The sequence below is a fragment of the Hypanus sabinus genome, chromosome 12 (genome assembly GCF_030144855.1).
Source record: "Hypanus sabinus isolate sHypSab1 chromosome 12, sHypSab1.hap1, whole genome shotgun sequence".
Lineage (NCBI taxonomy): Eukaryota > Metazoa > Chordata > Chondrichthyes > Myliobatiformes > Dasyatidae > Hypanus > Hypanus sabinus.
In genome coordinates, this window is record NC_082717.1 from 95,753,721 (window position 1) to 96,042,078 (window position 288,358).

The 288,358-nt window shown below is 41.8% G+C and overlaps 3 protein-coding genes across 12 annotated transcripts in view; 1 reads left to right on the plus strand and 2 right to left on the minus strand.

Moving 5' to 3' along the window:
* Positions 1 to 14,876: 14,876 nt before the first annotated feature.
* LOC132403154 (deubiquitinase DESI2-like) lies at positions 14,877 to 136,356 on the minus strand. Of its 8 annotated transcripts, none has more exons than XM_059986489.1 (7): positions 136,176 to 136,338; positions 77,261 to 77,431; positions 65,349 to 65,421; positions 53,927 to 54,020; positions 45,735 to 45,876; positions 23,684 to 23,812; positions 14,877 to 17,507 (listed from the first exon to the last, which is right to left on the minus strand). In XM_059986489.1, the coding sequence occupies exons 1-7, from the start codon at positions 136,212 to 136,214 to the stop codon at positions 17,268 to 17,270; spliced, it is 888 nt and encodes a 295-aa protein (XP_059842472.1). In that variant the 5' UTR covers positions 136,215 to 136,338; the 3' UTR covers positions 14,877 to 17,267. The 8 variants fall into 8 exon arrangements, 7 of the variants coding, with proteins under 7 accessions (XP_059842472.1, XP_059842473.1, XP_059842474.1 ...); XM_059986490.1 differs by lacking the exon at positions 77,261 to 77,431 and adding an exon at positions 58,486 to 58,603 and having other exon boundaries at positions 14,886 to 17,507; positions 136,176 to 136,249; XM_059986491.1 differs by lacking the exons at positions 77,261 to 77,431; positions 136,176 to 136,338 and adding exons at positions 58,486 to 58,603; positions 89,101 to 90,151 and having other exon boundaries at positions 14,886 to 17,507.
* A 24,077-nt stretch (positions 136,357 to 160,433) lies between these two features.
* arv1 (ARV1 homolog, fatty acid homeostasis modulator) lies at positions 160,434 to 183,071 on the minus strand. The gene is made up of 5 exons (XM_059986499.1): positions 182,868 to 183,071; positions 173,253 to 173,372; positions 172,421 to 172,574; positions 167,943 to 168,167; positions 160,434 to 160,924 (listed from the first exon to the last, which is right to left on the minus strand). The coding sequence occupies exons 1-5, from the start codon at positions 183,054 to 183,056 to the stop codon at positions 160,818 to 160,820; spliced, it is 795 nt and encodes a 264-aa protein (XP_059842482.1). The 5' UTR covers positions 183,057 to 183,071; the 3' UTR covers positions 160,434 to 160,817.
* ttc13 (tetratricopeptide repeat domain 13) overlaps positions 183,050 to 288,358 on the plus strand; it is a 106,433-nt gene continuing 1,124 nt past the window's right edge. Inside the window, exons 1-23 of one of the 3 annotated variants that reach the window (XM_059986496.1) lie at positions 183,050 to 183,380; positions 203,165 to 203,259; positions 209,159 to 209,234; positions 213,056 to 213,126; positions 217,316 to 217,381; positions 219,021 to 219,113; positions 219,240 to 219,356; positions 234,741 to 234,851; positions 240,710 to 240,792; positions 241,080 to 241,221; positions 243,335 to 243,509; positions 246,610 to 246,766; positions 247,626 to 247,756; positions 249,785 to 249,917; positions 260,033 to 260,125; positions 268,469 to 268,552; positions 271,838 to 271,922; positions 275,551 to 275,660; positions 277,475 to 277,610; positions 282,176 to 282,255; positions 283,120 to 283,198; positions 287,097 to 287,176; positions 288,094 to 288,358. The exon at positions 288,094 to 288,358 is cut by the window's right edge and continues 1,124 nt beyond it. In XM_059986496.1, coding sequence (XP_059842479.1) covers positions 183,065 to 183,380; positions 203,165 to 203,259; positions 209,159 to 209,234; positions 213,056 to 213,126; positions 217,316 to 217,381; positions 219,021 to 219,113; positions 219,240 to 219,356; positions 234,741 to 234,851; positions 240,710 to 240,792; positions 241,080 to 241,221; positions 243,335 to 243,509; positions 246,610 to 246,766; positions 247,626 to 247,756; positions 249,785 to 249,917; positions 260,033 to 260,125; positions 268,469 to 268,552; positions 271,838 to 271,922; positions 275,551 to 275,660; positions 277,475 to 277,610; positions 282,176 to 282,255; positions 283,120 to 283,198; positions 287,097 to 287,176; positions 288,094 to 288,208 — 2,628 coding nt within the window. In that variant the 5' untranslated portion in view covers positions 183,050 to 183,064 and the 3' untranslated portion in view covers positions 288,209 to 288,358. The remainder of the gene's footprint in view (positions 183,381 to 203,164; positions 203,260 to 209,158; positions 209,235 to 213,055; positions 213,127 to 217,315; positions 217,382 to 219,020; positions 219,114 to 219,239; positions 219,357 to 234,740; positions 234,852 to 240,709; positions 240,793 to 241,079; positions 241,222 to 243,334; positions 243,510 to 246,609; positions 246,767 to 247,625; positions 247,757 to 249,784; positions 249,918 to 260,032; positions 260,126 to 268,468; positions 268,553 to 271,837; positions 271,923 to 275,550; positions 275,661 to 277,474; positions 277,611 to 282,175; positions 282,256 to 283,119; positions 283,199 to 287,096; positions 287,177 to 288,093) is intronic. The other 2 variants (XM_059986497.1, XR_009515193.1) reach the window with 2 other exon arrangements.

Below are 288,358 nucleotides of genomic sequence, written 5' to 3' on the forward strand. Positions count from 1 at the left end.
ACATCTCCTCTGTACCTACTCCCCAGCACCTTAAACCTGTGTCCTCTTGAGGCAACCATTTCAGCCCTGGGAAAAAGCCTCTGACTATCCACACGATCAATGCCCCTCATCATCTTATACACCTCATCCACCATCACTCCAAGGAGAAAAGGCATTCTTATAAGGCATGCTCCCCAATCCAGGCAATATCCTTGTAAATCTGCTCTGCACACTTTCTATAGTTTCCACATCCTTTCTGTAGTGAGGTGACCTGAACTGAGCACAATTCTCCAAGTGGGGTCTGACCAGGGTCCTATATAGCTATAACGTTACCTCTCAGCTCCAAAGCTAAAATCCCATGATTAATGAAGGCCAATGCACCGTATGCCTTCTTAGCCATAGTGTCAACCTGTGCAGCAGCTTTGAGCCTCCTATGGACTCAGACTCCAAGATCCCTCTGATCCTCCATACTGTCAAGAGTCTTACCATTAATACTATATTCTGCCATCATATTTGACCTAGCAAAATGAACCACCTCACACTTATCTGGGTTGAACTGCATCTGCCACTTCTCAGCCCAGTTTTGCATCCTATCGATGTCCCGCTGTACAGTCCTCCACACTATCCTTTGTGTCATCAGCAAATCTACTAACCCATCCCCCCACTTGCTCAACCAGGTCATTTATAAAAATCACAAAGAGTAGGGGTCCCAAAACAGATCCCTGCAGAACACCACTGGTCACCGACCTCCATGCAGAATATGACCCATTTACAACCACTCTTTGCCTTCTGTGAGCAAGCCAATTCTGGATCCACAGAGCAAGGTCCCTTTGGATCCCATGCCTCCTTGCTTTCTCAATAGGCCTTGCATGGGGTACCTTATCAAATGCCTTGCTGAAATCCATATACACCACACCTACTGGTCTTCCTTCATCATGTGTTTAGTCACATCCTCAAGAAATTCAATCAGGCTCATAAGGCACAACCTGCCTTTGACAAAGCCATGCTGACTATTCCTAATCATATTATGCCTCTCCCAAAGTTCATAAATCCTGCCTCTCAGGATCTTCTCCATCAATTTACCAACCACTGAAGTAAGACTCACTGGTCTATAATTTCCTGGGCTATCTCTACTAACTTTCTTCAATAAGGGGACAACATCTGGAACCCTCCAATCCTCCGGAATCTCCCCATCCCCAAAGATCATTGCCAGAGGCTCAGTCATCTCCTCCCTCGCCTGCCACAGTAGCCTGGAGTACATCTCGTCTGGTCCCAGAGATTTATCCAACTTGGTGCTTTCCAAAAGCTCCAGCATATCCTCTTTCTTAATGTCTGCATGCTCAAGTTTTTCAATCCTCTGTAAGTCATCCCTACAATCACTAAGATCCTTTTCCGCAGTGAATACTCAAGCAAAGTACTCATTAAGTACCTCAGCTATCTCCTCCAGTTCCATACACACATTTCCACCATCTCATTTGATTGGACCTATTCTCTTCCGTCTTATCCCCTTGCTCTTCACATACCTGTAGAATGCCTTGGGGTTTTCTTTAATCCTGCTCACCAAGGCCTTCTCATAGCCCCTTCTGGCTCTCCTAATTTCATTCTTAAGCTCCTTTGTGCCAGCCTTATAATTTTCTAGATCTCTATCTAGTTTTTTGAACCTTTCGTAAGCTTTTCTTTTCTTCTTGACTAGATTTTCAACAGCCTTTGTACACCACGGTTCCTGTACCCTACCATCCTTTCCCTGCTTTTTTGGAATGTACTTATGCAGAACCCCACAAAAATATCCCCTGAACATTTGCCACATTTCTGCTGTACATTTCCCTGAGAATATCTGTTCCCAATTTAGAAAACATAGAAAACCTACAGCATAATACAGGCCCTTCGACCCACAAAGCTGTGCCAAACATGTCCTTACCTGAGAAATTACCTAGGGTTAACCTCTATTTTTCTGAGCTCCGTATACCTGTCCAGGAGTCTCTTAAAAGACCCTATCATATCTGCCTCCACCAGTGTCGCTGGCAGCCCATTCCACGCACTCACCACTCTCTGCGTAAAATACTTACCCCTGATATCCCCTCTGTACCTACTTCCAAATACTTTAAAATTGTGTCCTCTCATGCTAGCCATTTCAGCCCTGGGAAAAAACTTCTGACTATCCACACGATGATGTACCTGATAGAGATGTACAAGATAATGACAGGCATTCATCCACACTCTGAGCTCATCCGCTTTGTTCATGATGCTTCTTGCATTAAAATAAACACATCTCAAACCATCCCTTCTCTATCACCTGCTTATCTTGCCTTTCGCATTGTCTCCAAGCTTTCTCTATTTGTGAAATAACTTCCCTTTCCTCTGTTTCTTCAGTTTGGGTCCCTGTCCCCAGCAATTCTAGTTTAAACTCTCCCCAATATCCCTGCCAGGATATTGGTTCCCCTGGGATTCAAGTGCAACCCGTCCTTTTCGTACAGATCATGCCTGCCCCAAAAGAGGTCCCAACGATCCAGAAATCTGAATCCCTGCTCCCTGCTTCAATCCTTCAGCCATGCATTTATCCTCCACCTCATTCTATTCCTATACTCACTGTCATGTGGCACAGGCAATAATCCCAAGATTACTACCTTTGCGGTTCTGCTTTCAACTTCCTTCCTAACTCTCTGTAGTCTGTTTTTAGGACTTCCTCCCTTTTCCTGCCTATGTCATTGGTACCAATATGTACCACAACCTCTGGCTGTTCACCTTCCCACTTCAGGATACCATGGATGCAATCAGAAACAACCTGGGAGGTAAACTACCATCTGTGTTTTTTTCCTGCATCCACAGAATCGCTTGTCTGACCCCCTATCACTGCTGCTATCCTCTTCCTTTCCTTATCCTTCTGAGCCACAGGGCCAGATTCTGTGCCAGATTGCTTTCCCCAGATTGGTTGTCCACACCCCCAACCCAAAGTACTCAAACAGGAGTACTTATTGTTCAGGGGGCAGCCATAGGGATACTTTCTAGTATTTGACTCTTGCCCTTCCCTCTCCTGAAAGAGGTGGCTAAAGAGATCTTGGAGGCATGAGTAATGATCTTTCTCGAATCACTAGATTCTGGAATAGTTCCAGAGGACTGGAAAATTGCAAATATCACTCCAAGTTAAACTCAATCATATTGGATCCCTGCCTCCTAAGGGCTCTTTTACCTTTAAGCTCCCTAATCAACTCCAGTTCATTACATAACACCCAATCCAATATAGCCCTAGTAGGGTCAATGACAAACTGCTCTAAAAAGCCTTCACATAGGCATTCAAAAAATTCACTCTCTTGAGATCCATTACCATCCTGATTTTCCCCATTGATCTGCATGTTGAAATCTCCCATGACTATAACATTGCCCCTTTGACACACCTTTTCTATCTCCTGTTGTAATCTGTGGTCCACATCCCAGCTACTGCATACAACTGCCACCAGTGTCCTTTTAATCTTGCAGTTTCTTAACTCAACCCACAAGAATTCAACATCTTCTGATCTTACATCACATCTTTCTACTGATTTGATGCCATGATTCAGTGATGACCACAACATCGTACCTGACAATCAGTAATAATACAACAAGATCATCCACCTTATATCTTGTATTCCGTGTAGTGAGATATAACATTTTGGATACTGTATTTGCTGCCCTTTTTGATTTTACGTCCCTAATGGCTGCAATTCTGTCCTATCATCTGCCTGTCCTTCCTGACAGTCTGTGACTGCATGCTGTCTTTGCTTTTTTACCATTCGTCCTATCCTGTCATACCTCTCCCAGAAGAGATCCCAATGATTAAAGAATCTATCTCTCTCCCCCTCTCCCTCTAATATGCATCAGCACCCTCCACCAAGCACTCAAGCATGCAGCAAAGCATCAATAAAGACAAAGACTTGCAGTACCCTAAAGACTACTTGTTCACTCGGTAATTCAACATACCACAGGCTCTCTCTCTTACCCCAAGAAAGAAAGGAGACATAACAAACAACTCTCTGATTTACAATATTAAAAGTCTGTTGCGTCACTTTTCTCAAGTTCTGCGCCCAGAGAGTTGGCACCAAAAAGGCGCAGCTCTGCGGACACACAACCCCTGGCAGTTAACCAATGTTTCGAGTTCAGTCGGGGCATCGGCCCAGAATCAGCACGTCCCCAGAACTAAGAAATTCCAGAACCCTGAAGGTGCTTTAGTCCTTGGGATATCAAAAAGCGGGCAGTTGTGAGGCCCTGAGAGCAGGTCCCATTCCCGCAAAGAACTGAAGTCAGCATGTAACTCCAGGTCAGGATCTTCAAATGAACCTTGAAAAGGAAAAAATGAGATATCAAAGATAGAAATAGAGCCGTTTCCAAAGATGGAAAGAAAAGGAGTCGCCGTTTAGCACCATTTTGACTTCGCTCCACCTCCAGCTACTGCCAAATTATTTATCTACCAAATCATCCTGTTTCTACCCTCACTAGCATGTGGCACAGGCAGCAATCCAATAATTACTACCCCAGAATTCCTGCTTCTCAGCTTTCCGCTTAGCTCTCTTTCTTCAGGACCTCTTTGCTTTTCCTTCCTATGTCATTGGTACCAACATGTACCAAGATATCTGGCTGCTCCCCCTCCCTCTCCCAAATGTTATGATTGATGACCCTGGCAGCTGGGAGGCAGCATACCTTTTGGATGTCATGTTCATGTCCACAGAATCTCCTGTCCGTTCTCCTGACCATTGAGTCCCCTATCACGATTGCTCTTCTCTTCTCCCACTTTCCTTACTGTACCACAGACCCATGCTCAGTGCCAGTAACCTGGTCTCCCTGGCATTCCCCTGGGAGGTCATCCTCCGCAAAAGGATCCAAAATGCTATACTTAATAATAAGGGGAATGACCGCAGGGTGGTCTGTGCTAACTTCCTATTCACATTTTCATTTCTTCAGTCACTCAGCTACTTGTCTCTTGCAACTTTGGGGTGACTACTTCCCTGTAACTCTGATCGATGATCTCCTCACTCTCCCATACAAGCCGAAGGTCATCCAGCTGCTGCTCCAGGTCCCTAACACGACCTTCAACGAGCTGCAGCTGGATGCACTTCATGCAGATGTAGTTTTCTGGGAGATTCTGGGTCTCCCAGGACTCCATAACCACATGAAGAACACACAACGAGGTATGGTAAGAGAAATAAAAAAGGAACCTTAACAGAAATTTGCCCAGAGCTAAAGCCTCTTGCGAGCTGAGCTTCTTCTAAGGTAAAACTGGACATTCCAACTCTCACCACTGGCCTACTCCCAACAATGGCTGCCCCACTTGTCCCTTCTGTATTTTTAAACAAGCATGTTGACCTGCAAGGAACCTCGTCACTGTAGCCTGCTCCTATCGCTGACTGACCTGATATATTTGTTACAAGGATCGCCCCTTGTAATAATGATCAGTGAGGCACAGAGAATCTGTATTTATCGACAAGTATCTTTTATTGTTTCAACTAAAAACCACGTAGGTTCACAAACTATCTACCTGTGTGTAGCCTACTAGAATCCCTGACCCTCTATGAACAGTCAATGAAGAGAAAAGGTATTACCCTGGAAAGGAGTCTATGCTGACCAGGTGTTCACCGTGGTCCCAATCTCCACGTGTCCATGGGGTCCTCCTTATCTACAATGGTTGGTCTCTGGCTGCTGGAGAGCTATCGCCCCTGTGTATTTGGAGCTCTTGGCTCGTATAGTGTTCGTCGTCAATTGAACTATTATACCTCCATCCAACTGGCTCAAGATCACCTTCTCACTGGTTATTGTACAGGGCTACAATCAACATTGTGCCATGGCTCTGCCCACTCTAGCCTTCTGTACTTGTGTCTTTACACTCTGACTGGTCCAAATCAGTTAACTGAGGCTATGTGCACATTACACTGGATAAATCCGTAACCAAAGCTTTTTCTCTTCGTTTTTACCCTCTGTCCACACTAAAACGGTGTTTTCGTCCCCCGAAACAGGAGATTTTCAGAAACGCTCTCCAAAGTGTGTAATTTTGAAAACGCCGCTTGGCCGGAGCAGTGTGGATGGGGTAACCAGAGATTTCTAGAAATGTTGTAATGATGTGCCGAAACAGATGGTGACGGCAGCGCACCATTTCATTGTTTTCTTGAATGCAACCTAACAATTTCAGAACAGACAGCAACAAGACTGAAGCCAGAACAGTTAGAAATGTACTCTCCAAATACTTTGACCCATAACTTACTGAATAAATAAGTATACTCACTTTGCCCTGTTTTCTGTCCTTGCTCGTATGAAGGTGGCTTTACCTATTTATGCAAGTACTTCTCTGACAATGGATGTGTAACAGCCTAATGTAACATTGTATGGAAGTACAAGATCATACTGATGCAGACATGTTTTATACATTTAACAAGGGGCTTTATTAATACAACAGAGTTAGTCAGTTTTTCAATGTTTGTTGTCAGCCGGATCATACTGTCTGTGAACTCCCTGTCAGTTGCCTCCATACGCACCAATATTTGTTTTTACTTTTAAGTTCTCCTTCGTGAGAGCCAACAGCTGTCCATCGTTTTCTAGTCTGTAACTGCACAAACATGCACTGTCTTTCATGGTGAGATTAGACACCAAGCATTTCGCTTGTTTTCGGTAGATGTGTCCTGTGCATGCGCAGTAGAAGGAGATTTGCCGAAATATCAGAGATATTTTTTTAAACGCATAGTGTGGATGCCTATCATTTTTATGCGAAACCAGCGTCTTCAAAATTATCCAGTCCACTGTGGACGTAGCCTTAGGTAATCCAGACAGAGTCTAATGAGATTACAGATTGGGTTGATGAAGGGTCTCGGCCCGAAACGTCGACAGTGCTTCTCCCTATAGATGCTGCCTAGCCTGCTGTGTTCTACCAGCATTTTGTGTGTGAGATTGCTTCTTTGGTAGGTCTGGCATTTGACATAACAAATAGCTATAGTCGGCCCTCCTTATCCGCGGATTCCGCATGCGCGGATTCAACCAACCGCGGATCGGGAAAACCCAGAAGTTCTCTCTCCAGCACTCGTTGTTTGAGCATGTACAGACTATTTTTTCTTGTCATTATTCCCTAAACAATACAGTACAACAACTATTATTTACATAGCATTTACATTGTATTAGGTATTATAAGTAATCTAGAAATGACTTTAAAGTACAGGCAGTCCCTTGGTTATGAATGAGTTCCATTCATAATGAGTTAGTCTTTAAGTCGGATTTGAGGTCGGAACAGGTCCATCCGATATTATTTAGCGTCAGTTCGTCAAATGTTTTTCTTAGTATATAGTACATATTTTATCTTTCTATGCATATAAAACACTTAAAAAACATACATATTTCAATAATTAAACCACTGCGTTGCTTAGTAATAATTGTAGCTTTCATTGGGGCAGGGCCTCTCACATGTTCCATTAAAATTGTTCCAATCGTTGACCGACTGTAGCCTAATGCTTTTCCAATGAGCGATGGTGTTTCACCTCTTTCTGATTGCTTTATTACTTCTACCTTATTTTCAATTGTGATCGTGAATATTTTCGTGAATAGAAACACCGCGGATTCAGAGCTGCATTGGGTCCTAATGTCCACCGCACTGAACATGTTAAATAAAGTCCAGGGTTCCACTGGGTCCTAAAGACCACTGCACTGATTCAGGTTAAATAAGGGACTTGAGCATCCACGTTTTTGGTATCTGTGGGGGGGTCTGAGAACCAATCCCCCACGGATAAGGAGGGCCGACTGTACTTGTCTGAGAATGGTCTCAGGTTTAGCAGGTCATTACCTGAAGCTTCTTGTGTCCACAGTCAATTGCTCTGATTAGATTATCCAAGAGCACGAATCAGTTCAGAGTCCACAAAATGGGAAACGAAGACTTGTCTGCTTCCCCGTCATTGATCAGACTGTAGTTTCTTCTGGTCAACATATTTTTGATTAGTCAGGGCATGAAGACATACGGGGAGAAGGCAGGAGATCGGGGCTGAGAGGAAAATTGGATCAGCCATGATGGAATGGTGGAACAGACTCAATGGGCCAAATGGCTTAATTCTACTCCTATGTGTTATGGTCACAAATTGGGTATCCAATAGCGTAGCAGTTACAGCTTAGGGCTTCTGAGATCAGAGTTCAATCCTTTACAAAGTAAAAGTCGATTTTATTCTCATATATACATATTTTTGTAATGTAGTAGTCATTAGATGGCTATTTATTGACCATCACTCCTTGTGATTCCTATTATTTACCCTATCTCCATCCTTATCATTTTGTATATATCCCGCCTTCTCTACCGAAAGGAAATGACCCTTCACCCATGCATTGTACCTTTGACTTGCCAAATCTATTCTTAGTTAACTAGTTGCAGTGCCATTAAACACATAGAGCTGCAAAGATATGACATTGCAGGGGTCATCTCTTACTAACACTGATGGTTAGATGCATCTGCCACAAATGGGTTGGAGAGGATAAGGTGTAAAGTTTTATCCTTCATTTGTTACTTGCCACAAACCTGAACTTTCCTTATCCACAGTCGACCTAATGCCACTGACCTGATGGTGTCAGAATCAGAATCAGGTTTATCATGTGTCATGAGATTTGTTAACTTAGCAACAGCAGTTCAATGCAATACATAATATAGAAGGAAACAAACAAAAAATAAAATAATAATAATAAAAAATAAATTACAGTGTACATATATTGAATAGATTAAAAATCGTGCAAAAAACAGAAATACTATATATTAAAAAAAAAGTGAGGTAGTGTTCGTGGGTTCAATGTCCATTTAGGAATTGTATGGCAGAGGGGAAGAAGCTGTTCCTGAATCACTGAGTGTGTACCTTCAGGCTTCTGTATCTCCTACCTGATTGTAACAGTGAGAAAAGGGTATGCCATAGAATCATAGAAAACTACAGCACAGTACAGGCCCTTCAGCCCTCCATGTTGTGCCGACCCATGTAATCCTTAAAAAAAAGTACAAAACCCACACTACCCTATAACCTTCCATTTTTCTTTCATCCATGTTGCTGTCCAAGAGGTTTTTAAATACCCCTAATGTTTTAGCCTCCACCAACATCCCTGGCAAGTCATTCCAGGCACTCACAACTCTTTGTGTAAAAAACTTACTCCTGATGTCTCCCCTAAACTTCCCTCCCTTAATTTTGTACATATGCCCTCTGGTGTTTGCTATTGGTGCCCTGGGAAACAGGTACTGACTATCCACCCTATCTATGCCTCTCATAATCTTGTAGACCTCTATCATTCTTCTACGCTTCAAAGAGAAAAGTCCCAGCTCTGCTAACCTTGCTTCATATGACTTGTTCTCCAAACCAGGCAACATTCTGGTAAATCTCCTCTGCACCCTCTCCATAGCTTCCACATCCTTCCTATAAAGCCCTGGGTGCTTGAGGTCCTTAATAATGGATGCTGCCTTTCTGAGACACCACTGCTTGAAGACGTCCTGGGTTCTTTGTAGGCTAGTACCCAAGATGTAACTGACTAGATTTTCAACCCTCTACAGATGCTTTCGGTCCTGTGAAGTAGACCCCCCACCCCCATACCAGATAGTGATGCAGCCTGTCAGAATACTCTCCACTGTACATCTACTATACTTTTTGAGTGTAATTGTTGACATACCAAATCACTTCAAATTCCTTATGAAGTATAGTCACTGTCTTGCCTTCCTTATAACTGCATCGATATGTTGGGATCAGGTTAGATACTCAGAGATCGTGACACCCAGGAACTTGAATCTGCTCACTCTCTCCACTTCTCATCGCTCTATGGGGATTGCTAAGTGTTCCTTCGTTTAGGGCCAACAGAGATTCTGAGGTTACTCACTACAGCAATAACTTCTCTGGGGGGTCAGGATGTACTCAGACACATTGCCAGTCAGGTATGATCCTGAAAGTGGCCCTATGCTATCCTACTGTTTGACTAAGTCTGATTGACAACTATTTAGACATCCTGTCCAGTGATGTCAAGGCCAGGTTTCATTCTACTGTTTTATTCTAATTGTTGTACAATGAGGGCTCACTGAAGGACAGATAAGAGCCAATCATGTTGTTGTGGGTCAGGAGAGCTGCAATTACCAGTTGTTCTTTGGACTGGAGTTCTAAATACAAGTAGAGTGGACAGAATCTTATACTGTTAGGTGCACTGCTCTAGGATTAACATTTAACCAGTTTTGTCTACTTATTCATACATTAATTATTTCAGCTAATGTGGAGACATTCTCTGTGGCTCAAAAAAGTGGAGAGATTTGATGGAGGAGCACGATTGGTTTAGGTGGAAGAAAATTATTCCCATTAACACGTGCCCCAGTTATGCTTGCCTTTTTGTCGACAATGTGTAAGGTCCATGTTCCAAGCTTTCCCTGGTCATGTTCTCCGACTTTTTGCACTGCATTGACAGCTGCATTGGCGCTGCTTCATGCACCCATGCCCAGCTCATCAATTTTATCAACATCCACCCTACCCTTAAATTCACTCTCCCCTTTCTTGATTTCCATCTCTAGAGACAGTCTGTCCACTGATAACTGTTGTGAACTTACTGACTTTCATAACTATCTTGACTATACCTCTTCCCACCCTGTCACTTGTAAAAATGCCATTCCCTCATCTCAGTTCCTTTGTCTTTATTACATGTTCTCAGAATGAAGCTTTCCTTTCCAGAACATCTGATATCCTCATTCTTCAAAGAACACACTTTCCTTCCTCTAGCATTCCTTCACTTGCATCTCCTCCATTTCCCAGATATCTTCCCTCTTCCCATTTTTCTGCTGCCCTGTTACCTTGTCTTTACCTGCCAATTCACGAGCTTCCACATCCAGCACATCATTCTTTGCAACTTCTGCCATCTTCAATGGGATCCTTTCATTATAACTTACATCTTTACCTTCTCCACTTGCCACAAGGGTCAAGTTCTCAATAATTCCTCTGTCCATTTGCCCCTCCCCACTAATCTCCTTACTGGCATTTATCCCTGCAAGTGGCACGACTGCTACACTTGCCTATTCATCTCTTCCCTCACCTCCATTTAGGGCCCTAAAAAGTCCTGCAGTTGAGGCAAAACTTCACCTGTAAGTCTGTCGGGGTCATCTACTGTATCCAGTGTTCCAGTGCAGCCAAAACTACATTGGTGAGACACAACATTTGTTGAGTGTTTTTGCACTATCTGCAATAGGCAAGATTTCACGGTAACTAACCATTTTAACTCCACATTGCCATTCCCACATGTCAGTCTATAGTTGCCACTACTGCCATGAGAGGCCACTCTTAAGTTGGAGGAGCAACATTGCATATTCTGTCTGGTAGTCGCCAACCTGACAGCATTGACATTAATTTCTCTAATTTCTGTTAATTTTGCCCTCTTCCCCTTTCTTTCTTTTTCCATTCCAGCTCCCCACTTAGCCCTTCTTTTCTGCTCACCTGCCTATCTTCTCCCTCTGGTGCCCCTCCTCCTTTCCTTTCTCCCATGGTCCACACTCCATTTCTTCCTCAGCTCTTCACCTCTTCCACCCATCACATCCCAGATTCATACTTCATCCCCCTTACCCATCACTTTCCAGCTTGTACTCCTTTCCCACCCCCACCTTCTTATTCCAGCTTCTTCCCTCTTCCTTTCCAGTCCTGATGAAGATTCTTGGTCCAAAACTTTTACTCTTTATTCCTCTCCATTGATGCCGTCAGGCCTGCTGAGTTCTTCTAGCATTGTGTGTGTGTTCCCATTGGCAGCTGCATTGAGGACCAGGAATGCACATGCAAAATTATGCAATGAAGACACATAGAGGGATGTAGAGAACTTTACTTTTGAACTCGGGTTATTTATGATCTAAACTCACTGTACAAAGAAGTGGAAACAGAATCAGTGATGATAAATAAAATAGCACAAGCATTCTAATTGGCTGCATCACCATCTGATATGGAGGGCCACTGCACAGGAACAGAAAAAGCTGCAAAGTTGCTAATTTGCTGGGCACTAGCTTCCCCAACATTGAGGAAACCTTCAAAAGGTGATGCCTCAGAAGGGTGACATACACCATTAAGGGCTCCCATCACCCAGGACATGCCCTCTTCTCATTGCTACCATCAAGGGAGCTTCTTCCCCACTGCCACCAGATTTGTGAATGGACAATGAACACTACTTCACTGTTTTTTGCTTTCTTTTTGCATTAATTTAAAATTATAGAATTTTTTGTTATGTAATGCAATGTATTGCTGCTGCAAAGTAACATATTTCATGAAATATGCTAGTAATATTAAACCTGATTCTGATTCATTTGAGAATTTAAAAAGGAGGAAGATAGTGAGTTGGGACAGCACTGGTGCACCAGGAGGAGTTGATCGTGAGGCGTGCTCCTGCACTTCTGCTTTTAAGAGCCTCTATAGGTCTATCCTGAAGATGTATAGTAAACCTGTCGATCTGAATCACTGCCTCTGGTACAGAAGGGGTTAACAAGGATTCTGTGAAACAAAGGACACATGTGGTCCTAATGTCCCTCTGATTTAGCACCGTGGCTCTGAGATCATCGATATTATTCACCAGAGACTGCAAATTTAAGAACCGAGAGGTAATGTTACAGTTATACAAGACCCTGGTCAGACCCCACTTGGTGTACTGTGCTCAATTCTGGTCGCCTCACTACAGGAAGGACATGGAAACCATATAAAGGGTGCAGAGGACATTTAAAAGTATGTTGCCTGGATTGGGGAGCATGCCTTATGAGAATAGGTTGAGTGAACTCGGCCTTTTCTCCTTGGGGTGACAGCGGATGAAAAGTGACCTGATAGAGGTGTACAAGATAACCAGAGGCATTGATTGTGTGGACAGTCAGAGGATTTTCCCCAGGGCTGAAATGGTTAGCATGAAAGGGCATATTGTTAAGGTGCTTGGAAGTAGGTACAGAGGAGATGTCAGGGGTAATTTTTTCTTTTTTTACGCAGAGTGTATGGAATGGGCTGCCAGCGACGATGGTGGAGGCGGAAATGATAGGTTATTTTATGAGACTCCTGGATGGCTACATGAAGCTTAGAAAAATAGAGGGCTCTGGGTAAAGCCAAGTTCTAAGGTAGTAAGTTCTAAAAGTAATAAGGTAGTTCTAAGGCAGCGACATGTTCGGCACAGCTTTGTGGGCCGAAGGGCCTGTATGGGCATTGATTTAATGGGACAAATTACTGACTTCTATGATGTAAAATGAAATCCCATTGTCCAATACGAAGAAGAGGTATCCCTTGAAATTCTGCCATTTTCAGGAAACACCACTGTTTAAGTACTTCATGTGTGGACACTACAGTTTCTCATGTGCTTGTGTAATGTACTCTTTCCTACAGCAAGGTGTCTATTGCATTAATCACTTGAAGTAACCCCATTCAAAACACTTTATAATAGGAAGGACATGAAAACTTTCCACATGGTACAGAAAAAATTTACAACGCTGCTGCCTGGATTAGAGGACTATGTGGATAGGTTAAAAGAGCTAAGGCTTTTCTCTTTTGAGTGGAGGAGGATGAAAGGTGACTTGACTGAGGTGTAGAAGATGATGAGAGGCATAGATAAGAGTGGGCAACCGGAGACCCAAGGCAGAAATAGCTAATTATGACGGGACATAACTTTAAGGTGTTTGGAGAAAACTATAGGGGAAGGGGAATGTCAGGGTTAAGTTTTATGTTTAAACAGAGAGAGGTAAGAGGATGAAATACACCACCAGGGAAGGCAGTAGACACAGATACATTAGGGACTTGAGGCACAAGGATGATAAAAAGTCAATTAGATATATAAAGGGTTTCAGGGAATGAACCTGGTCAAATGGAGGCAGTGGAAGACTGCAATATATAATGTGGAAGTTGTAATCATGCAGCATATTATCAAAAAGGCCAAAATCAAGTTAAAAGTTCTAAATTGTAGTGAAGTTATACCAAACTGAGAAGTGAAACGCAGGATTGGAATGGGCACCTCGAGGTGATCAACTAGTGTCAAAGCAGCAGAGGCATTTTGAGGAGGAGTTGGGATTGAAAGTACAAACCCAGTTAAAGGGAAAACTCAAATCTGGAACCCATGGAGATCAAACACATATGGGATAGGAGAAGACAGAAAACATGAAACGTGTTTAATTACAAGAGATTTGGAAAGCCAAATAGGCTCAGGATGAAAGGCAAAATTTAAGGGGAACTTCTTCACTCAGAAGGTGGCAAAAGCATGGAATGAGCTGAGAGCAGAAGTGGTGAATGTAGATTCGATTTCAAAATTTCAATGAAATTTGGATAAATGGTGGGGATTGGAGGGATATGGTTCAGCTGTGGATCAATGGGACTAATAATATGACATTGATGAGATAGGTTGAAGGGCCCGTTTCTCAACTGTTTTAGATTCATAGTGAATCTAAAAATGTGGAGGAGAAAATACAAATAAGTAATATCAAAGAAAATCACAAATTGCTTTATTTATAAATAAAACAATGATAAAGGAATGAGCAAGTCCAATTAGGGACCACTATAGTAGTCTGTATGTGATGGCAGAGGACTCTAATGGATGGCTAATATGAGGGTGGGCATGTTTACAATTTTGATATTCAGAATATGTTAACATGATACATAGAAGTTGATGGAACTTGTTTCATGGATCTGGAGACACAAGAGAGAGCAGATGCTGGAATCTGGAGCAACAAACAATCTTCTTGAGGGGCCAGAAGAGTTGGGCAGCACCTGTGGGAGCAGAGGAATTGCTGATGTTTGGGTTCACGACTGCATCCCAACTGATGAAGCCCCAGATGAAATCTATCTCTTACTCTAAAATAATAAACCACATAGACTCTATTATCTCTAATCCATTTTGCTTATAAATATAATGCCACAGGGTTGGAAGATGGCTTGTGTTAATATTGCTTAATGAAAGTACAAAATTATGGAACTAATAACTAGATGTAGATTATGGGTGTCAGAAACTGAATTTCTAAAACTAAAACACATTTAAACAACAACCAAGTTTTACAATAAACAATTCTTTAATGTTGCCATCACATCATTTATTCAAAAATAAAGTCACAAGAATTACTTTTAAAGTATGCAAGGTTTGGAATAGCAAAGGACTTACTACCTACATAATATTTAAATATTTAACTGGAACAAATTTTACAGCTACTGGAGTGGAAAACACATTTTGGATGAGGTATTTTGGATGAATTGACCTGGATTATCAATAGTACCCTATATCATAATTAAAAGGCACCTCACAGATGTACCTGGCAATTGAGTGCGAACGCTCTGGACCAACCAAGAGATGATGCTGTGCAGGCTTGCACAACCTTTACACAATGTATAATGACAGTTATTAGTACCCACAACTCTTGCTTAGTAAGGTAGTGCTCCACAAGGCAATCTGAATATTATGATGAACTACTACTGTTCTTCAGAGAGTCAGTGGGATTGTACAAGTTTTTGAGAACAATTTCTGACAATAGGTAAGCTACAGATCTACTTATAGAAATGAACCAAGTAGCAACCTCATAATGCTTACTATTCCTCAGCAATGGACGCTGCCAAATTATTTCTTATGACTTTAAGCAACAAAACTCAGAAGGGTGGGCAGATTTGAATTCATCTGTCCTTCAGCCACCTCTCAGACAGAAGCAACAAGAAAAAGGGAGAACAAACACTGGACTGGAATTAACTTTATGCTTGCATAAACAATGGCAAATGATCTTGACAACAGTTGTGTTGCCAGCAAGAGTCAGGCAGTGTCAGGAATACTACTAAAACAGCAACATAATCCTTGGCAGGGTGTCAAGAGCTCCTATTTGAAGCACAATTAAATTTAGGGATCAACTTCAATCAAATTATATCAGCTCCAACTAGTGTCACAATGTTAACAGTCAAAGATGTAAAAGACTTCATAATATTACTGTTTATGTATAATATCAAATGTATCTGAAAAAACCCAGCAAATATTATGCTTTTGTAACATATCTGTGGGCTGACTAACAAATTCTGATTAGCATGGTACCCAAGGAGGATCTATATACAAGCACAGATCACAATGCCCCTTTAAGTAACCTTGTACAAGTTTAAGATAGTCTGTAATACCCCATTTAGAAAATTGCTAAGGCACACAACAGTGCAAAGTATCAACTGCAAGGACAACTTGTTAGGGTTGCTGAGACAAAACTAAAATAAAGGAATAAGGGTTTGGACCAGTTTGAGATGGTTACATTATTTATGCTAAGCTGGCTGGAACAGCACATGACCAAAACACCACCTCCTTAGAATACTGTAAATCATTTCTGGAGGAAAAATTTACATCACAAATTCCCAGAGTCAAAATGATTCCATTCTTTAAAAAAAATTGTTTCAAATTGCATGATTCACAATCGTCTAAGTATACATCTTGAAGTGCTAATTCCTCCTAAAATGTAATGAACTAGAGTTTAAAGATTTTTTAAAAATTCTTCAGATGCAACTGCTAATGTTAAAGTTTAAAAAGATAATTTACAATACCACTTGAATGGGGCACCCTCATGGTATGCCAGGTAGTTTTGGTTTGTTCCACTTACTGTTCAATGCAGTTGAAGAGGTCTTGTACTCTTAGCCCCAAGAACACTAATTATTTCATCTTAAGCAAAAAAAAACAAGTTCCCTGTTCAGAAAATGCTGGTGAAAAGCTTATTGCTCACTATGTTTTAGATTGTGTCCAGCAACAATTTAACTTTGCATTTTGTAGACTGGTACAGTTTTGGAAGCCTTTAAAAAGATTTTTGCTTTATAAATATAAGTATTTTTAAAATAAAGAACACTTGGAAAATCTAGTAACTGTTTTGTATTTTAATCATGGAGTGTGTGGGATTGAAAATAATGCAAAAAAGCCATTGAATATATCCCAGCAAATGAATAGTTTCATTACTGTACTGGTCCACTTCAAAGATTGCTTTAAAAGATAAAATCACTACTACAGGGCATTAGTGTTGATCCCAGGTTTAGCAACATGGGACTTTGTAAACAATTATCCAAAATACTGTCATATGAACCTTACAATGTAAGTTCTTTGCAGTAACCCCTCTTCAAGCCTCAGAAAGTGGTGTGTGTCCTTTGCGCGCACTCTCTCTCTCTCACACTCACACACACAAGCTACAAAAACAAAAACAGTTGATTCTAGGTAAAACTCTGAGGAAGATGTAAAACAAAAATAACATTCAGCACCCTGCAGCACAGTTCCTAACAATTGCAATAGTTTCTTCTCTTAAAAAATAAAAGGTCAGTTGCAGGTCTACAAAAAGTCAGTTCTTGAGTCACTATGCAGGATCATAATTTGGTGTGGTGTCCTGGCCTCGCTAACGTCGACTTAGACGTAGACCCTGAAGCGGTTGAAGCCACTGCCTCTTCTGCCTCCTCAAGTTCTTCCTGCAGCTCGTGGCTCACGCTGGTCTGGAGGGCAGCTGGTGTCAGCCATTCCTTTGGCAAGCAGCTCTGCAGGAATGGAATGCACGAACTGAAGTGAGCCAACCGATTGACCCACCGAGGGATCTCTTTCCCGCACAGGATCTGTTTGTTCAGAAAATAAAAAATGGGCATTTTTACGTGGCTTCAAAGCACAGCTTTGTAAAATGAAAAGCATAAATTCAGTTCTTCATGGACACTGAAAGTGAAGATTTGAAATTCCATCACTGGCAAAGCTCTGCCCACCATTGAGCACATCTACAAGGAGCACTGCCACACGAAAGAATATCCATCATCAAAGATCCCCACGATCCAGACCACGTTCTCTTCTCTCTGCTGCCATCAGGAAGGAAGAATAGTAGCATTAAGTCCCACAGCACTCGGTTCAGTAATAGTTATTACCATCCTGAACCAGTGTGGACAACTTCACTCACCTCAACACTGAACTAATTCCACAACCTACTGACTCACCTTCAAGGACTCTACAATTCATGTTAATTCATGTTCTCACTATTTATTACATTATTTTTTTCTTATTTTTGCACACTTTGCCTTTTGTTGCACATAGATTGTTTGTCTTTGAGTTTTTCATTTAATCTATTGTATTTCTTTGTGTACTGTGAAAGCCCACATGAAGATAAACCTTGGGATAGTATACGCTGACATATACGCATTTTGATAATAATTTACTTTGATTCTGAGACGGAAGATCAGATGTGCACAGCAAAGCACAAAACTTCTCTCCCTTAGACTTGTACTTCTACTCGTCTTCTGGCTAACATGAGAAGGCACAGTTTTAAGGTGGTTGGTAGTAGGTACAGAGGAGATGTTGGATAAGTCTTTTTACATAGAGTGGTGAGTGCATGGAATGGGCTGCTGGCAACAGTGGTGGAGGCGGATACGATAGCGTCTTTTAGGAGACTCCTGGATAGGTACACGGAGCTTAGAAAAATAGAGGGCTATGGGTAACTTTGAACCCTCTATGTAACCAATTATGCTCCAACTATCCTTTCATGCACACAGTGTCTTTTTGGCTAATCTACTCCGCTCATGGGTGCCACAGTAGGGTAGCTGTTAGTGCAATGCTATTACAGCTTGAGGAGTCCTGAAGTGCAATTCTCTCCATGGTATGCATGGGTTTTCCCCATGTGCTCTGGTTTCCTCCTACTAATTAGTCTTTCCTCCAAAGACTAATTAGTCATTGTAAATTATCCTGTGATTAGGTTACAGTTAAATTGAAGGTTGCTGGGTGGCCTGGCTGTAAGGGTTGGAAAGGCCTACTCCGAGCTGTATCACTATTTAAAATAAAAATAAAAAATAAATAATGCAAGCAGCCCATAATCAAGAGCCTGTAGCAACATGACTTCGGTTACAGTACTCCTTTCTCAAAAAGGAAGACACGATGGATTTTAGCACATGACCCAAGCTGACTTCAAGAACAGAAAAAGGTTTATGCTGTAGCATTAGTGATTCATTCTTTAAATGAGACAATAATCAGAGACATCTGGAATTCTCCTGACATTATTCAATAGGGAACTGGGGAGTTTCTGTTGCAGAGAACAGGGTCACTTCCATGTCTCGCTTTATTTGTGATTTTTGGAAGCTTGCCAAGTACAAACTACAGCTAAGGATCAGCTTATGGCATGTAAATGCTGTGTGACTGTAAAACTGATCACCAACTCAGCCTGGAGTGGATTTGTCCTAATTTCCATATCTTCCTGCAGATGCCAGTGTTGTAACAGTTCTGAACATAGCAAAAGCAGGCTAGTTTAAGAGTACTTCAGCTATACAGGCAAATTGTTCTTTGCTCCTGTGGCCTTTGCTATATCCAATTCAGCAAATTTCCTCGAACCAAATTTGCTGAACACAGGCTTCTGCGATGGAAACTGAAGTCAAGATGGATCATCCACATTGGTTCATGAAAGCAATGTCCTACTTCTGATTAGGTTAAAGCTTAGCTTTATTTGTCACATGCACATTGAAACAAGAGTGAAATACAACATTTACGTCAACAACCACCAAAGCCTGAAAATGTGCAAGTGTCACCATGCTTCGCTGCCAACAGAGCATACACATAATTCAAAAACACTAAGCAGTATTCCTTAGGAAACCAGAGCACCCGGAGGAAACCCACATGCTCACGTATATACTTCTTATAGACAGCAGCAGGAATTGAAACGTAATCACTGGTGCTGTAATAGTCTTATGCTAATCACTACTCTATGCTGCCCCCAAGGGAACTTTCATCAAATCAATTAGCTGTGGGAATGTAGCAAACTAACACTGAAAACAGTAAATGCTTTCAATCTCCATTAACATACTTAGAACCAGAGAACTCTACAGCACAGGACAGGCCCTTCAGCCCTCCATGTTGTGCCAACCCATATAATCTTTAAAAATAAGTACTAAACCCACACTAACCCAGAACCCTCCATAATTCTTTCATCCATGTGCCTGTCCAAGAGGCTCTTAAATACCCCTAATGTTTTAGCCTCCACCACCATCCCTGGAAAGTCATTCCAGGCACTCACAACCCTCTGTGTAAAAAACTTACCCCTGATGTCTCCCCTAAACTTCCCTCCCTTAATTCTGTACATATGCCCTCTGGTGTTTGCTATTGGTGCCCTGGGAAACAGGTACTGACTATCCACTCTATCTATGCCTCTCATAATCTCATTCTTCTATGCTCCAAAGAGAAAAGTCCCAGCTCTGCTAACCTTGCTTCATATGACTTGTTCTCCAAACCAGGCAACATCCTGGTAAATCTCCTCTGCATCCTCTCCATAGCTTCCACACCCTTCCTAACATGAGGTGACCAGAAATGAACACAATACTCTTAAGTGCCAGAGATTTGTAGAGTTGCAACATGACCTCTCTACTCTTCAACTCAATCCCCCTGTTTATGAAGCCTAGCGTCCCATAGGCCTTTTTAACTACCCTATCAACATGCACAGCGACCTTGAGGGATAATATGGACCTCAAGGTCCCTTTGTTCATCCACACTCTTAAGTAACTGACCATTAATCCTGTACTCAGTCTTCTGGTTTGTCCTTCCAAAATGCATCACCTCACACTTGTCCGGATTAAACTCCATCTGCCATTTTTCTGCCCAACTCTGCAGCCTGTCTTTATCCTCTTGTAACCTTCGACAAAATACTGCTCCATCCACAACTCTCCAATCTTCGTGTCATCCGCAAACTTACTCACCCATCCTTCCGTCTCTATATCCAGGTCATTTATAAAAATCACAAATAGCAGGGGTCCCAGGACAGATCCCTGCGACACTCCACTAGTCACTGACCTCCAGGCAGAATACTTTCCTTCCACAACTACCCTCTGTTTTCTTCCTTTAAGCCAATTTTTTTATCCAAACTGTCAAGGTTCCACTTATCCCATGCCTCATGACTTTCTGGATGAGTCTCTCATGAGGGACCTTGTCAAATACTTTGCTAAAGTCTATGTAGACCACATCCACTGCCCTAACCTCATCTGTTTCTTTTGTTAACTCTTCAAAAAACCCAATCAGGCTCGTGAGGCACAATCTTCCCTTCACAAAGGCATGTTGACTATCCATGAGTTGTATGTACTTCTCCAAATGCTCGTAGACCCAATCCTTAAGAATCCTTTCCAGTAGTTTGCATACTACTGACGTAAGACTCACAGGTCTATAGTTCCCAGGTTTCTCCCTATTACTTTTTTTAAACAAGGGAACTACATTTGCCATTCTTCAGTCCTCTATCATTTCCCCTGCAGCCAAAGAAGATTCAAAGATCATAGCTAATGCTCCTGCGATCTCTTCTCTCAATTCCCACAACAACCTGGGGGTGTATCTGGCCCTGGGGATTTATTAATCGATGTTTTTAAGAAGATCCAGCACTTCTTCCTTAATCTCCACACTGTCCAGCACACAAGGCCGCTCTACTTCGACCTCATCCTGATCAAGATCCTTTTAACTTGTGAATACTGAAGCCAAGTATTCATTTCGGACCTCCCCAACCTCCTCCGCTTCCAGGCACATGTTGCCCTCTTTATCCTTTATTCTTTATCTTTATCCTTCGTTCTTGTCATCCTCCTATTCTTCACATATGCATAGAACGCCTTGGAGTTCTCCTTAATCCCATATGCCAAGGCCTTCTCATGCCCCCTTCGAGCTCTCCTAAGTCCTTTCTTTAGCTTCCCAGCTACCCTATATTTCTCATAAGCCCCTCCTACTTACTGCTTCTTATATCTAACATATGCTCCATTTTTCCTCTTGACGAGTTGCCTCACATGTTTCGTCAGCCACAGTTCCCTTTTCCTACCATTTTTCCCTTACCTCAGTGGGACAAACCTATCCTGAACCCAGCTCAAGTGGTCCCTAAACTTCTCCCACATTACTTCTGTGCTTTCCCCTTTGAATATCTGTTTCCAATTTACTCTCGCTAGTTCCTGCCTCATCTCTTCAAAGTTAGCCCTTCCCCAGTTAAGCACTTTACCAATTCATCTGATTTTATCCCTTTCCATAGCTATGCTGAAGCTAAGGGAATTGTGTCACTCTCACCAAGATGCTCCCCCATCAAGAGGTCTGTCACCTGACCAGATTCATTACCCAGAACTAGATCCAGTATAGTCTCTCCTGTCGTTGGCTGGTCTACATACTGTGTCAGGAATCCCTCTTGAACACACCTGACAAATTCAGCCCCATCTATCCCACTTGCACTCAGGAGGTGCTAGTCAATATGAGGAAAGTTGAAATCTCCCATAACTACTACCCTGTATTTCCTGCACCATTCTAAAATCTGTCTGCTTATCTGCTCCTCGGTGTTCCAAGGGCTATTTGGGGGCCTATAGACTACTCCCAGCACAGTGATTGATCCCTTCCTATTTCTGACTTCCACCCAGACCGACTCAGTGGACACTCCCTCTGCAGCGTCCTCCCTTTCTATAGCCGTGATACTATCCCTGACCAGCAATGCCACTGCCCCCCCCCCCCTTTCTACCTCCCATCCTATTTCTTTTAAAGCACCTGAACCGGGGGGACCTGCATCATCCAATCTTGCCCTTCCTCCAACGCCACATCGTAGTTCCACGTACTAATCCATGCTCTAATTTCATCCTCCTTGTTCCTAATACTCCTAGCATTGAAATAGACACATTTCAACCCCTTTAACTGGCTACAATTATGTTCTGTCCCCTGCCTGTCCTTCCTCATCAACTCAGAACTCTTAGCATCATGTCCTTGTCCTTCCCTGCACTCACATTCTGATTCCCACCCCCTCACCAAACTAGTTTAAACCCTCCCCAACAACTCTATCAAACCTGCCCACCAGGATATTGGTCCCCCTGAGATTCAAGTGCAACCTGTCCAGGTCACACCCACCCCAAAAGAGGTCCCAATGATCCAGAAATCTGAATTCCTTCCCCCTGCTCCAATCCCTCAGCCATGCATTTATCCTCCACCTCATTCTATTCCTATACTCACTGTCGCGTGGCACAGGCAGTAATCCCAAGATTACTACCTTTGAGAAACTGCTTTTCAACTTCCTTCCTAACTCCCTGTAGTCTTCTTTCAGGACCTCTTTCCTTTTCCTACCTATGTCATTGGTACCAATATGTACCATGACCTCCCTCCCACCGCAGGATATCTTGGACACGATCAGAAATACCCCGGAGCCTGGCACCTGGGAGGGAAACTACTGAGTTTCTTTCCTGCATCCACAGAATCGCCTGTCTGAACCCCCTGACTATAGAGCCCCCTATCACTACTGCCTTCCTCTTCCTTCACTTCCCTCAGATAGGCTGTCCCCCCCAACAGTACTCAAACAGGAGCACTTATTGTCAAGGGGTACAGCCACAGCAGTACTCTCTGGTACCTGACTCTTCCCCTTCCCTCTCCTGACTGTGACTCATTTTTCTGTCCCCCGTGGCCCCAGAGTGACCACCTGTCTGTAACTCCTCGCTATCACCTCCTCACTCTCCCTGACCAGATGAAGGTCATCGTGCTGCATCTCCAGTTCCCTAACATGGTCCCTTAGGAGTTGCATCTCGATGCACCGGGCGCAGATGTGGCCATCTGGGACGCCGGGAGACTCCAGGACCTCCCACATCTGACACCAACCACAGAAAACTGGCCTCACAAACTATCTCCTTTTGCAATCAACAAACCGCCTCACCTCGTCCCGTTACTGCCAAAGTCCATGGAGCCAAAGCCCTTTCACTCTGCTGTCTCTCACTCCACTGCCCGCTGGATATGGCTGCCTTCTTTTTAAACTGTATGTGCTCAACTGGCTGAAATCACGCACCTGCGCAGTCTGGCCTCTCTCTTCCCCCCGAGAACTCAAAATATCTTCCTGCTGGAAATCCTTAGGTGCTCTCCCACTGCCTTCTTGTTCCGAATCAAAAACTTCTGCAGATCCCTTGCCCTTTGTAAACTGTTACAGGGAGAAGGAAGAAGAATAGGGTTGGAAGAAAAAACAGCCATGATCAAATGGTGGAGCACACTCAATGGGACAAATGGCCCAATTTGGTCATTCATACATGAACAATAAAGACAAAGTAGCTGAAAATGCACAACAAACTTAGTGAACCCTCATAGCAGAATCAGAATCAAGGTTAATGTCACTGGCATATGTTGTGTTGTTTACACAAACCATTTAAAAATTACAAGAAACATATATATAAAATTAAATAAGTAGGACATAGAAAAAGCAAAATAACAATGATACATTTGTGTGTGTTGCTTGAACTTCCAGCATCTGCAGATTTCCTTGTGTTTGCTAAAATAAGTGATGTAGTTAACATGGGATAACATAGGTTGGTTCATTGTCTATTCAGAAATCTGATGACAGTGAAGCTGTTCCTAAAAAGTTGAGTGTGTGTCTTTAGGCCATGAACCTTCTCTCTAATGGTAGTAATGAGAAGACGGCATGTCCTGGGAGATCAAAGCCCTTAATGATGGATGTCACCTTTTTGAAGCATTGTGGCGACCCACTTCCCAGCGCACTCGAACCGGCCTACAAAGCGTCGCGTGCCGGCATTGAGGCAGGTCCCAAAGAGAGCGCCAAGCCTGCTTCACCAGCAATAGGAAAAGTCCGTACGCGGGACGGGACTGTGAATACACGGATTTCCCATCAGTTCTGGCACCGCAGTTCATGGCAGCCATGCCCAGACACGGCATACAGCACCACAACCTGACACAAGGACCACCCCTCCACACCCGTGCTCGAAGGCTTCCCCCGGACAAGCTCCGGCTGGTGAAGGTGGAGCTCAAGAGGATGGAGGAATTGGGGATCATACGGCGGTCCGACAGCCCATGGGTCTCCCCCCTGCACATGGTGCCCAAAGCAACAGGGGGCTGGAGACCATGTGGCAACTACCGCAAGCTGAATGAGGCTACGACACCGGACCGCTACCCTGTGCCGCACATTCAGGACTTTGCAGCAAACCTGCATGGCACACGGATCTTCTCCAAGGTAGACCTCATCTGGGGATACCATCAAATCTCGATGAATCCGGACAACATCCCCAAAATGGCACCTAAAGAATGCCGCACAGACATTTCAGCGGTTAATGGATGCGACCTGGACTTCGCTTTCATCTATTTGGACGACATCCTCATAGCCAGCAGCAGTCGTCAGGAGCATCTGTCCCACCTCCGCCAACTCTACGCCCGACTGAGCGAATACGGCCTGACAATTAACCCGGCCAAATGCCAGTTCAGGCTCGACACCATCGACTTCCTGCGTAGACTACGCGAGAGGCTCGGTAACCTGGCCCCCATACCCACTTCACAGCATGGGCAGAACCCGACCTGCATACCCAAAGACCTGCAAAACTGTAAGTTTGTTTTTGTACGACGGGGCGGACATCGGGCACCGCTACAGCGGCCCTATGAGGGGCCGTTTACAGTGATCAGAAACAACGGGTCCACATTCATGCTGGACATTGGGGGGAAAGAGGGGTTTTCACGGTGGACCGACTCAAACCGGCCCACGTGGACTTGGCGCAGCCAGTCTAGATTCAGGCACCGTGGCACAGAGGCAGACCTCCCAAACAGAGCCCGACCCAGACTGTGGACATTGGGGGGTGTATTGCCGGTTCTGGGGGGGGGTTATGTGGCGACCCACTTCCCAGCGCACTCAAACCGGCTCACAAAGCAGCGCGCGCTGGCATTGAGGCAGGTCCCAAAGAGGGCGCCAAGCCTGCTTCACCAGCAAGGGGAAAAGCCCGCGCGCAGGATGGGACTGTGAATACAGCATTCCTGCCCAGGGAGGGCAGGATCAGGAAGGCTTTAAAGCGAGGCCACGAAGTTTGAATAAACCCCTTTTGTAACTGCAGCTCACCGACTCCGTGTCGTTATTGCAGCGCTGCTTGTAGCACACCGCTACATCATCATCTTTTGAAGATGGCCTCAATGCTGGTGAGGCTAGTGTCAGGATAGAACTGGCTAAATTTGTAAATTTTTTCAGCTTTTTCGGGTCCTGTACAGTGCCCCTCCATGCCAGATGTTGATACAACCAGTTAGAATGCTCTCTGTAGTACATCTGTAGAAATTTGCTAGACTTTGGTAACATACCAAGTCTCCTCAAACTCCTAATGAAGCATAGCCACCATTGTGCCTTCTTTGTAATTGTATCAATATGTTGGGCCCAAGATAGATCTTCAGGGATGTTGACACCCAGGAACTTGAAACTGCTCATCCATCCCATGCTGAGGACTGCTGTGTGTTCTCTGAAATTCCTCTTGCTGAAGTCCACAATCAATTCCTGGTCTTACTAATGTTGAGAACAAGGTTGTTGTGTGACACCATTCAGCCGGCTATCTTACTCCTGTACACCTCCTAGTCAAATTCTGAAATTCCGTCAAAAACAGTTGTGTCATTGGCAAATTTATAGCTGAACTATGCCTAGCCACACAGTAAACAGAGTAAAGTAGTGGGCTAAGCATACATCCTTGAGATGCACTTGTGTGATTGTCAGCAAGGAGCATTATTTCCAATCCACAAACGACTGTGGTCTTCCAATGAGGAAGTCAAGGATCCAGTTGCAGAGGGAGGTACAGTGGCCCAGGTTTCGGAGCTTGTTCATTAGAATTGATTGTTTGATTGTGTTGAACAATAAACAGCAGCTTAGCATTGGTGTTGCTGTTGTTCAGGAGATGCAAGGCCGAGTGACATCGCATCCACTGTAGACCTATTATGGCAGTAGGCAAAGTGCAGTTGGTCCAGGTCCCTGCTTAGTCAGGAGATGATTCTGGTCGTAACCAACCACTCAAAGCACTTCATCATAGTAGATGTGAGTGCAACTGGATGATAGTCGTTGAGCAGCCACTCCCTGTTCTTCTTAGGCATTGGTCTGTTGAAGCAAGTGGGAACCTCTGACAGCAGCAGTGAGATTGAAGATGTCCTTGAACACTCCTGCCAGTTGGCTGGCACAGGCCTTCAGTGCCACCAGACACAATATCGGGGCTTGACATCTGGCAAGGGCTCACCCTCTTGAAAGATGTTCTAACGTTGGCCTCCGTGACAGAGATCGCAGGGTCACCAGGTGCCACAGGGATTTGCACATGTATAATTTTATTCTCCCTTTCAAAGCATGCATAAAAATCACTTAGCTCATCTAGGAGTGGAACATCACAGCCATTCATGATATTAGGTTTCGTCTTGCAGGAACTAATGTCCTACAAATCCTGCCAAAGCTGACTTGCATCCAATTCAGTCTCTAACTTCAATCAGAATTGTTTCTTCGTTCTTAAAATAGCCTTTTGTATGTTGTACCTGGACAGTTCTGCATCACAGATCCTGAATGCCAAAGATCAAGTGCTCAGCAGACTATAGTTCTCATGATTTATCCACAGTTTCTGGTTTGGGTTGTCCGGTATGTTCTTAAAGGCACACGCTCGTCCACATAAGTCTCAGTGAAGTTGGTGACAACTGCAGCATTTTCATTCAGATTTGAAGATGAATCCCTGAAGCAACACACACAAAATGCTGGGGGAGCTAAGCAGGTCAGGCAGCATCTATAAATGTGAATAAACAGTCGACATTTCGGGTCAAGACCCTTCTTTAGGAAGTGCTGGAGATAGAGATAGAGACAGAGGGAGATAGATATATAGATAGATAAATATAGATATATATGAGAGAGACAGAGAGAGACAGACAGACAGACAGACAGATAGAGATAGGGGAGGGGGAGAGACAGAAAGAGAGAGAGAGTGTGAGAAGCAGAGTGGGAGGCAGAGTGAGAGGCAGAGAGACAGAGATTAGCTTTGTTTGTAACATGAATCAAAGCATCAAAACATAGTGAAATATGTCACTTGTGTTTAATCAAACCAGCAAGAATTGTGCTAAAGGAGCTTGCAGCATCAACACAGCATGCTCACAACCTACTATCCCTAACCATACGTAACTTACTACCCCTAACCATAACTTACTGCCCCTAACCATACATAACTCAATATCCCTAACCACATGTCTTTGGAACATGGGAGGAAAGCAGAGCACTGGAAGGAACCCATGTTGTCATGGAGAGGATGTACAAGTTCCTACAGACAGTGATGGGAATCAAACTTCAGTAATCACTGACACTGTAAACTGACTGTACTAACCTCTACACTAACATGCCAAAGTGATGTGGAATATGAAAGCAACCCACCCCATGAGAGTAACACATACAAGAAACAGAAAATACTTTTGCAGCAAAGATTAGCATCACTTCCCCATCGATAACTAACTTTACTTTCCCTTCCCTTTACTTCGGGGATCACAGAGATAACGTGCTGCCCATTTTGAATGCAATCAATGCTAACTACAAATAAAATTTTCCTCTCAAGTTTTGAGAATTGGATCTACACTGGCAACTAATGAGACAAACTAACAGTCAGCTGCAAATTGTAGAATAACTGGGGATGGGTTGCAACTTGCTGCAAGGTCACAGAAGAGCATGATTCTTACGCTTGATATGCTAGCAGCTTTGCATATGAGCCATAAATCTGAGAACATTAAAATTTCTGGTATCTAGGTTTATAAATTACAGCTGGAAAGGAGTATCCCATGTGGCAAGGACTCTCAAGTCAGAGATATGCGAAGACAAGTCACAGACATCAATTAGTGCAAGGTTACAGAGGAAAGGAACAAACTAAACAACTTGCACAGCTCTGGTGAAATGTTATCTATCTAAACTAAAGTCCAACTATTTTTCTTACTCTGCCTGCTTATTCAGGATGGCTAATGCAGTGAATAAGTTGGGTTAAGGGGCATTGACTGAAAAGGTAACTGTTTCTAGATCCATTTGCACAGATGGATCTAGCTACTTCCACCAAAGCCTGTTTCCTTTTCAGATTTCTAGCATCTGTACCAGGGGTGTAATTGACCCAAAGGCTGACTCTGCAACTCCATTAGTAGTATCTCTCATCTTCAAGGTGTAAAGTGATATTGCGGTTATGTTCCTAAGTATTAATTCAGGAAAAAAAATGGACTAATAATGTTCAAATCCCCCTAGAGCAGACGAGAAATGGTTGTTGCAAAACAAAAAAAAACTCTAAGCGGTTCACCAATCTCTTGTCGAGAAGGAACTTTGATGTTATGATCTGGTCTACACTGCAACTCTGAAGCCAGGTGAGGCACAGTGCTCTCAGGAAATTTGGATCATCTTGCCACAGCACCTTTACCTTCATTTGCAGTCTTACAATTCAATCTGAAACTCTCAGCTCATCTAAAACTTCAGAATATTCCATTGTAAACCTAGTCCTGCTTCTCAAGTTACACACACAAAATGCTGGAGGAACTAAGCAAGTTGGATAGCATCTATAGAAAGGAATAAACTGTCAACATTTTGAACCAAGCTGCTTCCCAAAAGGTCAATGCCTTTGCCACACATTACCCTTTATGTTCAGTATCATAGAAAACAAAACTGTGAGGTTGATGCTTCCCACTGGAGAGGGAAATAATCTTTCTCAGGGTCAACGTGATGTGACAGGCTTCAACACATTTATTTCACTGGTGCTCTGAGATGGCGAGGGATAATAGAAATATTCCCCTCCTACATGTTTTTCCTTAATCTTGTGTAACAATACTACTCATTAATACAGTATCTAGTATTGTTACTAACGATTATTCTGATCCAATTTCACATCCTTTTTAAAATATATGTTCAAATTATGCTTACAATGTGACATTCATTCCCGGGGAAATTTATTCTGGCCAAGAAATGCCACATGCATGTTAATTATACTGTTTGCTGCAGCATACAACATGAAGACGACTGCACTTTTAACCACTGAACCAATCAGAAAATGTCACATTTTACTTTTTAAACCTTAACTTGTTTTATTGAACAGTTAAAACACCTGATGAATTCAAGAGGGAAAATTGGCAAGCCAGGGTGCAATATTATTCAGCTGCACAGCAGCCCTCAGGAAGAAGCTGTTTTTCAGTCTACCTGGCTTGGTTAAGGTGTTTCTGTATCTCCCACCCAGACAGCAGGAGATCAAAGTGTCCAAGATGGGATGGATCTTTAATGACGTTACAAACCTGCCACAGACATTGAAAGCTGTAGATTGTTTCTAGGTCCAGCAGTGGAGTCCCAAAGATGTGCAGAGCCATCCTAATCACCCACTGGACTGCTTTATGATCTGTCTTGCTGCAGGTAGAGTAATAGGCATCCGTTAAGTCTCGTGAGACCATGGATTTGTGCTTTGGAAGGCTTCCAGGGCTCAGGCCTGAGCAGGGTTGTATGGGAGACCGGCAGTTGCCCAAGCTTTCCCCTCTCCATACCACCGACGTTGTCCAAGGAAAGGGCATTAGGACCCAAGCAGCTTGGCAGTGGTGTCGTCGGGTATGCTCTCTATCGCACATCAGTAAAAGTTGACCAGCAATTTTTGAGGTAAATTAGCTCTCCTTAAGCACTTCAGGTAGTATAGTCGCTGTTGTGCCTTCCCTACTAATGAGGTTGTGTTGATGGACCAAGTTCCTCAGTGATGTTTATCTCCAAAACCTTGAAACTGGAGACCCTTTCCACTACCTCACCTTTCATGAATTGTGGGGCTTCATGGAGTCACTATCATTTTTTTAATCTTCTTGATGTTGAGTGATAGGTTGTGGTTCCGGCACCAATCACACAGAAGACCATAAGATATGGGAGCAAAATTAGGCCGTTCAACCCATTGAGTCTGCTATTTCATCATGACTGATCCAATTTTCTTCTCAGCCTCAATCTCAAGTCTTCTCCCCAAATCCCTTCCAGAATCTGTCAACCTCTGCCTTAAAGATACAAAAAGACTTGGTCTCCACAGATGCCTGTGGCAAAGAATTCCACAGATTCACTACTCTCTAATTAAAGAACTTCCTCCTCATCTCTGTTCTAAAATGACACCCCTCTTCCCTTAGGCTGAGTCCTATGGTCATCAACTCTCCACACCCACTCTGTCAACACTTTTCATTATTTGGTAGGTTTCAATTATGTCATCCTTCATTCTTCCGAATTCTAGTGAATACAGGCCCAAAGCCATCAAACACTCTTCATATGACAAGCTATTCAATCCTGGAATCATTTTATTGAGCCTTTTTTGAAATTTCTCCAGTTTCATCACATCCTTTCTAAGATAAAGGGCCTAAAACTGCTCACAATACTTCCAGTGAGGCCTCACCTGTGTTTTATAAAGTCTCAACAGTACATCCTTGCTTTAATATTCTAGTCCTCTTGAAATTAATGCTAAAAATGAATTTGCCTTCCTCACCACAGAACGCAATTTAGTCTATAGGGAATCTTGCAGAAGAACTCCCTTTGTGCCTCAGTTATTTGTATTTTCTCTCCATTTAGAAAATAGTCAACCCTTTCATTTCTTCGACCAAAGTCATGACCATATACTTCCTGACAATGTATTTCACCTGCCATTTCTCAGCCCATTCTCCTAATCTGTCCAGGTTCTTCTGTAGCCTCTCAACTTTCTCAGAACTACCTACCCTCCAGTTATCTTCATATTATCTGCAAACTTTGCAACTCCCCTCATCCAAATCATTGACATATAGCGTAAAAAAGAATCGGTTCAAACACAGAACCCTCCTGAACACCACTGATCACTAGCAGCCAACCAGAAAAGGCTCCCTTTATTCCCACCATTTGCCTCCTGCCTCCTTCATCTATGCTGGAATATTTCCTGTAATACCATGGGCTCATAGCTTGATTAGCAGCCTAATGTGTGGCACCTTGACAAAGGCCTTCTGAAAACCTAAATACAGAACATCAACCAATTTGCCTTTGTCTATCCTGCTTATTATTTCTTCAAAGAATCCCATCAGATTTGTCAGGTTACATCTTCCCTTGAGGAAACAACGCTGATTACTGCTTTTTTAAATCATGTGCCTCCAAGTACCCCGAGACTTCATCTTTAATAATCAACTCCAACATCTTCCCAACCACTGAGGTCTCACTAACTAGCCTATAGTTTCCTTTCTTCTGCCTATCTCCCTTCTTGAAGAGTTTCACACTTCATCCCTACATGCAGATCCATTATTAGTCTGTGCTGAGGCCAATCTCAGTTGTGTCATCTGCAAATTTGATGACTGAGTTTGTAGCATGAGCAAGATTGCAGTCACAGGTGAAAACAGAGTAGTGAAATGGGCACAATACACATTCCTGTCCCGGGGGGTGGGGGGGGGGGTGATCTGCACCTGGATACGATTAGTGAGGAAGTCCAAGATCCAATTACAGGATGATGTACCGAGATCTAAATCATGAAGTTTGACAGTCAGCTTGTTCAGTAATATGGTGTTAAAGGCCAAGTGCTAATGAGTGGAAAGCATCCTGATGTAGCTGTCTTTGTGCTCCAGGTGTTCCAAGACAATATGAAGGCTAGTTTCTCCTTCCTCACTACTGGTCTATATGCTGGGACTGCTGCCTTGACATGTCCCTGTAAAATGTCAGATACAATTTTGAATTCATTGTTCCCTCAACAATTACAGGTCTCCTCTGCCATTCCATCACAGCTGATTTTTTATCCCTCTCCACCCCACTCACTTGCCTTCTCCCTGTAACCTTTGGTGCCCTTGCCTATCAACCACCACTTCAAATATACTCAATGACCTGGCCTCGACACCATCTAAGACATCCAGATAGTAGAAGTTTTTTATAATTATACCTACGTAGGTATAAAACCACCTACATCGGGATGCTGTTTGACTATAGCTCAGCATTTAATACCATCATTCCCACAATCCTAATTGACAAGTTGCAGAACCTGGGCCTCTGTACCTCCCTCTGTAATTGGATCCTCAACTTCCTACCAGAAGACCAGTCTGTGCAGATTGGTGATAACATATCCTCTTCGCTGGCGATCAACCCTGGCGCACCTCAGGGGTGTGTGCTTACTCTTTGTATACACGTCTGTGTGGCTAGGCTCAAACACCATCTACAAATTTGCTGACCATACAACCATTGTTGGTAGAATCTCAGGGCATACTGTAGTGAGATATGCCAACTAGTAGAATGGTGCTGCAGCAACCACCTGGCACTCAAAGTCAATAAGACGTAAGAGCTGATTGTGAACTTCAGGAAGGGTAAGATGAAGGAACATGTACCAATCCTCATAGAGGGATCAGAAGTAGAGCGAGTGAGCAGCTTCAAGTTCCTGGGTGTCAGGATCTCTGAGGATCTATCTAACTTGGTCCCAGCATACTGATGTAGTCATAAAGAAGGCAAGACATCGGCTATTATTAGGAGTTTGAAGTGATTTGACGAGTCAATAAATACGCTTAAAAACTTCTATGGTTGCACCATGGAGAGCACTCTGATAGGCTGCATGACTGTCTGGTATGAAGGGGCTACTGCACAGGACCAAAAGGAGCTGCAGAAGGTTGTAAATCTAGTCAGCTCCATCTTGGGTACTAGCCTACAAAATCTCCAGGACATCTTTAGGAAGCAGTGTCTCAGAAAGGCAGCGTCCATTATTAAAGATCTCCAGCATCCAGGGCACGCATTTTTCTCACTGTCACCATCGGGTAGGAGGTACAGAAGCCTGAAGGCACACACTCTGCGATTCAGGAACAGCTTTTTCCTCTCTACCATCCAATTCCTAAATTGACTTGGAATCTTTGGACACCACCTCACTTTTAAAAAAATATACAGTATTTCTGTTTTTGCACGCTTATTTTTAATCTATTCAATATACATAATTGATTTACTTGTTTATTATTAAGTTTTATTTATTCTTTTCTCTGCTAGATTATGTATTGCATTGAACTGCTGCTGCTAAATTAACACATTTCACGTCACATGCTGGTGTTAACAAACCTGATTCTGATGAGAAGGAACTGTTTTTCCCAGAGAGTGATGAATCTGTGGAATTCTCTGCCCAGTCAAGCAGTGGAGGCTACCTCACTAAATATATTTAAGACAAGGTTGGATAGATTTTCGTCTAGTAGAGGAATTAGGGATTATGGTGAAAAGGCAGATAGTTGGAAACGAGTCCATGGCCAGATCAGCCATGATCTTATTGAACGGCACAGCAGGCTCCATGGCCTACTCCTGCTCCTACTTCTTACATTCTTATCCTCTAGCTAAATGAATTCCACCTCATCACTGTTCTAAGGTTTGATGGATGCATTACTTGGGTGTTTATTTTTTAACTGTAACTGAAGGCTAATCAAGTTATTGCATTAAATCAACAGATAACACGGGAGGGGATAAAAAAATCAAGTTATTTTCATATTTTTGGAAAATAAAATTAGCTTCTTGTGACTGCTTTCCAAAGCAGTGACTGTTGACTGTGATTGTGACTGTTGTTCTGGAGAGAAATTGTGTACCTCATGTGCACACAAAGGTCTCAAACCAGGTGAAAAATTGTTATTTGGCTGGTTTATCAAAAAAGCAAACGGAGGGAGTATTTTGATCAGGATTGTTCAACGGACCTTATTTTAAGCTCTCATTTGAAATATCGTGTTCTATCATGTGCTTCACCAATCCTCAACAGTACTCCTTTCGCTCAACTCCATCCACCTGAGAACAGAAGTCCACACTTTCACTCCAATGCAATGCTGAGTGGGTCACTGTAAAACTGCCTTTAGGATGCAAAACTGAGGCCCCATCTCTCAGATAAACATGAAAACTCAAGACATAAATCTCTCAGTAAACAAATCCTTATGTCCAATACCAAGGGCATGCATTGAAGGTGAAAAGGGGGCTGCGAAGGACAAGTTTTTACTCAGAGTGGTGGATGCCTGGGATTCACTGCCTGGTAGAGACAAATACTTTAGAAGTTTTTAAGAGACTTTTTTGACAGGCACCTGAATACAAGGAAGATGGAGGGATATGGACAATGTGTAGGTATTAGGTATTAGTGTTTGGGTGTTTGAGATTTTCTTTTTAGCTGGAACTTTTCCTGTGCTGTACTGCTCTATGTTCTATGGCTTTATACGAACAAAATATTAGTCATCCATTCCAAATTACTCCTAAGCCATTTCAATGTACAGTTAAATGTCAATAATATTGCCATGCTTAATTTCCTTTCCTGAAGAGATTTTTTAAAGTGATCTTACATTAGTTCCAGAACTACTATTGCTTACATTAACTGTCAATTAACAAATTTATTCTGTGCTCCTTACATAGGTGGTGTGCCAGAGGATTAGAGAGTAACAAATGTAACCCCCTAGATCAATAGGTCAGTCAGTTGAACGTCGATGACATTACAGAATGATACAGCACAGAAACAGGCCCTTCAGCTCCACTTGTCCATGTCCAGCAAGATTCCATCTAAGCTAGACCCATTTGCACACATTTGGTCCATACCCATATCTTTCTTATCCAAGTCTAAATGTCGTTTAATTTTTAATGAGCCTGCCTAAACTATTGTACTTCCTCTGGCAGCTTATTCCACATACTGATCATCCTCTTGCCCCTTTACTTCCTAATAAATCCTTCTGTTCTTTATGTCCTCTAGTTCATGATTCCCAGCCCTAAAAGACCATGTGCATTTACCTTAAACCCATCATGATTGTATACATGAAAGCTTGAACAAAATTAACGGTGACCTGGAGAGTAGACCAGAGGACAGAGCCCCAGAATAGAGGGGTGTCCTTATTGAACAGAAGTGAGGAAGAATTTCTTTAGCCAGATAGTGGTGACTCTGTAGAATTCTTTGCCACAGGAACCTATGGGGGCCAAATTTTTATGCATATTTAAGAAAGGGGTTGATCAATTCTTGATCAGTCAGGGCATGAAGGGATACAGGGCAAGGCAGGAGACTGGTGCTGAAAGGAAAATTGGATCAGCCATGATGAATTGGCAGAGTAGACTTGATGGGCCAAATTCTGTTCCGACATCTTATGGTTTAATTAAGGAAACCAAGCAAAGGTTTAAGGCTAAATAATGTTAAATAACTACTGTAAATTCCAGTGTATAAGCCGACCCCCATTTTCAAGGTTAAAAAAGTGACTTTTTTGTATAAGCCAACCCCTTTTGCAGAGGTTTTTGATTTAACCAGAAAAGATCACAAGATCTCACATGCTGGTACTCAGCTTTGCTGGATCCAGAACCTGGAAATTCTGTGAACCAGTATCTGCTAAGAAAATAAGCCTACACATTGTAGAGCGTTATAAGCAAATTCTTAATAAATAAAACAGGGAGGGAAGTTTTGGATTAGGTTCCCAAAGGTAAAGAATCCTCTGCAATGTAACCTTCGTGAAACCATTTAGTGCCCATCGTAATTTTGTTAAAAACATAACACGGGGTGGCGGGATCAGTACGTGTACTCAGTATAAGTTAGCGACCACCATGTACAAAAGATTGAAACGAATGCAATATGATGCTGACTTCAAGCTGAAGGTTGTTGATTTTGCTAAAGGAATGAAAAATTACGCAGCTGCAGTTTAGTGTAAACGAGAAAAAAGTGAGAGAGTGGAGAAAGGCAGAGGACACACTGAGGGAAATGCCAAAGATGGAATGTGCAAACTGCGGGGAAACATGCCAGTGGCCAGAACTGGAAGAAAAAGTTTTAGAGTGAGTGAATCACCAGAGATCGTCTGGATACACTGTAACCAGAAAAATGATTCAAGTGTTGAAATGCACCGAAAAACACCGTGAGATCCATGAAAATTTCAAAGCTATGTGAAGTTGGTGCACCCGATTTATGAATAGACATGATCTTGTGTTGAGACAAAAAACAAAGATTGCTCAGAAAATTCCCACAGAGTGTTGTTGTTTACATTCAAGAATGCTGCTGGATGGATGCAGCAGGTGGCTTGAAGTGGGTTAAAGAGGTACGGCATTGACATCCTGAAGGTTTCAGGAAGGAAAAGTCGCCATTTGTCTGGGACATGTTCAAAGCACACTTGTCAGGTGAGACAAAAGCAGCATTGAAAGCTGAAAATATGGACATTGCAGTCATCTCCAGTGGTTTGATGTCAGTGCTCAGGCCACTAGATGTGAGTTTAAACAAACTATTCAAAGAATGGTCATGCGTCGACAGTGGAACAAATTTGACTCAAAAACAGCCAATAAATACGACCTGTCTTCTGTGTATTCGTTTTTCCAAAGCTGACACCCTAATTTTAGGACCAAAATTTAGGGCCAAATTCTCGGCTTATACACTAGAATTTACAGTAGATAGAAATCTTTTCTGAGTAACAGAGCAGATAAAATTCTAGTATAATAATAAGGCATCAAATAGTCATGTCACATTACAGTTATTGAAAAAGTATTTTAATCTGGTGTCAAATGCAAGATCACAGGAAAAAATAAGCTTCTTCCTGATAGACTCAATAGCCATCAACTTGCCCAAATATTTCTGCTCACCTACAATGGTCATAATGTATGGTGTCAATTTATAGTAGCCAATGAATTTACCAATTTAATTTATCATTGGTAAACACAATTTGAAACATTGGGACAATACCCATCGATATTCGCCATTTTGCAGCGTATGGAGTAGTTGCATTCCTAGCGGCTCCTTTTTTAAAATATATTTTATATCCCACTGTCAGATCCCTTTTAGCTTTAATGATTTATTACTTCTACTGAAGGATTTACGATTGAATTACAATGGCCGAAAAAAGTCATTCTGGTATTGAACTGAGAAGTGGCAAGACTTTTCCTGAAACGGAGCAAACGGAACAAACCAAGAACAGGCCTGAATATTTTCCTGCATCCATGTGCTAAATAAATTGTTGTGATAGAGCTTAAGATAGAGTGGCTACTTTGAGAGTCTGGTATTAAGTACACAAATTTGGCTTTCAGAAAAGAGGTGGTACAGAACCTTGGAACATGATGTCATGACAACAACCTGTCCCTCAATATCTGAAAAACAGAAGAGCTGGCCAGTAACTTCAGGAAAGTGGGACAGTACACGTGCTCTCGTCTACATCAATAGCATTTAAGTTGAAAGGGTTGAGAACTTCAGTTTCCAAGGACTGCACTTCAGCAATAACCTGTCATGGTCAATTATGTAGATGCCACAGCCAACAAACCTCAGCAATACTTCCACTTTATTAGGAGGCGAAAGAAATTTGGGCATGTCCCTGTCAAACATTAAAAATTGTTATTGATGAACCATAGAAAGCATCCTATCTAGACCCATGTCAAACAAGTTGGAGGCAACATCAGATGCACGACAGTTCTGACAGGGTTTGCAAGTCATTACTTCCTACAAAGCAAATCCCAATAGCATGAATGGCAGCAATGCCTGACTACCAGATGAACTTAATGCCATCTATGCCTGCTTTCAAAGGGAAAACACTACAGCTGTAAAGATCCCTACTGCACACAGTGACTCTTTGATCTCTGTCCCAGATGCCAATGTTTGACTGTCTTTAAACAGGGTGACCCCTCACAAGGCAGAAGGTCCCGATGAACCTGGTAAGGTTCTGAAAACTTGTGCCAACCAAATGGCGGAAGTATTCAAGAACATTTTCAACCTCTCACTGGTATGGGCGGAAATTCTCACTTGCTTCAGAAAGGCAACAATTATACCAGTACCCAAGAAGAATAATGTGAGCTGCCTTAATGATTATCACTCGGTAACACCCACATCTACAGTGATGAAATGAGTTGAGGGGTTGGTCATGACAAGACTGAAAAAAGCATTGCAATTTGTCTATCACCACGGTAGATCAGCGACAGATGCAATCTCAATGGCTCTTCACACAACCTTCGACCATCTGAACAATACAAACACCAATGTTAAGATAATGTTCATCATTCAACACCATCATTCCCACAATCCTGATTTAGAAGTTACAGAACCTGGGCCTCTGTACCTCCCTCTGCAACTGGATCTTCAACTTCCTAACTGGAAGACCAAAATCTGTGCAGATTGGTGATAACATATCCTCCGTGCTGACTATCAACACTGGTGCACCTCAGGGGTGCTCACAGTTCTTCTCTCTATACCCATGACTGTGTGGCTAGGCATAGTTCAAATACCAAGTATAAGTTTGCTGATGATACAACTATTGTTGGTAGAATCTCAGATTTTAAATCGAAGCAAGAGGTGGAGAGTGAAGGCATCTCGGAGAGAAGCCATTTTTTTTAACTGATCGGGGAAGAGAGGCCAGACTGCGCAGGCGCGTGACCTAGTGCGCCAAAGGTTTAAAAAAAAGACCGCCATATACAGCGGCCATTGGAATGGACTGAGTCAGAGTGGGATGGCTTTGGCATGAACAGGCAGAAGCGAGGTTAGGTTCCGGTAAGTTTTGTTTTGTTCAATTAGAGTAGACAGAATGCCAGGCAGGATGTTGGAATGCTCCTCTTGCAGGATGTGGGAAGTCAGGGAGACCTCTGGTGTCCCTGACAACGATACCTGCAAGAAGTGTATCCAGCTACAGCTCCTAACAAACCGCGTTAGGGAACCGGAGCAGGATCTGGATGACCTCCGGATCATTTGGGAGAATGAGGAGTTTATAGATAGTAGCTACAGGGAGGCAGTTATGCCAAAGGAGCAGCACACAGGTAATTGGGTTACCGTCTGGCAAGGGAAGGGGAAAGGCAGGCAGAGCAGAGCTCCCCTGTGGCCATTCCTCTCAACAAGTATACCGATTTGGATACTGTTGGGGGTGGGGGGGGGGGGGGGGAATGACTTACCTGGGACAAGTCGTGGAGGCCAGATCTCTGGCACTGAGTCTGGTTCTGCAGTGCAGAAGGGAGAGGGGAAGAAGAAGAGAGCGGCAGTGATAGACTCAATAGTTAGAGGTACAGACAGGAGGTTCTCTGGTCATGACAGAGACTCCCAGATGGTTTGTTGCTTCCCGGGAGATTGCGTGCACAGCATTCTGAAATGGGAGGGTGAGCAGCCAGATGTCATGGTACACATTGGTACCAATGACGTAGGAAGAAAGAGTGAGGAGGTCCTGAAGAGTGAGTACAGAGAGCTTGGTAGGAAGTTAAAAAGCAGGACCTCGAGGGTAGCAGTCTCAGGATTACTACCTGTGCCACGTGCCAGTGAGGGTAAGAATAGGATGCTCTGGAGGATGAACATGTGGTTGAGGAACTGGTGTACGGGGCAGTGTTTTAGATTTCAGGATCATTGAGACCTCTTCTGAGGCAGGTGGGACCTGACAAAAGAGACAGGTTACACCTGAACTACAGGGGGACCAATATCCTTGCAGGGACGTTTGTTACTGCTATTGGGGGAAGACTTTAAACTAGATTTGCAGGGGGATGGGAACCAGAGTGCCACAGTAGATAGTGGAGCAGAGATGAAAATAAATGATGTTACAAGTTTCATGCAAAGTCACAAATAGAAGAGTTGTGTGTGTTGGTAATAATCCTCTGAGGTGTGTCTATTTCAATGCGAGGAGTACTGTGGGGAAGGCTGACGAGCTGAGGGTGTGGATTGACATGTGGAATTATGACATTGCAGTCATTAGTGAAACTTGGCTACAGCAGAGGCAGGACTGGCAGCTTAATGATCCAGGGTTCCGATGTTTCAGACATGATAGAGGCAGAGGAATGAAGGGTGGGAAGGTGGCATTGCTAGTCAGGGAAAATGTTACAACAGTGCTCAGGCAGGACAGATTAGAGGGCTTGTCTACCGAGGCCATATGGGTGGAGCTGAGAAACAGGAAAGGTATGACCACGCTAATGGGGTTGTATTATGGACCACTCAATAGTCAGCGAGAATTGGAGCAGCAAATCTGCAGAGAGGTAGCAGACAAATGCAGGAAACATAAAGTGGTGATAGTAGGGAATTTTAATTTTCCATGTATTGATTGGGACTCCCATATTGTTAAAGGTCTAGACGGGTTAGAGTTTGTAAAATGTATCCAGGAAAGTTTTCCAAATCAATATATAGAGGTGATGCAGAGAGGATGCAATATTAGATCTTCTATTAGGAAATGAGTTAGGACAGGTGATGTGCAGGGGAGCACTTTGGTTTCAGTGATCATAACACCATTAGTTTCAACTTGATCATGAATAAAGATAGATCTGGTCCTCGAGTTGAGGTTCTAAATTGGAAAAAGGCCAAATATGAAGAAATGAGAAACGATCTAAAAAGCGTGGATTCGAAAAGGTTGTTCTCTGGCAAGGATGTCGTTGGTAAGTGGGAGGCCTTCAAAGAAGAAATTTTGAGAGTTTGTATGACCCTGTCAGGATTAAAGACAAAGTGAGTAAGAATAAGGAACCTTGGTTCTCTAGGGATATTGGAATTCTGATAAAGAAGAGAGAGATGTATGACATGCTTGAACCAGGGAGCAAATAAGGTACTTCAGGAGTATAAAAAGTGCAGAAGATACTTAAGAAAGAAATCAGCAGGGCTAAAAGAAGACATGGGGTAGCTTTGGCAGTCAAGGTGAAGGATAATCCAAAGAGTTTTTACAGGTATATTAAGAGCAAAAGGATAGTAAGGGATTAAAATTGGTCCTCTTGAAGATCAGAGTGGTCAGCTGTGTATAGAACCAAAAGAAATGGGGCAAATGGGGCAGATCTTAAATGGTTTTTTTTGCGTCTGTATTTACTAAGGAAACTGGCATGGAGTCAATGGAAATAAGGCAAACAAGTAGTGAGGTCATGGAACCTATACAGATTGAAGAGGAGGAGGTGCTTGCTGTCTTGAGGCAAATCAGAGTAGATAAATCCCAGGACCTGACAGGGTATTCCCTTGGACCTTGAAGGAGACTTGTGTTGAAATTGCAGGGGCCCTAGCAGATATATTTAAAATGTTGGTATCTATGGGTGAGGTGCCGGAGGATTGGAGGATAGCTCATGTGGTTCCGTTGTTTAAAAAAGGCTCTAAAAGTAATCCGGGAAATTATAGGCCAGTAAGTTTGATGTCGGTAGTAGGTAAATTATTGGAAGGAGTACTAAGAGATAGGATCTACAAGTATTTGGATAGACAGGGACATTAGGGAGAGTCAACATGGCTTTGTGCGTGGTTGGTCATGTTTAACCAATCTATTAGAGTTTTTTGAGGAGGTTACAAGGAAAAATGGATGCAGGGAAGGCAGTGGATATTGTCTACATGCACTTCAGTAAGACCTTTGATAAGGTCCTGCATGGGAGGTTAGTTAGGAAGATTCAGTCGCTAGATGTACATGGTGAGGTAGTAAATTGGATTAGACATTGGCTCAATGGGAGAAGACAGAGAGACGTAGTAGAGGATTGCATCTCTGAGTGGAGGCCTGTGACTAGTGGTGTGCCACAGGGATCAGTGCTGGGTCCATTGTTATTTATCATCTATATCAATGATCTGGATGATAATGTGGTAAATTGGATCAGCAAATTTGCTGATGATACGAAGACTGGGAGGTGTAGTGGACAGTGAGAAAGGTTTTCAAAGCTTGCAGAAGGATCTGGACCAGCTGGAAAAATGGGCTGAGAAATGGCAGATGGAGTTTAATACAGACAAGTGTGAGATATTGCACTTTGGAAGGAAAAACCAAGGTAGAACATACAAGGTAAATGGTAGGGCACTGAGGAGTGCAGTAGAACAGAGGGATCGAGGAATACAGATAGAAAATTTCCTAAAAGTGGCGTCACAGGTAGATAGGGTAGTAAAGAGAGCTTTTGGTACAATGGCCTTTATAAATCAAAGTATTGAATATAAGAGTTGGAATGTTATGGTGAGGTTGTATAAAGCATTGGTGAGGACGAATCTGGACTGTTGTGTGCAGTTTTGTTCACCAAATTACAGGAAGGATATTAATAAGGTTGAAAGAGTGCAGGGAAGGTTTACAAGGATGTTGCTGGGACTTGAGAAACTGAGTTACAGAGAAAGGTTGAATAGGTTAGGACTTTATTCCCTGGAGTGTAGAAGGATGAGGGGAGACTTGATAGAGATATATAAAATTATGATGGGTATAGAATGAATGCAAGCAGACTTTTTCCACTGAGGCTAGGGGAGAAAAAAACCAGAGGACATGGGTTAAGGGTGAAGGGGGAAAAGTTTAAAGGGAACATTGGGGAGTGGCGTCTTCACATAGAGAGTGGTGGGAGTGTGGAATGTGCTGCCAGATGAAGTGGTAAATGCGGGCTCACTTTTAACATTTAAGAAAAACTTGGACAGGCACATGGATGAGAGGTGTAAGGAGGGATATGGGTCAGGTGCAGATCAGTGGGATTAGGCAGGAAAATGGTTCAGCACAGCCAAGAAAGGCCAAAAGGCCTTTTTCTGTGCTGTAATGTTCTATGGTTCTATGGAAATGAGAGGACATACAGGAGCGAAATATGCCAACTAGTGGAGTGGTGTCGCAGCAACAACCTTGCACTCAATGTCAGTAAGACTAAAGAGCTGACTGTGGACCTCAGGAACGGTAAGACGAAGGAACACATACCAATCCTCACAGAGGGATCAGAAATGGAGAGAGTGAGCAGCTTCAAGTTCCTGGGTGTCAAAATCTCTGACCTGATCCCAGCATATCAATTCCAGTTATAAAGAAGCCTACACGGTGACTATACTTCATTAGGAGTTTGAAGAGATTTGGTAAGCCAACTGTTATGCCTGCAGCCCCCTCCTTTGTGAGAATCGCAGGATCATTGTTGGGTTGGGTCAGGGGGCCCAGGAAATGAGAGAGAGACGTGCGGAATGTCTCGTTCCCCCGGCGATGTAAAGCTACGGGACATGGCCATTGTCTCCGGAAGGCGAATTTGTGGATTGGAGATACTATGCTATGTGAACGCCCTCAGGCAAAGTGGGCTGGTTGAGGGAGGGATTGCATCACCCCCAACCTGATTGACATCTGTGACCCTGCGAGTCAGGATAAAAGAGGGTCTGTGGGAACAGCCTCTCAGACGCACCAGAAGAAATGATAGCACTTCCCGTGATAGCGGGAAGGCATTTGAAGGAGGCCACGTGCGTTCAGTTCCGTTGCCTGGGACTGGTGGCTTGTAACACGGAAAACGGCTTTTAGCTAATAACGGGGAAACCAACTCCCCGACTCAACGGATTGGCATCATAAAAGACTGGGCAAGTTTAAACCGTCTCTCTCTTAAACCCAAAACGCTGCAGCCTGAACGAACTAACAGTGACTTTTATATTTCCATCGGACAATACATTATCCCCTATACAGCGATAGAGCTATTTCTTATTGGTTATTATGATACCCGCGCTTTTAGATTTTGTATTGACGACGTATATTATCTGTATGTTTGCATTAATCTTATTTTTGTGCCCCTTTATCAATAAATACTTTAAAAAATAGTACCATCAGACTTCAACGGACCTCTCTATCTTTGCTGGTAAGTGACCCAGTTAAGGGGTTCGTAACACAACAAATACACTCAAAAACTTCTGTAGATGTACTGTGGAGAGCATTCTGACAGGCTGAACCACTGTCTGATATGGAGGGGGAGGGGGCTACCACACAGGACTGAAAGAAGCTGCAGAGGGCTGTAAATTTAGTCGACTCCATCTTGGGTACTAGCCTACAGAATACCCAAGACATCTTCAAGGAGCAGCATCTATCATTAAGGACCTCCAGCACCTTTTCTCACTGTTACCATCAGGTAGGAGGTATGTGATGGCAAACACTCAGCGATTCAAGAACAGCTTCTTCCCCTCTGCCACCCGATTTCTAAAAGGACATTGAATGCATGAACACCACCCCACTTTTTAAATCTATACTGTAAATAAATAAATAATTTGTTTCTTTATTATTTTTTCCCCTTCTTCTATATTATGCATTGCATTGAACTGCTGCTGCTAAGTTAAACAAATTTCACGACACCGGTGATAATAACCCTGATTCCGACTTGGTATGGCAAATGCTATGCACTTGACCCCACAAAACTGCAGAAATCTGTGGACAGTCTCATTAGCACAAAAACAATCAATGACCACTTTATTAGGGTCCTCCAGTACCTATATTTGTGGTCTTCTGCTGCTGTAAACCCATCCACTCAGAGATGCTCATCTCCACAACATGTTGTTATTTGAATCACTTTCCCTTCCTGTCACTTTGAACCAGTCTGGCCATTCTCCTGACTTCTCTCATTAACAAAGCATTTTTTCTCACAGAATTGCCGCTCACTGTGTTTTTTTGCACCATTCTCTGTAAACTCTGGAGATTTTTGTATGAAAATCCCAGAAGATCAGCTGTTTCTGAGATACTCAAACCGCCCCAACAATCATTCCACATCAAAGTCACTTAGATCATGTCTTCCCCATTCTGATGTTTGATCTGAACAACAACTGAATCTCTTTACCATACCAGCATGCTTTTAAGCATTGAGCTGCTGCCATTGATTGGCTTGTTAGTTATATGCATTAACATCCAGTTACAGGTCTACCTAATAAAGTGGCCACAGAATACTGAATGGTATTGGTGTTAATGATACTGCAGTTCAGTGGGCCAATGGACCAGTTTCCTTGTTGTATGACTATAATTTAAAACAAGACATTATACATTACTGGATTAAGGATTGAATTAAGGGACATCTGGTTTTTGCAAAATCCATTTTTATATAAACTTTACTCCTCAATTTTGCAAGCTTTCTTTCCAGAACCAATACATCAGTGACGTCAAAGGAAATGGTCCCTCTGTATGCTTAGTAAGCAACTAAGGAATGAGTAGTGTTTATATATGGATAGTTTTACAGTAACACTCTAGTTATGTTCCTAAGAAACCATGCATTATAGAAAGTTGCGTTAGAGTAGAATAAGCTGCAGTTGCCTTCAAAGCACAGATTTAAACAAATTTTCCCGATCATGGTATAAGCAACATAGGCTGTATAAGACAACAGTATTCTTAATTCATTATAACCAATTCACGTAATGAAAACACACAATACAAGAGAACTATCTGCACAATATTGGTTTTTAAAAAGAGGAGGAAAACAGAAGAGATGAATGCAAAGTGAGAGGGGGAGGGAGTGTGGGGAGAAGTAATAAATGAGGTCTCCATACTGGTTACATGAATTTCAATATACTTGCCTCTGATATAGCTGATGAAAAATGGTTACAATTTTTGTGCATTAGATGATAAGCATTTCCCTTGTATTCTTTTCCTAGCTCTTCAACAATGTGTTCTACATCATCCTCTGTAAAGTCAGTGCTACCCATTACAATGGCTTGTCTGCGGAGTACAACACAAACAGATTAAGTGAACACAACAAACATTCAACAGCACTAAATTAAAAATGTTTCTTCTTAGTTTCGGATTCAGATTTATTTTTCACATGAACATCAAAACATATAGTGAAAAGCATTGTCTGCATGCTTACAGTGTGGAAATACCTTGGGCCAACTATTCATCAACAAAAGGGCAAATATAATTTGTAATAGAAGAGAATTCGGCACATTCTAATTCCAGCTATTACTTTTGATTCATACAGTGCCCTCTCAATATTGTGGAACTGCATAATGCCATCATAACAATACTATTATCACAAAGGCCTCCCCAAGAACACCATTTTTACAGAGTGGTAAGGATGGATAAGGAATGCCTGCCTGGCAACGAATGAAACCACTACGGCACCAGCCGCATCATTATCAAATTACACACTATATGAAGAGATTCTTTATTTTCATCCTCAAATCATTCCATTTTGTCCCATCTATTTCTAGCTAAATACTTGTATCCATGAGTCTGTATTACCAGCTTCTTCCAGTCCCTGCAAGCACCAATAAAGGTGTAGTGTAGAAACACAGAAAACATGCAGCACAATACAGGCCCTTCAGCCCACAAAACTGTGCCGAACATGTCCTTACCTTGAAACTACCCAGGCCCTCTATTTTTCTAACCTTAGAACTACCCTGGCCCTCTATTTCTCTAAGCTGCATGTAGCCATACAGGAGTCTCTTAAAAAACGCTATAGTTTCTGCCTACACCACCACCGCCAGCAGCCCATTCCAAGCCCTCACCACTCTGCGTAAAAAAACTTACCCATGACATCTCCTCTGTAACTACTTCCAAGCACCTTAAAACTACACCCTCTCGTGCTATCCACTTCAGCTCTGGGGAAAAGCCTCTGACTATCCACGCAATCAATGCCTTTCATTATCAGGTCACCTCTCATCCTCCATCACTACAAGGAGAAAAGGTTAAGTACACTCATCCTATTCTCATAAGGCATGCTCCCCAATCCAGGCAACATCCTTGTAAATCTCCTCTGCACCCTTTCTATGGTTTCCAGGTCCTTCCTGTAGTGAAGTGACCAAAATTAATTCCTTCGGCAGTTTGAACGTTGCACGACTGCACAAGTGCGTGAAAGTCGGCCCCTGACACAGTGGGAGAGTTTAAAAAGCGAGCAGATTAACGGAGCAGGCGACGGAGTAAAGGGAGACAGAGTAGGAAGGCTTTGGCTCAAGTGGCTTCGGCAAACAGAGGCTGAGGATGAGCTTGCTCCCATTCAGGTAAGGCCAGGTAAGCTCCTTTAATTAATCTAATTAGCTCAGGAGTAGGTAATGGAGGCAGCAGTTAGGGCAGTCGAGAGCTCTGTTTGCAGTATGCGGGAAGTCAGGACGAGCACAATTGTCCCCGATGACTACACCTATAAAAGATGCATCTAGCTGCAGCTCCTGACAAACCGAGATAGGGAACTGGAGCTGGAGCTGGATGAAATTCGGATCATTTGGGAGGCAGAGGCAGAAATAGACAGGAGTTTCAGGGAAATAGTCACCCCTAGGAGTCAGGAGACAGGTAGTTGGGTGACTGACTGTCAGGTGAGGGAAGGGGAATAGACAGAATGAGCAGAGCACCCCTGTGGCCATTCCCATCAATAATAAGTATACTGTTTTGGATACTGTTGGTGGGGACGACCTACCAGGGACAAGTTGCAGTGATTGCGTCTCTGGCACCTAGACTGGACCCTCAGCTCAGAAGGGAAGGAGGGAAAAGAGGAGAGCAGTAGTGATAGGGGATTCAATAGTTAGGGGGACAGATAAGAGGTTCTGTGGAAGAGATTGAGAATCCCAGATGGTCTGTTGCCTCCCTGGTGCCAGGGTCCGTGATATCTCGGATCGAGTTCTCAGCTTTCCCAGGAGGGAGGGTGAGCAGCCAGATGTCGTGCTCCATGTAGGGACCAATGACGTGGATAGGAAGAAGGAGGAGGTCCTGCAAAGAGAATATAGGGAGTTAGGTGCAAAGTTGAAGGATGGCACCTCCAGGGTTGCAATCTCAGGATTGCTACCTGTGCCACATGCTAGTGAGGGCTTCATGTTTCTGGACAACTCTGCCTTGTTCCAGAGAAGGTGGGACCTGTTCCGACAGGATGGGTTGCACCTGAACTGGAGGGGGACTAACATCCTTGCTGGAAGGCTTGCTAGTGCTGCTCCGGGGGGGTTTAAATTAGTTTTGCAGGGGGAGGGGAACCAGAGTGTTAGAGCAGATGGTGAGGTGGAGGAGGATAAAGGTCATGACAAAGATGGCCAGATCTAAAATATAAGGAGGCTTTGAGGAAAGAGAAACAAAATAAAGGGCGCAAGGGTAGTAAGGTAGAAGGGTTAAAGTGCATGTACTTCAATGCAATAAGCATCAGGAACAAAGGTGATGAACTGAGAGCTTGGATACATACATGGAATTATGATGTAGTGGCCATTACTAAGATTTGGCTGGCACCAGGGCAGGAATGGATTCCCAATATTCCTGGATTTAAGTGCTTTAAAAGGGATGGGGGTGGGGAAAGGGAGGAGGGGTGGCATTACTGGTCAGGGATACTATTACACCTACAGAAAGGGTGGGTAATGTAGCAGGATCCTCTTTTGAGTCAGTATGGGTAGAAGTCAGGAACAGGAAGGGAGCAGTAACTCTATTGGGAATATTCTATAGGCCCCCTGGTGGAGGCAGATTTTGGAATGGTACAAAAATAACAGGGTTGTTATCATGGGTGACTTTAACTTCCCTAATACTGATTGGCACTTGATTAGTTCCAATGGTTCAGACAGGGCAGAGTTTGTTAAGTGCGCCCAGGACGGCCTCCTGTCACAGTATGTTGACTGGGGGAATGCCATACTAGATCTAGCATTACGTAGCGAACCCGGTCAGGTCACATATCTCTCAGTGGGTGAACATCTGGGGGACAGTAACCACCACTCTCTGGCTTTAGTATTATCATGGAAAAGGATAGAATCAAAGAGGACAGGAAAACTTTTAATTGGGGAAGGGCAAATTATGAGGCTATAAGGCTAGAACTTGCAAGTGTGAAATGGGATGATGTTTTTGCAGGGAAAAGTACTATGGACATGCAGTTGATGTTTAGGGATCTCTTGCAGGATGGTAGGGATAGATTTGGCTCGGTGAGGAAGATAGGGTGAGGGAACCATGGGTGACAAGTGGGGTAGAGAATCTTGTCAGATGGAAGAAGGCAGCTTCATGAGGTTTAGGAAGCAAGGATCAGATGAGTCTATTGAGGAATATAGGGTAGCAAGAAAGGAGCTTAAGGAGGGGCTGAGGAGAGCAAGAAGGGGGCATGAGAAGGACGGTGAGTAGGGTAAAGGAAAACCCCAAGGCATTCTTCAATTATGTGAAGAACAGAAGGTTGACAGGAGTGAAGTTAGGACCGATTAGAGATAAAGGTGGGAAGATGTGCCTGGAGGCAGTGGAAGTTAGCAAGGTCCTCAATGAATACTTCTCTTAAGTATTCACCAATGAGAGGGAACTTGATGACGGTGAGGACAATATGAGTGAGGTTGATGTTCTGAAGCATGTTGATATAAGGCAAAAGAGGTGTTGGAGTTGTTAAGATACATTAGAATGGGTAAGTCCCTGGGGCCTGATGGAATATTCCCCAGGTTGTTCCACGAGGCGAGGGAAGAGATTGCTGAGCCTCTGGCTAGGATCTTATATCCTCGTTGTCCACAGGAGAATTGGAGGGAGCCGAACGTTGTCCCCTTGTTCTAAAAAGGTAGTAGGGATAATCCGGTAATTATAGACCAGTGAGCCTTACAAGCTGTTGGAAAAGATCCTTAGAGATAGGATCTATGAGCATTAAGAGAATCATGGTCTGATCAGGGACAGTCAGCATGTCTTTGTGAAGGGCAGATCGTGTCTAACAAGCCTGATGGGAATTCTTTGAGGAGGTGACCAGGCACATAGATCAGGGTAGTGCAATGGATGTGATCTACTTGGATTTTAGTAAGGCATTTGACAAGGTACCACACGGTAAGCTTATTCAGGAAGTCATAAGGCATAGGATCCAGGGAAGTTTGGCCAGGTGGATTCAGAATTGGCTTGCCTGCAGAAAGCAGAGGGTCATGGTGGAGGAAGTACATTCGGATTGGAGGGCTGTGACTACTGGTGTCCCACGAGGATCGGTTCTGGGACCTCTACTTTTCATGATTTTTATTAAGGACCTGGATGTGGGGGTAGAAGAGTGGTTTGGCAAGTTTGCAGATGACACAAAGATTGGTGATGTTGTGGATAGTGTTGAGGATTGTCGAAGATTGCAGAGAGACACTGATAGGATGCAGAAGTAGCAAATGGGAGTTCAACCCAGAGAAGTGTGCGGAGGTACACTTTGGAAGGACAAACTCCAAGGCAGAGTACAAAATAAATGGCAGAATACTTGGTAGTGTGGAGGAGCAGAGGGATCTGGGGGTACATGTCCACAGATCCCTGAAAGTTGCCTCACAGGTAGATAGAGTAGTTAAGAAAGCTTATGGAGTGTTGGCTTTCATAAGTCTAGGGACAGAGTTTAAGAGTTGTGAGGTAATGCTGCAGCTGTATAAAAGTCTAGTTAGGCCAAACTGGAGAACTGGTTCCAGTTCTGGTTGCCTCACTATAGGAAGGATGTGGAAGGATTGGAAAGGGTACAGAGGAGATTTACCAGGATGCTGCCTGGTTTAGAGAGTATACATTATGATCAGAGATTAAGGGAGCTAGGACTGCTCAATACAAGAGGACATGGCTTTAATGTAAGGGGAGGGAAGTTCAAGGGGGATATTAGAGGAAGGGTTTTTACTCAGAGAGTGGCTGGTGCATGGAATGCACTGCTTGAGTCTGTGGTGGAGGCAGATAAGCTAGTGAAATTTAAGAGACTAACAGACAGGTATATGGAGGAATTTAAGATGGAGGGTTGTATGGGAGGCAGGGTTTAACTGTGCTGTATTGTTCTATGTTAAATTAAGCACAGTACTCCAAGTGGGGTCTGACCAGGGTCCTATACAGCTGCAACATTACCTCTCGGCTCTTAAACTCAATCCCACAATTGATGAAGGCCAATGCACCGTATGCCTTCTTAACCACAAATTCAACCTGCATAGCAGCTTTGAGTGTCATATGAATTTCAGTAGTGTATATGACTTTCAGCAAGGTACCCCATGCAAGGCTTACTGAGAAAGGGAAGAGGCACGGGATCCAAGGGGACATTGCTTTGTGGATCCAGAACTGGCTTGCCTACAGAAGGCAGAAAGTGGTTGTAGACGGGTCATATTCTGCATGGAGGTCGGTCACCAGTGGTGTGCCTCAGAGATCTGTTCTGGGACCCCTACTCTTCATGATTTTTATAAATTACCTGGATGAGGAAGTGAGGGGATGGGTTACAAAATTTTCTGATGACATGAAGGTTGGGGGTGCTGTGAATAGTGTAGAGAGCTGTCAGAGGTTACAACAGGACATTGATAGGATGCAAAACTGGGCTGAGAAGTGGCAGATAGAGTTCAACCTAGATAAGTGTGAGGTGGTTCATTTTGGTAGGTTGAATATGATTAGAGAATATAGTATTAATGGTAAGACTCTTGGCAGTGTGGAGGATCAGAGGGACCTTGGGGTCCGAGTCCATAGGATGCTCAAAGCTGCTGCACAGGTTGGCTCTGTGGTTAAGGCATACAGTACATTGGCCTTCATCAGTCTTTGGATTGAGTTTAGGAACCAAGAGGTAATACTGCAGCTATATAGGATCCTGGTCAGACATCACTTGGAATACTGTGCTCAGTTCTGGTCGCCTCTCAATAGGAAGGATATGGAAACCATAGAAAGGGTGCAGAGGAGATTTACAAGAATGTTGCTGGACTGGGGGAGCATGCCCTATGAGAATAGGTTGAGTGAACTCTGCCTTTTTCCTTGGAGTGACGGAGGATGAGAGGTGACCTGATAAAGGTGTATAAGATAATAAGAGGCATTGATTGTATGGCCTTTTCCCAGGGCTGAAATGGTTAGCATGAGAGGGCACAGTTTTAAGGTGCTAGGGAGTAGGGACAGATGAAGATATCAGGGGTAAGTTTTTTTACGCAAAGAGTGGTTAGCACGTAGAATGCAGTGCCAGCGACTGTGGTGGAGGCGGATATGATAGGGTCTTTTAAGAGACTCCTGGACAGATACATGGAGCTCGGAAGAATAGAGGGCTATGGGTAACCCGAGGTAATTTCTAAGGTGAGGACATGTTTGGCACAGCTTTGTGGGCTGAAGGGCCTGTATTGTGCTGTAAGTTTTCTACGTTTCTATGTAAACTTTTAGAGTTATAGAGAAGTACAGCACAGAAACAGGCCCTTTGTCCCATCTCCTCCATGTCAAATCCTTTTAAACTGCCTACTCCCATGGACATGCACCGGGACCAAGCCTTCCATACCCCTACTGTCCACGGGCCATCTAAACTTTGCTTAAACGTTGAAATCAAATTTGCATGCACCACTTGTGCTGGCAGTTCATTCCACATTTTTGTGACGCTCTCAGTGGAGAAGTAACCACTCACGTTCTCCTTACATTTTTTTAGCTTTCACCTTTAACCCATGGCCTCTGGTTGTACTCTCACCCAACCTCAGTAGAAAAGCCTGCATTTGCCCATCTATAACCCTCATAATTCTGTATATCTATTACATTTCCTCTCAATGTTCTACATTCTCAAATCCTAATCAATTCAATCTTTCTTTATACCCCAGGTCCTCCAGACACGGGAACATCCTTGAAAATTTTCCCTGTACTCTTTCAACCTTATTAACATCTTTCCTGTGGGTAGGTGACAAAACCGTACAGAACACTCCAAATTAGACCTCACCAATGTCTTATACAACTTCAACATAACATCCCATCTCCTGTACTCAATACATTGACTTAAGAAAGGCCAATGTACCAAAGCTTTCTTTACAACCCTATCAACCTGTGATGCCACTTTTAATCAATTATGGACCTGTATTCCAGATCCCTTTATTCTATCAGACTCCAAAGTGCCCACTGTTCACTGCATACGACCTACCAAACCTACCACTTTGTCCTACCAAAGTGCAAAACCTCACACTTGTCTGTATTAAATTCCACCTACCATTTTTCAGCCCATTTTTCCATCTGATGCAGATTGCTCTGCAAGCCTTCCTCACTATCACTACACTCCCAATTTGATGTCATCCATAAGTTTGCTGATCCAGTTAACCATATTATCATCCAGATTATAAACTACAATGGACCCAGCACCGATCCCTGTGGCATTCCACTCACTGGTCACAGGCCTACAGTCAGGGAGGTAACCATCTACAACCACTCTCAAGCTTTTCCCACAAAGCCAATGACTAATCCAATTTACTATCTCATCTTCAATGCCAAGCGACTGAACTTGAATAACCTCCCATGAGGGATCTTGTTAAATGTCTTGCTAAAGACTATATAGACAGCATCCTTGCTTTCATCCACTTTCCTGGTAACTTCCTCTAGAAACTCTATAGCATGGGTTAGATAAGACCTGCCACGCACAAAGCCATGCTGACTATCCTTAACCAGTCCATATCTATCTGAATATTTATACTGTATACCTGGTCCCTTAGAATTACTTCTAATAACTTTCCCACAACTGATGTCAGACTCACCAGCCTATAATTTCCTGCTTTATGTTTTGTGCCTTTTTTAAAGAGTGGAATAACATTGGCTATCCTCCAACTCTCTGGTACCTCTCCTGTCACTAAGGGTGATTTAGATATCTCTGCTCCATCTTTGCAGCTCTGCTCTCTTAAACTCTCTCAAAAATTGCCCTCTCTTACTTTTATATTAAGAACCCAGTTCCTAACCACTTTAGCAAAAGTGCAAAATTGATGCAGTGATGTGTGTCCAGCAATGAGAGGCTAACCAACTGCAATTTCATGCCATTTTTAAATAGAAGCTTAGTTTGAGATTTTCTTTGGAAATGAGTTTTATTTTTGAAGGTGACAAATGTATGGATTAAAGAATGATTCCTACTTACTTACTTCTATTACTCACTTACTTAAATTTAAATGTTTCGCCAAGTTCAGTTGAATCTCCTGGAGTGATCTCAAATATTCCTGAAAATGGATATGGATGGCCTCCATATGCAAACTCTGTCATAAATGAAAAGTCTTCATTAGGAAATATAATCTTACACGACAGTTCGTTGCACAATGACACTGACTTTAGGATATTAAATTACATGCTAATACACTTAGCAAAAGCAGAAACTGTCAATTAATATTATGTTGAGCTATCGTAAGTCTTGTAAATGGTTGATAATTTGCTGTAACTTAACTCAAAATCTTCAAAGTTATATTTCCACTACCATATGGAATAATTTTAAAACCACATCAGGGTACAGACTTGACCAGAAAAGATAGGACTTAAGATTCTGTCAGCTTCAAATGAAACTCTAAAATGAGCAACAAACAAAATACTGAAGAAACTCAGCGGGATCAAGCAGACCAGTCTGAATGAATAGTCTTGATCAGAAATGCCAACTGTCCTCTCCCTCCCATGTTGCAGTGCATTGAATTTTGTAAAAATATTAAATGGAAAACAGAAAAATTTCATGTGACATAGAAAACCTACAGCACAATACAGGCCCTTCGGCCCACAAGGTTGTGCCGAACATGTCCTTACCTTAGAAATTACCTAGGGTACCAATAGCCCTACATTTTTCTGAGCTCCATGTACTCCAGAAGTATCTTAAAAGACCCTATCATATCTGCCTGCTGGCAGCCCATTCCTCGCACTCATCACTCTGTGTGTACAAAACCTACCCCTGACATTTCCTCTGTACCTTCTTCCAAGCACCTTAAAACTATGCCCTCTTGTGCTAGCCATTTCAGCCCTGGGAAAAAGCCTCTGACTGTCCACACAATCAATGCCGCTCATCATCTTATACACTTCTATCAGGTCACCTCATATCCACTGCAACTGCAAGGAGAAAAGGCCGAGTTCACTCAACCTATTCTCATAAGGCATGCTCCCCAATCCAGGCAACGCCCTTGTAAATCTCCTCTGCACCCGTTCTATGGTTTCCATGTCCTTCCTGTAGTGAGGCAACCAAGTGGGGTCTGACCAGGGTCCTATATAGCTGTAACATCACCTCTCGGCTAGTTAAGATCTACCATACATAAAGCCAACTGACTATCCTTAATCAGTCCATATCTATCTGAATACTTATACTGTATATCCGGGACCTTAGAATAACAAGTTTGTGAGCTTGCTGCAGGTAAGGTGTCCACACAAGTTAAACACAGGAGGTTTGTTAAATATTTGCTAATAGTGGCTGGATTCTTTCTGGTCTCAGGCACAGTGGCATGAGATCAAAAGATCGAATAGTTTGCTTGTCTGTCTCTGTGTCTCTCTCAATGCTTGTGGATTGAACCCCTATTTACTGAGGCACCTTCCGCTCGGTTCTCGGGACTTTCTCTCGACTGAAAAAAAGCAATTGATCAAAGCCTAGCATGGATCCAGGATGATTTCCTGTCAGAATTCAGAGTTCCCGCAACAACAGCAACAATCAAGTGGAGACTAAGCATCATGAGCTCTGAAATTTTTGCAACTTTCTATGTAATTTCCTTGGAAACAGATGTTCAAAGGGCAAAGCACAGATGTGGGAGAAGTTTAGGGACCACTTGAGCTGGATTCAGGATAGGTTTGTCCCACTGAGGCAAGGAAAAAATAGTAGGAAAAGAGAACCGTGGCTGACGAAACACGCGAGGCAATTCGTCAAGAGGAAAAAGGAAGCATATGTTAGATATAAGAAGCAGGATGTAGGAGGGGCTCATGAGAAATATAGGGTAGCTAGGAAGGAGCTAAAGAAAGGACTTAGGAGAGCTCGAAGGGGGCATCAGAAGGCCTCGGTATGTAGGATTAAGGAGAACCCCAAGGCGTTCTATGCATATGTGAAGAACAGGAGGATGACGAGAACTAAGGTGAGACAAAGGATAAAGAGGGCAACATGCGCCTGGAGGCAGAGGAGGTCCTAAATGAATACTTTGCTTCAGTATTCACAAGTGAAAAGGACCTTGATCAGGGTGAGGTCGAAATAGAGCAGGCCTGTGTGCTGGACAATGTGGAGATTATGGAAGAAGTAGTGCTGGATCTTCTTAAAAACATCAATTGATAAATCCCCAGGGCCGGATATGATACACCCCAGGTTGTTGTGGGAATTGAGAGAAGAGATCGCTGGAGCATTAGCTATGATCTTTGAATCCTCTTTGGCTACAAGGGAAGTGCCGGAGGAGTGGAGAATGGCAAATGTAGTTCCGCAGAGATCCGTCCTGGGACCTCTGCTATTTGTGATTTTTATAAATGACCTGGATGAAGAGGCGAAAGGATGGGTGAGTAAGTTTGTGGATGACACGAAGATTGGAGGAATTGTGGATGGAGCTGCAGGTTGTTGAAGGTTACAAGAGGATATAGACAGGCTGCAGAGTTGGGCAGTAAAATGGCAGATGGAGTTTAATCCGGACAAGTGTGAAGTGATGCATTTTGGAAGGACAAACCAGAAGACTGAGTACAGGATTAATGGTCAGTTACTTAAGAGTGTGGATGAACAAAGGGACCTTGGGGTTCAAATCCATATATCCTTCAAGGTCACTATGCAGGTTGATGGGGTAGTTAAGAAGGCCTATGGGATGCTAGGCTTCATTAACAGTGGAATTGAGTTCAAGAGTAGAGAGGTCATATTGCAACTCTACAAATCTCTGGTGAGACCGCACTTAAGAGTATTGTGTTTAATTCTGGTCACCTCATTACAGTAAGGATGTGGAAACTATGGAGAGGATGCAGAGGAGATTTACCAGGATGTTGCCTGGTTTGGAGAACAAGTCATATGAAGCAAGGTTAGCAAAGCTGGGACTTTTCTCTTTGGAGCATAGAAGAATGAGATTATGAGAGGCATAGATAGGGTGGATAGTCAGTACCTGTTTCTCAGGGCACCAATAGCAAACACCAGAGGGCACATGTACAAAATTAAGGGAGGGAAGTTTAGGGGAGACATCAAGGGTAAGTTTTTTTACACACAGGGTTGTGAGTGCCTGGAATGACTTGCCAGGGATGGTGGTGGAGGCTAAAACATTAAGGGTATTTAAGAGCCTCTTGGACAGGCACATGGATGAAAGAAAAATAGAGGGTTATGGGGTAGTGTGGGATTAGTACTTTTTTTTAAGGATTATATGGGCCTGTACTGTGCTGTAATGTTCTATGGTTCAGTATTTAGTGCAGTTTATTTGTGCTGTTTTATGATAATAAATAGGCTTTAGTTACTTTGTTGTGCTTGTAAGCTTATTACCACATTTCTTGGACACTTGAATTGTTTGGGTCTTTTGGATCTCATCAATTCAGCCCATTACACAGTGGCACTGAGAACAGCTTCCAGGAATATATGGCAATGGATAAGCAAGTTGAGCGATGCTGTAGCTGAGACTTATCAGGTCCTCGAATGAATGGATAACTCTTGAGGCCTTCAGGTTGCTGGCCAATGATCTTTGGGTCCTCCCAGGTGTTCAGAGAAGGCATGTGCTGAATTGTCTGATGTTAAGCTTCTGTGTGCAATATCACAATGTCTTAAGCATATAGCTTTTCCCTTCAAGAGGGATTATCTGCCTCAAGTAGCATGGATTTTTATGACTGTGTTGCAACAGTTAAGTACTGAGAAAGGCCAGCTGTCTTGAGGAAATTTTGCGACTACAGTGTGAGCTGGCCAATTTGAGCCCTCAGAACACAATTTTAAATGAAACAGCGCACTGCGCAAGAATGTGCTGAGTGCTCTGACGTAAAACAAACTGCTGTGGCATGTAGATTGGCTAATGTAATGTCACAGCTCAGCTGCCTTGACAGTGGATCCTGAAAGGGTCCGATCTATGGTCCTGCAGGAGGATTGGGGATCCAGACACCTGGGATAGGGATATCTGGATAATGATGATTGATGATTATGGTAATGAAAGAGACAAGAACAATTTAATAAAGGTACAGATGTATAAAAGTTAAACACTGGAATGCTGAAGAACAAACTCAAACAACTGTTCCCATCACCAATGAGACTGCCATTCTTAACTACCCTGTCACTGAATTACAGGATTTAGACCAAAGGCAGCATCAATGACCAATGGTATCCTTACCTAGCTGGCTCACCCGCCTATGGGATTTAGGAACCTTCCAACTATTTTTTAATATGCATGAATTGAGTCTGTTAGGTTTGATAACAACAGACACATTCTTGGCTGAACTGCAACATGCTCAGACTGATGGAGCTGTGCTTGCTACTCTGCTCCTTTGGATTGAGATTGTCTTCTCGTCCCTGGAGGCTATTTCACGTCTCCGTGATATGGCAATAGAATCTGCCATTTATAATAGTGCCTTTAACGACCCCAAGGCTGTCCCCTTTTCCCTTTCTGTTAATGACAGGACAATCTATTCCTTTTGTTCCTGATAGCACAACTGAACATGCTGATTAAGAGCTGATTCAGTTCAGCAAGGGGAGGGGGTAAAGTGTTTGTGACATACCCGCCTTCCCCTCCAGTGCAGGGTGAGATTATTGCCAACGGGCAAGGAAATACATACTGGGTGATGGTAGAAGGATGGCCCAGCCCAGCACACCTCCACAGATGTTGCCTGACTTGCCGAGTTCCTCCAGAACTGTGTTTGTTGCTCCAAATTCCAGCATCTGCAATCTCGTGACCTTAAAATGAACAGCTGGTTTTGAATAGCAATGAATAGTAATTTCTATTCTTGATGGAAGAAAATGTACAAAACAATAAACTAACATCAAGGGAAAATTAAGCAGACAGTGTCAATCCAAACTCCGAGAGGACGACAACCTTGTCTTGGTTTGCGTGCCTCAATGATCCAGGGATCTACTGTGGTGCTAGAAAGTTTGTGAACCCTGTAGAATTTTCTCTATTTCTGCATAAATATGATCTAAAATGTGATTAGATCTTCATGCAAGTCCTAAAACTAGATAAAGAAAACCCAAATAAATAAATAACATAAAAATCATTATACTTGTTCATTTATTGAGGAAAAATGATCCAATATTACATGTATTTGTTGGGAAAAGTATAGGAACCTCTGGGGTAATGCCTTCTACAAAAGCTATTTGAAGTCAGGTGTTCCAATCAATGAGATGAGGTTTGAGGTATGGATTGTAGAGGTGCCCTATCCTATAAAAAAGACACAGAAAGTCAGGTTAGTGATAAAGACTGCTCTTCTCATGAAAGATCTGTTTATGTGCACCATGTCTCGATCAAAACAGCTTTCAGAAGACCTTAGAAGAAGAATTGTAGAGATGCATCTAGCTGGAGAAAGCTACAAAAGCATTACTAAAGACCTAAGTGTTCATTAGTCCACAGTAAGAGAGTCTGTCGACAAATGGAGGAAACTGGGGAGTTGCTACTCTCCCTAGGAATGGGCATCCAGCAAAGATCACACCAAGAGCACAACATGAAATGCTAAAGGAGCTGAAACAGAACCCAAGGGTAACAATAACAGCAAAAGATCTCTAGAACTTGCTAAAGTTTGCAAAAGACCACCTGGATGATGCTCTTGTTTCAGGAACAAAAATTGAAAATTTTGTCAGTAATACACATTGCTATGTTTGGAGAAAAAGGGGCACTGCACATCAACAAAACCTCATCCCAACTGTGAAGCATGGTGGAAAGAGCATCACAGTTTGGGGCTGCTTTGCTGCCTCAGGGCCTGGGCAGCTTGCAATCATTGAGGGAACGATGTGGTGCTGTGGCGACACACTTCCCAGCGCACTCGAACCAGCTCAAAAAGTGGCGCACACCGGCATAGAGGCCGGATCCAAAGAGGGCGCCCAGTCTGCTTCACCAGCAAAGGGAAAAGCCAGCGCGCGGGAAGGGACTGTGAATCCCGGGGAGGGCGGGATCAGGAAGGCTTTAAAGCGAGGCCGCGAAGTTTGAATAAATCTCTTTTGCAACTGCAGCTCACCGACTCCGTGTCATTTACTGCAGCGCTGCATGTAGCACACCGCTACAATTGGTGACCCCAACGGCCCAAGCGATATTTGGGCCGAAGATGAACGACGCCGCATCTGTTCACGCAGTTTCATTAAAACTGCCAAGCTTCTGGACGCTGCGACCTCACCTATGGTTCCAACAAGCAGAAGCCCAATTCCACATTCGACAGATAACCTCGGATGACACACGTTACTACTACGTGGTGAGCTCCCTCGACCAGGAGACAGCCGCCCAGGTTGAGGAGTTCATACAGTCTTCCCCCAGCGGACAGCAAATACACAGAGTTCAAAGCCTTGCTCATAAGGACTTTCGGACTCTCACAGCTTACTGCCCACTTACTACACCTCGATGGTTTGGGAGACAAGCCGCCGTCGGCTTTGATGAACGAGATGCTCTCCCTGGCAGGAGGTCACAAGCCCTGCCTCATGTTTGAGCAGGCATTCCTGGAGCAGCTGCCCGAGGACATACGCCTGCTACTGTCCGACGCGGATTTCAGCGACCCCCGGAGGATGGCGGCCTGGGCGGACATGCTGTGGAAAGCCAAGGAGAGTGGGGCATCCGTCGCACAGATCAACAGGCCACGCTCCCAGCAGCAAGCCAGACCAGGCCTGGCTGCAGAGCCCGCTAACCCCAGAGGCAGGGGCGAAGAGGCCAACGAACAAAGGGGCTTCTACCACCAGCGGTGGGGTGCAGAAGCCCGCTGCTGTAGCCCGCCCTGCAAGTTCCCAGGAAACTTTTTTCCCGGCCGCTTTTTGGTCGACACCGGAGCTGAGATCAGCGTTTTACCTCCGACAAGTTACGACACCTGCAACAGAGCACCGGGTCCCACCCTGAGGGCCGCGAACAGCAGCACAGTAAGGACCTACGGCACCCGAACGGTGCAGCTACAGTTCGGCTCCAGCCAGTTCACGTGGGACTTCACACTGGCTGCCGTAGCCCAACCGCTCCCAGGCGAGGATTTTCTGCGGGCTCACAGCCTACTGGTCGACCTGCAAGGTAAGAGACTGGTCCATGCCGAGACCTTTCAAATGTTCTCCCTGCGTGAAGCCCGGTTGCCGGCCCCACACCTAGACTCCATCACGCTGTCCGACAACGACTTCACCAGAGTCCTGGCAGATTTCCCATCGGTTCTGGCACCACAGTTCACGGCAGCCATGCCCAGACACGGCGTACAGCACCACATCCCAACACAGGGACCACCCCTCCATGCCCATGCTCGAAGGCTTCCCCCGGACAAGCTTCAGCTGACGAAGGAGGAGTTCAAGAGGATGGAGGAATCGGGGATCATACGGCGGTCCAACAGCCCATGAGCCTCCCCCCTGCATATGGTTCCCAAAGCAACAGGGGGCTGGAGACCATGCGGCGACTACTGCAGGCTGAACAAGGCTACAACACCGGACCGCCACCCTGTGCCGCATATTCAGGACTTTGCAGCAAACCTGCACGGCGCAAGGATCTTCTCCAAGGTAGACCTCGTCCAGCGATACCATCAAATCCCGATGCATCTGGACGACGTCCCCAAAATGGCACTCAACACCCCTTTTGGCCTTTTAGAGTTCCTCCGCAAGCCGTTCGGCCTAAAGAATGCCGCACAGACGTTTCAGCGGTTAATGGACATGGTGGGACGCGACCTGGACTTCGCTTTCATCTATTTGGACAACATCCTCATAGCCAGCAGCAGTCGTCAGGAGCATCTGTCCCACCTCCGTCAACTCTACGCCAGACTGAGTGAATACGGCCTGACAATCAACCCGGCCAAATGCCAGTTTGGGCTTGACACCATTGACTTCCTGGGCCACAGGATTACTAAAGATGGAGCAACCCCTCTGCCCCCTAAGGTAGACGCAGTCCACCATTTCCCCCGACCCAAAACAATCAAAGGCCTTCAGGAATTTGTGGGTATGGTAAATTTCTACCACCGCTTCCTCCCTTCTGCGGCCCCTATTCGCCCTGATGTCGGGTAAGGGCAACGACATTACCTGGGATGAGGAGTCCGCCGCCGGGTTCATTAAAATCAAAGAAGCCTTAGCAAATGCTGTGATGCTAGTGCACCCCAGAATGGACGTCCCTAGTCCCTACCGCCCTCACAGTGGACGCAGTCGGTGGAGTGTTGGAACAACTCATCGAGGGTCGCTGGCAACCCCTGGCGTTTTTCAGCAAACACCTACAACCACCCGAGCTCAAATACAGTGCTTTCGACAGGGAACTGTTGGCGCTATACCTGGCAATCCGGCATTTCAGGTACTTCTTGGAAGGTAGGCCCTTCATCGCGTTCATGGACCAGAAACCGCTTACCTTTGCGTTCACGAAGGCATCCGACCCCTAAACGTCCTGCCAGCAGCAACATCTGTCCTACATCTCCGAATACACGACGGCGGACGCCCTCTCCCGCCCTAACATCCTAGCCGTGTCCCAGGGGGTAGACTATGAAGCACTGGCGGAGGCGCAGCAGGCAGATGAGGAGATCCCTAGTTACAGGACTGCAGTCTCCGGTTTGCAGCTCCAGAACCTCCCCGTAGGCCCAGGTGAGAGGACCCTACTCTGTGACGTCACCACCGGCCAACCCCGTCCCCGAAAGTAGGAGGGGGAGGGGGAAAATCCGAAATAATAGGACAAGATAGGAGTGGGGTGGGTGAAGCTAAGAGCTGGAAAGGTGATTGGCAAAAGGGATACAGAGCTAAAGAAGGGTAAGGATCATGGGACGGGAGGCCTAAGGAGAAAGAAAGGGGGAGGGGGGAGCACCAGAGGGAGATGGAAAACAGGCAAAGAGTGATGGGCAGAGAGAGGAAAAAAAAGGGGGGTAATAAATAAATCAGGGATGGGGTAAGAAGGGGAGAAGGGGCATTAACAGAAGTTAGAGAAATCAATGTTCATGCCATCAGGTTGGAGGCTACCCAGACAGAGTATAAGGTATTGTTCCTCCAACCTGAGTGTGGCTTCATCTTGACAGTCGTCTGCATTGGCACTGCCTCCTGAGTTCATTGACTTTATTTAACTTTGCCTCCAACTTTCACCCTGCCCTCAAATTTACCTGATCCATTTCTGACACCTCCCTCTCCTTTCTTGATCTTTCTGTCTTCATCTCTGGAGACGGCTTATCTACTGATACCTACTATAAGCCTACTGACTCTCACAGCTACCTGGACTATTCCTCTTCCCACCCTGTCTCTTGCAAAAATACCATCCCCTTCTCGCAATTCTTCCATCTCTGCTGCATCTGCTCTCAGGATGAGGCCTTTCATTCCAGGACGAAGGAAATGTCTTCCTTTTTTAAACAAAGGGGCTTCCCTTCCTCCACCATCAACTTTGCTCTCAAACACGTCTCTCCCATTTCACGCACATCTGCTCTCACCCCATCCACCCGCCACCCAACTCAGGATAGGGTTCCCCTTGTCCTCACCTACCACCCCACCTTCCTCCAGGTCCAACGTATAACTCTCCGTAACTTCCGCCACCTCCAACCAGATCCCACTACCAAGCACATCGTTCCCTCCCCACCTTCTGCTTTCCACAGGGATCGCTCCCTACGTGACTCCGTTGTCCATTCGTCCGTCCTCCCCATCCCTTCCCACCGATCTCCCTCCTGGTGCTTATTCTTGTAAGTGGAACAAGTGCTACACCTGCCCTTACACCTCCTCCCTCACCACTATTCAGGGCTCCAGACAGTCCTTCCAGGTGAGGCAACACTTCACCTGTGAGCCGGCTGGTGTGGTATACTGCATCCGGTACTCCTAGTGCAGCCTTTTATATATTGGTGAGACCCGATGCAGACTGGGAGATCGTTTTGTTGAACACCTACACTCTGTCCGCCAGAGAAAGCAGGATCTCCCAGTGGCCATACATTTTAATTCCACGTCCCATTCCCATTCTGTTATGTCTATCCATGGCCTCCTCTACTGTCAAGATGAAGCCACACTCAGGTTGGAAGAACAACACCTTATATTCCGTCTGGGTAGCCTCCAATCTGATGGCATGAACATTGATTTCTCTAACTTCCGTTAATGCCCCTCCTCCCCTTCTTACCCCATCCCTAATTTATTTATTTTCCCCCCTCCTTTTTTTCTCTCTCTGTTCATCACTCTTTGCCTGTTCTCCATCTCCTTCTGATGCTCCCCTCCCCTTTTCTTTCTCCCTAGGACTCCCGTCCCATGATCCTCACCTTTCTCCAGTTCTGTATCCCTCTTGCCAATCACCTTTCCAGCTCTTAGCTTCACCCCACCCCCTCCTGTCTTCTCCTATCATTTCAGATTTTCCCCCTCCCCCTCTCAAATCTTTTCTTTCAGTTAGTCCTGATGAAGGGTCTCGGCCCGAAACGTCGACAGTGCTTCTTCCCATAGATGCTGCCTGGCCTGCTGCGTTCCACCAGCATTTTGTGTGTGTTGTTTGAATTTCCAGCATCTGCAGATTTCCTCGTGTTTGAGTTACCAGAAACATTTGGTTGAAGTTATTGCTGTAGAAGGAGGTCACACCAGTTACTGAAAGCAAAAGTTCACATACTCTTTCCAACAAATACATGTAATGTCTGATAATTTTTCTAAATAAATAAGAACATATAATTTTTGTGTTACTTATTTAATTTGGTTCTCCTTCTCTAGTTTCAGGACTTGCATGAAGATCTGATCACATTTTAGGTCATATTTATACAGAAATAGAGAAAATTCTATGGGGTTCTCAAATTTTCTCACACCACTATATGTTGGCTGGAGTCAAAGGGTAGAGACCAGAATAAGAATGGTCCGCTGGTCCTCCAGCTTCGGGGGTTCAGCTCAGTGCTAACAACTCAGAACGGTAAAACAAAATTGTTATGAAAACAGCACGAAGAATCCTTCTACATCTGAGTGTGACGGTATTTCCGACTTTCCAATTGGGACTTGCATGACCAGGAGAATGATACGGACAGGATGTAAGACACCACTAGAGGTGGAGGACCTTCATAAGTAAACAAGTTAGTGTCAATCCAAGAACCAAGATTTTAGACAAAGCAACAATGAACTATATTTTAGTAATCCATAGATAATTTTTTCAAATTTAAGAACACAGAAAGAGGAATGAAAGCAAGCATTATGGCTCTCAAATCAATAAGATCATGGCTGATTTGGTCCACTTTTCTCTCCATTCCCTACTTTCTTGACTACCTTACAGATCAATACTTGACATTGGCCTTGAATACATGTAATGATCTTTTACGACAGCTCTGAGGTACAAATTCCAAAAATTTTTACCCTCAGAAGAAATTCTTCACAAGAATGTGAAGTTATGCAGCACAAATTGTGTGATAGAAAAAATTTATATGCTGGAGTTACTGGATACAGTGCTGAACGAAACAAACTAGGTAATTACAAAAATGTGACTGATGGATCATCCAACATAAATTTCATATTGATGTGCGCCTTAATTGCAATAAAAACTAAAGATTTTATAAGTTGTATTTCTTCCAGTCCTCACCTCTGCCATAAATTTCAATGCCTGAGTGGAAGACACCAATTCCCAGCGATGAGGTGTATTCATTAATCCAGTACTAGAAGAACAAAACAAACAAAAACGTTATGAGAAATTCAAATTCAAGTTCAAATTTAGAATGCAAACACTCCTAACGTCCAGAATATTTTAAGAAACAAGAAGGTTGATCATGTTTTACTCAAGACATTTTAAATGCGGATAATCGCATTGCATGTTAAAGTAATCCATCAATGGAGAAACTGCATAAAAAGACAAAGTTAATTGAGCATCAAGGATGATTACACATTTCCTTCAGGTGTTACTTTATTGTATAATAATTTGCGGCATCATTACTGGTTCAATCTCTTCTTCAGCCACTGTCTGTAAGGAGTTCGTACATTCTTCCCGTGACCATGTGGGTCCCCTCGGGGTGCTGAAGTTTCCTCCCACATTCCAAGTAAGGGCTAGTAATTTGTGAGCTTGTCATATTGATGCCAGAAGCATGGTGATACTCCTGAGCTGCCCTGGCACATCCCTGACATAAGCAACCCATTTCTCTGCATGTTTCGATATTTCAATGTACATATGATAAGTCAAGCCAATCTACCTTTAACTTTATTAAAGCAATCCTGATATGCAATACTTGATGAAGAGATGTTATTTTGATTTTGATTGAAAAGTTATTTAAAATAGTTTATGAAAATTCTAATTAGAAAATTATACAGTAGAAAGAAAGAAACTATAACAAAAGAAAGAAGAATGAATTCACAATGTTCGGGTCTCTGGCACCGAGTCTCCCTCTGTGACTCAGAAGGGAAGGGGAAGAACAGGCATGCTGTGGTGATAGAGGAACGTTACTTAGAAGAGTTCCCAGATGGCATGTTGCCTCTCAGGTTCTGAGACATCTTAGATCGAGTCCTCAGCTGGACAGCCAGAAGTCATAATCAATGACATGAATAGGATGAATGACGAGATTCTACATAGGGAGCTCAGGGAGTTAGGTGCTAAGTTAAGAGCAGGACGTCTGGGGTTGTGACCCCAGGATTGCTACCCATGCCATGAGCCAGTGAGGCCAGAACTAGTAAGATTATACAGTTTAATTTTTGGCTAAGGAGCTGGTGTAGGAGGGAGGGCCTAACCTTTTTGGATCATTGGGCTCTCTTCTAGGGAAGGTGGGACATTTGCATAAGGGACAGTTTCCACCTGAACTAAGGAGGTGATAAGAGAGGAGTTATAGGCAAGAAGTCACACCAGGGCCTCAGGAGACAGGTAAGTGGGTAAAGGCAAGAGAGGGAAGGGCAGGAGTCAGATACTAGAGAGTACCTCTGTGGCTGTACCCCTTAACAAAAAGTACTCCAGTCTGAGTACTGTCAGTTGGATGGCCTACCTGAGGGGAGCAACAATGACTGCGCCTCTGGCACAGAGTCTGGCCCTGTGGCTCAGAAGGGTAGGGAAAGGAAGAAGGCAGCAGTTTTCAGGAACTCTATAGTCAGGGGTCAGACAGGCGATTCTGTGTATGCAGGAAAGAAACGCTGATGGTAGTTTGCCTCCCAGATGCCAGGGTCTGGGATATTTCTGATCGTGTCCATGATATCTTGAAGTGGGAAGGTGAACAGCCAGAGGTTGTGGTACCAATGACATAGGTAGGAAAAGGGAGGAGGTCCCAAAAGCAGACTACAGGAAGTTATGAAGGAAGTTGAGAAGCAGGACCTCAAAGGTACTAATCTCAGGATTACTGTCTGTACCATGTGACGGTGAGAAAAGGAGTAGAATGAGGCAGAGGATAAATGAGTGGCTGAGGGATTGGAGCAGGGGACAGGAATTCAGATTTCTGGATTGGGTCAGGTGTGACTTGTACAAAAAGGACAGGTTGCACTTGAATCAGAGGGTGTCCAATATCCTGGCAGGGAGGTTTGCTAAGGCTATTGGAGAGAGTTTAAACTAGAATTGCTGGGGGCTGGGAACCAAATTGGCGAGACAGAGAAAGGGACGGTTGGCTCACAAATAGAGAAAGCTTGGAGACAGTGCGAGAGGGAGGATAGGCAGGTAATAGAGAAGGGATGTGCTTATTTTAATGCAAGAAGCAGATCATGAACAAAGTGGATGAGCTTAGAGTGTGGATCAGCACTTTATGATGTTGTGGCCATTACAGAGACTTGGAAGGCTCAGTGGCAGGAATAGTTACAGTGCCAGGCTTTAGATGTTTCAGAAAGGACAGGGAGAGAGGCAAAAGAGGTGGGGGCGTGGCACTGCTGATCAGAGATCGTGTCATGGCTGCAGAAAAGGAGGATGTCATGGTGGGGTTGTCTACTGAGTCTCTGTGGGTAGAAGTTAGAAACAGGAAGGGGTCAATAACTCTACTGGGTGTTTTTTTTATAGACCACCCAATAGTAACAGGGACATCGAGGAGCAGATAGACAGATTCTGGAAAGATGTAACAATAACAGGATTGTCATGGTGAGAGATTTTAATTTCTCAAATATTGATTGGCGAGGGGGGGGGTGGCAAAAAAAAAATTATTGATTGGCAACTATCTACAGGAAGGGGTTTAGATGGGGTGTCAGATCTCTCAGTGGGAGTGCATTTTGGAGATAGTGATCACCATTCTATCTCTTTTACTATAGCATTGGAGAGCGATAGGAACAGACAAGTTATGAAAGTGTTTAATTGGAGTAAGGGGAAATATGAAACTATCAGGCAGGAACTTGGAAGCATAAATTGGGAACAGATATGCTCAGGGAAATGTACGCCAGAAATAGGCAAATGTTCAGTGGATATTTGCATGGCACTCTGCATAGGTACATTACATGAAACAGAGAAAGGTTGGTAGAGTACTGGAACCGTGGATACAAAGGTTATTGAAAATCTAGTCAAGAAGAAAAGATTACAAAAGGTTCAAAAAATTAGTTACTGATAGAGATCTAGAAGACTAGCAGGAAGGGGCTTAAGAATGAAATTAGGAGAGCCAGAAGGGGCCATGAGAAGGCCCTGGCAAGCAGGATTAAAGAAAACCCCAAGGCATTCCACAAGTATGTGAACAGCAAAAGGATAAGAAGTGAAACAATAGGACCAATCAAGTGTGACAGTGGAAAAGTGTGTAAGGAACTGGAGGAGATAGCAGAGGTACTGAATGAATACTTTGTTTCAGGATTCATCACGGAAAAGGATCTTGGCGATTGTAGGGATGACTTACAGTGGATTGAAAAACTTGAGCATATAGATATTAAGAAAGAGGATGTGCTGGAGCTTTTGGGAAACATCAAAATGGAAAAGTCTCCAGGAGATGTACCCCAGGCTACTGTGGGTGGCAAGAGAGGACATTGCTGAGCCTCTGGCAATAATCTGTGTATCATCAATGGGGACAGGGGAGGTTCCGGAAGATCCCAGATGTTGCTCCCTTATTTAAGAAAGGGAGTAGAGATAGCCCAGGAAGTCTTAGCTCAGTGGTTGTTAAGTTGATGGAAAAGATCCAGAGATGGAGGATTTATGAACATTTGGAGAGGCAAAATATGATTAAGAATAGTCAGCATGGCTTTGTCAAAGGCCAAAGTACCTTATGAGCCTGATTGAATTTTTTGAGTATGTGACTAAACATGTTGATGAAGATAGAGCAGTAGATGTAGCGTATATGGATTTCAGCAAGGCACTTGACAAGGTACCCCATGCAAGGCTTATTGAGAAAGTAAGGAGGCATAGGATCCGAGGATTCATTGCTTTGTGAATCTAGAATGGGCTTGCCCAAGGAAGACAAAGATTGTAGACGGGTCATATTCTGCATGGAGGTCGGTGACCAGTGGTGTGCCCTAGGGATCTGTTCCGGGATCCTTTCTTTTTGTGAAATTTATAAATGACCTAGATGAGGAAATGGAGGGATAAGTTAGTAAATTTGCTGATGACACATAGGCTGGGGGTGTTGTGGATAGTGTGGAGGGCTGTCAGAGATTATGGCGGGACATCAATAGGATGCAAAACTGGGCTGAGAAGTGGCAGATAGAGTTCAACCAAGATAAGTGAGAGGTGGTTCATTTTGGTTGGTCAAATATGATGACAGAATATAGTATTAATGGTAAGACTCTTGGCAATGTGGAGGATCAGAGAGATCTTGGGGTCCGAGTCCACTGACACTCAAAGCTGCTGCGCAGGGTGACTCTGTGGTTAAGAAGGTGTACGGTGTATTGGTCTTCATCAATCATGGAATAGGAGCCGAGAGGTAATGCTACAGCTATATAGGACCCTGGTCAGACCCCACTTGGAGTACAGGCAGTCCCCAGGTTACGCATGAGTTCCATTCCTGAGTCCGTATTTAAGTTGGATTTGTACATACGTTGGAACAAGTACATCCGTTATTATTTAGCATCAGTCAAATGTTTGTCTTAGTATATAGTACATATTTTACCTTTCTATGCATATAAAACTGTTAAGAAACCTATGTATTCCAATAATTAAAACACTGCGTTGCTTAATAATAATTGTAGCTTTCATCAGGGCAGGGCCTTTCAAATGTTCCATTATTCTCACTTTATCCGTTAACCTTTAAAATTGTTCCCATTGTTGACCGACTGTCTAATGACCAATGGTGTTTCACCTCTTTCCAAATGCTTTATTATTTCCACTTTATTTTCAATCGCGATCGCTTCCTGTCAATGGAACAGAAACACTGCTGGCGTCGGGTCCCAACCTCCGCCAGGTCTTAAGGACCACCGCACATTGTCAACGGAACAGAAACACTGTGGGCAGCGGGTCCCAAGCTCCGCCGGCTCTCGAGGTCCATTAGGTCTTAAGGACCACCACACTCCGTCAAAGGAACAGAAACACTACGGGCAGCAGGTCCCGAGCTCCGCTGAGTCCTAACAACCATCACACTGAGACAGGCTGAATGGGACAAGTGGGGGCTGTGCTGGATTGCGCATTTGATCATCCACAATATTCCGCGTGGGAATTTAAACTGGAGGTGGCAGTTTTTTTTTTAACGAGGTCGAGTTGTGAGCTCGCTATCAACCCGGCACGGATGGTACGGGAGTCACTGGATCGACATCAACCCAGCACGGAAACCTCCATTCTCCAGCCCGGCGCTGATCTCACTGCACCACCAGCCGACCGGGGGGTGGGGGTCAGGGTGAATCTTACCAAGAAAATTTTAAGTCAAATACTAAACACTTAACACGGCAACAACTTAAAATTGCAGATGGCGTCGGGATTCAACTTAAAATGGCAGATGGCGTTCTCCTTCCAGGGTTTCCAAGTACGCGTTGTCCATAAGTCGAATGTTCGTAACTCGGGGACTACCTGTACTGTGCTCAGCTCTGGTCACCTCACTACAGGAAGGATGTGAAAGCCATAGAAAGGGTGCAGAGGAGATTTACAAGGATGTTGCCTGGATTGGGGAGCATGCCTTACAAGAATAGGTTGAGTGAACTTGGCCTTTTCTCCTTGGAGCGGAGGAGGATGAGAGGTGTATAAGATAATGAGAGGCATTGATCATAGACAATAGACAATAGGTGCAGAAGTAGACCATTCGGCCCCTCGAGTCTGCATCGCCATTCTGAGATCATGGCTGATCATTCACTATCAATACCCAGTCCCTGCCTTGTCCCCATATCCCTTGATTCCCCTATCCATCAGATATCTATCCAGCTCCTTCTTGAAAGCATCCAGAGAATTGGCCTCCACCGTCTTCCGAGGCAGTGCATTCCACACCTCCACAACTCTCTGGGAGAAGAAGCTCTTCCTCAACTCTGTTTTAAATAACTGACCTCTTAATTCTCAATCCATGCCCTCTAGTACTGGACTCTCCCAACATCTGGAACATATTACCTGCCTCAATCCTATCAAATCCTTTAATTATCTTAAACGTTTCAATCAGATCCCCTCTCAATCTCCTCAATTCCAGCGTGTACAAGCCCAATCTCTCCAATCTCTCTGCGTAAGACAGCCCTGCCATCCCAGGAATCAACCTAGTGAATCTACGCTGCACTTCCTCAATTGCCAGAATGTCCTTCCTTAAACCTGGAGACCAAAACTGTACACAATATTCCAGGTGTGGTCTCACCAGGGCCCTGTACAAATGCAAAAGAACATCCTTGCTCTTGTATTCAATTCCCCTTGTAACAAAGGCCAACATTCCATTTGCCCTCTTCACTGCCTGTTGCACTTGCTCATTCACCTTCATTGACTGGTGAACTAGGACTCCTAGGTCTCTTTGCATTTCTCCCTTACCTAACTCTACACCGTTCAGACAATACTCTGCCCTCTTGTTCCAGCTTCCAAAGTGGATAACTTCACATTTATTCACATTGAATGACATCTGCCAAGTATCTGCCCACTCACTCAGCCTATCCAAGTCTCCCTGTATTCTCCCAACGTCCTCTTCGCATGTCACACTGCCACCCAGTTTAGTATCGTCAGCAAACTTGCTGATATAGTTTTCAATGCCTATTTTCAATCATGTGGATGGTTAGAGGCATTTTCCCCAGAGCTGAAATGGATAGCACAATAGGGCACAGTTTTAAGGAGCCTGGAAGAAGATACAGAGGAAATGTCAGGGGTAAGTTGTTTTTTTTTAAATGCAGAGAGTTGTGAGTGCGTGCAATTGGCTGCCGGCAATGGTGGTGGAGGCGGATACGATAAGGTCTTTTAAGAAACTCCTGGATAGGTACATGAAGTTTAGAAAAATACAGGGCAAAGGGTAACCCTAGGTAAATTCTAAAGTAAATACATGTTCGGCACAGCATTGTGGGCCAAAGGGCCTGTATTGTGCTGTATTATTTTTCTATGTTTCTAATATCTTAGTGGAAAGTTTATTAGTGCTGCATTGTGGGGTTTAAATGAGAGTAGCAGGGGGAAGGAAACGAGAGTGTCAGAACAGTCAGTAGAGAGGTTGTACAGGCAGGTAAGATCTCAAAGTTAGGAATCAAAATACTGAGCATGGTGTGACTAGTACCCTAATCTGCATATATTTCAATGCAAGAAGTATCATAGGAAAGGCGGGTAATAGTGCTCAAGATGAGGTAATTGGTTTACAAACAGAGGCAATGTGTAGTGAGGACAGGTTGTTGAAAGGGTATTGCAGTCAACATGATGAATTGCAATGTAAAAGGCAGACAAAATCGAAAAGGGAGAATACAGGACTGAAGGTTTTGTATATGAATGTGTGCAGTATTCGGAATAAGGTAGATGAACTTGCAGCACAGTAGCAGACTGGCAGATATGATGTTGTTGGCATCACAGAATCATGGCTGAATGAAGATTATAACCATATAACAATTACAGCATGGAAACAGGCCATCTCCGTCCTTCTAGTCCGTGCCGAACACTTACTCTCACCTAGTCCCACCAACCTGCACTCAGCCCATAACCCTCCATTCTTTTCTTGTCCATATACCTAACCAATTTTTTAAAAAATGACAGTATCAAACCTGCCTCTACCACTTCGACTGGAAGCTCGTTCCACACAGCTAACACTGAGTGTTTTTCTACCTCATGTTACCCCTCAACTTTTGCCCCCTAACTCTCAACTCATGTCCTCTTGTTTGAATCTCCCCTACTCTCAATGGAAAAATCCTATCCACGTCAACTCTATCTATCCTCCTCATAATTTTAAATACCTCTATCAAGTTCCCCCTCAACCTTCTACGCTCCAAAGAATAACGACCTAACTTGTTCAATCTTTCCCTGTAACTTAGGTGCCGAAACACAGGTTACATTCTAGTAAATCTTCTCTGTACTCTCTCTATTTTGTTGACATCTTTCCTATAATTTGATGACCAGAACTGTACACAATACTCCAAATTTGGCCTCACCAATACCTTGTACAATTTTAACATTACATCCCAACTCCTATACTCGATGCTCTGATTTATAACGGCCAGCATACGAAAAGCTTTCTTCACCACCCTATCCACATGAGATTCCACCTTCAGGGAACTATGCACCATTATTCCTAGATCACTCTGTTCTGCTGCATTCTTCAATGCCCTACCATTTACCATGTGTGTCCTATTTTGATTAGTCCTACCAAAATGTAGCACCTCACACTTAACAGCATTAAACTCCATCTGCCATCTTTCAGCCCACTCTTCTAACTGGCCTAAATCTGTCTGCAAGCTTTGAAAACCTACTTCATTATCCACAATGCTAGCTATCTTAGTATCATCTGCATACTTACTAATCCAATTTACCACCCCATCATCCCAATCCCTGAGATCCCTGAGGCACCAGCCTCCAACCTGACAAACAGTTATCCACCACTACTCTCTGGCATCTCCCATCCAGCCACTGTTGAATCTATTTTACTACTTCAATATTAATACCTAACGATTGAACCTCGAAGGCCTTGAATAGGCATCCGTTAAGTCTTGTGAGACCATGAATTTGCGCCTTGGAAGGTTTCTAGGACGCAGGCCTAGGCAGGGTTGTATGGGAGACCGGCAGTTGCCCAAGCTGCAAGCCTTCCCCTCTCCATGCCATCGATGTTGTCCAAGGGAAGGGCACTAGGAACCAAGCAGCTTGGCACTGGTGTCGTTGCAGAGCAATGTGTTGTTAAGTGCCTTGCTCAAGGACACAACACACTGCCTCAGCTGAGGCTCGAACCAGTGACCTTCAGATCACTAGACCCGATGCCTTATCCACTAGGCCACGCGCTTTACTCAAGTCCATATAGACAACATCCACTGCTTTACCCTCGTCAACTTCCCTAGAAACCTCTTCAATGATTTGAATGATTGAACTGTTGGCTTTGTTGCAAAGTTTGCAGACGACATGAAGACAGCTGGAAGGACTTAAACAGAATTGGAGAATGGACAAAGAAATAACAGATGGAATACAGTGTCAGGTGGTGTATGGTCATGCACTTTGGTAGAAGAAGGGAAAAGGTTAAATATTTTCTAAATGGAGAGAAAATACAAATAAACTGAAGCTCAAAGGGACTTGGGAGTTCGTGTATGGTCTAAATCAAGACAGAAGTATAGTAATAGCATAAGTGACCGTTGACTTAATGAATATAGTTTCAAAAGGATGAAAGGCCAAAGGCCAACATATCTACCAAATAATAGTGGCTACACACTTTCTCACAGCAGTTTGTTGAAAGAAACTGAAAACTGACAAGAATCACTCTGTGGTTCTGAAACAAAGGACTAAGTTAATAATAGGACTTGGTTTTACAGGACGCTATAAGACACTGGTAATGCTGTAGAATACTGGGTTTGATAACAAGAAAAAGGTGTGGATTTCAGAAGCAACAATCAAAACATCAATAGAGATGACATTGTTTCGATTTAGAAGTAATGATGATGATATGGATTAGGAATTCAAACATGGATTTGCAATGGAAACAATGCACAAGGAACTTTTAGTACAGTAGATTCCAATTAATTGGGACACATCGAGACCAGTACATTTTGGACTAATTAAGTGGCTGCCCCAATTAGCTAAAGTTTTGTGGAAATGGTTAGAAAGATACCACAAACAGACAGAGTGAGTAACAAATTATGTATTTAACAGAGATACATGTAATGTCCTGTAAAGATTTCTACTGCTATGCTGTGAGGTAGGTTATACAAGTAGTTGTCTGTAAAAGCAGTGTGCCATGATGGAAAGTGTGTTATGGCTTCAGCTAAGATAAGGACGGACCCATGATGTCCAACTTAGGAGTGAGAGTCAGCCAATCAGAATAGTGAGATGTGAGAAAAGGTTCTAGAGAGCTGTGGTGAAGAATTTTCTGAAGGACAGTGGTCTGGTTGGGGGTTCTTATAGTACAGGGGTGGGCAAACTTTTTGACTTGTGGGCCACAAAGGGTTCTAAAATTTGACAGGGGGGCCGGACCAGGAGCAGATGGACGGAGTGTTTTGGTAATACACCTCATAAGAGAAAATAAAATATCATGGGATATGTAGAACATATGTGCTTTAATTTCAATTGAAAATGAACAATGAACAACAAATGAAAATGAACAACAAACTATCTGTCTTTGAAGTCCCATGGTATTTAGCTATTTATTGAAATGGCTTTTAAAACATTGAAAATTAAATGAATAAAATACATCTTTTTTAGTAGTAACAGTTATTATTTTAAAGCACTGAAAATTCTGTTATCCTTCAAGATATTATCATCATCACTTTCCTCCTGACTGTCTTTATTTCAAAAACGGTAGGAGATGCAGGTCTACTTGTCCTGCTCCTTCTTATTCAATTGTCCCCCGTGCCAAAACTCAAGAACGACCAGCACAAAGACAGAACAATGACAGCGCGCCAGTATGCGGAGCGCGTTATTTGATCTGGAGCGCATTTTTTATTTTGAGAACGTACGTGCACCTGCGCACTACTCATGTCCATCACTTAACAGAAATGACATGTAACATGTAAGGCTTATTGAAAAAAATATTTTCAAATGCATTTTTTACATAACACAACGAAGAAACTTATTTTTAATTTCAGTGGGAACAGTGTTGTTGGTCTCCCTTTTTAGCCAGCGCATCAAAGTCTGGATTTAGTTTTGTTGTGGCGATTCTCAAGATGGATCTGAGGTGTTGGTCAGTTAACTTGGATCTGTGGCTGGCTTTGTTGATGTTCATGACGCTGAACGCCTGTTCACACAAATAGGTCGAGCCGAACAAAGAGTAAAGCGCAAATGTGGAGTAATACGCTGCACCTCAACAAAGGTCAATGTATATAGAGTGCGTCATCTATTGGGAAAACGCCAGAATTGCAAGGTTTATTAATATAATTTAATCAAGTTCTGCGGGCCGGATTAAAAAGCTTAATGGGCCGCATATGGCCCGCGGGCCGTAGTTTGCCCATGCCTGTTATAGTAGAAGCTGCAGAGCAGTAGACAAAGGAATGTCATTGGAAAGAGACTGACTCCCTGTTGCAAAAAGTGCTTTGTGCAGATGAATGGCTCCAAGAAGCAAGGGCCAAAACACCTGAGAGAGTCAGTTTGTTTGAGACAGTCCTCAAGGAGAGTTCAAAATATGGCAAGTGCTTTCATGCAGACTTTGGGTACAGCATGTAAGAGATACAGCCCCAAATGTGTACACTGGACTAGTTTTAATGGGCCTTTTTCTTTTTCTTTTCTTTTTCTGTAACTGTTTGTTAATGTTGAAAAATTAGCAAGTACACTTTCTTTATAATTTTATGCTCGTTCGTCATTCCTGGGCTACTGATAACTGTGTATAGGCAGTACTTACACAGCATTTGCTCAAATCAAGTTTTCTTTAATAGTTTTCTTTCACAACGTTCCTGTTTGGTTGAAGCTGAATCTCACTGACCATACAGTCGGCCCTCCTTATCCGCGAGGGATTGGTTCTGGGACCCCTCGCGGATACCAAAAAAAACACAGATGCTCAAGACCCTTATTTAACCTGTCTCAGTGCAGTGGAGCTGTGAATCCGCAGTGTTTCTGTTCACGAAAATAATCACGATTGAAAATAAAGTGGAAATAATAAAGCGATCGGAAAGAGGTGGAAGGCCATCACTCATTGGAAAAGCATTAGGCTACAGTTGGTCAACAATCCGAACAATTTTACAGGATAAAGTGAGAAAAGCCCTGCCCCGATGACAGCTACAATTACTAAGCAATGCAGTGGTTTAATTACTGGGTTTGGGGGTTTTGATCCTCCACATCAACCCGGCATGGATTTCCTGAGCCCAGCACTGAAACAAATGTTCCTTAAGTGTTTTATATGCATAAAAAGGTAAAATATATACTATATACTAAGACTAACTGACACTAAATAATACTGGATGTACCTGTTCCAATTTACAGATTTTTTTTGATCCCGATCCACAATAACCTACACACTTCCTTCCGTATACTTTAAATCATCTCTAGATTATTTACAATACCTAATTACAATGTAAATGCCATGCAAAATAGTTGTTATACTGCATTGTTTAGGGAATAATGACAAGAAAAAAAGTCTGTACATGCTCAAACAACAAGTGCTGGAAGAGTACTTCCGGGTTTTCTTGATTTGCCATTGGTTGAATTAGCGCATGCGGAACTCGCGGATAAGGAGGGTCCACTGTATATTGTTTATGAAAGGTGGCCTCACACCACTGAGTCATGTGGCTGTTAGCAGAGTTAGCTAATGAGCCCTGGTGAGAAGATTACAAACAGAACAAATTAGAACACCTCCAACAGTCAGACAGAACTATAAAACTGTGAATTAGTTCTTAATAATTATTAACAGAGGAATTCACATAGTGTTTGCAATGAACAAAATTAGTCAGACATCGAGTGCAGATAATCAAATTTCAAAGTAAATTTTATTTTCAAAGTATAGATATGGCACCATATACAAACATATGATTTATTTTCCTGTGGGCATACTCAGCAAATACTCAGGATAGATATGTCCCACAGAAGAAGTTGTTCTCAAATGGCAGGGGTAGGCAACTGTGGGTGACAAGGGAAGTTAAGGATTGCATAAACGGTGAGTGGGAAGTTGAATGATTGAAATCTTTTAAAATTCAACAAAGGCAACTAAAAAAGCTATAAGAAGGGAAAAGATGAAATATGAGGGTAAACTAGTCAATAATGCAGTTGGCCCTCATCCGCTGGTTCTGCATGCACGGATTCAACCAACCGCAGATTGGGTAAACCTGGAAGTTCTCTCTCCAGCACTCGTTGTTTGAGCTCGTTCAGTCGCTACTTTGTTTCAGTGAAAAAATGGCTCCTAAAAAGCAATTAAGTGATCAAAGCAATTCCTCAAAGGGTAAGAGTGCTATCTCCCACCAAGAAAGTAGAAGTCTTAGATCTTTTGAAAAGTGACATGTCGCTTGCCGAAATGGTCCTCAGCCCTCAACCTCCACAGATCCTGACTTTAGTATTATTGAGCCTCCTCCAAAGTGTCCTTATTCCCTAAACCAGGGGTCGGCAACGTTTACCACTAAAAGAGCCAATATGGACCCATTTCCCACAGAAAAGAAAACACTGGGAGCCACAAAATGAAATAACACTGCATACAACGGGTTTTTTTTTGCCTTTATGCTATGTATAAACAAACTATAATGTGTTGCATTTTTGAAATTGATGAACTCCTGCAGAGAAAACGAAATTACATTTCTGCATGCAACAAAAACATTTTGAACTCCGAAAAAAAGACGTTGGGTTGAAGGTTACTACATAGGTAGCCTACCTTGGATCGAAGAATTAAAAGAAAGCGCGCACTGGCGGGTGTCAGGCATTGGCAGTGGTGATGTATATTAATAGCGATAAAAAACACGTTGTAGCGGTGTAGCGCTACACGCAGCGCTAAAATAAAGACTGCAGTCAAAGGTAACTTTATTCGAACTAAACAGCCTTGCTTTTAAGCCTCCCTCAACCCAGCCCCCATGGACGCAGATGCTGCAAAAGACGCGTACTCACAAACCCGCGTAGGCTATCTCCCTTAGCCGGAATGCTGGCTAATTGTGAGGAAATGTGTCGCCACACTTAGATCGTACAAGATCACCATAATCTTCAAATTTAGAATTACATTTCAAAAGCTAACAAACTAACATAAAATACATTTTAATTAAATACTGACCAATTATTTCCCAAAGCCACAGGGAGCCGCAGCACAGAGGTGAAAGAGCCACAAATGGCTCGGGAGCCGCAGGTTGCCGACCCCTGCCCTAAACAATACAGTGTAACAACTTCTTACATAGCATTTCCATTGTATTAGGTATTTTAAGTACAGTAATCTAGAGATGATTAAAAGTATTACACATTGTTTGAGCATTGTTCACCTCACATCTCGTTTGTTCGCTACTTGTGTTGTGAGCGAGTTTAAAGCTAGTAAGGGATGGCTGGTTAGCTATGTAAAGCACTACAGACTCAAGAGTTTAAAGATCACAGGAGAATCTGAATTGGCTGATACCAAGGCAGCATCAGCGTTCCCAGAAGAGCTACGATGGTTGCATCTGTACTGAACATGTACAGACTTCCTTTTCTATCATTATTCCCTAAACAATACAGTATAACAACTATCTACATAGCATTTATGTTGTATTAGGTATTATAATACCTAATCTAGAGATGATTTAAAGTATATGAGAGGATGTGTGTAGGTTATATGCAAATACTACGCCATTTTATATAAGGGACTTGAGCATCTATTAGAATTCTTCGAGGAAGTAACAAACAGGGTGGAAAAAGGAGAGGCAGTGGATGTCATTTGTTTAGATTTTCAGAAGGTGTTTGATAAGGTGCCTCACATGAGGCTGTTTAACAAACTAAAATCCTATGGTGTTACAGGAAACATGCTGGCATGGATAGAGGAATGACTGACAGGGAAGAGGTAGTGAGTGGGACTAAAGGGGGTCTTTTCTGGTTGGCTGCCAGTGACTACTGGTGTTCCTCAGGTATCAGTACCAGGAACACTACTTTTAACATTTGTCAATGATTTAGACAGTGGAATTGATGGCTTTGTGGCAAAGTTTGCAGATGATACAAAGATAGGTGGAGGAGTAGGTAATGCTAAGAAAGCAATGCAATTGCAGCAGAACAAGTTGGAAGAATGGGCAAAAAAAGTGGCAGATGGAATAGTGTTGGGAAATGTATGATAATGAATTTTGGTAAAAGGAACAAATTGCAGACTATTATCTAAACGGACAGAAGGTTCAAACATCAGAAAGTTAATTCACAGGATGAGTCTGTGGTAAAGAATACAAATGCAATGTTGGCATTTATTTCAAGGAGAATACAATATAAAAACAAGGAGATAATGCTGAGACTTTATAAGACACTAGTCAGGCCACACTTGGGAGTATTGTCAACAGTTTTGGGCCCCATATGTCAGAATGAATGTGTTGTCATTGGAGAGAGTCCAGCGGAGGTTCACACGGATGATTCGAGGAACAAAGGGGTTAACATATGAGGAGCATTTGGCAGCTTTGGACCTGTACTCACTGGAATTTAGAAAATATGTGGGGATCTCATTGAAACCTACTAAATGTTTAAAGGACTAGATAAGGTGGATGTGGAGAGGATGTGGGGGTATCCAGAATTATAGGGCACAGCCTCAAAATTGAGAGGCAACCTTTTAGGACAGAATCAGGAGGAATTTTTTTTTTTAGAGAAAGAATGGTAAACGTGTAGAATGCTTTGCCAGAGACGGTGGTGCAGGCCAAGTCCGTGGGTATATTCAAAGCAGAAGTTGATCGTTTCCTGATTGGTTGAGCATTAAGGGATATGGTGAGAGGGTAAGTATATGGAGTTGAATGGGATCCGAGTTCAGTCACGATGAAAAGGCGAGCGGGCTGAATGGCCTAATTCTGCTCCTATGTCTTATGGTCTCAATCTTTAGAATTGTAACTGTTCTATATAACATAGTACACAGAGCTTAGAAAAATGGCTATGGGTTCAGCACATCATTGTGAGCCAAAGGGCCTGTATTGTGCTGTAGGTTTTCTATGCTTCTGTTTCTATAGTATATAATACATCAATGAAAGATCGGAGTGCAGAAGATAACAAACTGCAAGTATAAATAGCAATAAATAATGTGAACATGAGATAATGAGATAGAGTCCTTAAAGTGAGATCATTAGTTGTGGGAACATCTCAATGATGGAATAAGTGAGAATAGTTATCCTCTTTTATTCAAGAGCCCAATGACTGAGGGAAAGTAACTGTTCTTGACCCTGGTGTTGCAAGCCCTGAGGCTCTTGTACCTACTACCTGAAGGTAGCAGTGAGAAGAGGACCTTCATTTTCATCGTAACATTGATGATTGTCAATATTTTTAAATTCCTTGTGAAGTAGTGAAATTGTTTCATTTTCACTCTGGCCATTTCTGGCATCTCCAAGCTTGAATGCTTGAGGCCACAGTGAGCAAAACAGATCAGAATTGTCTCACTGCTTATTTCTTGCAAACTATTCTGACAAAAATCACTGGTTTTTGAAGACAAACACACACAACTTTTGTTATTTAAAAACTGTTCACTCTAAGCAATGTGTAGCATCTAATGGCTACATGAAATGTGTGCAACTAACACTAGTTAGAATCTATTTAGGAACAGTCTCCTGTCCCTATTAAGTGGCTTGGTGTCCCAAATAAGTTCGAAGGCCTTTTACAAGGTGCCACACAAGGCTACTTAACACTCTACGAGCCCATGATATTACAGAAAAGATAAAGCAGCGGCTGATTGGCAGGAGAAAGAGAGTGGGAATAAAGCGAGACTTTTCTGACTGGCTACCGGTGACTAGTGGTATTCCACAAGGGTCTATGTTGGGACCAATGTTTTTTACGTTATATATCAATGATTTGGATGATGCAATTAATGGCTTTGTTGCAAAGTTTGCAGAGATAAAGATCGGTGTAGGGGCAGGTCGGTTTGAAGAAGTAGAGAGGCTACAGAAGGATTTAGATTAGGAGAATGGGCAAAGAAATGGCAGAGTCGGGAAATGCACAGTCATGCACTTTGGTAGAAGAAATTAAAGGGTTGACTATTTTCTAAATGGAGAGAAAATACAAAAAAACTGAGGTGCAAATGGACCTGGGAGTCCTTGTGCAGTAAAGGCAAATTTGCAGGTTGAGTCTTTGGTGAGAAAGACAAATGCAATGTTAGCACTCATTTCAAGAGAACTAGAATATAAAAGCAAAGGTGTAATGTTGAAATTTTATTAAGCTTATGGTGAGGCCTCATGGAATATCATGAACAGGCCTGGGCCCCTTAGAAAGAATGTGCTGAAATGGGAGAGGGTTCAAAGGAGGCTCACGAAAATGATTTCAAACTTATTTGCATCTTTCCTGTCGGCAAGTGATCAAATCTGCACATAATACTGCAATGTAGGTCTCACCAATCTCTTATACAACTTCAAAATACACAACCCATCCACTGTACTCAGTTTTTCGATTTATGAAGGCCAATATGCCAAAAGCTTTCTTCACAAACCTATCTACCTGTTACACCACTTTCAATGAATTATGGACCTGTTTTCCCAGATCCCAATGCCCTACCATACTCCTCAGTGCCCTGCTGTTCACTGCGCAAGACCTCTGGTCCTACCAAAGTGCAACACTTTGCACTTGTCTGTATTAAATTCCATCTGCAATTTTTCATCCCATTTCTCCAGCTGGTTAAGATCCCGTTGCAAGCTCTGATATTCTTCCTCGCTGTCCACTACACCCCAATCTTGGTGTTACCTATAAATTTGCTGATCCAGTTAACCAAATCATCCAGGTCATTGACATAGATGACAAACAACAATGGACACAGCACTGTTCCCTGCAGCACTCCTGTAGTCACAGGCCTCCAGTAAGAAAGGGGACCATCTACTACCACTCTCTGGATTCTCCCACTAAGCTGATGTCTAATCCAATTTATTACATCATCTTGAGTGCCAAGCGACTGAAACCTTCCTGACAAACCTCCTATGTGGGACCTTGTCAAATGCTTGTCTAAAGTTCTTGTAGACAATATCCACTGCCTCGCCTCCACCAACTTTCCTGGTAACTTTCTCAAAAAACTAAGCTTAGTTAGACCTGACCGATTATGTACAAAGCCATGCTGACTATCCCTAATCAGTCCCTGTCTATCTAAATGCTCATATCTGGTCCCTTAGAATACCTACCAATAACTTTCCCACTAGTGATATCAGATTCATCAGCCTACAATTTCCTGGCTTATTTTTAGAGCCCTTCTTAAACAGTGGAACAACATTGGCTATCCTCCAATCTGCTGGTACCTCACCTGTTACCAAAGATGATTTAAATATCTCTGCTACAGCCCCTGCAATTTCTGCACTTGCCTCCCACAGGGTCTAAAGGTATAGGACAGGGGTTCCCAACCTGGGGTGCGAGATGGAATTTCAGGGGGTGTGACAAAGAGTGGCTTGTATCTTTGAGTGACGAGTCATGAGTCATCACTCAGCCAGCTGCCAATGTGCCTTGACAAGTGGTACTAACGTTTGTCCCAAGCACACTCCAGTCTCCCGCTGCCTGAGTCAGCGTTGAGGAGTCTCATCAGTGTTACCTGGGAGTTACACCTCAGAGTTGAGGAGTTTCATCAATGTTAGCTAGGTTACATCTCAGAGTTAAAAATCATCTCATAATGCCAAAATCTTTATACACCCCGAATCAACCATCGAGTAATGACTTTGCATTAAAACCAAACCTGCAGACAGTAGGTAAATTATTCAATTATAACATTTTAAAAAGCCGCATTTTGATAAAAAGCAGCTGAAGTCATTCATTCATATTTGTCTCAATGTATTAAAGATGTTTTTGAATTTCAAAGGTTTTTTTTCCTCTTAAAAGGTATTTTTCTTGAATCGTTGATAATTTTGAATTGTGTTAGTTGAGGAGGTATCATGGTTGGCACCGAGGACTTTGAATCGTGTGATGGGAGTTCATATCTCCAGTAATCATCGAAAATAGGTATGTAAATTCAGCTGAGAGTGGCCTAATAAGTCGCGTCGTGTTCCCGTAGCATTTCCACCTGACGAGTTATCTTGGCATAACCGCAGATAATATCGTAATATAATAATTGAAAGCATATTTTTCGCGATACTTTGCTATAGGCGTGTCTAGTTGAGTAAAGCGGTCATCCCTGACTTCGTCAGATAGTTTTTCTCATATTAGCTTATATTTTTCTCTTTACCCTCAACCCTTCAATAATCCTTCATCATGTCAAAAAGAAGGAAATGGAATGATGACTATGTGTGCTTTGGTTTCACTTGCACAACAGGAAATGATGGGTTGCAAAAACCCCAGTGCATTCTTTGTAGCGTTGTGTTTTCCAACTCAAATCTGAAGCCATCCAAGCTTCAAGAGCAAGAACAAGCATGGCAGAGCTGATGTTGAAGGACATGATGTTGGGTCATTGAAAATCAAAAGAGCTCATTTTGATTCACAAGGAACTCTTCCAAAATTAGGTTTCATTTCTGTTGAAAAACCACTACTTCTTGCTTCATACCAAGTGGCATATAAAGTGGCCAAATCCAAGAAGCCCCATACAATTGCAGAAGATCTCATCAAGCCATGTACACCGGAAATGGCAACAATTATCCTGGGCAAAGAAGCAAGAAAAAAATTTGAACAGGTGCCCCTATCAAATAATGTCATTCACAACCAAATCAGTGACTTGGGTGAAGATATTTTGGACCAAGTCATCTCAGATGTCAGAGCTAGTCCTCTTAAAATCTCTATTCTGTTGGATGAGTCAACTGATGTCTCCAGTTAGTGAGGTATGTCAATGATGGTGCTGTGAAGGAAGACTTCCTGTTTTGTAAAGATCTGAAAACAAACAACTGCAAAGGATATGATGCAGCTGGTGAAAGACTTCTTTGCCAAACATAATTTAGATACCAAAGTCATTGGTTCTGTGTGCACTGATGGGGCACCTGCAATGCTTGGAAATAAATCTGGCTTTTCTGCATTGGTGAAAAAGGAGATTCCAGACATGCAAGTTACCCATTGTTTTCTTCATCGGCGTGCTTTGGCATCAAAAGCATTGCCTCCAAACTTGAAGAAAGTCCTTGATACTTCTGCGAAGATCAGCAACTAGATCAGGGGGCGTGCTTTGAACCATCACATCTTCAAATCATTTTGTGGGCACTCAGTTTTGCTTTTCCACACACAAGTCCATTGGTTGTCAGGAGGACAAGCTTTAACCCACTTCTTTGAACTGTGGGAAGAAATCAAAGTTTTTCTGGAAGAGCGTGAATGTGATCTGGATGGGGCAATGGAATCACAGGAATTCGCTCAAATGCTGACTTACTTAGCTGACATTTTCAGTTGTATGAATGACCTGAGTGTTTTTCTTCAAGGGAAAGGGATAAACATATTGAAGGCTTGTGAAAAGTTGAATGCCTTCAAAGAAAAGTTACGTCTTTATCTTCGAAGGATGGAAAAAGGCAGTCTCTCAAATTTTCCTTCACTAGAAGAGATGGTTGATGATGCTGGATCCATAACTCCTACTGTGCATGAAGAAATTGTGGCTCATTTGGAAATGCTGTCAGAATCATTTGATGGATATTCTGCTGCTGGAGACCTGAAAATTTCAGAAGAATGAATCATGAATCCATATTCCTACAATTTGGAGAAAATGTCAGATGATAAAGAGCTGAAGGAAAATCTTACTGATTTGTAGACAAATCGAGCTCTTGAAATGCAATTTGAAAGCAAGACTTTGGAGGAGTTTTGATGTGCAGCATTGGATATGCTCCCAAGTCTTGGTGGAAAAGCATTCCATGTCCTCATTCCATTTGCAACAACATACTTGTGTGAATCTGGATTCAGTTCTCTTTTGTCAATCAAGACAAAATCTAGGAATCGCCTGAATCCACAGGCAGACCAGCAGATCACAATCAGCAAGAAAGTACCACGTTTTGACAAAATCATGAATGAGAAGCAGCAGCAAAGAAGTCATTGAATTTTATGTTCACAGTTGGGATTGATTTTACTGTTTACAATTTTTTCTGAATAAATTAGAATTTAATTGCTCAACTTATACAGTATTTGCATTTTATGCACTGTTAAAAGCTTTTTTTTAAGTTCAATTTGTTCAAAAATTAGAAATTAGACCCCTTCATCTTCAAATGTGATATTACTTTTGTAGGGGGTGTGAACATTAATCAAACATTTCCTAGGGGTGTGGGGCATAGAAAAGGTTGGGAACCACTGGTATTGGACCTGGGTATTTATCCACCCTTCTTTGCCTCAAGATAGCAAACAACTCCTCCTCTGTAATCCATCTACAGTCCATGACCTCACTGTTGCCTTGTCTTACTTCTAATGTATCTGTGTCCATCTCCCAAGTAAATAGAGATGAAATAAAATCAACTTAAGATTTTCCCCATCTCTTTTGGTTCCATGCATAGATTGCCATTCTGACCTTCCGGTGAACCAATTTTGTCCTTTGCAATACTTTTGCTCTGAACATATCTGTAGAATTCTTAGTATTCTCCTTCACCTTGTCTGCTAAGGCAACCTCATGCCTTCATTTAGTCCTCCAGATTTCTTTCTCAAGTGTTTTCTTGCATTTTGTAAAATCCATAAGTACCTCATTTGTTCCTACCTACCTATGCCTGCTATGCACCTATTTTCTCTTAACCAGGATCTCAATGTCTCTTGAAAACCAAGGTTCTCTACACCTGTTATCTTGATCTTTTATTCTGGTAGACAAAATTTCACTTTTAGAAAGCCAAATACACTTTTGCCAAAAAACACCTGCCCTATAATCTATACTTGCCAAATATTTTCTGATACCATCAAAATTGGCCTTTCTCCAACTTAAAATCTCATCCTGAATGCCAAGCTGATCAGACATCTTTTTTCCATATTTACTTTGAAACTAATGGCACTGTGACAACTGGATGCAAACTATTCCCCTATACAAATACTGTCACCTGCCTTGTCTCATTCCCAAATAGCAGACCCAGTATTGCACACTTTTGGTGGGACTACTACACACTGATTAAGGAAACTTTCCCAAACACTCTTGACAAATGTGTTTAGTCCCTTTAAAGTATGGGAATCCCAGTCAATATGTAGAAAGTTAAAATTACCTACTTTAACAACCTTAGATTTCTTGTAATAGTCTGTGATCTCTCTACAAATTTGTTCCACAATCCCTGCAGGAAAGCCTGTCGCACACAGTTTTTAATTTCTTTGCATTTATCTACCTAGTGTATTATATACATTGAATGATTTTTAAATCATTTGATCTTAAAATCTTAGATTAAAAGAATGGGTATGAGAAAAACATTAAAAACACAAAATGCTGGCAGAACTCAAAAGGCCAGACAGCATCTATGGGAGGAGGTAGTGACGACGTTTCGGGCCAAACCCCTTCACCCTGATGAGTTCTGCCAGCATTTTGTGTTTTTATTTATTTCCAGCATCTGCAGATTTACTCGTGTGCATGAGAGAAATATTCTCAGTTTAACTTAAAGTGCAGAACTTCCTTTCAAACATGCACAGGGAAAGCACCCTAAACTCTTTGGCACACTAAAGTACAGGGGAGGATTACATTGGAATGGTAAATATACCTAATTCTACCAATCTTGTGAAATACAAGACCTATTCAAATTACATAAATTCTAATATTTTTTGCTGTAAAGATATAAACTTCTGGAATTTCCCCCGAGAACTCAGTGTACATGGTTGAAAGGGAAGTTGCACATTTGATTCCTTCTGCATCCCACCTGTTTCCTCAACACTTCCTGCCCCTCCACCTTCATATCATTTGCAAATTTGGCAACAAAGCCATCTATTCCATCATCCAAATCATTTATCTACAGCATAAAAAGAAGTGATCTCAACACCGACTCCTGCCGAACACACTGGCAGCCAACCAGAAAAAGATCCTTCCATTCCCACTTACTGCCTCCTACCAATCTGCCTATGCTCTAACCATATTAACAACTTTCCTCTAATACCATGGGCTCTTAACTTGATTAAGAGGCCTCATGTGCGGCACCTTGTCAAAGGCCTTCTGAAAGCCCAAGTATACAACATTCACTGCATCCCCTTCATCTATCCTACTTGTCATCTCCTCAAAGAATTCCAACAGGTTAAACAGGTAGGATTTTCCCTGCAGGAAACCATAATGACTTTTACTATGTTGTCCAGTGTCACCAAGTACTCCATCACCTCATCCTTAACAACTGACTCCAACATCTTCCCAACTACTCAGGTCAGCCGAACTGGTCTATAATTTCTCTTCTGCTGCTTTCCCCCTTTCTTAAAGAGTGGAGTAACATTTGCAATTTTCCAGTCCTCTGGCACCATGCCAGATTTCAATGATTGTTGAAAGATCATTTCTAATGCCACACCAATCTTTACCAAATTTCAGAACCCTAGGGTGCAGTTCCTCTGTTCCGGGTGACTTACATACCTTTAGGTCTTTTAGCTTTATGAGCACCTTCTCTCTTGTAACAGTAACTGCACCCACTACTCTTCCTTGGTACACTGCATCATCAGGCATACTGCTAGTGTCTTCCACAGTGAAGACTGACACAAAATATTCATTTAGTTCATCAGCTATCTCCCTGTCCCCCATTATTATTTCTCCTGCCTCATTTTCTAGCGGTCCTATATCCACTCTCATTTCTGAGAATGAGTGATCAAAAATTGCGCTCAGTTTCAGGTAAGAATCAACCACCTATTTCTGTCTTTAAGAAATACTGCAATTTGGCATTAATCTTATCTGTGTGAAAATTACAACAGAATCAATTCAGGGAACTGAATTTTATTGTGTTTCAATGAGAGGTAAATCTACAGTAATGAACATTTTAGACAAGGAATGTTGAAACATGAATGTTACTGGAAACTTTGCTGTTCAGGTTTCCCCGAGATCCAAAGGTAGAGCGTTCCAATGAAATGGTTCCTGAGCCAGAATGTCATAAAGTGAAGAAGTAATTACCATTTATTTATATGGGAAAAATTACTGAGCGTTCGCAGACCTAAAAAATATAACATACCAAATAACACATAAAACCTAAAATAAGAGTAACATATAGTAAAAGCAGGAATGTTATGATAAATACACAGCCTATATAAAGTAGAAATACTTTTCTGCAATCATTACAGTGCAGTACTGTCCACTGTAGTGAAAGTCTCACGCAAGTGCTCTGGGCAGGACTCTCGGCGCAAGTGCTCTCAGTAGAACAGTCAGCGCATGCACTCTCGGCAGAAACATTCGGCGCATGCGCACTCGGCAGCACTCTCCAGTGAACTTTAATCTATGAAGCTGCCAAATGAAACCAAATAAATCATACTAAATAACACAAAAACTACACAGACTATATCAAGTAGAAATAAGTGTAGTTTCACTTACCGGAATCGGGAAGACAGTGAGCACACTGACGATGGTGTGTTAGGCTGAGTTGTCGGAGGTTGGGGTGGTGGGCTGTCATCTCGTCGTCTGTTTCCATCAGGGCAGGCAGGTCACCTTCTTCTACATCTGCCTGCCTCGATGTCGAAGGTCGAGTTTCATCGTCTGCTGTGGCTGATGTGGAGGGCTTGAAAAACGACAGTATGCTTGACTGCTTAGCCTCGCGCATTTTTCTATCATACAGTTCTTTGTAAGCACTCAAAACATCCTGCCCTAAACCTATGTACCCTTTCAAAATAAAAGTCCTACTTTTCTGCAGTCATTGCAGAGTTTTCAATTGCAGCGAGAATCTCACTTAATTGCTTAATGTTTAGTTCCTGGACGACTTCACTTTCTAGTTCGCTACTGCGTTCGGTTTCGATTGTTATCCTTTCCTCTTCATCAGTCAGTTCTTGGTCATGGGATGCCAAAACCTCTTCAACATCATCTTCGTCAACTTCCACAAACCCAGCCTCCTTAGCCAAAATTACTATTGCCGTATTTATTGTTGATGGTTCGAAGCCTTTAAAATCGTTCACTGCTTCGGGACATAGTTTCCTCCAAACGTCATTTCTCATCGAGACTGTTAGCCTATCGAGAACATCTCCAATGTTGGCGATTGCCAGTTTTATATTGTACTCTTTCAAGATCTCTCGCAAAGATGCTTCGGAGTTGCCCTCTCTGTCAATGGCACTTACAATAAAACGCATCACATTTTGCGTATAGTAAGCCTTGATTGTGGCTATTAGGCCTTGGTCACACGACTGCAGCAATGATGTCGTATTCGGTGGTAAGAACGCAACACAAATGTTACCGCCATACTCGGTAATGCCAGGAGCTGCACAATTATCAACAATCACAAGACAGTTATAATCGAGGTTATTTTCTCTACATTTTTTTCAACAAAGGGACTAACGTATCCACTCATGTACTCAGAAAAAAAACACTTGGGTATTCCAACCACTTGGATGTGAATGGAACACAACGGGAAATGTTTTCTTATCAATGCCTTTAAGTGCCCTCGGATTTTCTGAATAGTACACTAGTCGAGGCTTAAGGACAGCATCACCAGTGGCGTTAATAATAGGCATTAGGATAAACCTGTCCTTCGATGCCTGCTTTTCTTCTATCGAAATAAATGTCTTGTTAGGCAATTTTTTCCAATAAATTGCAGTTTCGTCACAGTTAAACATTTGCTTATATGAATAACCACCTTCTGTAAATATTTTCTTCAGTTCTGCTGGGAACTTATCGGCAGCTTCAGTATCAGCCGAAGCACTCTCTCCAGTAAACGTTAAACTATGAAGCTGCCTTCGCCTCAGAAACTGATCAAACCACCCATGACTGCTTTAAATTCCACTTTCGCAACACTTTCATCACCATCGTCCAATACATTCTGTTTCAGCTTATTAAAAAGTATAAGATAACTTAACGGAACACCACGCTTTGTACACCCATCAATCCACTCAAAGCAACAGACTTTCCATTTTATCCATTATTGGAGGCCGAATAAAAGAGACCATGTTTCTACGAGCAGAACCAACAGTAACATCAGCAGCTCTCAAAATTCTTTCTGTCTGCGTATAAGTAGTGTGAATGGTGGACGCAGACAAATTCAACACGTAGACAGTGTCCTTACTTCGTTCACCATGATTGAAATGCTTAATTATGTCTAGTTTTACGTTAAGTGTAACACCCTTATGAGCTCATTTAGGCTTTTCCGATACAGGTACCTTAGAACTCTTCTTGCTAAAGGATGCAAAATAAATCGACATAAAGTAAAGCACAGGTGCTCACAGACAGGTGTGTAAGCAATGGTGGCTAAATGCGGTTCTGGGGGAGGAGCTTGGCTGCCTTTATTGTCCGCTGCCTTTCTTCATAACAGTGAAAACACCTTCTTTTAGCGAAAACAGGTAACTATTGTAGGTCTTTCTTAACAGCGAGGTGTCGTAAAGCGAATGTTTGAAGAACAGGGGATACCTGTATCCCAGGCAGTTGCATCGGACATCCCTTGAGCCTGGTCAGACCCCAGTTGGAGTACTGTGTTCTGGTCACCTCACTACAGGAAGGATTGGAAACTATCGAAAGAGTGCACGAGGATGATGCCTGGATTGGGGAGCATGCCTTATGAGAATAGGTTGAGTGAACTTGGCCTTTTCTCCTTGGAGTGACGGAGGATGAGAGGTTACCTGATTGAAGTGTATACGATGATCAGAGGTATTGATCGTGTGTGTAGTCAGAGGCTTTATACCAAGGCTGAAATGGCTAACACAAGAGGGCACAGTTTTAATGCTTGGAAGTAGGTACAAAGGAGATGTCGGGGTTAAGTCTTTTTTAACACAGAGATTGGTGAGTGTGTGGAATGGATTGTCGGTGACGGTGGTGGAGGCAGATACAATAGGGTCTTTTAAGAGACTATTGGATAGGTACATGGAGCTTAGAAAAATTGAGGATTACGGGTAACCTTAGGTAATTTCTAAACTAAGTACATGTTCTGCACAGCATTGTGGGACAAAGGGCCTGTATTGTGCTGCAGATTTTCTATGCTTCTATGTTAACTTCTGTACCACGTGATGTTATGGCACACTTGATATACCAGAGTATAATTTAGCCATAGAATTTTGGTACAATAATTACAACTTTAAGTCGCCTTTCATGAATTACTGAAAGAATTTGCTTTGATGAAACTGACTGCTGTACCTCCCTTGTTTAAAAAAAGGCAACATACATCTAAACACTTAAGTACATCTTTCTAATACCAAGTACTCCATTTGCAATCCCCCAGCAATACTGGATTTTGATTTCAAACAGTACTGACCATAAACAGGCTGTGACCTAATTATTTTATTAATTCTAAAACCAAACAGCCAAGAAATTAATCTACATCAAAATGTAGGTAAATATATCACCTCAACTGGCACAATGAACTGAAAAAAATCAAGGGCACCAGAAATTGAATTTCAGTTTATCAAGATGACGTGGTTAGGGAGAATGGAACCACATTGTGCAACAGAGAGGTCAATCAGAATGGGATTTATTGGCGGCCAAAATTAGCCAGAAATAGACTAATCTGGGTCATCATCTAACTCGCTACATCACTGTCTGGCATGGAGGGGCCACTGCAAAGGATCGGAAAAAGCTGCAGGGGATTGCAAACTCAGTCAGCTCCATCATGGGCATTAACCTCCAAAGTATCAAAGACATTTTCAACAGGCAATGCCTCAAAAAGGCAGCATCCATCTCTAAGGATCCCCATCACCCAGGATATGCCCTCTTCTCATTGCTACCATCAGGGAGGAGGTACAGAAGACTGAAAACACACAATGTTTTAGAAACAGCTTCTTCCCTTCCACCATCAGATTCCTCAACAAACAATGAACCCATGAACACTACTCACTATTTTTGTTCTCTATTCATACTATTTAATTATATATACTATTAAATATACTATTTCATTATATATAACATTATAATTTATCTTTATGTATTGCTGCCACAAAACAACAAATTTCACTACATACGTCAGTGATATTAAACTTGATTCATCATTAAGAAAGATTTGGATTCAAATCTGCTAGCAGTTTGATTGCACAGTCCAGGCTGACAATATACTGAAAGACAAGTGCACTACTAAATTACTTGTAATAGCCTGACAACTATCAGACTCGTTAAAGTCTGTCCCGAACCATATAGGCTTATCAGGCCGGTGCTTATTTGCGGTTTCCGTGGCGTGAAGCAACAGAGAGTACGAGACTCTCCCCCAGATAGGACGCCAGTTAACCCCCAGCATCTTTGCCAGTACCCACTTTCAGCTGGGTGGACTGGAGCAATGTGTAGTTAAGTGCCTTGCTCAAGGACACACATGCTACCCTGGCTGGGGCTGAAACTCACGACCTTCAGATTGTTAGTCCAACACCTTAACCACTTGGCCACATGCCATATCAGACTTGTGAAGCAGCCCCAATACTGAACTAATTTCACAACCTTTCACTTTCAACAGCTCTGCACCTCATGTCCTCAATATTTCTTAATTATTTATTTATAATTATTTGTTGTTTCTTTTTGTTGTCTTTTGCATTTTGGTTGTTTGTCCATCTTTGTGTGCAGTTCTTCAAATTGTATGCCCACAAGAAAAGCAATCTCAGGGTATATAGTGACGTCAAAGTACAAACCCCATTTCCAGAAAAGTTGGGATATTTTCCAAATTCAATAAAAAAAATCTGTGATATGTTAATTCACATGAACCTTTATTTAACTGACAAAAGTACAAAGAAAAGATTTTCAATAGTTTTATTGCCCAACTTAATTGTATTTTGTAAATATACACAAAATTAGAATTTGGTGGCTGCAACACACTCAACAAAAGTTGGGACAGAGTTAAAATAAGATTGAAAAGTGCACAGAATATTCAAGTAACACCGGTTTGGAAGACTCCACATTAAGCAGGCTAATTAGTAGCAGGTGAGGTATCATGACTGGGTATAAAAGTAGCGTCCATCAAAGGCTCAGTCTTTGCAAGCAAGGATGGGTCGTGGCTCACCCCTTTGTGCCAAAATTCGTGAGTGAATTGTTAGTCAGTTCAAAAGGAACATTTCCCAACGCAAGATTGCAGAGAATTTAGGTCTTTCAACATCTGCAGTACATAATATTGTGAAAAGATTCAGAGAATTCAGAGACATCCCAGTGCGTAAAGGGCAAGGTCGGAAACCACTGTTGAATGCACGTGATCTTCGAGCCCTCAGGCGGCACTGCCTTAGAAACTGTCATGCTACTGTGACAATTATAGCCACCTGGGCTCGGGAGTACTTCGGAAAACCATTGTCACTTAACACAGTCCGTCGCTGCATCCAGAAATGCAACTTGAAACTGTATTATGCAAGGAGGAAGCCAAACATCAACTCTATGCAGAATCGCCGGTGAGTTCTCTGGGCCCGAGCTCATCCCAGATGGACCAGGTAGACTTTGTTAACATGTGCCTTAATAATGAGATTGGAACCCTGGAGCTTTGGCTCAATGAGCTTAGGCGGTAACGAGACGAGATGACCTTCGCCTAGTCAGGGAGAGCGAGGAGGTGACAGAGAGGAGTTACAAGCAGATGGTCACACCAGGGCCACGGGACACAGACAAGTGGGTCACAGTCAGGAGGGGGAAGGGGAAGAGTCAGGTACTAGAGACTACCCCTGTGGCTGTACCCTTTGACAATAAGCACTCCTGTTGAGTACTGTTGGGGGGTACAACCTACCTGTGGGAAGTGGCAATGGCCGTGCCTCTGGCAAAGAGTATGGCCCTGTGGCTCAGAAGGGGAGGGAAGGCAAGAGGAAAGCAGTAGTGATAGGGGACTCTATAGTTAGGGGGTCAGACAGGCGATTCTGTGGACGCAGGAAAGAAACTCGGATGGGAGCTTGCCTCCCAGGTGCCAGGGTCCGGGATGTTTCAGATCGCGTCCAAGGTATCCTGCAGTGGGAGGAGAACAGCCAGAGGTTGTGGTACACATTGATACCAAAGACATAGGTAGGAAAAGGGAAGAGGTCCTGAAAAAAAGACTACAGGGAGTTAGGAAGGAAGATGAGAAGCAGAATCGCAATGGTAGTAATCACAGGATTACTGCCTGCGCCATGTGACAGTGAGAATAGGAACAGGATGAGGTGGAGGATAAACGCGTGGCTGAGGGATTGGAGCAGGGGGCAGGGATTCAGATTTCTGGATCATTGGAACCTTTTTCAGGGCAGGTGTGACCTGTATAAAAAGGATGGGTTGCACTTGAATCCCTGGGGATCAATATCCTGGCGGGGAGGTTTGCTACTGGGGAGAATTTAAACTAGAAATGTTGGGGGGTGGGAACCAAACTGAAGAGACTGGGGAACAGAAGGTTGGCTCACAAATAGAGAAAGCTTGTAGTCAGTGCGAGAGGGAAGATAGGCATGTGATAGAGAAGGGACGCGCTTGGACTGAAGGCTTGAGATGTGTCTATTTTAATGCAAGGAGTGTTGTGAACAAAGCAGATGAGCTTAGAACGTGGATCAGTACTTGGAGATACAATGTGGTGGCCATTACAAATGGCTCAGGAGCAGGAATGTTTACTTCAAGTGCTGGGCTTTAGATGTTTCAGAAAGGACAGAGAGGGAGGCAAAAGAGGTGGGGGAGTGGCACTGTGGATTAGAGATAATGTCACAGCTGCAGAAAAAGGTGGAAGCCATGGAGGGATTGTCCACTGTGTCTCCGTGGGTGGAGGTTAGGAATAGGAAGGGGTCAATAACCTTACTGGGTGTTTTTTATAAGCCGCCTAACAGTAACAGGGATATCGAGGAGCAGATAAGAAACAGATCCTGGAAAGGTGTAATAATAACAGAGTTGTCATGATGGGAGATTTTAATTTCCCAAACATCGACTGGCATCTCCCTAGAGCAAGGGGTTTAGACGGGGTGGAGTTTGTTAGGTGTGTTCAGGAAGGTTTCCTGACACAATATGTAGATAAGCCTACATAAGGAGAGGTATTTGATCTGGTATTGGGAAATGAACCTGGTCCGGTGTCAGATCTCTCATTGGGAGAGCATTTTGGAGATAGTGATCATAATTCTATCTCCTTTACAAAAGTATTGGAGAGAGATAGGAACAGACAAGTTAGAAATGCGTTTAATTGGAGTAAGGGGAATTATGAGGCTATCAGGCAGGAAATTGGAGCCTTAAATTGGAATCAGATGTTCTGAGGGAAAAGTACAGAAGAAATGTGGCAAATATTCAGGGAATATTTGTGTAGAATTCTGTACTGGTACGTTCCAATGAGACAGGGAGTTATGGCAGGGTACAGGAATTGCGGTGTACAAAGGCTGTAATAAATCTAGTGAAGAAGAAAAGCTTACAAAAGGTTCAGAGAGCTGGGTAATGTTAGAGATCTAGAAGATTATAAAGGCTACTAGGAAGAAGCTTAAGAAGGAAATTAGGAGAGCTAGAAGGGGTCATGAGAAGGCCTTGGCGGACAGAATTAAGGAAAACCCCAAGGCATTCTACAAGTATGTGAAGAGCAAGAGGATTAGACATGAAAGAATAGGACCTATCAAGTGTGACAGTGGTAAAGTGTGTATGGAACCAGAGGAAATAGCAGAGGTACTTAATGAATACTTTACTTCAGTATTCACTATGGAAAAGGATCTTAGTACTTGTAGTGATGACTTGCAGCAGACTGAAAAACTTGAGCATGTAGATATTAAGAAAGAGGACGTGCTGGAGCTTTTCGAAAGCATCAAGTAAGTCGCCGGGACCGGATGAAATGTGCCCCAGTCTACTGTGGGAGACGAGGGAGGAGATTGCTGAGCCACTGGCGATGATCCTTACATCATCAACGGGGATGGGAGAGGTTCTCAAGGATTGGAGGATTGCAGATGTTGTTCCTTTATTCAAGAAAGGGAGTAGAGATAGCCCAGGAAATTATAGACCAGTGAGTCTTACCTCAGCGGTTGGTAAGTTGATGAAGAAGATCCTGAGAGACAGGATTTATAAACATCAGGAGAGGTATAATATGATTACGAGTAGTCAGCATGGCTTTGTAAAGGACAGGCCATGCATTACAAGCCTGATTGAACTTTTTGAGGATGTGATGAAGGAAGAGCAGTAGATGTAGTGTATATGGATTTCAGCAAGGCATTTGATAAGATACCCCATGCAAGGCTTACTGAGAAAGTAAGGAGGCATGGGATCCAAGGGGACATTGCTTTGTGGATCCAGAACTGACTTGCCCACAGGAATCAAAGAGTGGCTGTGGATTTCTTTGGCAGTTTGAACGGGGCACGACTGCGCAAGCATGTGAAAGTTGACCCGTGAGAACAGAGGGAGTTTAAAAAGCAAGCAGATCAAGAAGAGGCGGTCATTTTTTCGGCAGTTTGAACGGGGCACGAATGCGAAAGCGCGTGAAAGTGAGGCAGCCGGAGAACTTAAAAAGCGAGCAGATTAGCGGAGCTGGCGACAGAGTAGTATGAGACAGAGTACGAAGGACTTGGCTCGAGAGGCTTCGGCGAGCTTGCTCCCAGTGAGGTAAGGCTGGGTAAGCTCCTTTAATTAATCTAATTAGCTTAGCAGTAGGTAATGGAGGCAGTAGTTAGAGCAGTCGAGTGCTCTGTTTGTAGGTACAGGTGTCCCCCGCTTTTCAAACGTTCACTTTATGTCAACTCATTGTTACGAAAGACCTACATTAGTTACCTGTTTTCGCTAACAGAAGCTGTTTTCACTGTTACGAAAAAAGGCAGCGCGCACCGAGCAGCCAAGGTCCTCCCCCGGAACTGCATTCTAACCAGCATTGCTTAAACACATCCCTGTGAGTATCTGTGCTATATGTCGATTTATTTTGTGCATCCATTAGCAAGATGAGTTCTAAGATATCAGAAAAGCCTAAAAGAGCGCATAAGGGTGTTACACTTAGCGTAAAACTAGACACAATTAAGCGTTTCGATCGTGGTGAACAAAGTAAGGACATAGTGAGTTTGGCTAAGGGTTTGTGGATGTTGACGAAGATGATGTTTAAGAGGTTTCGGCATCCCATGACCTAGAACTGACAGATGAAGAGCTAATGAACAGGAAAGGATAACAATTGAAGCCGAACGTAGTAGTGAAAGTGAAGTCGTCCAAGAATTGAACGTGCAGCAGTTGCGTGAGATTTACGCTGCGACTGACAACGCTGCAATGATTGCAGAAAAGTATGACATTTTGAAAGGGTACGTAGGTTCAGGGCTTATTTGCAGGATGGTTTGAGTGCTTACAAAGAACTGTATGATAGAAAAATTCACAAGGCTAAGCAGTCAAGCATACTGTCGTTTTTCAAGCCCTCCACATCAGATGACGAAACTCGACCTTCGACATCGAGGCAGGCAGACACAGAAGAATGTGACCTGCCTGCCCTGATGGAAACAGACGACGATGAGATGACAGCCCACCACCCCAACCTCCGACAACTCAGCCTAACGCACCATCGTTAGTGTGTTCTCTGTTTTCCCGATTCCAGTAAATGAAACTACACTTATTTCTACTTATTTACACTTTATATAGGCTGTGTATTTTATGTGTTATTTAGTATGATTTCTTAGTTGGTTTCATTTGGCAGCTTCATAGATTAAAGTTCACTGGAGAGTGCTACCGAGTGCACATGCGCCGAATGTTTCTGCCAAGAGTGCATGCGCTGACTGTTCTACTGAGAGCACTTGCGCCAAGAGTCCTGCCCAGAGCACTTGCGTGAGACTTTCACTACAGTGGACAGTACTGCACTGTAATGATTGCAGAAAATTATTTCTACTTTGTATGTGTATTTATGCTGTGTATTTATCGTAACATTCCTGCTTTTACTATATGTTACTCTTATTTTAGGTTTTAAGTTGTGGCGACCCATTTCCTGGCGTATCCGAACCGACTCACAATTAGATAGCCTACGGGGGTTTGCGAGCACAGAGCTTTGGAGCCTCTGCGCCATGGGGGGCCGGTTGACAGAGGCTTAAAAGTGAGGCTGAAGTTTTCGAATAAAGTTTTTTTCCTTCGACTGCAGTTACCGACTCCGTGTCGTAATTTTAGCGCTGCGTGTAGCACACCGCTACAATGTGTTATTTGTCATGATTTGGTAGGTTATATTTTTTTTAGGTCTGCGAATGCTCAATAACTTTTCCCCATATAAATAAATGGTAATTACTTCTTCACTTTACGACATTCCAGCTTAGGAACCATTTCATTGGAACGCTCTACCTTTGAATCTCGGGGGAAACCTGTACAGCAAAGTTTCCAGTAACATTTGTGTTTCAACATTCCTTGTCTTAAATGTTCATTACTGTAGATTTACCTCTCATTGAAACACGATAAAATTCAGTTCCCTGAATTGAATCTGTTGTAATTTTCACACAGATAAGATTAATGTCAAATTGCAGTAATTCTTAAAGCCAGGAATAGGTGGTTGATTCTTACCTGAAACTGAGTGCAATTTTTGATTACTCATTCTCAAAAATGAGAGTGGATATAGGACCGCTAGAAAATGAGGCAGGAGAAATAATAATGGGGGACAGGGAGATAACTGATGAACTAAATGAGTATTTTGTGTCAGCCTTCACTGTGGAAGACACTAGCAGTATGCCTGATGTTGCAGTGTGTGAAGGAAGAGTAGTGGGTGCAGTTACTGTTACAAGAGAGAAGGTGAGAGTTTCGCTGCAGTGGACAGTGCTGCAATAATTGTAGAAAAGTATTTCTGCATTATATAGGCTGTGTATTTATCTGATCATTCCGGCTTTTAGTATATGTTACTGTTATTTTAGGTTTTATGAGTTATTTGGCATGATTTGGTAGGTTATTTTTTGGGTCGGCGAACGCTCACAAATTTTTCACATATAAATAAATGATAATTGCTTCTTCACTTTACGACATTCCAGCTTATGAACCGTTTCATAGGAACACTCTACCTTCAAATAGCAGGGGAAATCTGTATGTGGGAAGCACAATTGTCCCTGATGACTACACCTGTAAAAGGTGCATCCAGCTGCAGCTCCTGACAAACAGAGTTAGGGAACTGGAGCTGGAGCTGGATGTAATTCGGATTATTCGGGAGGCAGAGACAGAAATAAACAGGAGTTACAGGGAGATAGTCACCCCTAAGAGTCATGAGCAGGTAGCTGGGTGACTGTCAGGAGATGGAAGGCGAATAGACAGAATGAGCAGAGCACCCCTGTGGCCATTCCCATCAATAATAAATGTACCATTTTGGATACTGTTGGTGGGGACAACCTACCAGGGACAAGTTGCAGTGGTTGCATCTGAGACTGGACCCTCAGCTCAGAAGGGAAGGAGGGAAAAAAGGAGAACAGTAGTGGTAGGGGATTCGATAGTTAGGAGGACAATTAAGTTCTGTGGAAGAGATCGAGAATCCCCGATGGTCTGTTGCCTCCCTGGTGCCAGGGTCTGCGATGTCTCGGATCCTTCAATGCTAAGTATTCTCAAGAGAGAGGGTAAGCAGCCAGATGTCGTGGTCCATGTAGGGACCAATAACGTGGATAAGGAGGAGGAGGAGATCCTGCACAGAGAATTTAGGAAGTAAGGTGCAAAGTTGAAGGACAGGACCTCCAGGGTTGCAATCTCAGGACTGCTACCCGTGCCACATACCAGTGAGGCTAGAAATAGGAAGATAATGCAGCTAAATACATGGCTAAGGAGTTGGTGCAGGAAGGTGGGCTTCATGTTTCTGGACACTTGGGCCTTGTTCCAGGGAAGGTGGGACCTGTTCTGATGGGACGGGTTGCACCTGAACTGGAGGGGGAAATAACATCCTCGCGGGAAGGTTGCCAGTGCTGCTCTGGGAGGTTTAAGCTAGATTTGTAGGGGGAGGGAAACCAGAGTATTAGAGCAGATGGTGAGGTAGAGGAGGATAAAGGTCATGAGAGAGCTGCAAGTATAGTGCACGGAGTAAAGCCAGATCTAATATATAAAGAGGCTTTGAGAAAAGAGAAACAGAATAAAGGGCATAAGGGTAGTAAGGTAGAAGGGCTAAAGTGCATGTACTTCAATGCAAGAAGCTTCAGGAACAAAGGTGATGAACTGAGAGATTTGATACATACATGGAATTATTATGTAGTGGCCATTACAGAGACTTGGCTGGCACCAGGGCAGGAATGGATTCTGAATATTCCTAGACTTCAATGCTTTAAAAGGGAGGGGGGGGGAAGGGGACGAGGGGAGGCATTACTGGTCAGGGATACTATTACGCCTACAGAAAGGGTGGGTAATGTAGCAGGATCCTCTTTTGAGTCAGTATGGATAGAAGTCAGGAACAGGAAGGGAGTAGTTACTCTATTGGGAGTATTCTATAGGCCCCCTGGTAGCAGCAGAGATACCGAGGAGCAGATTGGGAGGCAGATTTTGGGAAGGTGCAAAAATAACAGGGTTGTTATCATGGGTGACTTTAACTTCCCTAATACTAATTGCCACCTAATTAGTTCCAATGGTTTAGACGAGGCAGAGTTTTTTTAAGTGCGTCCAGGAAGGATTCCTGTCACAGTATGTTTACAGGCCGACTAGGGGGAATGCCATACTAAATGAACCGGGTCAGGTCACAGATCTCGAGTGGGTGAGCATCTGGGGGACAGTGACCACCTGGCCTTTAACATTATCATGGAAAAGGATAGAATCAGAGAGGACAGGAAAATTTTTTAATTGGGGAAGGGCAAATTATGAGGCTATAAGGCTAGAACTTGCAGGTGTGAATTGGAATGATGTTTTGCAGGGAAATGTACTATGGACATGTGGTCAATGTTTAAGGATCCCTTGCAGGATGTTAGGGATAAATTTGTCCTAGTTAGGAAGATAAACAATGGTAGGGTGAAGGAACCATGGGTGACAAGTGAGGTGGAGAATGGAAGGAGGCAGCATATGTGAGGTTTAGGAAGCAAGAATCAGATGAGTCTATTGAGGAATATAGGGCAGTAACAAAGGAGCTTAAGAAGGGGCTGAGGAGAGCAAGAAGGGGGCATGAGAAGGCCTTGGTAAGTAGGATAAAGGAAAACACAAAGGCATTCTTTGATTATGTGAAGAACAAAAGGTTGACATTAGTGAAGATAGTGTGGCGACCCACTTCCCAGTGCACTCGAACTGGCTCACAAAGCAGTGCGTGCCGGCATTGAGGCAGGTCACAAAGAGGGCGCCAAGCCTGCTTCACCAGCAAGGGGAAAAGCCCGTTCGCAGGACGGGACTGTGAATATGCACCCCCTACAGCATTCCCGCCTGGGGAGGGCGACATCAGGAAGGCTTTAAAGTGATGCGGCAAAGTTTGAATAAACCTCTTTTGTAACTGTAGCTCACCGACTCTGTGTCGTTATTTCAGTGCTGCATGTAGCACACTGCTACAATTGGTGACCCCGACGGCCCAAACGATATTTGGACCGGAGATGAACGACGCCGCATCTGTTCATGCAGTTTCGTTAAAACTGCCAAGCATCTGGACGCTGCGACCTCACCTACGGTTCCAGCAAGCAGAAGCCCAATTCCACATTCGGCAGATAACCTCAGATGCCACACGTTACTACTACGTGGTGAGCTCCCTCGACCAGGAGACAGCCGCTCAGGTTGAGGAGTTCATACAATCGCCCCCAGCGGACAGCAAATACCCAGAATTCAAAGCCTTGCTCATAAGGACTTTCGGACTCTCACGGCGCGAGCGAGCTGCCCACTTACTGCACCAGGATGGTTTGGGGGACAGGCCACCTTGATGAACAAGATGCTGTCCCTGGAAGGTCACAAGCCCTGCCTCATGTTTGAGCAGGCATTCCTGGAGCAGCTGCCCGAGGACATACGCCTGCTGCTGTCCGACGCGGATTTCAGCGACCCCCGGAAGGTGGCGGCCCGGGCGGACGTGTTGTGGAAAGCCAAGGAGAGTGGGGCGTCCGTCACACAGATCATCAGGCCACGCTCCCAGCAGCAAACCATACCAGGCCCGGCCGCAGAGCCCGCTAACCCCAGAAGCAGGGGTGAGGCGACCAATGAATAATGGTGCTTCTACCACCAGCGGTAGGGCGCAGAAGCCCACTGCTGTAGCCCACCCTGCAAGTTCCCGGGAAACACCAGGGCCAGCCGCTACTGATGGCTACGGCAGCTGGCCATCGGGATAGCCTCCTGTATGTCTGGGACAAGCAGTCGGGACGCCACTTTTTGGTTGATACCAGAACCGAGATCAGCGTCTTACCTTCAACGAGTTACGACCACCCGCAACAGAGAACCGGGTCCCACCCCGAGGGCTGTGAATGGCAGTACAGTAAGGACCTATGGCACCTACAGTTTAGCTCCAGCTGGTTCACGTGGGACTTCACACTGGCCGCCGTAGCCCAACCGCTCCTCTCATCACTCCCTGCGTTAAAAAAAAATACCCCTGATATCTCCTCTATACCTACTTCCAAGCACTTTAAAACTGGGCCCTTTCGTGATAGCCATTTCAGCCCTGAGGAAAAAGCCTCTATCAAAATGATCAATACCTCTCATCAGGTCACCTCTCATCCTCCATCGCTCCAAGGAGAAAAGGCAAAGTTCACTCAACCTATTCTTATAAGCCATGCTCCCCAATCCAGGCAACATCTTGTAAATCTCCTTTGCACCCTTTCTATAGTTTCTACATCTTTTCTGTAGTGAGGTGACCAGAACTGAGTACAGTACTCCAAGTCTGACCAGGGTACTATATAGCTGTAACATTACCTCTCGGCTCTTAAACGCAATCAGCAAATTTACTAACCCATCCTTCCACTTCCTCTTCTAGGTCATTTATAAAAATCACAAAGATGAGGGGTCCCAGAACAAATCCCTGAGGGACACCACTGGTCACCAACCTCCATGCAGAACATGACCCATCTACAACCACTCTTTGACCTTCTGGGGCAAGCCAACTCTGGATCCACAAAGCAAGGTCCCCTTGGATCTCACGCCTCCTTACTTTCTCAATAAGCCTTGCATGGGGTATCTAATCAAATGCCTTGCTGAAATCCATATACACTACATCTACTGCTCTACCTTCATTAATGTGTTTTGTTACATCCTCAAAAATATTAAATATTTATAAATATGATTAAAAATTAAGGCACGACCTACCCTTGACAAAGTCATAGTCTTCAAATGTTCATCAATTCTGCCTCTTAGGATCTTCTCCATCAGCTTACCAACCACTGAAGTATGACTCATTGGTCTATAATTTTCAGGGCAATATCTATTCCCTTTCTTGGATAAGGGAACAACATCTGCAACCCTCCAATCCTCCAGAACCTTTCCCATCCCCATTGATGATTCAGTAATCTCCTCCCTCGCCTCCCACAGTAGCCTAGGTTATATCTCATCCGGTTCTGGTGACTTATCCAACTTGATTCTTTCCAAAAGCTCCAGTACATCCTCTTTCTTAATGTCTGTATACCAAGCTTTTCAATCCGCTGTAAATCATCCCTACAATTGCCAAGGTCCTTTTCTGTAGTGAATACTGAAGCAAAGTATTCATTAAGCACCTCAACTGTCTCCTCCAGTTCCATACACACTTCTTCACTAACATACTTGATTGGTCCTAATCTCTCACGTCTTATCCTCTTGCTCTTCACATACTTGTAGAATGCCTTGGGGTTTTCCTTAATCCTGCCTGCTAAGGCTTTCTCATGGCCCCTTCTGGCTACCCTACTTTCATTCTTAAGCTCCTTCCTGCTAGCCTTGTAATCTTCTAGATCTGTCATTACCTAGTTTTTTTTAACCTTTCGTAAGCTTTTCTTTTCTTCTTGACCAGATTTTCAACAGCTTTTGTACATCATGTTTCCTGTGCCCTACCATCCTTTCCCTGTCTCACTGGAACATATCTATGCAGAAGACCACACAAATATCCCCTGAATATTTACCACATTTCTGCCATACCTTTCCCTGAGAATATCTGCTCCAAATTTATACTTCCAACTTCTTGCCAGATAGCTTCATATTTCCCCTTACTCTAATTAAATGTTTTCCTAACTTATCTGCTCCTATCCCTCTCCAACGTTTTTGTAAAGGAGATAGAATTGTGATCACTACCTACAAATGCTCTCCCAGTGAGAGACCTGATACACAATCAAATTCAGCCTCTCCTCTTATAGGCTTATCTACATATAGTATCAAGAAACCTTCCTGAAGACACCTAACAAACTCCACCCCATCTAAACCTCTTGCTCTAGAGAGATGCCAATCAATATTTGGGAAATTAAAATCTCCCACCATGACAACCTTGTTATTATTACACCTTTCCAGAATCTGTCTCCCTATCTGCTCCTCGATGCCCCTGTTACTATTGGGTGGTCTATAAAAACACCCAATAGAGTTATTGACTCCTTCCTGTTTCTAACTTCTACCCACAGAGACTCAGTAGACAATCCCTCCATGACTTCCTCCTCTTCTGCAGCCATGACACTATTTCTGATCAGCAGTGCCATGTCCCCACCTCTTTTGCCTCTCTCCCTGTCCTTTCTGAAACATCTAAAGTCTGGCACTCTTAGCCATTCCTGCCCCTGAGCCATCCAAGTCTCTGTAATGGCCACAACAGTATAACTCCAAGTACTGATCTAAGCTCATCTTCTTTGTTCATGATACTCATCGCTTTTAACTTAATGTATACTGTACTATACAGAACCTTTTCATCCAAATCATTGGCACTTCATACTGCCTTTAAGTATCCTGAGATATCTGTTCTTCCAGTCAGTATCCACCCACTTGTCAGGTATTTCCTTGTCTTGTCGCTCTTACAAAAATATTTTAAACCACCCCATATGGTGCCAACAATCACTCCATGGTCAAAAGCACTAAGATCACATTTCTTCCCCAATCTGATGTTCGGTTTGAACATCAACTGAAACTCGTGATCATGTCTGCATTGAGCTGCTGCTGCATTCAATTAGATATTAGCATTAATGAGCAGGTGTACAGGTGTAACTTATAAAGTTACACCTTATAAATCATGTTGATACAGATTGAAATGGTACAGCCATGAGTGGACTGTAGTTAAAATTTCAACAGTTTGCTTTTAAAAGTGCTTAGCATTTCCCTGCAATCAAGCTCATGTTTTAGTGACTAAATTAGTTAACAGGTATCCAATTGAAATTATGAAAACATTCTATTACCCCAAGGAAAAGCAGGAAAAGGCAAGAGATCACTTTGACTATCAACTTATGTTGCATTGGCCTGCAAATTAAAGGACCTGCTTGAAAGCAGGCATCTGTTTTGGAGATAACAATGGAGGTGGAGTGGGATGTAGAGTCACAGAAATAAGTTGATAACTGAATTACTGTTGATATTATAACTGTAAATCATGCAAATGAAGATTCAGATTCATTTATTGCATATACACCGAAACATACAGTGAAATGTGCTGCTTGTGTTAACAACCACAGAATGTGCTTACTCTTAACAACCAAACAACCAAATCCAAACTCCTGCTAGGTGACACCATGGCTTTGAGGCCCAGTCCTCACAAGACAAATATACATTTATATAGTCCAAAGCACTCAGTCCATTTTCAATCCTCAGTCACCATATCTGTGCTATGCCACCCCCGACAAAGTGCATTGTCTTAGATGCCTCACCTCCAGTAGCTGAAAAACAGGCAATTCTGCAGCTAGAGGCCCAAGTCCATTGAGTGCTGCAAAAAAAAAACCGCAGTCTGAAGAGTTTGTATTCTGCCAAGCAAAATCCTTCCATTCTGGGCACTGTGACATACTGTCCCCGATGAAGCTTTGTTTCCTCACTCTGAGTGGCTGCAAACAGGCGACCATGTGGTTTCAGGCCTAGTGTTCACCACGACCGAGAACTTGGCCCCCTCCATCTGAACCTGTTCACGTCCAATAAGTCAGCAAATGCAATTTGCTGTGTTCCATCCAAAGGGGTCTTGCAATCACAAGAAAAACGACCATTTGCTATTTGACTGTAAGTTTCCATCAACTCAAACAGAAGCACATTGCGCAGCTCCTTCACTACTTCCGCCAGCAAGCAACTCGCTGTGGTGTAGACCTGCAGTCCTTTGACTGCGCCTGTTCCTTTTGGTATTTTCCACATACCCATCACAAAACCCTTAATTTCAGCACTTTCCCTAATGTTCAGGGTAGGTAATCTGTACATCCTGTTTACCTCTTATCCTTATTTTCCATTCTGTAGAAGTCAGGTCAATGACAATCATCCACTATCTCCAAAGCTTCCTCCTTCACAACCTTGCAATGCAGTCCAACGTGTCATGGGGATTTACCGGTTTTCAGCCCCATTATTTTCTCCAATATTGGCCTTACAATAATGACAATTTCTTTCAGCTTACTCTGAACCTGTAGTACTCCACTATTCTCAGAGTTCCTGCATTTTCTGTAAGCCACTTCCTTATTCCCCGTATAACTTCTTGTTTCAATCAGTAAAGGAGCTACTTTAAATTTTAAAGATATCCACAGAAGCTGTTTCTTTATTTCCTGTTTAGATTCACTTGCATTTTACTTTTCCTTTCCACTGACTTTGTTTTAAATCTGAAATCTGCTCATTTCATGGGGCATCCTGCTATTTCTGGGATAATGTTTAAAAGCCATTTCTTTTAATCTAATACCATCTTTGACTTCAATAGATAGCCAATGCTTTCACATTTCTTTTTGACTTTAAGAGATATATAACAAACTCTAATTCCTTAGAAATTAGCCAATGCTACTTAGAAGTCAAACCAGGATTTGTATACCCCATGTATAAGAATGTACTTAGTTAAAAAAAAAGTGCTTTATACAGTAGCTACTTTTTCAAACCCTTTTGGCCTCCCAGAAAACAGGATTCCAATTTTGATTTTGATGAAATACATGTTTATTATCACTATGATGTGAAATTTTGTTTTGCCGCAGTACAGTTTAAAGACATTAAATTACAAAACTCATGGACCATTCAGAATTTTGAAGGCAGAGGGGAAGACCTATTCCTAAATTGTTGATTGTGGGTCTTCAGGCACCTGTACTACCAGAAAGGTATGTCACAGCTAGTGAGAGTCCTTGATGATAAATGCTGCCTTCCTGAGGCACTGCCTCTTGACGATGTCCTTGAGGGTGGTGAGGTTGTGCCTATGATGAAGTTAGCTGAGTCTATCACCTATTGCAGCCACCATGCCAGGCTCAAATAAATGCAACGAGTTAAAAAAACATTCTGCCATAGAAATTTGAAGAGTCTTTGGTGATGTACCAAATCTCCTCAAACTCCTAATGAGCATGTCTTCTCCACTAGCATGTTTTCTTTCTGATGCATAAATATGTTGGGCTCAGAATAGATCCTCCAACCCTTGCCTAAAATCATATTTTACTAGAAAATGAAAGCACCAGCTAACTGCACAGAAATTAGAATCAAGTGTAGGTCTTGATTCGGTGGAGGCCAAGTCCGTGGGTATATTTAAGATGGAAGTTGATAGTTTCCTGATTGATCAGGGCATCAAGGGATATGGTGAGAAGGTAGGTGTAAGGGGTTGAGTGGGACCCTGGATCAGCCAAGATGGAATGGCAGGGCAGACGAGTCCTAGTGAAGACCACCTGGAAGAACAACAGAATAAAGCTCAGTAGTACTTTTCTTCCCTTTCACAACTGTATGACTGGGTCAGGTTGTGACCTAAATCTAAATCTTTCTCTAAATCTTCTGTTTAGCCTGAGAATTTGACTTTGAGAGAAGAGGAAGAATTTTGTGAGACTAATCGTGCGCTCAAGGTGAGATTTACTGACCTGCCCCTGGACAAGTTCTGGATTTCTGCCATTCATAGGAAAGCAATCACTAATTTGCTGCAGTTTTCAACTTCTAACATGTGTGAGCAAGCTTTTTCTTGTTTAACAAACATCAAGAGCAAGGTTAGAAATTGTCTCATTTCAGTTGAAGGTGAAATCCGTATCTACTTATCTCAAGTTCACCCAGAATTGAGTGTTTGTGCAGCAAGAAAAACAAGCAGGTTTCACATGCTAGGCCTATACATGAGCCTGATCATGTCACTTAGTCAGAAAATGTTTTTTCAAAGTCTTGTATAAAAAATGTCTTAAGCTATACTTTCACTCATATTTCTTTGGCTGATGGTTTTAGTAACTTTATTATTCAACACTGTCAATAACTTTTCACGTTATAAATGCATTAATTAAAATCAAGTTATAACCGTCAGTTAAATTAAATTTACTGAACCTAACAAGGTCAAAGGTGTTGATGAATCAGCATATAGGAGGGAGATTGGAAATCTGGCTGAGTGGTGCCACAACTACCTCACACTCAATGTCAGCAAGAGCAAGGAGCTGATTATTGACTGGAGGAGGAGGAAGAAACCAGAGGTTCCCATCAAGGGATCAGAGGTGGAGAGGGTCAGCAACGTTAAATTCCTTGGTGTTATCATTTCAGAGGATCTTACCTGGTCCCAGTACTCATTCAATTTAAAAGAAAGCATGGCATCACCTCTACCCTTGTCCTGCCTCATCCCTGTACCGCAGACTCTGCGCCCCAGTGGCTCCAATGACTACAGACTGGTGGCATTGACCTTCCACATCATTAAGACCCTGGACAGACTTGTTCTAGAGCAGCTCCAGCCTATGGTTAGGCCACACTTAGACCCCCTCCAGTTCGCCTACCAGCCCCAACTAGGAGTTGAGGATGCCAACGTCTACATGCTGAACCGTGTCTACGCCCACCTGGACAAGCCGGCGAGCACTGTGAGGGTCATTTTTTTTTACTTCTCCAGTGCGTTCAACACCATCCACCCTGCTCTGCTGGGTGAGAAGCTGACAGTGGTGCAGGTGGATGCTTCCCTGGTGTCATGGATTATTGATTACCTGACTGGCAAACCACAGTACATGCACTTGCAACACTGTGTGTCAGACAGAGTGGTCAGCAGCACTGGGGCTCCACAGGGGACTGTCTTGTCTCCCTTTCTCTTCACCATCTACACCTCGAACTTCAACTACTGCACGGAGTCTTGCCATCTTCGGAAGTTTTCTGATGGCTCTGCCATAGTTGAATACATCAGCAGGGGGGATGAGGTGGAGTACAAGGCTACGATGGGAAACTTTGTCACATGGTGTGAGCAGAATCATCTGAAGCTTAATGTGAAAAAGACTAAAGAGCTGATGGTGGACCTGAGGTGGGCTATGGCACCGGTGATCCCTGTTTCATCCAAGGGGTCAGTGTGGACATGGTGGAGGATTACAAATACCTGGGGATATGAATTGACAATAAACTGAACTGGTCAAAGAACACTGAGGCTGTCTACAAGAAGGGTCAGAGCTGTCTTTACTTCCTGAGGAGACTGAGGTCCTTTAACATCTGCCGGACGATGCTGAGGATGTTCTACGAGTCTGTGGTGGCCAGTGCTATCATGTTTGCTGTTGTGTGCTGGGGCAGCAGGCTGAGGGTAGCAGACACCACAGAATCAACAAACTCATTTGTAAGGCTAGTGATGTTGTGGGGGTGGACCTGGACTCTCTGACGGTGGTGTCTGAAAAGAGGATGCTGTCCAAGTTGCATGCCATCTTGGACAATGTCTCCCATCCACTCCATAATGTACTGGTTAGGCACAGCAGTACGTTCAGCCAGAGACTCATTCCACCGAGATGCAACACTGAGCGTCATAGGAAGTCATTCCTGCCTGTGGCCATCAAACTTTACAACTCCTCCCTCGGAATGTCAGACACCCTGAGCCAATAGGCTGGTCCTGGACATTTCAACTTGGGAATAATTTACCTATTATTTAATTATTTATAGTTTATATTGTTATATTTCTACACTATACTTAGTTGGTGCAACTGTAACGAAACCCAATTTCCCTCGGGATCAATAAAGTATGTCTGTCTGTCTACTTTGACAAACCTCTACAGATGTGTGATAGAGCGTATACTGACTGGTTGCGTCACAGTCTAGTACGAAAACTCAATGCCCTTGAACAGAAAATCCAACAGAAAGTAATAGATACCACCCAGTCCAACATGGGTAAAGCACTCCCCACCATTGATTAGAACTATCAGGAGCACTGTCATCAGAAAGCACCATTCATCATCAAGGACCCTCTCCACCCAGTGTATGCTCTCTTCTTCCTGCTGCTATGAAGAAAGTGGTACAGATGCCTCACAGCCCACACTACCAGGTTCAGGAACAGTTATTACCTCTCAACCATCAGGCTCTTGAACCAGAGGGTTTATCTTCACTCAACTTTTTACTGAACTGTTCCCACAACCTATGCACTCACCCTCAAGGACTCTTCATCTCAGTCATAGAAAATTACAGCACTGAAACCAGGCTTTTGGCTCATCAAGTCCATGCCAAAATGATTTAAACTGCCATCAACCTGCACTGGGACCATAACTCTCCAAACCCCTACCATCCATGTACCGATCCAAACTTCACTTAAAAGTTGAAATAGAGTTTGCATGCCCCATAGCTTGAGCTGGCACTCTCACGACCCTTTGAGTAAAGAAGCTTTCTCTCATGTTCCACTTAAGCTTTTCAGCTTTAACCCATGACCTCTGGTGGTAGTCCCACACAACCTTAGAGGAAAAAGCCTGTTTGCATTTACCCTATCCATACCCCTCATAATTTTGCATACCACTTTCAAATCTCCCCACAATCATCTATGTTCCAAGGAATAAAGTCCTAACCAATTCAATCTTTCCTTATATCCACATCTGGCAGCAAATTTTCTTTTTCAACATTATTTACATCTTTCCTGTAGGTGACCAAAACTGCACACTATACCCCAAATTAGGCCTCCCCAACGTCTTAACCAACTTCAACATAACATCCCATCTCTTGTACTCAATAATTTGATTTATGAAGCTTTTATGAAGATTTAAAGCTTTCTTTAAGGCCCTAGTTACCTGTGACACCACTCTAAATGAATGATGGATCTGTATTTCCAGATCCCTTTCCTCAAACGTGCTTCTCAGTGCCCTACTATTCACTGCAAAGGACCTATCCTGTTTGGTCCTACCAAAGTCCAACATCTCGCCACTTGACTGCATTTAATTCTATCTGTCATTATTCAACCTATATTTCCATCTGATGCAGATCCCTCTGCAAGCCACATTGGAAGTCACTGTCAACTACATCCTTAATTTTGGTGTCATCTGCAAATTTGCTGATCCAGTTCACCACATTATCATCCAGATCATTGACACAGATGACAAAGAACAATGAACCCAGCACAGATCCCTGAAGCACTCCACAAGTCACAGGTCTCTAGTCAGAGAGGCAACTTTCTGTTACCACTCTCTGGTTTCTCCCACAAAGCTAATGATTAATCCAATTTACTACGTCATCTTGAATGCCAAGCGACTGAAGCCACTCGCTGCGAACTACTTAAAGTCATCCCTCCAGCCAAACTTGCAGGCCAATAGATCCTACAAGGTGGGGCAGGAGCACGTCCTGACGCACTTCTCGCTCAGTCAGTTGCTCTCTCTGGACTGTGACTGCCACAGTGCCGGCATGGGGTCCTCCGGCCCTGACCTGGTCCTCTCACCCGACCCACGACCAGCCACACCTAGCCAAGGCATCTGGCAGTGGGCGGGCGGGAGGCTGGAGTTCGGGCCCAGAGGCTGTCTAATGAGGCAATGAAGCCCTCAAAACTGCTTCGGCACCTTGAGTCCAAGCACCCTGCACTTAAAGACAAACTCGTTTAGTTTTTTTCAGCAGAAAAAATGTGAGCAAGTGGGACAGCAGCTAAGTGCTGATAGCCACGTAAACTAAGTTGTGGAATAGACTGGACATAAGGAACTTGCTTTGAGTATCACTGTATTCCAGTCATATTTAACACTCCCCCTCCCACCCCCGTTGGCCAGCCCGCAAGAACCTAAAACAATGGAACCCTGAATATTGAGCTGCCAGTCCTGATCCTCCTGTAACCAAATCTCACTAATGGCTACAATATCATAATTCCAGGTGTTGATCCATGAGCTAAGCTCATTCACCTTTCCTACAATACTTATTGCATTGAAGTACACAATAGACAACAGGTGCAGGAGTAGTAGGCCATTCGGCCCTTTGAGCCAGCACCACAATTCAATGTGATCATGGTTGATCATCCACAATCAGTACCCTGTTCCTGCCTTCTCTCCATATCCCTTGACTCCGCTACCTTAAAGAGCTCTATCTAACTCTTTCTTGAAAGCATCCAGAGAATTGGCCTCCACTGCCTTCTGAGGCAGAGCATTCCATAGATCCACAACTCTCTGGGTGAAAAAGTTTTTCTGCAACTCCGTTCTAAATGGCCTACCCTGTACTCTTAAACTGTGGCCTCTGGTTCTGGACTGCCCCCCAACATCAGGAACATGGTTCCCGCCTCCAGTGTGTCCAATCCCTTAATAATCTTATATGTTTCAATCAGATCCCCTCTCATCCTTCTAAATTCCAGTGTATACAAGCCCAGTCACTCCAATCTCTCAATATATGACAGTCCCGCCATCCCAGGAAACAACCTTGTGAACCTACACTGCACTCCCTCAATGGCAAGCATGTCCTTCCTCAAATTTGGAGAAGGAAACTGAACACAATACTCCAGGTGTGGTCTCACCAGGGCCCTGTACAACTGCTCTACTCTTACTGTACATTGTTGTACTCTTTGCTCCTATACTCAACTCCCCTTGTTATGAAAGTCAACATGCCATTCGCTTTCTTCACTGCCTGCAGTACCTACATGCTTACTTTCAGTGACTAATGAACAAGTCCACCTAGATCTCATTGTACTTCCCCTTTTCCTAACTTGACACCATTCAGATAGTAATCTGCCTTCCTGTTCTTCCCACCAAAGTGGATGACCTCACATTTATCCACATTAAACTGCATCTGCCATGCATTCTGCCCACTCACCCAACCCGTCCAAGTCACCCTGCATTCTCCTAAGACCCTCCTCATATTTCACACCACCACCCAGCTTTGTGTCATCTGCAAATTTGTTAATGCTACTTTTAATCCCTTCATCTGAACCATTAATATATATTGTAAATAGCTGCGGTCCCAGCACCGAGCCTTGCGGTACCCCACTAGTCACTGCCTGCAATTCTGAAAAGGACCCGTTAATCCCTACTCTGTTTCCTGTCTGCCAACCAATTTTCTATCCATGTTAGTACCCTACCCCCAATACCATGTGCTCTAATTTTGCCCACTAATTTCCTGTGGGACCTTATCAAAGGCTTTCTGGAAGTCCAGGTACACTACATCCACTGGCTCTCCCTTGTCCACTTTCATAGTTACATCCTCAAAAAATTCCAGAAGATTAGTCAAGCATGATTTCCCCTTAGTAAATCCATGCTGACTCGGACCGATCCTGTTACTGCTATCCAAATATGGCACTATTTCATCTTTTATAACTGACTCCAGCATCTTCCCCACCACTGATGTCAGACTAACTGGTCTATAATTCACTGTTTTCTTTCTCCTTCATTTCTTAAAAAGTGGGATAACATTAGCTACCCTTCAATCCTCAGGAACTGATCCTGAATCTATAAAGCATTGGAAAATGATTACCAATGCATCCACGATTTCTAGAGCCACCTCCTTAAGCACCCTGGGATGCAGACCATCAGGCCCTGTGGATTTATCAGCCTTCAGTCCCATCAGTCTACCCAACACCATTTTCTGCCTAATGTGAATTTCCTTCAGTTCCTCCATTACCGGAGGTCCGCTGGCCACTATTACATCTGGGAGATTGTCTGTGTCTTCCCTAGTGAAGACAAATCCAAAGTACCTGTTCAGCTCATCTGCCATTTCCTTGTTCCCCAAAATAAATTCACCCATTTCTGCCTTCAAGGGCCCAACTTTGGTCTTAACTAATTTTTTCCTCTTCACACACTTAAAGAAGCTTTTACTATCATCATTTATATTCTTGGCTAGCTTACCTTCGTACCTCACCTTTTCTCCCCGTACTGCCTTTTTAGTTATCTTCTGTTGCTCTTTAAAAGTTTCTCAATCCTCTGGCTTCCTGCTCATCTTTGCTATGTTATACTTCTTCTCTTTTATTTTTATACTGTCCTTGACTTCCCGGTTAGCCACAGTTGCCCCCTACTCCCCTTAGAATCTTTCTTCCTCTTTGGAATGAACTGATCCTACACCTTCTGTATTATTCCCAGAAGTACCTGCCATTGTTATTCCACTGTCATCCCCTGCTAGGGTATCCTTCCAGTCAATTTTGGCTAGTTCCTCCCTCATGGCTCCATAGGCTCCTTTGTTCAACTGTAATACTGACACTTCGTATTTTCCCTTCTCCCTCTCAAATCGTAGATTAAAACTTATCATATTATGGTCATTACCTCCTAATGGCTCCTTTACCTCGAGTTCCCTTATCAAATTCAGTTCATTACACAACTCTAGATCCAGAATTGCCTTCTCCCTGGTAGGCTCCAGTACAAGCTGCTCTAAGAATCCACCTCAGAGGCACTCCACAAACTCCCTTTCTTGGGGTCTGGTACCAACCTGATTTTCCCAGTCTACCTGCATGTTAAAATCCCCCATTACAACTGTAGCAATACCTTTGCAACATGCTAATTTTAGCTCTTGATTCAACTTGCACCCTATATCCAAGCTACGGTTTGAGGGCCTGTAGATAACTCCCATTAGGGTCTTTTTGCCCTTACAATTTCTCAATTGCAAGAAAAAGATTGTGAACCCTTTGCAATTACCTGGTTTATTGTATTAATTACTCATAAAATGTTCTCTGATCTTCATCTAAATCACAATAATAAACAAACACTATCTGTCTAAACTAATTATACAAAAAATGTACTTCTTGTCAATACTGAGTACACCATTTAAACAGTCTAGGTTCAAAAAAGAATGTGAACCTCTGGGTAATGACTTCTACATTTGGAATCAGGTGTTCCAATCAATGAATGCTGAAGGAGATGAAAAAGAACACAAGGGTAACAGCAAAAGACCTGAAGAAATCTCTACAACTTGCTAAAGTCTCTGTTCATGTATCCACTATAAGAAAAACACTGAACAGGAACGGTGCTCATGGATGGAGGAAATCACTGCTCTCCAAAAATAAAGCATTCCTAAAGGTTTCAAGTTTGCAAAAGACCACCTGGATGTTCCACAATGATCCTGGGGTTCTGTGGACAGATGAGAGACAAAAGTTGAACTTTTAGGCAGAAATGAAAATTGCTATGTCTGGAGGAAAAAGTGTACTGCACACCAACACCAAAACCTCATCCCAACTCTGAAGCATGGTGGAAGGAGTATCATGGTTTGGGACTGCTTTCTGCCTCAGGGCCTGGACAGCTTGCAATCATTGAAGGAATATGAATTCAAAATTGTATCAAGACATTTCACAGGAGAATGTCAGGGTAGCAGTCTGTCACCCTTAATAGAAGTTGGATGATGAAACAAGACAATTATCCAAAAAAAGAGTAAATTAACAACAGAATTATTTTTTTAAAAAAAAGAAAATTTGAGTTTTATAATGGCCAAGTAAGAGTCCACACCTAACGTCAGTCGTGGGGAAGATGCTTGGGTCCATTATTAAGGACGAAATAGTGGCACATCTTGATGGCAGTATCCTATGATTAAGCCGAGCCAGCATGGATTTACCAAGGGCAAATCATGCTTGACTAATCAGATGGAGTTTTTTGAGGGTGTAACAGGGATGTTAGACGAGGGTAAGCCAGTGGATGTTGTGTACCTAGATTTTCAGAAGGCATTCGATAAGGTGCCACATAGGAGATTGGTGAGTAAAATCAGAGCTCATGGCATTGGGGGCAGGGTTTCAACATGGATAGAACAACATGGATAGAAAAATGGTTGGCAGATAGAAAGCAAAGGGTAGCAGTGAATGGGTGTTTCTCAGACTGGCTGGAGGTGACTAGTGGGGTACCACAGGGCTCTGTATTGGGACCACAGCTCTTTACGATTTATGTCAACGATTTAGATGAGGGCATTGAAAACTATATCAGCAAGTTTGCTGACAATACTAAACAGGGTGGCAGTGTGACATGCGAAGAGGACGTTAGGAGAATACAGGGAGACTTGGATAGGCTGGGTGAGTGGGCAGATACTTGGCAGATGTCATTCAATGTGAATAAATGTGAAGTTATCCACTTTGGAAGCAGGAACAAGAGGGCAGAGTATTGTCTGAACGGTGTAGAGTTAGGTAAGGGAGAAATGCAAAGAGACCTAGGAGTCCTAGTTCATCAGTCAATGAAGGTGAATGAGCAAGTGCAACAGGCAGTGAAGAGGGCAAATGGCCTTTATTACAAGGGGAATTGAGTACAAGAGCAAGGATGTCCTTTTGCATTTGTACAGGGCCCTGGTGAGACCACACCTGGAATATTGTGTACAGTTTTGGTCTCCAGGTTTAAGGAAGGACATTCTGGCAATTGAGGAAGTGCAGCGTAGATTCACTAGGTTGATTCCTGGGATGGCAGGGCTGTCTTACGCAGAGAGATTGGAGAGATTGGGCTTGTACATGCTGGAATTGAGGAGATTGAGAGGGGATCTGATTGAAACGTTTAAGATAATTAAAGGATTTGATAGGATTGAGGCAGGAAATATGTTCCAGATGTTGGGAGAGTCCAGTACCAGAGGGCATGGATTGAGAATAAGAGGTCAGTTATTTAAAACAGAGTTGAGGAAGAGCTTCTCCCAGAGAGTTGTGGAGGTGTGGAATGCACTGCCTCGGAAGACGGTGGAGGCCAATTCTCTGGATGCTTTCAAGAAGGAGCTAGATAGATATCTGATGGATAGGGGAATCAAGGGATATGGGGACAAGGCAGGGACTGGGTATTGATAGTGAATGATCAGCCATGATCTCAGAATGGCGGTGCAGACTCGAGGGGCCGAATGGTCTACTTCTGCACCTATTGTCTATTGTCTATTAACCCAATTGAGATGTCCCGGCATGACCCGAAGAGGGTTGTTCATGCAAGGTTATCTCAGAAATATTGATGAACTGAAACAGTTTTATATGAAGGAATGATGTAAAATTCATTCTTGTCATTGTGCAAGTCTGTCCAGCAGTTCCAGAAAATGTTTGATGGAGGTTATTCCTGCTAAAGGAAATTCTACCAGTTATTCAATACAATCCTGGAAAATGAGTACACTATAGATGTGAAAAGTACAGAAGTTTTGTGTGTTATTAGTTTAGGCCAATTGTGTTTGTCTATTATTATAACTTACATGAAGACCACCAGACCACATTTTATGAGTATTAATGCAGAAAACCAAGTAACTGCAAAGGTTCACAAACATTTTCTTGCAAGTGGACGCAGCTCAGGACAATATTTACAACATGTTCAACCTTCTAATTCTTGACTGTCTGAGGTCTTACCAACATCTGTCACCACAACCTCTCCACTAACTGTTCAGGCAGTCTGGTTCCCATCCCTCTGCAACCATAGTTTAAACCCCACAGTGTAGCACTAGCAAACCTTCCCACAAGGATATTAGTCCCCTTCCAGTAAAGGTGTAAGCCATCTCTTCTGTAGAAGTTCCACCTCCCCTGGAAGAGAGCACAATGATCCAAAATCTTATGCCCTCGCTCCTACACCAACTCCTTAGCCATGTGTTAAACTGTATAATCTTCCTATTTCTGGCCTTACTAGCACATGGTATGGGTAGCAATCCTGAGATTACAACGTTGGAGGTCCTTCCCATTAATTAGCACCAAACGCTCTGAACTCTCTTTGCAGAACCTCGTCACTCTTCTTAACTACATCATTGGTACCGACATGGATCACAACCTCTGGATGTTCACCCTCCCAATTAAGAATGCTGAGGACTTGTCCTGAGATGTGCCAGACTTTGGCAACTGGGAGACAACATTCCAACTGGGAATCACATTCTTATCCTCAGAACCTCCTTGCTGTTCCCTCAACTAATGAATTCCCTATCACCACAACTCGCCTCTTCTTCCCCTTCCCTTCTGAATCGCAAAGTCACACTCAGTACCAGAGACCTGACTGCTGTGACTTTCCTCTGCTAGGTCATCCCTCCCGACAGTATCCAAAGTGATAAACCTGTTGTTGAGGTGGATGGCCACAGGCTCCTCTGCACTGGCTGCTTAAGCCCTTTCCCCTTCCTGTCACCCATTTTCCTATGTCTTGCACCTTGGGTGTAACTACCTTTCTATATGTCCAACCTATCACACCCTCAGCTTCCCAAATTATCCGGAGTTTATCCAGTTCTAACTCCAACCCCTTAATGCGGATTGTTAGAAGCTGCAGCTGGATCCACTTCTCGCAGTTGTAGTCATTTGGGATACTGGGGTCTCCCTGCCTTCCCAAATCCCATTAGAGGAGCACTCCATTATCCAGCCTGGCATTTCTACTACTCTAACTGAGCAAATATAAAAAAAGGGGAGAAAACTCCACCTACAGCTTTTTTTGCCTTCTCTGACTGAAGCCTCTCCTTGCTGAAGCCTTAAAGAGCTAAAGTCTCAAAGTCTCCACTCTAACTCTGCACTCCAAAGATGGCCACTCTACTTGCCTTTGCCTTACTTTGATTTGTTCTTGCTAATCAATCCTGGACACTGATTAACTGCTGCTCAAAGCTCCAAAACTGCTGCAAGTTGCTACCTTTTCTACTCAATTAGTAACCCTGAGTGAACTATGTCTTCTCCAGCTTCCAATCTCTCCGACTGGCCACTGCTCAAAGCTCCTTCCCAATATTTATCTCATGTTCTCAATATTTATTGCTTATTCAATTTTTATTATTATGTTTCCTCCTTTGTTGTTTTTGCACATAGGTTGTCTGTCCGTTCTGTGGGGTGTGGTCTTTCATTTTGTTTCCTTGGATTTACGGTGTGCCCACCAGAAAACAAATCTCAGAGCTGTATACAGTGACATACATGTACTTTGATAACAAATATACTTTGAACTATAAACAGCTGCATTTTTCAACAGAAATCTGATCTTTGACAATTCCTTACACACCTTTTTAAAGTAGACTTTTTTTTGACTAGAGCGAAGAGCTTAGCCCCAGTTTAACTAGTTAGTTCAACCAGTCCAATACTATTCAGCCCTGACTGAAATTCCAGACGAGCTCAATTAAGTCAGTTTTTCAAGCCCGTGATCTACTAGCTCACATTCACAGTTCCTTCTTACCCAGCAAACTATCAATTCCGGGGGCAATATACAAGATTTCAAAAATCAATTTTGATATAGCTGGTGCCTCATCAGAATAAAAGAATTATTCAACACTACCTGAATACAATATTATAAAATGAAGAACACTGGTTAATTTTAAATACAGTATTTACTTTGAGGTATTGCTTCCGCTGCATACTACGCAATCTCCACTACATCATGCTTTAATTACAGCTAAAAGATCAAACAATGACTTGTATTAAAATCACCCAAACTGAGTCAACTCAATTCACCACAGACATTAGCAATCAGAAATAAAGTGGTAACTTTAAGCTTATGTGTAAAAGCATGTTAAGCAAGTACTCCTCCAAACTGAATAAATAAAACAAAATTGTGATCCATAGAGTAAAGGCAAAGCATTGTGTAATGAAGGGATCTGGGAATCCTAACACATGTTAACATGTAAGTACAGCAAATAGTTAAGAAGGCTAATGAAATGTTTTAGTATAAAACTGAAGGACTGAAGGTGCTGCATTTGAATGCATGTGGAATTCAGAATAAGGTGGATGAACTCATGGCGCAAATAGAAATTGGTTGGTCTGATGTTGTGGGAATCACTGAGTCGTGGCTGAAAGAAGGCCGTAGTTGGGAGCTTAACATCAAAGGGTATACTTTGTATCAAAAGGACAGGTGGGAAGGCATAGGTTGTGGTGTAGTTTTGTTTGTAAGAGATGGAATTACATCTTTAGAAAGAGGTGACATAGGGTCAGAGAATGTTGGATCTTCATGGGTGGAGATTAGAAACTCCATTAAAAAAAACCATTATGGGAATTATCTATTGGCCTCTAAATAGTAAACAAGATGTGAGATTGAGATTGCAAAGGGAGCTGGAAAGGGCATGTATTAAGAGTAATGTCACAATTGTAATGGGGATCTTTAATATGCAAGGGGGTTAGGAAAATCAGGATGGTGCTGAATTTGTTGAATGCCTATGAGATGGTTTTTTAGAGCAGCTTGTGCTTGAGCATACTCAGGGAAAGGCTATCTTAAATTGAGTGTTGTGTAATAATCTGTATTTTATTAGGAAGCTTAAGGTAAAGGACCCCTTAGGAGGCAGTGATCATTATACGATTGAATTCATACTGCAAATTGAGAGGGAGTAGCATAAGTCACATATATCAGTGTCACAATGGAATAAAGGGAATTAGAAAGACATAAGAAAGGAGCTTTCCCAGGTAGAATGGAAGGGATACTGCCATGGATAAAGCCAGAGCAGAGGTGGCTGAAGTTTCTAGTTCACAAGGTGCAGGATAGATATGTCCCACTAAAGATCTCAAATGGCAGGCGTAGGCAACCATAGCTGACCAGGGAATTTATGGACTGCATAAAAGCCAAGGAAAGGGCAAATAAGGTAGCAAAAGTGAGTGGGCAGTAAGATGACTGGGAAGTATTTAAAAATCCAACAAGTGGTAACTACAAAAGCAGTAAGAAGGGAAAGGATGAAATCTGAGGGAAAACTAGCCAATAATATAAAGCAGGATACTAACAGCTTTTTTCAGTTATATAAAGAGTAAAAGGGAGGTGAGAGTTGATATTGGATCACTAGAAAATGATGCTGATGAGGTAGTAATGGGGGGGGGGGTGGGAGAGAACAAAAAAGTGGTGGTTAAACTTAATAAGTGCTTTGCATCAGTCTTCACTGTGGAACACTAGCGGTGTGCCTGAGGTCCGTGAGTATCAGGAAGGAGGAGAGAGTACCATTGTGATCTCGAAGGAAAATGTGTGCGGCAAACTGAGAGGTCTTAAGGTGGACCACCTGGACAACATCCCAGAGTTCTGAACAAAGTTGCTGAAGAGATAGCAGATGTATTGGTCATGATCTTTCAAGAATCACTTGATTCTGGCATAGTTCCGGAGGATTGGAAAATTGCAAATGTCACTCCACTCCTTAAGATGGAAGGAAGACAAAAGAAAGGAAATTATAGGCCTAACCTCAGTGGTTGGAAAATTGTTGAGAGTCCACTATTAATGATGAGGTTTTGAGGTACTTGGAAACTAATGATAAAATAAGTCAAAGTCAGCACGGTTTCTGTAAACATAGAATAGTACAGCACATTACAGGTCCTTTGGTCCACAATGCTGTGCTGACCCTCAAACCCTGCCTCCCATATAACCCGCTACCTTAAATTCCTCCATATACCGGTCTAGTAGTCTCTTAAACTTCACTAGTGTATCTGCCTCCACCACTGACTCAGGCTCCGCATTCCACGCACCAACCACTCTCTGAGTGAAAAACCTTCCTCTAATATGCCCCTTGAACTTCCCTCCCCTTACCTTAAAGCCATGTCCCCTTTTACTGAGCAGTGGTGCCCTGGGGAAGAGGCAATGGCTATCCACTCTGTCTATTCCTCTTAATATCTTGTAAACCTCGAGCATGTCTCCTCTCATCATCCTTCTTTCCAAAGAGTAAAGTCCTAGCTCCCTTAATCTCTGATCATAATCCATACTCTCTAAACCAGGCAGCATCCTGGTAAATCTCCTCTGTACCCTTTCTAATCCTTCCACATCCTTCCTATAGCGAGGTGACCAAAACTGGACACAGTACTCCAAGTGTGGCCTAACAAGAGTTTTATAGAGCGACATCGTTACATCACGCCTCTTAAATGCTATCCCTCGACTTATGAAAGCTAACACTCCATAAGCTTTCTTAACTACCCTATCTACCCGTGAGGCAACTTTCAGGGATCTGTGGACATGAACCCCCAGATCTCTCTGCTCCTCCACACTACCAATAATCCTGCCATTTACTTTGTACTCTGCCTTGGAGTTTGTCCTTCCAAAGTGTACCACCTCATACTTCTCTGGGTTGAACTCCATCTGCCACTTCTCAGCCCACTTCTGCATCCTAATAATGTCTCTCTGCAATCTTTGACAATCCTCTACACTATCTCCAACACCACCAACCTTTGTGTCTGCAAACTTGCCAACCCACCCTTCTACCCCAACATCCAGGTCGTTAATAAAAATCACGAAAAGTAGAGGTCCCAGAACAGGTCCTTATGGGACACCACTGGTCACAACCCTCCAACCTGAATTACTCCCTCCACCATGACCCTCTGCCTTTGACAGGCAAGCCAATTCTGAATCCACCTGGCCAAACTTCCCTGGATCACATGTCTTATGACTTTCTGAATAAGCCTACCATGTGGAACCTTGTCAAATGCCTTACTAAAATCCATGTAGATCACACCCACTGCACTACCCTCATCTATATGCCTGGTCACCTCCTCAAAGAACTCTATCAGGCTTGCTAGACATGATTTGCCCTTCACAAAGCCATGTTGACTTTCCCTTATCAGACCAGGGAAATCTTGCCTGACAAATCTGTTAGATTTCTTCAAGGAAGTAACAAGCGGGGTGGACAAAGGAGAGGCAGTGGATGTCATTTGCAGTCGGCCCTCCTTATCCGCGAGGGATTGGTTCCGGGACCCCTCGCGGATACCAAAAAACGCGGATATTCAAGTCCCTCATTCAACCTGTCTCAATGCGGTGGGCCTTAGGATCCAGCAGAACCCCAGACCTTATTTAACCTGTCCCAGTGTGGTGGACATTAGGACCTGGCAGCGGAGCTCTGAATCCACAATGTTTCTGTTCACGAAAATAATCACGATGACCACTGAAAATTAAGTGGAAATAATAAAGCGACTGGAAAGAGGTGAAACACCATCGGTCATTGGAAAAGCGTTAGGCTACAGTCAGTCAACGATCAGAAAAATTTTAAAGGATAAAGTGAGAAAGGCCCTGCCCCTTTGAAAGCTACAATTATTACTAAGCAACGCAGTGGTTTAGTTATTGGGTTTTGGGTTTTTGATCCTCCACATCAACCAGGCACGGATGGAGAGCGCACTCAAAAGTGATCTGTCACTGAACTTCACAAGCCCGGCACTGAAACATAACGTTCTTAAGTGTTTTATACGCACAGAAAGGTAAAATATATACTATATACTAAGACAAACGTTTGACTAACTGATGCTAAATAATACCGGATGCACCTGTTCCGACTTACTTAGTAAGAGAACTTCTGATTTTTTTTCGATCCCGATCCATGGTAACCTACACACATCCTTCTGTATACTTCAAATCATCTCTAGATTACTTATAATACCTAATACAATGTAAATGTTATGTAAAATAGTTGTTATACTGCATTGTTTAGGGAACGACAAGAAAAAAAGTCTCTACATGCTCGAACAACAAGTGCTGGAAGAGCACTTCTGTGTTTTCTCGAATCACGGTTGGTTGAATTCACACATACAGAACTTGCGGATAAGGAGGGCCGACAGTACTTGGATTTTCAGAAGGTATTTGATAAGGTGCCACAAATGAGGCTGCATAACAAGATAAATCCTATGGCATTACAGGAAAGATACTGGCATGAATAGAGAAATGGCTAGAGGCAGTGAGTGGGAATAAAGGAGGCCCTTTCAGATTGGCTACCAGTAACAAGTGTTGTTCCTCAGGGGTTAGTTTTGGGACCGCTACTTTTCACATTGTTTGTCAATGATTCCAATAATGGAATTGATGGCTTTGTAGTAAAGTTTGTAGCCAATACGAAGATAGATGGAAGGGTAGGTAGTGCTGAGGAAATTATGTGATTGCAACAGAAATCAGACAAATTGAAAGAATGAGCAAAAAAGTAGCAGTGTTGGGAAACGCGTTTGGGTAAAAGGAACAATAGTGCAGACTTCTGTCTAAATTGAGAGAAGGTTCAAACATCAGAGGTGCAGAGGGACTTGGGAGTCACTGTGCAAGACTCTCAGAAGGTTAATTTACAGGTCAAGTCTATGGTAAAGAAGGCAAATGCAACGTTGGCATTTATTTCAAGAATAGAATATAATAAGACACAGGTTAGGCTGCTTTTGGAGTATTGTCAACAATTTTGTGCCGTATATCTCAGAAAGGATGTGTTATCATTGGAGAGAGACCAGAGAAGGGTCATGAAAATGATTTCAGGAACGAAGGGGTTAAGGATATGGTGAGAAGGCAAGTGTATGGGGTTGAATGGGATCCAGGATCAGCCATGATGGTAGAGCAGACTAGATGAGCTGAATGGCCTAATTCTGCTCTGATGTCTTATGGTCTTATTTTAAGGGGAATAAAATAGTAAAGCAAGGAGATAATGCTGAGGCTTTATAAGACATTAGTCAGACTGCACTTGGACTACTGTCAACAGTTTTGGGGCCCTATATCTCAGAAAAAAATGTGTTATCATTGGAGTGTCCAGAGGAGGTTCACGAGGATTATTTGGGGAATGAAGGGATTAACATATGAGCATTTGGCAGCTTTGGGCCTGTATTCACTGAAATTTAGAAGAAAGTAGGGGTATCGCTTTGAAACCTACTGAATGTTGAAAGGACTAGATAGGGTGGGTGTGGAGAGGATGTTTCCTATGGTAGGGCTATCAAGAACTAGAGGGCACAGCCTCAAAATTGAGGAGTGACCTTTTAGAACAGAGGTAAGGAGGAACTTTCTAAGCCAGAGAATAGTAAATCTGTGGAATGCCCTGCCCCAAACTACGGTGGAGGCCAAGTCCCTGCATATATTTAAGGCAGAAGTTGATAATTTCCTGATTGGTCAGGGCATCAAAGTATATGGTGAGGAGGCAGATGTATGCGGTTGAGTAGGATCCGGAATCAGATATGATGGAATGGGATGAATGGCCTAATTCTGCTCCTATGTCTTATGGTCTCAAAAGTAGGACATTTTTAACACAACTTCACAAGGTGCTGATGAGACCACACCTGGAGTACCACATTTAGCTTTTGATCTCCATGGTTAAGGAAGGACATGCTTGCATTCAGGCAGTCTAACTGAGCTTATTTATCGTAGTATTCGAAACAAGGTCAGTGAACTTGTGGCTCAAATCAGTACAAGGAGGTGTGATTTAGTGGCCATTACAGAGACATAGTTGCAAGGTGGAGAGGATTGGGAATTAAATATCATGGAATATAAGAAGACAGTTAAGTTCTTTGTACTGTTAGAGATAAACCGAGAGGAAGAGGTGGAGAATTTCTTAAATGCATTTATTTTAATGCTAGGAGCACTGTAAGAAAGGTGGATGAGTTTAGAGCATGGATTGAAATATGATGTTGTAGCGATGGTTGCAGGAGGGGTGTGATTGGCAACTAAATATTCCTGGATTTCGTTGTTTCAGGTGTGACAGAATCGGCGGGACAAGCATTGCTTGTCAGATAAAATATTACAGCGGTGCTCTGGCAGGACAGAATAGAGGGCTCATCTAGGGAGGCTATTTGGGTGGAATTGAGGAATGGGAAAGGTGTAGTAAGACTTATAGGGGTGTATTATAGACTACCTAATGGGGAGCAAGAATTGGAGGAGCAAATTTGCAAGGAGATAGCAGATATTTGTAGTAAGCATAGGGTTGTGATTGTGGGAGAATTTAATTTTCCACACATAGACTGGGAAGCCCACACTGTAAAAGGAATGGTTTGGAGTTTGTAAAATGTGTGCAGGATAGTTTTTTGCAGCTATACATAGAGTTACCAACTAGAGAAGGGGCAGTGTTGGATCTTCTGTTAGGGAATGAAATAGGTCAGGTGATGGAGGTATGTGTTGGGGAGCACTTTGGGTCCAGTGATCACAATGCCATTAGTTTCAATATAATTATGGAGAAGGATAAGACTGGACCCAGGGTTGAGATTTTTGATCGGAGAAAGGCTAACTTTGAGGAGATGCTAAAGGATTTAGAAGGAATGGATTGGGACAATTTGTTTTATGGGAAGGATGTAATAGAGAAATAGATGTCATTTAAATGTGAAATTTTGAGGGTACAGAATCTTTACGTTCCTGTAAGGTTGAAAGGAAAGGTTAAAAGTTTGAGAAAGCCATGGCTTTCAAGGGACATTGGAAACTTGATTAGGAAAAAGAGAGATATCTACAATAAATATAGGCAGCATGGAGTAAATGAGGTGCTCGAGGAATATAAAGAATGTAAGAAGAATCTTAAGAAGGAAATTAGAAAAGCTAAAAGATATGAGGTTGCTAAGGTGAAAATAAATCCGAAGGGTTAAAACAATTATATTAATAGCAAAAGGATAGTGAGGGATAAAATTGGTCTCTTAGAGAATCAGAGTGGACAGCTACGTGTGGAGCCAAAAGAGATGAGGGAGATTTTGAACAATTTCTTTTCTTCGGTATTCACTAAGGAGAAAGATATTGAATTGTGTATGGTAAGGGAAACGAGTAGGGAAGTTATGGAAACTATGACGATTAAAGTGGAGGAAGTACTGGCACTTTTAAGGAATATAAAAGTCGATAAATCTCTAGATCCTGACAGGATATTCCCTAGGACCTTGAGGGAGGTTAGTGCAGAAATAGCAGGGGCTCTGACAGAAATATTTCAAATGTCATTAGAAACGGAGATGGTGCCGGAGGATTGGCATATTGCTCATGTGGTTCGATTGTTTAAAAAGGGTTCAAAGAGTAAACCTAGCATTTATAGGCCTGTCAGTTTGACGTCAGTGGTAGGTAAATTAATGGAAAGTATTCTTAGAGATGGTATTTTTAATTATTCAGATAGACAGGGTCTGATTAGGAACAGTCAACATGGATTTGTGCGTGGAAGGTCATGTTTGACAAATCTTATTGAATTCTTTGAAGAGGTTACGAGGAAAGTTGACGAGGGTAAAGCAGTGGATGTTGTCTATATGGACAAGGTTCCACACGAAAGGTTCAATCGTTAGGTATTAATATTGAAGGAAAGTGGATTCAACAGTGGCTGGATGGGAGATAACAGAGAGTAGTGGTGGATAACCGTTTGTCAGGTTGGAGGCCGGTGACTAGTGGTGTGCCTCAGGGATCTGTACCGGGTCCAATGTTGTTCGTCCTATACATTAATGATCTGGATGATGGGGTGGTAAATTGGATTAATAAGTATGCAGATGATACTAAGATAGGTGGCGTTGTGGATAATGAAGTAGGTTTTCAAAGCTTGCAGAGAGATTTAGGCCAGTTAGAAGAGTGGGCTAAAAGACGGCAGATGGAGTTTAATGCTGGTAAGTGCTACATTTTGGTAGGAATAATCCAAATAGGACTTACATGGTAACTGGTAGGGCATTGAAGAATGCAGTAGAACAGAGTGATCCAGGAATAATGGTGCATAGTTCCCCGAAGGTGGAATCTCATGTGGATAGGGTGGTGAAGAAAGCTTTTGGTATGTTGGCCTGTATAAATCAAAGCATTGAGCATAGGAATTGGGATATAATGTTAAAATTGTACAAGGCATTGGTAAGGCCAAATTTGGAGTATTGTGTACAGTTCTGGTCACCGAATTATAGGAAAGATGTCAACAAAATAGAGAGAGTACAGAGATTTACTAGAATGTTACCTGGGTTTCAGCACCTAAGTTACAGGGAAAGATTGAACAAGTTAGGTCTTTATTCTTTGGAGCATAGAAGGTTGAGGGAGGACTTGACAGAGGTATTTAAAATTATGAGGGGGATAGATAGAGTTGACGTGGATAGGCTTTTTCCATTGAGAGTAGGGGAGATTCAAACAAGAGGACATGAGTTGAGAGTTAGGGGGTAAAAGTTTTAAGGGTAACACGAGGGGAAATTTCTTTACTCAGAGAGTGGTAGCTGTGTGGAACGAGCTTCCAGTAAAAGTGGTAGAGGCAGGTTCGGTATTGTCATTTAAAGTAAAATTGGATAGGTATATGGACAGGAAAGGAATGGAGGGTTATGGGCTGAGTGCGGGTCAGTGGGACTAGGTGAGAGTAAGCATTCAGCACGGACTAGAAGGGCTGAGATGGCCTGTTTTTGTGCTGTAATTGTTATATGGTTATTTCTGCTAATCCAGGATAGGCAGGAAGATAAGGGAGGTGAGGGAGCACTCTTAATTAAAGATGAGATCAGGGCGATAGTGAGACACTATACAAGAACTAAGGAGCAGAATGTTGTATCTATCCGAGTAGAGATTAGGAATAGTAAAGGGAAAAATTCACTGATGGGAGTTGTCTATCAGTCACCTAATAATAAGAGTACAGTGGCACAGGCAATAAACAGAGAAACTTCTGAGGCATGTAAGAATGGAATGGCAGTAACTATGAGGGGCTTTAACTCACACATAGATTGGGTGAATCAAGTTGGTTGAGGCAGTCTTGAGGGCTTCATAGAATGAATCTCTGATGGCTTTCTTGAACAACATATTACTGAACCTACAGGGGAATGTGCTTAGATCTGGTCCTGTGGTAGACAGGTAAAATTAGTGATCTTGTAGTTAGGGATCCTCTTGGAAAGAGTATGACTGAATTTCTCATACAAATGCAGGGCACAGTGGTTTGATTGAAAACCAGGGTATTATGCCTCAACAATAGAACCTGCAATGGCACGAGGGAGAATTTGGCTAGTGTGGACTGGGAACACAGGCTATGTGGTTGGACAGTTAACGAACAGAGGAAGACTTTCAAAGAGATTATTTTCGGTGCTCAACAGAAGTATATTCCATTTAAAAACAAGGACAGTTAAGGGTGGGGAAAACCAGCCTTGGATAACTAAGGAAATAAAAGTCAGTATCAAACTAAAAGCTCATGCATACAGAGTCACCAAGAGTAGTGGGAAATTGGAAAATTGGGAAAACTTTAAAAAGCAACAAAGTACCACGAAGCAAGCAATAAAGAAAGGGAGACTAGATTATGAAAATAAACTAGTACAAATTAGAAAAACAGATAGCAAAAATTTTTATAATTATATAAAGTGGACAAGGGTGGCTAAAGTGAACGTAGGTCCCTTGGAGGATGAGGAGGAATTGATATTGGGTAACGAGGAAACGGCCAAGGCTCTGAATGACTATTTTGTGTCACCGTCTTCATGGTGGAGGACACATCTACTATGCAGATGTTATGGATGCCTTGGGAGGTGGGCATCTCGATACAATAGTTATCATTAAAGAGGTAGTGCTGAGCAAACTTGTGAGCCTGATGACAGTAAGTCCCCTGGTTCTGATGGAATACATCACAGAGTACTGAAAGAAATGGCAGAAGTTATAGTAGAGGCGTTGGTGATGATTGACCAAAATTCTCTGGACTTTGCACAGGTCCTGGCAGATTGGAAGATGGCAAATGTTACACAATGTTCCAAAAAGGATGTAGGCAAAAGGCAGGTAACTACAGGCCAGTTAGTTTAATATCTGTAGTTGGGAAAATGCTTGAAGCTATCATTAAAGAAATAGCAAGGTATCTGGAAAGAAATGGATCCATCAGGCAGACACAGCATGGATTCAGCAAAGGGAGGTTCTGTTTGACAAACTTACTGGAGTTCTTTTAGGATATAGTAAATGCAGTGGACAGTGGGGAACAGATGGACGTTATTTACTTGGATTTCCAGAAGGCATTCGATAGGGTGTTGCATAAAAGACTTATCCATAAGATAAGAATGCATAGAGTTGGGAGTGATGTCTTAGCATGGTGGAGGATTGGTTAACTAATAGAAAGCAGAGAGTTGGGATACATGGGTGTTTCTCTGGTTGGCAATCAGTGGTGAGCGGTGTGCCGCAGAGGTCAGTGCTGGGCCCGCAACTGTTCACGATATACATTAACGCTCTGGAAGAGGGGACCGAGTGTAGTGTATCTAAGTTTGTTGATGATACTAAGTTGAGTGAATAAGCAAATTGTGCAGAAGATGTGGAGAGTCTGCAGAGAGATATAGATTGGTTAAGGGAGTGGGCAAGGGTCTGGCAGATAGAGTACAATGTTGGAAATACAAGATCATCCACATTGGAAGGCAAAATGAAAATGCAGATTATTATTTAAAGGGTAAAAAATTGCACCATGCTGCTGTGCAGAGGGACTTGGGAGTGCTTGTGCATGAATCACAAAAGGTTGGTTTGCAGATGCAACAGGCTATCAAGAAGGCAAATGGAATGTTGGCCTTCGTTGCTAGAGGGATTGAATTGAACAGCAGGGAAATTATGCTGCAACCAGAGTACTGGTGAGGCCGCACCTGGAGTACTGCATGCAGTTTTGGTTTTCTTACTTGAAGAAGGAAGTCTTTGGAGGTGGGGCAGAAGAGGTTCACCAGATTGAATGTGAGAACTCTACAGGAGATGATCTAAGAACCTGGAGAGCCCAGGTCATTGGAGCTGTGCTGTCTTAATGTATATAAGCTGCTCTAAAACCCAACTTCTTTTTTCCCAATTTTTCCTTCTATCTACTTGAACATAAAACCTTGTGAAATGGGGACAAACATGATTTGCAGATAAACCTCTATCAAAGATGTCACAAATACAAGTGAACTTTGTCACAAAATAAATGAAATTAAGTATGGCATTCAGGAAAAGGTAAGATAACAAACAATGATCTTGATGAATCTTTCTCCTTGAGCTTTACAGAGATAAAGGTTACAGTTAGTGCCAAAATAAATCACTTATAAATTCCACAAAACTAAATAAATACATATTTTGAGTTATTGTAAAAAGTGACTTTTAAACTCCACAGAAATGTCAAAGTTAATAAACATGTATTCTTGGATAGTATGAATGAGCTTCTCTAATATAAATTTAAATTAATTTATTTGGCCACTTTGGAAACCACTTCATCAGAACTACACTATTCTACTACAATAGCATTTAATAAAACTACACAGAAAGACTGACCAACAATTCTAATGTGCAAAAGACACATGGTACAAATAAAAGCAAATAAATAATACTGAGAACATGAGTTGTTGAGCTCTTGAAAATAGTACATATACTCACATAGAAACAGTTCAGAGCTGAGGTGAGGTGAGCTGCTTTCTTGTGGCAGGAAGTATACCATTTTGGATACTTTTGTGGGGGATGACCTCCCGGGGAATGCCATGGAGACCAGGTAACTGTCATTGAGCATGGGTCCATAGTGCAGAAGGGAAAGAGGAAGAACAGGGGAGTGGGAGTGATAGGGAACTCGATAGTCAGGGGAAGAGACAGGAGATTCTGTGTTCATGAACGAGACACCTGAATACTATGTTGCTCCTAAGATCCAGGGGTAAGGGACAACTCGGATTGTCCAAAACTATTTGGAGAGGGAAGAACAGCCAGATGTCCTGATACATATTGGTACCAATGACATAGGAAGGAAGAACAAAGAGGTCCTGAAAAGAGAATTTAGAGAGCTAAGTAGAAACTGAAAAGTAGGACCTCCCGGGTAGTAATTTCTGGATTGCTACCCGTGCCACGCACCAGTGAGAGTAGAAAAAGTTTGATTTGGCAAATTAACGTGTGGCTGAGAGCTGGTGCAGGAGACAGGGCTTCAGGTTCTTAGATCATTGGGTTTTCTTCTGACAGGTTGCACCTGAACTCAAGGGGAACCAATATTCTTGCAAACAGGTTTGTTAGAGCATTTGGGGAGGGTTTAAACTAATTTTCCAGGTGAGTGGGAACCACAGTGAAGGGACGCATTATAGGACAGATGGTAAAAAAGCAGAGATAGCAAGCAGTTTTGTAAAAAAGTTATTGGGACATTCAATTTCTTAATAGAATTAAATATCTTATTACATTTCACAGGATGGTTTAATCCTTTCACATTAAAACTAAGTAAATTAATAGTATGGTCCATTTCAAATACTGCTTAAAAGAGAGGTTAGAATAAAAACTGCTGGAATGTATATTAAATCCAAACAATGAGCTTTAAGATAAAGTTTGTAAGTTCGTAAATGTGATAATTTACGTCTTTTCAGCCGTTCTTTTTAATTAAAGAACTGTTTTCTTTTTCTGGTAGTGGGTTTAGATTTTTTTGTATAATAAAAGTAAATCTTTTCAATATTATGTTTAAATTTAAAGTATACGGATATGGGGAAATGAAACGATATTTGTGATTCCAATATATTGTAATCGATATTTTACTGTACTCAATATTACTGTACTGAAATCAAGAAAAATTTTGAAAAAGAAAGAAAAGCATGCAGTCAGACTATCAGGAAGGGCAGGCAGATGACAGGACAAAATTGCAGCCAGTAGAATCAATACCAGTGCATTAGAGATGCAGAACCAAAAAGGGCAGCAAATATAGTACTCAAAGTGTTATACCTCAATGCACAGAGTATAAGAAATAAGGTGGATGATCTTGTTACACTTTTACAGATTGTTAGGTATGTTGATGTGGCCATCACTGAATCATGGCAGAAGGATAGTTGTAGTTAGGAGCTGAATGTCCAAGGTCCATTGTATTGGAGGGATAGGAAGGAAGGCAGAGGAGGTGACGTGGCTCTGCTGAGAAAGAATGACATCAAATTAGTAGAAAGATGTGACATAGGATCAGAAGATGTCAAATCCTTGTGGGTTGAATTAAGAAACAGCCTAATGGCAGCTATTCACAGGCCTCCCAACTGTAGCTGGGATGTGGATAACAGGATTACAGTAAATAGAAAAGGCTCGTCAAAAAGGCAATGTTATAGTACTCACGGAAGATTTCAACATATAGGCCAATTGGGAAAATCAGGTTAGTAATGGATCACAAGACAGTGAGTTTGTTGAATGCCTACAAGATGGTGATTAGGGAGCTTAAGGAACCCCAAGGAGGCAGTGATCCAATATGATTGAGTTCAACTTGAAATCTGACATAGCAGTATTCCAGTGGCGTAAAGGAAATTACGGTGGTATGAGAGGAGTTGGCCAAAGTAAGTTGGAAGAAGATGCTGGCAGGGATGACAGTAGAACAGTAATAGCATGAGTTTCTGGGAAAAATGAGGTCAGTGCACGACAGATGTATTCCAAAAACAAAGAAATACTCAAATGGCAACATAGTACAACCAGGGCTGACAAAGGACGTCAAAGCTAATGTAAAAGCAAAAGAGAAGGCATACAACAAAGCAAAAATATAGTGGGAAGACAGAGGATTGGTATGCTTTAAAACCCTACAGAGAGCAACTAAAAGAATCATTAGAAGGGAAAAGATTAAATATGAAAGCAAGCTTGCAAACAATATCAAAGTGGTTAGTAAAAGCTTTTTCAAGTATGTAAAAAAAATAAGAGAGATGAGAATGGATAGAGGATTGCTGGAACATGAGGTCAAAGAAATAATAACAGGAGTCAGGAGATGGCAGATGAACTAAATGAGCATTTTGTATCAGTCTTCACTGTTAAAGACATGAGCAGTGTGCCAGATGTGTAAGGGTGTAAGGGAAAAGATGTGAGTGCAGTTACCATTACAAAGGAGAAGGTGCTCAAAAAGCTGAAAGACCCAAGTCACCCGGACCAGATGAACAGCACCTTGGGTTCTGACAGAGGTAGCAGTAATGATCTTCATAAAATCAATGAACTTTCGCATGGTACCCAAGGATTGGAACACTGCAAATATCACTCTACTCTTTAAGAAAGGAAGAAAACAACAAAAAGGAAATTATAGACCAGCTAGCTGGACCTCAGTAGTTGGGAAGATATTGGAATCAATTGTTAAGGATGAGGTTATGGAGTACTTGGAGACACAGGACAAGATAGGACAAAGTCAGCATGGTTTATTTAAGGGAAAATCTTGCCTGACAAACCCGTTGAAGTTATTTGAGGAGATTACATAGGATAGATAAAGGAGGTTCAGTGGATTCTGTATATTTGGACTTTCAGAAAGTCCTTCACAAGGTGCCATACATGAGACTGCATACCAAGTTAAAAGCCCATGATATTACAGGAAAGTTACGGGTATGGTTAGAGCATTGGCTGATTAGTAGAAAGCAGTGAGTGGGAATAAAAGGATCCTTTTCTGGTTGGCCACCAGTGACTAGCGGTGATCCGCAGGGGTCAGTGTTGGGACCGTTTCTTTTTATACTGTTTATCAATGATTTAGATAATGAAATACCTGGCTTTGTTGCCAAGTTTGCAGATGATACAAAGATTGGTGGAGGAGCAGGTAGTGCTGAGGAAACAGGTAGGCTGCAGAAGGATTAGGAGAACAGGCAGGAGAGTGGCAAATGAAATACAATATTGGAAAATGCACAGTCATGCACTTTGGTGGAAAAACTAAAAGTGCCGACTAATTTCTAGAAGGAAAGAAAGTCCAAAATTCTGAGATGCAGAGGGACTTGGGAGTCTTTGTACAGAACACCATAAAAGTTAACTTACAGGTTGAGTCAGTGGTGAGGAAGGCAAATGCAATGTTAGCATTCATTTCAAGAGGTCTTGAATAGAAGAGGAGGGATGTGATGCTGAGGCTTTATAAGGCACTGGTGAGGCCTCAACTTGAGTATTGTGAACAGTTTTGGGCTTGTCATCTAAGAAAAGATGTGCTGGCATTGGAGAAGGTACAGAGGAGATTCACAAGGATGATTCCAGGAATTAAAGGGTTATCATACAAGGGATGTTGGATAGCTCTAGCTCTGCACCAGCTAAAATTTAGAAGAATGAAGGGTATCTCATTGAAACCTTTCAAATGACAGACAGACAGGCCTAGACAGAGTAGATGTGGAAACGATGTTTCCCATGGCAGGGGAGCCTAGGACAAGAGGGCACAGCCTCAGGATAAAGGGACATTCATTTAAAAGACAGATGCAGAGAAATTTCTTTAGCCAGAGGATGGTGAATATGTGGAATTAATTATTACAGGCAGCTGTGGAGGCCAGGTCGTTGGATGCCCGTTGGAGCTTGATAGGTTCTTAATTGGACATGGCATCAACAGTTACAGGGAGAAGGCCAGGGAGTGAGGCTGAGGAGGGAAAAAAGAATCAGCCATGACTGAATGGCAGATGGCGCAGACTTTATGGTCCAAATGGCCTAAATCTGCTCCTATGGTCCAAATAATCTAATAAAAGATTTTAATCAATAAATTGCCATTAAGTTTTAGGCAAAGTTTAAAAACTTTCAATTTAACTTTGAGAAATACTTTAAACCAAATCTTAGACCATTTTATGTTGTACCACATCTCAACCAACAAAATAAAAACAGTATCTGTCAAAGCTCCCTAACCCTGCAACAGTAATTCTAGTTTCTCTTTCGACAAATGCTGTTTGATCTGCTTCCAGAATTTTGTTTTCATTTCAGATTTCCAACATCCGCATTTTTGTTAGACTCACAAGCATACAAACTCCTTGAAAATGTAAATATTATTACTCAAAATTGTCCTGATTCAACAAAACGAGAAAGCACTCTCCACAAAAACGATTGAGGAAAAACAAATTTCACTTCCAACTAAAATAAAATATACAAATAAAAATATAGAGATTAAATATACAAATCCAAAGTGGAAAAACAAATTTGTCCATTTATGGGTTATCTGGAAATTTACAAGATATAGATGCCCTGGTCTCAATTGATTGAGGTTTCTGTTCGATACTGCTTCTTTGTTAAATTGAATAAATTTAGGAGTGATGGAAAGTAAATGAAATTAAAGCCGGTTGCGCCTTAAATAAATGCAAGCAGTAATGTGGAAAGTTGGGAGTGTTAGCAACAGATCGCAGGTACTTGAGCAAGTTATGGGGGAAGGCGGTGAAGACGGAGGGTATCACCGGCCGCTGCTTCACTCACCATGTCGTAGACGTTGAGGATCACCGGCTCGTTAGCCATTCTCTCCGTACCGGCTCGACTCCCTTACCCTCACCCTCTCCCCTACCTTCCCTCCTTCCTCACCGATCTCCCGTTTACGCGCGCTCTACCCCCCCCCCCCCCAAAAGAAATCTGCACACGTACACCGCCGCCTCGCTCCAGACGGGCGGGCCAGGCGGAGGACGCGCGCATGCGCGTTCACATGCCACCGTGGGGGAGGGGTTTGGTGTACGGGAGAGAGAGAAAAAAATCCCCTCCCTTCGGGCTCAGTTGTCTCCGGCCTCCCACCGCAGGCGGCGACGTCTTAAGAGGAGAAGTCCTGCTCTGGCTCAGCGGGCGACGGCTTGGCGAATGAAGTAGGCAGCATTGATGCTGCTCTGGGTGAGATAATAGAGTGGAAACGGCAAGACGGAGTTCTGCGGTCAATTTTACGTATGAGCTATGTTAATTTAAGATCATGTTTGTCCTAATAAACCGTGTTGCAAAAAGCTCGAAGCATGTAAGCCTATTATGAAAACAATCAACTAATCATCCTTGCAGGAACAAAGAGAGAAGCAACACTAGAATGATTCCAGGGACCTTGCAATATGAGGAACGTCTTGGGCTGTATTCCCTGGAGTTCAGGAGAATGAGGGGGGATCTCAGAAACATGTTGAATGTTGAGTCTTGAACGGATTAGATGTGACAGTTATTTCCCATGGTAGGGGAGTCCAGGACAAGAGGGCATGACTTCAGGATTGAAGGACATCCATTTAGAACTGAGAATCGGCGAAATTACTTTAGTCAGAGGGTGGTAAATCTATGGCACATGTTGCCATGAGTGGCTGTGTAGGCTAAGTCATTGGGTGCATTTAAGGCAGAGATAGATTGGTTCTTGATTAGCCACGGCATCAAAGGGTATGGGGGAAGGCAGGGGAGTGGGGATGACTGGAAGAATGGATCAGCCCGTGATTGAATGGCAGAGCAGACTCAATGGGCTGCATGGCCTACTTCTGCTCCTATATCTTAACACAAAAATGCTGGAGGGACTCAGCAGGTCAGACAGAATCTATGAAAATGATTTCATAGATGTTGAAATTTCAGGCTGAGGCCCTTCTTCAGGAATGCAAAGGAAGAGGGAAGGCACCAGAATAAAAAGTTGAGAAGGGGGGCTAGAGGGGAAGGAGGACGAGCTAGAAAGTGATAGGTGAAGCCAGGTATGTGAAGAAGGTAATGGGATGGAGGGGAAGGAGAGGAAAGTGGACTATAGGAAAAAGGGAAGAATTAGGGGCACCAGAGAGAGGTCATAGGCAAGTGAGAAGAGCTAAGAGACTAGAGTGGGGAATAGGATATGGGGGGGCAGGGGAAATCTTTTTCAGAATCAGAAGGCACAATCAATGTTCTTGCCATCGGGTTGGAGGCAACCCAGACAGAATATGAGGTGTTGCTCCTCCACCCTGAGTACCAAAATAGGTGATATTCCAACAAATCAGAATCAGATTCAATATCATTGGCATTTATTATGAAATGTGTTGTCTTTGCAGCAGCAGTACAATGCAATATGTACTCAACAAAGCAGTCCCCCAGTTTACAATGTAGCGAACACCAGATACAATAGATGACCCCAACAGATTCACAAGTGAAGTGTTGCCTCACCAGGAAGGATGGTCTGGGGCCCTGCATGGGGGTGAGGGAAGAGGTGAATGGCAGGTGTTGCACTTTGGCCACTTGCAAGGACAAGTGCCATGAGGGTGATTAATGTGGAGGGATTAGCGGATAAAGGGATTATGTAGGGAATGATTCCTGCAGAAAGTGGAGAGTGGGTGGTAGGATAACTTTGAAGATGACAGAAGTTGGAGAATGATGTGTTGAATGCAGAGGCTCATAGGGTAGTAGGTTAAAACAAGAGGAATTCTATCCCTGTTAAAGAAGCGAAAGATGTCTGGGAAATCAAGGAGATGTGGGTGAAGACAGCATCAATAGCAGAGGAAGGGAAAGGTTTTGAAGAAGGAAGACATCTCTGATGTCCTGGAAAGGGAAGCCTCATCCTGGGAACAGAGGCGGAAGAGACAAAGGAACTGAGAAAAGGGAATCACAGACAGGAGAAAATCTGCAGATGCCGGAAATCCAAGCAACACACACAAATGCTGGAGGAACTCAGCAGACCAGGCAGCATATGTGGAAAAGAGTAACAATCGACGTTTGGGGCCGAGACCCTACATCTGGACTGGTGAACAAGATGAGGAGTCAGAGTAAGAAGGTGTGGGAGGGGAGGGAGAAACACAAGGTGATCAGTGGGAGGGGGAGGGGTGAAGTAAAGAGCTGGGAATTGATTGATGAAAGAGATACAGGGTGGAGAAGCAGAAATCTGAAGGGAAAGAACAGAAGCCATGGAAGAGAGAAAAGGGAGAGGAGCACCAGAAGGTGAGGGGCATGCGCGGAGGTAAGGTGAGAGAGGGAAATGGGGATGGGGAATGGTGAGGTGGGGGCGGGGTTTGCCAGAAGTTTGAGAAATTGATGTTCTTTCCATCACATTGGGGGCAACCCATAGAGAAGATAAGGTGTTACTCCTCCAACCTGTGTGTGGCCTCATCGTGACAGTAGACAGTGGACTGACATGTCGGAATAGCATTTTTGTAAGAGACAGGGTGGGAATAAATATCATCAAGATAGCCATGAATCGACAGGTTTATAAAAGATGTCAGCTGACATTTTGTCTCCAGAGGTGGAAACAGAGATTGAGAATGGGGAGGGAGAAATCAGAAATGGATATTTAAGGGAACCTGTCTCCTGTAAAAATGCTAGACAGGTGCAGCCAAAGTGCTACACCTGCCCATTCCCCTTCTCCCTCACCTCCATTCAGGGCCCAAACAGTCCTTCCAGGAGAGGGAACACTTCACCTGTGACTCTGTTGGGGTTGTCTATTGCATCTGGTGCTCCTGATGCAGGCTCTTCTACAGTGGTGAGACCAGTCATAAATTGAGAGGCCGCTTGTCAAGCACAGCAGAAATTCCCATCCATTTTAATTCCTATCCCCATCCCTGGTCCATGGCTTCCTCTTTTGCTATGATGAGGCTGTTGGCCTGAAAGAACTACAGTGGGTACGGATGAATCAAGGACAGGGGGAGTAGTCAAACCTATTGATTTGTTTCCCCCATTTTGTGAAATCTGAATTGATTCTTGCTCTGGTATATTTGAATATTGAATATGGACACAAGGAGCTTCAGCTAATTACAATTCTCTGACCAATAGTTATTTATTATGTAAAGAGGCAGACGGACCAGAGAAGTAATCTGTAATCTTGTTGGGTTCACCTATTTTTGATTGGTTTGAACTAGCCAGATTTGAAAGGAACATGGGCATGAGACTTGGGTGGGGAGCAGAAACCATGGAACAGAGTTGGTTGTAATACTGGACCAGAGTCATTAAGAAGTGATCCAGGCGGGTCAGGTGACTGTAAGCCAATGGGATGGAGATCCATCAGTTCAACTGATAAGGGACACTATGAGAGTCAGGAGCTCCAAATACATAACAGTGATTAATCTTCAGCAGCCAGAGAACAGCCATTGCCAATGAGGAAGACCCGGGACCACAAGGAACGCTTGGCCAGCTGTCGACTCCTTTCCAGGCTAACAACTTTTCATTGTCTGTTCATGGAGGCTCAGGGATTCCAGTAGGTGTGCATACAGGTAGTTAGTTGGTGAACCCACGTACTCTTTAGTTGAGACAGTAAAGTTTGCTTATCAGTAAATACTGATTCTGTGTTCCTCTCTGATCATTGTTACTAAATGATAGATACTTACATCAAGACCACTCTCAGGGTGGAGGGACAACACCTCATTTTCTGTCTTGGTAGCCTCCAACCTGATGACATGAACATTGATTTCTCCTTCTGGTTAAAATAAAAACCTCTTCCCCCTTCCCTCTGCTTCTATTTCTCACTCTGCCTTCTTAACTCTTCTCACATGCCTATCATGACTCCATGGTACCCATGAGCATTTTGATGTCTCTGGAGTTTAAAAGAATGAGAAGGGATCTCATTGAAACCTATTGGATATTGACAGTCCTAGAAAGAGTGGCTATGTAGAGGATGTTTCCAGTAATAAGAGAATCTAGAACTTGAGGACACAGCCTCCAAATAGAAGAATGTTCCTTTCATATAGAGATAAAGAGGAACTTTTTAGCCTGAGGATGGTGAATCTCTGGGATTCAAGTTCAAGTGTAATTGTACAATCATATGTAATGTGGTGGCTCGCCCACGTGGCAAGTGAACTGGCTCCAGCAGTCGCGGGTGAGTCCACAGTCAGCGACAACCAAGAGGGCTCTGAGTGCAGGGCAGACCTCGGCCTGGAAGCTGATGTCACTTTGTGCCAGCACCCCGTGGCCAGAAGAACACACACAGCGGTCCTAACTAAACTCCAGGAGCAGCTTGGAACACTTGCCCCAGTCCCGATGTCCCATCACAGAGCAACACCCTTTCATGCCCAAGGACCTACAACAGAGCAAGTATGTTTTTGTTCGCCTAAGGCATGCACAGACCACCCCTGTAGGGGACCAGCCGACCCTACAAGGTGGTGCGCCATAATGGGATGACCTGCGTTCTCGACATCAGTGGTCGTGAAGAGACTTTTACCATTGACCGTCTCAAACCGGCACTTCTAGACCTTGAATGCCCAGTTGCGGTGCCACCCCCACTACGATGAGGCCGGCCACCTAAAAGAACTGACAGTGTGCAGGCTGTGGACTCTGCACCTCCTAGCACCAGTTCGGGGGGGTGGGGGTGTTATATGGCGGTTTGCCCACGCAGCAAACAAACCGGCTTCAGCAGTCACGGGCGAGTCCGCAGCCAGCGGCAACCGAGAGTGCTCTGAGTGCGGGGCAGACCTCGGCCTGGAAGCCAACGTCGCTTCCACCTCGCAAAGAGCGGGGGATGCTGGGAGTGGGTACTGAAGCACGCGCGGATTGAAACAGTAACCGGTTCAACCAGACCCTGCTAGAGTCAGTGTGTTGCTTTTACTTGTTGCCTATCAGCACGACCACAGTAATACCCATGAATAAAGCCAAACATATTCCTGGGCCAAGGTGTAAAACACAGCACAGGGCACATAGACCACATAAGATAGCAGTAAAATACAATCACACCAAAGATATATAGTCCAAGTCCCTGAATGTTGCAGCAGTCTGCAGCCGAACAGAATATGGATCATCTTCTACTGAGTGAACACTGGGGGACAGCATTGACTCCAGCTTGGACGCCGTATCACACCATCTCCATTGGAGCACTTTGACTCTGATGCCTCTCTCCTGGGTGGCTATACAACAGGGTCTTGCAATCACAAGAAAGTGACTGACAACCACTTACTGCACAATCGGCATCAAGTCCAGATCCATCAGTTTTCCCACCAACAATCAACTCACTGACAGGGTACTCATGCAGTACTTGAAGTTCTTAATGTCCAGCAGGGTCTTGTGATTATAAAATATACATTTAGAAAAGACAATGCCTTTGGTTGGCTCTGTAAAAGCCACTGCATCTGAACGTACAACTATCCTATTGGAAGTCATTGGCAATGGCAGTTATGGAGGCCAAGTTATTGGGTATATTGATAGACTTTAGATTAGTAAGGGCATCAAAAGTTAGAGGAGAAGGGAGAGGTTAAGAGAGTAAATAAATCAGCCGTGATCGAATGACAAGCAGACTGATGGGCCAAATGGCTTATTCTGCTCTTACGTTTTAGTCCAATTTACTCAAATTGAGATAGACAGAGCTGAAGTCAACATAAAATCAGCCATGTTCTGCCATTGTCATAGACAGACATAGTACTGAAACAGACCCATTCAAACCCACCTTCAAACAGCCATTTACACTACTCCTACATTAATCCCAGGGCATGCCCTTTTCTCATTTTAACCATCAGCTAGGAGGTACAGAAGCCTGAAGGCACACACTCAGCAATTCAGGAACAGCTTCTTCCCCTCTGCCATCCAATTCCTAAGTGGACATTGAATTCCTTGGACACTACCTCAGTTTTTAAATATTTATTATTTCTGTTTTTGCATGATTTTTGTTCTATTCAATATACGTATACTTTTATTTTTATTATATATTGCATTGAACTGCTGCTGCTAAGTTAACGCATGCTGGTGATAATAAACCTGATTCTGATCCCTCATCAATTCCCCACCAAACTCTACTATTCTCCTACACTCAAGTGATAATCTATAGCAGCCAATTAATCTACAAAACCTGCCTGTCCTTAGAATGCGGGAGGAAACTGGAAGCACCCAGAGGAAACTCACGTGATCACTGGGAGAATGTGCAAACTCCACCCCGAGGTCAGGACTGAATCTAGGTTTCAGGAGCTACGAGGCAGTGGCATTACTGGGTGTGACACAAACTGAATGACCTCTATCTGCTTTTATTTCCTATATTCTGATGTAATTTCACCAGGCTGAAGATATTCTAATGCCACAGCATGGAATGGAATTAGGATATTTGCAATCATATAGACTAATCACAGAAATAAATGGGATTTATTTCATTTATTTTTATTTCATTTATCCCATTATTTAATTCACTGCTGTTGATTTCAGTGTCCTCATCACAATGGCAAAGGTCAGTATGGTGGATGCCAGGATGATCTGTGGTAATCTGCTTTGTTGGGATCTATTTCACTTCTTTCCAGGATGCTCTCATGATAGAAGCAAGAAGTCGGAAAATTATGGTTTAAGGAAGCATTATGTTTACTGAATTAACAAAGTGGAACTAAGTGATAATTTGGACCATTGATTATTTGCTTTAGCTACTTCATTAACTTTGGATTTTTGTTTGTTAAAGCTTCAAAAAGTCAACCAGCATATAATTTGATTGTATGAACAATAAAAGTTCATGATCAAACTTTGGAAAACATGGACCACTCAGGAAATACCTCTCAGCAAAGGAAGGAATTGATGATGAATTCATCACCACCTTCAATGCAGCATCATAGACATAGACATGGGTTAATTGAGTGATCTCTGCCTACCTGCATGCTTCTAACACCAAGACTACTCACATAAAGGCAACTCAAGCCAATGGAAAGATAACACCATCAATGTGTTTGCAAAATCCTTGTCCAGAAGGGAGAGGGAACACTTCAGCTTCTTCCAAACTGACATCCCTAGAATTGAGGTCCAAGGTAGACTCAGTCAGCTACATAAACATATGATTCTGGAGATGCTGGAAATCTTGGACAACACATACAAAATGCTGGAAGGGTTTCCCTCCATAAATGCTGCCTGACTTGCTGAGTTCTTCCAGCATTTTTTTTAAATGTTAATCAGCTACATTGGGTAGACCACCCTGTTTGCATGTCTGACACCAGAGTTCTGTATGAGGCTGGGTTTCACTGCCGACTTGAAGAGTCTGAGGTTCCCACATCTGCCTCATTGGACACCAAAACCCATAAAACTGATCCCAGCTCCCAAATTGCTTCATAGAAAAAATAAATGTCAAATACTAGAGGGCACAGTTTTGAGATGAGTAGGGGAAATTTTAAAGGGGTATTTTTTACACAGAGAGGAGTAGATATCTGGAATGCTCTGGCAGGGAAAGAGTGATGGAAGCTAACAGGATAGCAACATGACCAAACGGGGATGAAGGGAAAATGGACCTTGTGCACGTTGAATTAAATTAGCATCATGATTGGCACAGTCATTGTGGGCTGAAAGGCCTGTACCTGTTTTGTACGGTACTGTGTTAAGTTGAAATTTTTAGCTAACTTTATCAGAGCATCAAGGATTGCAGGTGCCTGGACTGCAGGTCTGGTAACTTAATAATACTAAAGCAGTCATTCAGCATTGAACTGTACTTTGGATAATGATTTTTTAAAATAAAAACACAATGAGCTCATCAATTCTACCTCCAGGACACAATCAAGTCACTTTATGAATTAATTTTTTTATCCCACTCATTTTTAATCATTGTTTGCTTCTGTGCTAAACATTGGAATCTATTTTATGCATTGTAGATATTACATTTTTAATGTACAGACATGGGAGTACAAGAAAAGGCAAGAGAGTACAAGTGAAAAGTGAATCAATGTTCTAATGCACAGAATATATTCCAATAACCTGCAAGATCTGCATCAAACTCTAATCATTTCCTGAATACATCTCTTCACCAAGCTCAACATTCATAGTAAATTTATTATCAAAGTACATAAATGTCACCATACACAACTGTCAGATTCATTTTTTTTATGGGTGTACTCAAAAAAAATCAAAGAAACATAATAGAATCAATGAAAGACTACATCTACCAGGACAGACAACCAAAGGCAACAAACTATAAATACATACATACATAAACAAACAATTAAGAACATGAGAGGAAGAGTTGTTGAGAGTCCATAGGTTGTGGGAACAGTTCAGTGATGAGGCAAGTGAAGTCATCCCAACTGGTTCAGGATCCTGATGGTTGAGGGGTGATAACTGTTCCTGAACCTGAGAGGGTGAGATCTGACGTTCCTGTACCTCCTCCCTGATGACAGCTGTGAGAAGAGGTGATCGGGGTCCTTGATAATGGATGATCAATTGAACATTGATTTACAACCTCATCCTATTACTGCAATTTTTGGTTTACCAATGATGGATTCAGTCTTCTGCTTGTCGAATGATTGCATTTCTTACATTAATGGCTAGAAGATCTATTTTGTTGAATTGGAAAGAAATTAATCCTCCTACCGTATTTCATTGGTTTTCTCAAACTATGTTATGTCTAAATTTAGAAAAAATTAGAAGTGTTGTATTTGACCCTTCTATTAAATTTGAAAAGATATGGAGACCATTTATTCAATATTTTCATATGATGTAATGTGACCCTGTTCCAAGCCTATTTGTTTTTCCAGTTTTGATTTTACATATGTTGAGAGGATCGGAGTTGACGACACTGATGATTTTGTATTTTTTGTTAGATATTATACACAGCTCATTTTTTTTCATCATTTTTTTTCCTTATTAGTTATTAGGTTGTTAGATTAGTTTTTCTAGCATAATTTTTTTTCTCTTTTCTTTTTTTTAAAATATATATTATGATATACCTAGTTTTGCTTTGTTTATATGTTACTTGTATCGTCCATGATTTGGGAAGACTCATTTATATTGTAACTATTGCTTATGTATCCTTTCATGTTCAGTTTAAATTTGTATGTTTGCAATCCCATCATCTATGTATTAATCTTATTATGTTGATATTATTAATAATAATAATAAAAAGATTGGAAAAGAAAGATAATGGATGATGCTTTCCTGTGACTACTCCCTATAGATGTGCTCAATAGTGGGAAGGGCTTTATCCGTGATAGACTAGGCCATATTCACTACATTTTGTAGGATTTTCCATTCAAGGGCATTGGTGTTTCCATGATGCAACTAGTCAATATACTCTCCTCCACACATCTATAGAAATTTGTCAAAGTTTGCGATGTCATGCCAAACCTTCACAAACCCCTAAGGAAGTAGAGGTGCTGCCATGCTTTCTTCATAATTGCACTTATGTGCTGGGCCAGAGAGATACTCTGAAATGGTAACATCAAGAAGTTTAAAGTTGCTGACCCCTTCCCTCTCTGATCTCCTGATGAGGATGGACCAGGGACTTCAGATTTCCTTGTCCTTAAGTCAATAATCATCTCCTTAGTCTTTCTGACATTGAGTAAGAGGTTGCTGTTGTGACACCACTCAGCCAGATTTTCATTCTCCCTCCTACATGCTGATTCATTTCCACCTTTGAGTGGTGTCACCAGCAAACTTAAAAATGGCTTTGGAGCTCTGCTTAGCCACACAGACATAAGTGAGTAGGGCAAGTGGCTAAGCACACAGCCTTGTAGTAGACCTCTACTGATGGAGTTGTGGAGATATTGCCAATCCAAACTGACTGAGGTCTGCAAGTGAGGAAGTTAAGGACCCAATTGGACAAGGAGGTATTGAAGCCAAGCTTATTGGTTAGTTATGAGGGGATAATAGTATTGAATGCTGAGCTGTAGTCAATAAAGAGCATCCTAATGTATGTATGCATCTTTGCTGCCTAGTTGTTGAGTGAAGAGCCAATGAAATGGCACCTGCTGTAGACCTGTTGTGACAGTAGTCAAATTGGAGTGAATCCAAGTTGCTTCTCAAGCAGAAGTTGATATGTTTCATCACCAACTTCTCAAAACACTAGACTCCCACACTACAGGAAACATCTCCACATTCACGCTATCTAGTGCCTTCAGTATTCAATAGGTTTCAATGAGATCTCCCATCATTCTTCTAATCTCTTACAAGTACAGGCCAGAGTCATCAAACTCATCTCATATATTAACACTTCCATTCCCTTATCTGGAAGCAGAGGTGGTTCATCCACCTACCTCCCTTGGCAATCTCCATGTCCTTTTCACAACTTATTTTCCTACCATCTATTTTTAGGTCATCAAAAAGTTTTGCAAATATGCCTTTTTGCACCTTCAATACAAACCATATACAGAAACTAAAAAGTTGAGATTCCAGAACTAATCTTTGCAGTGTATCACCTTCTACATCATATCAACCAGAAAAGACCCATTTATGCTACTCTCTGTTTCCTGTGGTTTATCGACACTTTTGGTTTACCACTTACGCAATAAGCTTTAATTTTCCATATAACCGCCAACATTTTTTACTTCAGAGAAAGAGGAGTGTGGAGTGTCTGTGACAAGAATGAAGACCAAGAGAGACTGAGTGACGCATTAATGTTTGTGGTGCTAGCTGGGAGAGGTGGATGAAAGCTTCTGAATCACCTGGCCAGGGGGATATAAATAGTGGATAAATGAAGACAGGAGAGAATTTTAAAAAGAAAATTGCAACTGTGAGATGCAAAGGATTGAAGTTGCTGGGAATCTGAAATGAAAGCAATGTAACTACTCTGAAGGTCAGGCAGCATCTATGGTGAGGGAGTTAATGTTATTTTTATTTATTTAGAGATTCAGCACAAAATACGCCCTTTCAGGTCCTTCGAACTATGCTGCTGGCAAACAACCAATTTATATAACCATATAACAATTACAGCACGGAAACAGGCCATCTTGGCCCTTCTAGTCCGTGCCGAATGCTTACTCTTACCTAGTCCCACCTACCTACACTCAGCCCGTAACCTTTCATTCCTTTATCCAATTTTAATTTAAAAGACAAAATCGAACCTGTCTCTACCACTTCTATTGGAAGCTCGTTCCACACAGCTACCACTCTCTGTATAAAGAAGTTCCCCCTCATGTTACCCCTAAACTTTTGCCCCTTAGCTCTCAACTCAAGTCCTCTTGTTTGAATCTCCCCTACTCTCAATGGAAAAAGCCTATTCACGTCAACTCTATCTATCCCCCTCATAATTTTAAATACCTCTTATCAAGTCCTCCCTCAACCTTCTATGCTCCAAAGAATAAAGACCAAACTTGTTCAACGGTTCTCCGTAACTTAGGTGCTGAAACCCAGGTAACATTCTAGTAAGTCTCCTCTGTACTCTCTTTACTTTGTTGACATCTTTCCTATAATTCGGTGACCAGAACTGTACACAATACTCCAAATTTGGCCTCACCAATGCCTTGTACAATTTTAACATTACATCCCAACTCCTATACTCAATGTTCTGATTTATAAAGGCTAGCGTACCTAAAGCTTTCTACATGAGATTCCACCTTCAGGGAACTATGCACCATTATTCCTAGATCACTCTGTTCTACTGCATTCCTCAATGCCCTACCATTTACCATGTGTGTCCTATTTTGATTAGTCCGACCAAAATGTAGCACCTCACACTTACCAGCATTAAACTCCATCTGCCATCTTTCAGCCCACTCTTCTAACTGGCCTAAATCTCTCTGCAAGCTTTGAAAACCTACTTCATTATCCACAACGCCAGCTATCTTAGTATCATCTGCATACTTACTAATCCAATTTACCACCCCATCATCCAGATCATATTTAATTTAATAATTAACCCTGGCTTAATCACAGGATTTAATTTATGAAGACCAATGACCTACTAACCAGTAAGTGTTTGGAATGTCAGAGGAAACCTATGCAGTCCACGGGGTTGCTGAGATTTAACTCTGAATTCTGACACATTAAGATGTAATAATGTTACGCTAACCGCAATGCGATGTGGTACTCATACAGATTGATAACCTCTGGAAAAGTGAGAAAACAAGCAATCACAGAGAAGGCAGGTAAGGATGGTGGAGATGACAAAGCCACTGTATGGCTAGGCATAGAACCATAGAACATTACAGCACAGAAACAGGCCTTCTTGGCTGTGCTGAACCATTTTTCTGCCTAGTCCCTCTGACCTGCACCTGGACCATATCCCTCCCATCCCCTCATCCATGTAACTGTTCAAGTTTTTCTTAAATGTTAAAAGTGAGCCCCACATTTATCACTTCATCTGGCAGCTCATTCCACACTCCCACCACTCTCTGTGTGAAGAAGCCCCCCCAATGTTCCCTTTAAACTTTTCCCCCTTCACCCTTAACCCATGTCCTGATTTTTTTTCTCCTCTAGCCTCAGTGGAAAAAGCCTGCTTGCATTCACTCTATCTATACCCATCATAATTTTATATACCTCTATCGTCTCCCCTCATTCTTCTACGCTCCAGGGAATAAAGTCCTAACCTATTCAACTTTTCTCGGTAACTCAGTTTCTCGAGTCCTGGCAACATCCTTGTAAACCTTCTCTGCACTCTTTCAACCTTATGAATATCCTTCCTGTAATTCTGTGACCAATAGCTCAAACACCATCTATAAATTTGCTGACCATACAACCATTGTTGGTAGAATCTCAGGTGGTGACGAGAGGGCGTACAGGAGTGAGATATGCCAACTAATGGAGTGATGCCACAGCAACAACCTGGCACTCAATGTCAGTAAGATGAAAGAGCTGATTGTGGACTTTAGGAAGGGTAAGACGAAGGAATACATACCAATCCTCACAGAGGGATCAGAAGTGGAGAGAGTGAGCAGCTTCAAGTTCCTAGGTGTCTAGCTCTCCAAAGATCTAACTTGGTCTCACATATCGATGTAGTTATAAAGAAGGTAAGACAGCAGCTATACTTTATTAGGAGTTTGAAGAGGTTTGACATGTCAACAAATACACTCAAAAACTTCTATAGTTGTACCATGGAAAGCATTCTTACAGGATGCATCACTGTTTGGTATGGAGGAGCTACTGTACAGGACTGAAAGAAGCTGCAGAAGGTTGTAAATCTAGCCAGCTCCATCTTGGGCACTAGCCTACAAAGTACCCAGGACATCTCAGAAAGGCAGCATCCATTATTAAGGATCTCCGGCACCAAGGGCATGCCCTTGGTACAGAATCCTGAAGACACATACTCAGTGATTCAGGAACAGATTCTTCTCCTCTACCGTCCAATTCCTAAATGGACATTGAATCCCTTGTACACTACCTCACTTTTTATTTAAGTATACAGTATTTCTATTTTTGTACATTAAAAAAAAATCTTTTCAATATACATAATTGATTTACATGTTTATCTGTTATTTTTTTCTCTCTGCTAGATTATGTATTGCATTGAACTGCTTTTGCTAAGATAACAAATTTCACGACACATGCTGGTAATAATAAAACCGATTCTGATTTTGACATCAATGTTGAAAAAAGACTAAGAAAATCCAGGAGATATTGGAAAGGACGGGGGAAGGAACCAGATTAAGAAGGTGGGGGGAGTGGAAGCACTACAAGGTGAGGGAGACGATAGGTGGGTGGGGGAGGGGAGATGAAGTGAGATGAAGATGAAAAAGATAAAGTGCTGAAGAGGGAATCTGATAGGAGAAGGTAAACACTGTCCTACCTTGTCAGTTCCAATTTGTCTAGGTCCTGCTACAATCACATTGCTTCCTCAGCACTACCTACCCCTCCACCTAACTTCGTATCATCCGCAAACTTTGCCACAAAGCCATCAATTCCATTTTGGCTTTTTATCCAAATCACTGACATCAATATGGAAAGTAGTGGTCCCAATACTAACCCTTGAGGAACACCACTAGTCACCAACAGCCAACTAGAAAAGGTCCCATTTATTCCCACTCACTTCCTCCTGCCTGTCAGCCATTCCGCTATCCATGCCAGCATCTTTCCTGTTACGCCATAGGACTTTATCTTGTTAAGCAGCCTCATGTGTGGCACCTTATCAAATGCCTTCTGAAAATCCAAGTAAATGACATGGTCAACTCTCATCTGCCTTTTACTTTTTATATAACTGAAAAATCTTTTGGTATCCTGTTTTATATTATTTGCTAGTTTGCCCTCATGTTTCATCTTTTCCCTTCTTATAGCTTTTTTAGTTGCCTTTTGTTGATTTTAAAAGCTTCCCAATTATCCAATTTCCCACTCCCTTTTGCCACCTTATATGCTCTTTCCTTGGCTTTATGCAGTCCTTAACTTCCTTTGTCAGCCATGGTTGCCTACCCACTACCATTTGAGAACTACTTCTTCTGTAGGACATATCTATCCTGTGCCTTGTGAACCATTCCCAGAAACTTCAACCATCTTTCCTCTACCGTTACCCCTGCTGGTATCCCCCTCAATCCACCTGGGCAAGCTCCTCTCTCATGCCTCTGTAATTCTCTTTAGTCCATTGTGATACTGATACATGTGACTGATGCTTTTCCTTCTCAATTGCAGTGTGAATTCAATCATATTATGATCACTGTCTCCTCAGGGTTCCTTTACATTAAGCTCCCGAATAAAATGTGGGTTATTAAACAATGCCCAATCTAAAATGGCCCTTCTCCATGTAGTCTCAAGCACAAACTGCTCTAAAAAGCCATCTCGTGTAGGCATTCAACAAATACCCTCCCTTGTGATCCAACACTAACCTGAATTTCCCAATCCCCTTGCATATTGTAGTCCCCATTACAATTGTGTCATTACCCTTATTACATGCCTTTTCCAGCTCCCCTTGCAATCTCAACATCCCAACTCTGGCCTTCTTTCAGCCAGGATTCCGTGACGCCCACAACATCATACAGACCAATCTCTAATTGCGCCATTAGTTTGTCCACCTTATTCCAAATGCTACGCACATTTAAATACAGAACCTTCAGTCCTGCATTCTTTGTCCTTTTGAATTTTACCTCTGTGGTACAATTTAATGCTTTACTCTGTCTGCATTTGTACTCAATCATTAGTTTGTCCTTCCTTACATTCATCTTACATACATCATCTATTTGTAAATCTGCTGGCCCAACCTCAGCTCTATCATTCTGGTTCCTATCCCCTGCCACATCAGCTTAAACCACTCCAACAGCTCTAGTAAACCTGCCCGCCAAAATATTAGTCCCCCTCGGATTCAAGTGCAACCTGTCCCTTTTGGACAGGTCACACGTTCCCCAGAAGAGGTCCCAATGAACCAGAAATCTGAATCCCTGTCCCCTGCTCCTATTCTTCAGCTACACATTTACCTGCCACCTCATTCTATTCCTATCCTGTCACGTGACACAGGCAGCAATCCCAAGATTACTACCCTTGAGGTCCTGCTTCTCAGCTTCCTTCCTAATTCCCTGTATTCTGTTTTCAGGACCTCCTCTCTTTTATTGATACCAATTTGACCCATGACTTCTGGCTGCTCATCCTCCCTTTTCAGGATATTGGGGACATGTTCAGAAATGTTGATGATCCTGGCACCTAGGAGTGTTTCCTTTTTGTGTCCACAGAATCGCCTATCTTGACTATAGAGTTCCCTATTACTGTTGCCATCCTATTCGGTTCCCTACCCTTCTGAGCCACAGGGCCAGACTCAAGGCAAGAGGCATGGCCGCTGTTGCTTCCACCAGATAGGTCCCCCCCCACCCAGCAGTACTCAAAATGGAGTACTTATTGTTGAGGGGGAATGGCCACAGAGGTGGTCTCCACTATCTGAGGTTCTCCCTTTCCTCTCCTGTCTCCTGTAGACTTGGGGTGTCTATCACTGTTTCACTTTCCCTAACAAGCCAAAGGTCATTGAGCTGTAGCTCCAGTTCACTAAAATGGTCTCTAAGGAGCTGCATCTGATGCAGATGTGGCCACTGGGGAGGTTGTAAGTATCCTGGAAATCCAACATCTGACACCCAGAACAGAACACTGTCTCTGCAGACCCCCTATTCTCTGAAGAGCTAAATAAGAAAAAAAGTAGTAAGAAATAAGGAATGAACTCACCTACTTACCTTGCTTCTGCTTGTTCTCACTGAAGCCCTGTTGAGCCAAAGCCTTACTACTCTGACTCAAGACCACTCCCACGATGGCCGCACTGCTAGGGAGTACCACTCTTTTATAGAAACTGGGTTTTTAAAGCTCTTCGCTAGACCTGAGTGGGAACACTTCTGTTGCATCTGCACAGTACTCCAATCAAACTTTCATTGAAAAACTTCCTGCTTTTTAAAGCTCTTCACTGGACCTGTGCGGGAATGCTTCTGTTGTGTCTGCATGTTTTAATGCACTGAGTTGCTCTCACATGATTAGCTAATGAGATATTTGAAATAACAAGCAGGTGTACAGGTGTATCTAATAGAGTAGCCACTGAGTGCATGTCCTTGGTGGCAGGTAGGTGGCAGCCAGTGATGCATTGGACAGGTTTACCTACCCTTTGTAAAGGCCTCCTGTCCATTGGATGATTGCTCCTTGAGAGCCAATCCATTCCCTTTCTCAGGACTACAATTACTTCTGATTCCATCACCCTTTCAGGCATTGGTTTACAGCTGTGTCTAAATGCTTCTTATTTCTCAAATCACCCTAGTATCTTTAAGTCAAAATTTTTAATCTGTGCCCCCGATACTCGAACTAGAGAACAGTTTTCTTGCAGTTTACCCTATGAAACCAGTAATAATCCTGAATATGTCTCTGAATCAGTCACAATCTTGACTTTCGCTTAACCTGCCCACAAGACCTAGCTCAGAGAATGTATTCCTGTTTTTTCCAAATTTGCTACTTACCTGTCTCTCAATTCGTAACACCAGCTCATCACTGACTGCATCCCTAAATATATTTGCTGCACCTTCATGCAGCATATTAGTAAGTGAAATACTACCAGCCTGAACAAAGGAGATCAAAACAAGAGTCTATTTAATAGTAGTGTATTTAGGGGTTCATATTGAAAACATGGAGAGAGCACCTAATGGTGCAATCAATTTTGGTTTAAGAAGGCACTTTTTCTTTGTTTGAAGGCTACTTGTTAGGAGACGAATCTCAAGGTTGTATAGCACTTTGATAATAAATGTACTTTGAACTTCGAATTGTCATCCTGTCTTTTACACATTGCATGTGGTTTCAAATGCAGCTAAGACTAGGATGCTGCATGAATTAGAGAATTATCTCCTATCATTCCCACCCACTTGGCTTCACCTATCTTCAGCTTTCTAGCTGGCCTCCTCCCCACCTTTTTAATCTGGCATCTTCCCCCTTCCTTTCAGTGATTTTATTTCTTTTGATGCTGTGTGTCCTGCATAGTTTGAGTATTTTGTGTATGTTGCTTCGAATGTCCAGCATCTGTGTCTATGTTGTGTGGTGTGTTGGACTTCATTATATGTCAGTGGATTGAGTTCAAGAGCCATGAGTTAATGTTACAGCGCTGTAAAATTGTGGGTAGATTGCACTTGGGAGTATTGTATTCAGTTCTGGTTGCCTCATTATAAGTAGGATGTTAAGTTTTAGAGAGGGTGCAGAGGAGATGAACCAGGACGCTGCCTGGAATCGAGAGCATGGCTTATGAGGATATAGTTGAGTGAGCTACAGCTTTTCTCTCTGGAGTGAAGGAGGATGAGAGGTGACTTGATAGAGGTGTACAAAGTGATAATAGACATATATTGAGTGGATAGACATTGACTTTTTCCCAGAGTGGAAATAGCTAATATGAGGGACATAACTTTAATGTGAATGAGGCAGATACATTTGGGGCATTCAAGAGACTCTTAGATAAGCACACAGATTACAGAACAATGCAGGGCTATGTGAGAGGGAAGAGCTAGATTGATCTTAGAGTAGGTTAAAAGATCAACAAGACATTATGTACCGAAGTGCCTGTTGTTTGCTGTAATGTTCTGTGTCCTATTTCCTTTACTAGTCTGCTTTTTTTCCTCTTCTCCTACAGGGTCATTTAAATTAGGGTTGTGGCGACCCACTGCCTAGCACACTCGAACTGGCTCACAAATAGCCAGCACAAAGGCAAGTCCCAAAAGGGCACCAGGTCTGCTTCACCAACAAAGGGAAAAGCCTGCGGGGGACTGTGAGTACGTGCCCCTACAGCATCCGTGCCTGGGGAGGGCGGGATCAGGGAGGCTTTAAAGCAAGACTGTGAAGTTCGAATAAAATCTTTCTTTAACTGCAGTTTACCGACTCCGTGTCGTTATTTTAGCGCTGCGTGTAGCACACCGCTACAGGGTTTTTTTTTTGCAGTTTCCAGCAATAACTCTTTCTCTACAACTGTGAAACTATTTCCCTCAGTGTTAAATCCAAATCCTGAAAACAAACACACAAATACATGTGAATTCATAAAGAAATAAAACATACGACAATCATTTTAAAATAATCTTATCTGTATAAGGATAACTATTTTGTTAAGACTTTACAGCATTGACTTTAACAGGTTTAAAAACTATGGAACCATGCCCTCTTCAGCTGTCTGCAACAATGAATTCCACAGATTCTGGATGAAGAAATTCCCCGCATCTCAGTTTTAAAGGGAAGTCTCTTTATCCTAAGGCTATGCCCCAGGATCATACTAATAGAAATATTCCATGCCCACATCCCTTCTGTCCAGGTCTTTCACTATCTAATAGTTTCAATGAGATCCTCCCTCATCTTTCTGATGTCCATCAAGTACAAACCCAGAGATATCAGAAACTACTCATATGTTAAACCTGTCCTTCTTCTGATACATTATTAAAATATATTTGTTTAAACATGTAGGCTGGTATTTTTCTCGCACTTGTAAATGGTGAAACAGAACAAGTGTCTCTAAGTATTAAACTGTCTCTATCTTATTAAATAAGTTAGTTTTCTGTATTTTAGTTAGTAGTCACAGTAATATAAGCAAGGTCAAACAGTAGGAGAAATAAGAAAGACATCATTGGCTTCTTGCAGTCGTGGGCAGAGCAATTGCCACACCAAGACGTTATGCTTTCTACGGTCCATCAGTAAATACTGCTGATGATTAAAAGGAACAAGCTGTAGCAATGTGCTACACACAGCGCTGAAATGACACACAGTCATTTCGAGGCTAGTTTATTCAAACTTCGCGGTGCTGGTATTTAAATCCCTAGCGCTCGCCCTCTCCGGGCAGAAATGACATCATAGGTACATTACTAAAGTCTCACCCTGCGGGCTGGCTATTTGTGAGCCGGTTCGCCTGCGCAGAAAGTGGGTCGCCACAAAGCTAAATTTCTTTAGCCTTCTAAGGAAGCAGAGACATTGATGAGCTTTCTTGGCTGTGGGTCCACATGATCAGACAAGGATAGGCTATTGGAAATGTTCACTCTTAGGAGCTTGAATTTCTCAACCTCAGCACCACTAATGTTGACAGGAGCATGTAGGCTGCCCCTCCTTGAAATCAATGGCTTCCTCTTTTGTTGGTGCTTCTAAGTTTATTTTACCACGTGCTTTCTTTTTACATACTTGTGGAAATACTTACATTTTTGTTCTTTTTTTTCCAGCATTGGGGAATCAAGAACTAGAAAGCATAGATGTGAAGGGAAAAATTTAATAGGAACTGGAGCGACAACTTTTACATAAAGAGGGTGGTCAGTTGGCCTAACTTGGTGGACAGAATGTAATTCTGCTCCTATCTCTTAATGTACAAGCTGTCAGAGGAAGCAGTTGAGCTATGTACAAAAACAACATTTAAAAGACATTTGTACAGCTACGTATATGGATAGAAAACATTTAGAAGGATATGGGTCAAATGCCTGCAAATGAGACGAGTCATCTTGGTCCAAAGGCTTGTTCCTGTGCTGTTTGACAAATACAGGTGTCGCCCCCATTACAAAGGTAAGCCAAAATGGGGTAAAGCGAAGAGCCATTAATTTATATGGGAAAAATTTTCGTAAAAGCAAAAATCCTCTTTGTAATGAGAAAACAGGTTACTAATGTAGGTCTTTTGTAAAAGCGAAGTGGTGTAAAGCAAACATTAGTAAAGTGGGGGACACCTGGATATCAACAACAACATTAATCTCCAGGTTTTGCTGACATGCAAAATGCAAGGGGATTGGGAAAATATGGTTGGTGTTGGATCGCAAGAGAGGGAATTTGTTGAATGCCTATGAGATGAGAGCAGCTTGTGCTTGAGCCTACTTGGGGAAAGGCTACCTTAGATTGGGTGTTGTGTAATAACCCAGATCTTGTTAGGGAACTGAATGTAAAGGAACCCTTATTATGATTGAATTCATATTGGAATTTGAGAGGGAGAAACATAAGACACATGTTTCAGTATCACAATATACTGATAAAGAATAAAGGGAATTACAGAGGCATGAGAGAGGAGCTTGCCTAGGTGGATTGGAGGAGGATACTGGTGGGGATGATGGCACAGCAGAGATGGTTGAAGTTTTTGGGAATAGTTCACAAGGCACAGGATAAATATGCTGTCATGCTCCCAGAGGACTGGATGATTGCAAATGTCATTCCACTCTTTAAGAAGGAAGGAAGGCAAAAGAAAGGAAATTATAAGCCAGTTAGCTTAACCTCAGTGGTTGGGAAAGTGTTGGAGTCTATTAGTAAGGATGAGGTTTCAAGTTTCTTGGAGACTACTGATAATATAAGTCAGTCAGCATGATTTCTGTAAAGAGAAATCTTGCCTGGCAAATCTTTTAGAGTTCTTCCAAGGCAGTAACAAGCAGGATGGACAAAGGAGAAGCAGTGGATGTCATTTACTTGAATTTTCAGAAGGCATTTGATAAGGTGCCACACACGAGGCTGCTTAACAAGATAAAATCCTATGGCGTTACAGTAAAGATACTGGCATGGATAGAGAAATGGCTGGAGGCAGCAAATGGGAATTAAAGCGCCTTTTCTGGATGGCTGCCAGTGACTAGTGGTGTTCCTCAGGGTTCAGTATTGGGACTGCTACTTTTCACATTGTTTGTCAATGATTTGGATAATGGAATTGATGGCTTTGTGGCAAAGTTTGTGGATGATACAAAGATGGGTTGAGGGTTAGGTAGTGCTGAGGAAGCAATGCGATTGCAGCAGGACTTAAGACAAATTGGAAGAATGGGCAAAAAAGTGGCAGATGGAATTCAGTGTTGAGAGATGTATGATAATGCATTTTGGTAAAGGAAACAATAGTGCAAATATTATCTGAATGGGGAGAAGGTTCAGACTTCAAAGGTGCAGAAGGACTTGGGAGTCCTCATGCAAGACTGCCAGAGGTTAACTTACAGGTTGATTCTGTGGTAAAGAAGGCAAATGCAATGTGGCATTTATTTCAAGGGGAATAGAATATAAAAGCAAGGAGATAATTCCCAGCCTTTATGAGACACTAGTCAGCCCGCACTTTTATTTTCAACAGTTTTGGGTCCCATATCTCAGAAAAGATGTGTTGTCATTGGAGAGAGTCCAGAGGAGATTCACAAGGATGATTCTGGGACTGAAGGGGTTAACATATGAGGAGCATTTAGCAGCTTTGGGCCTGTACCCACTGGAATTTAGAAGAATGCGGGGGTGAATCTCATTGAAACATACCAAATGTTGAAAGGACTACCTCCAGGCCATGGACCGATACCGGGCCGCAAAGCATGCAGGGGTGCAGCAGTAGGCTATGAAATTGATGGCACCTAGCACATCTTTAAGAAAAAAGCCAAAATAAACAAACTAATTAATTAGGTGCCGCCCGTCACATAAATGTTGGCCCAGATCAGAGGCGATTGCCAATTTCACTTGCTCTTGGAAGCTTCATAATCCTCTCTAATTCTCTTCTACATTGCAGAGGGTTCAAAGGAGATTTACAAAACTGATTCTGGGTATGAAAGACTCTGGGCCTGTATTTGCTGGAGTTTAGAAGAATGAGAGCGGATTTCCTTGAAATGTATTGAATGTTAAAAGGCCTAGATGAGTGGATGTGAAAAGGATGTTTCCTATAATGGGGGAGTCTAGAACCAGAGTGCATAATGTTAGAATAGAGGGGCGGACATTTGTCTTGTCCTCCAGAGCTCAATGCTCTGACAGATGAAGGCCAGCAGTTTTAAGAATCAGATTTAATATCACTGACATTTGTTGTGAATCTGTTGCTTTTTGGCAGTAGTACATTGCTGGTGCCAAGCTGTATCGGCGCTTGCTCTTTCCTTGGACTACATCAGTGACATGGAGAAGGGGAACCTGCTGCATGGGCAACAGCTGGTTCTTCAACTCTGTCTGCCCAGACTTGTGCCCTGGACAGGACACAGTCCACCAGAAGCGCAAACCCATGATCCACTGGGATCGATGGCTGCCTACTACTACATTGCAATACATAATACTGAAAAACTATAAATTTATAAATACATACACACATATTAAATTAAATAAGTAGTGCAAAAAGAGTGGCAAAAATTGTGAGGTACTATTCATGGGTTCACTGTCCAATCAGAAATCTGACAAGAGGGGAAGAAGATGTTTCTGAAACATTGATTATTTGTGTCTTCAGGCTCCTGTACTACCACCTCCTTAATGGTAGCAACAAGGTAGCGAGAAGAGTCTTGGCACGAAACATCAACTCTTTTCCATAGATGCTTCCTGGCCTGCAAAGTTCCTCCAGCATTTTGTGTGTGTGCATGGAAAGTTTATGACTTTCTTCAGTTTTTTCCAATTCTGTGTGGTGGTCCCTCCATACCACCATAGTCAGTGATGCAACCAGTCAGAATATCCTGTATATCTGTTGCAATTTGTGTCATTGGTGATACACCAAGCCTCCTCAAGCTCTATTGAAATATAGCTGCTGTCATGCCTTCTTAGTAATTGCATCAATATGTTGCAATATGATCATGAGAATAGAGCAGTGGGCTAAGCACACATCCCTGTGGTGATTTTCAGTGAGGAGATGTTACTTCTGATCTGCACAGACTATGGTCTCCGGGTGAGGAAGTCAAAGATCCAAGTTGCAGAGGGAGGTACAGAGGCCCATGTTTTAGAGCTTGTTGGTTAGAACTGAGAGTATGATTGTGTTGAAATCCTGAGCAGTAGTTAATAAACAGTGGCATGACATAGCTATTACTGTTGACCAGGTCATCCAAGGCTGAGTGGAGAGTGGAGGGCAAGTAAGAGAGCATCTCCTGTAGCACTATTGTGGCAACAGATAAGTTACAACTTGCAAGGGTTGAAAGATGCTCTGATGTTGGCCTCCGAAGCAGATCACAGGGTCATGCTAAATGCCTCCTTCATCACACTATTAGCATGGCTGCTTCCAGCAATGTGTGCATTTGTACTCCCAGATCTCTGTGTTTAAGGGCAGTGGAGATATATTGAATAGGAATCCAAGAGGTCATTCTTCTACACAGAAGATGGTACATACATGGAACAAGCTACCAGAGGAAGTGGTTGAGGCAGGCACAATGAAGAACATTTGGACAAGTACTTGGATAGGAAAGGTTTGAAGGGATATGGCTAATAATAGCTTAGATGGAAATCTTGGTTGGTTTGGATGTTGGGCTGAAGGACCTGTTTCCATGCTATATGACTATGACTGTTGTGACAATAAGATATAAGAGCAGAATTAGGCCATTTGGCCCAGCGAGTCGGATCATGACTGATCCAGTTTTCCTCTCATCCCCAATCTCCTGCCTTCTCCTCGTATCCCTCTATGCCCTGATCAATCAAGAATCTATAAACCTTTGCCTTAAGTGTACACAAAGTCTGGGCCTCCACAACTGCCTGTGACAACGAATTCCACAGATTCACCATCCTCTGGCTAAAGAAATTCCTCCTCACCTCTGTTCTAAAAGGACGCTTCTCTATTTTGAGGCTGTGCCCTCTGGTTTTACACGCCCCCACCGTAGGAAACATCCCCTCCACATCCACTCCATCAAGGCCACTCACCTTTCAGTAGATTTCAATTAGGGCATCTGTTATTCTTCTAAATTCTAATGAATACAGACCCAGAGCCATCAAATGCTCTTCATATGACAAACCATTGAATCCTAGAATCATTTTCATGAATGTCCTTAAGATACGGATGTCAAAATAAAGTGCTACTTTCTTTCTGTAGTGAATTTTCTGAACAACTAATAATACTTCCTAAAATAGAAAATAGAAAAACTATTCAAAATTTAAATCATTTTATTAGTTAAAATTAAACAATAGATTGCCAAACTAATAATGTATTTATTTTAGTACAAATTTGGCCAGTAATTTATAAAATTACTACATATTTTAGAATTTGATCAACCCATTGTGCAAGACAAAAATAGTATTGCTACACATTACTGAATGTGATTCTTTCCAACAGTGGTATAGTTGGATGGATAATTTAATTTAAATACAAACTTCCTTCTGCAAAATTGAACATTTTTAAAAAATTTACTTCCTTCTGCTTTCCATGTCTGATGTTAACCAGTCTCCACTGTTCAATGCGCATCAGCAGTAAGAATAAAACTTTTCTCAGACTGACCAGGGCTTTTATTCCAGCCTAGTGTTCTGAATCTTCTACGTACTCCATTCGAGATGCTGAAAGATGTAGGCTGTAAAGCGCTCTGCCATCCATCCAACAGTAATGACAGACAATGCAAACCTCCTGCTACTATTCAACACAACTGCAAGAAGAATCAAACCAAAACAAGTGTTCAATGCTTATAAGAAAATAGTACACTTAGAAATAAAACATTATTTGTTTGTTACATTATGTAATATATATTTTATTGGACCTTGAGTACTGAAACAGTCAGCACTTTTAATAATTTGTTGAAGTTCTATATATTATTACTGTTTAGAGTTTGAAGTCTCAACTCAGTAATAGTGCAGAAAGTAAAAAAAGATTGTGGAACTGTTTGAAGAAAATGATGACAGGATGATGATAGGAGAAAACAAAGAATTACTTAAAAAGTAGTAATCTAGTGACATACTTTTTCTGAGCTCCATGTACCTGTCCAGGAGTCTCTTAAAAGACCCTCTCACATCTGCCTCCACCACCGTCGCCGGCAGCCCATTCCACACACTTGGCACTCTCTGTGTAAAAAAAACTTACCTGACATCTCCTCTGTACCTACTTTCAAGCACCTTAAAACTGTGCCCTCTCATGCTAGTCATTTCAGCCCTGGGAAAAGCCTCTGACTATCGGATACAATAGGGTCTTTTAAGAGACTTTTGGGTAGGTACATGGAGCTCAGAAAATTAGAGGGCTATAGGTAAGCCTAGTAATTTCTAAGGTAGGGACATGTTCAGCACAGCTTTGTGGGCCGAAGGGCATGTATTGTACTGCAGGTTTTCTATGTTTCTATCCATACGATCAATGCCTCTCATCACCTTAAAACACCTCTATCAGGTCACCTCTCATCCTCCGTCGCTCCAAGGAAAAAAGTCACTCAATCTATTATCATAAGGCATGCTCCTCAATCCAGGCAACATCCTTGTAAATCTCCTCTGCACCCTTTCTATGGTTTCCACATCCTTCCTATAGTGAGGCGACTATAGTATAGCTGAAAAGTTACTGTTGTAACAAGAGAATGCAGCAGCCAATTTGTGCATATCTAGATCTCATAAGTAGCAATGAAGAAATTGAGAAAGTTATTGTGTCACTCAACCACTTGAACCTGCTCCATCATTAAAACCACAGCTAATCTGATTGAAACTTCAACTCTGCATTCTTTTCTACCGATGTAAATATTTCACTCCCGATAGTATACTGCTTCCATAGGTCTTTAAAGAAATTCAAAAGTGCATTACCCTTTTGTCAGAAATGGATATCCACCTTTCTACATGGAGACCACCAGTTCCAGGTTCTCGTAAACAGAAAATACTCTGCAGATGCTGGGGTCAAAGCAACACGCACAACATGCTGGAGGAACTCAGCAGATCAGGCAGCACCCGTGGAAATGAACAGTCAATGTTTCGGGCCAAGACCCTTCGTCAGGACTGAAGAGGGTGGGGCCAGGGGCCCTATAAAGAATGTGGGGGGAGGGTGGGAAGGAGAAGGCTGGTAGGTGCCACGTGAAAAACCACTAAGGGGAAAGCACTATGGGTAGTAGAAGGAGGCGGAACCATGAGGGAGGTGATAGGCAGCTAGAGGAGGAGGCAGAGGGAAACGGATGGGGGAAGTGAATTACCAGAAGTTGGAGAATTCAATGTTCATGTCTAGGGGCTGGAGACTACCCAGATGGTATATGAGGTGTTGCTCCTCCAACCTGAGTTTGGCCTCATCATGGCAGTGGAGGAGGCCATGTATGGACATATCCAAATGGGAATGTGAAGCAGAGTTGAAGTGGGTGGCAACTGGGAGTTCCTGTCTGTTGTGGCGGACAGAGCGGAGGCGCTTGACGAAGCAGTCCCCCAATCTGCTTTGAGTCTCACCTATGAAGAGGAGGCCGCACCGGGAGCACCGGATGCAATAGATGACCCCAACAGACTCACAAGTGAAGTATTGCCTCACCTGGAAGGACTGTTTGGGGCCCCGAATGGTGGTAAGGGAGGAGGTGTAGGGACAGGTGTAGCACTTACGCTTGCAGGGATAAGTGCCAGGTGGGAGATCCGTAGGGAGAGACGTGTGGACCAGGGAGTCGCGGAGGGAATGATCCCTGCAGAAAGCAGAAAGGGGTAGGGTGGGAAAGATGTGCTTAGCGGTGGGGTCCTGTTGAAGGTGGTGGAAGTTGCGGAGGATAATGTGCTGGATCTGAAGGCTGGTGGCCCTGGGACAAGGGGAACTCTGTTCCTGTTGTGGTGACGGGAGGATGGGGTGAGGGCAGAAGTACAGGAAATGGAGGAGATGTGGGTGAGGGCATCATTGATGACGGCAGCAGGGAAACCATGAAAGAAAGAGGACATTTGAGATGTCCTGGAACGGAGAGTCTCATCCTGGGAGCAGATGCAGTGAAGACAGAGGAACTAGGAATAGGGAATAGCATTTTTGCATGTGGCAGGGTGGGAAGAGGTATAATCGAGGTAGTTATGAGAGTCAGTGAGTTTATAGAAGATGTCAGTGGTCAGTCTGTCTCCAGAGATGGAGACTGAGAGATCGAGAAAGGGGAGAGAAGTGTCCAAGATGGACCAAGTGAATTTGAGGGCTGGGTGGAACTTACAGGCAAAGTCGATTAAGTTGACGAGCTCAGCATGGGTGCAGGAAGCAGCACCAATGTAGTCATCAATGTAGCAAAGGAAAAGTTGGGGAGCAGTACCAGAATAGGTTTGGAGATAGACTGTTCCACATAACCAACGAAGATTCTTCGAGGTTCCACAGCTTCACCATAATAACCCAGCCAAGAACCCACAGGGCCTTATATATTTCTTTGAACTTCTCTCTCTTTTTTCTAAATTCTAACAGCTCCTATTCTGTCCAACTTTTCTTCAAAAGACAGGTTGTTGGATAAATATTCATTTGAACATTAATGAGAACACACAAAATGCTGGGGGAACGCAGCAGGCCAGGCAGCATCTATAGGAAGAAGTACTGTTGACGTTTTAGGCCGAGACCCTTCGTCAGGACTAACTGAAAGAAAAGACAGTGAGAGATTTGAAAGTGGGGGTGGGGGGGAAATCGAAAATGATAGGGGAAGACAGGAGGGGGTGGGGTAAAGCTAAAAGCTGGAAAGGTGATTGGCAAAACGGATACAGAGCTGGAGAAGGGAAAGGACCGTGGAATGGGAGGCCTAGGCAGAAAGAAAGGGGCAGGGGAGCACCAGAGGGAGACAAAGAGTGATGGGCAGAGAGAGAAAAAAAAAGGAGGGGGGAATAAATAAATCAGGGATGGGGTAAGAAGGGGAGGAGGGGCATTAACAGATGTTAGAGAAGATAATGTTCATGTCATCAGGTTGGAGGCTACCCAGATGGAATATAAGGTGTTGTTCCTCCAACCTGAGTGTGCGCTTCATCTTGACAGTAGAGGAGGCCATGGATAGACTTATCAGAATGGGAATGGGACCTGGAATTAAAACGTGTGGCCACCGGCAGATCCTGCTTTCTCTGGTGGACAGAGCGTATGTGTTCAGTGAAACGGTCTCCCAGTCTGTGTCAGGTCTTATCAATGTATAAAAGGCCGGGACTTATCAATGTATAAAAGGCAGTATACCACACCAGCCAACTCACAGGTGAAGTGTTGCCTCACCTGGAAGGACTGTCTGGGGCCCTGAATGGTGGTGAGGGAGGAAGTGTAAGGGCAGGTGTAGCACTTGTTCCGCTTACAAGGATAAGTGCCAGGAGGGAGACCGGTGGGAAGAGATGGGAGGAGACAAATGGACAAGGAGTCGCGTAGGGACTGATCCCTGCAGAAAGCAGAAAGGGGGAGGAGGGAAAAATGTGCTTGGTAGTGGGATCCCATTGGAGGTGGCGGAAGTTACGGAGAATCATATGTTGGACCCGGAGGCTGGTGGGATGGTAGGTGAGGACAAAGGGAACCCTATCCCGAGTGGGGTGGCGGGCGGATGGGGTGAGGGCAGATGTGCCGGAGTTATCTCCAGGCCCCCAAATGGTAGCCTGGATATAGGGTGCAAGTTGAATCGAGAGCTAAAATCAGCATGTCGCAAAGGTAATGTTCCGGTTATAATAGGGTATTTCAACACGCAGGTAGACTTGGAAAATCAGGTTGGTACTGGACCCCAAGAAAGGGAGTTTGTGGAGTGCCTCCGAGATGGATTCTTAGAGCAGCTTGTACTGGAGCCTACCAGGGAGAAGGCAATTCTGGATCTAGTGTTGTGTAATGAACCGGATTAGATAAAGGAACTCGAGGTAAAGGAACCATTAGGAGGTAGTGACCATAATATGATAACTTTTAATCTACAATTTGAGAGGGAGAAGGGAAAATAGGAAGTGTCAGTTTTACAGTTGAACAAAGGGGACTATGGAGCCATGAGGGAAGAACTAGCCAAAGTTGACTGGAAGGATACCCTAGCAGGGATGACAGTGGAACGACAATGGCAGGTATTTCTGGGAATAATAAAGGAGGTGCAGGACCAGTTTATTCCAAAGAGGAAGAAAGATTCTAAGGGGAGTAGGGGGTGACCGTGGCTGACAAAGGAAGTCAAGGACAGTATAAAAATAAAAGTGAAGAAGTATAACATAGCAAAGGTAAGCGAGAAGCCAGAGGACTGGGAAACTTTTAAACAGAAGATTACTAAAAAGGCAATACGGGAAGAAAAGATGAGGTACGAAGGTAAGCTAGCCAAGAATATAAATGAGGATAGTAAAAGCTTCGTTAAGTATGTGAAGAGGAAAAAATTAGTTAAGACCAAAGTTGGGCCCTTGAAGGCAGAAACGGGTGAATTTATTATGGGGAACAAGGAAATGGCAGATGAGCTGAACAGGTACTTTGGATTTGTCTTCACTAGGGAAGACACAGATAATCACCCAGATGTAATAGTGGCCAGCGGAGGAACTGAAGGAAATTCACATTAGGCAGAAAATGGTGTTGGGTAGACTGATGGGACTGAAGGCTGATAAATCCCCAGGGCCTGATGGTCTGCATCCCAGGGTGCTCAAGGAGATGACTCTAGAAATCGTGGACGCATCAGTAATCATTTTCCAATGTCTTATAGATTCAGGATCAGCTCCTGAGGATTGGAGGATAGCTAATGTTATTCCACTTTTTAAGAAAGGAGGAAGAGAGAAAACTGAGAATTATAGAACAGTCAGCCTGACATTAGTGGGGGGGAAGATGCTAGAGCCAATTATAAAAGATGAAATAGCGGCACATTTGGATAAGTCCGAGTCAGCATGGATTTATGAAGGGGAAATCATGCTTGACTAATCTTCTGGAATATTTTGAGGATGTAACTATGAAAATGGGCAAGGGAGAGCCAGTGGATGTAGTGTACCTGGACTTTCAGATAAGGCCTTTGATAAGGTCCCACATAGGAGATTAGTGGGCAAAATTAGAGCACATGGTATTGGGGGTAAGGTACTAACATGGATAGAAAATTGGTTGGCAGACAGGAAACAAAGAGTAGGGATTAACGGGTCCTTTTCAGAATGGCAGGCAGTGACTAGTGGGGTATCACAAGGCTCGGGACTGGGACCACATCTATTTGCAATATACATTAATGATTTAGATGAAGGGATTAAAAGTAACATTAGCAAATTTGCAAAATGACACAAAGCTGGGTGGCAGTGTGAAATATGAGGAGGATGTTAGGAGAATGCAGGGTGACTTGGATGGGTTGGGTGAGTGGGCAGAATGCATGGCAGATGCAGTTTAATGTGGATAAATGTGAGGTCATCCACTTTGGTGGCAAGAACAGGAAGGCAGGTTACTATCTGAATGGTGTCAAGTTAGGAAAAGGGGAAGTACAACGAGATCTAGGTATCCTTGTTCATCAGTCACTGAAAGTAAGCATGCAGGTACAACAGGCAATGAAGAAAGCTAATGGCACGTTGGCCTTCATAACAAGGGGAGTTGAGTATAGGAGCAAAGAGGTCCTTCTGCAGTTGTACAGGGCCATGGTGAAACTACAACTGGAGTATTGTGTTTAGTTTTGGTCTCCAAATTTGAGGAAGGACATTCTTGCTATTGAGGGGGTGCAGCGTAAGTTCACAAGGTTAATTACTGGGATGGCGGGACTGTCATATGTTGAAAGATTGGAGCAACTGGCCTTGAAAACACTGGAATTTAGAAGGATGAGAGGGGATTTGATTGAAACATATAGGATTATTAAGGGATTGGACACACTAGAGGTAGGAAACATGTTCCCAATGTTGTGTTCTCAGACCTATGTGAAGGGATTTGAACTCCAATACTTTGTTTTTAAAAATTCAGAAAACTATCATTAAGTCTGTACTAACATGGAAGAAAAACATAAAAAGCACAACTATATAAAATTCAGCAAAAAAGGCAAAGTATAAAATGAAGTATAGAGATTTGCAGTTATTGCAAAGAGAATTTGAAATAGATCTGTAAACACCTCCGACTAGAAGAAAGCAGCTGAAGGCTGAAGCATCCCGGCAGCTTTCTCTATTTAATAAAATCAAGGCTGAACCACAGCTCAATTCACCCAATTTGTAAATTGATTTACTATTAACACATGTACCATGGTACAGTGAGGCAACTTTTGTGTTGCATACCATATACAGATCATTTCATCACAGTGCATTGAGTTAGTACAAGGGAAAACAATAATACAATGCAGAATAAAGAGAATTACAGAGATAGTATAATGCAGGTAGACAATAAGGTACAAGCCATAAATGAGGTAGGTGTAAGTTAATGAGCCCATCTTATCAGACAAGAGGACTGTTCAATTGTCCTATCACAGCAGGATGAAAGTTGTCCTTGACTACATTGGTTTGTGCTTTCAGGCTTTGTTATCGTGGAAGCAGGGAGAGAATGTCTGAAGTGGGTGGACTCTTTGATTAACTTGAACTCAATGATTTTTATGGAATGGAAGGGGGCATCATCAATATGGGTGTTGATTTTGTTTTCTTCTCATTCTCCTCCATGTCCGTTCACATCAAATGTCAACTTCATTTGCAAACAGTAAACTCTAGAGTTTAATATCTTTTACCATGCCAGAATATAGTTTGTATTAATTTGTTTAAACACACTCATTGTACAGTCTCTTAACAAATAAAACATGGTTAACATGAAGAGCTATAAACTTTGAAACAGTGAATCTAATATTGTCAAAAGGTTACCTCTGACAGCTTGTGCGTTGGATGCCAGAACAAAGAAATTGATGAGGTTAATGTACAGAGGTGAGTCGTCATGTTCCCAAATTATAACTGGAATCACAAGAAGTTTCCCGTAACCAGATAATAATATGGCTATTAGCAGCATGTAGAGATTTGATTTTTTCTGGATGAAATCATGCTTTGTTAAGCATAAGAAGAAAAACACCCCACTCAGGAATGCAGTTAGCTCTAATAAAAGAGACCAAGAAACATTAAAGCATATTACCCATGTTTACTCTAGTAAGTGACATTTTCTTTACAAAAAAAATAAATTCATACAAATTACACCTTGACCTTAGTAATAAACTCAGTGGCCACTTTATGGAGTGGAACCTGGTGCAGCCTTCTGCTACTGTAGACTATCCACTTCAATGTTTAACGTGTTGTGCATTCAGAGATGCTCTTCTGCACATCACAATTGAAATGCGTGGTTATTTGAGTTACTGTTACCTTCCTATCAGCTTGAATCAGCCTGGCCATTCTCCTCTAACCTCTCTTGTTTTTGCCCACAGAGCTGCCGCTCACTGGATGACTGCTGCTTTTCACACCATCCTCTGTAAGCTCATGAGCAATGATTCCCAATGGGGGCAGTTACATGTCCTGGGGGCATTAGGGGAAATAGAAGTCATCAGGGGGCCAGTAAGCGGCACCCTAACTTGAGTCATGAGACCTGACTGACTGTTAGTAGAGTAGGCACTTCCAAAAAAAAAGGGATGAGACATTGGATAATTGTCGTCAAAACGCATCTGAAACTTGGAAATCTCACCTGACCAAACTGACACAATCGGATATAATTAGCAAGCTGGATGCCCTTGATTTGTGGCACGGAACAAGTTCATGCAACTTAATGGTTGGCAAGTCAAATACACCCTTTCAACTTTCTCTACAGATCAATTGGAAAACAGGTTGTGCAACAATGCTGCGCTGTCCAGAAACAAACTGTGAAATACAGCCAATCGGTGAACCTGCCGACCCCAAGGATTTCTTGAGATGTGGAAAATTTCATACAAATGGTGAAAGATTAATAATGTCTGCTGTCTCAGAAGTGCTCACCATTGTTCTTAAAATAGATACCAGTATTTTAAAAGCAAATCCTCTGAGTAATCTCTGTAGCTCGTGGTATTGACAAAATGAGTGAAGGCACTGAGTATCAACTGTGCACAGAGCTACAAAACTCAGAATTTGGCATACAGCTTTATGAGTTAACTGTGCAAGACAATAAGGCATTTCTATGAACGGTTAATCAAAAATGAAAATGTTTATGAAGAGATTCTCTTTTGTTAAGAATTAAAAATTAATATTAATGGTGAATCAATCTAGGTTAAGCTCAAAATGTATACTGAGGATAAAATATTCCCATTAGGAACACAATTTCTTGGGCAACAGATGGAGCACCATATATGACAAGTTGCCAAGCTGGTTTCAAACAAGAGAAAATCTGCAGATGCTGGAAATCCAAGCAACATGCACAAAATGCTGAAGGAACTTAGCAGGCCAAGCAGCATCTTTGGAAAAGAGTACAGTCAAGAACAGTTGACATTTCGGGCCAAGAACCTTTATCAGGTAGACACATTTTTACACTCTGGGGGCCCAGGAAGTATATTGTGCCTAAGAGGGGCACTGTCAAGTATGAAGGTGCCTTTGGAGGCATTGAGCTAAAAAAAAAAGGTTGGGAAACACTACTCTAGAGACTGGTGCTTGAAAATCCTAGCAAATCGACAATTTCTGAGATACTCAAACCACTCTGTCTGGCACCAAGAATCATTCCACGGTCAAGTCACTTAGATCACACTTCTTCCCTATTCTGCTTGGTCCTCTTGACCATGTCTGCATGCTTTTATGCACTGACTTGCTGCTGTTTGATTTTACTGATTAGATATTTGCATTAGCGAGCAGGCGAACCTAATAAAGTAACCACTGAGTATACATCCCAAGCTAATTCATAAAATGTATCAACTAAAAACTATTAACAAGCTGCAAAAACAAGTATACAATCAAAAGCATGGTTAAAGAGCGTCTTAAAACACAGGAAAATCAGTTGAGAGCTTCAGGCACCTATGGCCTATAGAGCTAAAGAACAGCCACCAACTGTAGAACAATTATGATCGCTACCAAGGCCAAAATTGGAGCAAGGCAATTGCTGTGGAGTTGGAGAAGATTGCAGATCTGAAGGAGACTACAGGATATGGAGAAAGAGAGTCATACAGGGATTTTGTACAAAAAGATCAGATATTAACATTTACCGATTACCATATTGTTTCCGTGCCTTGTTGTGCATCGGGTGCCAACCTTGCCATTTTTTTTTTAGCATTTTTGTTTTTCACAAAGCCGAGTTGCTAGCTTGACACTTGACCCAGCACAGACGGAAAGCATGCAAGGAGCTGACCGGATTCAAACCCTGAACCACTTGCCTTGAAGTCCGGTGCAGAACCCACTACATCACTGGCCAGCACTGCCATATTGGGAGCCACCATAAATCAGCAAGCATGAGGTCAAATGCAAGTTTGGATAAAAGCAACAGAGTTTTGAATGACTAAGTTTATCTAAGTTCACCTACCACCCCACCAGCCTCTGGATCCAGCATATAATCCTCCGCAAATTCCACCAGCTTCAACAGGACCCCACCATTAAGGACATCTTTCCCTCCCTACCCCTCTTTGCTTTTTGCAGGGATCGTTCCCTCCGCAACTGCCTGGTCCACACATCCCTCCCCACAGATCTCCCATCTGGTACTTATCCCTGCAAGCATAAGTGCTACACCTGTCCCTACACCTCCTCTCTTACCATCATTCAGGGCCCCAAACAGTCCTTCCAGGTGAGGCAACACTTCACTTGTGAGTCTGCTGGGGTCATCTATTGCATCCGGTGTTCCCAGTGTGGCCTCCTCTACATCAGCGAGACCCGACGCAGACTGGGGGACCGCTTTGTCAAGCACCTCCACAACAGACAGAATCTCCTGGTTGCCACCCACTTCAACTCTGCTTCACATTCCCATTCGGATATGTCCATACATGGCCTCCTCTACTGCCACAATGAGGCCAAACCCAGGTTGGAGGAGCAACACCTCATATACTGTCTGGGTAGTCTCCAGCCCATTGGTATGAACATCGAATTCTCTAACTTCTGGTAATTCCCTACCTCTCCCTTCCTCCATCCCACTTTCACTCTGCCTCCTCTTCCAGCTGCCTATCACCTCTCTCGATTCTGCTTTCTTCTACTACCCATTGTGCTTTCCCCTTACATTCCTTCTTCTCCTCTCCTGCCTATCTCCTCCCTCACCCCTTGATCTTTCATCTGATTGTTTTTTTACCTGGCACCTTCCCCCCTCCCCACACCTTCTTTATAAGGCCACCTTCTTCAGTCCTAATGAAGGGTCTCGGCCCAAAACATTGACTGCTCATTTCAACGGGTGCTACCTGACCTGCTGAGTTCATCCAGCTTGTTTGTACGTGTTAAGTTTATCGAAGTTTCTAGTTAAGAGGTCAGCCAGGACAGCATTGGATAATTTATGTTTGAAAACAACATAGGTTGCTTTAAGAGGCACAGGAGATTGCAGAAATATGGAGCAACATTTTAAAAAAAATACAAACTGCTTGAGGAACTCAGTGAGTTGAGATCCTGCATTAGGATGATACACAAACTTTCCAGCAGCAGATGAGCTGAAGCAAGGTGATATTGGGGAATGTTACACAGGTAAGAATAGATGGCATGGATGTGTGCTCGAGCGTCTGCTGTCTACCTGCCTCAGACAAGAAGAGAGTTGAAATTAGTGGCAAGCAAGTAGTAATTTGAAGCTAAAGAGCACACGTTAAAATTTGATCTTTACCAGTGTTGAGTTCGACAGCAAGAAGATGAGAAGTAGGACAAGGTCAATGTCAAGCATCAGAAGTCGATGCTTGTGAAGCTCCAGAAATAAGATAGAAGGGCATATAGATTAATCACTGGGTTCAATAGAAATCAACATGATAAATTATTGTATATATGGTATAACTTTTAGATAGTGATTTATTATTTGAATTTATGTAACATAATCAATTTAAATTTTTAAGCAAATTGATTAATTCAAGATTTAGATAATTCACCATTTTTACAAGGCAAAATATTACTTTAAATTATAAGTACATTGCAGTAATTTTTTTTCAATTATTATAGTTTTCCCTGCCACATGGTCAAGATGGGTAGATGATCTGGATTTCAGGTTTGTAACAATCACAGTCTGTTGCTATATCTTTCTAGCTGGACACAGGTAAAGAATGCAAATTATGAAATGTGGAGAGACAAACTTTTGGTTTGACATTTTACTTAAAAACAAAATTATACAAGGACAAAACCACATCATGTTGGCTCAGAGGTGTAAATAGGACCTTCAACTAGTATGACACAGAATTAACTAACATGGTTCCACGCCCCCCATCAACCCAATAAATAATAAGTGACCATACCCAAACTAGCCAATCCAAACATCAGATAGAAGTCCCATTCTTTGGCATAACGAATTATATCGATTGGATCAACTGTTTGCTGTGAATCCTGTAGCTGTGACCACCTAAGATATGCTTCACATAACAAACAGAAAATGCACAGTTTCCAGTGAATCTGAAAGAAAAGTGTAAACCTCAATGAGTTTTATAAAACAGCTCATCGACATGCCTTGTATGTGAAAGGTGCTTCTGGTAAAACAAAATTATATAAACCACCCACTCACCTCATCTCCTTCACCACCCACCATTATTCAAAGATCTAAAACTGTGGAGGAGTGGAGAGGATACAAAATGTTGGTTTTTTAACAAGGAAATATTAATTCACAAGATGAAGATGATGTTTGGAAGGCTGGCACTTGTGCACATCCATTACTGCCTTTGAGAAAGGTATTTAGAGTGTATTTAAGAGTAATGAGATTGCTGTGGATTTGGAGTTGTATTTAGCAACCATAGCTCATTTCCAAGAGAACAAGAATGAACAGATATATTTTGAGAATGATCTGTCTACTTTCCCAACTAATACACACTTTTAAATTTCAGTTTTATTTAATAATCTAAAATTAAATTTTTCAGCATCTATGGTGAAGTCATCAGATTCTCATCCTCTGGAATATTAGTCAATTAAGACATCTGCAATGCTATGATCTCTCTACTTGGTGTCACTGGTAACAGTAAAAATGATGCAGTTACACTTTACAAAAAAATGTCAATCACCAGAGATTCTCCCCCCTTTTTTCCCCTATAATTACCAAGCTAATCACAACAACGTAACTTGGCAGTTTAAAATACTTACATTAATGTTGGAATTGAGGATTATATGCCTATAAGCTTGAACTTTACACAAGATCGCGTCAATGAGAATAATCACTGGGTCATATTCAACATATTTATCAACTGGTTTCTGGCATGATCTCTGCAAGGGAAAATACATTTTAGCACTATTAACCATCAATTTCCCCATTAGATTCAAACTTCTAGGCAACATTTGTGGAGGAACTTCATGTCATGAACACTAGTGATGCTGAAGCTATAGCATTAAACTTTAATGAAGAAAAACATCACAATCAAACAGACCTTTAGTTACTCATTAACCTGGTATTTTGTTACTTGCTGGTGGGGGAGTCATGGACCAGGGACATAGCTGCAAAGTAAGGGGACAATCATTTAAAACTCAGGCATGGTGAAATGTCTTCTCAGAGGGTAGTGGAACATTGGGATTCTCTGCCACAGTGATAGAAACATAGAAAATAGGTGCAGGAGTAGGCCATTCGAGCCTGTACCACCATTCAGTATGATCATGGCTGATCATCCAACTCAGAACCATGTACATGCTTTCTTTCCATACCCCCTGATCCCTTTAGCCACAAGGGTCATACCTAACTTCCTCTTAAATATAGCCAATGAACCGGCCTCAACTGTTTCCTGTGGCAGAGAATTCCACAGATTCACCACTCTCTGTGTGAAGAAGTTTTTCCTCATCTCGGTCCTAAAAGGCTTCCCCTTTATCCTTAAACTATGACTCCTCGTTCTGGACTTCCCCAACATTGGAAACAATCTTCCTGCATCTAGCCTGTCCAATCCCTTTAGAATTTTATACGTTTCAATAAGATCCCCCCTCAATCTTCTAAATTCCAGTGAGTATAAGCCTAGTCGATCCAGTCTTTCTTCATATGAAAGTCCTGCCATCCCAGGAATCAATCTGGAGAACCTTCTCTGTACTCCCTCTATGGCAAGAATGTCTTTCCTCAGATTAGGGGACCAAAACTGCACACAATATTCTAGGGGCGGTCTCACCAAGGCCTTGTACAACTGTAGTAGAACCTCCCTGCTCCTATACTCAAATCCTTTTGCTGTGAATGCCAACATACCATTTGCCTTTTTCACCGCCTGCTGTACCTGCATGCACACCTTCAATGATTGGTGTACAATGACACCCAGGTATCGTTGCACCTCCCCTTTTCCTAATCAGCCACCATTCAGATAATAATCTATTTTCCTGTTCTTGCAACCAAAGTGGATAACCTAACATTTATGGTTAACAACTAAATGGATAACCTCACATTTATCCACATTAAATTGCATCTGCCATGAATTTGCCCACTCACCTAACCTATCCAAGTCACCCTGCATCCTCCAGCACTGAGCCTTGCGGTACCCCACTAGTCACTGCCTGCCATTCTGAAAAGGTCCCATTTACTCCCACTCTTTGCTTCCTGTCTGCCAACCAATTCTCTATACACATCAATACCATACCCCCAATACCGTGTGCTTTAAGTTTGCACACTAATCTCCTGTGTGGGACCTTGTCAAAAGCCTTTTGAAAATCTAAATATACCACATCCACTGGCTCTCCTCCATCCATTCTACTAGTTACATCTTCAAAAAATTCTATAAGATTCGTCAGACATGATTTTCCTTTCACAAATCCATGCTGACTTTGTCCGATGATTTCACCTCCTTCCAAATGTGTTGTTATCACATCTTTGATAACCGACTCTAGCATTTTCCCCACCACCGATATCAGACTAACCGGTCTATAACTCCCCGGTTTCTCTCTCCCTCCTTTTTTAAAAAGTGGGGTTACATTAGCCACCCTCCAATCCTCAGGAACTAATCCAGAATCTAAGGAGTTTTGAAAAATTATCACTAATGCATCCACTATTTCTGATGGTGGAGACCAGATTAGATATATGCATAGTGGAGAGAGATTGAGGAACTGAAGAGAACGGGAGAAACTGGAACAGAAGGGTGTTAAAGCCAGCATACATTGCCACAATTATGCTGAATTACAGGGCAGGCTTGAGGGGGCAGGTAGACTGCTTTAGCTTGTATTTTTTGTGCTTACCACTCTCTTTCAGCAAATACCTCACCAGTTGGGCTATTCTCCAGGTTTTCACCCTTTCAAAGGGTAAAAAGCCAAGAGAATAAGCCACCCTCACTAGCTTCTATCCTCTTTAAATGTTGCTGTATTTCGAACATCCCAGTTATGATGAATAGCCATCAATCTGAAACATTATTGTTCTTTTCAGATGTTGTCTGCATTGCCAAGTATTTCCAATAGTGCCTAGTTTTATTCAGATTTATGCAGTATATTGCTTTTGTATTCCTTATGACATCATTTATTGTGTGGTTTTAACGTTGATCAGTATCTGCCTTAAGTGGATTCATACTCCTTCCATTGGGTCAAGGTTCACAACCCAGAGTAGTTTCTCCTAGTCTCAATCTGAAATATGCAACACTTTACTCTGAAACTATGCCTGTTTGTTTTAGACAACCCGACTAGAGAGAACATACTGTCAATTATTCTCAACCTTTTGTTTCAATAAGATCACCTCTCATTCTTCTACTGTATATTCCAATGAGAACGTATCCAACCTGCTCAAGCTTTCTTCAGAACCAATACCTTCATTCCAGGAGTCAACCTAGTGAACCTTCTCTATGTTGCTAAGACAAAAACATTCTTCCTTAAATATGAAAACCAAAACTGCTTGCAGTACTGCAGCCTTTGGCTCTCTAGAACCCCAGAAACTTGCATTTACTTCCATAATTTCTACAGTCCACACCTCTTGCAATAAAAGTGAATTTCAATTAGTCTCCCTAATAGCAAGTTGGCACAGCAAGTAAACTTCTTGTTTAGAACTCCTAGATATCTTTGAATTGCAACATTTTGTAGCATCATTCCATTTAAGTAACAATTTGTTTTTCAATTTTTCTTCCAAAGTGATAATCTTACATTTTCCTGCATTATGCTTTGTTTACTAACTTTCTGACACGCAACAAACCTACCTATATGCAGCTCCTTAGAGACCATGTTGGGAAACTGGAGCTGCAGCTTGATGACCTTTGGCATGTTAGGGAAAGTGAAAAGGTGAAAGACAGGATTTACAGGGAGGTAGTCACCCAAGGTTACAGGAGACAGATAAATGGGTGCTGTCTGTCAGGAGAGGTAAGGGAAAATGTCAGATAGTGGAGAGCACCCCTGTGATCATCCCCTTCAACAGTAAGTACTCCATTTTGAGTACTGTTGGGAGAGCAGGGAATAACCTACCTGGGGGAGGCAATAGCAGCCGTGCCTCTGGCACTGAGTCTAGCTCTGTGGCTCAGACGGTTAGGGAACTAAACCATCTGGTCTGTGCCTGCTTTGTCATCTAACTATGGGCTCTTACCTTGCTGAGTAGCCTCATGTGTGGCACCTTGCTCGAGGCCAAATCCAAGTACCACCGATTCTCCTTTGTCCATCCTGATTGTTATTTCCTCTAGAAATTCCAAGATTTGTCAAGCAAGATCCATGCTGACTACGGTTCATTTTATCAAGTACCCTGAAACCTCATCCTTAACAATCGACTTCACTATCTTCCCATCCATTTAGGTCAGGCTAACAGGCCTATAATTTCCTTCTTTCTGTCTCCTCTCCCTTCTTGAAGAGCAGAGTGACATCTGCAATTTTCCAGTCCCTGGAACCATTCCAGAATCTAATCATTCTTGAAAGATCATTACTAACACCTCCATATTCTCTTCAGCTACCTATTTCAGAACCTTCAGGTGTAGTCCATCTGGTTCAGGTGATTTATCTACCTTCAGACCTTTCAGTTTCCCAAGCACCTTCTCCCTAGTAATGTTAACTTCACTCACTTATGTCCCCTGACACTCTCGAACATGTGGTATACTGCTAGTGTTTTCTAGTGAAAACAGATTAAACATACTTATTCAGTTTGTCCATCATTTCCTTGTTCCCCATTACTGCCTCTCCAGCTGTCCAATACCTACTCTCACCTCTTTTGCTCTTTATATATCTAATGTGTTAGTATCTCCTTTGATATTATTGGCTAACTTAGCTTCATATTTCATCTTTCGCCCCTTATGGCTTTTATAGTTGCCTTCTGTTGGTTTTCAAAAGCTTCCCAATCTGCTAACTTCCCACTAATCTTTGTTCTATTTTATGCACTCTCTTTTGCTTTTAATTTGGTCTTCACTTTTCATTGGTCATGGCTGTGTCATCATGCCTTTAGTATGTTACTTCTTGTTTGGGATGTATCTATCCTCTTTTCTGAATTGCTCCCAGAAACCCCAGCCTTGTCTGCTCTGCCATCATCCCTACCAGTATCCCCTTCCGGTCAACTTTGGTCAGCTCCTCTCTCAAAGGTTTCAAAGGTACATTTATTATAGTCTGAAATTTGTATTCTCCAGATAGCCATGAAACAAAAGACAGAACATGAAAGTCGTTCAGAGAGAAATATCAAACCTGACCACACCCCATTCAAAAAAAGAATGGCATCCTGATCATCAACCCCCACTCCCCTCCCCAGACAAAACAGCCTCTGTAATTCCCTTTACTCCAATGCAAAACTGATATATCTGACTTTAGCTTCTCCTTCTCAAATAACAGAGTGAATTCTATCATGTTATGATCACTGCCTCAGAAAGGTTTTCTTTATACCTAAATGCCCCTCATCAAATCCGGTTCATTACACAACACCCACTCCAGAATAGCTAATCTTCTAGTGGGCTCAACCACAAGCTGCCCAAAAAAGCTATCTTGTAGGCATTCTACAAATTCTCTCTCTTGGGATCCAAAATCAGCACAAACCTGATTTTCCAAATTTACCTACATACCAAAATCCCCCTTGACTATCATAACATTGCTCTTTTTACATGTATTTTCTATTTCCCATTGTAATTTGTAGCTTGTAGAGGAGTGCTACACACAGCACTGGAATAACGACACGCAGACGGTGAGTTGCAGTTGAGTAGAAGATTTATTCAAACTTTGCGGCCTCGCTTTTAATCCTTCCCATTTCCGCCCTCCACGGGCGGGAATACTGTATTCACAGTCCCTTCCAGCGTGCGGGCTTTTCTCTTTGCTGGTGAAGAAGGCCTGGTGCCCTAGTTCAAGTGCGCTGGGAAGTGGGTCACCACAAGCTCACAGCCACTGTTCAGTGGCTTGTATATAATTCCCATTAGGGTCTTTTTACTCTTGCAGTTTCTTAACTCTACCATCAACAATTCTACACCTTCTGATCTTATGTCACTCTAAGGATTTGATTTTATTTCTTACCTAAGTTTCTAACTATAATCTTCTTTCAGCCACGACTCAGTGATGCTCACAACATAATACCTGCCAATCTCTAACTGCACTACAAGATCATCCAGCATATGTGTACTGCATGCATTCAAATATAACACCTTCAGACCTGTATTCACCACCCTTGATTTTGTCTGTTATACAGAAACTCATTCCACTAACTGCAATTTTGCCCTATCATCTGCCTGTCCTTCCTGACAGTCTCACAACACACTCCCTTTTCTTGTATACCAACAGCCCCATCCCAGCCCTAACTCTGGAAGTCGAATCCAGATAAAGTCACTCAGAGACTGTATAAGTACAAACTATCTATTCAAAGCCTCCGGAGCATTTCAGTTAGTTGCTCAAACAGGAACAGTCTGTGACTGTTCCTGCTCGGTCCACCAACTAACTGACAGATCCCCTTACAGAATAGATATAGTTGTTCAGATACCCCACACAAGACAAGCAGGAGCCAGACTTATCTATGTGCATGACAGAAACGAGAGACAAATTACAGAATAGGCATAATGGCTCACATACACAGAACAGGCTAGAACGGTCCTATCTATGTGCATGGCTGTACAAAGAGACAAGTACCCTGAAACACTAGATGGCTAACTTCGAGAAGAAATATTGCTCAGCATTGAATAGCAAAATTAGCACATCTGTTGATCATCAAGTTTTCTTGCAGAAAAAACAGGCTGCTATGTTTAATGACAATGTTGACCTTTTACATACTTTATCAAACACCCAGTTTCCTATCCCTCTGCCAAGATAGTTCAAACCCTCTCCAACAGTTCTTGTAAATCTGCCTGCAAGGTTATTGCGGCCCCCCCCCCCACCCCCCACCAGGTTCAGGTGTAATCTGTCCCTTTTTTTACAGGTCATACCTTCCCCAGAAGAAATCCCAATGCCTATACAAGTTCTTACTTCTTGTGCTTCATGTAAATACTGAATGGAATGCACATAGTTAAAGAGGAAGAGATCAAAAGTTGTCCTCAGATAGTTTCTTTAATTTGATTTAGACAACATTGCATTCTCTTTATGAAACCAAATCAATTAGATCTGTCTTTTACAAACTTGGGCAGGCTCTGTTTGTTTAACTCAAACTACAGTATATCCTATAGGCTTTGTACATTTTCCACTTTCCAAAACATTGATACCTCCTTTGCTTAGGGAAGATTTAGGATGATGCTTTGATCTCCATCCTCTCCATGCTGACGTCACAACCCAAGCTACAACCAGTGAGTTCAAGTGATTTATTCACTCTTAGCATAACCAGTGTATCCTGCCCATAAAATTTCACCTGCATGTATATTTCTTCACCTCTGTCCCCAACAAGTTCCTTGTTGCCTCCCATAATCCATGTAGAAGAATTTGGGGTGCCCTTTTATCATTTCCAATCTCTTATCTAGTCCTAGACTACCTTTTCTCTTTATTTTCCCTCTCAAGTGATGTATTTAGCCTGGTTCTTTTTTTTAAAACAAGATTCTCTAATGTATTATACATATATTCTTTGGTCATTCTTCATCCAACAATCCATAATATTAGCTTCTCTAGCACTTAACCTCTTATGTATATGTAACCAAAATATCCCCTCCTTAAATTGCATCCACTGTTGTATTATGTTTTAAGCTATCAATCTTATGAACCATTTTACGGTGGTTAGATTTCCTCTCATTACATTAAAAATAGAATCTTAGATTGGACTGCTTCTTGCTCTGCTGTATTCCTAATATTGATAATAATTAGACCTTCCAAAGGCAGTTCTCCCACTGACACATGGCCTACTTCGTATACCTGAATCTAATCTAACGATCTCTTTTCCGGCTGAGCACAGAATAACACTTCAGAATACCCCTTCCCCTTTACTTCATATTATTCCAAATCGATATTTTTGATAATTGAATCCCGCTAATATCTGTGGTCTATAGCTCTTGCACATTTCTAATTTCCCTGCAGATTTGCTCCCTTATTTCCTTCTCATTACTTGGCGGCCAAAATAATATTGCAAATGTACCCATCCCCTTTTAGCTAGTCAGCTCTCAGTGGATAGATTCTGCCTTTGCTCCTTCAAGGAAATCATAGTTTCTCAGTATTACAATGTTTTCAATCATCAGTACATCCAGCCAACTGTGCTTTTCTCCCTTCCCTATCTTTTCTGAACACTTTCTGTGTACAGTAAGTGCCACGCCTCACCATTTGTAAGCCATCCACTAACACACATTTCATCAAAACTTTGTATGCTTATTACTCACCATCCTTATTCACACCAACATGCAGGATAAGTTAATCATTGTACTTCATGTATTTCTTTGGTTGTACTTCATGTATTTCTTTGGAGCATGCTTGTTTCTAAAATTGGTCTACTTCCTTTTCTAATACAATCAAAAATTATAACTCTTCTCAGCACCTTGTTCCATTTCTGAGTGTTATGGGTATTCCCCAGTCAATTTAGCTTAACATTTCGCCAACCCCACAAGCACATTGATCCCAGTCCTGCTGAAATTCAACCTGCCCCTTTTGAATAGATGCTTAAACCCCACATTGGGCCCCAATGGCCCATGAATCTAAAAACCATACCTGAAGCACTGCATTGACCTTATCCGTACTTGCTGACATGTTGGACTGGGAATAATCCCGAGAATTTTATCTTCACGTCCTTATTTTTAAATAGCTGAAAGTCAGACCGCATGACCTCAATACCTGTTCTGTGTTTTTATCAAAGAAGTGCAGGGTTCATAATAATTATTAAAGAAGCTGTCTGTCTCTGAAGTAATGAAATCTAAAGATTAGCTTTATTCGTATACTGAAACATATTGTTGTTTTGTGTTAACTGTGTTGTTTTGTGTCAATGACCAACACAGTCTGAAATGTTTGGATGCAGCTTGCAAGTGTAATCACACTTCTGGCAACAACAAAGCATGCCCACAACTCATACATCTTTGGAATGTGGGAAGAAACTGGAGCAGCTGGAGCAAACCCATGCAGTCACAAGAAGAACATACAAACTCCTTATAGAGAGTGACAGGAATTGAACCCTAATCTGACAAGTGGCGCTGTAGAGTATTGTGCTTACCACTGTGCTAAAGTGCTGCCCTATGATTATATTATGATTAGTTTTTTTTCTACTAGTGCTACCATTTGGACTGCATTCCTTTAATCTGCCCCAGCAGACTCAGATACACAGAGTGACTTGGAGAGCAAAACAAACTCTTTTCATTTCTGCTTCTCCTACTCTTCTGGGTAGCTTATCTGTCCACAGTGCTGATTTCTTTCTGTCTGTGGGGTTAGCAACTCCCAAAATTTGCACTTCAAGAAACCCTCAACCCCTCTGATACCCTTATCGTGTCAATTCAGAATACAGCACTTGTTTCTCAAACGTGATAAACTTCATTGATACTGCACAGGAGACTGAGGAAAAAGAGATTAGAGTGGGAATTAGATGTAGAATGAAAGGAGCAGATGAGCTGCAGGTCACGCTTGCACACATAGAACATAGAGGTATGCAGATCATGCAGAACATTAAGGTATGCAGATATCCCAAACATAAATCATTCACTAAATCTGCACTTGGTTTGCAAAAATTAAAGAATACTACAGATAACAGTATCTACAAATATCAAATCATAAGAAAGACAACTAAACCACTGCTTCGCCAAGAAATAACTCTTTTGACAACAAATAGGAGTGCATAAGATGTATTCATCTGTCTTCAATATACTAAGAACTAACCCTTCACAGAATTCTTGGGTCTTGAATTGCATAATTTTTCTTTCTGGTGATGAAATCTGTCCCTATCTAATCCTGAATGGACTGCTCTTTATTTTGATATAGCAACTCTAGGTGTTTCGACACCCCATGAGACTAAATGACCTGATTATTTGCTGTGATCGCATAAAAACAGATAATGCTGCAGATGTTCAGCGGGTCAGCCGATATCTGTGAGAAAAGCAACTGAGTTAGTTTCAGGTTGAGCTAAAACGTTAATTCCGCTTCTCTTCTTACGGATGCCGCCTGTCTTATTTTATTTTTATTTGAGATTTTCAATGTTCATTTACCTATATTGGCAGTAGACGCTTAGCCAAAACTGATTTCTCTATAAATGAAAGTTAATAAATTGGAGAGTTATATGACAGGAAAGTAATGCACTGAGGAAATAAAATGGCCGTAGAGGAGCACAGAAGGTGCGAACAGGAAAGGAAGTCGGAGGTTCTGAGCAAATGGGTGTTTGGAGGCACGAAACTCAGTTTTTTGGTCGAGATGTTGCAGTGTGGTTAACGAGGGAGAAGTGCGGGTGGTGGTGACGGCGAGGGGACCTTCCTCTCGCTTATCTGCACTCACACAAATGGTGATCTTGATGATACCGTGGCTGTAATCCCTGTGTAGCTCCATCGCCTCCTCGTTGCACTCCACACACCGATACGGCGCCACCATAGCATCCAACGGCGGCGAGGCCCCAACAGCCGCTGCCAGGTTACCGGTGCGCGCCAAAGCGAGCTGACAGACGGCAGGCATTGCACCGCGAAGCATCACGGAAGATGTGGTCCACTCGGTGGGATTACGCCTCTTTCACGATCCCAATACGAACGACAACTCCCAGCGTGCGCAGCGCTCCGCCCACCTCGCCGGTTACCCGTATGCTGCCTTCGCTGACGAGAAGCAGCGCAAACATGGCAGCTGCCAGTCAGATTGCGGCGGTGATGGTTGCTGCTCAACTTTTATTGTTTACTTTGTACGGCTCGGCCTGGGCTGAGTACTTTTCGCTTTTATCGTTCAATAGCAACAGCCGCTTGCAGAAGCCAGGCTGTGTCACCCAGTCAGAACTGGCGAACTCGAAGGACTTAGTGGAATGTGGTAAGAGCCTGTACTTTTTTGTGCCCTTTTTTTTAATCCAGTGCAGGTTCCTGCTGACTTCCGTATCTGCGGCCAGGACACGAAATTGCTAAGTCACTGGGTCTAACCAGAACGGATTCATCCCCATTAGATACATATTTGGTGTTCTGGAAGTTTCCTCATGTAGTTTATTTTAAATTATAATCAAAGTCACCCAATTAGCTTTTTATTCGTCTGAGCTGTTTACTGTTCAGATAGCACCTGCTAGTTGACAGCATTGTCTTGTTTCCTCATCCTTCGCGCTGGCAAGAACAGAATATTTTAAAAGTAATAAACATATTAAGGTAGATCAGAATTCAAAGGAAGAATGTGTAGTGAGTGTTTGTAGAGCGTCTGAACTAGGCGATCAAAAGCGCCAATAATTTTTTTCCCTAAGGTTCTCGAAGGTAAGGAAAGTTTGGCCGGCGATGTCTGAATTTTTATTTAAGTATGTTTACATCAAGTTATCAGAGAAGTGCATTGTCATTGAATTCAACATTCAACAGTAAGAATCAACCACGACAAAATAATTTCTGATAAATGTTTTAGGAGAAAGGGCACTGAAAACTAATGAAGGTTATCAGTTTATCTTTGGATATCTAATACTGTAATTCATGTAGATTAATTAAGTATTTGTTAATACACACACTAAAGTCATTGTGATCCACTGATTTGACATCCATAGATCTGTGTACTTGAGAGGTTGGTTTCAGGCTCCATCTCAAATTTTTCACAGAAATGTACGTTAAAATTTCTTTGTATAAATACTGTGATAAATTTTCAGACTTCTTGTGCCAAGTGCATTATTGTGTTCTGATTACAAGATAATAGCCGCATCTTGTGATTTCAAATGGGAATCCCCCAATGAAAGTAGTTGGTATCTAATGGCAATTCTTTTTGGTATTTACATGTTTTAATGTGTATATAATACTGTTAAAATTTATGTGGAATATTTATGTTTAGTCGATGTGTGTATTGGGTGTAAAGGAGAAGGATTAGTTAGCTGTGGGAAGTCCATGTTAATTTCATGCATGGATACTGAGGATTTAGTGTATCTGTCATGTGAGAAAACTCATTTTTTTAAACAGTGGTCACAATGAAGAATTGACAGTGATTAACGATTTTAAATGCTGTCTATATTAAAAGGATATCAAATTCTCCAGAATTACTAGCAAGCCAGTTACCATTTCTTTGCCTATAATGAAGATACTAATATAACAGTTCCAAGTAACGAAAAGATTTTTCCTCAACAATTGTTTAATGTGTTGTTTCACTTTGCCATTTTCTGTAGTTTTGTTTGTAAGACTGAATGTAGAGATAGCAGAGCCAAATCAGTTCTTTCTCTGTAGTGTCCAGCCAAGTATGCATTTGGAGAATCATGGCAATACTGTGAGACAATTTTCTTCCTGCATAAAAAGATGTACTGCACTTTGGAATTCCAAACAAATTCCATTTTTGACGTGTTGTTATTTTGAGCTTGATATATAAGCAGCAGTATAATAATGGTTCAGCTAGCGTTTGTCTAGGGGAAGACGGCCTCTAACCCAGCCAAACTGAGAAATCTCATTTGTGTGGATGCTGCCCGGTTATAAATCTGTACAACAAAGTATCAGACAGTACACCATATGCAATTAAACTATTGAACTTTATAAATCTTAATCTGACTATAGGGTTAGTAAATAAAAAGAAAAAGGGCCTATTTTAAAGAAAAAGTCTAATGCGCACGTTGGAGCTCACAGTTCTGTCCATTCGTTCCCAATGACCTCCGAGCATCACTGACCCCCAGACACTCACTCAAAGCCCACTCCATTGGGCAATCTACCAACCCCCTCCACTGACGTCTTTCTTCATCTCTCGCTGACAAAAGACTTGCAAAATCCCTTCTCTCAGACCCACAAGAAAGAACAACATGCCTCTCATTGGATGGCACACATTCCAAAGCTCCATTATCTCTAGTCATAACTCAAACATTGCTGCTGCAGAGAAACCATTACATTAGCAGTGAAACATTACAGTGCGTTATACTTAGCGATGTTGGTTTGTCAAAGGCAGATTGACCCGATGCAATAACACAAGGTACCACAAATTCAATAAAACCATAAAACAAGCGATACTTGGTCAAACTTCACTTTTTATTCATAGCATGCTATGGGAAAAGTTACAGACTGATCTCCCAAAGAGACAGTCCGGACACTGCTCACCCCCGAACACAATTCCACACAACTTATAACATTGATTATTTCAGGAAATATTATAATTACACAAGTTAATACAGTTTTAGAATAGTTTTGATCACATGGTAAGATACAATTAGAAGTAAAATCATTATTGGTTAGTTATAATTATTTCTACCAAGACCAGCATGGATACAATCTCAGTTCCTTAGGTTGACACCTGCCCCTACTCTCCAACATTCTACTACCCCCCCCCACGCTGTCCTTCCCCTATATAGTTATGTTATACCTCAAAAATGCTTTGTGTGACCAGATAATTCTTTATTTAGACTTGTGTCTAACGCTATTAGGGAACAATGTCTGGTACATCATTTGTTGCTGGGTAAGGTTCCCTTTTTGGCTGTACAGCAACCAACATAAGGTACCTGTAAGGTAATTGATCATAAGCTAATCATACCCCTTAATCCATTCCCCCATTTACCTATCCCTCTACCTAAGTTTACCTTTCCCATCATCAGGTTGGGCGAGAAACATTATCCAGTATGAACTCTGCAGCTATTCTTTTATAGCCATGGGATTTGTCCCATAGCACCACGTGAGAGGACAAACAGGGCCTTTTTACACATTCAAAAACACGGTTCAGGTGTATAATGGAGTCAAGCAACACAGAAATGTCCTTTTGGCCCATCGTAACCATGCTGACTATCCATTTTGCTAGCTTACCAACACTATTGGGTGCCGGTCTTACACTCTTACAGCATTCCTGTATTGGGCCTTTTGGAGTTCAATTCCAGCACTGTTCTATAAGGACTCTCTGTCCTTCCCACAGAATATGTAGGTATTCCCCGTGTGCTCTGGTTTCTTGCCACCATCCAAAGATGTGCCAGGTAGGTTGATTGTTTATTGTAAATTGTCCCGCGATTAGGTTAGGGTTCATTGGGTTTGTTGGGGGTTGCTGGGGCGGCATGGCTCAAAGACTGCAAGTGTCTACTTCATGCTGGATTGCTAAAATAAAAAAAATCTTTTGGTGTGTATCCTTTTATGCCTTGGCAATCCTTCTATGCCTTGGCGATCCAAGTGCTTATCAAGGTACTACTTAAATATTGTGAAGTACAATGACACACTCAGGCAGTGTACTCCAGATTCTAACGATCTCTTCAGAATTCTTTTAAACTTCCTTTGACATGTCCTCCAGTTTTAGATGTTCTTCCTATGGTGAAAATCTCTCTGTAATCTACCCTTTGTATACGTCCATCAGGAGCCCCTTTACAGTGACTTGAAAAACTATTCAGCCCCCAGAAGTATTTCCTACTTTTCCCTCTCATTTTCTAAATTTAACATGTATTGGGGCAGAATATTTTCGAGCTTATCTACAAAACATTCTGCATCATGTCAAATCAAATGAAAACAAGTTGACAATTTACTAAAAATTCAAAACCAAAATTGTGAGGCTGAGGAAGTATTTATCCCCTTTGTAATTACTACCCTAACTTTCCCCAGGTGCAATACTGTATATTACGTTACCAATTCACCCAATCTGATGATTTAGAAAATTGGAGGATCACCTGCTTTAAATGAATTAATAAGAATAATTACCCCCTCTCTCTGTAAGGCCCAACAGTATGGTAGATTTTCAAAAGACCAAACCAAAATGAGGACAAAAGAGCATTCAGGACAAGTCAGGGAAGTGACTAGAGACAAATCCAAAAGTTACTGAACTAAGGGGTATGAATACTTTTGAACTACTGACATTTCAGTTTTTGAATTTTCTTTTATTCATGCTTTACAATGTTGGGCTTTACTTTGAAAAAAGGAGCATGTGATTCACAATTAAAAATTCTTGGTTAAATTGATCTGGCTGTAATACTCATTTATGTGAACAAGTGGTTGGGAGCGGAATAGTTTTACGAGGCACTGTAAGGTCATTTGAATACAATCCCAGGCCATCCAGTATCTCCTTATCACTGAAATGCTCCATATTGGTGCATCTGCCGTGGCTCCTCTGCAGTGCAATCCTTCCTATAGTGTGGCACCATGGTCCAGCTATGCTGTAGCCAATGTTTTGTGAGTTTGTACCATAACCTGGCTAATCTTATAATCTTTGTTCTGAAGGCAAGTATCCTGTATGCCTTCTTCGTATTATTTACCTGTGGTAGCTTCTTCAAGGATACAGACTTTCGTACCATGATTCTTTTGTTCCTCAATTCCCCACCCAGGGCCCTAATCATCATTGAGTGTGGCCTACTCTTATCAGTCCTCCCAGAGTTCATTGCCTCACACTTACTAGGATTAAATTCAATTTTCCAGTGCTCTGCTCATTTGCCAACAGATCAGTATTGAATTTCAAATCTCTTCATCACCAATGCCATCAACAAATATTGCTTCATCTGCATACTTGCTGAACATCCCTCCTACATTAATATCTACATTAATTATATATACAATAAACAATAGGTTTTATATATGTTTTAGCAGATCTTTGGGATTTCAAGACCTTTAAGCTTTTAATATATATAGCCTTTAATATATTTTTAATGTAACACACAAAATGCTGGAGGAACTCAGCTAACCAGGCAGCATTTATGGAAAAAAAAAGTACAGTCAGCATTTTGGGCCAAGACCTTTAGTTTCAGTCCAATCATTGAGCTATGGTTGCAGGTTACATGTAGGCATGTAACTTTGGAAGCATGTTGAGATTTTCTTTTGGAGACTTCTCTTCCTTTTTTACTGTTCTTGATTTCTTTTTAGTTAAGTTTAAAAAGGAAAGGAGCAAGAGTGACAAGGATTGTTGCGTATCAAATTTCCCTGCAGAGGTGTGCTAGTATTCTTGTCAACATCTCTCTGGAGTGTCCCCAGATTTATACTTGTACTGCTTTGGCTATGTACCTCAACTCTGCTAATTTTGTTGATCGTGATGTAGCAATACAATTGTCCTTAAGTCATTTTTCTAGCTATTTCACTACTAGTTATCAATTGTGTTGACTGGCGGAGATGAGGGGCCAGACTCTTTTTATTAGGAATAGTACCTAGAGATTAAAACAGAAAGTGTAAATGCTATCAGGCGTGGCAGCATTTGTAGAGAGAAATAGGTTATTAATAGAAAACATTAACCTGTCATCAGAACAGCTTCTGAAACATAAAATCTCAATGTTAGCTTTGGGATTTGATTCTGGAATTTAGGACTACATTGAGCCTAAGTTAGTGCCATATGATTTCAAATAAATTTGTTCATGGCATCCGTGCGTATAGTGCAAGGATTTTTACCTGTCGAAATGTGAACTATAATACCATGATGCAAGATATATTTGTGGTAAAATAACAAATAATAGCAAGTAAAAAGCCTTAACCATATGTGTATTATGTGTAATGGTTTTGTTGGATCACTGAGGATGTGTTGACACAGTTTTGACGAATATCCTAATTCTGCTCCTATGCCATATGGTTGTTGTCTAATAAATAATAATCAATGGAGGATTGAGATTTCTTACACAATGATTAGTTAATGGCTGTTTGAAGCTTTCAAGCCTGCTTACTTGCCAAAGTTGTAACTGAGTTAATCCATTGTTACAATTTATTGTGTAGTTTCCGAACTGGGCAGTGCTGCAGTTTTCCAGAGTGCAGTAGTTTTATCAGCTATTCCAGATCATTGAAAATAAGACAAAATGCACTTTTGGGTTATATAAAATAGAACAGAAGTCTCAACGGGTCAGGCTGCATTTGGGGTAAGAAACAGGTAACAGTTCAGGTCAAGCTATTCAGAAGGCAGATTAACCTGAATATTTCCAGCATTTTCGGTGTTCATTCCAGCTCATTAATCTTTTACATCCGTTTGAGAGAGTGGATGTGCCTTAATTTGACATCTCATCTGAAGGATACCCACCTTTGACAGTGTAGCATTCGCTTAGTACAATGTGATTGTTGGCTGAGGTATTGCTATTTGCACACCAAAAGTGGAATTTGAATCTCCACGTCACTTCGGGTACCAGTGCTGTAACTGATTCCTGGCCAAACATTTCAGGCCTGCAGGTTAACTAGAGTTTGGGTGGGGTTAGGTGTATGAGATTTCAAGCCATATACCAAATAATAACTAAGGTGTTGTCTAATCAGGAAGCAATAGCCATGGTTAACATTGCATTCCAGCAGCTAGATTATGATGGGCTTGTTAAGTAGCATGACAGTAACCAATGTTGTCTTTGGTTTGGTTGGCTAATCTTCAACAGCATTATAGCAATTGGGCATCCTTTGAACTCTTTTTTTAAACTGAACCCAATCTTTTCTAACTCAATTATGTTAGAGGTATACTGATGTTGAGCAATAAGATTATAATAAGTTATAGGAACAGAATAAGGCCATCTAACCCATTGAGTCTACGATTTTATTATGATCCATTTCTCTCTCAGCTCTAGCCTCGTATCTTCTCCCCTGATCCTTTCACACCCTGACTAATCAAGAATCTTTCAACCTCAACCTTAAGTATTCCCAATGACTTGGCTTCCACAGCCGCCTGTGGCAACAAATCCCACAGTCACCACTCTGACTAAAGGAATTCCTCCTCCCTCATCTCCATTCCGAATGGACATCTCCCTATTCTGAGGCTCCCTATCCTCTTAACTTAGTCTCCCTCCCATTCTCTCCGCTTCTACTCAAGGCCTTTCAACATTTGATAGATTTAAATGAAATCATCCCTCATTAAGAACATAACATAAGAAATGGGAGCAGGAGTCGGCCATCTGGCCTGTCGTCTCTGCTCTGCCATTCGATAAGTTCATCGCTGATCTGGCCATGGACTCATATCCACCTACCTGCCTTTTCCCCATAACCTTTAATTCCCCTACTATGCAAAAATCTATCCAGCCTTATCTTAAATATATTTACTGAGATGGTCCCCACTACTTCATTGGGCAGATTGTCCCCACTTATTACCATCCTAAATCTAATGCCCCGAATCTTGAGGCCATGTCCCTTAGTTCGAGTGTCACCTACCAGTGGAAACAACTTTCCTGTCTCTATCTTATCTATCCTTTTCATAATTTTATATGTTTCTATAAGATTTCTTCTCATTCTTCTCTAGCGAGCATAGTCCCAGGTGACTTGATCTGTCCTGATAGTCTGATCCCCTCATCTCTGGAATCAACCTGGTGAACCTCCTCTGCTCTGCCTCCAAAGCCAGTCTATCCTTCCTCAAGTAAGGAGACCAGAACTGCACACAGTATTCCAGATGCAGCCTCACCAGCACCCTGTACAGTTGCAGCATAACCCCCCCCCCCCCACTCTTAAGTTCAATCCCTCTAGCAATGAAGGCTAACATTCCATTTGTCTTCTTGATAGCCTGCGGTACCTGCAAACCAACCTTTTGTGATTCATACACAAACACTCCCAAGTCCCTCTGCATAGCAGCATGCTGCAATTTTCATTAAATAATAATCTGCTCTATCATTTTTCCTTTCAAAGTGGATGACCTGACATTTACCAACATTGTACACTATCTGCAAGATACTTGCCCATTCACTTAACCTATCTATATCTTTCTGCAGACTCTCCGTATCTTCTGCACAATTTGCTTTTCCACTCTATTCTCCTGAATTCTAGTGAGTACAGGGCCAGCCATCAAATATGCTTTGTATGACAAGCCTTTCAATCTCAGCATCATTTTCATGAACCTCCTTTGAACTCTTTCCATTGTCAGCTCATCTTTAGATAATGGACCCAAAACTGCCCATAGTACTCTAAGTGAGGCCTCACCATTGCCTTATAAAGCCTCAACATTACAATCTTGCTTTTCTATTCTAGTCCTCTTGAAATTTGCATTTGCTTTCCTCACTACTGACTCAGCCTGTAAAATGACATTTTACAAACAAAAACTTCAGGGGGGTGCAAACAGAAGAAAGTAACTGGCATTTGTTTCAGCACTCACTGTGAATATTACTGAACTGATTATCTTTGTATCTATAAAGTCATATCACAAATATGGAAGTTTTCATCACAGACACATACAATATGCTTAACTTTCCTTTCACCGGGGATAAAGAAAACAGGTCAGAAAGAAACAAACCTTTAAGGAATCTTGCATGAGGATTCCCAAGTCCCTTTGCACCTCAGGTGTTTGATTATTTTTCTCCATATAAAAAATAGTCTACCCTTTCATTTTCTCTACTGAAGTGCTTGACCATACACTTCCTCAGACTGTATTCCATCTGCTACTTCTTTGTAGAAGTAGATTAGATTTAGATTCTCCTAATCTGCCCCCTGCTTCCTCAACACTGCCTTTCCCTTCATCTATCTTCGTATCGTTCTCAAATGTAGTCACAAAACCATGAATTTTGTTATCCAATTCATTGACATATTATATAAAAAGAAGCAGTCCCAACACAGATTCCTGTGGAACACCTCTAGTCATTGGCAGCCAACTAGAAAAGGCTCCTTTATTTTGACTGCCTCCTACCACTCAACCAATGTTCTATCCATGCTAGTATCTACTGTAATATCATGGGCTGTTAAATTTTTCAGCAGCCTCGTGCTGCACCTTGTCAAAGGCCTTCTGAAAACCCAGGTACACAACATCAATTGATTCCAACAGATTTGTCAGGCAAGATTTTCCCTTAGCAATCCATGATGACTCCAGCCTATTTTATCAAGTGTCTCCAAGTACCCTAAAACCACATCCTTGACAGTCAATTCCACCATCTTCCCATCCACTTAGGTCAGGCTATTTGGCCTATAATTTCCTTTCTTCTGCTTCCCTCACTTCTTGAAGAGTTGAGCGACATTTGCAAATTTCTACTCCTCCAGAACCATGCCAGAATCCAATACTATTGCTTTCATGATCTCTTCAGCACCTTTTTCAGAACCCTGGGGTGTAGACCATCTGGTCCAGGTGATTTATCTACCTTAAGATCTTTCACTTTTCCAAGCACCTTCTCCCTAGTAAAGGCAACCACTCACTTCTATCACCTGATATTCTCGAACATCTGGCATACACCACAGTGAAAACTGTTGCAAAATACTTATTCAGTTAGTCCACTACTTCCCTGTCCTCCATCACTACCTCTCTAGCATCATTTTCCAGTGGTCCAATATCTACTTCTGCCTCTCTTTTACACTTTATATATTGAAATAAACTTTTGGTATCCTCTTTAATATTATTGGCTAGCTTACCTTCATCTTTTCTTTCTTAATGACTTTTTTTAGTTGCCTTTGTTGATTTATAAATGCTTCTCAATCCTCTTCCCACAAATTGCCACAAATTTTTGCTTGCTCGCTCACTACTGACTCAGCCTGCAAACTTACCTTTAAGGAATCTTGCATGAGGATTCCCAAGTCCCTATGCACCTCAGCTCAAAAGCCCACTCTTTGGCGTTTACGTTGGCTTTGACTTCTCTTGCAGCCACAGTTGCATAATCCTGCTTTTAGAATACTTTTTTTTTGGGATGAATTTAACCTGTGCCTTCCGAATCGCTCCCAGAAACTCCAACCATTGCTACTCTGTCATCATCCAATCAATTTTGGCCAGCTGCCCTCTCATGACTCTGTAATACCCTTTACTCCATTGTAATACCTTGACATCAAACTATCTTCTCCTTCTCAAATTGCAGGGTGAATTCTATCATGATCGCTGTCCATCTGGCTCTAATCAATAATGGCTCATTACACAACATCCAGTCTAGAATAGCTGATCTTTGAGTGGGTTCAACCACAAGCTGATCTTAAAAAACCATCTCATTGGTATTCTACAGATTCCCTCTCTTGGCATCCAGTCTGATTTGTCCCAATCTATCTGCATATTAAAATCCCCCATGACTATCACAACATTGCCTTTTTGGCATGCATTTTCTCTCTCCTGTTGTAATCTGTAGGCCACATTTTGGTTGTTGTTTGGGGTCTGTATATAACTCCCATCAGACAAAATGCTGGTGGAACACAGCAGGCCAGGCAGCATCTAAAAGAGAGAAGCACTGTCGAAGTTTTGGGCCAAGACCCTTCGTCAGGACTAACTGAAGGAAAAGATACTAAGAAATTTGAAAGTAGTGGGGGGAGGGGGAAATGCAAAATGATAGGGGGAGACCGGAGGGGGTGGGATGAAGCTAAGAGCTGGAAAGGTGATTGCTGAAAGTGATACAGACCTGGAGAAGGGAAAGTATCATGGGACGGGAGGCCTTGGGAGAAAGAAAGGGGTGGGGGGAAGCACCAGAGTGAGATGGAGAGCAGGCAGAGTGATGGGCAGAGAGAGTTTAAAAAAACAACTAAATATGTCAGGGATGGGATAAGAAGGGGAGGAGGAGCATTAACAGAAGTTAGAGAATGGTCATGCCATCAGGTTGGAGGCTACCCAGCCGGTATATAAGGTGTTGTTCCTCCAACCTGAGTGTGGCTTCATCTTGATAGTAGAGGAGGCCATGGATAGACATATGGGAATGGGACGTGGAATTAAAATGTGTGGCCACTGGGAGATCCTGCTTTCTCTGGCGGACTGAGCGTAAGTGTTCAGCGAAACAGTCTCCCAGTCTGCATTGGGTCTCACCAATATATAAAAGACCACACCGGGAGCACCGGAAGCAGTATATCACACCAGCCGACTGCATTGGTGTTGCCTCCTGCACGCATGCTGAGCTCGTTGACTTCATTAACTTTGCCTCCAACTTTCACCCTGCCCTCAAATTTACCTGGTCCATTTCCGACACCTCCCTCCCCTTTCTTGATCTTTCTGTCTCCATCTCTGGAGACGGCTTATCTACTGATATCTACTATAAGCCTACAGACTCTCACAGCTACCTAGACTATTCCTCTTCCCACCCTGTCTCTTGCAAAAATGCTATCCCCTTCTCACAATTCCTCTGCCTCCGCCATATCTGCTCTCAGGCTTCCCTTCTTCCACCATCAACTCTGCTCTCAAACGCATCTCTCCCATTTCCCGCACATCTGCCCTCACCCCATCCGCCCGCCACCCCACTCTGGATAGGGTTCCCCTTGTCCTCACCTACCACCCCACCAGCCTCCAGGTCCAACGTATAATTCTCTATAACTTCCGCCACCTCCAACGGGATTCACCTACCAAGCACAACTTTCCCTCCCCCACCTTTTCTGCTTTCCGCAGGGATTGCTCCCTTCGCGACTTCCTTGTCCACTCGTCCTCCCATCCCTTCCCTCTGATCTCCTTTCTTTTTCAATCTTTTTATTAATTTTCATATACAAAGAAAAACATAACATAATATTAAATAGGTTATAAATACACTAGGCTTGAAATTAAATTAGTAATAAGATAATAATATCTTATTAAAATATCAGCAAAAAAACATAGTACAATAATCGATCAAACCTATATTGATTATACATGAAAAAGAATAATCACCAAAAGAAAAAAAAAGAAAAAAAATACAAAAATGCAAGAAAAAATGTATATTAAAAAAAAATAAACCTAAACTAACATGGGCAATAATAACAGTACATGATAGTGTCAAGAACTCCGGAACTCCATACCAGAACAAGAATAAAAAGAGAAAAGGTATGGAAGAGGCCAAATTAATTCATATGAAAGTGTCGAATGAACGGTCCCCAAGTTTCTTCAAATTTAATTGATGGATCGAAAATAGTACTTCTAATTTTTTCTAAGCTCAAACAGGAAATAGTTTGAGAGAACCACTGAAACATGGTAGGAGGATTTACTTCTTTCCAATTTTGTAATATAGACCTTCTAGCCATTAAGGTTGCAAAGGCGATCATTCGTCTAACTGAAGGGGAAAGTCGACTACCATCCTCATTTGTTATACCAAAAATTGCAGTGATAAAATGAGGTTGTAAATCAATATTCCAAACTGAGGAAATGGTAGCAAGTATGTCCTTCCAATAGTTATATAAGGTGGGACATGACCAAAACATGTGGGTCAATGAGGCCACATCTGAATGACATCTGTCACATTGAGGGTTAATATGAGAATAGAATCGAGCAAGCTTATCTTTAGACATATGAACTCTATGTACGACCTTAAATTGTATTAAAGCATGTTTAGCACATATAGAAGAAGAATTAACCATTTGTAGAATTTTTTCCCATTTTTCTGTTGATATATTATATTGAAGTTCTTTTTCCCCACTCTTGTTTAATTCTGCCTGACATTTCTGGTTGTATCTTCATAATCATATTATAAATAAGAGCCACTAATCCCTTCTGACAAGGATTCAAGGTAAAAATCATGTCTGAAAAATCTGTCGGAGTTAAATTGGGAAAGGATGGTAAAACTTTATATAAAAAAATTTCTGATTTGTAAATATCTAAAAAAATAAGATTTAGGTAACTTAAATTTGTTGGAAAGTTGTTCAAAAGACATCAAACTACCTTCAGAAAAAAGATCATGAAAACATATTATACCTTTCCTTTTCCATATGCTAAAGGCTTGATCTGTTAGATAAGGTTTAAAAAAGAAGTTAAATAAGATAGGGCTGTCAAAAACAAAGCTTTTCAGAGTAAAAAACTTATGAAATTGAAACCAAATTTGTAATGTGTGTTTGACAATAGGGTTGGATATCTGTTTATTGAATTTGACTAAATCAGCAGGAAGAAAAGAACCAAGAACGGAGAATAAAGAATATCCTTGTGCATCATTACATTCTAAATTTACCCACTGTGGGCACAATGGTGAATCCAAATCTAGTTTCCAATATATTAAGTTTCGAATATTATTCGCCCAATAGTAAAATCTGAAGTTAGGTAAAGCTAAACCACCATCTTTTTTAGATTTCTGTAACTGTTTTTTACTTAACTTGGGGTTTTTATTTTGCCACACAAATGAGGAAATTTTTGAATCTATGTTATCAAAAAAAGATTTAGGAATAAAAATTGGTAAAGCTTGAAATAAATATAAAAATTTCAGTAAAATCATCATTTTAATAGCATTAATCTTCCCTCTGATCTCCTGGCACTTATCCTTGTAAGTGGAACAAGTGCTACACCTGCTCTTACACTTCCTCCCTCACCACCATTCAGGGCCCCAGACAGTCCTTCCAGGTGAGGCAACACTTCACCTGTGAGTTGGCTGGTGTGGAATACTGCGTCTGGTGCTCCCAGTGTGGTCTTTTATATATTGGTGAGACCCGATGCAGACTGGGAGACCGTTTCGCTGAACACCTACGCTCAGTCCGCCAGAGAAAGCAGGATCTCCCAGTGGCCACACATTTTAATTCCATGTTCCATTCCCATTCTGATATGTCTATCCATGGCCTCCTGTACTGTCCAAATGACTCCAAACTCAGGTTGGAGGAACAACACCTTATAAACCGGCTGGGTAGCCTCCAACCTGATGGCATGAACATTGACTTCTCTAACTTCCGTTAATGCCCCTCCTCCCCTTCTTATCCCATCCCTGACATATTTAGTTGTTTTTTTTCTCTCTCTTTCTGCCCATCCCTCTGGTGTTCCCCCCACCCCTTTCTCCCGAGGCCTTCCATCCCATGATCCTTTCCCTTCTCCAGCTCTGTATCACTTTCACCAATCACCTTTCCAGCATTTAGCTGCATTCCACCCCCTCCGGTCTTCTCCTATCATTTCACATTTCCCCCTCCCCCTACTACTTTCAAATCTCTTACTATCTTTCCTTTCAGTTAGTCCTGACGAAGGGTCTCAGCCTTATAGATGCTGCCTGGCCTGCTGTGTTCCGCCAGCATTTTGTGTGTGTTGTTTGAATTTCCAGCATTTACAGATTTACTCATGTTAACTCCCATCAGTGTATTTTTTACTTGCAGTTTCTTAGATTATGATTCCATTATGATTCAATATTTACTGATCCTATGTCACCTCTATCTAATGAGTCCAGAGTCTCAGGTGGGCTATGTAAAAGTGAGAATGGGGTGGAAGTTTTTGCAGAAGGTATGAAAACTTGGTTTTGCATAAACTTGGAAGCAGCACCAAGTATCATCAATATAATGGAAATGGTATCTCATTCTAACCAATCAATCCAGATGGCCAATCTGGTGTTAAAATAAGGCTCAAGGTTTGTCATTTTGCTAAATTGCTTCACCTTGCCTGCAACAAGCTTGCCACTGATATGGAACTAACCTACAGGACAGTTGAGAAACTGTTCAAACCAATGTCGCCCTGACTCCAGATTCATGGTATTAACTGCCTCAATCATTAATTTGTAGATTGTAGGCAATTCTTGCACAAGCACGTTTTGCGGTCAAGCTCCAAATCACCAGATTCACTGGAGAGAGATAGTGTAGTCCTGCAAAACAAAAGCCCATTATCAATCTGCCCTTTCACCAGCAACACCCCTTCCCCAACCCATTCCCTGTTCTAGCATCACCCTCCAACAATGAAAGTTCACAATAAGACTCTGGAAAATGTAGTTCTGAAGTACACTGTGATACTTTATGTTTTTTGGAAGATGATAATGAAATGCACCACTGCCTTCACTGTGACAGCTGTGAACAGTGAATAGAGGGAAAGGAGGTTAAGATCAACGAAGAATGTTTAATATTTAGGATGTCACAGTACAAAATGTACTGTGCTGTTCAGTGATCCTTTTGCTCTTGTGTACTTTTGAGATTTGTCTAACAGACAAATGAGAAAGATTGTGGGTGCATGGAATACCCTGCTAGGGGTGGTGGTAGAGACAGATAGATTAGGGACATTTTAAAAAAACTTAGATAGGCACATGGATGATAGAAAAATTGAGGGCTATCTAGGAGGGACGAGTTAGATTGATCTTGGAGTAGGTCCCTTGTGGGCCAATGGGTCTGTACTGTGCAGCAGTCTTCTATGATTGCTATGATAACTTGTTTTCTGAAAGCTCCTCCGAATCTGCGGGAAATGTAAGTGTATCAATGTTAGTGGTCTGTCCCAGGTATAATTAAACCTCCATTCTGCAATCCAGATTGCTTGCCTGATCCACACCAAAACCCTGAAGCATCCACTGGTTCTAGCTCTGTCATGGGGAGACGACACCATGTGGAGAGTGGAACGGATTCAAAGGTCTTCTCAAAGCCCCATTGAAAATTCATACTGACTTTTGGGAATTCTTGGCCTATGACTGCAGAAAGACCAGTTGGGACGGTATTAAGAACCTCAGTAGTGTGCACCAGATGTTCACAGAGCACAGCGTAAACAGTGCAAGGAGCACATCAACTCAGAACCAGTACAACTGACCATCTGTTGAGCACCTACTACCCTGTTTGTAGTGGAGTCTGCAGATCCCACATTAGCCTCATCAGCCAACTGAAATCCCATAAAACCTGAGTGGAAGTAAGTCCTTGTGATTGCAGCCTAGGAAGATGAAGAATGCTTATGATGGATGAAGTGCAGCAGGTTAAAGGGAATAATGATGGTGGAAGAATTGAAATTATCAACTTTACACAGTTAGTGATGAATAGTTTGTTTCATTAGCAATGAAATTGATGCCTCTTCCTGCACTAAAACAAACTCTAATTTCATTACTTTTCAACCAGTTATTACCCTTCACTCCTCCTCATGGCTATTCTCTGATTTTTTTTTTTTCCCTTACTTTCTAGCTCTGACTCTATATCAGGGGATGGGCAAGCCATTAGCATCTACTTCAGCCAATAAATTACACCTTGCCTTTTGTGAGGACTCCATTCTATTCCTTTAGTTCCTCTGGCTCTGTTGCATTTGCTCTGATGCTGAGATGTCCCATTTGGACATCTCTAATATTCCACCTTCATTATTCATGGCTAACTGTCTACCTTACTGAACCCCTTGAATGGGTAATTATTTTTCCTAAACACAAGAGATTCTGGGGTTGCTGGAAATCCAGAGCAATGAAGAGTTTCAACTCAAAATGTCGACCATTTATTCCTCTCTATAGATACTGTTTGACCCACTGAGTCATCTACTTCTTCTGGACATGGCACAAGCTGAGTTTCTGTGGTACTTAGTTTCCACCTCACCAAACTCTGCAATCAGCAGATAATCCTTATCCTTTGCAATTTCTTCCAACTCCAACAAGACTCTGCCACAGACACATATTCTTCTCCCTTTAAGCATTTTAAAGGAATCATGTCCTTCACAACTTCTTGGTCTACACTTCTGTCCCCACCTATTCCATGTTGTATGGCACTTTCCCAGATAGGCACAAGAGTCCTTTCACCATCCATGTATCCAGATAGTCTATTCAGTGATCATCTTTGACTTTTTTCAGTCTGTGTTCAAGATGTGGCCTCCTCTGCTTTGGAGAAACCCAGTGCTGATTGGGTGATTGTGTTTAGTCCACAGTCGTGACCCTAAGCTTCTGATTCCCTGCCACTATAATTCACCATCCCACTTCCACTCCGATCTGTCCGTAGCCTCCTGATCAGTAAATGAGGTCCAGTGTAAGTTCGAGTATGTCATCCTCTGTCTGGGCATGTTGTGGCCTGCAAGACTTGATATTGAATTACCAAACTTCTAATAATCTCTTTTTTTTTCTGTTTGTATCAGCACTGACCAATTTTACCAGCTATCTTCTTCTCCCGCTTTCTTCCTTTTGTGCAAACCCCATTTCCAGAAAAGTTGGTATATTTTCCAAAATGCAATAAAAACAAAACTCTGTGATATGTTCTTTCACGTGAACCTTTATTTAACTGACAAAAGTACAAAGAAAAGATTTTCAATAGTTTTACTGACCAACTTAATTGTATTTTGTAAATATACACAAATTTAGAATTTGATGGCTGCAACACACTCAACAAAAGTTGGGACAGAGTTAAAATAAGATTGAAAAGTGCACAGAACATTCAAGTAACACCGGTTTGGAAGACTCCACATTAAGCAGGCTAATTGGTAGCAGGTAAGGTATCATGACTGGGTATAAAAGTAGCGTCCATCAAAGGCTCAGTCTTTGCAAGCAAGGATGGGTCGTGGCTCACCCCTTTGTGTCAAAATTCATTGAGAGAATTGTTAGTTCAAAAGGAACATATCCCAGCGCAAGATTGCAGAGAGTTTAGGTCTTTCAACATCTACAGTACATAATATTGTGAAAAGATTCAGAGAATTCAGAGACATTCCAGTGTGTAAGGGGCAAGGTCGGAAACCACTGTTGAATGCGCGTGATCTTCGAGCCCTCAGGCAGCACTGCCTAAGAAACAGTCATGCTATTGTGACAATTATAGCCACCTGGGCTCGGGAGTACTTCGGAAAACCATTGTCACTTAACACAGTCCATCGCTGCATCCAGAAATGCAACTTGAAACTGTATTATGCAAGGAGAAAGCCATACATCAACTCTATGCAGAAATGCCGGCGAGTTCTCTGGGTCCGAGCTCATCCCAGATGGACCGAAAGACTGTGGAACCGTGTGCTGTGGTCAGGTGAGTCCACATTTCAGCTAGTTTTCAGAAAAAAATGGGCATCGAGTTCTCTGTGCCAAAGATGAAAACAACCATCCTGATTGTTATCAGCAAAAGGTGCAAAAGCCAGCATCTGTGATGGTATGGGGGTGCATCAATGCCCATGGCATGGGTGAGTTGCATGTATGTGAAGGTACCATTGACTCTTGAGGCGTGTATTAGGATTTTAGAGCAACATATGTTGCCATCAAGGTGACATCTCTTCCCGGGACGTCCATGCTTATTTTAGCAGGACAATGTCAGACCACATTTTGCACAGGCTACAACAGCGTGGCTTTGTAGACACAGAGTGTCTGTGCTTGACTGGCCTGCTGCCAGTCCAGATCTATCTCCTATTGAAAATGTATGGTGCATCATGAAGAGGAGAATCAGACAACGGAGACCATGGACCATTGAGCAGTTGAAGTCTTATATCAAGCAAGAAAGGACAAAATTTCCAATTGCAAATCTACTACAATTAGTATCCTCAGTTCCAAAATGATTAAAAAGTATTATTAAAAGGAAAGGTGATGTAACACAATGGTAAACATGCCTCTGTCCCAACTTTTGTTGAGTGTGTTGCAGCCATTAAATTCTAAATTTGTGTATATTTACAAAATGCAATTAAGTTGGTCAGTAAAACTATTGAAAATCTTTTTTTTTGTACTTTTGTCAGTTAAATAAAGGTTCATGTGAATTAATGTATCACAGATTTTTGCTTTTATTGCATTTTGGAAAATATCCCAACTTTTCTGGAAATGGGGTTTGTATATTTATGTTTTCTGATTATCTTTTGTTGCACCGTTGCCTTCCCTCACCTTTTCTGCTACCCAGACTAATCTGTTTCTTTCTTTTGGAGTTCTAAAGAATCTCAGACTTGAAATGTTAACATTCTCTCTTGCATAGTTGCTGCCTGCTGACTTGCAGTGTTTATTCATCATTTTCTGTTTCAATTTCAGGTTTCTAGTATCAGCCCTTTAAAAAGTTTCATTTTTAAATAATTTGAAGTTACAACTAGTACAGATGCAAAGATTTCATATTATTTACCCATAGTACAACAGTTCATACAATTGACTATTCTTGTAGTAATGATTATTAAGCAAAGCATCTCTGTGCATCAAGCTGCATCCCACAAGCAGAAGAGAGGCTGAGGGGAAAGACGACCTCACACAAAAAGTTGGAGGAACTCAGTGGATCGGACAGCATCTGTGGAAAGGAATAAATAGTTGATTTTTTGAGCTAAAACCCTTCATCATGTAGTCAGACCTGTTGAGCTCCTCCAGTATTCTGTGTGCCCATTACACCACTGGCATTTAGGGCAGCAATGAAGGTCCTTCCCCTCTGCAGGTGTTCAGGGTTTCCTTCATCATGTCAGTAGCTTCTTCTCAGTTTTCACTACTTTCAGTCATGCAAGTCTCTGCTGGAGACTCAGATATACCATCACACTCAGATGTAGATGGATTCTTCATTGCTGTTTCCAAGAGGATCACAACCTTGTAGGGTTTGGAGGCTTGTGGTACCTCAATGACTTAGAGAGCTATGTCAGGGCATTAGACTTTGGGTGTCGGTAGGATCACCCATGCCAAACAAGTTAAAGAATAGAGGCCAGACTAAGAAAGATCCAGTCGGGAACAACAGGGAAGCGGTGCACAGCTTTGGGGATTCAGCCCCTGACTCTCTGTGTGTGTGTGTGTGTGTGTGTGTGTGTGTGTGTGTGTGTGTGTGTGTGTGTGTGTGTGTGTGTGTGTGTGTGTGTGTGTGTGTGTGTGTGTGTGTGTGTGTGTGTGTGTGTGTGTGTGTGTGTGTGTGTGTGTGTGTGTGTGTGTGTGTGTGTGTGTGTGTGTGTGTGTGTGTGTGTGTGTGTGTGTGTGTGTGTGTGTGTGTGTGTGTGTGTGTGTGTGTGTGTGTGTGTGTGTGTGTGTATAGAAAGGAGGAACTCAGCAGTCTTTTCTTAACAAAAGCCATATGGGTTGCCATTTCAGAAATACAACAAACTAAAGCTATTGGATTCTGCAGCTAAGGGGCGGGGACATAAGATTAATGACTGATAAGTTATTGCCCAATTGCCTTACACCATTGGTGCCTGATCCATGAAGAAAACCGGCTTTGTGTTAGTGAAATACAGCAGTGTGGCACGCATTCAAGCTGTGTGGCCCAGTGAGTCAACGGTGATCAGGGTGTCCATCCAGTTATTTGCGAATTGGCAGATTCTGTATAAACTTTTATCATGGGGCTATTGTTTTAAATTACTTAGTGGAAGATTTGTTTTGTTTAATGCTTTAGAATCTTCATTTTTGAATCCTGAGGACACCGATTGTGTGCCTAGAGGAGCTCCACCCTGTGAACCTGTGCCATTCCTGGATACAGAAAAAATTCTGGTATGTTTTCCTGTATTATAAATAAAAGCAGGGCACAGGCTCATTAAACCAGTGGTTTGACATTGCTGATTCTGAAGGTGCTGTAGTTGTGTTGCTTTGAAGTTCTTGTGCACCACTGATTTTTTTAAAAAGAGATACAGCATCGTTACAAGCCCTTCTGGCCCAACAATCCTGCACCTTCTAATTACACCCATGTGACCAATTAACCCGTTGTGTAATCTGTATCTATTTGGAATGTGAAAGGAAACAGGAGCACCCACAAGAAACTAGAGTGAAATCCATGCAGTCACCATGGGGAGAACGTACAACTCCTTACAGACAACAACAGAATTAACTAAGGTCACTAGTGCTGTAATTAGACTAATTGCTATGCTAACTGTGCTACCCCTTTAGGAAGTCCTCTTTTTTTAAACAGCGATACTGACCTTGGATTTCAAAGGAAATCTAAGAGTCATTGCATGAATTCATTAATCATTCATCTGAAATTAGATCTAGCCAACTTTTTGAGATTCAACAATTCCAATCTCTCTTTGGAGTGAAGGGAGATGAGAGGCGACTTTTCGAGGTATGCAAGATGATAAGAGACATAGAGAGTGGACAGCCAATAACCTTTTCCCAGGGTGGAAATGGGCATCATTTTAAAGTAAGTGGAGGAAAGTTTACAGAGATATTTTCCCCACAGAGTGGAAAGGGCCTGGAATACACTGCACCAGAGGCTGATAGATTAGGGACATTTAAGAGGCTCCTGGGTAGTTATGTGGATGAAAGAAAAATGATTGTGGGAAGGGTTAAATTGATTGAGAAGTAGGTTAAATGCTTGGCACATGGTGGGCTGTTTAGATTCTATTTTTAGCCTGTTTATTATACTTAAGCATGTAAAATAGCTTTTTTAACATATATGATTTTTGTAAGTACATTTTAATAAATCTGATTCTGATACTAGCTGCCATTAGTGTTCCAGATGTCAATCTGTTGAGTTGCAACTAGGATGGTAGAAAGGTAAGTACAGAAGAGGGCCACATCCATGTCAAGCATGATGCCTATCAATGCTAATCTGATTTGTCTGCATGAAACCTCGGTCCTTCTGTGTTTCCTATCCAAGTACCTGTACGAATACTTTGTATCTACCTCCACTATTTCCATTTTGTTCCAGGTACATCACCCATGTGGAAACGTACCCACTTAGATCTCTTTTTAACATGTGTCCTCTAATACTAGACTCCCTTCTCTGGGACAAAGACTCTGGCTCTCCATGCCCTTCAATTTTATACACCTGTATAAAGTCACCACTCGGTCTCCTACATTGCATTAAGAATAAACCTAGCTTATTCAACTTACTTAACTTGAGCCTTCCTTTCCAGGTAACTTCCTGGTGAATCTCTTCTGCACCCTTATATTGCTCTCGCATACTTCCAGTATTTTCTTGACCAGAATTGAACCCAATTCACAATATGTGGTCTAATCAATGCTTAGTGCAGCCACAACATGGTATCCCAACTCTTGTACTCAATGAGGCACATCTAAAGAGGCAAACATACCAAATTTCTGATGTCCCCATTGTTTTCCTATGAGAATTTGACTTACCAAAGTGTCTGGTGTCTTACACCTGTCTGGACTGAATTCACTTGTCTCTGCTGTGCCCAACTTTCCAGCTGATCTATACATTTGTGCTATTCTTGGTTAACCTTTGCTGCCTTACTGGTAACCAGTTATCTAATTAATATATTATTTGATTGTAAATTTCGCTATAATTTTCAGAAATTGTGAAAAAATTTATTTTATGGCATTATATTAACATTATTTGGGCACTTAGTTTTAAAAGACATGGTGACAGATTAATCAGACAAATTATAAATGGCAGTTGTCAAAAATGTGTAAGTGTTCAATAAGTTTTAATTTTAAAAAAATTAGCTCAGTCAGATTATATTTGAATTTCTGTGATGGGGAATAAATGGTAAGATTTCCTGAATAGTAGGAGCATCTCTTACTGCATACTTGAGAAAGTCAATGATTTTGATAATACTGGAGATTCATATTTTATTTTTTTTAGAATCTTTTTATTGATGCATAATCTTCTACAGCTATAAAATGATACAAAACTTCAAGTTGATATTTATACAATTAATAAAGCTGAAGAAAAAATCTTATCAAAAAAGGGTAATATATGATAAAAAAAATTTATAAAGAAAAGAAGGAAAAAAGAGAACCCCAACTTACTGAAAAAAAGAAACTCACTAACTACAAGAAAAAGAAAAAGAAAAAAAACATTAGGAATCAACTCCCGGAGCAATACGACTTACCGTTGTACATATATATTTTTAAAAAATCAAGCGCCAATTCATGTTTATATAAAATAAAATTTTAAGGAAACAGTATAAAATAATTCAAATTAAGTGATAATATTTGGCAAAAGAGCCCCATCTTCTCTCAAAATCAAATCAAGGATCAAAAGTTCTACTTGTGATTTTTTCTAAACTAAGACATAACATTACTTGAGAAAATCATTGAATTAATGTAGGGACAGAGGTATCTTTCCATTTTAATAAAATAGCCCTTCTTGCCAACAATGTAACAAATGCAATTACATGTTGCTCTGAAGATGAAATACCCTGAATATGATGTGGAACTATTCCAAATAGAACAGTTAATGTATTAGGTTGTAAATTAATTTTCAGAGCTTCAGAAATTGTAGAAAATAAAGATTTCCGAAAGGATTTTAATGAAGGACATGACCAGAACATATGAGACAAAGTGGCTACTTCAGTTTTACACCTATCGCAGTAATTGTCTATGTTAGGAAATATTTTAGATAGTCTCTCCTTTGTTAAATAATAACAGTGAACAATTTTAAATTGAATTAAACAGATTGGCACATATCGAAGAAGAATTGACCATTTTCGGAACTCGCAACCAATCTTCGTTAACAAAGATCATATTAAGTTATCTGTCCCATTCTTGTTTAACCTTTAGTGAGAGGTTTTTTTTTTGTAGTTAAAAATAAATTATAAATTCTACCAATGGAACCTCTTACTAAAGGATTCATATTCAAAATAGTATCCAACAAATCAGATTCTTGCATATATGGAAACTTAGGTAAGTATTTTTGTAAAAAATGTCTAACCTGGAAATACTGCAAAAAGTGTGTATGAGAGAGAGAGAGAGAGAGAGAGAGAGAATATTTGCTAGCTAACTATTCAAAAGTCATCAATCGACCATCGCAAAATAAATCTGCGAAAAATTAGATCCCCTTATTTCTCCAAAACAGAAGGTTTAAATAAAAAATTTCGATATAGAGAGCTAGACAAATTAAATTGTTTAAAATTTTAAAAATTGCAAAACTGAAACCAAATCTGTAAGGACTGTTTAATAACAGGGTCGAGATTTAAATTCAGAATTTTAGAGAGTTGTAAAGGTAATGGAGCTCCTAATAATGAGGTTAAATGAAATTATTTGATAGCTTTTAATTCCAAATCAATCCAACCTGGTTTTTGGCTTTTGTTGAGCCAATATAGCCGAAAACATAATTGTCGAATATTAACAACCCAATAATACAATCTTAAATTAGGAAGTCCACCATCTTTTTTAGATTTTTGTAAATGATACTTATTAATTCTTGGTCTTCTATTGTTCCAAATAAAGGACAAAATAATACAGTCAATTCGATCAAAAATGTTTTTAGTTAAAAAGATAGGTATATTTTGAAAAATATATAAAAATCTAGGTAAAATCATCATTTTCATGGCATGGATATGACCTATTGAAGAAAGTGTAAGTGGGTTCCATCTAGAAAATAATTGTTTCATAAAGTCCATTGAAGGAACTACATTAGCTTTATAAAGATATTTATATTTTATAGTAATTATAATACCTAAATATTTAAAAGAATTAACAATTCTAAATGGAATATTGTTATATATAAAAACAGGAGTATTTAATGGAAACAATTCACTTTTATTTGTTAAGTTTATATCCTGAAAATTTTCCAAAATCATTTAGTATTTCCAGAAGATTAAGAACAGATTCTTCAGGGTTCGAAATATAAACCAAAAGATCATCTGTGTAAAGAGAAATCTTATGTATAGTCCCATTTATAGAGATACCATGAATATTTTTAACTTCATGAAGTGTTATGGCCAAAGGCTCCAGTACAAGATTAAATAATAAAGGGCTTAATGGACATCCCTGTCTAGTACCTCATGAAAGTGAAAAAAAAAGTACCTAAGATTATTTATAATAACAGTAGCAATGGGATTCTTATAGATCATTTGAATCCATCTATTGAAATTATTACCAAAACCAAATTTTTTCTAATACCTTAAACAGGTATGTCCACTCAACTCTATCAAATGCCTTTTCTGTGTCAAGAGAAATAGCACATTGGGGTTTCTTAGATAGTGATGAATATGTAATGTTCATCAGTCTCCGAACATTGGAGAAAGAGTAACAGCCTTTAATAAAGCCTGTTTGATCCATAGAAATAATTTCAGTTAAAATATTTTCCAAACTGTTAGCAATTACCTTAGAGAGAATTTTTGCATCCACGTTTAATAACAAAATAGGTCTATATGATGAATATTCAGTAGGATCTTTATCTTTTGTAAGGATTAAGGAAATAGAAGCTTCATAAAAAGGTGGTAAATTATTCCCTAATCATAAGCCATTCTTGGTTTGTTTATTATTATTATTGTTTTGTTTACTGAGATGTTATGAAAAACCTTTGCATGCCTTCTGGGCAGATCATGCCATACTCAGGTACATCAAGGTAATTAAAAAAAAACATTTTAACTTCATAGTTTATGTTAGACGATTGTTTATTGACTACATCTCAATCTTAATACTATAATTCCAAGCATACGCATCTTCAAATTCATAAGGCTGGGTTTCAACATCTTCTTTTGCAACCAAATTTTTGACTTGCTGAACAGCAGACTGTAACCTGTAAGGGAAGGCAACACCACCTCCTCCACAATTATCCTCAGCACTGGCTTGTAAGGCTGTGTTCTTAGCCTCTACTGTGCTCCATGTACTCGGTAGACTGCGTGGCTAGCTTCTGCTCGTAACTCCATCTACAAGTTTGTGGATAATAGTGTGCCATATCTCAAATAACGATGAGTCAGAAAACAAGAAGAAAATAGAGAACCTCGTGACATGGTATCATGACAACAGCATGCTTGACCTACTGGGGTCCTCCAGCAGATTGTACAGAGTTAATTGAAGTACAGGCTCTTTATTTACTTAGTCCCTTGGGATGATGAAGGATGATTTGCTTCTATTAGGTAACTGATGAGGCCTGTGTATCTGAATTATGCCACTGGAAGTGCTTGGCAAGATGGCGGGGGGGCAGGTAGATTGGGAAGTATGTACTCTTACCATTTTTGTTGCTGCAGTTCTGTCTCAAGCCAGTTCTAACCAACTGCCTCACAGTTCTAGCGAGCCTATTTTAATCTTGAACTCTGGTCCAGACTGTTTGTGTGGAGTTTGCACATCCTCTCTTTGACTGTGGGTTTCCTCCATGTGCTCTGGTTATCTCCCACATCCCAGAAAGATTAATTGGCACCTACCACCAGTCTCAAGGACATCTAATATGCTGTTATAAGACTTGAATGTTTCCGTAGTACAATAAAATGAACTCTTGAACTCATAATCTGTCTTGTCAAGGCCTTTGCATTTTATTTGTCTACCTGCAGGGCAATGTATCTGTAACTGTCACAATTTAATCTGCATTCTGTTATTATTTTCCCTTGTATTAGCTCCATATAGTGTTGTAATGAATTGATGTTTGAATGGTATACAAGTCTTTCACTGTACATGTGACAATAATAAGCCTACTTACTTTCTTCACTTTATGGTTTACTGGTCTATGTTCCTTGCACTAATGCATTATGTTTCTCACTTGCAGAGTCAAGCTAAAGTTTTGTCTGAACAAAAGAGATTTCCATTTGCTACCATTGATGCAAATACAAATGAGGAATTAGGTAGGCATTGTCCATTCATATTTTGAAGATGGATTATTAAAATAAGGAAAAACCTTTTTCAAAAGAACCAAAATTTATGTAGTCTTCCTCTTTTTGGGTCCTGTCATATTTCCTGGCGATAACTGTAACTGCTACCAGGATGTAGTTAGTGTTGGTCTATAGGATTGAATGTCGATAATTCCATTTGACTTCCATTAGTGGGAAGGCACCAAGTAATTGTACTAAATTGTTTACTTGAACAGAGCTGGATTCTCTGTGCACCTTATCTGGATGCAACATGGCTTTAATATCAACTGTTCTGCTCGTGACTTCAAGAAACTGCAGAGCTTTGTGGACACATTTTGGAAACCAATTTCCCCACCACTGACTCTGTCCACATTTTTCAAGTGCCTCAGTAAATCAGCCAACATAATCAAAGACACCACCCACCTCAGAATCCATTGGAAATCCATTGGCACAGTTGGAAATTTGCTGTGTTAGAATTGGATGGCTGAAGAGTGTGGTGCATTTGAATAATTAGTGACTTAAAGAGGAACTTGGTTGCAAGTGTGACTTTGTGAAGTCTTTACCTTCTTACCCCAATCAGATTTCTTTCATCACTGGCACTGTCTCCAGCTTCATAAATGGGTTGGGTATATTTAAAGTGAAAATTGATAGCTTCCTGATTGGTCGGGTGTCAAAGGTTATGGTGGGAAGGTGGGTGTATGGGGTTGAGTGGGATCAGCCACGATGGAATGGCAGAGCAGACTCAGTGTGTTGAATGGTCTAATTCTGCTCCTGTGTCTTACAGTTTTACCTTCTGATGCTTGATTATATCTGTGGGGATGACTCTTGTGAAAAGATTGATAGTAGGAACAAAACACAAGATTCCACAGATACTGGAAATCTAGAGCAACATACACAAAATGCTGGAGGAACTCAGCAGGTCAAGCAGCATTCTCGCCATATCCTTTGATGCCCTGATGGATCAGGAAACAATCACTTGCATCTTAAATACACCCACAGACTTGGCCTCCATCGCATTCCACAGATTCACGACTCTAGCTAAAAACATTCCTCCTTGCCTCTGTTCTAAATGGACACCTCTCAATTTTGAGGCTGCGCCTTCTAGTTCTGGATACCCCCGCCATAGGAAACATCTTCTCCACATCTACCTCATCTAGTCATTTCAACATTCAGTAGGTTTTAATGAGCTCCCCACACATTCTTCGAAATTCCAGTAAGTATAGGTCCAAAGCTGTCAAATGCTCCTCATATGTTAACCTTCCTTCCCAGAATCATCCTTGTGAACCTCCTCTGGACTCTCTCCAATGACGACACATCTTTTCTGAGATATTGGGCCCAGAACTGTAGGGGAAGGAACACAAGCTAGAAGGTGGTAGGTGAAGCCAGTTGGATGGGGGGGGAGGTGGAATGAAGTAAGAGGCTGGGAAGTGATAGATGGAAAAGGTAAAGGGCTGGAAAAGATGGAATCTGATAAGAGAGGAAAGTGGAGCATGTGTGGCAAGGATCTCATTGAAAGGCCTTGATAGAGTGGATGTTTCCTATGGTGGGGGAGTCTTAAGACCAGAGGACACAACCGCAGAATAGGGGTTTATCCATTTAGAATGGAAATGAGGAATTAGTTTGGCCAGAGAGTGGTGAATCTGTGGAATTTATTGCCACAGGTGGCTGTGCAAGCTAAATCATTGGGTATTTTTATGGCAGAAGTTGATAGAATCTTGATTAGTCAGGACATAAAGGGATATGGAGAGAAAGCAGGAGATTGGGGCTGAGAGGGAAATGAATCTGGGAAGGAAGGTTAACATATGAGGAGCCATGATGAAATAGCAGAACAGACTTGAAGGGCCAAATGGCCTGATTCTGTTCCTATATCTTATGGTTTTATAGTCTTATGAAGTGATATGCAGGTAAGGATAAGAGTTAAGAGGCCAGAGTGGTGAAATGAAGAGCAAAGTGGGGGATAATAATTACCAGATGTTGGAGAAATCAGTGTTCATGCCATCACACCGGAGGCTACCTGGACAAAATATGAGGTGTTGCTCCTTCAGCCTGGCAGTGACCTCACTGGGGCAAAAGAGGAGGCAATGGATTGACGTGGTGGAATGGGGATAAGAATTAAAATGGTTGGCACTGGGAAATTCCACTTTTCACAGATGGAAAGGAGGAGCTTGTCATTTTAGTAAGGGCTAATTGTTCATCAGAATATATGAAGTTATATCTCTGTAATACTGTCTGTGTTTTGGTATGATTATCAACATGTAGTTTCCTTTCAAAGGAAATGGCAGGATACTTGTAAGTGTGGAGGAGCAGAGGGATCTGGGGGTACATGTCCACAGATCCCTGGAAGTTGCCTCACAGGTAGATAGGGTAATTAAGAAAGCCTATGGGATGTTAGCTTTCATAAGTTGAGGGATAGAGTTTAAGAGTGGCGGGGTAATGATGCAGCTCTATAAAACTCTGGTTAGGCCACACTTGGAGTACTGTGTCCAGTTCCGGTCGCCTCACAATAGGAAGGATGTGGAAGCATGGGAAAGGATACAGAGATTTACCAGGATGCTGCCTGGTTTAGAGAGTATGCATTATGATAGAAGATTAAGGGAGCTAGGACTTTACTCTTTGGAGAGAAGGAAGATGAGAGGAGACATGATAAAGGTATAGAAAATATTAAAAGGAGTAGATAGAGTAGACAGGCGGCACCTCTTCCCCAGGGCACCACTGCTCAATACAAGAGGACATGGCTTTAAGGTAAGGGGTGGAAAGTTCAAGGGGGATATTAGAGGAAGGTTTTTTACTCATGGAATGCAATGCCTGAGTCAGTGGTGGAGGCAGATACACTAGTGAAGTTTAAGAGACTACTAGACAGATATATGGAGGAATTTAAGGTGGAGGCTTATATGGGAGGCAAGGTTTAAAGGTCAGCACAAAATTGTGAGCCGAAGGGCCTGTACTGTGCTGTATTGATCTATGTTCCTTGAATCCTGTTGATGCAACTTGAGATCTAGTCATTAGCACGTGTACAAAATAAAAAAAAACTTTAGCAGGAGTTCAATATTTATAAGTACTCTTGACCCATTCAGGTGGTTGAATACAGGATTTGAAATAACAATACAGGTGTTCCCCATTTTTCAAACGTTCACTCTACGACAACTCGCTTTTACGAAAAAAAGCCACCGGCTTTATATGTGTGTTTACCCCAAGAAAGACTACAATGACCATGAAACCTTGTGCGAGCAGTTGTTTGCACACGCGTGTACATACGTATGTATGTGTGTACGTGTGTACACACGTGAGTACGTATGCGTGTACGTGCTGATATTTTTTTTTCTCCAAATCGATTTTGGCTCGCTGATTCCTGATTTTGATAAATGAAACTACACCGTACGTACAATATTTCTACTTTATATAGGGTGTATATTTATCATATCATTCCTGCTTTTACTATATGTAAGTGTTATTTTAGGTTTTATGTGTTATTTGGTATGATTTGGCAGGTTATTTTTTGGGTGTAGGAATGCTCAAAAATTTTTCCCATATAAATTAATGGTAATTGCTTCTTCGCTTTACGACATTTCGTTTTACAAATGGTTTCATAGGAACGGTCTACCTTTGGATTGTGGGGGAAACCTGATACTGAAATAAAATAGTCACTGAACTTTTCTGGCTTTCCATTCATATAAGTCATGCAATATTGCCCAGGGTATTTATGTTTAAACTTGAATATTTTAATCCATCCTACTCAGCTTGTTTCATGATGTCTGTTAAACAAAAATAGATCTTAGTAAGTAATTGCCTTGTGTTTATACACAATATTTTCCCAGCATTTGGCTATGCCTTGATTGGAAATACCTTGTATGATGAAGCAATAAAACATTTCTCAGCCCTGTTACAGGTATGTATATTTTATTAAAATTACAATAAAGTTGCACTAATTCTGTTTTTGGGAGTTATTTACATGTACATTAAAAATAAATATATGAAAGCCAGAATTACATGTAAGTATTTTGCTTTGTAAGACTGGTATTTGTGCCTTGCTAGAGTGAAGATTGGGCATCTTTCCACATTTGGCAAATGAATGCTTGAAGTTGTTTGGAAATCAAATTATTTACGTTTGACATTAAGTGACCTCAGTTATTGTAGATATTTGATTGTTAAATGTGGATTTATTTTCCTAAATGTTCTGTGTTATGCTGTGCAGTTATGTCATATCATAAAGTCAACACTCTCAGACTCTTGCTCCAATCTTTTAAATCGGAGCAAGTGCTGAGAGTGAAGAAGTAAGGAATCTCAGAAAGAAGCCTTTTTTTACACTGCTGGGGGAAAAGAGGCTAGACTGCACAGGCACGTGACATAAGTGGCCAAGATTTAAAAAGGCGACCACCATATCCAGTAGGCAGCGGAGTGAGAGGGTGCAGAGTGGGACAGCTTTGGCTCAATAAGCTTTGGCTCAATAGGCTTCGGCATGAACAGGCAGAGGTGAGGGTAGGTTCTGATAAGTTTTGTTTGCTTAGAGTAGAGAGAATGCCAGGCAGGATGTTGGAATGCTCCTCTTGCAGGATGTGGGAAGTCAGGGAGACCTGACAACGTCACCTGCAGGAAATGCATCCGGCTACAGCTCCTAACAAACTGCGTTAGGGAACTGGAGCAGGAGCTGGATGACCTCCGGATCATTCAGGAGAATGAGGAGATTATAGATAGTAGTTACAGGGAGGTAGTTATGCCAAAGGAGCAGCACACAGGTAATTGGGTTACCATCAGGTGACTGAAGGGGAAAGGGCAGGCAGAGCAGGGCTCCCCTGTGGCCATACCCCTATACCCCTCAACAACAAGTATACCAATTTGGGGAGATGACTTACCTGGGACAAGTTGCAGCAGCCGGATCTCTGGCACTGAGTCTGGTTCTGCAGTGCAGGGGGGGAAGAAGAGGAGAGCAGTAGTGATAGGGGACTTGATAGTTAGAGGTACAGACAGGAAGTTCTGTGGTCGTGACAGAGACTCACGGATGGTTTGTTGCCTCCCTGGTGCCAGGGTCAGGGATGTCTCTGATGTGTGCACAGCATTCTGAAATGGGAGGGTGAGCAGCCAGATATCATGGTACATATCGGTACCAATGACGTAGGAAGAAAGAGTGAGGAGGTCCTCAAGAGTGAGTATAGAAAGCTTGGTGAGAAGTTAAAAAGCAGGACCTCAAGGGTGGTAATCTCAGGATTGCTATCTGTGCCACATGCCAGTGAGGGTAAGAGTAGAATGCTCTGGAGGATGAACACATGGCTGAGGAACTGGTGTAGGGGGTAGGGTTTCAGATTTCAGGATCATTGGGACCTCTTCTGAGGCAGGTGGGACCTGTATAAGAGAGGTTACACCTGAACTACAGGGGGACCAATATCCTTACAGGGAGGTTTGTTAGTGCTATGGGGTGGGGGGGGGGGGGGGGGTTAAACTAGATTTGCAGGGGGATGGGAACCAGAGTGACAGATCAGATAGTAGAGCAGGGGTGAAAATAAATGATATTAGAAGTTCATGCAAAATCAGAAATAGGTTTGTGTGTGGTAGTGATAATCTTCTGAGGTGTGTCTATTTCTATGCGAGGAGTAATGTGGGGAAGGCAGACAAGCTGAGGACATGGACTGACACATGGAATTATGACATTGTAGCCATTAATGAAATTTGGCTACAGGAGGGGCAGGACTGGCAGCATAATGTTCCAGGGTTTAGATGTTTCAGACGTGATAGAGGCAGAGCGTGGGAGGGTGGCATTGCTAGTCAAGGAAAATATTACAGCAGTACTCAGGCAGGACAGATTAGAGAGCTTGTCTACCAAGGCCATATGGATGGAACTGAGAAACAGGAAAGGTATGACCACATTAATGGGGTTGTATTATAGACCACCCAATAGTCTGCGAGAATTGGAGGAGCAAATCTGCAGAGAGATAGCAGACAACTGCAAGAAACATAAAGTTGTGATAGTAGGGGATTTTAATTTTCCACATATTGATTGGGACTTCCATATTGTTAAAGGTCTAGATGGGTTAGAGTTTGTAAAATGTGTTCAGGAAAGTTTTCTAAATCAATATATAGAGGTACCAACTAGAGAGGATGCAATATTAGATTTCCTATTAGGAAACGAGTTAGGATAGGTGATGGATTTGTGTGTAGGGGAACACTGGTTCCAGTGATCATAACACCAATGGTTTCAATTTGATCATGGCTAAAGATAGATCTGGTCCTCGGGTTGAGGTTCTAAGCTGGAAAAAGGCCAAATTTAAAGAAATGAGAAAGGATCTAAAAAGCGTGGATTGGGACACGTTGTTCTCAGGCAAGGATGTGATTGGTAAGTGGAAGGCCTTCAAAGGAGAAATTTTGAGAGTGCAGAGTTTGTATGTTCCTGTCAGGATTAAAGGCAAAGTGAATAAGAATAAGGAACCTTGTTTCTCGAGGGATATTGGAACTGTGATAAAGAAAAAGAGAGAGATGTATAACGTGTATAGGCAACAGGGAGCAAATAAGGTGCTTGAGGAGTATAAAAAGTGCAAAAAAATGCTTAAGAAAGAAATCAGAAGGGCTAAAAGAAGGCATGAGGTTGCTTAGTTAGAAAAGGTGAAGGATAATCCTAAGAGTTTATACAGGTACATTAAGAGCAAAAGGATAGTAAGGGATAAAATTGGTCCTCTTGAAGATCAGACTGGTCGGCTGTGTATGGAATCAAAAGAAATAAGGGAGTCTTAAATGGGTTTTTGCATCTGTATTTACTAAGGAAACTGGCATGGAGTCTATGGAAATAAAGCAAACAGGTAGTGAGGTCATGGAACCTATACAGATTGAAGAGGAGGAGGTGCTTGCTGTCTTGAGGCAAATCAGAGTAGTTAAATCCCCAGGACCTGACAGGGTATTCCCTTGGACCTTGAAGGAGACTAGTGTTGAAATTGCAGGGGCCCTGGCAGAGAAGCCGGAGAGTGGTAGTGGAGGATTGCTTCTCTGAGTGGTGTGCCACAGGGATCAGTGCTAGGTCCATTGTTTTTTGTCGTCTGTATCAATGCTCTGGATGATAATCTAAATTGGATCAGCAAATTTGCTGATGATACAAAGATCCGAGCTGTAGTAGACAGTGAGGAAAGTTTTCAAAGCTTGCAGAGGGATTTGGATCAGCTGGGAAAATAGGCTGAAACATAGCTGATGGAGTTTAATGCAGCCAAGTGTGAGGTATTGCACTTTGGAAGGACAAACCAAGGTAGAACATACAAGGTAAATGGTAGGACACTGAGGAGTGCAGGAGAACAGAGGGATCTGGGAATACAGATACATAATTCCCTAAAAGTGGCGTCACAGGTAGATAGGGTCGCAAAGAGAGCTTTTGGTACATTGGCCTTTATAAATCAAAGTATTGAGTTTCAGAGTTGGAATGTATAAGGCATTGGTGAGGCCAAAATTGGAGTACTGTGTGCAGTTTTGGGCACCTAATTACAGGAAGGATATTAATAAGGTTGAAAGAATGCAGAGAAGGTTTACAAGGATGTTGCTGGGACTTGAGAAACTGAGTTACAGAGAAAGGTTGAATAGGTTAGGACTTTATTCCCTGGAGTGTAGAAGAATGAGGGGAGGCTTGATAGAGGTATATAAAATTATGATGGATATAGATCGAGTAAATGCAAGCAGGCTTTTTCCACTGAGGCTATGGGAGAAAAAAACCAGAGGACATGGGTTAAGGGTGAAGGGAGAAAAGTTTAAAGGGAACATCAGGGCTTCTTCACACAGAGTGGTGGGAGTGTGGAATGAGCTGCCAGATGAAGTGGTAAATGCGGGCTCACTTTTAACATTTAAGAAAAAGTTGGGCAGGTACATGGATGAGAGGTGTATGGAGGGATATGGGTCAGGTGCAGATCAGTGGGACTAGGCAGAAAAATGCTTCAGCATAACCAAGAAGGGCCGAAGGGGCTGTTTCTGTGCCATAATGTTCTATGGTTCTAATCTTCAGCAGCATAGTTGGAACAAGTGTAACGACTCTTTTATTATTTGCATTTAACTGAACATGCTGCATTTCTCCTCCTTGTCTTTACTCTGTTTTTGTCTGTGCATGAGAGTAGGGAAACCCAGAACTTGTGAGTGCCATCTATGGAAGAGGAATAGCATATGGAAAGAAAGGCTTACAGGTCAGTCGTCCTTCTGCTTCAATAAAGCCAAAAATGTCCTTCTAGCAAGTTTTGTGATTATTCTTTAAAGTCACTGTGAGCATTAATTTCTTCTGGTATATTTTGTTCATGTTTAATATTTCAAGTGACTAGTCATTGTAAACTAATATACTTTCACCAACGTTCCCATTGAAATGCAGGGAAAATCAAATACAGGGTAAGCTGCATGAAACGAACTCCTGTTCAGTGCTTAACTTGATACATATGTTAGCATTGATTCTCTTCCTAAAACTGTCAAAGTGCTTAATTATAGCACACTACAGCTAAGAAGTGGGCCCTTCGGTCCATGTTGTCTTGCTGAACCGTTATTTTGTCTCGTCCCATTGACCTACACCTGGACCAGAGCCCTCCCATCTGTATACCTATCCTAATCTATATACTACTAAAACTCTGATGCTCTGTTTGTGACCTCCAATTAGCCCAAACTGTGCATTACAGTGGCACTTTTTTTTGACTAAATCAACTTAAAATGCGCTAACTTACAGAATGCATGCAAAGTTCAGGTTATATATTCATGTAAAATTGCTCACTCGTCAATCAACAGGCCCCACTTTCCACAACCCGAGCTGATTCTGGCTTTAATGGGAACCGCGACGCGACACCACGATGCATGCGCCTGGCCAGCCTCAGCAGCGCCTCACGATGCTCACAGCAGCGACACCCAGTGGAGCAAAAAGGCAGGGCAGCTCTATTTCGAGCGGTTACATTCTGCTATCGCCATCAGCGTGTGCAGGATTGGTACAGGTCAATAAGAGATAATTAAATCTAATTGTAATGACGTACTTCGAAACACCCATCAAACCCTTTGCTGCTGTCAAAGGACAGCGGTGACTATATCACGTCCATTTAGGAGAGCGTCAACCACATCATCAAGAATAATCAGCATCCTGGAGGCTTTGGTGTTACTGGTTCATATCTTCTATCCAGCATTAAGGTAAAAAAAAAGGTCAGCGACATTATGGTCAAGAGATGACTGGGAAGCGGCAAGGAGAGGGAGAGAACAAGAATCAGATGGGGCCAGGGCCGCACGACTCCAGGATCAGAGGCAAAGAAAAGCAGCAGAAGAGATGAAGAGATGGCGGATGAAAGGGCTGCACGTCTCCAGAATGACAATGAAAGGCACAAGGGTGGCAGATCAATCAGAAATGTTGCCATCAAAAGTGTCCTTCGTTAAACGAGGAGGAGCTATATTTGCCTTGCTGTGCGTCTTACTTCTTTAATAAACTGAGTTTTTCTTCTTTAATTTGCAAAGCACATCACATCAGACTGCACTACCTTCCTCTCAAAGAGTGCCCCAACGGGTCATGTCTCTTAAATGTTGAAATTCACCCTGCAACAGCCACTGGAAACTAGTTCCACACTCCCACCATCCTGAGTGAAATAGCTTCGCCTTAACCTTTACTTCTTGTCTCACTCAACCACAGTGGAAAATATCTGCTAGCGCAAGGTTCTAATAACGTGTTGGATTGCTAGCTTCTGCGGGTTTTGCTTTAATTATCTGATTTTCCTGTTAGAAAAATGGAGGGAGATCACAAAGCAAAGCAAAAATTTGACTATTTTCTTGTGGATGTTTTTATTCTAAGCAATCTCTTTGTTTCAGGACATTAGAAATGCTGAACTTGCTCTGTTGGAGTTAAATAAAGTGATAGCCTTAGAACCTAATGCCCCTGAGGTATTTGAACAGAGAGCAGAGGTAGGTGCTGGTTTTACTTATTAGTTCCTTAATTAATTTTCGATGTTATTAATAATGAGCCATTTAGTAGACTTCATGTGCTCAGGTAATATTGTGTTTGCTTTTTTTTGCTCTGAATCCCTCCAGATTCTGTCACCACTGGGACGGATAAGTGAAGCTTTAAATGACCTCAGTAGAGCTATACAGTTGCGCCCATCTGCACGTTTGTATAGACATAGAGGCACCCTTTATTTTATATCTGAGGTGAGTTAGTGGTCTTGCTTCGTGTGACTTTCTTTAATATCATTATCCAAGAATGATCTACACCCTGCCATGTAAGGAAACTTCCACAAAATTTCATCTGCTAAGTTATAAAATGTTAGGTAGATACAGTCGGCCCTCCTTATCCGTGGGGGATTGATTCCGGGACCCCCCCTTGGATACCAAAAAACATGGATGCACAAGTCAGTGAACTTTAGGACCTGGTGGAGCTCCAGATCTTACTTAACCTGTCTCAGTGTGGTAGACTTTAGGACTTGGCGGAGCTTGTGACCTGCCGTCCACAGTGTTTCTGTTCCAGAAAATAAAGTGGAAATAATAAAGCGATCGGAAAGAGGTAAAACACCATCGGTCTTTGGAAAAGTGTTAGGCTACAGTCGGTTAACAATTGGAACAATTTTAAAGGATAAAGTGAGAATAATGGAGCATGTGAAGGCCCTGCTCCGATGAAGGCTACAATTATTACTAAGCAATGCAGTGGTTCAATTATTGAAATACATACATTTCCTAAGTGTTTTATATACATAGAAAGGTAAAATATATACTATATTCTAAGACAAACGTTTGACTAACTGATGCTAAATAATACCGGATGTACCTGTTCCGACTTAGAGAACTTCCATTTTTTTTTATTCCCAATTTGCGATAACCTATCCACATCCTCCCGTATCATCTCTAGATCATCTCTAGATTACTTATAATACGCAATACAATGTAAATGCTATGTAAATAGTTGTTATACTGTGAACCTGTGGATGAGGAGGGCCAATTGTATAGCCAAATTTCAACAGTTTAACTGTGGAGGAGCTCTTCAGAATATCTAAACTATTGAAGCGTAGAGCAAGAATAAACCTAGATCTCTGCTACACAATTTGTAGAGAAAGCTCTGACCATAAATGGAACCCAATGTGATTTACTTTCAAACAGGATTCCTTCAGATAGGGCAGATTTTTCCTGCTCAAACATGAAATATACCTGGCAAACTTGTCCCTTGGGTAAGCCAATTAAAGACACAGCTGCACTTGGGAAACCCTAACTCTTGTGTGACTGTGCAGATTAAATGCTGTTGTCTCGGTGGGGGGGAGGATTGCAGTATTTCTCTGTGAGACAGTACCATTGGTTGAGAAAAGTAAGAGATTTTGCAAATGCTGCAAATCCAAAGCAACACAAAATGCTGGAGGAGCACTGCAGGTCGGGTATGGAGGGGAATGAACAGTTGATGTTTTTAGGCTGAGACCCTTTATCAGGGCTCTCACTTCGAAATATCAACTGTTTATTTCTCCTCCCATGGATGCTGCCTGACCTGTTCAATTCCTCCAATATTTTGTGTGTTGCCTTACATTAGAAGTGTATGTACTATAGCAGTTGCAGCTGTACGTTTTTTATGTTTTGAAAGTCTATATTAAAATTGCAGCCAGTGGGTGAGTATCAGTGCATTAGGGATACAGAATCAAAAAGGGTAGGAAATAGGTACTCAAAGTGTTATATCTCAGTGCAAGGAGTATAAGAAATAAGGTGGATGATCTTGTGGCGTTATTACGGATTGTCAGGTGTGATGTGGCCACCGCTGAATCATGGGTGAAGGACGGTTGTAGTTGGGAACTGAATGTCCAAGGTCACACATTGTATCAGAGGGATAGGAAGGTAGGTAGAGGGAGTGGCGTGGCTCTGCTGGTAAAGAATGGCATCACATCAGTACAAAGATATGACATAGGATTGGAAGATGTTGAATCCTTGTGGGTTGAGTTCAGAAACTGCAAGGGTAAAAGGACCTGATGGCAGTTATAACAGGCCTCCCAACAGTAGCTGGGATGTGGACTGCGGATGACAATAGGAAATAGAAAAGACCTAATAAAGGAAGAATGTTATGATAGTGATGGGAAGTTTCAACATGCAGGTCAATTGGGAAAATCAAGTTGGTAATTGATCTCAAGAATGTGAGTTTGTTGAATGCCTACAAGATGGCTTTGTCGCTGAGCAGACTATGGGATCAGCTATACTGGATTGGGTGCTATGTACTGAACCAGAGGTGATTAGGGAGCTTAAGGTAAAAGAACCTTCAAGAGGCAATGATCACAGTATGATTGAGTTCAATTTGAAATTAGATAGGGAGAAAGTCTGACATAGCAGTATTTCAGTGGAGTAAGGGAAATGCCAGTGGCATGAGAGAGGAGTTGGCCAAAGTAAATTGGAAGGAGATGCTTGCAGGGATGATAGTAGAGCAGCAGTAGTGTGGGTTTCTGGGGAAAGTGAGGAAGGTGCTGGATAAATGTATTAGAAATGAATAAATACTTAAATGGCAAAATAATACAACTGTGGCTGACAAGGGAAGTCAAAGCTAATGTAAAAGCAGAAGCAAGGGCAAACAACAAGGCAAAAATTAACGGGAAGACAGGTTTGGGAAGCTTTTAAAACCCTACAGAGAGCAACTAAAAGAACCATTAGGAGGGAAAATACGAAATATGAAAGCAAGCTAAGAAACAATATTAAAGTGAATAGTATTTCAAGTATATAAAAAACAAAAGAGAAATGAGAATGGATATAGGACCAGTAGAAAATGAGCCTGGAGATGGCAGATGAATTAAATGAGTATTTTGCATCAGTCTTCACTGTGGAAGACACTAGCAGTGTGCCAAATGTTGAAGAATGCGAGGGGAAAAAAAGTGAGTGCAGTTACTATTACAAGGGAGAAAGTGTTTAAAAAGCTGAAAGACCCAAGAGTACATAAGTCACCCAGACCAGATGAACTGCATCTGAGGATTCTGAAAGAAGTAGCAGTAAAAATTGTGGATATCTTTCAAAAATCATTGGACTCTGGCATGGTGCCATAGGACTGGAAAATTGCAAATGTCACTCCACTCTTTAAGAAAGGAGAATGGCAGCAGAAAGGAAATTATAGACCAGTTAGCCTGACTTCAATGGTTGGAAACATGTTGGAGTCAATTGTTTAGGATGAAGTGATGGAGTAATTGACACAGGAAAAGATAGGACAAAGTCAGCATGGTTTCCTTAAGGGAAAATCTTGCCTGGAAGAATCTGTTGGAATTTTTTGAGGAGATGACAAGTAGGATAGATAAAGGGGATGCAGTGGATGTTGTACATTTAGATTTTCAGGAAGCTTTTAACAAGGTGCCACACATATGGCTGCTTATCAAGTTAAGAACCTATGGTATTACAGGAAAGTTGCTGGCATGGTTAGAGCATTTGCTGATTGGTAAGAGGAAGTGAGTGGGAATAAAAGGATCCTTTTCTGGTTGGCTGCCAGTGACTAGTGGTGTTCCTCGGGTCGGTATAGGGGCCGCTTCTTATGCTGTATATCAATGATTTAGATAATGGAATTAGATGGCTTCATTGCCAAATTTGCAGATGATATGAATATTGGTGGAGGGCCAGGTAGTGTTGAGCCAACAAGTAGGCTGCAGAAGGACTTAGACAGATTAGGAGAATGGGCAAGAAAGTGGCACATGAAATACAGTGTTTGAAAATTCATGGTCATGCATTATGGTAGTAGAAGTAAATGTGCCAACTATTTTCTAAATGGGGAGAAAATCCAAATATCTGAGATGCCAAGGGATTTGGGAGTCCTTGTGCAGAATACCCTAAAGGTTAACTTGCAGGTCGAGTCACTGGTGAGGAAGGCAAATGCAAGGTTAGCATTCATTTCAAGAAATCTAGAATACAAGAGCAAGGATGTGATGCTGAGGCTTTATAAGGCACTGGTGAGGCCTCACCTTGAGTATTGAAAACAGTTCTGGGTTCCTTATCTAAGAAAAGAAGAGGATTCAGAGGAAGTTCACAAGGATGATTCCAGGAATGAAAGGGTTATCGTACTAGTACATTTGATGGCTCTGGATCTGTACTCACTGGAATTTTAAAGGAAGGGGAGAGATCTCATTGAAATCTTTCAAATGTTGAAAGGCCTAGACAGAGTAGATGTGGAAAGGATGTTTCCCATGGCAGGGGAGTCTAGGACAAGAGGGCACAGCCTCAGGATAGAGGGACGTCCATTTACAACAAAGATGCGGAGAAATTTCTTTAGCCAGAGGGCGATGAATTTGTGGCGTTTATTACCACGGGCAGCTTTGGAGGCCAGGTCATTAGGTGTATTTAAGGCAGAGCTTGATAGGTTCCTGATTGGACAGAGCATCAAAAGTTAAGGGAGAAGGCTTGAGGAGGGGAGAGAAAAAAGGATCAGCCATGATTAAATAGCGGAGCAGACTCAATGAGCCAAATGGCCTAATTCTACTCTTACGTCCTATGGTCTTATGGTATAGATTCTCTGATATAAATGAAATCATTAAACCACTTTTTTTTGAAGAAATTTATTCATGGAAAAGTTAATATTTAGATTTTTCACAATGCAATAAGTACATGTTTTTGAAGACAGCATTAATCACTATGGTGCTCAATCATATTGAATGCATTTTAAATAGAAGATATTAAATTTGATGCACATAATGTCATAGAGCACTACACTAGCAAAACAGGCCCTTTGGCCCATCTAATGAGTCCCGAAATAGTATTGTGCCTATTCTAATTGACCAAATGCCTTCCACACTCCACCTATCCATGTACCTATCCAAATTTCTCCTAAATGTTGCAATTGAACCCGCATTCACCACTTCAGCTGGCAGCTTGTTCCACACTCTCAACAACCTGAGTGAAGAAGTTCTTCCTCGTTTTGCCCTTAAACATTCCATCTTTCACCCTTACCCCATGATCTCTAGTTATAGTCTCACCCAGCCTCAGTGGAAAAAGCCTACTTGCATTTACCCTATCTATATTCCTGATAAGTTTGTCCACCTCAATGAAATCTGTCCTGAATTCGCTACCTTCTAGGGAATAAAGTCCTAACCAATTCAACCTTTCACTCAGGTCCTCAAATCCCAGCAACATTCTTGTAAATGTTCTGTATACTCTTTCAACATTATTTACATCTTTCCTGTGGGTAGGTGACCAAAACTGCACACACATGATATTCCAAGTTAGACCTCATCAACATTTTAAACAATTTCAACGTAAGCAGCCTCCTGTGTAGCACCTTGTCGAAGGCCTTCAGAAAGTCCAAGTACCCAGCATTCACTAATTCTCCTTTGTCTATTCTACTTATTTCTTCAAAGAATTCTAGCAGATTTGTCTGACAACATTATTCCTTGAGGAAACCATGCTGACTATGGCCTATATTATCGTGTGCCTGCAAGTACCCTGAAACCATGTCCCTAACAATCGACTCCAATATCTTATCATCCACTGATGTCAGAGTAACTGTCCTATAGTTTCCTTTCATCTGCCTCTCGCTTTTCTTGAAGAGTGGAGTGATGTTTGCAATTTTCCAGTCCTCTGCAACCATGCCAGAGTTTGTTGATTCTTGAAAGATCATTAATGCCTTCAAAATCTCTTTAGCTACCTCTTTCAGAATCCTGGGGTGTAGGCTATCTGGTCCAGGTGACTTTTCTACTTTCAGACCTTTTCAGCATCTCCTTAGTAATAGCGACTTCAGTTGCTTCCCTGGCACACTCAAACATCCTGCATTCTGCTAGTGTCTTCCACAGTGAATACTGATGCAAAATACTTACTCAGTTTGACCACCATTTCCTTGTCCCCCATTACAACTCTCTTGCATCATTTTCTGGTGGTCTGATATATACACTTGCCTCTCTTTTATTCTTAATATATCCGAACATAATTCTGTTATCCTATTTAATATTATTGGCTTCATATTCCTTTTTATCCCTCTTTTATAACCATATAACAATTACAGCACGGAAACAGGCCATCTTGGCCCTTCTAGTCTTTGCCGAACGCTTACTCTCACCTAGTCCCACTGGCCCGCGCTCAGCCCATAACCCTCCATTCCTTTCCTGTCCATGTACCTATCCAATTTTACTTTAAATGATAATAGTGAACCTGCTTCTACCACTTCTACTGGAAGTTCGTTCCACACAGCTACCACTCTCTGAGTAAAGAAATTCCCCCTCGTGTTACCCTTAGACTTTTTGCCCCCTAACTCTCAACTCATGTCCTCTTGTTTGAATCTCCCCTACTCTCAATGGAAAAAGCCTATCAAGTTCAACTCTATCCATCTGCCTCATAATTTTAAATACCTCTATCAAGTCCCCCCTCAACCTTCGACGCTCTAAAGAATGAAGACCTAACTTGTTCAACCTTTCCCTGTAACTTAGGTGCTGAAACCCAGGTAACATTCTAGTAAAACTTCTCTGTACTCTATTTTGTTGACATCTTTCCTATAATTCGCTAACCAGAACTGTACACAATACTCCAAATTCGGCCTTACCAATGCCTTGTATAATTTTAACATTACATCCCAACTCCTGTACTCAATGCTCTGATTTATAAAGGCCAGCATACCAAAAGCTTTCTTCACCACCCTATCCACATGAGATTCCACCTTCAGGGAACTATGCACCATTATTCCCAGATCACTCTGTTCTACTGCATTCTTTAATGCCCTACCATTTACCATGTATGTCCTATTTTGATTATTCCTACCAAAATGTAGCACCTCACACTTAACAGCATTAAACTCCATCTGCCATCTTTCAGCCCACTCTTCTAACTGGCCTAAATCTCTCCGCAAGCTTTGAAAACCTACTTTATTATCCACAACTCCACCTACCTTAGTATCATCTGCATACTTATTAATCCAATTTACCACCCCATCATCCAGATCATTAATGTATATGACAAACAATATTGGACCCAGTCCCTGAGGCACACCACTAGTCACCGGCCTCCAACCTGACAAACAGTTATCCACCACTACTCTCTGGCATCTCCCATCCAGCCACTGTTGAATCCATTTTACTACTTCAATATTAATACCTAATGATTGAACCTTCCAACTAACCTTCCGTGCGGAACCTTGTCAAAGGCCTTTCTGAAGTCCATATAGACAACATCCATTGCTTTACCCTTGTCAACTTTCCTCATAACCTCTTCAACAAATTCAATAAAATTTGTCAAACATGACCTTCCACGCACAAATCCATGCTGACTGTTCCTAATCAGACCCTGTCTCTCCAGATAATTATATATACCATCTCTAACAATACTTTCCATTAATTTACCCACCACTGACGTCAAACTGACAGGCCTATAATTGCTAGGTTTACTCTTAGAACCCTTTTTAAACAATGGAACCACATGAGCAATACGCCAATCCTCCCCGTTTCTAATGACATTTGAAATATTTCTGTCAGAGCCCCTGCTATTTCTACACTAACTTCCCTCAAGGTCCTAGGGAATATCCTGTCAGGACCCAGAGATTTATCCATTTTTATATTCCTTAAAAGTGCCAGTACTTCCTCCACTTTAATCATCATATTTTCTATAACTTCCCAACTCGTTTCCCTTGCCTTACACAATTCAATATCCTCCTCCTTAGTGAATACCGAAGAAAAGAAATTATTCAAAATCTCCCCCATCTCTTTTGGCTCCACACATAGCTGTCCACTCTGATTCTGTAAGGGACCAATTTTATTCCCCACTATCCTTTTGCTATTAATATAACTGTAGAAACCCTTCAGATTTATTTTCACCTTACTTGCCAAAGCAACCTCATATCTTCTTTTAGCTTCTTCTTTAAGATTCTTCTTACATTCTTTATATTCCTTGAGCACCTCATTTACTCCATGCTGCCTATAGTTATTGTAGATATCTCTCCTTTTCCTAACCAAGTTTCCAATATCCCTTGAAAACCATGGCTCTCTCAAACTTTTAACCTTTCCTTTCAACCTAACAGGAACATAAAGATTCTGTACCCTCAAAATTTCAGCTTTAAATGACATCTATTTCTCTATTACAGCCTTCCCATAAAACAAATTGTCCCAATCCACTCCTTCTAAATCCTTTCTCGTCTCCTCGAAGTCAGCCTTTCTCCAATCAAAAATCTCAATCCTGGGTCCAGTCCTATCCTTCTCCATAATTATATTGAAACTAATGGCATTGTGATCACTGGACCCGAAGTGCTCCCCGTCACATGACCTATTTCATTCCCTAACAGAAGATCCAACACTGCCCCTTCTCTAGTCGGTACCTATATGTATTGCTGCAAAAACTATCCTGCACACATTTTACAAACTCCAAACCATCCATCCCTTTTACAGTATGGGCTTCCCAGTCTATGTGGGAAAATTAAAATCTCCCACAATCACAACCCTGTGCTTACTACGAATATCTGCTATCTCCTTGCAAATTTGCTCCTCCAATTCTCGCTCCCCATTAGGTGGTCTATAATATATCCCTATAAGTGTTACTACACCTTTCCCATTCCTCAGGAAATTCCAGGAATATTTAGTTGCCAATCACACCCCTCCTACAACCATGTTTCACTAATAGCTACAACATATTTCCAGGTATCAATCCATGCTTTAAGCTCATCCACCTTTCTTACAATGCTCCTAGCATTAAAATAAATGCATTTAAGAAGTTCTTCACCTCTTCCTCTCTGTTCAGATGTAAACCGTCCTGTTGGAACAGGTCCCACCTTCCCTGGAAAACTGCCCAATTATCTATAAATCTGAAGCCCTCCCTCCTGCACCATGCCTTCAGCCACATGTTGATCTGCACTATCTTACTATTTCTAAATCCACCTGCACGTGGCAGTGGTAGCAATCCTGAGATTGCTATCCTGGAGGTCCTGTCCTTTAACTTGGCACCTAGCTCCCTAAACTCACCTTTCAGGACCTCCTCACTCTTCCTACCCACATCATTGGTCCCTACATGGACCACGACATCCGGCTGCTCACCCTCCCTCTTGAGAATACTGAGAACTCGATCCGAGATATCGCAGACTCTGGTACCAGGGAGGCAACAGACCATCCGGGATTCTCAATCTCTTCCACAGAACCTCTTATCTGTCCCCCTAGCTATCGAATCCCCTATCACTACTGCTCTCCTCTTTTCCCTCCTTCCCTTCTGAGCTGGGGGTCCAGTCTCGGTGCCAGAGATGCAACTTGTCCCTGGTAGATTGTCCCCACCAACAGTATCCAAAATGGTATACTTATTGTTGATGGGAAACGCCACAGGGATGCTCTGCTCTTCCTGTCTATTCCCCTTCCCTCTCCTGACAGTCACCCAACTACCTGTCTCTTGACTCGTAGAGGTGACTATCTCCCTGAAATTCTTGTCTATTTCAGCCTCTGCCTCCTGAATGATCTGAAGTTCATCCAGCTCCAGCTCCCTAACACGGTTTGTCAGGAACTGCAGCTGGATGCACCTTTTGCGGGTGTAGTCATCAGGGACAGCTGTGCTCGCCCTGACTTCCCACATACTGCAACTGGAGCACTCAACTGCCCTAACTGCTGCCTCCATTACCTACTCCTAAGCTAATTAGATTAATTAAAGGAGCTTACCCGGCCTTACCTCACCTGGAGTGAAGCTCGTACTCAACCTCTGCTTGCTTTTTAAATTCCCCCGCTGATCTCAGAAACCGACTTTCACGCGCTTGCACAGTCGTGCCCTGTTCAACCTCGCCTCTGCCTGTTCTCGCCAAAACCTGATTGAGCCAAAGCCATCCCACTCTGCCTCAGTCCACTCCGACAATGGCTGCTGTAAATGGTGGTCTTTCTTTTAAACCTTTGGCGCGCTACGTCACGTGCTTGCGCAATCTAACCTCTGCTCCGATCAGTTAAAAAAACAGCTTTTCTCCAAGCTTCTTTTACCTCTTCCCTCTCTGCCTCTTGCTTCGATTTATGACTTTTAAGTTGCCTTCTGTTGGTTTTTTAAAGTTTCCCAATCCTCTAACTTCCCACTAATTTTTGCTCTATTAAATGCCTTCTCTTTGGCATTTAGTGTCAGCTTTGAATTCCCTATTAGCCGCGGTTGTGCCATCCTAGCTTTAAAAGCTACTTCTTTCTGATGTATCTATCCTGTGCCTTTAGAATTGCTTTCAAAATTCCAGCCATTCCTGTTCTGCCGTCATCCCTGCTCCTGTCCCTTTCTAATCAACTTTTGCCAGCTGCTTTCTCATGCCTCTGTAATTCCCTTTACTTCACTGTAGTCATGATATATCTGACTTCAGCTTCTCCCTCTCAAATTACAGGGTGAATTCTACCATATTGTGATCACTTGCCCTGAAGGGTTCTTTTACTTTGAGCTCTCTAATCAATTCCAGTATTACACAGACCCAATACAGAATAAGTGAGGGCCAATTGACTAATTGGGAGAACCTGGAAAAGAGGAAACTCAGCTGGCATGACATCTAGGACTTGGAGGGGTCTTGGCTAAGTTTTGTCATCAGAGCCACTTATGACCTCCTACTCACACCCCAGAACCTGAACCAGTGGTGGGGAGAAGACCCCACTTGCTCTCTTTGTCAAGCACCTGGATCACTGAGGCACATTTTAACAGTATGCACCACGAGCCTCAGCCAGGGGCAGTACACTTGGCGGCATAACCAAGTTCTCAGTCAGCTGGCATCAATCTTGGAACAGAGGCAAATTACCACAAATGCTCCCATAAACATCGGCAAGAAATGTTCACATCACACGATTTGTACCAGCGGGCCAACCTCCAAAGCACCATTTAACATCAAAAGAAGTAAGCATTCTGCAGGTTGCTAGGGATTAGAAACTGGACATGGACTTGGGGAAAAAAGCTTGTGTTTTCCCCAGACATTGTGGCTACAACACTCCAGCCAGACATGAACCTGTGGTCCATAACAGCCAAGCTGGCATATGTTGTAGAATTGACAGTAGCATGGAAAGATGGTGTTGAAGAAGCTTATGAGAGGAAAAAGACCAAGAACTCTGAACTGGCAACTGAAGCTGCCCAGAATGGCTGGAAGACCAAAATTTTCCCTGTAGAAGTGGGTAGATTCGTGGCTCCATCTACGACCAGTCTTTTGAAGAAGATGGGGGTGAGGGGTTACTCATTCCAACAAGCAATCAAGTCTTTGTCAAATGCAGCAGAAGAAAGCAGTAATTGGATTTGGATTAAAAGGAAAAATAACAATTGGGCTGCAAGATGAAGACAGGAGGGTATGGAACTAAATGGGGTGTATCTGGGATACCAGGTAGCACCGTTGAGCCCTCAGGAGAGGTCCAAGCAGGCTGTTCATTGTTAATATTGGTGGATTATCCCCAGAAACTAAAAGAAATGGTTTCTAAACTTTGAAGGCAATACTGGAACAGTCTATTTTAAACACCTGTAAAATAATTAATTGCAGTTGATACTTGTTAAATAATGACAAGTGCTTGTTATTTAGTTACCCCATTTAGCAACTGATAAGTTATCAGAATAGTGAGTACAGTCAGTCCTCCTTATCCGCGAGGGATTGGTTCCGGGACCCCTCATGGATACCAAAATTCGCAGATGCTCAAGTCCCTTATTCAACCTGTCTCAATGCGGTGGATCTTAGGACCCAGCGGAACCCCAGACCTGTTTCAGTGTGGTGGACATTAGGACCCGGTGCCAGAGCTCTGAATTCGCAGTGTTTCTGTTCACGAAAATAATCACGATCACAATTGGAAAATAAAGTGGAAATGATAAAGCGATTGGAAAGAGGTAAAACGCCATAGGTCATTGGAAAAGCATTAAGCTATGTCGGTCAACGATCGGAACAATTATAAAGGATAAAGTAAGAAAGGTCCTGCCCCGATGAAAGCTACAATTATTACTAAGCAACGCTGTGGTTTAGTTATTGGGTTTTGGGGTTTTGAGTTTTTGATCCTCCACATCAACCCGCCACAGATGGAGAGCGCACTCAAAAGCGATCTGTCATTGGCTCGCACTTGGGAACGGTTCCCGAGCCCGGTGCTGAAACATACGTTCTTAAGTGTTTTCTATGCATAGAAAGGTAAAATATATAATATATACTAAGACAAACGTTTGACTAACTGATGCTTAATAATGCCGGATGTACCTGTTCCGACTTACTTAATAAGAGAACTTCCGATTTTTTTCGATGCAGATCCATGATAACCCATACACATCCTTCCGTATACTTAAAATCATCTCTAGATTACTTATAATACCTAATACAATGTAAATGCTATGTAACATAGTTGGTGTACTGCATTGTTTAGGGAATAATGATGGGAAAAAAAGTCTGTACATGCTCAAACAACAAGTGCTGGAAGAGCACTTCTAGGTTTTCGCGATTCGCGGTTGATTGAATTCGTGGATGCGGAATTCTGGATAAGGATAATGACTGTAAATTATTAGTGTTGTTTAGACTGATGCATTTACGACCAGTCTATTGAAGAAGATGGGGTGAGGGGTTACTCACTCCAACAAGCAATGAAGTCTTTGTCAAATGCAGCAGAAGAAAGCAGGATTTGGATTAAAAGACAACAACTGGGCTGCAAGATGAAGACAGGAGGGTATAGAACTGAGGGGGGTGTATCTGGGATTGTGCCCTCTGGAGACGTTGTGGGCTTATCAACGAAATGTCAAAGAAGTAGGGTGCCCACCTGATGACCCCAATAAGGTACCTACCTCCCTTGCCACCACTCCAAGCCCACAGCCAGCATTGAGAGTGCCAACTTATCATAGGGGTTGAAACATCGAGTCTTATTAGCTCTGCTGCTAGTGTGCTCAACCACAAGCTGCTCTAAAAAGCCATCTTTCAATAGAAAACAAGAGAAAATCTACAGATGCTGAAAATCTGGGCAACACACACAAAATGGTAGAGGAACTCAGCCGGCCAGGTAACATCTATGGAAAAAAGCACAGTTGACATTTCCAGCCAAAACCTTTCGGTAGTATCCTAAAATGTCAACTGTGCTTTTTTCCATAGATGTTACCTGGCTGGCTGAGTTCCTCCACCATTTTGTTTGTGTTGCATTCAATAGGAATCTAGTATTGTACTGTTCTAGTTGGGACTATTATATACTGAATAAGAAAACTTTCCTGAGCACTTTTGACAAACTCTTTCACCTTTCACATCAGTATGGGAGTCCTAGTCAACATGTGGAAAGTTAACATCACTTTCTATCACAACTTTATGTTTCTTGCAACAGTCTGTAATCGATTTACAAATTTGCTTGTCTAAATCCCCCAGACTGTTGGCTGGTCTGTTGTGCCTCTCATGAGACTGCTAAACAAGATAAGAGCCTATGGAATTACGGGAAAGTTACGTATGTGGATAGAGTGTTGGTTGATTGGCAGGAAACAGAGAGTGGGAATAAAGGGATCCCATTCTGAATGGCTGCCTGTTACCAGTGGTGTTCCACAGGGATCCGTGTTGGGGCTGCTTCTATTTACGTTGTATATCAACAATTTGGATTATGGAATAGATGGCCTTGTGGCTAAGTTTGCTGATGATACAAAGATAGGTGGAGGGTCCGGTAGTGCTGAGGAAACAGTGAGTCTGCACAGAGTCTTGGATAGATTGGGGGAATGGGCAAAGAAGTGGCAAATGAATTACAATGTCGGAAAGTGTACGGTCATGCACTTTGGTAGAAGAAATAAACGGGCAGACTATTATTTAAATAGGGAGAGAATTCAAAGTTCTGAGATGCAACGGGACTTGGGAGTCCTCGTGCAGGATACCCTTAAGGTAAACTTCCAGGTTGAGTCGGTGGTGAAGAAGGCTATTGGCATTCATTTCTAGATTAGTAGAGTATAGGAGCAGGGATGTGATGTTGAGCCTCTATAAGGCACTGGTAAGACCTCATTTGGAATACTGTGTGCAGTTTTGGGCTCCTTATTTTAGAAAGGATGTGCTGACATTGAAGAGGGTTCAGAGAAGATTCACTAGAATGATTCTGGGAATGAGAGGGTTAACATGTGGGGAACGTTTGACCGCTCTTGGACTGTACTCCTTGGAGTTTAGAAAAATGAGGAAGGACCTCATAGAAACATATTAAATGTTGAAAGGCATGGACAGAGTGGATGTGGCAAAGTTGTTTCCCATGGTGGGGGAGTCTAGTACGAGAGGACATGACTTGAGGATTGCAGGGCACCCATTCAGAACAGAGATGCGAAAAAAATTTTTTAGCCAGAGGGTGATGAATCTATGGAATTTGTTGCCACGGGCGGCAGTGGAGGCTAAATCACTGAGTGTATTTAAGGCAGAGATTGAAGGCTATCTGAGTAGTCAGAGCATCAAAGGTTATGTTGAGAAGGCAGGGGAATGGGAATAAAGGGGAGATTGGATCAGTTCATGATGAAATGGTGGAGCAAACTCGATGGGCCAAATGGCCGACTTCTGCTCCTTTGTCTTATGGCCTATAAAATAATCTCATTTATGTTGTCATTCCTTTCTTATTCCTCAGTTCTACTCATGAAGTCTAGCTAGATGAGTTCTCCAGTCTGTCCTGACTCAGCACTGTTGTAGCATTGTCCCTGACTAGTATTGCTACCTTTCCCACTTTAATCCTTCCTGCTCTATCATGTCTAAAACAACAGAACCCCAGAATATCGTTGAGCTGCTAGTTCTTCTCCTACTGCAACCAAGTCTTACTAATTGCTAAAATGTCATAAAATTTATGTGCTGATTCATTCCCTCAGCTCATCCTCCTTCCCTACAATACTCGCATTGAAATATATGCAGTTCGAAATATTAGTCTCATCATGCTCAACCTTTTGATTCCGGACTTCGTATTGAGGCTTAACAATGTCTTTCTCCACAACCACTCCACTGTCTGTTGTGGCACTCTTGTTCTCTTTTTCCCCATCCCACTGTAACTCTAGTTTAAAGCTGTACCCCTCCCCCCACCCCCCAATGCAGCACTAGCAAACCTTCCTGATAGGACATTAGTTCCCCTTCAGTTCAGGTGCAAGTCATCCCTTCTGTACAGCTCCCACCTTCCCTGGAAGAGAGCCCAATGATCCAAAAATCTGAATCCCTTCCTCCTGCACCGTCTCCTTAGCCCCATGTTAAACTGTATGATCTTCATATTTCTGGCCTCACTCATGTGGCACGGGTAGAAATCCTGAAATCACAGCCCTGGAGCCCCTGTCCTTTAACTTACCACCTAACTCCCTGAACTCACTTTCCAGGACCTCTGCAACCCTCCTACCAATATCATTGGTACCAACATGGACACAACTTCTGTCTGCTCACCCTCCCATTTAAGAATACTGTGGACTTGATCTGCGATGTCTCTGACCCTGGTATCTTGGGGGGGAGGGAACGCACACAACATACCATCCAAAAATCGTCCACAGAACTTCCTTTCTTTTCCCCTAACCAACGAATCCCCTGTGACCTCTTCTTCCACCCTTCCCTTCTGAGCCAGAGACCTGACTGCTGTGGTATTTGATAAATAAATGAATCTGAATCTGAACATTCATGAAATAAAGTTGACAAAGTAGTTATATCTGTTACAAATAAATAGAAATACTGCTTTATTTTTACAATGTTCTCAGTAGGCTTTTGATTTCTATGTGATTTATCACCAGGATTATGCGGCAGCACATGACGATTTCCAGATGTCCTTAGAAATGAAGAAATACCAGCCAATTGCAATGCTCTATAAAGGTCTAACTTTCTATCACAGGGGTATGCTGAAGGTGAGGTATTACATAAAGATACGAATTTTGTAGCAGGACTGCCTATTTCAGATGCCTGATAAATCCTTTGGAGGGATGATTTTAGAATTATCTTCTGATAAGTTAATTTAAATTAAAATTTAAAATGCATAAATTTGGAATTGGCGAAGTTTTCATGGGCTTCAAGGCCTCAGCAGTAGGAGCAGCAAGCTGGTTGCGTCATTTTCTTCTATGAGAATAGAGATAGTCTTTGGAGATGGAAGAGCTATCTATCCTAATAGAATTGTTCTGTTTTCTCCTTAATGTTTTAGTGCTGGATTCAATTGCGGTCAATGTAGGAGCCATGCATCCTGTTTTTTTGTCTGTATTGCACCTTTATTCTGTGTATTATGGTATCTAGTCACATGAGTGGGGGGGGCGTGGTAAAAGCAAAGGGAATAAGTTACGTATTCCTGCTTTGTTCTTGGCATTTCAACTTGGAGCTGGCAAGCGCCCCTTCCCCCATGGATTGTTATATTTGGATCTTATGCCCTCCAATCACTTCAAGAATGATGTTCCAAAATTTGAAGAATTGTTTTCTGTCCTTCATTAGCAATCGACAAAACATTCAATCTTGAAGATATGCAACTAAGCGTAAATAAGGGTACTTTAAGCAACAACAAAAGATATGACATCTGTCTCCAGCACCAAACTGAATTGCCAAGAACAATGCACGAATACATAACTTAGTCCCTTACTAGTGACTAGTTACTGTAATACTCATAATAAACACACAGCACAATACATAGCAGACAGAAAACAGATGCATGGCTTCTACATTTCAGCCCCCTAATTATTATACTATAATTACAACCACATACTACCAAAACACAGGAGACATGAAATCTTAACATTTACACAAATGGCCTCTTTCTGGTAAGTGATTTATCCTGGATTGTGATCTTCTCTTCACAAACCAGGTTGTTCCTCTTAGCTGCATTTATGCCAAAACTCATCCAATCTTGTTCAACTGTCCGCTCTGACCGAAAGTAACCTCTTCCACCACCATGGTCTCCTTTCAACAACCAACCCGGCATTGTTCTGATTGCATAGTGTCCATCATTAACACTGCAAATCACGTGCAATGGCTTCAATACTTTAGGCACATTTGTCCTGACTTATCTCTAAGAATTCAAGGCAAATTCATTACAACAAACTAGAGAAGGTAGGCCTGTCCAGCTCTTCCATGTACCAAACATCTCCTGTTGCACTGCAACAGTCTCTAAGAAAAAGACTTGTAGTCTTGAAGAGCATTCACGTCTTCTACTTTGATATATGGCTAAGAAAAAGTCTTTTCCATATAGGCTGCAGCAATTTTGTGCTCATCACCAAAATGTTCCTGTAGTAAAGTTTTGGCCTTTAGATATCCTTACCCCAGATTGGCTTGCTAAAAACTTTTGACAAGCTCTTTTTGATAACCTCCAGTGAACTGTTCAAGAAAATAGAGATGGTCGTCATAATCGTTAGCCTTGCCTTCAGTGCTTTTCTTGAAAGCCCTCTTAAATGAATGATATTGCAATGGATTGCTATCAAAGATTTGAATTTCTCTTTTAGGCAGAGATGCAATGTGTTATTGGTGCTTCATTTAGCTTGTAATTTCCTTTTGTGTCCTTATGACATCCTGTGCACTATGCAGACTTCTATCATCTGAAACATGAGTGTGCCCATACTGTAAATTAATGTCCTCAGAAGTGCCTTGTGCTATTGGATATGACATAGATTCAGAGTACCCCCTTGGTGTAGGCTGAGAGTGAATATCCTGAACTACCTCTTGGGGTCCAAAATTGTGGTTCATCGACTTTGATGAACGAATATATCCACATTGACATCGAGTATGTTGTTGTTTTTCTGTGCCATGTCAACATAGTACCATCGCACCATAGTACTGTTTTGCTGGAGCATGTCAAACCCCCACAGCATTTGATGACTTTAGTGCTTCAACTTTGGTCATCTATGCTGCAATTTCTTCCTGCAACTTAAGTTGCTTCTTCCTTCTTCAAAGCTCTTGTTCTTCCAATGCATGTTTGTTTCACAATTTTTTGCCATGCGAACAATACGGATAAATTAGCCTCCAGTTTAATGCTTGTCAAGGATGTATCAGCTAGCAATAGAACCTGCTGCACGTACGTTATTCATACTGTCTTCAGGCTGTATGTCATCCTTAAAATCTTCAGTTTTGTATGTAGCCAGCCGCAGCATGCTTTGTGGTTTTATAAATATTTCCATTTCCTCCAGCAATTTGACTTTCAACATCAGATGCTTGTTTCAACCATTGTTCAGCTTCTGCTGTGACTGTATTAATAATCATGTCAATATTTGCATAGCTTTCAGTTTGTTTATCTTGCTCTGAGATGGGCACTGAAGGCAACATGTTGCTTAGCAGCATCTTCATGAAGATTTTTTGAATCACCCAAAAAAAGGCCACACTCACTCAAAACATCTTGCTCTTCTTGTACCAGGAAACTTCTGCTTAACGGTATTAAATCTTTAATCTTCTTAGCAATTTTATTGTGGACCCACAAACACTGTCAATTCTAGTGCCAAAGTTTTTGCAGTAAGTTTTTTTTCAGAAATTTTTCTTTCGGTCCTGACTTCAAGGTCACTGCTTCCAGCTTGACTCGTGTCGTTTTTGAAGTGAGCGAGAAAGAAAAAAACTACGGCATTCACTTCAGATGTTGGCAGTCAAAGTATTTCAGCATCTCAACAGAACCAATTGCCAAACTCCTAGGCAAACACTATAGAGCTTAGTCAGCAACGACTATTCCAATTTGTGTTCCAAACCCAAACACACAGCATGAACCAGCCATAGTCATGACCTGCCACAAACTGCTCCTGGCTGTCGTAACGGTTATTCTAACAAACCAATGCCTGTAATTGACTTTGAATTCATATGCACCTAGATACACCTCCCTCTGCAATTGGATACTGCATTTCCTAATAGTCTGTCTGTATCGGCAGCAACATCTCTTGTCCCATTATGCTGAGCACTGCCACTCTCAAGGCTGTGTGCTCAGCCTGCTGCTGTTCACATTGCTGATGTATGACTATATCGCAGGATTCAGTTCAAACCACATCGTCAAGTTTGCGATGACATATCAAGAATGACAACGAGATGGAGTATAGAGAGGAAGTGGAGTGGCTGATGGATTGATATGAGAAGAACAACCTGAGCCTGAATGTGGAGAAGACAAAGGAAATAATGTGGACTTCAGGAAGCTACAGACAATCCATCCCTCTCTGTGAATACATGGCTGCTTTGTAAAGAGTTAAGTGCATCAAGTTCCTGGGAGTTCACATCACGGATTACCTCACCTTAATATCCTCTCCCTGAACAAGAAGGCACAGCAGTGCCTCCACTTCCTAAGAAGATTGAGGCAAGCAAGACTCCCACCTTTCACTTTTTTACAGGAGCACCATTGAGAGCATCCTGACAAGTTGCATCTCCATCTGGTATGGGAGCATCAAACCAGAAGACCCTACAAAGGACTGTAAGAACAGCTGAGAGGATCACAGGGGTCTCCCTTACCATCCCTCAGGGACATTTATCAGGAGCACTGGGTACACAGGGCCCTTAGTATTATTAACGATCCCACCCATCCATCCAGCATTCTCACAAACAAGAGAAAATCTGCAGATGCTTGAAATTGAAGCAACACACACACATGCTGGAGGAACTCAGCAGGCCAGGCAGCATCTATAGAAAAGAGTACAGTCGATGTTTCGGGTCGGGACCCTTCAGCAAGGCTGGAGAAAATAAGCTGAGTAGATTTAAAATGTGGGGGAGGGGAGGGAGAAAGACAAGGTGATCATGAAACTGGGAGGTAGAGGGGTGAAGTAAAGAGCTAGGAAGTTGATTGGTGAAAGAGATACAGGGCTGGAGAAGGGGGAATGTAATAGGAGAGGACAGAGGCCATGGAAAAAAGGAAAAGGTTTAAGAGCAGCACAGGGAAGCAAGGGTAGCAGCGGGATGGGGTGAGAACAGACGTGTGACATGGAAGAGATGCGTTAAAGGCAGAGCTGATAGTGAAGCAAGGGAAGTCCCTTTCTTTGATAAAGGAGGACATCTCCTTCATTCTGCAATGAAAAACCTCATACTTTTTTTCCCCGTTCCTGCTGAAGGTTCAGAACGTTCAAAATGAGAAACAGCTCTTTCCCCTAGACCATTAGGCTTCTGAACTCCAGGCAGCATCATATTTGAAGTGTCACACACGAAATGCTGGTGGAACGCAACAGGCCAGGCAGCATCTATAGGAAGAAGTACAGTCAACGTTTTGGGTGGAGACCCTTCGTCAGGACTAACGGAAAAAAGAAATAGTAAGAGATTTGAGGGGGGGGGGGGGGAGAAACCCGAAATGATAGGAGAAGACAAGAGGGAGAGGGATGAAGCCTAGAGCTGGGAAGTTGATTGGCAAAAGGGATACAAGGCTGGAGAAGGGAGTGTATCGTAGGATGGAAGGCCTTGGAAGAAAGAAAGGGGGAGGGGAGCACCAGAGGAAGATTGGGAGACTGTTTTGCTGAACGCCCACACTCCGTCCACCACAGGAAGCAGGATCCCCCAGTGGCCACATATTTTAGTTCCACGTCCCATTCCAATATGTCAATCCAAGGTCTCCTCTACTGTCGAGACGAAGCCACACTCAGGTTGGAGGAACAACACCTTATATTCCATCTGAGTAGCCTCCAACCTGATGGCATGAACATTGATTTCTCTAACTTCCGTTAATGCTCTTCCTCCCCTTCTTACCCCATCCCTGATTTTTAATTTTTAATAATTTTTTTCTCTCTCTCTTTCCCTCTCACAATAACTCCTTACCTGTTCTCCATCTTCCTCTGGTGCTCTCCTCCCCCGTTCTTTCTTCCAAGGCCTTCTGTCCTCAGATACTCTCCCTTCTCCAGCCTTGTATCCCTTTTGACAATCAACTTCCCAGTTCTAGGCTTCATCCCTCCCCCTCTTGTCTTCTATCATTTCGGGTCTCCCCCTCCCCCTCTCACTTTCAAATCATTTCTATCTCTTTTTTCCATTAATCCTAATGAAGGGTCTTGATCCGAAACATTGACTGTGCTTCTTCCTGTAGATACTACCTGGCCTGCTGCGTTGCACCAGCATTTTGTGTGTGTTGCTTGAATTTTCAGCATCTGCAGACTTCCTAGTGTTTGCGTTTTTGTATTCAGTGTCACTGGTTAATCTGTTCCATACCTTCCAATATTTAATATTAATACACTTTAGTTTTTATTAATGTATGATTCATCTGTAGATTTTATCCTTACCTTCATAAGTTTCATGTGTTATGTGTACTGTGTTTTACATCCTGGCTCAAAGAAAAGTTGTCTCATTTCAATATGCATTATATGGTTAAATGAGTTACGTATGTATATAGTTAAATGACAATAAATTTTGCTTGACTTGATATGGGAACTGCAATTTTACTATTTTAACTTTTTGTGGAAATCCCCCTTCTACACACATTTGATAAATCAATTCCATGTGAAACCTGTTCCAGGAGTGAACAAAAAGTTTATTAATAACCACTTAGCAATGAAGTCTTGTCACCTAGATATGAGAAGATGCTCATCTGTTCTGCTGCTTTACAGGTCTTTGAAATTTTGTCTGATCTTGTGTGGCTTACCAAGCATATGAGTTCTTTCCTTGAATTTACACTACCAACTGCACTTGAAGATGCCTTACTGGCAACTTTTGGGGCACAATACTCTCCGCAGCTTCGTGTAACTGAGATGAACAATGACAGGGAGTGGACAGAGTTCATATTTAACACAGCAATACTAACTAGTATCTTACCACATTGTGCTTCATTAATTATTTAAACTTTTCTACCTTTTAGGAAGCAATTGATGCATTCAAAGATGCCCTTGAACTAAAAACAGATTTTACAGATGCATATAGAAGTCTAGGGCAAGCCTACAGGTTGGTTTATTTTTAACATGGGGGCTGGGGCAATAACAAATTAAATTTCAGTTGATTTTTATTAGTAAATATCAAAAGTGAAGTCACAACACACTGAAGATTACAGTGGGTTAGGTTTAATATATGAATGATTAATTTTGGGAAATTCACACAAAGAAAATGTAGTTTATCTTATAATTTCATTATTTTGAGTGATGAAGATATGAAGATCCTTTTTTATATTTATATGATATTTTATCTTCTGGAAAATCTGCTGAGTTCTGCTGTGATATGTATTTTTTCCATAGAGAATTGGGTAATTTTGAAGCAGCAATGGAAAATTTCCAGAAGGCCTTAATGCTAAATCAAAACCACATTCAGTCTCTTCAATTGAGGGGAATGATGCTTTACCATCATGGTAGTATTCAGGAGGCACTAAAAGACTTTAAGGTACAAGATATTTGTATAATTTATGCTTTTTTAAAAAAATCTTTCTCCCAATTTCATCTTACTCCACTGAGAAGGCTTTGGAAAGAGTTCACCAGGATCCCCGCTGGATTAGAGGGCATGTAATGCAACAGTGAGAGATTAGACAAACTTGGGTTGTTTTCTCTGGGAGTCCAGGAGACTAAGGGCGACCTGATAGAAGTTTCTGAAATTATAGGAAGCATAGGATAGAGAGCCAGGGTCATTTTTTTCCGTCAGGGTAGAAATATCAAATGATAGAGGGTATGGCTTTTAGCTGATAGGGGGGAAGTTTAAGGGAGATATGTAGAACAAGTTTTTTTTACATGGAGAATGGAATACAGTTCTATGGCTGGTGGTAGAAGCAGATAAGATAGCAATATTCAAGAGACTTCCACATGGGAACATGAATGGGGAAAGTAAGACAACGGACCATGTGCAAGCAGAAAGGATTGGTTTAATTTGGCATCATGGTCGACACAGACATCGTTCCTTTTCTAAAATGTTCTTTTCTAAATAGTGAGGGAATAGAAGAATTATTTGTCTAAATTGGAATATGGAAATAAGAAAAGGTAATGTCCACAATGCATTTAATGGAGCATGCAGGGATTTTATCCAGGTATATGATAAATTATGACATCACTGATTCTTTAGGCGAGTGGGCCAAGGGCAACTAGCAAAGTGAATTGCCTATAGGCACAGTGAGTTAGTGGTCAACGTTCAGTGTGGGGAATTGAGAAGTAACAGGGGAAATTAAGCAAGATAATTCACAATAAAGGTTAGGATCTCAGGAAAATTCTAAGGATAAATGGATAAATCTTGAAGTGCACATCCAAAGATCACTGAAGGAGAGCAGGTAGATGAGGTAGTTCAGAAATTTTAAGTATATCTTGTTGGTATACATCACAAGTAGGAAGGTCATGTTAAAACTTAGACAGTTGGAACTGGTTGGGTCACAGGCAGAGTACTTTGTATAGTTCTGGTCACTATTAAAGACAGTAAGATTTAAAAGGATATTGCAGGGGATTGAGGATTGTAGCTGGGAGGAGAAGCTGACCAAACTGGGATTTGTTTCTTTTCAAACAAAGAAGGTAGAGTTGGATTAATTTTAAATTGTGAGGTTTAGACCAGGTGGTGACCTAGTTCTGTAACAAAGAGATCAGTGACTCGGAAATACAAATTTACACTCATTGGTGAAAGGATCAGATCAAAGATGAAGGATTATCTGTATTTGCCATATACTTTTACATGTATTGGGAATTGCTGTGCTGTGTTGATCAAAGTGTGGCATGCAACAAAAAGAACAACACATTCAATTATTTATAAAGAATTATGTAACAATAAAGTTGGAGGTTAAAGTACAGATATAGAATGAAATTTGCCAATAAATACCAGCAAGTATTTATTATGTAAACAGCATTTAAAAAATGTTTTAAGGTGTTATGCAGTGCAGTGAGGTGGGGGGAATTAATAGATAGAGGAGGTGGGGTCTAACTGGAATGATTGATAGAAAAAGAACCTACCTGGAGAAAGAAACATAAGATGGCGTGATTTTTTTGTATTAATCGTCCTACAGCACTTTCCAGAACAGAGTTGAGGGAGGAATAATAACATGAATGATATCAGGGTCAAACTCACTGCCTAAATGTTGGACAGTCAAGTGAAGACCATAATCCACAAGCCTATGGGCTGGGAGTCAGAAAGGCTGATAAACCCGGATAGATCATTTGTTGGCTCTCAGGTCATGACAACCAATCTTCTCTTCAAGGGCTGTTAATTTAAATGAACAATGAAAACCTTTGAATGTCAAATCTCTCAGTATACAGGATTGAAACAGACCTTTCATGAGTGCCTGTTGACCATTGGGCACTCATATTAAAACTATCCTCCAGCACTTGGCCCATCCTGGGCTTCAAGTGATGCTACATTCCAAATTCAGTTACAGTTATCAGAAAATTAAGTTGCAGTGTTAAATGTCTGTTCAGTAGTTGAGCTCATTTGTGATCCATTCATTCTACCTTGATTTTCTGTGCCACCAAAATATCAAAGCTGAAAAAATTACCTCACCTGAGTTTGGTTTCTTTTGTTTTAAATATAGGGTTGCCTGCAGTTGGAGCCATATAATGAAGTTTGCCAGTACATGAGGGGCCTGGGTCATGTTGCAATGGGTCAGTTTTATGAAGGAATTAAAGCTCAGACGAAAGTGATGTTAAATGACCCACTCCCTGGTCAGAAAGCGAGTCCTGAATATCTCAAAGTGAAGTACCTCAGAGGTGAGATGCTGTGTATCATGTTTTAAATCTGGTGCTCCTGATGTAAAGATGGTTATTAAAGTAAGTGTTTATCTGGCTATTTTAAAGGTTTATTTTTCCAAGTGAACTTTTGGCATTTCACAGGGCATGCTTTGAAAAATATACAGATATTGCATTCTGTTCTATATTGATTTAAGCAAATAACTTTAAACTTGGCTTTGGTATTTACTTATTTTTAGCATTAGTTAGCATACTTACTTAAAGTTAGCATACTTACTGTAGCATTGGGATTTGTTATAACACCTCTGTTATATTTTTCACAAACAAGAAAATCTACAGATGCTGCAAATCTGAGTAACACACACAAAATGCTGGAGGAACTCAGCAGGCCAGGCAGCATTTATGGAAAAGAGTACAATCAATGTTTCCTGCCTGGCCTGCTGAAGTCCTTCGGCATTTTGTGTGTGTTGCTTTGTTATATTTTTTCGTACTTTAATGCAAATATACTTTCTAATACAAATTGTTGAAACTATTTTAATTATACAGAGATAGCAGTAATTGAATAATTCTGTTTAAGTTCTGAAATGCCACAAACTTCATTCTTATCCATAAGCTCCTAATGCAGCTGGTTTTATATGGAAGGATGATTGTTTTCAGCATTGTGAACATTTATATAGTACTTGATTTTCCAAATATTCCCTCTGTTTGCTTGGGTTTGGGACAATCTGTCACCAGCTTATGGATGGATGTAGTTCAATATAAACAGACAACTTCATTCTGATTTTTTTGGCTGGCTGGTGGCACAGTGGACTCTGGAGCGAAGGCTCTCGAATTCGAATCCAAGTTGGGCCAACTCCGAGTGTGCTTTCCATCTGTGCTGGGTTGAGTGTCAAGCTAGCCACTTGGCCTCGTTTAAAAAGAAGGGTCGAACCAGAAACCATGACCCCAGTTAATCCGAAAGGAGACCAATCCTGACATCATGCACCAGATAAGAATGGCTGACTGTCTGGTGCGACACACTAAAAAAAAATTATGATTTTGGTCTTGCTGAATACCTATATCCTTCTTACATTGATTTTTCATTTATTTGCTCTCCTGTAGTTTTTCTCTATGAATAATAATACTTATTGCCTAATAATCTTAAGTGTTAGGAATTCATTTGGATAATTTTTCTTCCTGATGTGCTGGGTTTCATTTTAACCTTCTCGTAGCCCCCCCACACCCCAACCCCAATAGAGCCTGGATGATTAGGGGAAAAAATACTTGGTTAGCTATCAGGCTGTTATTTTTACTGCTTAAAGCATAAAATGGCCAGTGCTGTTCCTGCTTCATTTTGTCCCTCATGCATCAAATCTTCCAATGACATGAAAGGTGGCAGCCTCTGCCAGTGCTGCAGATGTGGCAGCATATTGTGTTGATTGGCTGTCTGTGAGTTTTGCAGCTCCATCCATTAAACAAAAACACCAACTGTAATAAACTCACATTTTTGTGGCCAGTATGTAAACCACTCATCTTATTCATTGGTGGAATTATAGAATCTCAGTTGGATGTCTCTCTGCACTGGAACTTTAGCATTTCCCAGTGATGTGTTTGCCACCTCACTGGTGCTCTTCAAATAATCTAATATGTATTTCTGGCTCATCAAGTTGTGTAGCACAGAGGTCTATTCAAGCCACTCCATGTCCTTGTTCATGTACACAACTCTTACCTCCACACTATACACTTCAATTCTTTGCCTATCTCTCAACCGTGGTGATTGTATCTGACTCCACCACCTCATCTGGTAGCAATCTCCATATATTACTGATTTTGTATTTCAAACAAGACTGCTCCATCCCACCTCTTTTACAAACAGCTTCTTCTCACTTCTTGTTCTTAGCAACCCTACCGTGACTTTAATATTCTTCCTGCCATATCTATACCCCTTATAATTTTATATACCATGTATCACATCAACACAAGTCTCCTTTGCTTCAAGGAAAACAAACACTACCTATCCAATCTCTCCCTGCAACTAAAGTCCTCCAGTCTAGGCTGTATGCTAGTGAATCTCCTCTACATTCCCCCAAGTGCAATTTCATCCAGACTGCACGCTACTCTAAGGCTGCACCCACACTGGGCGTTTTTAAAATTATCTGTGTCCATATTGAAATGGATATTTTGGCGAATCTCCTCCTACTGCGCATGCGCAGGACACATCTACCAAAAACAAGTGACATGTTTGGTGTTGAATCTCACTGTGAAAGTGCGCATTTGTGCAGTTACAGACTAGAAAAACTTAAAATGACGGACAGCTATTGGCTGTCGCGCAGGAGAACTATGGAGGCAACCGACAGGGAGTTCACGGACAATATGAACCGGCTGACGATGAACACTGAAAAACTGACTAACTCTGTTGCATTAATAAAGCACCTTGTTAAATGTGTAAAACATGTCTGCATCAGTATTCTCTTGTATTTCCATACAAAGTTACATTAGGTTGTTACACATCTGTTGTCAGAGAAGTACTTGCATAAATAGGTAAACCACCTTCATACAAGCAAGGACAGAAAACAGGGCAAAGTGAGTATGCTTATTTATTCAGTAAGTTATGGGTCAAAGTATTTGGTGAGTACATTTCTAATTTTTCTGGCTTCACTCTAGTTGCCGTCTCTTCTGAAATTGTTAGATTGTGTGGGGTTTGCGTTCAGGAAAACAATGAAATGGCACGCTGCCGTCTGACAGTGTTTTCAGATTTCTCCGGTTACCCCGTCCATACTGATCTGCCCAAGCAGTGTTTTCAAAATTACACACCCCGGACAGCGTTTCTGGAAATCTCTGGTTTCAGGGGACGAGAACGCTGTTTTAGTGTGGACGGAGGGTAAAAACGAAGAGAAAAAGCTTCGGTTATGGATTTATCCAGTGTAGTGTGGACATATCCCAAGTCTGGTCTAACCAGTGTTTTGTAAAGTAGTAACATGAAACCTTTAGAATAGCCTTTGATAACATAATGTGTATTCTAATGGTCAGAGTGACTGCGTTATAGTAGCTTGAATAGGTTGGAATCTTTTAGGGGTTTTAGGCATCATTTAAAATGACTGGGTATGCTTATGTAAGCTTTAATTTGCCTAACTTTTTGCAGAGTATTCGCGTTACTTACATGCGCATCTTGATCTGCCGGTGACTGAGTACAATATAGACGTTGATCTTCCTGGTAATTTCAAGGATCACTGGGCTAAGAACCTCCCCTTCCTTATTGAAGGCTATGAAGAACAACCAGGATTGCAACCTCATATAAAGTGAGTTTATTCAACAAAAATACTGTTTTGTAAGATTGTTGATCAGTTGACTGTGTTGTTTCTTTTGCCAGGCTTTTAATTGGGCATGTCTGATATCTTCAACCGGAGCTGTGGATTCAATAAAACAGAAAAACATAGATTAAGAACTTTTATATTCTACTCAAGGGGAATAGAATATAAAAGCAAGGAGATATTGCTGAGGCTTTATAAGACACTAGTCAGGCTGCACTTGGAGTACTGTCAACTGTTTGGGGCCCCATATCTCAGAAAAGATGTGTGGTCAGAGAGAATCTAGAGGAGGTTCATGAGATGATCCCAGGAGTGAATGGGGTTAACATGTGAGGAACATTTGGTAGCTTTGGACTTGTACTCATTGCAATTTAGAATGTGTGGCTATCTCATTGAAACCTATTGAATGTTGAAAGGACTAGATAAGGTTGATGTGAAGAGGATGTTTCCTATGGTGGGGGTATCCAGTACTAGAGGGCACATCCTGAAAGTTGAGGAGCAATCTTTTATATCAGAGGTAAGGAGGAATTTTTTTTTAGCCAAAAAGTAGTGAATCTGTGGAATGCTCTGTCACAGACTGTGGTGGACACCAAGTCCATGGGTAATATTTAAGGTGGAAGTTGATAGTTTACTGATTGGTCAGGTCATCAAAGGATATGGCGAAAAGGCAGGTGCATGGGGTTGAGTGGGATCTGGGATCAGCAATGATGGAGTTGTGGAACAGACTCGATGGGCTGAATGGCCTAATTCTGCTCCTATGTTTTGTGTGTCTCCATTAACTAATGACACAATTAAATGGAATCCACTATATCAGTTGCCCTTGTTAGTAAAATGTTAATGTTTTTCACAGGGATGTTCTACCTCAGAAGTTTGAAAGCTACAGTGAAGAGGTCCAAGAACTAATTTGCACTGCGGACCGCTTGGGTTCACTTATGCAATATGCTACACCAGGGTTTCTTCCAAACAAAAGGGTACATAGAGGTGAGATGGAAAACACTGGAAAATTTTGTGTTATTTTGAATATGCCATAATTTTCCTTTGTGGCCCTTGGTTCTGCTTCTGTTAATGAAGAGACGCTTGTAAAATTATGATGTCAGGTTTACTACTTTAAGATGATCTTATCACAATGTATTTGGTTTTGGAATTCTACTTTAAAAAGATGCTTAGATTTCTAGTTCATCCAGATGTTTAGAGTTTTCAGACTTCAGTACCTCTAACTGAAATGGCCAACCACTTGATGTTTCTTCTGTCTCTGGACATGTTGGTTAAAAAGGTAGTGATTGATGTACGTGCGTGTACATGTATCAGGATCATGAATCAGTTGTGTCTATTACTAGCTGGCTAATTCATGTTTCAATGTCTGCAGTTTTTTTTTTCATCTTTCTTGGCATCACAGTGACCCTGTTTGTGATTGAAACTTCTGCAGGTGTGGATCCATGTCTCACAACAGTTCATTGCAATCTGACCTTCCATTAGCACAAGTACAGTTTACCTTTCAGTAAATGTTCGAAATAGACACATTTTGACTTTGGCTTCAATACCTGTTATTGTTGATTTATGTATTTTCTTCTTTTGTTTCTTACTTTTAAAAGTAAAGCTAATTCTTGTTTCTCTTTATGCTACTGGATTTTGCCATTGCATTTATTTTCTTACCAGGGCCTGGCCATTGCTTTTACAAGCTTTATTGCTGTGGAATCACTGATGACCCTTTGTAAATAGTGATCACATTGATTCCATGAGGTGCTACACTAATTATACCTTTCTATGTAATTTCCTATTTGCATTCTGAATGTAAGCCTAAGCAGAAATGGTGTACTTGCTTGGCTGTTGACAAAACACAATGAAAAGGTAACTAAAAATTTTCCAATAATTGCATAGAATCCTTGTTTGTGCTTAATCTGTCTCCAAGATGGCCACATATTTTGCTATTTGACTATTCCACAACTCTCCTGGCTGGGCTCTGTCCTTCTCCTCTCCTTCTATTAAGCTCATTTTAAATTCTGCTCTTCATATCCCTCATGTTCAGTGAAGCCCTGATGACCAGATGAGGAATATTCCAATTTAAAAATATCCCATCCTTGTTCCTCTTTAAAATCTTCCTCTGGTCTTGCCTCTCTTTAACTCTATAACCAGCTGTACAAACCTCATGAGATTTTTGTTATTCCTTATCTCCTCCTGCATTGTGGACTTGCCCTGAGCTCCAAAATCCCAACCCTCCACCCTCCTCAATTAAAAAGACTCTGATTCTCCACTCACCAAGACAATACTTGCTTGACCTCCAGGACAATGTCTTATTTTCATCTTAATAATTCCTGGTGTCAAGTTATGACTGATAATATTCCTGTGAAGAGCCTTGGAACAAATTAACAGTATAAATCTGTGTTTTCTTTTCTTCTGATCTCAAGCTTGTTTTGTATGCATGGAGTAGAAATGAAAATGGAGTAGTATGAATTAATCTTCTGACTGAGTCATGTTAGTATCAGTCCACGCTGGGCAACTTAATGTGGGAGCTCACTCTTGCATTGAGTGAGGCAGAACAGAAATGGCTATTGCCTTTTGCTTCAATGATGATGTCGCGGCTCAACTGAGAAGCTCTAGCCATTATGATTGGACATCTGTTCGAAATCCATACAGAAAATAAGCCTCTGCTGGGCTTAATCAGCTCTCACACTGTAAGTTGTCCAGTGTGTACAGTTACTAACATGACTCAGTAAAAATGTTTTATCATACTACTACTTTGTTGCTGTTGCTCTGCACATACATAATAAAGCTGAGTTGCTGTTTTATGCCTTGGATAAAGAAAATGTTAAGGAAAATTTACAGTGTTTGTTTTACTCTGAAGATCCTTCTCGAAGAGTTGTCAACGTTAGTTTTTCAGATGTTATATGTGCAGTGCAGAAAGATCTAGAGGAAAGGCAAAAAAATAAACTCCACCAGAACATGTGTTTTAAATATTTGTTGTAGAACATTTGTTGAAATCAGTTGTAACTTTTTGTTATATGTTTGCAGCTATGGGACTTGCAACATTAGAAATTATGCAGGTTGTACAGCGAACGTGGGCAAATTCAAAAATCCGTGTTGGTGGCAAAACCAGATTGATGCAATGGAAGGACATGTTTGATATCGCTGTGAAATGGAGAAGGTAATGGCATAATGTGTTTGGTGGGTATCACAATGAAGATGGGGATAGTAATCATGTATAGACCTAAGACCATAATGCGTAGGAGCAGAGGCCATTCAGCGTAGGAGAATGAGGCCATTCAGCTCATTAAAACTGCTTGTCATTCCATCAAGGCTGATTTATTATGCTTCTCACGGGGATAGTACATTTGCTAGAATAATTCCAATGGAGGACACTTCAATGCTGCTCGAAACATGGGCAGGCAAAATGGGCTTAAGTAAAAATAATTCCAGGAATGAAAGTGTTAACATATGAGGAACATTTGACAGCTGTGGGCCTATGCATGCTAAAGTTTAGAAGAATGAAGAGGTATCTTATTGAAACCTATGGAATATTGGGATAATAAATCGACCATTTCAACCCCATTCTTCTTCCCCCTGTAACCTTTGACCACCCCTAATTTTTTTTCTTTTTTTTAAATATATTTATTAAATTTTTAGAAAATTACAATGATAAAATAGTAAGAAAGAGAAAAAATGGTATTAACCCTCCCCCCTCCCCTTAACCCTCCCCCCCTTAAACCCTTATCTAAAGAAAGAAAAAATAAGAAAGAAGAGAAAGATTGCCTGGATATCGGAGGATCCCCGCATGCTCCATGGAGTTTATAATTTTATCTTCAAAGGACCTATGTATTTAATCCTATCTTTTGTAGGTATGGGAGCCAAATTTTCAAAAATATATCATATTCATTTCTTAGATTTTGTAATTTTTTCAAGTGGAATACAACTATATATTTCATTATTCCAACGATCCATAGTTAAATATAAATCAGATTTCCAAGTAACTGCGATAACTTTTTTGGCTACTGCCAATGCAATTTTTATAAATTTTTTCTGATACTTATTCAATTTAAGTTTCGGTATTGTCCCTTCAATGTCTCCTAATAAAAATAATATTGGACTATGTGGGAGTTGTACTCCAGTAATTTGTTCCAATAAAAGTCTTAAATTTATCCAAAATGATTGAATTTTAAAACAAGACCAAGTAGAATGTAAAAAAGTACCAATTTCTTGATTGCATCGAAAACATTGGTCAGACATATTTGAATTTAATCTATTTATTTTCTGTGGTGTTATATATAATTGATGTAAAAAATTATATTGTACTAATATGTCGAACATTTATTGTATTTATCATACTATCAGAACATAATCTTGACCAGCTTTTTCCATCAATTTTAATATTCAAATCAGATTCCCATTTTTGTCTTGATTTATGAATTCCTGATTTAATTGTCTGTTTTTGAATCAAATTGTACATACAGGATGTAATTTTCTAAATTTTTCCTTTTTGAATTAATATTTCTATTTCACTAGGTTTTGGCATCAACATTGCTTTTCTCGTGAACCCAGCTTTTCTCGTGAATAAGCCTTTAATTGAAAATAACAGAAAAGAGTGTTGTTTAATATTTTATATTTATTTTTTAATTGATCAAACGACATCAATATACCTCCTTCAAAACAATCACTTATATATTTAATCCCCTTTTGGAACCAATTATGTAAAAGTTTATTATCCATTGTAAAAGGAATAAGCCTATTTTGAATTAAAGTTCTTTTTGCTAATAAAGATTTCTTTATCTCATCGTCCATATTTACCTTATTCCATAAATCAATCAAGTGTCTTAATATAGGAGATTCTTTTTTTTCCCATATCCATTTGGATTCCCATTTATATATAAAATCTTCTGGTATGTTTTCTCCTATCTTATCTAATTCTATTCTAAGCCATGCCGGTTTTTCTTCATCAAAAAAAGACGCAATAAATCTAAGTTGATTTGCTTTATAATAATTCTTAAAATTTGGAAGTTGTAACCCTCCTAAATCAAATTTACATGTCAATTTTTCCAATGATATTCTTGACATCTTTCCTTTCCAAAGAAATTTCCTTACATATTTATTCAGTTCTTGAAAAAACTTCTGAGGTAATTGTATTGGTAAAGTTTGGAATAAATATTGCAATCTAGGAAATATATTAATTTTTACAGCATTAACTCTACCTATTAATGTTATTGGTAACACACATTTATCAAGATCCTCTTTTATTTTTTTTAATAATGGCAAATAATTTTGTTCATATAAATTTTTTACATCATTATCAACTCTAATACCTAAAGATTTTATCCCATTTATTGACCATCGAAATTGAGTTACTAATCGACTTTGATTATAATTTCCTTTGGTAAGGGGTAAAATTTCACTTTTATCCCAATTTACTTTATACCCTGATACTTTCCCATTTTCTTCCAATCTAAAAAATAGTCTTTGCAAAGATTACAATGGGTTTGTTAAATAAATCAAAACATCATCAGCAAATAAATTAATCTTATATTCTTCTTGATTAACTCTAAAGCCCCCAATGTCTGAATCTGTTCTAATTAATTCAGCTAATGGTTCTATTGCCAATACAAATAAAGCAGGTGATAATGGGCAGCCTTGTGTAGTTGACCTCGTTAAGCAAAATGGTGTTGAAATCTGACCATTTGTAACTACTTTAGCTTGAGGATTAGTATTTAAGGTTTTAATCCATTGTATCAAAGATTTTTCTAACTCATATTTTTCCAATACCTTAAATAAAAAATCCCATTCCAATCTATCAGATGCTTTTTCTGCATCCAAAGCAACTGCCACACTCATTTCCTCTCTTTTTTGTGCCGAATGAATTATACTAAATAACCAAGTTATATTATCCATTGATTGTCTGTTTTTAATAAAACCTGTTTGATCCATATGTATTAATTTTGGTAAATATTTAGATATTCTATTAGATAAAATTTTTGCTATTATTTTATAATCTGTATTCAACAAAGAAATAGGCCTATATGATGTTGGTTTTAAAGGATCTCTATCTTTTTTTGGCAATACAGTTATGATCGCTGTTAAAAAAGATTGTGGGAGTTTATGCATTCTTTCCACTTGATATATTAATTCCATAAAAGGAGGAATTAATCTTTAAATTTTTTTATAAAATTTAGGAGGAAAACCATCTTTTCCTGGGGATTTATTACTCTGAAGTGATCCTAAAGCTTCTTCAACCTCTTTTAATGTAAAGGGCATATCTAATCCTTTGTGTTCTTCCAAATTTAATTTTGGAAGGATTATTTGTGATAAAAAATTATCTATCTCAGCAATCTTATTTTGTAATTCTGATTGATATAGTTCAGTATAAAACTTTTTAAAAGTTACATTAATTTCTAAAGGTTTATAAGTAACCTTATTTGCACTTGTTCTAATTGCATTTATTGTTTCAGAAGCCTGTTCTGTTTTCAGCTGCCAAGCAAGAATCTTATGTGATCTTTCACCTAATTCATAATATTTCTGTTTAGTTCTCATAATTACTTTTTCTGTACGATATGTCTGGAGTGTATTATATTGTAATTTTTTATTAACATGTTGTCTTCGTTTTTCTTCTGTCATATATCTTTTGAGATTCTTTTTCTAACTTTATATCTTTTTCCAGTTGATCTATTTCTGCCATGTATTCTTTCTTACTTTTAGATGTATAACTTATAATCTGACCCCTTAAATATGCTTTCATCACTTCCCATAATACAATTTTATCCTCAACTGAATGTAAATTTGTATCCAAAAAAAATTGAATCCGTTTTTTTCATAAAATCACAAAAATCTTGACGTTTTAATAAAATTGAATTAAATCTCCATCTATAGATCGATTCCTCCTTATCCATCATTATCATTGTCATTATCAAGGGGGAATGATCTGACAGTATTCTTGCTTTATATTCCATGCTTTTCACTCTATCCTGAGTATTTTTTGATAATAAAAAAAATCAATCCTTGAATAAGTTTTATGTCTATTTGAATAAAATGAATAGTCTCTTTCTCTTGGATTAATTTTTCTCCATATATCAATCAGGTTTAAATCTTTCATTAATGATAAAGTTAGTTTTATTATTTTTGATTTTGTAGCGACTTTAGTTGACCTATCCAAAACTGGATCTAAACAAAAATTAAAGTCTCCGCCTATTAATATTTTATCATGTGCATCAGCCAAGTTCAAAAAAACTTCTTGTATGAATTCTGCATCACTTTCATTGGGTGCATAAATGTTCATAAGAGTCCATAATTCTGAAAAAATTTGACAATATATAATCACATATCTCCCCACAGAATCAATTACTACATTTTGTATTTTAATTGGTAAAGTTTTATTAACCAAAATTGCAACTCCTCTCGATTTTGAATTAAATGAAGCTGCAATGACATTTCCAACCCAATCTCTCTCTAATTTCTTATGTTCTGTTTCTGTTAAATGTATTTCTTGTAAAAAAGCTGTATCTCCTTTCATTTTCTTAATATATGTTAAAACTCTTTTTCTTTTCACAGGTCCATTAAGTCCATTAACATTAAAACATAAAAAATTAAGTATATTAATCGTTCATAATACCTTGGGAACTCTTTAAAATTCTGCATGTTGCTATGAGTCTCTCCCCAACCATCCAGACAAAAAAGAAGAAAAATAGAAGAAAGATAACTAATATATAAGAAAAAAACAAAATACCCCCCCAGTAATGTTGCGAATAAAAAGAAACACAACATTACCCCCCCCCCCCTATTTTACGGGTCATGTACACGTAAAACTCGCAGCCATCGATCAGGAGCTCCTCCAGCTCCCCCGCAGAAAAAAAGAAAGAAAATATATTAGTGAAGAAACAAAAAAAAATTAATGTCTCTTCTCCCAGTTAATACTCCTCAACAATTTTTTTTTCTTCTTATTCCTTTTAAATGTCCGTCAAGTCCAACCTTATTTCAGTCTTCATCATTAGTCCACTTCATTTCTGTAATTCTTTACTCCCCCTCGTGGATATCAGGTAGTTCTTGTACAAATTTCTCCGCTTTCCAATAGTCAACGAAAAATCTTCTTTCTTCATTATCCAGGAAAATTATCAATTTTTAAAGATTTTTTCACTGGATTAAATTCCTTCCGCCTCTTCAGAAGATCGTAACTTATGTCTGTATAAAAAAAACTCTTTTCCCTTCTATCATCAATGGCCCATTTCTCTTTTTAGCACCTTGAGTAGCTGCCTTCAAGATCATTTCTTTATCTTGGTACCTTAAGCATTTTATCAAAATTGATCTTGGATTTTGATCTTGTTGAGGTTTTGGTCTTAAAGCTCTGTGTGCTCGTTTAATTTCAATTACTTGACTTCCTTCTTTCATTTCCAAAATTTTCGGAATCCATTCTTGGAAGAATTTTATTGGATTTTCTCCCTCTGTACCTTCTATAAGACCAACAATTTTAATATTATTTCGTCTACTAGCGTTTTCAAGTGCATCTATTTTTTCCAACATCCGTTTTCTTTCTGTTGTCCAGGCAAGATTATTGTCTTCTATCTTATCTATTCTTTCAGTGTTTTCTTCCATTTTTACTTCCATCTCTTTAACTTTATTATCCATCTTCTTTTGTTTTTCCACCACATTATCGAGTGTAATCTGCATCCTTCTTATATCTGTTCTTATAGCTTTTAATTCATTCATCATATATATCAGGATATCTCTTATGTCTCTTTTAATCTGCTCCTCCTCCTCCTCTTCTTCATCTGTGTTTCCCAAAGAATCTGATTTCACTTCCAGTCGTAGTTGGGATTTGTAGTTTTATTAATATCTGTTCATGCATACTTGTTTCTTCGCGCATGCATTGTTCTTGCCGTTTCTTCTTAGAGACCGCCGACATTGCCGCAACTTCCTGTCCCGTACCATCAGAAGTGCCATGCACTTCGCCGGGAGGAGATCCAACTTGAGTATGAGGCTTCACCGAAACGGTTAGGCCTTTTTCCCTGCTGACTTGCGCAGTCTTCAAAGTAGTAGCTTTCTTCTGTTTCGGTTTAGGAGCCATATCTAAAAATAATCCTGAGTTGCTTATAAATAGTTTCTAGTAGGTATTTATTAACTCTTCTTCACTTAAACCCTATTTCATTACTTTTTACGAGGGAGCCGGATTCCCAACGTCTTGAGCCTACGTCATCACGTGACGCCCCCCCGACCACCCCTAATGATCAAGAACCTGTGTCGATCTCTATTTTAAATATACCCAATGACTTGGCCTCCACAGCCATCTGTGGCAATGAATTCCACAGATTCACCACCCATTGGTAAAGAAATTCCTCCTCATCAGGGTCCTTCTACTCTGAGGTTATATCCTCTGGTCCTAGACTCCCCCACTGTAGGAAACATCCTCTCCACGTCCTTTCTTTAGGTCTTTCAATATTTGATAGGTAAACATAGACATTCACTGTTAACAGAAATCAGAACACAGCAGAGACTAAATAATTATAGTTGTGAAGAGTGCTGAGAGGTACCAAGTGATGAACAGAAAAGCAGAATGTTTTTAGAAAAACCAATCCACTTTACTAGTTGCCTGCTCTGGCATTGTCTTGTTGAAGAAATCTGAAGTTTGTACTGCTTTTGTTTGGAGCTGTGTCTAATGTAAGAGTGCAATATTTTTCACTCGAGTGGAAGTATGAGAGTGTGAACTATTTGTCAAGCAATCAGAATCTGCTTATTAAAATAATGATGAAAATAATAGGTCTGAAAGTTGATACTTGAAGAATGATTTCATCAGCATGCACAGAGGCGAGGACACTTTCTGGTTTCTGTTTTCCATAAAGTTGGCCGAAGTGACGAGTGATGTTCCATTGTTCATGGACGGGTGTTCAGAGGAAAGGATGAGGAGGGTTGGTTGGGATGTTAGAAGGGAAAAAATTTCATTTACTATTGAATGACCCTTGCTGTTAATTGGTAATTGATTTATTATTGTCACATATAGTTATACAATGAAAAGCTTTATTTAACATGCCATTCAGACAGAAATACAGAAGGAAATCAAAATGCAGAGTATTAAGTCACAGATACAGAGAAAATACAGTGCAGATAGACAATAAGTTGAAAGTCCATGATTGGGTAGACTAAAAAATCAAAAGTTTATCCTTATCATACAAGATGTCAGATCAGTAGTCTGCTAACAGTGGGATAGAACTTGGATATTGGGTCCTGGTGAAGGGTCTCAGCCCAAAACATTGACTATTCTTTTCCAGAGTTGCTGCCTGACCTGCAGAGTTCCTTCCAGAACTTCCTTGTGTGTTACATTGGGTCAGAATTGATGTTAAGACCGCTATGGAACAAGAGAGTCCAAATCAATTATCTTGCCTTAAAGCATGGAGTCAACAAAATTAGAGTTGAATGTGTGGCTTAGAGATTGGCGTGGAAGAAAACTGCTCCAATTCATCGTGTATTGGCATTGGAACATGGGAAGCTGTTCTATAGGCAGTTCACTTGAATCAAAGCACAAGACCAAATGAATAAAATGATCAGGACTAGATGAGGTATTATGTTAAATAGTAGGGAGAAGGCAGAAGGATTCAGATGAGAGATTTGGGAAGTTGGAGAGGAAGGATAGGGGATAGTGCAGGTAATGAAATGAGTAATAATGTTCCTTCTGAGTAAGCTCTGGTTGAGGCATGCAGGTATAAGATCAACGTTGTTACTAGGAGAATGCAGCATTCATAACAAGACAGGAAATAATTGTGCAAATAGAAGTACAGTAAAATTGAGTTAATCTGTTGCCAGATCACCAGATTTTCCAATTAATTAATATCAAATAAGCTATTTTCCTATTAATACCAAATATTGCATTTGCTATTGAGTGGCACTTGTTGTGAAGGGATGTGGATACTGGATGAGGATTGATGTCAATACTATCACAGAACAACAGTCTCCAAATTGATTATCTTGTCGAGAACAAAAAATGGATTCAATGAGATATATGAGATTATATGGCCCAGAGATTAGTCCGGAAGTTATCTTTTAGTACAATTTATTTACAAAGGAACCCAGCCAGTTTAAATGGTAGACCTCGACTTCAGCTACCAGCCTGCCCACATTCTTTGCACGTGGTGTTTCAGACCTTAATCCTAGCTCTGTCTAAACATGTGACCCATAGTCCAGACCCTAGCCCTGGCCACTCTTGAGACCTTGCTTACACTCTGGACTTCCAGTGCTTATTCGGCATCACTGAATCACTGAATCATTGTTATAAATTGAATTGATTTTATTTCTTACATCCCTCACATACATGAGTAAAAATCTTTACGTTACGTCTCCATCTAAATGTGCAATATGCAGTCATAATAATTTATAATCATTTCTAATAAATAGAATAGTCATTGTAACATAGAAATTCACTCAAATCAGCGTGAGCTAATCAGTCTGATGGCCTGGTGGAAGAAGCTGTCCCAGAGCCTGTTGGTCCTGGCTTTTATGCTGCGGTACTGTTTCCTGGATGGTAGCAGCGGAATAGACCATGGTTGGGGTGACTCTGAACCCCAATGACTTTTTGACCCTTTTCTCACATCTGTCTTTGTAAATGTCCCAAATAGTGGGAAGTTCACAACTACAGATGCGCTGGGCTGTCTGCACCACTCTCTGCAGAGTCCTGTGATTGAGGGAGGTACAGTTCCCATACCAGGCAGTGATGCAGCCAGTCAGGATGCTCTCAATTGTGCCCCTGTTAAGTGACTGAGATGGGAATTAAAAGACCTCGGGATACCCCCTTTCAGAAGGCAAATACCAAAAGACAAATTGGAAAAGGTGGTAGAGGGGTTTTGTGTCACATATCACTGCAAATTAATATGCATTTACGACAACAATTAGGAACACGAATGATCCGTTGTCCTTCAATGCTAGGGGATTTGAATACAAGAGTCATTCTGAAACTATATAGAATGATGTTGTGATCATACATCTGATCTCAAATACACAAAAGTCCTTGGGGCCTGATGGGACTGATGCAAGCATATTATTTTCCTGGCCAAGAATCAGGTTATTGCCTCAAAATAAAGGGCTAGCCATTAAGAATAGAGGCAAGAAATACTTTCACCTAGAAGGTCATTGAATCTTTGAAATCACCCCAAGACAGCTGTGGAGGCTCAGTCACAGACCATATTCAGGCATGGGTGGATTTTTTTGTTTATTAAGATAATATAAGGTTGGTGCATGAAACTTTGGTTGAGGTAAAAGATTAGGCATATTTTATGGATAACAAGACAGGCACAATGCGTCAATTGACCTACTCATGCTCTGTTTGTGTTTTTTGTACAACGTTATTTGGCACGCGATGCTACTTTCAGGAAAGAATGAAGAATAATATGTTGTCAATGTAGTTAGCAATTTCAGTCTGTGTGTAGTGCTGTTCTCAGTAAGTTTGTCATCAAAGTAAGTATATGTTGCCAGATACTCGCTTGAGATTCATTTTCTTGCAGGCATTTACAGGAAAAAAGTGTGCAAAAAATCTGAGATGATCATTTGTAAAGAGTTCTTGAAAAATAACGTTTCACTTTTCAAGATCGTAGATCATCTGTAGACCATAGAATCCGTTCAGAGTAGTGTGAGTGGAATTGTCAATGCCGGTTCTGGAACCAAATGGTTGTAGAGTAATAACTATTCCTCAACCAGGTGGTGTGTGGCTTGTGGCTTCTATGCTAATTGCCTAATGGTATGGCCTGGATGGTGGGCTTTTATATTTTTTTCATTGATTTGTTAATGTTTCGCTGTTATCTCGCCTCCATTCCCAATTACCAGCCTGAATGTTACGAGATGTTGTTGATGTTACGAGAAGTCCTTCAGTCTGTTGTTGATCCAGTCTTTAACTGTGCAACATTTTATTTACTTTACAAACCAAGTCTCTTTCTGTTTAATAGAAACGTAGAAAACCTACAGACATACAGAATACAGTGCACAATGCTGTGCCAAAAATGTACTTACTTTAGAAATGACCTAGGGTTACCCATAGCCCCTCTATTTTTCTAAGCTCCATGTACCTATCCAGGAGTCTCTTAAAAGACCCTATAATTTCCGCCTCCACCACCGTTGCTGGCGGCCCATTCCACGTGCTCACCACTCTCTGTGTAAAAGAAACTTCCCCCTGATATCTCCTGACATTTAAACTGTTCACAAAAAGGGTAATGCTACACTGATGGGTCAGAGTTCAGCAGGTGGCTATGGTGAACTTTGGTATGCTGTCATAAATTAATTTGCCTTTTCTTTGCCCTCTGACTCTAGAATTGCAGATCCAGATCAGCCAGTACTGTGGTTGGACCAGATGCCACCTCAAAGCCTCAGCCGTGGTTTCAATAATCATATAAATCTCATCAGGTACATCTTCATTCTGCTGAAAATATCTGATTCGAAGGCATTTTGGCCAAAGGGAACTTTGTTCTTCTCCACATTGTGACATGGGAGCCTTTTTATGCTTTGCTTAATGGATTGGTTGTATCACTGTTTAATGTCATATGTGATAGATGGCACCACCAGCTGTCTTAGAGAGATCCAGAGTTCAGATCGGGGACAGTGAAGGTTAGTGCAAAACTTGGGAGGAGGTGAAATTTTCATGCACCTGCTCCCCTTGGCTTTTTTGGCAGTAGAGATCGTGGGTTTGGTTGGTGCTGTTGGAATTGTCTTAGTGAGTAGTGACAGTGCTCCTTGTTGTTGGTACAAACTGTAGCCACTGTACACCAGTAATGGGGGGAGGCATAAAAGTTTTGGATTGCTGATGGCATTCCAGTCAAGTGCCGTACTTTTTCCTGGGTGATTACTAGTCTTTTGAGAGATGTTCACATTGCACTCATCCTGACAAGTGAAGAATACCTCATCAGACTCTTAACTTGTGCCTTCAGCTCTTGGGAAGTCAAGAGCTGAATCACTTTGCCACAGAAAATCAAGTTTCTAGCCTGTTCTTTTGTAGTCACAGTATTTTTGTGGCTGGTTCAACTGAGATTCTCATCAATGGCACGTGGCCAAGTGGTTAAGGCCTTGAGCTAGCGATCTGAAAGTCATTAGTTCGAGCCTCAGCCAAGGCAGTGTGTGTGTGTGTCCTTGAGCAAGGCACTTAACCACACACTGCTCCTGCACATTTATAGCCCAGTGGTGGTGGTTGGTGCAATATGGACAAGACAAGATAAGCCAAGACAATGGCAGCTCCAAGGATGTTGATGGTGGAGAGGATGATGGTAACATGACTGAATGTTAATGATGCATGGTTAGATCCTTTCTTGGATATAATCATTCCCTGGCATGTTGAATGTGCAAACATCACTTGTCGCATGCCAGCTTTTGTCTGAATACTGCCTTCTTGATGCTGAACACAGGCATGGGTGTTTCATTTGTGTTGAGCAAATGTGTAGTGCAGCACAGATAAAAGGCTTTTCAACCCATAGTGTTTGTGCCGAACGTGATGCCAAATTAATCTGCATGTGATCTATATTCTTGAATTCCCTGCATAGTTAGGGAACAGAATTGCTGTTGTTGGCCTTGGAAGGACATATTATGGAGGCAGCCAAAGCTGCAGCTCTTTGTATTGACTAATGCAGAATTTTCTGAGTGAAGTTTGAGCCAAATGCTTTCCCCACGCCCCAACCGTGTGGCAAGACTCAAGGAACTTGCTTCCTTTTGGACACACATTTTCTGATTTGTGATTGATTTTTTTTATTCTACCAGTCTGAAGATGACTGCTCCTTGTTTACTTGCATCACTGGTGGATAAATCCTATATCAGAATACTAAGTCCTTGGGTGTCACCATCTTACAATGAGCATACAGTACTGTGCAAAAGTCATAGGCACAGATATATAGCTGGGGTGCCAAAATCCATTGCACAATACTGTATTTGTCAAAGTGGAGCACTGTAAGTGAATAGGGAGCATTGAATTTTAATTCTGTTCAGTTGACAAGTTTTCATCACATGTATCTGTGACCATGAAATGAGCTCAAAAGGATAATTTACAAACCAGCCATTGAAGTTGGGTCATCTTTATTTACCATACACACTCAGTTGTCATTTCATTAGGTACCTCCTGTGCCTAATAAAGTGGCAACTGAGAACAAGTTCATGGTCTTCTGGTGCTGTAGCTCTCCCACTTCAAGATTCAACATGTTGTGCATTCAGAGATGTTCTTCTGCACCCCACTGTTGTCACGTGTGGTTATTTCAAATACTGTTGCCTTCCTGTCAACTTGAACTAGTCTGGATATGCTCCTTTGACCTCTGTCACTAAGAAGGCAATTTTGCTCACAGAGTGCTGTCGGTCGATGTTTTTGTTTACCACACCATTCCCTGTAAACTCTAAAGACTATTGTGTGTAAAAATCCCAGGAGATCTGCAGTTCCTGCAATATTCAAGCCACCCTGTCTGCCACCAGCAGTTATTTCACAGTTAAAGTCACTTCGATCATATTTCTTAAAAAAAAACACAAGATGCTGGCAGAACTCAGCAGGCCAAACAGCATCTATGGGAGGAGGTAGTGACAACGTTTCGGGCCGAAACCCTTCATCAGGAGTGAAGTAACATGGGATGGTGGAGAGGGGATAAGAAGTGGGGGGAGGGATGAAGTAGAGAGCTGGGAAGTGATAGGCTGGAGGGAAATGGGCTGGGGGAAGGTGGAGAATTATGGGAAATAAAAGAGAAAGAAAGGCAGGGCTGGGGGGAGATTATAGTGAGGGGGGAAAAAAGAGAGAGAAAGAGAACCAGACTAAAATAATAGATAGGGATGGGGGTGGGGGGGGGGGGCAGGGGTATCAACGGAGATCTGTGAGTTGGATGTTCATGCCGGCAGGTAGGAGGCTACCTAGGCGGGAGATAAGGTATTCCCACCACCAGCCCCATCTTCCCCTCCCCCCCCCCCCCCCCCCCCCCACTCGGCTTTCCGCAGGGATTGCTCCCTACGCGACTCCCTTGTCCATTCATCCCCACCGACCTCCCTCTGGGCACTCATCCCTGCAAACGGAAGAAGTGCTACACCTGCTCCCACACTTCTTCCCTCACCACCACCACCCCAGGCCTCAGTCCTTTCAGGTGAGGCACCACTTCACCTGTGAGTCATCTGGGGTGATATACTGTATCCAGTGCTCCCGACGTGGCCATTTATACATTGGGGAGACCTGCCGCAGACTGGGAGACCGCTTCGCCGAACACCGGCGCTCAGTCCTCCAGCGGTGGTGGGATCTCCCTGTGGCCACACATTTCAATTCCACAGACCACTCCCACTCCGACATGTCTGTCCATGGCCTCCTCTACTGTCAAGATGAGGCCACACGCAGGTCGATGGAGAAATACCTTATCTCCCGCCTAGGTAGCCTCCTACCTGCCGGCATGAACATCTGACTCACAGACCTCCGTTGATACCCCTGCCCCCCCTTACCCCCATCCCTATCTATTATTTTAGTCTGGTTCTCTTTCTCTCTCTTTTCCCTCCCGCCCCACTATAATCTCCCCCCAGCCCTACCCTTCTTTCTCTTTTATTCTCTACCTTCCCTCTAGCCCAGGGGTCAGCAACCTTTACCACTGAAAGAGCCACTTGGACCCGTTTCCCAAAGAAAAGAAAACACTGGGAGCCACAAAACCCGTTTGACATTTAAAATGAAATAACACTGCATACAACGTTTTTTTCTGCCTTTATGCTATGTATAAACAAACTATAATGTGTTGCATTTATGAAATCGATGAACTCCTGCAGAGAAAACGAAATTACATTTCTGCATGCAACAAAAACATTTTGAACTCCGAAAAAAAGACATTGGGTTGAAGGTTACTTTTAAGTAAAATACTCAATCTATTTGAGTCCTTCTTGTATTTATGAAAAACGCTGAACTTAAATTGTCCGCCAGCAGCAAACCAAAAATAACGTCAGCCAGCTGTCAACCTGAAAAATAAAAGTACTATTTCACTGAACAATGAAAAGATTCGAATATACGTAAAATAATAGGCAATTAAAATATTTATCATACTTGGTTAATGGGATTTCTGCTCCTGGACCTCAGCGCACAGCATCTGCACATCAGGGCTGTATGGCGTCACCTTCATCTTTACACAGGATCGCAAGCTGTCATCCGTGAGGCGTGCGCGATGTTTGTTTTTAATAATGTTCGTGTTGGAGAACACCTGCTCACATACATATGTGGATCCAAAGATCGACAGGACTCCAAGCGCATACTTTTTAATGTTTACATAAATGTCGAGGATAGCATTCTATGTTTCGAACACAAGTTTGTCCAATTTGGGGAGGTTTTCAATATCACTCTATCTGTGATTCTGAGCAAGAACGGCCTTCTGACGTGCAACATCTTCAAGGTCTGCTGTCAAGCGTCTAAGCTTGGACACCCATATGTCTTTGTCGGCTATGTCGGCCAGTTCCATCTCAAGATCAGTTTGACTCACACCTGCCAATGCAGTCATATTCAGTAGGGATGGATCGATGCTTAGGGAAGTGACCGGGAAGGATAATGTGTTTTTTTTCCTTTCTGAACTCACAGAAGCGTTTCCCAAACGATGTTTGCATTGCGATGATTGCAGAATGTAAATACTCCGAATTTATCATGTCGTGAGTTTGTTTGAACTCTCTCAAATTGGGGAAGTGAGACAATGTGCCTTTCTGTAAATCTCTGGCAAGCACTGTCAACTTGCGCTCGAATGCCAAAACATCCTCCAACATGTGCAGGGCTGTGTGTCCTTTCCCCTGAAGAGCTGTGTTCAGCGTGTTCAGGTGTGCTGTCATGTCTACCATGAAGTGTAGCTTTTACAGCCACTCTGGCTGTTCCAGCTCAGGAAAGGTGAGCCCTTTGCTGCCCAGGAAAGTTTTCACTTCTTCCAGACACGTGACAAAGCGTTTCAGCACCTCCCCTGTTGACAGCCACCAGACTTTGTTGTGCAGCAGGAGATCAGAATATGCGCTTTCCATCTCGTCCAGTAACAAACGGAATTGACGGTGATTTAAACTTTTTGCCATTATTTTATTGACAATCTGCATGACAACATCCATTACTTCTGTGCATTCCGGAGGAAATGTTTGAGCGCACAATGCCTCTTGGTGCAAGATGCAGTAAAAAGTCAGCAGCTTTCTGCCCAGCGACTTCTGCAGTAAAGCCACAAATCCCTTGTGCGCTCCTGTCATACTTGGTGCCCCATCAGTAGCTACTGACACCAGGTGGGTGGTCTTTATTACTTTGGCTCTTAAACAATTCAAGACAGCCTCACAGATGTCCTCCCCCCGTGTTTGGCCTTTTAGAGGTATCAACTCAATTATTTCTTCCTGTGGCCCAGCAGAGCTTACATACCGGCAGAACAGCGCTATTTGTTCAATATCACCTTTGTCTTTAGACTCGTCACAGGCATTCGAGTAGGCCACAGCTGAATTGATGTCTTTAATTTGCTGTCTTGTGATGTCTTCTGCCATTTTTATGGTTCTGTCTTTGACAGTCTTTGCAGAGAGGGCCATATCCCTGATTTTCTGCACAATTCCACTCTTGTTTTTAAAGTCCGTGAATAGATGTTCTGAAATCTTAATGAAAGATTCTTTTATATATTCACCATCTGTAAACTGCTTCCCATGCCTGACTATTTCCTGAGCGGCAACAAAACTAACATATGTCGTTGATTTTCCAGACTTCATCCACTTCTTGAAGTGATTTTTGCTCAGATCAACCTTCTGCATCAGTTCCGAAACGGCTTTTTTTCTCTCATCTCCATCCGGATATTTTTGAGCAAAGACTGCGTGTTTATTCTGGAAATGTCTTGCGACTTTTGACTTTTTGTTGTTTGCTAGTTTCTCATTGCATATTAAGCATACCGGTAAATCAGTCTCATCAGCAGTGAAAGCAAATGAATCTGTCCATGTATCATTAAACGTTCTGTTTTCTTCAGTCGCTTTTCTTTTTTTAGAATTCTCCATAGTTAGCCTACCTTGGATCGAAAAATTAAAGAAATCGCGCACTGGCGGGTGTCAGGCATTGGCAGTGGTGACGTATATTAATAGCGACAAAAAACACGTTTTATCTACATTGTACAAGATCACCATAATCTTCAAATTTAGAATTACATTTCAAAAACTAACAAACTAACATAAAATACATTTTAATTAAATACTTATCATTTATTTTCCAAAGCCACAGGGAGCCGCAGCACAGAGATGAAAGAGACGCATGCGGCTCCGGAGCCGCGGGTTGCCGACCCCTGCCCTAGCCCATTTTCCTCCAGCCTATCACTTCCCAGCTCTCTACTTCATCCCTCCCCCCACTTCTTATCCCCTCTGCACCATCCCATGTCACGTCACTCCTGATGAAGGGTTTCGGCCTGAAACGTCGTCACTACCTCCTCCCATAGATGCTGTCTGGCCTGCTGAGTTCTGCCAGCATTTTGTGTTTTTATTTATTTCTAGCATCTGCAGATTCACTCGTGTGCCTCTGGATCATATTTCTTCCCTATTTTTGTGTTTAATGTGAACAACAACTGAATCTCTTGACCATGTCTGCATGATTTTATGCATTGCATTGCTGCCATATGATTGGCTGATTACTATTGTCCATTTATGTCACCACATACAACCCTGAGATTAATTTATTTGCAGTCATACTCAATAATTCCAGAGAACAATAACCACAACAGAATCGATTAAAGACTGCCCCAGTGTGCAAAAGTCAAAAGAAACTTAGCAAATACAAAAAGAAGGAAAGAATAATAATAATAAATAAATTAGCAAATAAATATCGAGATCATGGGATGAAGACTCTTTGAAACTGAGTCCATTGGTTGTGGTTTCAATATTCTGTAGGTTTCAATGAGGTCTCTGGGAACTCAATAAGGATTCTTCTAAAATCCAGCAACCCCAGAACCATCAAACAGAAACCATACTGACTTTGTACTATTGTCCTCTGTCACCAAGTATTCCATAACCTTATCCTTAACAATTGACTACTAACATCTTCCCAACCACTGAGGTCATGCTATCTGGTCTATAATTTCCTTTCTGTTGCCTTCCTCCTTTCTTAGAGAATGTAATGACATTTGCAGTTTTCTAGTCCTCTGGTACTATGCCAGACTCCAATATTTTTTGAAAGATTATTACTAATGTCTCTACAGTCTCTACCGTTAGCTCTTCAGAACCCTAGGGTGCAGTTCATCTGGCTTGGGTGACTTGTGTATCCTGAGGTCTTTCAGCTTGTAGAGCACCTTCTCCTGTGTAATAGTAACTGCACTCACTTCTCTTCTCTCACACCCTTCAACACCTGGCATACTGTTAGTGTCTTCCACAGTGAAGACTGAGGCAGGCTTTCATTCCCATGCCAAATTATTTTAAATCCTCCCCAGCAGCTCTAGCAAACCTACCCACAATGATATTTGTCCCCCTCGGGTTCAAGGTGCAACACATGTTTTTTATGCTTGTCATACCTTTTTCAGAAGAGATCCCAAAGTTCTAGAAATCTGAAACCCTGCACCTTGCACCACTTCCTCAGCCACTCAATCATTTGTATTGTCATCCTAATCCTGTTCTGACTCACTCGTGGTACTGGCAGTAATATAGAGATTACTACTTTGGAGATCCTGCTCTTCAGCCTCCTCCCTAACTCCCTATACTCACTGCACAAAACCTCTTCCACTTTTCTCCATATTTCATTGGTGCCAATGTACACCACCACCTCTGGCCTGCTCACCTTCCCTCTTGAGAATATTTTGCAGTTGCTCTGGGACATCCTTGACCCTAGTACCTGGGAGGTAACACACCGTCCTGTCGTCTGTTTTGTGGCCACAGATTCTCCTGTCCATCCCCCTAACTATGAAGTCTCTTATTACTATTGAACTTCTTGACTTCACCCTTCCCTGCTGAGCCTCCAAGCTGGACACAGTGCCAATGGCCTGTTAGCTGCTGCTGTGCTCTGTGCTCTGTCACCCCCCCCCCGGCGGTATCCAAATGAATATGCTTGTTGCTGAGGGGAATGGCCACAGGGGAACCCTGCTTCCCTTACTTCTGGTGGTCACCCTTCTACTGTCTGAAGCCTGCACTTTAGGTGGAACAACCTCAGTAAAAGTCATCTATGAGGTTATCAGCTTCCCAGATGGTCCTAAGTACATCCAATTCCTTGACCTATTCAAGAGCTGAAGTTGCATGCACTTCCTGTAGATATGGTCATAAGGAGCACCATCAGCTACTCCACAGACCCTCATCTTATGGAAGGAGCATTCCACTGCCATAACTACCATCCTTCCTACACTCATAATACCTTTGGCTTTAATTTCTTAAACTCTGCAGTCAACTAAATGACTCTATAAGACTCTTCACCTTTAGTGTGTGCTGGGTTGCTGAACCCTGACTAATCCAATACTGACCAGTTCCATCAATGGCTGTTTCTGCCTGCACTTCCTTTCTTTTTATTGGCTGAAAGGAGACTCATTCCTTAAGAGCCTTATAGTTTTTAAATGGTTCCCACCCTGCGAGATGTCTCTTTCTCACTTGCTACTTCAAACAGTGACTCACTTTTGATTAGATTTGCTGCTTTTAAATGGTTCCCACCCTGCAAGATGTTGCTCTCTCACTTGCTACTTTAAACAGTGATTTACTCCTGATGAGGTTTTGTTTTTAAATGGCTCCTATTCAAATTACTAAAGCTTATTTGCTTTGAAATTGTCTGGTACAGTCTGTATATCAGCAATAATATTTTTCTTCTTCCTTTAGGGGTCAAATCATTAACATGCGGTACCTGGCATATTTTGACAAAATATTGAATTTCATAAAAGACAGGATACTTGTTTATCACAGGTAATTTGCTTTCTTTTTAATCTTGTTGAGTTAAAACAGCAGTGGCTATTAAACTTCATATAATCCAATTTGATCAAATGGCTCACCCAGGAAATCCAAAGATGTTATGTTCTCCAATTGCAGAACCAGTATTTATTTAAAAAAGAGGAAATAACAGTCTGTATTTTAGCATTTCATGACCATGTGAGCTTGAAAGCACTGATTTAAAGAGCTATGCCTCAACTTTTCTTGCAATGTTTTGTATAATTTGATAAAATGGTTTCAGCAACACCGTTTTCCACTGTATTTCCCATTACTTGGTTATAAATACTTGGAGCAGCATGATAGTGTAGTGGTTAGTGTAACACTTTCCATTGCCAGCGACTTGGGTTCAATTCTTGGTGCTGTCTGTAGGTAGTTTGTACATTCTCCCCATGACTGTGTTGTTTCCTCCAGTTGCTCTGGTTTCCTCCCACATTCCATAGAGTTTAGTAGCTTGATTGGTTACATGGGGGAAATTGTGTGGCATGGGCTGACAACAGACAATAATGCATTCGGCCCTTCAAGCCAGCATCACCATTCAATGTGATCATGGCTGCTCATCCACAATCAGTACCCTGTTCCTTCCTTCTCCCCATATTCCTTGACTTCGCTGTCTTTAAGAGTTCTATCTAACTCTTTCTTGAACGCATCCAGAGAATTGGCCTCCACTGCCTTCTGAGGCAGAGCATTCCATAGATCCACAACTCTCTGGGTGAAAAAGTTTTTCCTCAACTCCATTCTAAATGGCCTATCCCTTATTCTTAATCTGTGGTCTCTGGTTCTGGATTCCCCCAGCATCAGGAACATGTTTCCTGCCTCTAATGTGTCCAATCCCTTAATAATCTTATATGTTTCAATCAGATCCCCTCTCATCCTTCTAAACTCCAGTGTATACAAGCCCAGTCGCTCCAATCTTTCAACATATGACAGTCACGCCATTCTGGGAATTAACCTCGTGAACCTACGCTGCACTCCCTCAATAGCAAGAATGTCCTTCCTCAAATTTGGAGACCAAAACTGAACACAATATTCCAGGTGTGGTCTCACAGGGCCCTGTAGAACTGCAGATGGATCTCTTTGCTCCTGTACTCAACTCCCCTTGTTATGAAGGCCAACATGCCATTAGCTTTCTTCACTGCCTGCTGTACCTGCATGCTTACTTTCAGTGACTGATGAACAAGGACACCTAGATCTCGTTGTACTTCCCCTTTTCCTAACTTAACTTGACACCATTCAGATAGTAATCTGCCTTCCTGTTCTTGCCACAAAAGTGGCTAACCTCACATTTATCCACATTCAGCTGCATCTGCCGTGCATCTGCCCACTCACCCAAGTCACCCTGCATTCTCCTAACATCCTCCTCATATTTCACACTGCCACCCAGCTTTGTGTCATCTGCAAATTTGCTAATGTTACTTTTAATCCCTTCATCTAAATCATTAGTGTATTATTAATACATTAATGTATATTATAAATAGCTTCTGACTGGTTGGGCCAGGAGGGCCTGTTTCCGTGCTGTATCTCCGAATGAAATAAATAATGAGTTGCAAATGTTGAATTTTTTTGGGTTGAAACAGTGAATATGCTGCTTGTGTCACAACATGTTTTGAAGTATATTGGTCTGCTTTGTATGTGGTAGTTATAAGTTTGAAACCATTGTCCCAGCTATCTCATATATCCTCTTATCCAAGATTTGTAACCAAAGAAGACAGCTTATTTCGCAGGGCTGCCCAGCTTTATGAGAGGAGTGTTGCTGGACTATTCTGTTAAGAGATGCATCACATTTCCTTACTCAGTATGCCCATTAATGGTTGGAGGAGCAACACCTCATATTCTGTTTGGCTAGCCTCCAACCTGATGGCATGAAAATCGACTTCTCAAGTTCCCCTCCACCCCCCGCTCTCTCTTTTCCCAGTCCCCATTCCAGTCTTACCTCTTCTCTTTTCACCTTCCTATCACCTCCCTCTGTTGCCCCTCCTCCTTCCCTTCCACCTCTTCTATCAGATTCCTCCTTTACCTTTTCCACTCTCATCTCACTTCATCCCCTGCCTCCCCGCACACCTACCTTCCCCTTCACATATCACCTTTTAGTTTGTACAGCTCCTCTTCTACCCACCACCTTCCCCTTCCTTTCCAGTCTTGACCCAAAATGTCACTCTTTATTCCTCTCAATAGATGGTGCCTGGCTTGATTTAGTTCAGCATTATGTATGTGTTACTGTGGATTTCCAGTTTCTGTAAAATCCATGTGTTAATGGATATTTTTTCCAGCTCTGATCATTATGATGGGTAGCAGGTTGTTTTTAATTTACTATTCTGAATCATTTGCTACAGTTTTTGCATTAGACACGTCCCAAACCATCAGTCTGAGTTAGCGTTCCTTGGGGTGTTTGGCTTGGCTTAAAATGTTTTTGTTATCAGCCAGATAATTTTACATTCATGGATCTGATGATCTGGCTAACCATGAAAAATGTTTCTTGGGATCACACCATGGTCCATGTTACTATCCTGTGGAAGAACTTACTCTGGAAATTTTTTTTTAACACAGCCACACAAATTCTCACTGCTCTGCACATTCTGATCTAAAGTATAATACATGATCTAATTTTTGATGGTAGGTTGAAATGTGCAGATAGATGTGAATGCAGCAATTTAAGATTGAAGATTCTGATGTATTTATCACATGTGGATTGAAACATCCAGTGAAATGCATTGTTTGTGTTAATGACCAAAGTTGTGCTGAGGGTAGTCTGCAAGTGTCACCACACATTCTGGCACCAACATAGCATGCCCACACTGCTTAGCAGAAAAACATGAACACAACAGACAGAACACAGCAAACAACAAGAGCAAAGAAAGCCCTCTCTCTCATCCATCCACATACACAGTCCTCTAAAGCCAAGATAGGCTGTCTTCAGTTTCCAGCAGATTTGTACTGTCAGGCATTGGGCTTTACAACCAGGTCTACTATGACCTTTTTAAGTGGAGGAACAGGATTATGTCACTGAGTGGTCTCAGCCTGTACCTCAACTGAGTATCAGGTTCTGTTTCACCCCCCCCCCCCAATGTAATTTTTCTCTCTCTCACCCTGTGGCTGCCAGAGTGTGAAAGGAGGCCATGTTTATACTCACATATGGCATCTCTCTGCTTTTCAGTTCCATATGTTAATATTCTTGTGCATGTAGAAGTGAACTGAAGAATTAGAACGGTTACAATAGAGGTATCATTTTGAAAATAAGATTAACTTTTTCCTTCTCTTCTCCAGTGCAAACAATCCCAAGGGACTTTCGGACGTGAGAGATGCCCTGGAGAAAGTGAAAAAAGTGGAAGACCTCCTTCCAATCATGAAAGTAACTTTGCTAAAGAAAATGATTTTGCTTTAAAAATAGCTTGTGCTTGACTAGAAACGTGTAATTAAAATTTGCAATTATTGAACTAGGAATCTAAACTTGCATTAAGATATGTGAGTCTATCCATATTGTTCCTGGGTGTCTATGGCTTATTTCAGTGTGGATTCCATGAGACATTGCTTGATGAATACAGAAGGAGGCTATTCAGTCTATTGTCTCTGTACTGTCCCCAACCTGAACCCATTTTCCAGCACCAGATCCATAGCCTCACACAGAGGATAGGCACAGGAGTATCTGCAGATAGGCAGGGGTTCCTAATCAGGGTCCTCAGACCCTTTGGTTAATGGTAGGGGCATAAAAAGGTTGGAAACTGGCAGGACATTATTAAGTACTAGTGGTGGGGTATATGGAAGATAGTGGGTCGTGTTATTGATCAGCCTTACTGCTTGGGGAAAATAACCTTTTGAGTCTGATGGTCCTGCCGTGGATGCTATATAGCCTCCTCTCCGTTAAGGGTAGGACAAACAGTCCATGAGCATACCATCCAGTGGTGCAGCTTGTTAGGATGCTCTCTACTGCATCTGTAGAATAACGTGTAAAGATGTATATACCTACCTCTCTTCAGTCTCCTCAGAAAGTAGAGGCTTTGCTGAGCTTTTCTGATTATGTACGATGATTGATGGGACCATGAGAGCTTATGCGAGCTTGAAACTGTTTGGAGTTTCCACTGATGTAAAGAGGGGTAGGAGTGGTGTGAGTTTTCCTGAAGCTGATAACCATCTCCTTTGACCTACTTGCCTGGCACCTCTCTGTAGGCTGACTCATTATTGTTGGTGATGAGCCCCCCACCGCTGTTGTGTGACTTCTTCCTGAAAGTTCAGTGGGGGCAGTAAATAACTTTAAAGCAGAGGTAGATAGATTTTTGATAAAGAGGTAAAAATTGTGCAGAGACATTCAAGTTTCAGATTTATTTATTACGTGTATATTAAAAATGTGTTATTTTTGTTAACAACCAACACACCCAAGGATCTGCTGGGGATGTGTCACCATACATTCTGGTGCCAACGTAGCAAGCCCACCATGCTCAGTAGACCAACACAGAACACAGCAGTAGCAAAACAACCGCAGTTTCTCCCTCCCTCCTCAGGACAGGCCATCTTCAGCATCCAGTGGATTTAGACTCTCAGACAGCCAAATCTACCATGACTGTGTTAAGTGGAGTAACAGGCTTAAGTAACCAAATAATTTCACTCTTCTCTTTAACTGAATGTCAGATTCTCCAAGTATTATTTATTATATCATTTAAATATTATTTATTATTATTAAGCCCCAAAGAAGGATCTCGGCTCAAAATGTTGGCTGTTTATTCATTTAGAACATAGAACAGTACAGGCCCTTCGGCCCACAATGGTGTGCCAACCCTTAAACCCTGCCTCCCATATAACTCTCCACCTTAAATTCCTCAATATACCTGTCTCTTAAATTTCACTATTGTATCTGCCTCTACCACTGACTCAGGCAGTGCATTCCATGCACCAACCACTCTCTGAGTAAAAATCCTTCCTCTAATATCCCCCTTGAACTTTACACCCCTTACCTTAAAGCCATGTCCTCTTATATTGAGCAATGGTGCCCTGGGGAAGAGGCGCTGGCTGTCCACCCTATCTATTCCTCTTAATATTTTGTATACCTCCATCATGTCTCCTCTCATCCTCCTTCTCTCCAAAGAGTAAAGCCTAGCTCCCTTAATCTCTGATCATAAAGCATACTCTCTAAATCAGGCAGTATCCTGGTAAATCTCCTCTGTACCCCTTTCCAATGCTTCCACATCCTTCCTATAGTGAGGTGACCTGAACGGGACACAGTACTCCAAGTGTGGCCTAACCAGAGTTTTATAGAGCTGCATCATTGCCCCGTGACTCTTAAACTCTATCCCCTGATTTATGAAAGCTAACACTCCATAAGCTTTCTTAACTACCTTATCTACCTGTGAGGCAACTTTCAGGGATCTATGGACATGTACCCCCCGAATCCCTCTGCTCCTCCACACTCCCAAGTATTCTGCCATTTACATTGTACTCTGCCTTGGAGTTTGTCCTTCCAAAGTGTACCACCTCACACTTCTCCGGGTTGAACTCCATCTGCCACTTCTCAGCCCACTTCTGCATCCTATGAATGTCTCTCTGCAATCTTTGATAATCCTCAACACTATCCACAACACCACCAACCTTTGTGTCATCTGCAAACTTGCCAACCCACCCTTCTACCCCCAAATCCAGGTCGTTAATAAAAATCATGAACAGTAGCGGTCCCAGAACTGATCCTTGTAGGACATCACTAGTCACAACCCTCTAATCCGAATGTACTCCTTCCACCACGACCCTCTGCTTTCTACAGGCAAGCCAATTCTGAATCCACCTGGCCAAAATTCCCTGGATAACATGCCTTCTGACTTTCTTAATTAAGCCTACTGTGTGGTACCTTGTCAAATGCCTTACTAAAATCCATGTAGGGCACATCCACTGCAATACCCTCATCTATATGCCTGGTCACCTCCTCAAAGAACTCTATCAGGCTTGTTAGACACGATCTTCCCTTCACAAAGCCATGCTGACTGTCCCTGATCAGACCATGATTCTCTTAATGCTCATAGATCCTATCTCTAAGGATCTTTTCCAACAGCTTGTAAGGCTCACTGGTCTATAATTACCGGATTATCCCTACTACCTTTTTAGAACAAGGGGACAACGTTCGGCTCCCTCCAATTCTCCGGTACCATTCCTGTGGACAACGAGGATATAAGATCCTAGCCAGAGGCTCAGCAATCTCTTCCCTCGCCTCGTGGAGCAACCTGGGGAATATTCCATCAGGCCCCAGGGACTTATCCATTCTAATGTATCTTAACAACTCCAACACCTCTTTTGCCTTATATCAACATGCTTCAGAACATCAACCTCACTCATATTGTCCTCACCGTCGTCAAGTTCCCTCTCATTGGTGAATACTTAAGAGAAGTATTCATTGAGGACCTTGCTAACTTCCACTGCCTCCAGGCACATCTTCCCACCTTTATCTCTAATCGGTCCTATCTTCACTCCTGTCAACCTTCTGTTCTTCACATAATTGAAGAATGCCTTGGGGTTTTCCTTTACCCTACTCACCCTTCTCATGCCCCCTTCTTGCTCTCCTCAGCCCCTCCTTAAGCTCCTTTCTTGCTACCCTATATTCCTCAATAGACTCATCTGATCCTTGCTTCCTAAACCTCACGTATGCTGCCTTCTTCCATCTGACAAGATTATCCACCTCACTTGTCACCCATGGTTTATTCACCCTACCATTCTTTATCTTCCTCACCAGGACAAATTTATTCCTAACATCCTGCAAGAGATCCCTAAACATCAACCACATGTCCATAGTACATCTCCCTGCAAAAACATAATCCCAATTCACGCCCACAAGCCCCTTGATTAAGGGGGGAAATACCCTTCCTATTGATGCAATTGAGCCCCTCAATTAAGTCTCACCTGTTCCAAAGGAAAGTGTTTCCACTTCTATAATGTTACTGAGTCTGGGTATGACGTTGAATTTGTCAATTGGTAATCTGTCTGTTTGTTCTTTCTTTTGGAAGCAGTTCAACAGCAAAACCAGAGATGGCTTCACTGTAAACACAAAGGTGCCCAGTTTAAAATATCAAGGGAAGGAGTACGATGGTTTTACCATCACTATAACTGGTGACAGGTAGGTTGATCATTACAAAGTATACTTAGTAGCCACTTTATTAGGCAGACTGGTACACCCACTCGTTAATGCACACATCTGATCAGTCAATCATGTAGCAGCAACTCATTGAGTAAAAACATGCAGACATGAGCAAGTTGTTCAGACCAAACATTAGAATAGGGAAGAAATGTGATCTAGATGACTTTGACCATGGAGTGACTGGTGCCTTACGGGGGTGGTTTGAGTACTATATTTCAAAATCTGCTGATCTGGAATTTCAAATTTTATTATCAAAGTACATAGATGTCTCCATATACAATCCTGAGGTTAATTTATGATATTTTCACATACAACAGTCTTTAGAGTTTACAGAGAATGGTGTGAAAAAACAAAAAAAAATCCAGTGAGCAGCAGTTGTATTGGCAATAATGCCTTGTTAATGAGAGATGTCAGAGGAGAGTGCCAGACTGTTTCAAACTGACAGGAAGGCGATAGTAACTCAAATAACCATGAATTACAACAGTAGTGTGCAGAAGAGCATCCCTGAAGGTACAGCACATCGAATCTTGAAATGGAAAGACCCCTCTGTCTAATAACCTAGCCACTAAGAGTATGTAATTATCAAAGTGTGCATATATCACCCATTTATTTTCTTATGGACATTCACAGAAGAACAAAGAAATACAGTAGAATCAGTGAAAAAACTACACACAATGACTGACAAACAACCAATGTGCAAAAGAAGATAAGCTGTGTAAATGCAAAAAACCCAAATAAATTGATTAAGTAATATTGAGTACGTGAGTTGCAGAGTCCTAGTAAATGTGTCCATAGGTTGGGGATTCAGTTCAATTTTGAGGTGAGTGAAATCATCCACACTGTTTCTGGAACTAATTTGAAAAGGTTCTTTAACACAAGTAAACTAGTACTTTGGGTGAGCTTTGTATTTTCATTCAACTTTTAATTATCCTTGAATAAGGAAGGCTTGCCTTTCAAAGCAAGAAACAAAAACTGGTAAGAGCTAATAAATTGGAAAAAATGTATAGCAGGCCCTGTAGTCTTAATTTATTGGTTATTGGAATGGATCATAGAAACCCAGAGTAGCATCCTCAAAATGCTGGAGGAACTCAGCAGGTAAGGCAACATCTATTAGAGGGGAATAAACAGTCAATGTTTCAGGCCAAGACCCTTCGTCAGGACTGGAAAGGAAGGAGGCAGAAAGCAGAATAAGAAGAGAGAGAGGGGCGGAGCATTAGCTGGCAGGTGATAGGTCAGACCAGGTGAAGTGGAAGGTCGATGAATGGGGAAGGGTGTTGAAATAAGTATCTCGAGGGGAGTGGCAGAAGAGGTAAAACAGCTGACGAAGGTGGAATCTAATAGGAGAGGACAGTGGATCATGGAAGGAGGAAGGGAAGCAGTCAGCTGAGGAGAAGAGAAGGTAATTGATGTTTGTGCCATCTGGTTGGAGGCTACGCTGGACAAGTATTACCATTGCTTCCTGTTGTTAGATACCATTGTGATGAGAGTTTGGCTATTTTAAGCTAGTTCCTCAGGGATGTGACCTCCTCTCACAACCCCTCACTGATTAGTGTGGTCACTTCAGTGTATGCAGAAATTTGTTGTGCAGATGTGTGTGTAAATTATTGGGACTAAGCATTATTGTTATTGTTGAAGTAGAGTATACCCCAAAATAGGCATATGGGTGCAAAGAGCAGTAAATCTTATCACCATGTTATAAGCAAGCTTGTTCTTTAAATGAATTACAACCTGAATTTATGAAGAAGAGGTGAAATAATTTGGGTAATCCTTTCCTTTTATTTTGTATCTTTCAGAGTGGGAAATATGCTGTTTTCGGTGGAAACTCAGACAACCGAGGAGAGGACACAGCAATATCATGATGAAATAGAAGCACTATATAAAGACCTCAGCAGCAAAGGAAAGGCGTTGATACTTTCCACTGAGCTTGGTGTAAGACTGTTTTCCCTAAAATCACAACTTTTGTAGCTGTTGATATGCACTTGGTGCCACTTCATTGGGTACACTTGTATGCCTTGTTAATGTAAATATCTAATCAGTCCATTATGTGGCTGCGACTCAGTACATAAAAGCATGCAGACATGGTCAAGAGGCCAAACATCAGAATAGGGAAGTGACTTAGATCATGGAATGACTTGGTGCTAGACAGGGTGGTTTGACTGTCTCAGGAACTGTTGATTTCCTGGGATTCTCACACACAACAGTCTCTAGTCTAGACTTTACAGAGCATGTTGTGAAAAACAAAAACATCCAGTGAGCAGCAGTTCTGTGGATGAAAGCGCCTTGTTAATGAGAGAGGTCAAAAGAAAACAGCCAAACTGATTCAAGCTGACAGGAGAGCAACAGTAACTCAAATAACCATGCTTTATGATAGTGATGTGCAGAAGAGCATCTCTGAATGCACAGCACTTTAAACTTAGTGGATGGGCAGCAGAAAAACACACCAGGTAGCACTTCTGTGACTAATAAAGTGGCCATTAAGTGTATTATCTGAACTATCAGTTACAGTCCATTGGGAATGGTTGGTTATGCATTCAGTCATGAATACAGATTTCTTTTTTACTCAATGATTTATTTAAGTTAACTGAAATAATGTAGATTTCCCTAAGCAATCTTCTTAGTGGGGTGAAGTAAAGGCCAGTGAGCCTGACATCAGTAGTGGGAATGTTGTTGGAAAGGGACTGGATGATAGTCAGCATGGCTTTGTGCATGCTAGGTCACGTCTAACAAGCCAAAAAGAGTTGTAATGCTCTGGTTCACATGGTTCATATTGTTTCTCTGCTTTTCTGTGTAAGCTGCTTGTTTGGGTTACCATTGAAGATAATTGTGTGCAATTCTCCAATTCGGATGGCTAGATTTAGGGGAGGTTACTCTGGTGAGGGACACCAAAATTGGGTTTGGGGCTTTTGTGAGGGTAGAAGAGAGAAGACGCTGGAGAGAAGAGGTCGTAAGATTTGATCCAGAGCAGGGCTGTGATCCAACGAAGCCCGGGGAGATTGAAGGAGGTTCGGTGAAGGGGAAACAATGAGCTCCAACTTGTGCACATTGGACTGTTTCATTAAAAAAGGCCCTTTTATTTTTTTGCTTTTTCTTTACTAACCCTTCAGTCAAATTAAGAATTATAAAGCTAAATCTTTGAATTGTATGCGGTGTACTGTCTGTTATTTTGCGGTACTTATTTGTAACAGGGTAACAAATCATGCAGCATCCACCCAAATGGGGGGTTTGGGGGACTTGCACTTTAATTTCCCGCATTTGGTGGGGCCGGAGATTGTCATTCCCTAGACTTATGCAGCCAACGGAACCGGAGTGTTTCAGAGTTTTTTGAGTAAGTTACCAGGAAAGTGGATGAAGGCAAGGCATGGATATTGTCTACACGGACTTTACTAACGCATTTGACAAGTTCCCGCATGAGACATTGGTCAAGAAGGTTCAGTCATTCGCCGTTCAAGATGAGGTATAAATTGGATTAGATGGCTGCCTCTCTGGGGGCCTGTGACTCGTGAAGTGCCACAGTTATTGGTGCTGGGTCCAATGTTTTTTATTCTATATCTATTTGAGAAGTATGATAATGTAGTTAACTGGATCAGCAAATTTGTAGATGACACTAAGATTTAGGATGTAGTGGACACTGAGGAAGACTATCATGCCTTACACTAGGATCTGGACCAGCTGGAAAAATGGGTTTAAAAATGGCAGATGAAATTTAATGCGAAAAAGTGTGAGATGTTATACACTTTGGGAGGACCAACCAGGGTAAATCTTGCATAGTGAACAGTAGGGCACTGAGGAGTTCTGTAGAGCAAAGAGATAAGGGAATACAGGTCCCTAGTTCATTGCAAGTGGCATCCAGGGTAGTAAAGAAAGCTTTAGGCCTATTGGCCTTCATAAATCAAAGTATTCAGTACAATAGGATGTTACTTTAAAGTTGTGCAAGATGTTGGTGAGGCCAGTTTGGAGTATTATGTGCAGTTCTGGTCACCTGCCTACAGGAAAGATATCAATAAGATCAAATGAGTACAGAGAAAATTCACAAGGATGTTGCCGGGACAAGAGGACCAGAGTTATAAGTAAAGATTAAATAGATTAGAACTTTGGAATGTAGAAGATTGGGGGGGAGGGGTTTAATGGAGGTATACAAGATTGAGGACTAAAGAGAGGATAAATGCAATGCTTTTTCCACTGTTGGGTGGGACTGCATCTAGAGGTCATAGGTTAAGGGTGAAAGGTGAAAAATTAAAACATGAGGGGAAACTTGTTCACTCAAAGAGTCATGAGAGTATGGAATGAGCTGTCAGCGCAAGTGACACTTGCAAGCTCGATTTCAACGTTTAAGGGAAGTTTGGATAGGTACATGGGTGGTAGAGTGTTGTCCCATGCAGGTCAATGGAAGTACACAATCTAAATGGTTCAGCATGGACTAGATGGGCTGGGGGGCCTCTTTGCCCTGTACTTTTCTATGACTGAGTAATTGCAGTGATGTATCACCAACTGTACTTATCTCATTATCACTGAGAAATGGAGTTCCAGATGGCAGAGTGACCACTTAATTAATTGATGTGAGCACTTTCCCACATATGATTGGTTGTATGGAAATTTAGTTACATGATGTTGATGTACCATATTAGCCTAGTTAGGTTTTATCTGTGGGCTTCAGAGTTGAAAAATCCGATTATCTCACAGGTTCAGCCCTCCAGATCCTGTTTTCTTAAGAAATAAATTTAAGATGAAATTCCATTAAGTTGGGGTAAAGAGCAAAAGAGTTTATTAACTGTAGCTAAAATTATCACGTTTGTGGTCATCTGCTGAAGCAACAATGAAATCTCACTGAACATCCACTGGCAGTGAGTGGCAATAAAAGGATCCTTTCCTGATTAACTGGCAGTGACTAGTGGTGTTCCACAGAGGTCAGTGTTGAGATCGCTTCCTTTGTGCTGTTCATCAGTGATTTAGATGATGAATTAGATGGTTTTGTTGCCAAGTTTGCAGATGATAGGAGGGGCAGGTAGTGTTGATGCAGCAGGACTTAGACAGGTTAGGAGAATGGGCAAGAGAGTGGCAAATGAAATACAATATTGGAAAATACATGATCATGCACTTCGGTAGAAGAAATAAATGTGCAAAATATTTTCTAAACGGAGAAAACCCAAAATTCCGAGATGCAAAGGGACTTGGCAGTAGGCATTCATTTCAAGAGGTCTAGAATACAAGAGCAGAGACTTTATAAGGCACTGGTGAGGCCTCACCTTGAGTATTGTGAACAGTTTCGGGCTCCTCATCTAAGAAAAGATGTACTGGCATGGCAGAGGAGGTACACAAGGGTGATTGCAGGAATGAAAGGTTGTCATACCAGGAACGTGTGCCGTGATATATGATGTAGACGATCATGGTCTTTCTGTGACTATGATTATTCTTGGCAAATTTGCCTTCGGAAGTGGTTTGCCATTGTCTTCTTCTAGGCAGTGTCTTTATGAGACAGATGACCACAGCCATTATCGATACTCTTCAACGATTGTCTGCCTGGCGTCAATGGTCACATAACAAAGACTTGTGATATGCACCAACTACTCATACAGCCACCCTCCATCTGCTCACGTAATCGTGATCAGGTGGGGGGGGGGGGGCAAAAACAGGTACTGCACCTTGCCCAAGGGTGACCTGCAGGCTAGCAGAGGGAAGGAACACCTTACATATCTCCACTCCACCATCCCATTATCTTGTTAGCTGTTCAGATTCTCTCAAGTGATTCAAAATGATTTTGCTCTCCTTCATTAATCACCATTCAACACAAAAATCACTCAAGTTCTTACTGCTCTGTGAACTCTTTTCTAATGTAGACTAGAATCTACATTTTCAAGTGGCTGCAGCAGGTTGCTTCTCTAACACTCCTAAACACCAAAGAAACATTCCCATACTTTAAAACTTTTGTTCAATAAAATACTGATTATGATCTACAATTGAACAGCAAACAAAATGCAACAACGTGATTTCCAAATAATGAAATTTGTAAGTAGTTTACCATAAGACATAGGAGCAGAACTAGGCCATTTGGCCCATCGAGTCTGCTCCACCATTTAAACATGGCTGATTCCTTTTTATCCCCCTCCTCAGCCCCACACCTCAGCCTTTTCTGTGTAACCTTTGATGCTGTGGCCAATCAAAAATCTATTAATCTCTGCCTTAAATACACCTGGCCTCTACAACTGCCTGTGGTAACAGATTCCACAAATTCACCACCCTTTGGCTAAAGAAATTTCTCTGTATCTCTGTTTTAAACAGACACTCCTCTATCCTGAGGTTGTGCCCTCTTGTCCTAGCCTCTCATCATGAGGAAAAAAGGTTTCAATGTGATTCCTCCCTCTTCCTTCTAAATTCTAGCGAGTATAGACCCAGAGCCATGATGCTTCTTGCAAAAACTCTTGCCTACTCTGTCTTTAATTGTTTAAAGTGGTGCAGTTTTAAAGAATATGGCTAATTTTATTTTTGACTTTTGACAGGAAGCTGATGCAGTGTGCAACCTTATCCTTTCTTTGGTGTATTACTTCTACAATCTAATGCCTCTTTCAAGAGGATCCAGGTTAGTGGAGTACAAATCTACAGTTTCCAGAGTTTTGTTATAAAACTAGTAGGTTCCTTTTTTTTTCCAGACATCCTTAAGTTGATTTTGTTCATAAGTTGATATTGCAACAATTTCTTCTCAATATTGTAATCGATAGCATCAAAAGCACACAAGACAGGTATGAAAGAACAATTACTGAAAGTGCATTGGGAGTGTGTTTTTATTTCATTTTGAGTTGTGACCCTTCATCTGGACTAGAAAGATGGAGGGAAGATAGCCAGTATAAAAAGATGGAGATGGGGTGGCACGAGGGCTGGCACATGATGGGTAGATCGAGGTGAAACTGGGATGATGGGCAGATGAGGAAGGGAAGAGTATGAACAGTGCCAGAAACTGGGAAGTATTAGATGGAAGTAACAAGGGGCTGACAATGATGAATCTGATGGGATTCAAACTAGATGCAGTCTGGGTGATCACTTCCCCAAGGACCACAGTTACCATCCTGATCTCCTGATTACTGGCCATATTTTCTGCTCGAATCCCACATCAACATGTTTGTTCCCTACCTCCTCCACTGCCATGTTGAGGCTAATGATAGATTAGAGGAGTATCCCTTGAATTGCCCCCTGGAGAGTCTTTGCATGCTCCCCCTTCCTCTCCTATCAGATGTCAGACAGGGAGGGGTCACACCTGCTACAATGTAGTCAGATGGTAAATTTTCTGCACAAGTTGTACATTGCAGAGGAAGATTGTAAAGGAACAACCTGAGACCCATCAGGAAAAGAATCTGACACTCTGAATAGAAGCCAGTAGAGTTGTGTTTTTGCTCTGACGTGTGTTGGATTCTGCTGTGTTCTAATGGCACTATGTTTGGTTTTCTAGTGTAGTGGCATATTCAGTAATTATGGGAGCACTAATGGCTAGTGGGAAGGAGATCACAGGGAAAATCCCCAAAGGAAAGGTAAGCTCAGTCTGCAATGATTTATCAATTCTGGGTTAGAAGAACTTGTGGATTTATCCATAACACAGGCCATGTTATTAGATACAGGAGGTGCCTGATAAATGGCCACTGATTGTATGTGGCCCTCTCATCCACCACAGGGTTCGAAGTGTTGTGCGTTCAGAGGTGCTCATGGTTATCTGAGTTACTGTTGCCTTCCTGATAGCTTGAACCAATCTGGCCATTCTCCTTTGACTTCTGTCATTAACAAGCCATTTTTGTCTACAAAGCTATACCACGCACTAGATGTTCTTTTGTTTTTCACGCTGTTCTCTGTAAATCCTAGAGACTGTTGTGCATGAAAATCCCAGGAGATCAGCAATTTCTGAGATACTCAAACCACCTAGTCTGGCACCAACAACCATTCCATGGTCAAACACACTTGGATCATATTTTCTTCCCCATTCTGACGTTTGGTCTGAACAGCAGCTGAACCTTTTGACCATGTCAGCATGCTTTTATGCATTGAGGTGCTGCTACTGATTGGCTGATCATATATTTGAGTTAATGAGTAGATGTACAAGTGTGCGTAATAAGGTGGCCACTGAGTGTAAACTAGGTATATTAATCTTCGTGTTAATAGTTTAGCGACCAATGTCTCTGAAAATGGATCAATAGCGATGGACAACTTAGGCCTTGGTTTCATTACCTGCTGTTGAAGTGCACCCTACGTATTTTCACCTGTAATTAAAGGTGTATATGAGATAAAATTACTCATTTCCATCAAAGAAATTTTGCAAGTTCTCACCTGTCTCACTGAATCATGAGGCTTTATCTTGATCCTTTAAGCCATTGATGGAGCTGTACTATCAGCTTTGATTTCATCCTTTTACACTCCTTTGAAATGTCCCTGCTAATTTTCCTACATTAAGTAGGGTGCCATGGTAGTGTAGTGGTCAGTAGAATGCTATTACAACTGGGATGTTGGAGTTCAAAGTTCAATTCTGCCATCATCTGTAAGGAGTTTGTATGTCCCCCTCGTAAATGAGTGGATTTCCTCTGGGTTCTCTACAGTTTCCTCCCATGGTCCAAAGATTAATGGTTAGTGGATTAATTGGACATTGTAACTTGTCCTGTGATTAGGCTAGGGCACTGTTGTCCAACTGATGTCCCTAAAGCACCTTCATACTTTCCGATGCCCCCCGAAGCACCTTCATACTTTCCAATGCCCCCGTAAAGCACCTTCATACTTTCCAATGCCCCCCTAAAGCACCTTCGTATTTGCCATTGCCCCTGTTTAGACACAATGTACTTTCCAGTACCCCTATAATGTAAAAATGTCTACCATATGCAAACATGAGAAAAATTATCCTGCTTTAAATTTTTATTTGTACCTGTGCACTGTACAGCAGCATAGTTATCAATGTGATCCTTGAGCTTGACGATTTTTTAGCAAGAGTTGAGTGTCTAGATGAAATTGTGACAGCAAAAGCCATAAATCCCCATGTGTAACAATGTCCAAGCACTTTCTGTGTTTTTTTTTTAAATGAGTGTGTGGTTCACTGCATTGAAGCCTCGTAGGAGGGTGAAAATGCAATGAAGAGCAGTTTGGCTCTTCTCCAAAAACTAAGAAAATTTGTTTGATGATGTAGCCACATACCACAAAAGCTGACATTTTTGAAAACCATTTTGCTGCTGCGTCATTCTGAATTTCAGTGACTTCTACTTGAAAGCTCTCTTCCTATACTTCCACCTTGCAAAGAAATGGATTAATTACCCAGTTCAGAATTTCCAGGTTGTTCAAATCCTTGATTCGATTCTGAAAACCCTTCTTCAGTGACTGCAGGTGTAAGCAGTACCCTTGCAAATCACCGTCTGTGAAAAAGAGATGTTCCTCATGCAGGGAAATTGAGAACCACCTTGTTACAATGTTGTGCTTGTGTATTTCCAATTTTCCAATAAGCTTTTTGCCTGGATTAAACTGAAATTCTCACCCTGCAGTTTCATATTTAGAGTCTTAATTTTGTCATACAGATCGGCTAGGTATGCCACATCTCTACGTAGTTCAATTTTGCTTCCCAGACTCTTGCCAACTTTGAGCAAAAATTCAACCACAGTGTCAAAAAGATCAAAGAAACATTTTAAGCAACAGCTTTTTGACAGCCAACTCATCTCAGTGTGAAGAAGCAAGCAACCATTCAAATTCTTCGTTATCTTGGCATAACTGCCAAAATATATTTAATGGACGAGCTTTAATTTTGTTGATGGCAAATAATGCAAAAGTTATATTCTTGAAAAAAGCCGCTGGTTGAGGTTTTTGGCTGCGAGATATTGATGATATATTACACAATGGATTGCAAACAGACTTGGAATATCTTTTTTCATAAATGCCATTAAACCATCATGGCAACCTGTCATATATTGTGCTCCATCTGTTGCACAAGAAATCATGTTCCTAATGAGAATACTTTAATCCATAATATACATTTTGAGCTCATTGTAGATTGATTCTCCATTGATACTTGTTTTTAACTTTTTACAAAAGAGAATCTCTTAACAAACATTTCCATTTTTTGATAAATTGTACATATGCCATTAGCAATGTCTTGCACAGTAGACTCATCTAATTGTATACCAAATTCTGTATTTTTGTAGCTTTATACACAATTGATACTCAATGTCTTCATTAATTTTGTCAGCTACAGAGTTATTACTGAGAGGATTTGATTGTAAAACACTGGTATACATTTTGAGAATAGTGGTGAGCACTTCTGATACAGCAAGTATTACTAATGTTTCACCAATTGTATGAGATTTTCCTCTCTTTGCGGTCATCTTGGAAACGTTATAAGGAGCAATGAGACTACATTCAAGGTCATTTTTAGCCTTCTTGGCAAATGACTCGAGTGTTCAACACTTTTCAAATGCTTCTTTCATCTTCTGGAACTGAGTAATACCATAGTAGCCTTTTCAGGTTGTCTTTTAAACAAGTGTTCCTGCAATCTTTATGGATTCATGGCTTCATTATTACAAATTAGTACATTAGTACAGTATTACAAATAAGATACATGTGCTGTTGCTGATCTGACAAGAACGGAATAAAACCATACTCCAGGTATGTAACATTGTATTGATGCATTCTCTAGTTTCTGTTTCTTAGCAGGATTAGAATTCAAGGCTTCATCATGATCTGATTTATCCATCATTAATGGGTCTAAATTAATATTAAAAATTAACACAAGCTAGGAATTGAAAATTATAAACGTCTGTCAGATGTTGATGATGGCACTGAGTTGACATGGTTGCTCAGGTCCAGTGTCTCAAGTTAGGGTGTCACTTGCTACTACGCCCCCCTCCCCCCCCCCCCCCCCCCCGATGACTTCTATTTCCCTGAATGCCCCCTTAGGACACATAACCACCCCCCAATGAATGGGTTGCTGGCTGTGTGGCTCCAAGGGCTGGAAAGGTATAAGTTAATTAGTTAATGGTACTTTATAAAAAATATAAGTTCATTATGGGGTGGGGAGAGACCTGTTAAAACATGTCGTGGTTCGGTCTAACTGTCAGAGCACTTTTATGCTGGCAAGTTTACCTCATGTTGGCTTGCTACCACTGTAGAATTTTTCTGGTTTAAGTCAGTACATCCATTAATAGAGCTTTATCTCCAGATATGGTTACTGACTGATTGAAGTGTTCTGTTGCATACAAGGGCTAAGAACTGCACTTTCTCAAGCTGCAGTGCTGCAACTAGTAGGCCATACAGCAAGCGTGATTGTGTTTAGCATTGTTAGTACATGAAGTAGCTCTTTCATGTTAGGGCAACTAGGCATTAGTTAAAGTTTTGACTTTTACTTAATCCAGTCCTTGTTGTCAGGTTTCTTTCTGGATTAGTGACTCATCATGGTTTTATTCTTTTCAGTTAGTGGATTTTGAAGCCATGACAACACCAAGCCCAGAGGCATTCAGTAAAATAGGAAAAAGCTGGATGAACTTGAAAAGGTGAGGAATTTGGACTCTTCAGTTTAATGGAACTGTCTCCCATCAAAGAGAATTATTGGCTTGTAGAATCCTCAACCATACATTCTGCTAATTTATACTGACTCTCACTATGTAATTCTGTACAACGTGGAAACCTATAATTATTTAAAAGACAGCTGGCGGTTTGTGACACCAGACTGATTCTGTCTGATCTAAAATCCAATTGAAGGTGTAATCATTAGGAAGCCTCATTTGCGTGATACTTTGAGAACTCTGTATCACACTGTCAACTCAAAATTGGCGCATAATTCAAATACAATTCACATTTCAGGAAAGATTACAGAGATTAATTGTATTTGGTGCATGTACATCGAAACATCAAACCATCCAGTGAAACGTGTTGTTTAAGTCAAATCCAATCAGTAAGTATGGTGCTAGAGACTGCAACATAGCTCCGGCACCAACATATCATGCCCTCAACTCATTAACCCTAACTGCATCATTGAAGTGTTGGAGGAAACCCACTGGGAGAAGCTACCTTAAGATGTGATTCTGCAGATGCTGAAAATCCAGAGTAATAAACACAGGATGCTGGACGAATTGAGCAGGTCAGACAGCCTTGATGGAATGTCAGTGTTTCAGGCTGAGACCCTTCATCAGGACTGGAAATGAAGGTGGAAGAAGTCAGAATAAGAAAATTTGGGGAGGGGATGGAGTACAAGCTAGAAGATGACAGCTGGTCAAGTGAGGGGAAAGAAGATGGGTGGGGAAAGGGTGGATAAAGTGAGAAGCTGGGAAGTGGGTGAATCTTCACAGGCTCATTCAGAAGGCTGATACATGGTTTACTGTGTTGTTTTAGTTTCTGATTTTAAACACAATGAATGCTAATGCAATAGATAGTCTGATATTATTGCTTATGTCATCCTTTTTCTCTTTAGCTTGCCAGCATCGTACTCCAGTCTTCCATCTGTCTTGGATACTTTTCCAACAAAAAGAACAATGATTGAAGCACTTAACACAGACTCATCTTCCCATTGTACCAAGAACTCATAGGAATGTCTGAAGACAGAACAAAGTGCAAGCTTAGCTTCACATTAAGTTATTTTTGTAATTAAAAAAAGATGTAAGCAAATGAGGTCCATTTTGATTTTTTTGGGTACTTTTTGATACTGCTTAATTTAATACTTGGAAGAAAAAGACTTA

What these genes read in the sequence shown, in the direction of transcription:
- arv1 (XM_059986499.1), bottom strand. Translation starts at nt 183,056, where the DNA reads ATGCTTCGCGGTGCAATGCCTGCCGTCTGTCAGCTCGCTTTGGCGCGC. An exon ending in TCATCAAGATCACCATTTGT is followed by an intron (nt 173,373 to 182,867) that starts GTGAGTGCAGAT and finishes TTTCCCTTGCAG; the next exon opens with AGATCATGCCAGAAACCAGT. An exon ending in TCCTCAATTCCAACATTAAT is followed by an intron (nt 172,575 to 173,252) that starts GTAAGTATTTTA and finishes CTTTTCTTTCAG; the next exon opens with ATTCACTGGAAACTGTGCAT.
- LOC132403154 (XM_059986489.1), bottom strand. Translation starts at nt 136,214, where the DNA reads ATGGCTAACGAGCCGGTGATCCTCAACGTCTACGACATG. An exon ending in CATTGAAATTTATGGCAGAG is followed by an intron (nt 54,021 to 65,348) that starts GTGAGGACTGGA and finishes CATTTATGACAG; the next exon opens with AGTTTGCATATGGAGGCCAT. An exon ending in AGAGAGGCCAGACTGCGCAG is followed by an intron (nt 17,508 to 23,683) that starts GTGCGTGATTTC and finishes CTGAACAAACAG; the next exon opens with ATCCTGTGCGGGAAAGAGAT.